Below are 288,358 nucleotides of genomic sequence, written 5' to 3' on the forward strand. Positions count from 1 at the left end.
CACACTTGAACAGGTAGGTTAATTAGTCATTAATTTATTTTCTTTCTGAAAAATGGCAGCAGTTAGGCTGCCCTCCAAATCAAAACTAGAGTCATATAAACTGCTAAATGTTCTAGCCAACAATGACCCTAATGACCATATCTTGGTAGTATTTACCTTCAAGCCTAAACAACTGTTAGCAGTGTTTGCCACTTAAACCTGTGATTTTCATCACCAGCAAGTGTCGCCAGTGGGCCTCCAGTCATCAAAGGGTAAGTGCCCTGGCAATGCTAATTATCATTGTTGAAAACATTGAGTGACTTTTATGTGCAAAGCATGAGGAGGGTTACAAACATGTTCAAAACAGTTCTTGCCCTCAAGAGGCTTCTGTGGACCAGAAGGAAATCCACTATATCCAAGCTCTTTGAAGCCCGACCCTCCTCATGGTGTTAGTGGAATCAGGTGGTGAAACTTAACATGGGTAAGCTAACCGGTCATTACTGATTACATGGGTAAGCTGATAAGTAGCTGCAATTACAAGCGCCCACCGCCACACCTGGCTAATTTTTGTATTTTAGTACAGATACGGTTTTACCATAGGGTCAGTCTGGTCTCGAACTCCTGACCCCAGGCGATGCACCCACCTCGGCTTCCCAAAGTACTGGGATTACAGGCATGAGCCACCTCGTCTGGCCCGGGAAGTTCTTTATTATAGTATCCATGTTTGCAATCTAATGAAGAAGAAACTGACTGATCATTACAATACTCATTGCTGGATGAGTATTCAGCAAATACTCATGACCATTTAAACTTACATTTAAAAAATAATTCACTTGATAGTACCAGTGAGCTAAGATGTAAGAGTGCATGAAGGGAACAGCCAGGTATCATAAGATTTTATGGTGAACCAAATACATGTAAACTTGTACAGGCCAATTAAGTGAACCTTTCAGAAGACATGCTGATGTTTGACCCAGATCAATGCCCTTCAGTGTTGGACTGAAAAACAACTGCAGCTTTGACATGGTTTGGGAAGAGGGATGGATTGAGTTCTTTCTTCAGAAATTTCATGAAGTAATCAGGCAAAGAGAATTAAGAATTGAAGCATGTAGCATTGATCCTCCACTTCTTTTAGGGCTACACTAAAGTGTGAGTATGCCTGCTTTTAAATGAGACTAAGTATGGCCTTGGTAAGACAATTACCTGTCTGTCACTGCTTGGGCTAAAGTGTTTCTATAAGGTAGGTGAACAGGATTCCAAAGAGGCTACTATAAGGAAAAATAAAATCATAATAATGAAAAGTTAGCAGACTAGAAATGAAATTTAATCGTTGAAGTTAGTTTTCTGCTAGTGAATGGGAATTCACATAAAAATGAGTTAAAAGAACTAAACAGGCAGAATTCTTCCTAGAATAAATCAAGGTCAGTGTTGAGGTCACTGGAAAGGAAGTCTGGAGTGGCCTGGACTGAAGCTACTTGTGCTTGGTGAAAAAAGACTTGTTTTCATTGCTGTAGTCACAAGCATAAATAGTGACTCCAAAAGCTTGAAAACTCAAAGTCAGCACAACGGCCTCTTAGTGGGTCACTGCATTTTTTTTTTTTTTTTTTTTAAAGGACAAAGGGGCAAGTTAGGGCCACAGCTTACTATGAAACTTTAATGCTTGTCTTTCTCTTGTGAGTTTAGGCAAGGTCTCTTATAGACATACACAAAATTTTGTCATTAGACATAGCTGTTCATTTGCAATTTCTAACAATTTTTTTTTCTCATTTTATCGCTGGCTTCATTGGAGAAAAATGCTAACTAAGTTTCACAGAGAAAATATGGTGAGCCTTTTCAGAGAAACAAAATTTTGTGAAAAAAAATTGTTAGTGCCCACTTCAGGCATCATCTGACCCTCTTCAAGGTGTTAGTGGAATCAGGTGGTGAAGGAAAGTCAACACAGGCAAGCTGGCCGGTCGTTCCGCAAATACTCGTTACTGTTAAAACTGACTTTTTTTTTTTTTTGAACTCACTTGATAGTAACTGTGATTATATAGTAACCATTGCCATGGTTAAAACTCAATTCTCCAAACACTGCCTGGGTTTTTTTGCTACTTCTATTATTAATATAAACTAGTCAGAAAATTTTAATCCCTAGTATTTTTTTGTTCTTATTGGAGATGGGGTGGGGGAATAGGAAGGAGAATTTGAGAACAATGTAAATAAATATCCATTATTCATTTGAGACATGCTTTAAAGAGTTAAGCAATTTTATTGATTTTAGAAGTGTGCATCAGGGCCGGGCACGGTGGCTCACGCCTGTAATCCCAGCACTTTGGGAGGCCGAGGTGGGTGGATCACGAGGTCAAGAGATCGAGACCATCCTGGTCAATATGGTGAAACCTCATCTCTACTAAAAATACAAAAAATTAGCTGGGCATGGTGGCGCATGCCTGTAACCCCAGCTACTCAGGAGGCTGAGGCAGGAGAATTGCCTGAACCCAGGAGGCGGAGGTCGCAGTGAGCTGAGATTGCGCCATTGCACTCCAGCCTGGGTAGCAAGAGTGAAACTTCAACTCAAAAAAATAAAAATAAAAAAAAAATAAAGAAGTGTGCATCAGAGAAAACTTGACCATCTCATAAAATATGTTTTTGGATTGGAAATAATCATTATTAAAACTTACCAATGTATATTTATTTTTAAAGAGTCTTAAGTTGCTATAGTAAATAAAGCTCTAAGCAGCTTAATTTAAAAAAATTTATACTAGTACTGTATAGTAGCATATGCTTATTTACAAGAAGAGGGCAAAAAAATTGAGACAGAACAAACCACCCTTATTAGGCTAAAAGAAAGTTAGTGTTTTGTTTTTGAACTGAACTTCCCTTGTACTTTCAAATAGCTATTTAGAAAGCATCAATTTGGGGCCAGAAGCAGAGGCTCATACCTGTAATCCAGCACTGTGGGAGGCTGAGGCAAGAGGATCGCTTGAGCCCCAGAGTTTGAGACCAGCCTGGGCAACATGGCAAAACCCATCTCTACAAAAAATACGAAAACTAGTTGGGCATGATGGCATGTGCCTGTAGTAAATATAGTACTTTTTTTTTTTTTTTTTTTTTTTTGAAAAGCTTCAATTTGGAAGTGAAGTGAGGAGAAAAACAAGAGAAAAAGATCTAGTTTAGTGAATGCTTGTTTTTCTGCATGGAATCTTTTTATATAGTCATATCCTAAACTATTTCTGCCTCTTCACTTGTCCTGTTTCTGTACTCTTTACTGACAAACTGCTCAACTTTATACTCCCTTGAATTTCTGTTTCCAGATACAAATCACTTTATCTCCCATGCTAGAGGAGACATTCTAGTATCTGCAGGAGAGGAGCAAGCGGTGTCATTGTCTACACCGAAAACAGCCCCGACTGCAACCCGGTGCAAGAGGAATGCTTTAGTGAGTCTGAATGCCTTTCTGGACCAAACATTTTTTTTTTTTAAATGTCATTATGAAAAACATTTTTAAAAATAAAATGTAAAAGACTAGTACTATGGAACCCCACATATCCGCCCACTTATTGCAACAATTGTTAACATTTTGCCATATTTACGCTGACATCTTCTCTCCTTTTTGTGTTCTAGCTTTCTCTCCGTATATGTGAATACATATGAATGTATGTATTTCTGCTGAGCCATTTAAAAGTAAACTGAAGACCTCATGCTACTTTGGCTTTAAGTAGTTAGGGCATGCATTCCTAGTAAAGCTGTTCCCCTACATTACCACAATATAATCATACCTAAAAAAATTAAACAATTTCCTAGCAGTATCAAATATACACTCAAGTAACTCAGTTCTTTTTCCAAGTGTCTTATATAGCTATTCTTTTGAATTATTATCTCAAATCTTTGTTTCTAACAGTATTACTAATTTCTTTTGTGGTGGCCTTTTTGAAGAGATCAAGCCAATTATGTTGTAGAATGTCTCAGATTCTGGATTTGTCCAGTTGATTCTTCTTGGTATAATTTAACTTGGTCTTTAACCCCTTGTATCTTCTGTACACTGGAATTTAATGTAAAATACTTGATTAGCTTCAGATTGAACAATTCCAGCAGAAATATGTGATAGTGTATAATTTATATCTCATTATATCCAAGGCACAATGATTAGTAGATTATTCATGGTTTTAAATTGGATCACAATTTACGTTGTAAGCACAAATCTCTTCTTATTAATGATACTTTTTCCCCTTTCAAATGGAATCATTTGTAGGGTAATACTTTGGTATTATGGAAATAGTCTGTTTTCCCTTAATCTCTCACTTAATGATATAAGCATTCATTGGCCATCCCTGTGTGAATCAATTATTTTAGTCATGGTTGCAACATGGTGACTTCTCTATAATTCTGCCACTACCAGAAGAATGGTCATTTTAAAAACTGGTCACTCTTCTGTAAACATCCTAATGTATTAGGTAACATCCCAACATTAATTTAGAATAAGTTATAAATGTACTGTCTTTTTTGTACTCATTCAAATGAAATTGCAGTGCAAGCACTGAATGCTTTTCTGCATTTGAATTTTGGATCAAAAACAACACATTTTTATACACTGCTCCTTTGAATTAAGAACTATGCAAGGGGCTGGGCGCGGTGGCTCAAGCCTGTAATCCCAGCACTTTGGGAGGCCGAGGCGGGTGGATCACGAGGTCGAGAGATCGAGACCATCCTGGTCAACATGGTGAAACCCCGTCTCTACTAAAAATACAAAAAATTAGCTGGGCATGGTGGCACGTGCCTGTAATCCCAGCTACTCAGGAGGCTGAGGCAGGAGAATTGCCTGAACCCAGGAGGCGGAGGTTGCAGTGAGCCGAGATCGCGCCATTGCACTCCAGCCTGGATAACAAGAGCGAAACTCCATCCCCCCCACAAAAAAACAAAAAACAATAAACAAAAAAAAAAAAAAAAAAAAAAAAAAAGAACTACGCAAGGAGGCCAGGCGCTGTGGCTCATGCCTGAAATCCCAGCACTTTGGGAAGCCGAAGTGGGTGGATCACCTGAGGTTGGGACTTAGCCTGGCCAACATGGCGAAACCCCATCTCTACTAGATGCACAAAACTTAGCTGGGCCTGAGCAACAGAGTGAGAGTCTGTCTCAAAAAAGAAAACTATGCAAGGAGTTGGGGATACAGGGTGGATAAGACAGTCTACCCTGTGCCTTTCTTAAGAGCTGAGTGTCTAGATAATAAGTATATATTTCTCAAAGGAAAGAATAATTATCTGCCTAAGGCTTTAGGCAGTTTTTATAAAAAGCTTCCTAATGTAGAATCAGAAATCATTTAGGCAGATAACAGTAAGGTAGCATATATAAATAATTTATCTTGAGTACTTTATTCATTATTCTAAGGCTTCATAATTTTAAAACTTTTCGGGAAGGCCAAAAAGATTATCTTTCCTCTCACTACTCTATAATGTTCTCCTCACATTTGAAACAAAAAGTTTTAGAGTTTGCATCTTCTTTAGTAGAACATCAATAATCAAAGCTCCAAGATATAGTGAGATATATATGGCTTACATTCTTCTTCCTTATGTGCCCTATACCAGCTAGGTGTACATGTCACCCCTAGATTATTTATATGAACATATACACTTGTACCAAAGGCAAAGTGATATGAAAGGCTAAGTCATAGAAAGTTATTTTTAAGATAACAAATCTTACATCTTCCTTGTGAATCAGCAATTCACACAATATTTGACAGAGTTTACGGCAAAGCGTAGCTTGGACCGAAACAAAACTGGTTTTGTTTTTTGCGGAACAGTTTCACTTGTTAAAAAAAACCAGAATTCTCAGTTCTGAGAGCATACTAATCAATTAACTGCACAAAAGTAGAGTTATGGTCCTCAGAATGGACGTAATTTCCTCATATTTATAGTCTTTTTCCCTACCAGAGCTAGTACCAGACTAACAAGCATTCTCACTTAACATAAATAAACCACTAAGAGTCAACTTTATTTCTCAAAAACAAAGCTGAACTTCATAGTTTCCCGTACATTATGATGACCACTTGGCTATTTATTATAAAGGTCCATTTATGCTGGGAAAGCTGTTGAACAGGAAACCTTCAAGTGGAAACATAGAACTGAATTTAATGAAGTCTTCAAAAAAATTGTTCGCATTGTCCTATTTTAATAGGTTCTGCTATACTGTAAAAATAGTAAAGGAACTGTGATCTTGGAAAAGCTTTGAAATAATGCAAAGTGTAACTGGTCTTCTAATCGAAAATAGCCTACCCAAAACTGGATAGTTTTAGCTAATGTGAAAATTTGTAGTCTTAAAGGGGAATTAGATTTTTAAAAATGCCTACATTTGGTTAGAATTGAGTGATCAAAGATTTCAGGTAGTTTCAATTCTCCCAGACAACTGAAAGGTTAAAAAAAGAAAGAAAGAGCGCCGGGCGCGGTGGCTCAAGCCTGTAATCCCAGCACTTTGGGAGGCCGAGGCGGGTGGATCACGAGGTCGAGAGATCGAGACCATCCTGGTCAACATGGTGAAACCCCGTCTCTACTAAAAATACAAAAATTAGCTGGGCATGGTGGCGCGTGCCTGTAATCCCAGCTACTCAGGAGGCTGAGGCAGGAGAATTGCTTGAACCCAGGGGGCGGAGGTTGCGGTGAGCCGAGATCGTGCCATTGCACTCCAGCCTGGGTAACAAGAGTGAAACCCCGTCTCAAAAAAAAAAAAAAAAAAAAAAAAAGAGGCACTGGCAAAGGACTTTTAGAACTATTGCAAATATAAGTATTTAAGTGGTATTTCATAAAATTAGCATAAATTATACTTGAATGTTGCACTGAACTAGCAACTCAGATAATTTATTTTTCAAAACTACAGTCATCTCCAGTGAAAACTAAAGGAGAATGGGCACGTTTTGAGGTACTTATTCTTTCAATTAACAGTTCCATGATTAGAAGAAATTTAACTGCAGTGTTTTAAGTTTACTTTATATGACACTTTTCAAGCTTCTTTCAAGATGATTTCTTTTGCAGAATACTGTAAGTTAAAGGTCAGTGGATAGAAAGGAAGGCATCTTACATACTTTGCAATGTACCTAGTATGAAGTCATTTGGCGGTAGTTGGATTTTTTTTTCCTCAACGGGAAAGACATTTAATACACATTAAACTTATCTTGAGAAGAAACTTGACACTTTTGACACATTGATTTAATTATGCAGTTGAAATGGCAGGATTTAAAGGGAAATTCAAGTATATAGTTGCAAATACTCATCTGGCACTACATTTAGAGATGGGGGTTAGCTAAGTCAGTTTAACATATTTTGAAGCCTTGAACGTTTCATCTGCAAAAAAAAAAAAAGTGTGACATAATCTCTAAGGAACCTTCTAGTTTCACACTCTATGGGATAAGCTTCAGTAACATTATCAGTGTGTTTTGAATATGGAAAAGATGCTTCTTAAAGCCTAGATTTCAGCTAAATTGCTTCTGCAAACCCAGATAGCTCCTGGACCCTAAGATTTGGAAGCTTTGGGATGAAAAGTTTAATTTCACAGACCAGTTCTTCAGTGCATTTTTTTTTTTTTTCTAGAATAACTTCTATTTTAATGAGAGACAAGCCAGCCATTTCCATCCATCCCCTGCTCCCACAACCTACATCCCCCAAACTCTCCAGTTCGTGATTGTTCAGGTTTTATCTTCCCTTTTTCCATTTATTTTATGTATATAGTACTAGCTTAAAAAATATATTAAACAGGCACATGTGTATGCTCTTGCAGGTGTAAACTGGCACAGTCTTTCTTGAAAGCAAACAGGCAATATATTACAAAGTCTTAAAAGTGTGTACTGTATATAATTTTGAGAGCCCATTTTCACTTCTAGGAATATAACCTAAGGGAATAAGTAGGTAAGAGTACAAAGACGTAAATGTATGTTATATTAAAGAATACTCAAAATAGAGCTTGTAATATAAAAATCCAAACTAAAATATCCAACTTCAGAGGTGTTGGGTGGCTCCAAGTACTCACTTGGGAAGGTACTTACTATCTATGACTTGAAATTTTCGTCTATTTCTTTTCTATAATGAACATAAATTACATTCCTAACAAAGTAAATGTATCACTGGCTAAATATATTAATTTACTTTTTCTTTTGCTCATGTACCCACTATCAGAATCACTGATATTTTAAATTTATTCTGGAAAAAAAAAATCAATCCATGAAACTATTTAGCTCCTTAGGTAGCATAACTGTTACTGAAATGTGGTTAAGACCGGACATGTTCAACTCTCAAGAGATGCACATTGAGAAAAAAAAAATAGCTTACCGGGCTAAAACAATTATAAGTGACAGAAGCACCATTTATTTTAAAGTTCAGAAAAGACAAATCGTGTGTCTTCAGAATTTCCAAATATATATTTCTTAAACTATGAAGGGCCAGAGAAACAATTTGCTGCAGCAAACACTTTTAATAAGAATACAAAATTCACACCAGAGGCACATTCTGGGGAATGTAAATGAACTATCACAAGTAGTAATTCTGCTGGAAGAATAAAATAAGGCTCTCTGAGTACAAATATACAGGAAGGAATGATTTAAAATAGGTTTATGATTTACAATCACATTACATTGTATTAAGCACTCAAAACAGGCATATTAATTAAAAAGCCAGCTAAAAGGCATTTGAACATATATAACAAATCTTACAGTCCACAAAGTTCAGGTATAACGGTAATTTTAAGTACTTCATTTTAATACAGAAGAAATGAACAGGCAAGGGATACCTCTCAAAATATTAATTTATGTCTATGACAAAAACGAAAAGAGCTTTACATTGCAAATGGATTACGTTACTGATAGAACCATGTAGTGGACAGGGCAACCACATTAACACAAAACCAATAGTGCTGCGCAACTAAAACAGTACTGGCCTTTCCAATCCTCTTTCTTTCTGGTACGACCACACTGTCCCAAATTACCTCTTCATTACCCAAATCAAAGAATCCTTCCGTTTTCCCATTCCTCAAAAGGAATGAAGAAAAACCAAAGAGCAAACTCAAAAGTTGATTTTTACCATAAACCTCAAATGTGGCTTAATGAGTACAAAGAAACCCAACATTTATACATAGTGCTCCTTTCCACGGAAGGAATAGACACATCAGACATTATCCAACAGGGGCTTCTTTATGGATTTTGTACATTGGTTGAACAAGAATTACTGTATCTGAGAAGGCACGTTATCTGTGATTTAAGGCTTAAACGGTATTGTTACATATGGAAATCAATAAAAGCTGTCTACATATTCACTTCTATCAAAATAGAACCGACCCAAAAACTAGTTTTCTAAGTACAGATTTCTATTTGAGAAACCATCAAGAATTTCCATTCCCACGTCCACCTGTCAAAAAAAAAAAAAAAAAAAAAAAAAAAATTCCCTTAAGCAGGTTTCGTTATGAGCCACAAGAAACTGCAAATCCAACTGTCCAATGACTTTGGGTGAAGAAATTCAGAAGCTTAAAAGTCTTACAGAAATGACAGTGTCATTTCTGTGTCTTTAAAAATAGTCTAAACAAAATTACAATGGTACAGATTCATTTTTAAAAAGATATTTGCCACAACTCCACAAGCTAATCAGTCATTCAGTAGAGCTGCTGCCTCTATGTGGATGCTGCAGGAACACCATATAACTTTACTCTGCAAAATAGTTTCTTTTTTCTTTAATACATGAAAATGAATCTCTTAAAGATGTTTAATATATTCATATATAAAATATCTGATGTTGATACAAATCATGTAAACCTCCCTTTGGAAAAGTTACAATTGGCCCTCATTTCCAGGACCAAAAACCTTGAATTTTTATCTTGTCAGTGCAAATCTGTATTAGATGTTTTCAAACTACAGAAATAGCCATCAACCCTCACAATACAAAAGGATTTCTCAAAAGGGAAAATTATTGTGTTCAGATTATAGAAACTACGTTTACATTAAAACCACCCACTTTCCCATCAAAATTAACAGTTCAATTGTTAAAGTATGAAAAAGGGAAAAATTAAAGCTGTTTGTGTAAGACCACTACAATGGCTGTCACCCCTCCCACTTCCCCCAACTCTGCTTAATTCTTGTTAAGTTTGTTTAGAAATATGACAATGTGACTTTCTTTTTATTTTCTGGTGTGATTTTACTGCTCTTCAAGCCAAGACGGGGCATCCACTCCAGGGGTTTTCAATTTGATATGGAACTGTTTAAGTGTCTGTTCAAGCTGCTTCTGATTCCCAGCAAAGTAAGCGGCAATGGCATTGTGGAAAAGGACCAGCTGATTGTGCAATACTTTAACCTGTGGACAGGGCAGAGTTATAAGACCAAGCATTAACACCAATAACAATAAAATAGAGGGTGATTTATTACATTCCTTAATTAAAGAGTGTATCTCTCTTGAAGAAAAGCTGGTTTAATAATGACCAAGTATTTCACACATACCAAGTGCACACTGACTTTTTAATTACCCTAAAGAGAATAGGTCAATTTTAAGATGCCAAAATATATACCCTGTTAACCATTTTCAAACATTAAGAGGATTAATTAAAAATATCATTATCATCATCAAACTAAGCATATTAAAAATCATGTGAGATATCAAAAAGGAAAAATTATACATAATTACTATACAATGTATGAATAGTAAACATTGACATCATTAAGTCTAAGCTTTACGTAAGCCAAGCTGGCTGGATACTTTTAAATAGTCACTTCCTTTGTAAAGAATCAAGCAAGTAGCAAGTGTTGTCCAGAAAATCAATTTACATTATCTCAGATGATTCTCAATTATTTTTAACTGCTTATTGCTTCTGCTGATATGAAGAGTATATTTTAACCAAGTCATACTATCTCTGTAAGTCTTTCTTAAAGAGATAATGCATCAAAAAAATTGTTTCCTAAGGTTGTTTTTCTTTTGTTTTGTTTTTGAGAAAGAGTCTTGCTGTGTCGCCCAGCCTGTTGTGCAGTAGTGGAATCTTGGCTCACTGCAACCTCTGCCTCCAGGGTTCAAGAGATTCTCATGTCTCAGCCTCCCAAGTAGCTGGGATTACAAATATGCACCAACATGCCTGGCTAATTTTCGTATTTTTAGTAGAGATGGGGTTTCATCATGTTGGCCAGGCTGGTCTTGAATGCCTGACCTCAGGTGATCTGCCTGCCTTGGCCTCCCAAAGTGCTGGGATTACAGGCATAAGCCACCATGCTTGGACATCTGAGGTCTGTCTTACAACTGCAAAATGTTCAATAAGAATTCTGATTCCCATCCAATATAATATTCATTATAATTGAACTTTAATAATTTTAATGAGGTAAAAATATCTGAAACATGCTGCTATGTGAAAAAACAGAATAGAAAATGTTTCACTGTAACTCTTTCCTTCCCCCTCTCCCCTCCTCCTTCCCTCTCTCCCTCCCTCCCCTTCTCTCTCCCTCCCCGCACTCCTCCATTTCTGAAAATATTTTCCAAAACTGAGCTGGTCACCAGGTGCGGTGGCTCAAGCCTGTAATCCCAGCACTTTGGGAGGCCGAGGCGGGTGGATCACGAGGTCAAGAGATCGAGACCATCCTGGTCAACATGGTGAAACCCCGTTTCTACTAAAAATCCAAAAAATGAGCTGGGCATGGTGGCACATGCCTGTAATCCCAGCTACTCGGGAGGCTGAGGCAGGAGAATTGCCTGAACCCAGGAGGCGGAGGTTGCGGTGAGCCGAGATCGCGCCATTGCACTCCAGCCTGGGTAACAAGAGCGAAACTCCGCCTAAAAAAAAAAACAAAAAAACAAAAACAAAAACAAAACAAAACAAAACTGAGCTGGTCTCAGTCACTTTTGCCATTGTGACTTTCAGATCTCTTCCGTAGAACAGGTTGTCAAGGACAAGTCTAAGGAGTGCTCCAAGGGCAATCTGCCTTGACAGGGGGTGGAAAAAGAAAATCACTGGATGATGTTATATATGAAAGGATTTCTTAAGGCTAAAAAAACCCCCATAAATTATGAAGACAAAGATTGATAATTAAACTACATTAAAATTTAGAATTTCTATTCATCAAAAGATAGTGAAAGATAAGCTACATACTGGGAAAAGGTGCATCACATGTAACTGGTAAAGAATATATATCTGGAATATATGAAGAACTCCCACAAACCGAAAACAGTCCAATTAAGAAAGAGCAAATAACACAGATAAACATTTCACAGAGGAAAGAATCAAGCAAGAAGCAACTGTTGCCCAGAAAATCAATTTACATAAAGCTCAGATGACTCTCAGTTATTTTCAATTGTCTATTACTTCTGCTGATATGAAGAGTATATTTTAACCAAGTTATACTATCTCCGTAAGTCTTTCTTAAAGAGATAATGCATCAAAAAAATTTATAAATTGTTTCGTGAGGTTGTTTTTCTTTTGTTTTTTGAGACAGAGTCTTGCTCTGTTGCCCAGGCTGTTGTGCAGTGGCACAATCTTGGCTCACTGCAACCTCTGCCTCCAGAGTTCAAGCGATTCTCATGTCTCAGCCTCCTGAGTAGCTGGGATTACAAATGTGCACCAACATGCCTGGCTAATTTTTAGCCAATTACATCTGAGAAGATGTCCAGCCTCATTAGGAAATAGGAAAACGCAAATTAAAACTAACATGGAACACCACTTTATACCCTCCACATAAGGAAAACGAAATAACAACTCATATATACCATGGATGGGTGTATGTACAATTGTTTTTGAAAACAAGCTGGCATTAACTAGTAAAATGAAAGATGCAAATACCCTATGCAATAGTAATTTCACTCCTAAGAATCTGCCCTAGAAAAACTTGCATGTGTGTTTCATGAAACATGAACAATCATGTTCATGGCAGCACTGTTTTTAGCATTAAAAAAGCAAGAAAACCACCACAAAATTGTATATACAAGAGAACAGAGTGGTCTCTCAATGCAATGGGGATACTATATAGGAGTAAACATAAATGAACTGCAGCTACATGCATCAACATGGATGAAACTCATGTCTCAGCCTCCAGAGTAGCTGGGATTACAAACATGCACCAACGTGCCTGGCTAATTTTTGTATTTTTAGTAGAGACGGGGTTTCACCATGTTGACCAGGCTGGTCTTCAACTCCTGACCTGAGGTGATCGGCCTGCCTCAACCTCCCAAAGTGCTGGGATTACAGGCGTAAGCCATCATGCCCAGCCATCTGAGGTCTGACTTACAACTGTAAAATGTTGAGTATCAGGTCAAGCAAAACAGTTTGCAGAACATCCGTGATAGGTGTTCAAAAACATACATAACTGAATATATTCATATGTGCAAAACCATAAAGAAAACCAACAGGAACAATAAATAAATTCAGAATAGGGTTATAGAGGGAGCAGATTAGAGAGGATAAAGCAAAGAAAAAGCACAAAGTGTGCCTCAAAATTATTAATAATGTTTTGTTTCTTAACTTGGGTGGTGGCAACATGGCTGACTTTTTTTTTTTTTTGCTATTTTTGTTACTCTACATTTTGTCTGTATGTTAAACATTCTTTTATTAAAAAGGGGAAAAGATTATGAGAGCTAACGTCTGTCTATATCAACTTTGTTGAAGACTTGAATTGTTCACAAAGTTCTAATGAACTACAAACATCCCATTTTATATTCAGAGGCAGGGAAAAAACCACCTAAAATGTTACTTGCCTCCACTCACATATTAAATATTACAGAGGGTCTGTTATGTGTCAGGCACTACTCTAGGGGTTGGGAATGCAAGCAATTTACAAAAACAGGCAAACATTTCTTCTCAAAAGAAGTTTATGTTCTATTGAGGGAAGAAAGAGAAACATTTAACATACATCGTTCGTTAGATGGTGATACATGTTACAGAGAAAACTAAGGCAGCAATGCGGAATGTGAGGTGTATGTACAGGTGACACAGTAGTAATTTAAATAGGAAGGGCTCACTGAGGTAACAGCTGGATATAGATTTAAGAAGTGAGAGAATAAACTTTAAGTTATCTGGAAGAAAAACATTCCAGACAGAGGAAATAGCAAGTTCAAATGGCCTGAGTTAGGCAGTGTGCTTGGTATATTTGAAAAGCACCAACAAGGCCTGTACGACTGTAACAGAGTGAGTAAGGGCCTGGTAATGTGGTAAGGGAGGTAATGGGTGGCTAGATGGTGCAGGCCCTTAGGTATCATTATAACGATCTAGCTCCTTCTCTGAGTGAGATGAAAAGCTACTGGTAGGTTATGTGCTGAAAATTGACAACATTTGACTTAATTTAATAAACATGCAAAGGTAGAAGTAGAGAGACCTATTAGAATATTACAGCAATAAGCTGGATGAGGTAATTGTGGCTTGGACTACAGTGGTAAAAGAGGAGAAAGTGAGAAGAGGTGGGATTTTGAATATAATGTGAAGATGAAGCCAATGGAATTTGACAACAGCTCAAGATGGGAGGTGACAGAAAGAGAGAACACTCAAAGATGTGCCAAGAGTTTTGCCCCAGGCAACTGAAAGAATGAAGTTGCATTTATCGAAATGGCAAAGACTGTGAGAGGGACAGGCATGCAAGCAGGGAAAAGATGGATATTAACAGCTTAGTTCTGGACATGTTTGAGACACCTCTTAAAATAGCAGTTTGGGCTAGAGTTCTAATTTGGGAGTCATTAATATACAGATGATATTTAAAGCCACATAACTAGGTAAGTTCATAAGGGTGTAGACACAGAAGTGATTCAAGGATTAATTCATGGAAAATGAACCTTGACCCTTATCTCAAAATATATACAAAATTTAAGTTGAAATGGATCATGGGCCTAAGTGTCAGGGCTAAAGCTACAAAAACTTATAGAAAAAAAAATAAGAGAAAATCTTAATGGTCTTTGGTTTGGCAAAGAGTTTTAAACAATATACACAAAGCATAAATTATAAATGAAAAAAATCAATAAACTGGACTTCATAAAAATATTTCTCTTTTCAAAAGACACTTATAAAACTGAAAAAGTCATATATTTGGAGAAAATATTTGCAAAACAGGTATCAAAGAACTTGATTCTAGAATAAATAAATAATTCTTGGTGGGGCACAGTGTCTCATGCCTACAATCCCAGAACTTTGGGAGGCCAAGGTGTGCAGATCATTTGAGGTCAGGAGTTTGAGACCAGCCTGGCCAACATGATGAAAGCCTGTCTCTACTAAAAATATAAAAATTAGCAGGTGTGGTAGCAGGCTACCACACCTTGTAATCCCAGCTACTCCTACTCAAGATGCTGAGGCAAGAGAATTGCTTGAACCTGGGAGGCAGAGATTGCACTGTAATCCCAGCTACTCCTCCTTGGGAGGCTGAGGCAGGAGACACTTGAACCCGGGAGGTGGAGACTGCAGTCAGCTGAGATCGTACCACTGCACTCCAGCCTGGGCGACAGAGTAAAACTCTGTCTCAAAAAAAAAAAAGAATTTTTGCAATTGAATAAGAACTACCTAACCAAAAAAGAGGAAAACACAGATGGCAAATAAGCACATAAAAAGATGCTCAACATCTTTAGTTATTAGGAAAATCCAAATTAAAACCACAATGAGATGTTACTACACATCCACTAGAATAGCTAAAATTAAAAACCTTGACCATACCTTACTGACCAGAATGCAGAGCAACTGAAACTCTCATACACAATTGTTGGGATTGCAAAATGGTATAAATATCTTAGAAAAGTTTGTCAGTTTCTTAAAAACTTACATGTACCCACTATGTAACATAATTATGCTACTCCCAGGTATTTGCCTAAGAACAATGAAAGCAGAGACTTCTACACGAAAGTTCATAATAGCTGTACCTGTAATAGCTTAAAACTGAAACAACTCAAGTGTTCATCAACCATTTCACACCCGTCAGAATGGCACTTAGTAAAAAGTCAAGAAACAAGAGATGTTGGCAAGGCTGTGGAGAAATAGAAACGCTTTTACACTGTTGGTGGCAATGTAAGTTAGTTCAACCATTGTGGAAAATAGTGTGGTGATTCCTCAAGGATCTAGAACCAGAAACACCATTTGACCCAGCAATCCCATTACTGGCTATATACCCAAAGGAATAGAAATCATTCTATTATAAAGTTACATGCACATATATGTTTACTGCAGCACTATTTGCAATAGCAAAGACATGGAATACACCCAAATGCCCATCAATGATAGACTGGATAAAGAAAATGTGGTACATATACACCATGGAATACTATACAGCCATAAAGAGAAACAAGATCATGTCCTTTAGAGGGACACAGCTATAGCTGGAAGCCATCAACCTTAGCAAACTAACACAGGAACAGAAAACCAAACACTGCATGTTCTTACTCGTTAAGTGGGAGCTGAAAATGAGAACACATGGACACAGGGAGGGGAACAACACACACTGGGGCATGTAGGGAGGGTTGCCAGATGAGGGAGAGCATCAGGATAAATAGCTAATGCATTCAGGGCTTAATATCTAGGTGATGGGTTAATAGGTGCAGCAAACCATCAAGGCACAAGTTTACCTATGTAACAAACTTGCACGTCCTGCACGTGTACCGATGAACTTAAAATAACTTAAAAAAGAATATTAACTTCCAATCTTTTAGAATTAGTGGAGAGAATAAAAGCAAAGCATGGTATTTAATGTGCTGGCCTTGGAGAGAGCTGCTGTAACAGTCTAGAAAGTTAAGAGAGTCAGAAAGAAAGAGGGAAGGGCATCCACAAATTTTTAACCCTGCAAATGTCAATATAAGTCAGTTTGTTTCCCCACCCCTGTGTAGCTGACTAAACACAGAGAGGCAGCTCCTTTTGTAGCTGAGGAGGACTCAGTTAAATAATTTGCCTAAGGTTAGACAGCTAGGTGATAGATGGATTGGGATTTGGGGAACTCAGGAATGTCTTATTCCAAGCCTGATCCATATCCTTTCACCTATTCTAATCTGCCTCTATTCATGGGCAATACATTTTCAAAAGCTTTTAAACAAAATTTGAAACAGACAAGAAAGGGCAGCAGAGCACCTAAGGAAACGTGGTGGTGTAGAAAAGATACACAGCACTTTAACCTTGTCCTCAATTTTGTTTCTAGCCCTGAAGCTGTATTAAACATCCCTGGGACAAGGATCTAACACAGGATTGCAGCAGATGAAAGAAATAAAAGTTAATTATTGCTAAAATGATGAAGATTAATAAAACAAACTTTCATATAATCTTCCCATATTTACAGAGTAGGAAAAAGTCTTTATTGAATATTTATGTCCCAAGTTAGAAATAATTTAAAATATAAAATATTAGTATAACAGAAAGAGATTTAAAATAGGAGCAAAAGAAGTAACGAATATAATGGAACGGTGGCAAATTTGACAAATTTTGAAAACCTATCAGAACAATGACAGTAATCTAGAAATACACTAAATCATTACAAACTCATTTATGAAGAACTTTCATAAAGATCTGTCAAACAATGAGCAAAACCACTAAGCAACATCTATTGAGTGACCTAAACATACCATACAATACTTTATTTGTTAAAGGGCAAAGCAAACTCCAACACTGACTACTAAGGCAGAAAGACAGGTTGGAGTTTTAAATAGAAACTAGTAGGTAACTGAAATTTAAGAGCAGGACTGATAGATGATGTCAAATAGATTATACTGAAAACTTTCATGTATCAGTAGAATATAAATAACATTTACAAAGTTACTGACTGAAAAAAACTAATGATAAACATTACCTTGTAGACATTAAAACTATTTAAAAGGCAGTTTACTTCTACCAAATAAACTTTTTCTAAATAAAATTTAATTATATAACCTTCTCATTTAGAGGCACGCATTTTTTTTTTAAAAAGCAACTTCTTAGTAAAATAAGTTGTCTTCATATATTTAGGTTGGCACAAAAGTAACTGCAGTTTTTGCCATTACTTTCAATGGTAAAACCTGCAATTACTTTTGTACCAACCTAATATTTATGATTGTTAAGTTCTTCAAAGCAGTTATCAGTTTTTCCCAATAATTCTATGAAATAGGAGTTTGGCTGGGCATGGTGGCTTATGCCTGTAATCCCAGCACTTTTGGAGTTCAAGGCAGGAGGATCACGAGGTCAGGAGTTCGAGACTAGCTTGGTCAACATATTGAAACCTCATCTCTATGAAAAATACAAAAATTAGCCAAGTGTGGTGGCATATGCCTGTAGTCCCAGCTGCTTGGGAGGCTGAGTCAGAAGAATCGCTTGAACCCAGGAGGCAGAAGTTGCAGTGGGCCAAGATCAGGCCATTGCACTCCAGCCTGGGTGACACAGTGAGAGGGCAAAAAGAAAAAAAAAAAAAGGCAACTACTGGTTGAGAAAGAGAAACACTATCAAAAATACGGGTGTGGGCATTGGGAAGGGAGTAAGGGAAGCAAAGACAAATATGAGCTACAAGTAGGGTGGAAGGATAGGTTTTTTAAAATTTTTCTGACTCATTGGGATAGGTTTCAACAAATCACCGACAAGCAGAGGGTTAAAAAAAAAAAGAGACCTTACAGAAGGAAAAAGAAAGGCAGTTTTCTGTTCTGAAGAGAAGATAATTGATGAAACACATCTATAGACTCCAGTAATAGCAGGTCACAGAACTGTGGTGATGCCTTATAATTCTTTTTCTTCTTCTTTTTTTTTTCTGAGACAGAGTTTCACTCTTGTTACCCAGGCTGGAGCGCAATGGCGCGATCTCGGCTCACTGCAACCTCCGCTTCCTGGGTTCAGGCAATTCTCCTGCCTCAGCCTCCCAAGTAGCTGGGATTACAGGCACGCGCCACCATGCCCAGCTAATTTTTTGTATTTTTAGTAGAGACGGGGTTTCACCATGTTGACCAGGATGGTCTCGATCTCTTGACCTTGTGATCCACCCGCCTCGGCCTCCCAAAGTGCTGGGATTACAGGCTTGAGCCACTGCGCCCAGCCGCCTTATAATTCTTTATCCAGGAATTGGATACATTGAAGAGAAGATAATTGATGAAACATTCAGTAACAGCAGGTTATAGAACTGTGGTTATAATGTCTTATAATTCTTTATCCAAGAATTAGATACGTTAAAATTCTGAAGGTGGAAATTTTCTCACCTTTAGCAAAAGAAGTCTATCGCCTTTTTTGTTCTATGATTTTACAGTGTTGGTTCCCGCCCATCAATCTATCCCTCACTTGTCCCTCTGCCCATTTCTCCCTCCTTTCCTTCCTTCCAAGAGTTCCAAGTTTAGACGTGATCAATACAGCTTCTGTTTTCCAAGGTAATCTTTCCATCTTCTCTCTCTGCTATCTTAACAATCTTAACCTTGGGCAGCATTACAGCACTGTATTATACTTAACTAAAAGCAGGGCTGTGGAGTCAGAGAGACCTAGATTTTAACCTTGGTCTGGTTGTGAGACTTTGAACAAACTACTTAACCTCTCTGAAGCCCAGTATTATCACCTGTGCACTGGTATATACTCATCTAGATATAGAAATTATAGTATATAAAAATCCTTATAGCAAGCATCTTCCATCTACAGATTATAGTAGTCAAAGATTAGCGTCCATCCACTAACTCAATGCTCAATGTACGGAGGCAGTGCTCTACAGATGCATTCATGGAGCTTACCTCTAGGAGGAAAAATACCAGCAGGCAATCACAACATACGTGCTTTCACTGGAGAAAGGCCTGAGCACTATGGGGAGGAGGGAGTGATGAACACACTTTCAAGTTGGCAGAGAAAACATAAAGTATCATAAATTACTATCTGCTCTCCTAGTCTAATATCAATTTGGGTACAGAAGAGTAGGTAAGGAATTGGGTATTTCATTTCATCAATCAGGGGAGAGATATAAAGTTATTTCAAAAAAAAGTTTGGAGAATGCTATTAATCTAACAGAGAAGTCTGACAATCATGGACTTGACAGCACTGAATACTCTTTACAAACACACAGAAGTCCACAGTCACAGAGTTAGGGGTAGTGAGATTCCAGGAACAGCATGGGAGGCCACAGGGCATAGAAAGAGGAGGGGATCCCACCAATGCTTTCTTTTTTAATCATCCTATAACTTCTCTCAGATCTTTATCTCATTCCTGATCTCAAGTTCAGAATCAGTCCCTGTCCCTTGAGTACTCACAAATCCCTATGAAATCCATAAAAAAGGGATAAATATGTAGGCAGGTGTGGGAGGGGATGGAGAGAATTATAAATTCCGTTTTTAGGTAACAAGAAACAGAAAGCTCAGGTATCCAGATCTGCTGGAGCTATCTGCTAAGCGACAAAATGGGACCAAGTCATCACAAGGATCAGCAGACCCTGTGTTCACTGGCCTTTGGACACTGGGCAATAGGAACTAGTCAAACCAAAGGCCCATCCAATGGAAAAGCTTTATCAAAATTGTTATGATAAAACAATTACTCTTCTTTTTAAAAAGCCTGTAAGTAGTAATAGTATGCTGTGCAGACCCTGTGCTCACTGGCCTTTGGATACTGGGCAATAGGAACTAGTCAAACCAATGGCCCATCAGAAATACTAATAAAAGGTTTTACTTTTAAGCAAACTGAGGGAACCATAACTACTTAGAACTAAAAAAGTATAGCAATGTCACAGCTATAAACACCAGCACCACCATCAACAGCACAACCAGTGCAGTTATTAGTACTCTGTTCAGGCAACACATTGATCACTTAAAAAGTCAGCATTATCACAAAACCTGGCAAACCAACTTAGATAATACCAAAGGCTGGCAAAATAAGTGAAATTTGATCTGAAGAATATACATGTACCAACCGTTAGAACATATACATCACAGCAATAATGATTAAAAAGTAAATTTTTATAAGTAAATTCTTTTCACTCAAAGTGAAAGGAACAATTCTCTCATCTCCAACATATACAGCAGAATAAGAAACTATAATCCTACTCTACAATAAGCTGATCGCTTCTGACCAAAAAGGGTTAGAAAATACGTAAGTTCCTTATGATTGCCGAAAAGAAGCAAGTCTATAAGAACAGCAATTCATGATTACAAAGCTATCCTTCCTGGAAAGCTTTTCAATATTGAATACAAAATACTCCTCCCTTACAAAAATTGTCATGTCGGAATCTTAGCACAACTGACAAAAAAAAAAAACTATATGAATTGGTGAAATCTGCCTCTACTAAAAATTCAAAAAAAAAAAAAAAAATTAGCTGGGCATGGTGGCAAGTACCTGTAATCCCAAATCCCAGCTACAAGGGAGGCTGAGACAGGAGAATCGTTTGAACCCAGGAGGTGGAGGCTGCAGTGAGCTGAGATCACATCACTACACTCCAGTGTGGGCAACAGAGTGAGACTCCCCAGACTCCCCGTCTCAAACTAAAACAAAAACAAACAAATTAAAGTGCTAAGTAGCTTACCCGGTAACTACACATAAAAGAGATGTCAAGGTACAAATTCACCTACATTTTAACAAAACAACAAAAAACCTAGACTTGAGGCATTTCAAATTGCCAAGAAAACAAACAAGGTGATAGACAGTTTCTAGGCTAAAAACCTGCTTTTCCTTCCTTTTTAATGCTATTAAAAATAACAGAATAAGAATAAACATTGCTCGACAACAACAAAAAAAGAAAAGTTCTCTCATGGATCTTTGTCTTCTTCTAAATGACAATTACTCCTTAAAATAACAGTCCAACAATATCTCTTTATCATTTTGAAGAGTTAAAAAAGATACAGAGACCACGATTTCTTTATAGGTTTTACTTTAGACATAGCGAATTACTGAGTTCAAATTCAAACTTAGCTTGATGACAATTGTGGAAAGCCAAAACAAAGAGTATCTATGCTATCTGCCACAGTGTGAATGTGTCCCCTGCCAAATTCAAATGCTGAAATCTTCACCCGCAATGTGATGGTATTAGGAGGTACTAATCATCTTTGGGAGGTGATTAGGCCATGGGGGTAGAGTCCTCATAAATTCGATGTGTCCTTATAATAAAGAAATGGGAGAGACCCCTCCCGGTTCCAGTGTGAGGACACAGCAAGGAGTCACCTATGAGTCAGAAGGCAGGCCCTCACCAGACGCTGGTACCTTCATTGTGAACTTCCCAGACTCTAGAACTGGAAGAAATAATTCTCTCCTGTTTATAAGCTACTCAGTTTATGGCTTTTTGTTATAGCAGCCCAAAAAGACAAAGACATCATCTAAGAACATAAAATCCTTGCGAATAGAAGCAATTTTCTATTTTTACTCAATAGTAAAAAAGAGAAAATGTAATAACATTATTCTTAAGGCAATGATTTCCAAACCTTTCTATCTGAAGCCCTGATTCTGTTCATCCAAACTCTAAACAAACATCATCGAATTCCTACCAATTGTTTCCACTTGAGTATTTTGTCACCGTCTCAAACTAAACACTGGATCAAACAGAAAAAATTCCCAATCCTATACTTTTACCCCCTTCGGGCCACACCAGCTTCCTATTTTAATTTTCCAACTCCTATCATGCAGCCTTTAAACCACCATACTCTTTCCTTCCTGCTGCTATTGCAAAGACCCTAGTGCAGGCTCTTAATCTTCATTTGGCTATAAAAGATTCCTCATTAGTATGTGTGCTTCTACTTTCTTTAAATTATAGTGACTGAAGAGTCTTTCTAAATGATGTTTTTTTTTCCCCTGCTACTCTAAACTTTAAAAACTCTTCAATACCTACAAGATAAAGTTAGAAGTAAGATCCAACTGACTGACATTTAAAATTTATAGAGATGACCTGGCTGTCTATGAAGGTGTCTCCTTCTTCCCTCCCTGCTCAGTGTTAAGTCCCTTCCAAGGCCACAATTCAAAGTCTGTATGTGGTCAGGGCTCAGTATAATCTGGCTTCCAATTACCTTTTGATTTTTCTCTTCCTTTAAATCATGTGAACCTTAGGTTTCACTATATTAGTCTACCTTCTTATCAAACATGTGTATTCCTCTAGCATACCTCTTTTAGTATTATTTTGTAGTGATGATAAGGTGGAATGTAAAAAATATTTTTATAATTAAAATATACAATATCTATTATCAAAGTATTGATATATTCACATCCATTAAAATATCAAACAGTGTAAGCAGTATATATATATGACTAAAACGAATGCAATCTTATGGGCTCAGTTAATGAATGCCAGAAGGCTACAATGTACTCTCTGAATGATGCCAGGCAATTTGTCTGACAACTCTGCCGAGGTTTCCTTTATTGCCACTATAACGTTTTCTGGTAATTTTCATCCATAGCAGCTTAAAAAATGTCAGTGATAGTGTTAGACTAGGTGGATCCCAAAGAAATATATTATTCTATAGGTTTTATAGCCTTAAGAGTTTCTAAGGAAATGTTAAGGAAAACAGTAAGATACTGTCAATTATAGTTTAATAAAATGCCCTTTGATGTTACGGGGGAGAATATAAACATTACTGCTTCTGGAGAGAAATGAAAAATAATTTTTAGAGGGGACCTGGAAGAGAGGGCAGCTGAAGACCTGTTGTGACCTCACAGGATGTGAAACACACAGAAAAAACTACCAATGTGCAATGGTGAGACCCATCTTCACAGGACTGCGCTACACCTATTCTGTACCAACCTCACTACTGGCTCTCCCATTTCCAGAACTGCAATCATACAAAACTGGGTATGCAAGTAATAAGAGATATGTCAAACATGAGAAAGTGTCCTTTTACTTAAACCCAAACACAGGAGTCTATTATTAAATGAATCCACTTCCTGCTGAAACCTACAGCTGGTCCAGTTCAGCCCTCATTGCTCTAGTTCTTAGATGTGTTCATATATGAAAACAAGTGGAAAATGGATCTCTTGGCTTCTTCCTTCTAGGTTATGTAAACTGCAACCCTAAGCTAGATCTTTTAGTTATTTTTCATTTACCAGTTACTGAGAAGAATGCCATAATTATTTTCCTGAAATCTGCACCTAACATTAATAGAAAAGCTTCAACATATTCAGAGCGTAATCTATCACTATTTTTTTTTTCAAGTTTTACTCAAAGCTTGTATACAAGATTACTTTATTCCTGCATCTTCTCAACTGTTTCTTCCTTGTATTTGCCCTTTTCCTTTCCTACTTGGCGAGATTTGACTTTCCATTCAAGGATCTTTTTGCGGTCTTTGTCCAGGTTTAGCCTAGTGATAACCACCTTGCTGGGGTGAATGCCTGCATGGACAGTTGTGCCATTAGCCTTTTCCCGCTGCACCCGTTCAGTGTAGGTTACGTATTTCTTCCTGTAAACCTGGACTACTTTGCCAATCTGCTGACCTTTATAGTGTCCTCGTACAACCTGAACTTCATTATCCTTTCGGATGGGCATGGATCGCACGTTGTACTTCTGTCTCAGCTGTTTGGAAACAGGGGAGGACATAATCTTCCCGCGAATGTGGGAAGGTGCACTGAAATGCCTTTTGCGATGCTTGCTTCAGTCGGAAGTCACAAAGGGACTGAACTTCATTTTGGCTGCTCCCGCTTCGGTGATGGCCGCAAAAGGGAAGAGCTGTTAACTTTTAAAAACACTTGCTACCAATGCCACTCCAAAGACCAATGGCTGTCTATCAAATACTTTCTGCCGCGTGTTATATGTGAAAGACTGGGACAGTGGCATTGTAACTTTTATCAAAGAAAGGTAAATATATTTTGTATACTTCAAAAAACTCAAACACTGATTATGAATGGAATTCCTTCTCGCAACTGTCATACAAGAAAGTTAAAAGAAACAGAAAAATGGACTACCTCTCTTAAAGGTGAATTTAAAGTCCACAGAAAGACCTCAGAAGGTAAAGAATTTACCTTATTTTCTTCTAGAAATTTTAATTTGATAGAAACATCATTGCGCATTTTATCATATTTTTCCTTATGTGCTTGGAAGAGATGCTGTGACTGCTCAATCTTCGGCAGAGTGTTTGCATCACGTGGTCCAAGATTCAGTTCTTCCAAATCAGTGCGATATGCATCATATTCAATCCTGGAAAGAAGAGAGTAAGTGAAGCATACTACAAAAGGAGTTAAATATGTTCAAAGATGGGTTGGAAATTTATAATATTCAGTTTCATACTATACAGTAATACATAAAATTCTCATATTCTACTTAATGCTTTTGAAATCATTATTTCTTTAAAAACAAGGAGCTATTCAAATAAAAATGGGGGAAAGCTGCTTGTTAATCTCATTAACTATTTCTCCCAAAGTACAATATTAACTAACAAGTAAAATTTCCAATATCTGAAAACTAGTTAAAACAAGTAAATGTCAAAAGAAGAGCAAGGGTAGAATAAATGCCACATGTGAATTGCCTAATACTGATGAGGCAAAGCAGTTAAGGACACAGCAGACTCTAGAATGGCATACTAAAAGAGGTAGAAGTATCAATGGTTCTCAAAATAAGTCTGGGATAGCAACACACAACAAAAATACAATGTGAGCAACACATGTAATTTAAAATTTTCGAGTAGCTACAATAAATTAATTTCACCTGTGTTATCAATATATTTCATTTTACCCAATATACCTCAAATATTAATCATTGTGGCATGTAATCAATACAACAAAATTATTCTTGAGGTACTTTACATTTGGAGAGTGGGTAATGAATCCTTGAAATCCACTGTGTATTTTACACTTCTATCTCATCTCAATTCAAACTAGCCACATTTCAAGTGCTTACCAGACATGTGTGGCTACTGCATTTGACAACACAGCTCTGGATGAATTTCTGTAACATCAGTATTCAGAATGTAACAACCGTGTCTATTGTGGAGCACTTACTATCCTGTGTTCTGTGAGATGCCTCACTCTAATATTCTTCCCCCATTAACTCAAATAGTTACCCCACCACTGTCATCATTCCATGATCCTATAAGCCCTCATAATAGCTCTATCACAACACCTAAATATAGTACTACCCTGCTTATTAAACAGTGATTTATCCAGCAGCCTCAACTATTTGGTACTCAGCAAAGAAGCAGCAAAGTGACCTCTAATTTAGTCAAGATCAGAATCACAAAGCTTATACCCTAAAACTAAAGCTCTTTATTTGGAGATAACAGGAGTATAACTCACATCTCCTATTCTGGGAATTAACAATACTTTAAATAACATAATCTACAATGTAGATATGACTTGAGAAAGAATACATTAGTCCTTCACACTGATCCTAATTTATTCTTTCTTAATTTTTATTTTACTTTTATTTTACTTTAGGTTCTGAGGTACATGTGCAGGTCATACAGGGTTGATGCATAGGTGCATACATAACCAGGTCCTAATTTATTCTTAACTTGTACTGAATTTAACAGTATGAGTTAAGATTTAATTTCATTGGCCTCTTCCAGGGTCAAAAGAGAACAATTAATTCACTCACTGATACACTGATTCATTCAACAGTTCTCAAGAGGGCACTTTCTACATTCCAAGCACTGTGTTGGAAAGTAAAGTTATAAAGATGAACAGATAAATTTATCCTCAAGAAGCTTGCAGTCTAGGGGAAGAAGAGAATCTTGTAAATAATTACAACAGAATAAGATAATAAAAATGACCATAAAGGAGGGTAAGGTATAATGAAAATCAAGAGGAATAATTATTAAATTAGATACCTAAAAAGGTATCTCAGACAGAATTAAAATAATTAAATTTTGAAGGATGCTAAAAGCTGGCTGGGTGAATTGGGATGGGGAAATCAGTAGAATATTCTGAATCTGAAGAGAACAGCATGGACAAAGGCATAGATTTGTAAGACACAATGACAATTTGGTAATTCAGTATGTCAGAATCTGAAGCTGGAACGGGACAATGAAAGAAATTAACATCAGACAGGTAGGCAGAATTGAAAATAAGCAGCCCTACAGGCCATGCTAAAGAATTTAAATTTAATCCAGTATGACAGGTGATGGGAAGCCACTGAAGAACGCTGAGCCAACATAAAAGTGACATGATTGTCACAGGATAGAAAGATGACTCTTCTGGTAGTGTAAGAGATGGAGGATAGAACAGAGTAAAAGATTAAAAAACCAGGAGCAAGGAAACCTATTAGAAGATGATGGACATATAAGAAATGAGTCACTGAATCAGGACAAAGGCAGTAGAGCTAAGGAGATGGACACAAAAGATTTAGGAGGCAAGATTGACTTGGCAATAATATCAAGTTAGTTAAATCCATAGGTTCAGTAGTCAAGCTGAATGACCTCCTTGCCTTTTAGCTCTAATGTCCTGAGCTAGTTATTTCATCTCTTTATGTTCCAGTTTTTCAATCTATGAATGGTAATCAAAATCTCCACAAAAACTTCATGTAGATAAAGCACGCAGGACACCTGGTAATAACAGATACCTTTAGAATGCTTATTATTGTGGCCAAATTAGAAGAGGGGTATCTAGAAGCAAACACACTAAAAACAATAAAAAATAAAGGAGAAAAACGTAGAACTAAAATAAATAGTAATACATGGTGATTTGATCTAAGGATAAATATTCTTCAATAGCCTGGAGCACATTTGTAAACAACAGTGATTAACTTAAACATAATCAAAGTTATAATACTGACCTTATATTTCTTAATTTTACAATCAGAGTTTGTAGATGATATCAAAGTAAAACTTTCCATAACAGCTTCTCTAACAGTGTTCATTACCACCAAGAAGAGAAGCTCACTAAGTTTTCAAAAAGCAACTTCACTTCAAGGTTGCCCATCTGAACTGAGTCCATATCAACAGTTAGTGACGGTTACTTTATGGCTTATGTAAAAACTTCTAGAGAACAGGTGTCCACATCTGAATAGTCTTGACCACAATTGACTCCCTTGTTGGTGCTGCTGTGAAGAAGTGTTGAATGGGCTGTTATAAGATTTTCTATACATGAAGCACCAGAGGGCTAGGAAATACTTGTACACAATGCATAATAGGGGGCATTAAAAGGCCACCCGGGCATTTGCCTAAATTACCACTTTTGTACTGATCAAATAGATGACCCTTGCCCTAAAAGTCAGCAAATTCTGGTTTTGACAGAGAAGAACATTCAGCTACTGAAAAAGTTTTAACCTTGGATTCTTTTCGACTATTATCCATCAGTAGGCAATGTTTGTTTTAACAACTAGCCAATTCCGCAGCTACTTCATATACAACAGAAAAGTCAAACACCAAGCTAAGCTTAATGAATAAGATCATATTTTGTAATTTGAATAAAAAAGGATAAGTTATGAGATGAGGTCATTATTGTTGTTGTTTTTTAAAGTATACACAGAAGGTGTGAGGGCTTCAAGAAACCAGATAGCAAGAACATGTAACTTGATTTATAATTCTGTTCAAAAGTTCCAAATGAACCTATATACTGTATTTTATAAACTAAGATCTTATATCACATTATACTTAGGGCACTAATACTCAGGTATAAGGCCTACTGATAAAACGTGAACCATAGGGAAACAACGGGTTCTCATGTTGGCTTTGAAATTGACTAGAAGTGAGCAAACCATTTAACTTCTAGAGTGTTATTTTTCTCCTCCACAAATTAATTATAAAATGTTTAAAAATAAGAGCTGAAGAGAAAGAGATTATTATTAACTAAAACATATTTCAAGATAGGCAGGCAATTCCAAAGTAGAGAAACAATCTAGATCCACAAAGTTCTTAACTAGGAGATAGTGCGGGTACTTTTGGAAGAAAACAATATTCATCTTTAAAACCCATAAATGTTAAAACAATTAGAAAGACTGGAAAATAAGAATATTTAAAATGATTAGAGATAAAAGAGAGAGTACATAATTATGTACATAATTATTTGTACATAATTATGAACAAATTATGACATGAATAAGGAACAAATTTAGAAAATAATCTAGTAAAACATATAAATCAATTTTTAAATTCATATACATAATGAACCCTTTGAAAAATACAATTTCCATGAAAAGATTTACATCAAGACTGAAAAACCAACTACTGAGAACGTTATTGAAAAGATTTCCATGGAAGGCTATCTTACTAAGAGCAATCCTCACTCTTACCCCTCCATACAACGACAGCTGTTTGACCTTCATTTTCAAGTCATTAAGAATCTCATATGTTGCCAGGCGCGGTAGCTCAAGCCTGTAATCTCAGCACTTTGGGAGGTCGAGGCAGGCTGATCACAAGGTCAAGAGATCAAGACCATCCTGGTCAACATGGTGAAACCCTGTCTCTATTAAAAATACAAAAAATTAGCTGGGCATGGTGGGGCGTGCCTGTAATCCCAGCTACTTGGGAGGCTGAGGCAGGAGAATTGCCTGAGCCCAGGAGGCGGAGGTTGCAATGAGCCGAGATCGCGCCACTGCACTCCAGCCTGGGTAACAAGAGTGAAACTCCATCTCAAAAAAAAAAAAAAGAATCTCATATGTTAATACTAAATGGAAAATGACAAAATAAACATGGGATGGGACAGAAGCATCTCTTCCTGTGAAAACATCAAAAATTAGCTTTTCCAAATGATATGGACTTTTACTTAATTGAAGCGTTAAGGAAATATGTATTTAATAAGCACTCAATTGCAAAAAGACCAGATGAGTTTGGAGTTTTTACAGGCATTTCTCATACCATTAAACTAGGATAAGAGGCCAAAGGGTAAAGTTATCCTTCTAAAAGGTAAAGTTTATCTTCAACTATGCTATAAAAAGCATAATGAAAAATAAGAATTTTGGGTGTTCAAAAGAAAAAAAATCTCAAAGGGGACTAGAATGATATTTAAATAAAAGTAGTAGGGCATATGGGGAAAAAAATTGGGCCTAGAATCAAAAGATGAAAAAGGCTATTATAGGTCTGCCACATTTTAGACCTTTCAAAGTATTTATTAATATATATTTTGTTCATCATTTAACCAGATAGTTATGAGATAGGGAAATTTTATATATACATATATATGAATATGGATGTATAAAAAAACCCATTAATATAGGATGTATAAAAACACTACATCAAAACAGCTATCAAAATAGAAGTCAAATACTTAATTTATATAAAAGGTAAAATTTGAAAGGGTTTGAAGGCTTGTTATAACCTGGATAAATGGAAGATGACTGGTATCCTAACAAAAATAACGGAGGTGAAATTAGCTTACTTATTCTATAGAAACTGAAAGTGCAAGTCTGGCTATTGTGGAAGCAGTGATAATAAGGATGAAAGGTAAATTTAGGCCATATTATAGAGGACCACGTAGTACCTACCTGGTAGAAGATAGGGCCCTGTCCTCTTCTAAAGAAGCCAGAGCTGGAAAATCTTTCATTTCCCTATTCATTAGAAGGCAGGGTTTGGGCACCTGACCAGGGCTCAGATAATCTCAAGGCAATGAAGCAAGTATTTGCGGGCCTTTAGGAAATTATTTATGGTAGCTGTGGCAGCATCAAGTACTGCCATAGCATAAGGTTCCTAATTAGATGCTTCTGAGGCTTAACTTGGCTTTGGTTCTTGGTTGTTTCTAGAATCCTGTCCTCTCCCTTTCTGCCAGTTCTGTGAAGGCATACTATAACTTTCCAGTACATTTTTTTCCTGCCTAAATTGGTGAGAGTTGGTTTCTGTTGTTTGTAGCCAAAAACTTAACAGAATTACATGCCATCTGTAAAACAGACAATATACTTACCTGGCACTTTCATACTGTTTCACAGTCATTAATGTATCTTCAATTGTTTTATTCACCAAAGTGTTCACACTAGCAATGAAAAAATTAATGGCCCCAAGAAGAGTCTCTCCATTTTTAGCCAGCAGCTTCTGGGTATCTGCATTATAGCCAAATTCTTCCTAAAACAAAGAAGTTGCCTTAATTCATCCAGTAATAAATTAGTGACTTAAAAATTTCAAGCACACCACTAATGGGAAAATATGTGATTTAGAGATCTAGCTGTAGCAGTTTTACTTTTTCTTTCAATCTTTAAAAGAATTTAAATCACAGTTAGCTATATAAATCTTTAAAAGTATAGATTTTTAAGATATAATTTTACATAGAATTTAAAATATAAATCTTTAAAAAAATTTAAGTCACAGCTAGCTATATAATTACTGAAAAAGTCTAATAAACCAAAATTGTCATCAGCTCAGATACGTAGCTAAAAGCTAAATAATTTTTATAAGTTACTTTGTAGTAGAGAGAATATTTTCATTTCTACATTTTGTTTCTATTATGCTATAAGCACAGATGTTAGAAAGAAAAATATAGCAGATTATTAATCAGAGAAAGTGTAACTACCACAGCCAAATTAGGTAACAATTGGTTCAAACTTTCAGACATAAAACAAAGTATAAATTTTTTGTGTTTTGACTGAAGCTCCTCAAAGTATAAATATTAACAATACACATTTCTTCGTAAGCTTGGTGACTAGTTGACACCAGCTCAGGTTTCTCTAGGCACACAACCGAGGAAGGATCACTCAACACCAGATTTAGCTCATTCTTTTTGAACAAACTGCATCTTGGTGCAGTAAACATTACACATGACTCCTTCAGATATGGCAAGAACTAGCTCCAGCTCCGTATGTTTAGCAGTAAAAGTTTTCCAGTCCAAGTTTTACTAATTGACAGATTAATCAGGAATGCACCTAACCAAATAAAAAATTGATCACATAAGATGTATCATTTGATTTGATAATTCTCCAGTTTGTTATAAAACATTTTTCAATTTCAGTTGAAACAAATAATGTAATATTAAATTAATTAGAATCTTAGAAGATACAAATTTAATGCTAGTGCAATAGCTGTAATTATATTTCTTAGGTGACAAAGTATTCAATAATTCAGAAAATAGCAGGAAACTAAAATTATCTTTATTATGCTAAAAGCATTTTCCATTTAAGAGATGCCCATGTAACTCCACTCTGGACTCAAATCTTCAAAATATTATAGACTTTGATTTGCAAATATTGGCAAATAAAGGACTACATAAAAAGATTATCAATGTATATAAAAACTAAAATGAAAGACAGGACAGCTTAATATTTTTGGCACCAAATTTCCACAAATCAAGTTACACACTGAAGTCTATATAATGTTAGTGGAAATAGAATAATACAGAAAAAAAGTTTTTACAACTTATTACAACAGTAACGATTGATATTCATTAAGAAGTAAAAGGCAAAATAAAAAATCAACAAACAAAGAAAAATATGAAAGATTTACATATATACACTAATTCATAAAAAGTAAAGTTAACAGAAGTCAGTTGGGCCTTCCTAAAGTGATATAAAATCTCTCTCTTTTTTTTTTTTCTTTTTTTTGAGACAGAGTCTTGCTCTGTCACCAGGCGCCAGGCTGGAGTGCATTGGCACAATCTCCGCTCACTGCAACCTCCACCTCCCAGGTTCAAGCAATTCTCCTGCCTCAGCCTCTCAAGTAGCTGGGACTATTGGCGTGCACCACCACACCCAGCTAATTTTTTGTATTTTTTAGTAGAGACGGGGTTTCACCATATTGGTCAGGATGGTCTCAATCTCTTGAGCTCACAATCTGCCTGCTTTGGCCTCCCAAAGTGCTGGGATTACAGGCGTGAGCTACCATGCCAGCCATAAAATATCTTAAAAGAAAATCTGAGAATTCCATTTTCATTAAGATCAGAAAATCACAAATATAACAAATTACTTCTTAGAATACTTCTATTATCATTTTCTCCCATCCTTAATACTTATTTAAAATAATCTTACATGAAGTTCTAGTGACTTCAAACTCAGGTCAGCAAATGCATCTCCAAGTTGCCTTTGGGTATGCACCATCTGAAAAAGCTGGGTCGACAATGTTTGAGCCAGTTTTAAAATATTTTCATATTTTTTCTTGTTATCCCTTAATATATCAATTTGAGCTTCAAGTTCAAGGTCCACAGTTCTTGAGCCACGGCCTAGCTTCTCAGAGATAATTTGTCGAGTACACTAAAAGTGGAAGATGTATTTTGTTTAGAAAGAAAAAACAAAACAAAATATAAATACTAGAGCATATGGCATATACCATTTTTTGGATTCAAACAAGCTAGCCTAACAAACTGAAAACCATCAGTTCCCTTAACTGATCAGGACTCGGAAAGCAAATTCACCAGATGTGTCTAATAATGATTACTACTCAAAGGACATTTTCAGACTTATCTAGCAATCTTATATACTGCCATAAGAACTTGCTCACATAATTATTTTCCAAGTTTAGTACATTATTTTCCAAGTTTAGTACATAAAACAGAGATTTTGGCACTAAGACTAACATAGGCTGTTAATACAGGAATAATAAGAATACTAAAATACTACTCTCTTATTGCTGTCAAATGCTCTTTTACTTCTGTCTTCCCCCTTAAATGACTTGTATATATGTGTGTACGAATGAGGAATGAAGGAAAGAAAGAAGAAAGAGGAAGGAATGAAAGGAGTGGGGGAAGAGGAAGAGATATTACTGAGTTCTTTACTTTTGCCCAGACAGCATGGTATTATATTGTGATTGTATTCTGCCCCAGAAATAATACAGAAACTATATATATATAAATATTTGTGTGTGTGTGTGTGTGTGTGTGTGTGTGTGTGTGTGTGTGTTCTTCTGAGACTGAGTCTTGCCCTGTCGCCCAGGTTAGATGAAGTGCAGTGGTCTGATCTCGGCTCACTGCAACCTCTGCCTCCCAGGTTCAGGTGATTCTCATGTCTCAGCCTACCAAGCAACTGGGATTATAGGCATGTACCACCATGCCCAGTTAATTTTTTGTATTTTTAGTAGAGATAGGGTTTTGCTATGTTGCCTAGACTGCTCTCAAACTCCTGGGCTCAACTGATCCACCTACTAGACACTACAGAACTCTCCACCCCAAATCCACAGAATATACATTCTTCTCAGCACCACATCACATCTACTCTAAAATTGACCACATTATCAGAAGTAAATCACTCCTCAGCAAATGCAAAAGAATGGAAATCATAACAGTCTCTCAGACCACAGTGCAATCAAGTTAGAACTCAGGATTAAGAAACTCATTCAGAACTGCATAACTTCTTGGAAGTTAAACAACTGGCTCTTGAATGTTGATTGGATAAACAATGAAATGAAGGCAGAAATAAAGATGTTCTTTGAAACTAATGAGAACAAAGAGACAATGTACCAGCATCTCTGGGACACATTTAAAGCAGTGTCTATAGGAAAATTTATAGCAATGAATGCCCACATAAGAAGCAAGGAAAGATCTAAAATTGACACCCTATCATCAAAACTGAAAGAGCTAGAGGAGCAAGATTAAAAACACTCAAAAGCTAGCAGAAGACAGGAAATAACTAAGATCAGAGCAGAACTGAAGGAGACAGAGACACCAAAAAAACCTTCAAAAAATTAATAAATCCAGGATCTGGTTTTTTGAAAAGATCAACAAAATAAACCGTTAGCCTGATTAATAAAAAAGAAAAGAGAGAAGAATCAAAGAGATGCAATAAAAAGCAATAAAGGGGATATCACCACAGATTCCACAGAAATACAAACCACCATCAGAGATTAGTACAAACAACTCTATGCACACAAACCAGTAAAGCTGGAAGAAATGGATAAATTCCTGGACACTTGCACCCTCCCAAGCCTAAACCAGGAAGAAGCTGAAACCCTGAATAGACCAATAACAAGGGCTGAAGTTGATGCAGCAATTAATAGCTTACCAATACAAAAAAGCCCAGGTCCAGATGAGTTCACAGCCCAATTCTACCAAACATACAAAGAGAAGCTGGTACTACTCCTTCTGAAACTATTCCAAACAATCCAAAAAGAGGGAATCCTTCCCAAATCATTTTATGAGACCAACATCATCCTGATACCAAAACCCAGCAGAGACTCAACAAGAAAAGAAAACTTAAGGCCAATATCCATGATGAACACAGATGCAAAAATCCTCAATAAAATACTGGCAAGCTGATTGCAACAGCACATTAAAAAGCTTATCCATCACGATCAAGTAGGCTTCAACCAGGGGATGCAAGGCTGGTTCAACATACGCAAGTCTGTAGATGTAATCCACCACATAAACATAACCAAAGACAAAAACCACATGATTATCTCAATAGATGCAGAAAAGGCCTTCGACAAAATTCAACAGCCCTTTAGGCTACACACTCTCAATAAACTAGATATTGACGGAACGTATCTCAAAATAATAAAAGCTATTGATGTCAGACCCACAGCCAGTATCATACTGAATGGGAAAAACTGGAAAGCATTCCTTTTGAAATCTGGCACTAGACAAGGATGCCCCTCTCTCACCACTCCTATTCAATATAGTATTGGAAGTTCTAGCCAGAGCAATCAGGCAAGAAAAAGAAATAAAGGGTATTTGATTAGAAAGGAGGAAGTCAAATTGTCTCTATTTGCAGATGACATGATTGTATACTTAGAAAACCCCATCGTCTCAGCTCCAAATCTCCTGAAACTGATAAGCAACTTGAGCAAAGTCTCAGGATACAAAATCAATGTGCAGAAATCACAAGCATTCCTATATACCAATAACCGACTTAAAGAGAGCCAAATCAAGAACAAACTGTCATTCACAATTGCTACGAAGAGAATAAAATACCTAGGAATGCAACTAACAAAGGATGTAAAGGACCTCTTCAAGGAGAACTAGGAAACACTGCTCAAGGAAATAAAAGAGGACAAACAGATGAAAAAACATTCCATGCTCATGGTTAGGAAGAATCAAATATTGTGAAAATGGCCATACTGACCAAAGTAATTTACAGATTCAACACTATCCCCATCAAGCTACCTATGACCCTCTTCACAGAACTGGAAAAAACTACCTTAAACTTCATATGGAACCAAAAGAGAGCCCGCATAGCCAAGACAATCCTAAGCAAAAAGAACAAAGCTGGAGGCATCACGCTACCTGACTTCAAACTATACTGCAAGGCTACAGTAATTAAAACACCATGGTGCTGGTACCAAAATAGAGATATAGACCAATGGAACAGAACAGAGGCCTCAGAGGTAACACCACACATCTACATCTATCTGATCTTTGACAAACCTGACAAAAACAAGCAACCGGGAAAAGGATTCCCTGTTTAATAAATGGTGTTGGGAAAAATGGCTAGCCATGTGCAGAAAGCAGAAACTGGACCCCTTCCTGACACCTTACACTAAAATTAACTCCAGATGGATTAAAGACTTAAACATAAGACCCAAGGCCATAAAAACCCTAGAAGAAAACCTAGGCAAAACCATTCAGGACATAGGCATAGGCAAGGACTTCATGACTAAAATACCAAAAGCATTGGCAACAAAAGCCAAAATAGACAAATGGGATCTAATTAAACTCCAGAGCTTCTGTACAGCAAAAGAAATAATCATTGGAGTGACCAGCAACCAAGAGCATGGAAAAACATTTTTGCAATCTGCCCATCTGACAAAGGGCTAATATCCAGAGTCTACAAAGAACTAAAACAGATTTACAAGAAAAAAACAAACAACCCCATTCAAGAGTGGGTAGAGGACATGAACAGACACTTTTCGAAAGAAGACATTTAGGAGGCCAACAAACATGAAAAAATGCTCATCATCACTGGTCATTAGAGAAATGCAAATCAAAACCACATGGAGATACCATCTCATGCCAGTTAGAATGGCAATCATTAAAAAATCTGGAGATAGCAGATGCTGGAGAGGATGTGGAGATATAGGAACACTTTCACACTGTTGGTGGGAGTTTAAATTAGTTCAACCACTGTGGAAGGCAGTGTGGCGATTCCTCAAGGACCTAGAAACAGCAATTCCATTTGATCCAGTAATCCTATTACTGGGTATATAGCCAAAGGATTATATTTCATTCTATTATAAAGACACATGCACACATAATGTTCACTGTGGCACTGTTTACAATAGCAAAGACTTGGAACCAACCCAAATGCCCATTAATGATAGACTAGACAAGGAATATGTGGCATATATACACCATGGCATACTATGCAGCCATTAAAAAAAGATGAGTTCACGTCCTTTGTAGAGACATGGATGAATCTGGAAACCATAATTCTCAGCAAACTGACACAAGAACAGAAAATCAAACACTGCATGTTCTCATTCATAGGCGGGTGTTGAACAATGAGAACACATGGACACAGAGAGGGGAGCATAACCCACTGGGGTCTGTTTGGGGGGACTAGGGGAAGGACAGCTGGGGGTAGGGAGTTGGGGAGGGATAACCTTGGGAGAAATGCCAGATACAGGTGACAGGGATGGAGGCAGCAAACCACACTGCCATGTATGTACCTATGCAACAATCCTGCATGTTTTGCACATGCACCCCAGAACCTAAAGTGCAATAAAATATATATATATACAAAAGAAACAGAGAAATTAAAGGTAGAAAGCATGAAGGATGAGGAGAACGGATCAAAGACATAGCCAGAATCAAGTTATTCAAGAGTAAAATGGGGCTGGTGGGGTGGCTCAACATCTGTAAATCCCTGCACTTTGGGAGGCTGAGATGGGAGGACTGCTTGAACCCAGGAGTTTGAGACCAGCCTGATCAACAAATGTTGACTCCATCTCTACAAAAAATAAGAAATTAGCCAGGAGTGGTGATGCCCACCTGTATTCTCAGCTGCTTAGGAGGCTGAGGTGGGAGGACCACTTGCGCCCAGGTGATTACGACTGCAGTGAGCCATGATCACACCACTACACTAGAGCCTGGGTTAACAGAGTGAGACTCTGTCTACAAACAAAAACAAACAAGTAAAATGGATAACAAGCACAGTCTTAACCAAATCAGAATCAGTATTTGAAGCATTATCCAAATGCCAAGGAATGCCCAACATTAGCTAAAATTTGAGCTGAGGCCAGTTGTAGTGGCTCATGCCTGTAATTCCAGCATTTTGGGAGGCTGAGGTGGGTGGATCACGAGGTCAGGAGTTCAAGACCAGTCTGGCCAACACAGCGAAACCCTGTCTCTACTAAAAGTATAAAAAATTAGCCAGGTGTGGTTGTGTGTGCCTGTAATCCCAATTACTTGGGAGGCTGAGGCAGGAGAATTGCATGAACCCAAGAGGCAGAGGTTGCAGTGAGCCGAAATCACACCATTGCACTCCAGCCCAGGCAACAATGCAAGACTCCATCTCAAAAAAAAAAAAAAAAAATTGAGCTGAAAAGGTCAAAAAGCAGTCACAACACAGAGAGTCATGTAGACCCCATAAGGTTATTACATTATGAACTTTTTTTTGGTTTAGAGGAATATGTCAGCCCTGGATACGCTCAACTATTAACTCTATAAAATTATGTAAGTCAGGCCTAGCTCAAAATATCCAAGTTAAGTTCTAATGAAAAAAATTGTCATTTAAAAATAAAGTTTAAAGAAAATAATGCCTCATTCACATAGTATTATACCATATGTACATTTTAAAGAGTTGTCATTTTCATTAACACAAATTTTTAATAGGCTAAATGTGGTGTATTAATATAAGAGATAAATATGGAATCTTAATAGTGATTCAACTCACGATTATTGTACAGATGAGAGATGGAAGAAAAGAGGCAAGAGATAGAAGAAAAAAACATAATAACACACAGACACACAGGAACAAATAGATAACTAACAAGGAAAACATCAACTAAACAACATGAGAGGAAGGTTCAAATGAACAAAAGTTTAAACGTGCTCAGTCTCGTATGAAAGATGAACAAGTAAAATGAAGGGGAATTCCAAGCAGTAGGCAAATATAACCTCATGACAAAGTTACAGAAGTGTGAGAAAGGACAGACTGTTTGGGAAGTTTCTGGGTAATTTGGTATGGATCACTTGATCCATACACAGAAAAGAATAGTAGTAAGAGACAAAGTTGGAAAAGTAGGTATAGGTCAGACTCATCCTATTCTAAAGACAGTGGGGATCAACAGAAGGATTTTAAGCAAGGATGAAACCACATTAGGCAGAATCAAACAAGTAATCTAAGAGAATTGGTTAAGAAGTTGTTATAGTAATGTGAGAGAGTAATAAATATGAACTATGGCTGTGAAGGCTGGGATGGAGAATAGGGGAAAAGGTGAGAGAATATTAAGAAGGTAGAATCCATAGGACTTAATGACTGACTGGATATGTGCAATCAGCAAGAAGACAGAGTAGAAATCTGTGAATATTTGAGAACAGTTTAGTTTAAGCAGGAGTCACTTTTTGAAGACTACCATTGGCATTTCTCAGATTCTACACTGACATGAGTTAAATAATTTTTGGAAAGTGTCATGTGACATGTTTCACGGACCTTTTATCATCTTAAGAAAACCTATACTTTTGTGGAAGACTTCTAGATCATATTATTTTAAGGTCTTAACTGAAAGAATAAATTCACTTCTGAGATGTAAGATAGACCTGCTCTGTATTAAAATATAGACAATTACTAATTTACTAATCACTAGACCCACAATCAGTTCACAAATATAAAGAGAATTATGGCTAATGTTCCACCCCGAGCTGCTAGGGCTTTCATCCTAACTATTCCATGAATTCTACTGTCTTGTCCCTGTTAAAATTCAAAAGGCACTAAGTGGATTTGGGGGTTGAGCTGTTTGTAATATATCAAATACAATATGGGTTAAATAATCTGCTTGTTTGTTTTATGGAGGGCGTAAGAAAAATAATCACCAATTACTCTGAAGCAATGCAACTAAGAATGTTAACAAACTTTAGAAACACAACTCATTTGCGATCTGGTGTTGCCCATATAGTTAATGCTTAGTTATTATAGTAAAATCAGAGAATTTCAAACTTTGGAGAACTAAGACACCTCTCTTGACTTCAGCTCCTACAAAGTATCAAAAGGAGGGAAAGGAGCAAATATATCTATAGTAGCTCTACAGCTAAATAAACTCTAAAGCAGTACATGTCTTCAATTATGTACATTATCTGTTAATAATCATTTCAATAACTTTTTAACTCTTTTGTACTAAATTCTTATATTACATTCAAAGATCAATAATAAAACAAATACTTCATTTTCCAACTGTATTTCCACCATGTTTAGATGGTATTTTTCTCTATATTCATTTAATTGCAACATAATGACTTGAATAAACATATAAATAAAATTTTTTAGAGTCATTTAGGGAGACATAAATAATTACAAACCTTATACGTGTTTAGACTCCATTTTCTAACAAGTTCTAACTTTTCCATTGCAGGATTTTTAACTTCATCTGCTAGAATAACTGGTCCACCTTTTGTCTGTGTTCTCTGGCCACCTGCAACAAAACAAAAGATAAAAACACGATCTGGATAAAGACAAGTAGGGAAAGAAAAACACTGACATTGTTCAAATTAAAATACTTATGCATCTAAAAACATAAAAAAGGTTCCCACTAAGTAAAAAACTAGAACTTCCTGGAATTGCTGAGGATAGTTTCCTAATTAACATTTCTAGCCGGGCGAGGTGGCTCACGCCTGTAATCCCAGCACTTTGAGAGGCTGAGGTTGGGGGGATGACCTGAGGTCAGGAGTTCGAGACCAGCCTGACCAATATGGTGAAACCCCATTTTTTTTTTGTTTAAAAGAGAACATTTCTGTCCATTAAACACAAATGCCATGTGACTTATCTGCCTTCTTTAAAGAAACAAAAAACAAACCTGCTGCAATCTGCCTTATTTTCTAGATAAGCTGCCGTTTACTTCAAGAAAAAATAAAATTTCCACAACTAATCTTATACTCTAATGATGCTAAAAAGGAAGTATTTTGGTCAATAAAAATCCAAAAGGCCACGTATTCCCCACAGTGATCTTTCACTGTAATAGGCAGACTAGAACAACAGAATGTTGCTGTAATTTTGGAGAATTTGAAAGCTAGGTTGGAACAAGACCTACACTGTACCTCTTTTTTCTCAAGAGACCACACACACACACAAAAGCCAAGAAAACCAAAAAGAGCCATATGAATAAAGAAGCAGTGTAAAGTCTTCACAATGTACTCTTCCAACAATTAAGAATTTATGATATGAGCTGGGCATGGTGGCGCGTGCCTGTAATCCCAGCTACTCAGGAGGCTGAGACAGGAGAATTGCCTGAACCCAGGAGGCAGAGGTTGCCGTGAGCCGAGATCGCGCCATTGCACTCCAGCCTGGGTAACAAGAGTGAAACTCCGTCTCAAAAAAAAAAAAAAGAATTTATGATATGAAAGCAACTCTACAACTATATAGTTCCTAATAGTAAAATTTTTCAAAGCCAAAATAGTTTTCATAGCTGAAATATTTTTCATTTCAATAGTTTCTATCCCACAACATTAGTAGCGTAAATGTTTAAGAATATTTCTAATAACTTTAAAAGAATAATGAAATAAAAGAGAAAAATTAGGATCAGCAAAAATTTCTTCTCCAACTTATTCCTATAGCCAGATCAACTTTTCCCATTGGTATATTAAATTAGAACACATTTAAGAATTTTAAAAAATCTCACAAAACAAAATGTAAATGTTAACATTTCATATAAGAAATATGGAGTCCATTTTTATAGTCCAGTAAGAGTAAAGTGCAGAGCAAATTCAGCATGAAGATACTGATTTTCCCAAATATTTTTCATTGGGTACAACTGGTAAATTAATAGCATTGTGTTGCAATCTGCAAACTATTTGTAAGTTAAAGACAAGACCTTTTTCCACTTAAACCACTCTTCTATTTTTTCTTTTGAGATGGAGTCTCACTCTGTTGACCAGGCTGGAGTGCAGTGGCATGATCTTGGCTCACTGCAACCTCCGCCTCCCACGTTCAAGCAATTCTCTTGCCTCAGCTTCCCTGCCTCAGCTGGGATTACAGGCACGCCTCACCACGCCTGGCTAATTTTTTATTTCTAGTAGAAACCGGGTTTCACCATGTTGGTCAGGTTGGTCTCCATCTCCTGACCTGGGAATCCGCCCGCCTCGGCCTCTCAAAGAGCTGAGATTACAGGCGTGAGCCACCGCGCCCGGACTTAACCCATTCTTAAAAACAACCAACCTAACTGTTGAACGTTGTTTTTCTTTTAACTGAAAATAGAAGGCAGAGCTGCAAAGATAAGAGTTTAGATCAAATGGTAAGCCTACAGTCTCCAGAGCAAAGAAAGAATGATTTAAAACAAATTTTATAATGTTTTAATTTTAAAACAGATTAAGTTTCAGGTATGAGACATAGCCTAATTATTCTGAAAAGTCAGAAAGACAGGATATAGTTAGAAAAATTATTTCCTTTATTGTTAATAAGGCAGCCACCAAAAAAGTCAGAATAACACACACCTAAGAATAAAAAGCAAGTGATTATGAAACTAAGTAAATTAGATTAGCTTCGGCGGTAGCAAGAAGGGTTTTTATCCAATCAGTGCAGTGAATACCTGCAGGAACAATTAAATCACTTCCTTGTTGAGCCAGTCGACTAGCTGCAATCCTGCTAGGAGACATAACAGATGGCAATGGTGGTGCTGGGGAACCTGAAAAGGTAGACATTTTAGCTGTGAGAATCCTTTTCCTCCTCCACATACTGTACATTTTGAATATAGGGTTACTGATATTTCCTTTAAAATATTCAAACACTAAGTGGAATTACTATATTTGCTTTCTTTCAGGGAAAGACTAATAATAAATGTATGCTACCAGGCTCATTTTTTATATAAACTTTTCATCAAACTATCAGAACTAAACAAAATACATAATTATATGATGAAATCTGGTAAGATGACATCTAAACAGGATTTTAACTGAACTCTGCTATTTCCAAAATCAGTTAACAGAATGTGAATACAGTCCCATAGTTAGATGACTTAAAGCTTCAGTAAATATTTCATAACTTGCTACTCTCATATATGAAGGAAAAGCTCTTCAAGTAGAAATTCAAAGGTATGTAAGGGATAGTAAAACATGCTTTCATATCTCTTATAAGAAATATGAATGAATTATATATAGCCTTCACAGGAATTGTAGCCATAAATTTCAAATCATAAATCAAATGTCACATAGTATATCTCATTGCTATTCATCATGTAGATGTAGGGGACCTTCATCAATTCACCTGGACGCTTGTTAGAAATGCAAAATCTCAGTCCTTGCCCCATACCTACTGAACCGAAACCTGCATTTCCATAAGAATTCCCAGTTGATTTGTATGTACTTTGAAATTTGAGAGGTGCTGATGTAGAATATTTTTGAACATTATAAGAATTACTTTTGGAGCTTTTAAAACATATCTGGGATACTCCACAAGATCTACTGATTATCAGTGAAACAGGCACGTATTATTTTGCAAAAGCCACTCAAAATGATTCTCAAACACAACCAAGTTTGAGAACCAGAGGAAAAACACAATTTTTAAATAAACACAACTAAGTTTTGAATTCTAACACTGAGTTTAAAATTCTGGCTCCAGCTACCACATGATATCAAGAGCACCCTGGCAAATTAGTAAACATCTCTGAGCCTTAATTATCTACAGAGTAGGAAATACTGACTACTGGCTGGGAGTAGTGGGTCATGCCTATAATCCCAGCACTTTGGTAGGCCAAAGCAAGTGGATCGCTTGAGCTCAGGAGTTCAAGACCAGTGTGGACAACATGGCGAAACTCGATCTTGCCAGGCATGGTGGCACACGCCTGTAGTCCCAGCTACCCAGAGGTTGAGGTGGGAGAACTCCTTGAGCCCAGGAGGTGGAGGCTGCAGTCAGCTGAGATCACACCATTGTTTTCCAACCTGGGTGACAGAGCCAGACCCTGCCTAAATCAGAAAAAAAAAAAAAAAAAAAAAAAAGAAAAGAAAAGAAAAGAAAAGAAAAGAAAGAAACACTGACTACCCAACATTGTTGCTAATGTCGAGCATTAAACAAAAAGAGGGAGTGATAGTTTTTAAAATGGAAAAAAATTTAAAGTCCTTCCATGTTTAACTGAGAATATTTTAATGTCTATAATGTACTTTTATTTCAATTACACTCTTCCTCAGTTCTCTGAAAAAAATATAATGCATCAAGTTCATAATTAAAGTGTCTAATAAGAAAGAATCATCTACTTTCTTTACTTACTATTAGTAATAATAATTAGTCCTACCCCATATGTACTAAATTCTGCATGTAGAAGCAGTCACCAGTTCCAACAGTGTAAAACAGGCATCCCCAAACTATTTACACAGGGGGCCAGTTCACTGTCCCTCAGACCGTTGGAGGGCCGCCACATACTGTGCTCCTCTCACTGACCACCAATGAAAGAGGTGCCCCTTCCCGAAGTGCGGCGGGGGGCCAGATAAATGGCCTCAGGGGGCCACAGTTTGGGGATGCCTGGTGTAAAACATACCTTAATTTGGACTAGATCTCACGTTAAAATTCAAACATGACAGACCTAAGAGGCTGTTGTTAACTTTCAAAGTGAGAGATATTTGTCTCTTTAAATCTGTTAAATTATAAAATTTAAAACCAGAAGGGATGATAGAAATCAACTAGTCTAAACTCTCACATTAAAATGTAAGATAAATGATAAAACTCGGAGGTTAAAATAGTTTCTTATTAGAGACTCAGATGTTCTGAACACCATAATATCTCCATTATTAAATTCAACACAGAAATCACTAGTCTACATGTTACTTGCTAAGTTGGAAGGCATTTTAATAGGTTATCCAGTCCAATCACCATTTTAAATAAAGACTGTATCTCTACTGTCCAAGGAATAGGGATTCTAAAATAAGAAAGTATAAAATCAAAGAAAACTACTGAACTGTCATGTCTTGACCCCAGAAACAGAGCTCTTTTGTTCTAGTTATTATGGTTTATTAATCTTGCTTAAGAAATAATACCATGGCATTACATGAGATGTGTGTAATACATATAACAAATGATATGTAACTTTCCAAAGTAAAATAGCAAATGATATAGTGTGGATGTAACTGGGACTTCTTCAGTTTTTTTATTTACGTTCAAAGGTAATTATCCATTCTCTGCATCTTTAATATTTTAACTCTTTAAACAATTGTTACTAAAATCATTCACTAATACCAAATAAAAAATAACTCTTAATAATACAGGATCTTGCTAATTGACTAAATTTGGGGAATCAGATCTATTTCATCTCAACAACAAAAATCTAAGAAGATGAATAGATATGTGATACCTCCTTTAAAACAAAACCCTGGTACCAAGTACACTTTACTCTTATGAGCTTTGATTTATTCATGATTTCCACTATTACTGATTCTGCAACATCTTTGGTGTTAGGCATATTTCAATATTTGTTGTTTTTAAGCTGAATTTAAGTGTAACTTCTAAATTTGCTCTAGAAAGATAAAAAAGGAGATGGTTAATACGCTTCTTGTTAATGGTTTAAGTAATAAAAAGTCATATTTATCATTTAGTCATCTCTCCAGAGAGCTAACACAGCCCTAATTCCTTTAACATTTTTTTCGTAAGACCTATTTGTCAAATTGTTATCGTCGTATGCTGTTCTCACGTTCATTCCAATTTATTTACGTATATCTTAAAACAAACACAACTTTCCAACAAATGCTTAACTAATTTAAGTATAGCAGCAGAATGATTATCTTCTTAATATACTGATCAGCAATACAGTTTAGATTTTTAAAATGTTTTATAAACTCAGTTCAGAGAGGCATGTATTACTGCTATTATCATGAAATACATTTTCTTATTCCAGTTGGAAGGATTAGGATGTATCTATAAGCAAGTGAAATTGATGGGCATTTTAATGCTCATGTATATCAGTTTATAATGGCCAATTGACTTCTTTTTTTTTGTTCTTTTTTTTTTTCTTTTAAAAAATAAGACGGGGTTTCACCATGTTGGTCAGGCTGGTCTTGAACTCCCAACCTCAGGTGATCCACCTGCCTTGGCCTCCAAAGTGCTTGGATTACAGGCATGAGCCACCGTGCCCGGTCAACTGATTTCAATTATTGTAAAATATCATTTCACTTAAAAGGAAAAATGTCAGCTAAATAATTTCATTTAAAGTATCTTAATAATAAAATTAGTTTTTTATTCTGTGTTAACATTTAAATTTTAGAATTGGTCATTAGTCAAAAAATGGTGCCAAATTATGCAAAGTAAGCCTTGTATTTCTAAACACTCCTAGTTTTAGGTACTCAGTGAGCCCTTCCAAATTCAGAGTTATCCCTGATATAAGAATGCCATGATGCTTCAGAATGATCACTAAGACACTGATGTGGCTGCTCCTTTTATTTTTCTAAACATAAGAATGAAAAGAGAAAAAAAATGATGTCAGTAGCAAGTCCATTCATTTCACAGCCTAAAGTAGAGGATATTATACTGGATTATCCTAAATGTCTATTTCCAGGACCCACATAGCAAAGAATATACTTCAAAATCTAAATTGTTCTTTGAATAAACTATTGGCCAATTGTACAATAAAAAATAAAGAATACAAATATCTGCAAGAGGGCTATGGTTTACAAAGGCATGGACATAACTTTCTTCATTTTGTAAAACTGTAATGCAGCATCAAAATTAATATACTTAATTGCTATAATTGTTATAATTATATAATTGTTCAATTGAACAAATTGAACATAAAACTACATAGTTTTATGTTATTAGTTTACAGCACCGCCCGGAAATCTATTTCCCACATCCAAATGTTTACATGGCTTTACTTTCGCTTGAGTAAAAAAAAAAAAGTTTAAAAAAGTTATTACAGGCCGGGCGTGGAGGCTCACACCTGTAATCCCAGCACTTTGGGAGGCCGAGGCGGGTGGATCACGAGGTCAAGAGATCGAGACCATCCTGGTCAACGTGGTGAAACCCCGTCTCCACTAAAAATGCAAAAAATTAGCTGGGCATGGTGGCGCATGCCTGTAATCCCAGCTACTCAGGAGGCTGAGACAGGAGAATTGCCTGAACCCAGGAGGCGGAGGTTGCGGTGAGCCGAGATCGCGCCATTGCACTCCAGCCTGGGTAACAAGAGCAAAACTCCGTCTCAAAAAAAAAAAAAAAGTTATTACAAGTAAAAGCATTAAGAAAGGAGGCACTATTTTCCTATTAAAAACAGACATACATGAGATGTGTGCAGAAAGAGTTAACATAGCAGATCTAACTGCCTATCCTTAGAAAGGCTGGCATGTAGGAACTTGAATTTTGGGAGGATTCCCTCCATCACCAGAATGATTATGAGTGCCTCACTGTGCTTAAGCTGTTTACCTGCAATGTGGTTTATGCTGCTTACCTGCTTTCCTTATGGAAGCCTAGAATCTTGCCATGTAACAGACAGAGAAACCTATGTAATCAGCCCCTAGTAAAAATCCCAAGCATGGAATTTCTAAATGAGCTTCCCCAGTTAGCAAAATTTCACATACATTGTCAGTCTCACTGCTGGAGGAATTAAGCAATTCCTGTGTGATTAAGCTGGAAGAAGACTCTTGGAAGCTTATGCTTAGTTTTCCTTAGACTTAGTCTATACACCTTTTGCCTTTACTGACTGTGCTTGCTACTCTCATTACAATAAATCATATGAGTGTCACTGTGCAAGTCCTGTGAGATCTCCTAGCAAATTTCTGATTTGGTTAAAGGAATGCTTAAAGAATATTAATTTGGCAGACATGTAAGAACAGCTTGGAAGAGTCAGAAATTGAGGCAAGATCAATCATAAGATATCACTATATCTCAGGTATTCAATAGCCACAGTTTAGAATAGAGAAGTGGCCAAAATAATGGAGAGAAGGACACCGCATGTTCTCACTCACAGGCGGGTGCTGAACAATGAGAACACATGGACACATGGACACTGGGAGGGGAGCATCACACACTGAGGTCTGTTGGGGCAGGACTAGGGGAGGGACAGTGGTGGTAGGGAGTTGGGGACGGATAACATGGGGAGAAATGCCAGATATAGGTGATGGGGATGGAGGGAGCAAACCACATTGCCATGTATGTACCCATGCAACAATCCTGCATGTGCTTCACATGTACCCCAGAACCTAAAATGCAATAAAATACATATTTTAAAAAATGGAGGGAAGGGATGAAATTTAGGAATAATTAAGAGTAATTAAAATACAAACTTTTAATGAGTGTGGTCCTGGAAACCTCCTACATAACATGTAAAAAGTTCATTTTTCTATTTGCTTTGAAATAAGAAATAGGTATTTATAAAAATCAACCCTGATTTACAGTTATAAATTTCATGGTTACAAGTTAAAATAAAATCTATATTTATATTTCTGATATAATTTTTGTTTTTATTTTGTGTTTTACAACCAATTCTTAAATAATCACCAGTGATATTATGTGCATTGATCTGTTTATGTAAAGAAGAATATTAAAATAATTCCTATATTACTTAAATTTAAGAGTAAAAGGATTATGTTTATAATCAATGTTTTATCACAGAATAAAAGGGCTTCATTCTTGTGCTTTATTAATAAAGGTAGCATTTGGTGAATTTCTCCCATCCTCCATCCCAGCCATCTTTACAAATACATGGGCTCTTACCTTGAAAGGCTCCTGCTTCAACAACTCCCTCTTTGGTACTGTCAAAGCCATGAGATGTAATTTGGGTTTCTGAGAGTCCAAGTCCAGATGGTAATGAATGCTTCAAATCCTTAGCAAGATTTGAATAAAAGAAAAAAAATTTGTAAAAAATCCCACATCACATAACAGTTCAGAATAACTATATCCTTTAAATTACATCTTAAACTATTTTTCTCTCTGCTATGCAGTGTTCCCTTATGCTGCCATTGCATGCTATAATGATGCATAATCAGCAGCAAATACAGCAAGATTTGTATTAAGTGGTATTGTGTATATCACATACAATACATTTTCATCATTCTGTAAGTAGCAGGCAGATAATAAAATTCAATGTAAAAATTTTAATCTTACTGATATATCAGGAAAATTATTTTAATGAACAAAATTAAGATCATTAAATTGCCATGTCTAATACGTAAAAGTTGACTGGCATCTAATATAATCACAATGAGCCTGGAGAATGATCAGTATAAACAAATCATTCACTTGCCATGTTAATTTCTCTTCCATTTCAACAGGGCTTCTCTGACTTCAATCAGGGTGTGGTAAACAAAACTGTATTTGGATTTATATTGCACAATGATAATAGTTAACCTAACTGCAAATTAGCTTATAACAGAATCTTACTGTAATAAAAATACATTCAATACTGAGTCTTAAGAGCTTAAAAAATATACAAAGTCAAAAAGCACAATTTTCTTTTCTTTCTTTCTTTCTTTTTTTTTTTTCTGAGACGCAGTTTTGCTCTTGTTACCCAGGCTGGAGTGCAATGGTGCGATCTCGGCTCACCGCAACCTCCGCCTCCTGGGTTCAAGCAATTCTCCTGCCTCAGCCTCCTGAGTAGCTGGGATTACAGGCACATGCCACCATGCCCAGCTAATTTTTGTATTTTTAGTAGAGACGGAGTTTCACCACGTTGACCAGGATGGTCTCGATCTCTTGACCTCGTGATCCACCTGCCTCGGCCTCCCAAAGTGCTGGGATTACAGGCGCGAGCCACCGTGCCCGGACAACGATTTTTTTTTTTTAAGGCACAATCCTACATAAGTATATTCTAATATTTTTTTTTCCAGAAGGTTGTAAATTAAATCTCAGGGCTTAGTAATAATTAGGCAAAAAGGCCAAATGAAACTGTAAAATCACCAAGAAGTAAAGCTGAGGCTACAGTCTGCTGGCTGCACGTGATTCAACAATATATTAATAATGCAGATTTAAATCTGGCCTATCCACATGACTAGAACTTCAGAGAAATCAAACTGAAATGAGGTAAGGCATTACATTTAAAATAAAATCACTTTTCTATTTACCTTTATTAAATTTTCATGGGAATTTCAGGGCTATGACAAGTTATAAGTAAACACAGCTAGTAAGCTAAATTTTTAGACTGATCACAGTTTAAGATAGCAGATTTTAGATCATAAACATATATAACTAGTGTTATATATTTTTTTCTAATCCATTACGCCTTTTCTTGATATAATGGTAAAGTACAGAGTCTACAGCAGGGGGTCCAGGATATTTCTCCAGAGATGGAGTTATACTTTTTTTATTTACCTAGGTCAAGACATGCACATCTTAATTAGTAGGTGAAGGCAATATGCAATCAAAGAGGAAAGTATGTAACAATTTATAATGTAGCTAAGAATTCAGAAGTGAGAATGATCAGTGTGCATCAAAGAGAAGAAAAGTCTTAATGGAAGAGATGGATTCTAAGCTGCATCAATGACCAACATGAATGATATGGAATGTTGGAAGGATGGTTCATCTTCAATCTAGTAGAAAAACTTTGTGGGGAGGGGGTGGGTAGGACTGAGCCGTCATCACCATGTTATTGGGATAGCATGGAGGCCAGCAACTAGGCTCCCATGGCCAACGTCACCAAAGGTTTATGTTGAGAGAGAGAAATAAATGAGTTAGAAACTTCTGAGTAACAAGTTTACTTGATTTGGTTAAAGGATTAATTAAAGAGTATTAATGTGGCAAACATGTAAGAACAGCTTGGAAGAATTAGAAACTGAGGCAAGATCAATCAGAAGATATTACTTAGAATATACTTAACTGTATCTCAAGTATTCAATAGCTACAGTTTAGGATAGAGAGGTGGCCAAAAGAATGGAAAGAAGGGATGAAATTTAGAAATAATTAAGAGTAATTAAAATACAAACTTTTAATAAAAATTCAAGGTATAGCCATATGTCAGTACAATAAAGTGGGATGGCTAAGATAATTTATACTACTGAAATAAGAAGCCCTTTCAGAAGTTAATTTCCATAATCGCGAACCAAAATGCAAAGGGATTATTAAATCACTAGCCAAGATGATTTGATCTCAATTATATCTACCCTGCTAATGAAGTAAAAATAGTGTAGGGGCAAGTTAAGTGACATTTATGTTGTATAATATAACTTAAACACACTATTTTGGAATGTTCGCTTAAGAAGTTTCCATGTGGATTCTAATGTTCTCCTAAATGTACTCTTTAAATGTACTTGATGTTTTTCTGGACCAATGTATAAGTAATCTTCAATTTTCTATTCTTCCTAACGTTTTTCACTATTTTCAATGTGGAACTTATTAAATTATACAACTCTGTAGTAATACAGTAAGGATGACTAGGTTCATCATCCCAATACTTCTGAGAAAAGGTATATGCTATAAATATACCTTTTATATGAAAATAGATAGCTGCCGGGCGCGGTGGCTCAAGCCTGTAATTCCAGCACTTTGGGAGGCCGAGGCGGGTGGATCACGAGGTTGAGAGATCGAGACCATCCTGGTCAACATGGTGAAACCCCATCTCTACTAAAAATACAAAAAAAATTAGCTGGGCATGGTGGCACGTGCCTGTAATCCCGGCTATTCAGGAGGCTGAGGCAGGAGAATTGCCTGAACCCAGGAGGCGGAGGTTGCGGTGAGCCGAGATCGCGCCATTGCACTCCAGCCTGGGTAACAAGAGCGAAAACTCCGCCTCAAAAAAAAAAAAAAAAAAAAAAGAAAATAGATAGCTATACAGAATTGAAACAAAACAGTTCCTAAAGATGAACAGAATCTTCTAGGTGCTAGGCCATGGAGTCATGCTTTTTTTCTACTTTGTATCATCTTTGTAGGAATCTCTGGGACTATATTATGATTAGGTATCAGGTCCAGAGCATGCTGAATCTCTATCGCTAAAATTCTTTAGTTAACCGTGAACATTTATCAGAATACATGATTTTAAATTAAATCCATAGGAATTAACATAATTTCCATTCTGAAATGTCCAGGTTTACATTGCTCAAAACTACTCTTAGATATTTTTACTACAGCATTTTAAAAACTGAAGTATAAAAAAGCCAATTTGGCTCAATTCAATTAAAAACAGTTCTTAAAATTCCCTCCAGATCCTAACATCTAAGAATGAAGAAACAAATACCCATATACCAACTTCCTACTGTTAATAACATTTGTGTCTATTAAATCTAAATCTAAAAATATACCTCGTCATAAGGATCTTTGCTTAGTTTTAGCCATTTTAGTTTTATACATTCAATCTTAAATCTCCAATTTTGCAGCGTGGTTTCCTTTTTCTAGTTAAACAAGTATCTGTCCAGTTACTAATTTGTTATTGGAAATAAATTAAATGGAGGGGATTGTGTCTGGGAATGGCTCCTTTACCCTATAGTTCTCCACCCTGGGATTTCATCACACTGTCAGTGAGATGTGTGTAAAATGATTTGTAACTAATAGTAGTTGAAAGCAAAAAACATGTATCAACTTCAGTGTGTAAAGTATTTATATTACGGTATGCTCAAGATAATCTCTATGACTTACTCTTTCGTTGCATTTCAGTATGATTTCAGGACTGAGAGACAGAGGGTGAAGTTTCAGAAAGCAAACAAAATTGTTTAGCACTTTGGTATCAGTGAAAATGTCTGAGAAATGGCTCTGGTTTCAGATGCATCTACTATTTCAAAAAATAATAATTAGCAACCATTTGATGAGGCAGTTTGATGTAACGGATGCAATGTGAGCTCTGAAGTTAGGTCAGATAAACCTGAGTTTGAATCCTGGCTCCAGTCACTTAATGGCTCTATAACCCCAGGCGAGTAGTCTGAATTGCTGAAGTTTCTTGACTGTGGCATGATAATGTTAAAGGATAATAATTCTTACCTCAAAGACAACATACAAAAAGTATACAACATCTGATACTTCAAGTATTAATGTCTTTCTCCTTCATCCCAATTTTTAAACAGAACTCTTCTGGAGACTGGAAGTTGGAATGATGAAAAATTATTTTCTTATATTTAAAACTGACCATTATATGTAAGAATGTGTTTTCAGATCATTTAAGATGAATGATTTTTATTTTTTGAGTGACAAAGTCATGAAATTATAAGCATTCCCATCCATAGTATTATGCTTACAATGCCATCTTACTTACATTAGAGCATGCTGATATGTGAAACTAACCATATAATTAACTTCTGATATCCAGTGACTTTAAACAGAGCAACTAGACGGAAGTTACAAGTCCGAGAGATCTGTTTTAAAATGTATACAATACCTTCAGTAGAAATAGAGTTTCTTAGTACGGAGAGAGAGACCAAAAAATGTGGGAAAAAGACATGCTTTAAAGGGAAGGTGATGAGTTTGTTACTAAAAGTAAGGAATATATAGAGAACAAACCAAAAAAAAGGAGGGAAAGCCTAGCTATAAGATCATTAAAAATAAGTACTTTCAGTAGTGATAGGAATGTTTTCATAAACAAAGATATGCTGCTAAAGAGAGTTTGAAAGGTAAGCTAGTCTTTGAAACAGTCATTGGAACGTTTGTGAAAATTCTCAAAAGACAAGCTTGGGTATTCTGAAGAACATCACTCTATATTCAATAAGTGAGGCATCTGAGGAATTCTAGACCCCAAGAAATATGATTGGTTACCTACTGTACATCAAATCCGAATCAAACTCTTTCTTTCAAAGCGAAAAACTGGTCAGGCATGGTGGCTCACACCTATAATCCCAGCACGTCGGGAGGCCTCCCGAGAGGAAAGGATTTGAGCTCAGGAATTTGACACCGGCTTAGGCAACATGGCAAAAGCCCAACTCTAAAAAAATACAAAAATGCAGCTGGGTCCCAGCACTTTGGGAGGCTGAGGCGGGTGGATCACGAGGTCAGGAGATCGAGACCATCCTGGTCAACATGGTGAAACCCCGTCTCTACTTAAAATACAAAAAATTAGCTGGGCATGGTGGTGTGTGCCTGTAATCTCAGCTACTCAGGAGGCTGAGGCAGGAGAATTGCCTGAACCCAGGAGGCGGAGGTTGCGGTGAGCCGAGATCGTGCCATTGCACTCCAGCCTGGGTAACAAGAGCGAAACTCCGTCTCAAAAAAATAAATAAATAAATAAAAATGCAGCTGGGCATGGTGACATGTGTCTGTAGTCCCAGCTACTTGAGAGGCTGAGGTGGAAGGATGGCTTGAGCCCAACAGAGGTTGCAGTAAGCCAATTCGTGGGACTGCCCTACAGACTGGGCAGCAGAATAAGACTGCCTCAAAACAAAAAAAATCCCACACATACAAAAGAGAGATAAACTAGTAAGTCTCTTATATAGGAAAAGAAAAATATTGGTCTTGGGTCTCAAATGGGTTCTCAAAACATTAGATTTCCAACTAAAAGTCTTTTTTACCATCTGGTTTGAATATGAGGTTTGGATCAGAGATTCACAGGGCCTGCTCCTTTAAAGACAACATATAACATAGCAATCCCCTCCAACACTGACAAAAGAACTCCCTATTCCCCTTACCTGTTCTATTTTTCTCATAGCAATGGCCACTAAGTGATATATTATGTGTATATTTATTTTTGTCTCCCCTAACTATACTATAACCTTCATGAGAACAGGGTTGTTGCCTATTTTGTTTACCGCTATATATCCAGCACCTGAAATAGTACCTGAGAAATAGCAGGTATCAAATAAATATTTGTTGAATAAATAATGAATTTGTTGGATGAACTAAAGGATTTATGATTCAATGCCACATAGATTAAGAAGCTGCAATAATAATGGGCTTATTTTGAAATACAATTTAATGCATATTTGCTTATTCTTACTACATTAGGTATTTTGGTTAGAGAAAGAGGTAAGGTACACTACACTCCTTGCCATCTCACTGGAGACAAGATACATACTAACATAAAAGTTGAATGTGATACCAAAGTAAAGACACTAAGTATCAGAGGAATTCAGAATAGACTAAGTCCATAAAAAACAAATAAAGAAGAAAGCACCGCCTAAGCTATGAAATATAAATTATTTATTTACTTATTTTATTTATTTTACTTTTTTGAGACAAGGTCTGGCTCTATCGCCCAGGCTGGAGTGTAGTGGTACAATCTGGGCTCAGTATAACCTTCGCCTCCTAGGCTCAAGCCATCCTCCCACCTCAGCATCCAGAGTAGCTGGGATTACAGACATGCACCACCATGTCCCACTAGTTTTTGTATTTTTAGTATAGACAGGGTTTTGCCATGTTACCCTGGTTGGTCTCAAAACTCATGAACTCAAGGGATCCGCCAGTCTCAGCCTCCCAAAGTGCTGGAATTATAGGCGTGACCCAACATGCCTGGCTTATTTATCTACTTATTTATTGAATCAACATCTAATGACCACCAACTTCATGACAGCCACTGCTCTAGACACTACAGTCATGGAAGTGAAGGAAAAACAGATAAGGTCCCTACTCACTTAGACTCATGTTCTAGGTGGGTGGGGAAATAGGAAGGGAGGAGATTGCTAGTAAACAAACAGGTGGTATTAAGTCCTGTAATTAAGTAATAAACAAGTAGATAAGTTTTTGTTTTTAAAGATATGATAAGAGTGATAGAGAGTGACAGGCAACTTCAGATGCAGTATTCAGGGAAGGTCTCTCTGAGGACGTAAATTGTGAACAAAGGCCTGAACAGAGTGAGGGAGTAAGCTGTGCTGTTGAGGGACTAAGCTGTGCTGTTGATGAACTGTTGTTATTTTTTTTCCTTCTTTTTTAAACTTTTCTATTAAACTGCATAGGGAGGGACTGGTGTTATTTAACTAAACTGTGCTAACTGAAATTAATATATATTGGAACTATACAAAGCAAGAACTGTATATATATTATCTCATTCAATGTTGACAAATACTTGAAGTGCTTTCACTCCCATTTTACAGAGAGAAAACTGGGACATAGAATTATTACATTTTGATATTAACTAGCAATATGGTTAGGAGTAAGCTTCCAGAAACAGTATTAACTATAATGTATAGTAAATGTAGATAGCTGTAGGCAATTTAATGGAGACTTAGAATTCATTTTGGCTAGTATTTTGGTTTTCTAAAAGATTTATTTAAAGAAATAGCTTTAAAAAAGCATTATTTCAGCTTTAAAAAAGCATTATGCTTAAACCTGCTCAGGTTTAAGCACACTAATAGAAATATGTTCTCAAGCTGTAATATCCGACTGGTACAAAACAGATGAACCGCCTTTATCCCATTCACTCATTTCCTAATACCACTTAAAACCTCCTGTCACAGGACAACACCCTTTTCAGCTACACGTTGTTTTGAAGAACACTTAAGAGTCAAAAAGAAAACATTCCTTATACTCAATTTTTATTTACTTCCTACTTTTTTTTTTTTGAGACGGAGTTTCGCTCTTGTAACCCAGGCTGGAGTGCAATGGCGTGATCTCGGCTCACCACAACCTCCGCCTCCTGGGTTCAAGCAATTCTCCTGCCTCAGCCTCCCGAGCTGGGATTACAGGCAGGCGCCACCACACCCAGCTAATTTTTGTATTTTTAGTAGAGACGGGGTTTCACCATGTTGACCAGGATGGTCTCGATCTCTCGACCTCGTGATCCACCCGCCTCGGCCTCCCAAAGTGCTGGGATTACAGGCTTGAGCCACCGCGCCTGGCTTACTTCCTATTTTTAAACCAAGACTCCAAGTCCGTTCATTTCACTGAATAAGTGACTTTTAACTTTCTCAGTTAGTTTTTAACATCTAAAATCAATGGTTTCTAGTTTTAAATATCAGTATTCTTTTTATTTACATTGCTAGAATTTTCCCTCTCTGAAAGACAAATATATCACTTACAAAATAAAATGCTGTCAAATCACTGAAATAATCTGTAAACTTTTCAAGTTTGGTCATTAGGTCAACTATTTTTGGAATGGCTTCCTTGCATGTTGCCTTGCTTAAATCTTGACAGCTTTTCAGTAGCTTACGTTTTAGTGAAGATAACAGCTTTCCTTAAGGGAAAAAAGTATCAAAATACCCCTCAAAATACAAGAAATTAAAAAGCCCTAACATTTAAACACAAACAACACACACAAATGGCACAGAGCTGTTTTTTGGAAGATTGGTTCAGGAACCCTTGGATACCAAAATACACAGACGCTCAAGTCCCTTATATAAAATGCCTATTTGCCTATATCCTATGTACATCCTCCCCGTATACTTTAAATCATCTATAGATGATTTAAAATGTCAAATACAATGTAAATGCCATGTAAATAGTTGTTATACTGTATTGTTTTCAAATCTGCATTTTTAACTGTATTGTTATTTTTTATTTTATTTCATTTTCCCCAAATATTTTCAATGCAGTTGGTTGAATCTGTGGATGTGGACCTGGGATACAGAACCAGGGAGAGAGAGCTGACTGTATAGGTCCAGAATAGTTATGTTAGATGTATCCTTGGAACTTTATCAGAAGTAATAATACGCATCTGAATCATTCTCCTGTCACAGAATATTGTGTAAATGTCTGGAAAAGAGATATAATAGTAGTAGTATCTGGGATAAGGGGAGCTAAATAATGTGTTAAATAGCACATATGATAGATAATTCTTATTACCTAATCAAGCAGTTATAGAGACACCTTTCATCTTGTCACCTATGGCCTCTTAGAAGAGACAACTTAAGAGGGGGCTTCAAGATGGCTGATTAGAAGCATTTTGCACTCCCCTCCTCCACTGAGAAGAACCAAAAGAGTAGATAATCACACTTCAAATACATCATCCAAGAGAGACCACTGGAATTCAACAGAAAAGTGACAGAAAATATCTGAAGCAAGAAAGGAGAAGCAAGCAAGGCAACCTGCTCTGCCAGGATCAGCTGGGAGGCAAGAAACTTCCCAATACGGGAAAGAGGTAAATGACACACCCTCAGAAGTCTTCATTCCCACTGTGGACTCTTGTAATCCTAGCTACAGGAGAGCCCCAGACCCTCATGGGCCCTGAAACTAACAGGGAGCTGCCAGGAGATTGGGTGACGGCACTGCCCCAGAAAAGCAGCTCATTCTGGGTCCCACATGCTCCCTGAGATCTAAGCAGCTACAGTAAGGTGCCATTTCAGAGCTCTGCTCCCAGAAGACTTCACACTGTCCTGAAGTCCACGAGAAGCATGAGCTGCTGACCTTAGGACTTAGGTGAAAGTGAAAGCAGACTACCACATCCAGGGCTGAGGCGCCACAAAGGCACCAGCTACCATAGCAAGGGTTGAGGCATAAGCATTGCAGGGCATGAGACCTGAGTGGCATAGATGTTCCCCATCCACCAGCCTAGGCTACTGCCAGTCATTAAAGGCAGCACCACCATCCAGTAGAAGGGCAGCAGCATTGCTGTTGCCACCTCCTACCCATGCATTCTGCACCCCACTCCTCACCACAACTAGCACACCTGTACACACCATGGGGGGCCTGAGGGCAAGCCTACTCAACCTGGCTTCCCCGCCTCCAACACCTGTGCCAGAACACATAGTCTGGGAGTCAGAGCACTGGCCAGCCCAGTCCACTATGACTGGCACTTGCATTCCTCCAGAGGACCTGGGTTTAGACCTACCCACCCAGCCCCTACCACCTCAGCTGGCACCTAGTTGCATGCACTCCCTGAGGGCCTGGAGACTGGTCTGCCAGCCCATTACAGCCACCACCAACACCAGTGCACACTCAGGACCCAGAAGGTGGTCCTGCTACTGCCACTGCCATTGTCCATGCTATGCTGGCTGCCCAGAGGTCCAAGAACCTGCCCACCTGCCTGGCCCACTGCTGCCACTACTGGCATCTGAGTAAGCCACCTGGAGGTCCAAAAATCCACCCACCTGGACCCATAAACACTGGTACCAGCATACACCACCCTCGGGCCAAAAAACAGCCATGCTCAGCCCACCACTGCTATAACTGGGACCCAAAGACTGGGCTATTTGACATCTGAATCAAAACTTTACCACAGTCTCTACAAATAACTGGACCCTTAAACCACTAAGGAAAATCACAGATACCACTGATACTGTATATAGCCAAAGAAATGATATAGGGTATACTACTACATGCACCAGAGTCAGAGTCAAAGTGGCCTACTCAACCAATAGCATAGATACAACTTCAGGAAAAAGTCCTCCCCTACAAAAGTAAATTCAAACTAATGGAGAAACTGTTACACCAGATATCAATGTCAAAACACAAAAAACATGAACAAGCAAGGAAATATACCTACAAAGGATCACAATGATTCTCCAGCAACAGATCCCAATGAAAGAGAAATTCAGAAAACTTTGGAAAAACAATTCAAACTACTGATTCTCAAGAAGCTCAATAAGTAAGATACGAGGGAATTCTAAAAAACAATAGAGAGAAATCAGAAAAACAATTCAGGACATGCATAAGAAATTTACCAAAGAGATAAAGACATAAAAAAAAAAATTCTGGAATTGAAGAATTCATTGCATGAAATATAAAATACATTTAAAAACTTCAACATTAGACTAGCTCATGATGAATAAAAAATCTCAGAACTTGGCCAGGCATGGTGGCTCACATCTGTAATACCACCACTTTGAGAGGCTGAGGCAGGTGAATCACTTGAGGTCAGGAGTTTGAGACCAGCCTGGCCAACATGGTGAAACCCTGTCTCTACTATTAGCTGTGTGTGGTGGCACATGCCTGTAATCCCAGCTACACAGGAGGCTGAGGAAGAAGAACTGCTTGAACCAGGGAGGTGGAGGTTGCAGTGAGCTGAGATAATGCACTCCAGCCTGAGTGATAGAGTGAGACTCCGTCTCAAAAAAAAAAAGGAATCTCAAAATTTGAAGACAAGTCTTTTGAAATAACCCTCTCAGAAAAAAAAAAGGAAGAATAAAAAAGAATGAGGAAAGTATTAAGGACATGAGACAACATAAAGTGACCAAATATTCACATTATTGGGGTCCCAGAGAGTAAAGAGAGAATGAAAGGGTTAGAAAACCTATTTCATAGCTGGGCATGGTGGCTCACACCTGTAATCCCAGCACTTTGGGAGGCTGAGGTGGGTGGATCATGAGGTCAGGAGTTTGAGTCCAGCCTGACCAACATGGTGAAATCCGCTCTACTAAAAATACAAATATTAGTTGGGCATGGTGGCACGTGCCTTTAATCTCAGCTACTCAGGAGGCTGAGGAAGGAGAATTGCTTGAATCCGGGAGGTGAAGGTTGCAGTGAGCCAAGATTACACCATTGCACTCCAGCCTGGGTGACAGAGTGAGACTCCGTCTCAGAAAAAAAGAAAGAGAAAGAAAAGAAAACCTATTTAATAAAACAATAAATGAAAACTTCCCAAGTTTAGCAAGAGATTTAGATGTTCAGATGCAGGAGGCTCTCAGATCACCAAACTGATACAATACAAAAAAGATTTTCTCTATGGCACATTATAGTCAAAATCTCTAAAGTCAACAATAGAAAATTCTAAAAGCGTCTAAAAGCAAGAAATTGAGAATTCTAAAAGCAACAATAGAGAATTCTAAAAGTATCTAAAAGCAAGTGTCTAAAAGCAATTCTAAAAGCAAGAAAAAAGTGTCTAATCACCTATAAAGGAACCCCCAGGGAGGTGGCTGGCAAGATGGCCAAATAGGAAAAGCTCCAGTCTGCAGCTCCCAGTGAGATCGAGGTGATTTCTGCATTTCCAACTGAGGTACCCTGCTTATCTCATTGGGACTGGTTAGACAGTGGGTACAGTCCATGGAGGGTAAGCAGAAGCAGGGTGGGGCACTGCCTCACCTGGGAAGTGCAAGAGGTAAGGGTACTCCATTCCCTAGCCAAGAGAAGCCTAGATACTAAGCTTTTCCCATGGTCTTCGCAACCTGTAGACCAGGAGATTCCCTCCAGTGCCTATGTCATCAGGACCCTGGGCTTCAAGCACAAAACTGGGTGGCTGTTTGGGCAAACACTGAGCTAGCTGCAAGAGTTAGTTTTCATATACCAGTAGTGCCTGAAAAGCCAGGAGACAGAACCATTCACTCCCCTGGAAAGGGGGCTGAAGCCAGGGAGCCAAGCAGTCTAACTCAGTGGATCCCATCCCCGTGGAGCCCAGCAAACTAAGATCCACTGGCTTAAAATTCTCGCTGCCAGCAAAGCAGTTGTCAAGTCAACCTAGGACACTCAAGCTTGGCGGGGGGAGGGGTGTCTGCCATTACTGAGGCTTGAGTAGACAGTTTTCCCCTTACAACATAAACAAAGCCCCTGGGAAGTTCAAACTGGGTGGAGCTCACTGTAGTTCCACAAAGCCTCTGTAGCCAGACTGCCTCTCTAGATTCCTCCTCTCTGGGCAGGGCATCTCGGAAAGAAAGGCAGCAGCCCTAGTCAGGGGCTTATAGATAAAATTCCCATCAGGGAAAGAACACCTGGGGGAAGGGCTGGTTGTGGGCACAGCTTCAGCAGATTTAAACGTTCCTGCCTTCCGGCTCTAAAGAGAGCAGCAGATATCTGAGCACAGTTTATGAGCTCTGCTAAGGGACAGACTGCCTCTTCAAGTGGTTCCTGACGCCCTGTGCCTCCTAAGAGACACTTCCCAGCAGGGTCAATAGACACCGCATATAGGAGAGCTCCAGCTGGTATATGGCAGGTGCCCCTCTGGGATGAAGCTTCCAGAAGAAACAGGCAGCAATCTTTGCTGTTCTGCAGCCCCCACTGGTGATACCCAGGCAAACAGGGTCTGGAGTGGACCTCTAGCAAACTCCAGCAGACCTACAGCAGAAGGGCCTGGCTGTTAGAAGGAAAACTAACAAACAGAAAAAAAAAGCATCAACATCAACAAAAAGGATGTCCACCCAAAAATCCTATGCTAAGGTCACCAATATCAAAGACCAAAGGTAGATAAATCCATGAAGATGGGGAAAAAACCAGTGCAAAAACGCTGAAAATTCCAAAACCCAGAACACCTCTTTTCCTCCAAAGAATCACAACTTTTTGCCAGCAAGGGAACAAAACTGGATGGAGAATGAGTTTGACAAATTGACAGAAGTAGGCTTCAGAAGGTGGGTAATAACAAACTCCTCTGAGCTAAAGGAGCATGTTCTAACTCAATGCAATGAAGCTAAGAACCTTGAAAAAAGGTTAGAGAAATTGCTAAGTAGAATAACTGGTTTAGAGAAGAACATAAATGACCTGATGGAACTAAAAAACACAGCACGAGAACTTTGCGAAGCACACACATGTATCAATAGCTGAATCAATCAAGCAGAAGAAAGGGTATCAGAGATTGAAGATCAACTTAATGAAATAAAGCGTGAAGACAACATTAAGGAAAAAAGAATGAAAAGGAACGAACAAAGCCTCCAACAAATGTGGGACTCTGTGAAAAGACCAAACCTGTGTTTGATTGGTGTGAAAAGACCAACCTGAAAGTGATGGGGAGAATGGAACCACGCTGGAAAACACTCTTCAGGACATTATCCAGGAGAACTTCCCCAACCTAGCAAGTCAGGCCAACATTCAAATTCAGGAAATACAGAGAACACCACAAAGATACTCCTTGAGAAGAATAACCCCAAGACACATAATTGTAAGATTCAGCAAGGTTGAAATGAAGGGAAAAAATGTTAAGGGCAGCCAGAGAGAAAGGTTGGGTTATCCACAAAGGGAAGCCCATCAGATTAACAGTGGATCTCTCTGCAAAAACCTTACAAGCCAGAACAGTGTAGGGGTCAATATTCAACATCCTTATAAAAAAGAATTTTCAACCCAGAATTTCATATCCAGCCAAACTAAGCTTCATAAGTGAAGGAGAAATAAAATCCTTTAAAGACAAACAAATGCTGCAAGATTTTGTCACCACCAGGCCTGCCTTACAAGAGCTCCTGAAGGAAGCATTAAATACAGAAAGAAAAAAACCAGTATTGGTAACTGCAAAAACATACCAAATTTTAAAGACCATCAACACTATGAAAAAACTGCATCACCTAACAGGCAAAATAACCAGCTAGCATCCTAATGACAGGATCAAATTTACACAAAACAATATTAGCCTTAAATGTAAATGGGCTAAATGCTACAATTAAAAGACACAGACTGGCAAACTGGACAAAGAGTCAAGACCCATCAGTGTGCTACATTCAGAGGACCCATCTCATGTGCAAAGACACGCATAGGCTCAAAATCTCAAAATCAAGGGATGGAGGAATATTTACCAGACAAATGGAAAGCAAAAAAAGCAAGCAGGGGTTGCAATCCTAGTCTTTGATAAAACAGACTTTAAACCAACAAAGATTAAAAAAAAAAAAAAAAAAAAAAAAAGACAAAGAAGGATATTACATAACGGTAAAGGAATCAATGCAACAAGAAGAGCTAACTATCCTAAATATATATGCACCCAATACAGCAGCATCCAGATTCAAACAAGTTCTTAAAGACCTACAAAGAGACTTAGACTCCCACACAATAATACTGGGAGACTTTAACACCTCACTGCCAATTATTAGATAGATCAGTAAGACAGAAAATCAACAAGGATATTCAGGACTTGAACTCAGCTCTGGACCAAGTGGAACCTAAGAGATATCTACAGAACTCTCCACCACAAATCAACTGAATATATATTCTTCTTAGCACCACATCACACTTATTTTAAAATTGACCACATAATTAACTATAAAACACTTCTCAGCAAATGCAAAAGAAAGGAAACATAACAGTCTCTCAGAGAAACTCAATCAAAATTGCACAACTACATGGAAATTGAACAACCTGCTCCTAAATGACTACTGAGAAAATAACAAAATCAAGGCAGAAATAAATAAGTTCTTTGATACCAATGAGAACAAAGACACAATATACCAGAATCTCTGGAATACAGCTAAAGCAGTGTCTAGAGGAAAATTTATAGCACTAAATGCCCACAGGGGAAAGCAGAAAAGATCTAAAATCGACACCCTAACATCACAATTTAAAAAAACTAGAGAAGCAAGAGCAAACAAATTCAAAAGCCAGCAGAAGACAAGAAATAAGTAAGATCTGAGAAAAACTGAAGGAGCTAGAGACATGAAAAAACCCTTAAAAAGAATCAGTAAATCCAGGAGCTGGTTTCTTGAAAAGATTAATAAAATAGACCACTAGCCAGACTAATAAAGAAGAGAAAAGAATCAAATAGACACAAGAAAAAATGATAAAGGGGATATCGCCATTGATCCCACAGAAATAACTACCATCAGAGAATACTGTAAACACCTCTATGCAAATAAACTAGAAAATCTAGAAGAAATGGATAAATTCCTGGATACATACATCCTCCTATGACTAAACCAGGAAGATGTCAAATCCTGAATAGACCAATAACAATTTCTGAAATGGAGGCAGTAATTAGTAGCCTGGCCAGGACCACATGGATTTACAGCTAAATTCTACCAGAAGTACAAAGAGGAGCTCCTAAAACTATTCCAAACAACAGAAAAAGAGGGACTCCTCCCTAACTCATTTTATGAGGCCAGCATCATTCTGATACCAAAACCTGGTAGAGACACACAACACAATAAGAAAATTTCAGTCCAATATCCCTCAATGTGAAAATCCTCAATAAAACACTGGCAAACAGAATCCAGCAGCACATCAAAAAGCTTATCCACCATGAACAAATTGGCTTCATCTCTGGGATGCAAGTCTGGTTCAACATATGCAAATCAATAAACGTAATCCATCACATAAACAGAAGCAACAACCAAAACCACATGATTATCTCAATAGATGCAGAAAAGGCCTTCGATAAAATTCAACACCCCTTAATGCTAAAAATGCTCAATAACCTAAGTATTGATGGAATGTATCTCAAAATAACAAAAGCTCTTCATGACCTACATACAATATCATACTGAATGGGCAAAAGCTGGAAGCATTCCCTTTGAAAGCTGGCACAATACAAGGATGCCCTCTCTCATCAGTCTTATTCAACACAGTATTGGAAGTTCTGGCCAGGGAAATCAGGCAAGAGAGAAATAAATGGTATTCAAATAGGAAGAGTGGAAGTTAAAACTGTCACTGTTTGCTGATGACATGATTGTATATTTAGAAAACCCCATCGTTTTCTAAATATACAATCTCCTTAAGCTGATAAGCAACTTCAGCAAAGTCTTAGGATACAAAATCAATGTGCAAAAATCACAAGCTTTCCTATACACCAATAATAGACAAGAGAGCCAAATCATGAATGAACTCTGATTCGCAGCTGCTACAAAGAGAATAAAATACCTAGGAATACAAGTTACAAGGGATGTAAAGGACCTCTTCAAAGAGAACTACAAACCACTCCTCAAAGAAATAAGAGAGGACACAAACAAATGGAAAAACATTCCGTGCTCATGGATAGGAAGAATCAATATCGTGAAAATGGCCATACTACCCAAAGTAATTTATACATTTAATGCTATCCCCTTCAAGTTACCACTGACTTTCTTCACAGAATTAGAAAAAACTACCTTAAATTTCACATGGAGCCAAAAAGGGTCCATATAGCCAAGATAATACTAGGCAAAAAGAACAAAGCTGGAAGCACCATGCTACCTGACTTCAAACTATACTATAAGGCTACAGTAACTGAAACAGTATGACACTGGTACTAAAACAGATATATAGACCAATGGAACAGAACAGAGACCTCAGAAATAATGTCACAAATGTGCAACCATCTGATTTTTGACAAAAAACAAGCAATGGGGAAGAGATTCCCTATTTAACAAATATTGTTGGGAAAACTAGCCAGCCATATGCAGAAAACTGAAACTAGACCCCCTTCCTTATATCTTATAAAAAAATTAACTCAAGATGGATTAAAGACTTAAACGTAAGAGCTAAAACCAAAAAAACTCTAGAAGAAAACCTAGGCAATACCATTCAGGACACAGGCACAGGCAAAGACTTCATGACTACAACACCAAAAGCAATGACAACAAAAGCCAAAATTGACAAAGGGGATCTAATTAAACTAAAGAGCTTCTGCACAGCAAAAGAAACTATCATCAGAGTGAACAGGCAACCTACAGAATGGGGGGAAATTTTTGCAATCTGACAAAGGGCTAATGTCCAGAATCTATGAGGAACTTCAACAAATTTACAAGAAAAAACCAAACAACCCCATCAAAAAGTAGGCAAAGGATATGAGCAGACACTTCTCAAAAGTCATTTGGCCAGGTGTGGTGACTCACACCTGTAATGCTAGCACTTTTGGAGGCCGAGGTGGGTGGACTGCCCGAGCTGAGGAGTTCGAGACTAGCCTGGACAACACGGCGAAAACCCATCTATACTAAAATACAAAAAATTAGCCAGTGTGGTGGTGTGCACCTGTAATCCCAGCTACTTGGGAGGCTGAGGCAGGAGAATTGTTATGACCCAGGAGGTGGAGGTTGCAGTGAGCTAAGATCGCGCCACTGCACTCCAGCTTGGGCAACAGAGTGAGCCTCTGTCTCAAAAAAAAAAAAAAAAAAAAAAAAAGGCATTTATGTGGCCAAAAAACACATGAGAAAAAGCTCATCATCACTGGTCATTAGAGAAATGCAAATCAAAACCACAATGAGATACCATCTCACACCAGTCAGAATGGTGATCATTAAAAAGTCAGGAAACAACAGATGCTGGAAAGGGTGTGGAAAATAGGAAAGTTTTTACACTGTTAGTGGAAGTGTAAATTCAACCATTGTGGAAGACAGTGTGGTGATTCCTCAGGGATCTAGAACCAGAAATAATACCATTTGACCCAGGAATCCCATTACTGGGTATATGTGCAAAGGATTATAAATCATTCTATTATAAAGACACATGCACAGGCATGTTTATTGCAGCACTATGCACAATAGCAAAGACTTGGAACAACCCAAATGTCCATCAATGATAAACTGGATAAAGAAAATATGGCACATATATACCATGGAATACTACGCAAACATAAAAAAGGATGAGTTCATGTCTTCTGCAGGGACATGGATGAAACTGGAACCCCAATAAGACTAATAGTGGATTTTTCAGGAGACAGAGGCTAGGAGAGAATGGGATGAAATATTCGAAGTGCGGAAAGAAAACAACCTGCCAGACAAGGATACTATATCCAACAAAATTACCAGAAGGAGAAATAAAGTCTTTCCTAGACAAGCAAAAGCTGAAGTAATTCATCACTAGTAGATAATTCATCACCAGTAGACAGGCACTACAATAAATGCCCAAGTGAGTGCTAAACTTGGAAGCAAAAGGACAAAACCATCATCAAAACACATATAAAACTCACGGGTAAAGCAAACACATAAATGACAAAGAGAAAAGACTCAAATGGCACCACTACAGAAAACCACTAAACGAAAATGACAACCAGGGAAAAAGAGAGGAACAAAGATTAAACAAAATAACCAAAAATCAATTAACAAGATGAGAAAAACAAAACATATCAATAATAATCTTAAATGAAAATGAAGACAACTACAGCCAAGGACATTACAGTCACTCAAATCCCTCCCTACTGTCTGCTGGAGATCCTTACTAAACAAACGAAAGTTCTTCCAGAAGAAAACCGTCCTGTCCTTTATGTAAAACAGATGTAAAATCTGAAAAGCACTAAGGCCTCCCTATGCGTAAACTGCTACTAACAGAAGAAGCCTAACCAAAAGTGATGCAAATAGGTTCAATTCCTATTCTGAAGAGAACTATCATCTTGATAGTGCTTTGGTAGCTAAATGCAACACAAAATGATATGGGCTATGTAGAGGAATTTATGACTTGTGAGATAATACTCGGGATTTTATGAGCTTGTTGACTGCTTTTTATAAAATATTCATTCTCTAAGTAATATTGTATTGCATCATAGTTCACCAAAACTTTAAATGTGCTTTCTTTACATAACCCTTTACATAACCTTTCAACGTTTGTTTTTTTTTTTTTTTTAAGAGACAAGAGTCTTGCTCTGTTGCCCAGGCTAGAGTGCAGTGGCATGATCTCAGCTCACTGCAACCTCCGCCTTCCAAGTTCAAGCAATTTTCCTGCCTCAGCCTCTTGAGTAGCTGGGACTTCAGGCGCACACTGCCACACCCAGCTAATTCATCTTGTATTTTAGTAGAGATGGGGTTTTACCGTGTTGGCCAGCCTGGTCTTGAACTCCTGAGCTCAGGCAATCCACCCACCTCAGCCTCCCAAAGTGCTAGGATTACAAGTGTGAGCCACTGAACCTGGCCAACCCTTAAATTTTTTAAATGTATCAGTTATATAAGTCTGTGCTTAGCTTAGCAACTTTTAAAATATCTGCTACTGAATTTACTCCTATATTTTCCAGAATATATTTCAGAGACAATGAGCCCATTCATAATCAACATAAAATTCCTAATTTGCATTTTCATGTTCCTGACATTCAATTCAAAGTTTAACACTTTGCAAGGCCAAGCTTAACAAGTGTACAATAAAATGGGATAAACCTGAGTTAACCTTTTATTCAAGCTCAAGTATTTAATAGTTTTAAAAAATATGTTTCAAACAATTAAGCTAAAACAAAATATGCTTTTTAGCAAAGGCTCCAAATACATTTTTGTATGTTTTAAGTACTTTTAAAAGAATACAAAGTAATATTTGTGGTAATAGCTTTCATAAAGCTGTGAAAAATAAGGTCTCCATTTTGTATATAAAAGAGGTTAGATTAAGAATGACATCAGAAACACAAGTTTAGAACTTAAAGTTAAGCATGGTAACACTTATGAACTGTAGTGCAAAACCAGCACAAAGAACACAAAATGCTCAGCAAATTTGTTTTAAATTATATACCCTTGTGAATGTCCTCACTCCTCTTCTGCCCTGATGACTGAACTTGTTTCCCATGTTTCTAGTACTGCTAGCCCTGCAATGAATTCTTCAGACTGTAGCCAGGGATAGTTTTCTAAAATGCAAACCCAACTGAGACACTCATTTTTATAGCATTTAGTGGCTCTCCATTGCCTTTTAGGTAAAGTCTAAACTCCTCAACTTGGTTTTAAGGTTTTGCAGGATCTACTACCTACTTATCTCTCTATCCTCATTTCTCAAACACCTGCCCTCACATTCTACATTCTAGCAACATGAATTTTCAGTTCTATGGTCTCACACTTCCTTCAAGATGTTACAATTGCTTCTGATGAGAATATTTTTCACCCTTCATCTGGCTAGGTCATCCTTCAGATCTCAGCTTATATGGCAATCACTCAGGTAATCTTTCTATGCTCCTACTAGTTCTCAGACCATGCATATCGTTTTTCACATGGTATTAAAATTAATTTGTCTATATTCTCTCTCCCCACTCTGAAGACCATATGCTAAGATAGGGAGCTTATCTATCTTATTCACCACTTGTAGTCCTGACATCTAGCAGAGTGTCTATTACTTCATTTACCAAGAAATTTTCTCAATTTAAACATCTCATCCTTCAAAATGGTCAAAACATTCCAAAGCATCTACATAATAAAATTTTTAAAGAAACAAACTGAAAAACTTATGTTAAATGTTTGATGAATTTTGTTAATTTAAAATCTCCTTTGTTAAACGGTTAGCTTTCTACAAAAAATATCTGCCAGAAGCCAAGCTATTATTAGAATAGCCTCCACATCCTCAGTTCTGCAACATTATTAACCCCGTTATAGGCCTCTCTGTCTCTCCACAATTTTCTTGAGTTTCATAAAACTGATTATCTTCCAACATTCTGCTTATCAACAATGCCGACCCTGTTAAATGGCAGGGTCAGCATTTTCTAAGTCTATTGGTACTTCTAAAACTGAGGATCCTGTTAAAAATGCAGATTGCTCTTAATTGCCTGCTGTGATTCTCATGGAGTTGGAATGTGAAGCACAGAAATCCGAATTTCAAAACAAGGAAGTCAGGTGATTCTGATGAAGATGATCCTTAGTCTATTTTAAGGATCTGTTGTAGAGAACTGCTTTCCATTCTTGGGCAACTCTGACCCCAACCCTACCCATTTCCTGTGTGCCACCCTACCTCACTGCCCTCCTCCCAACCTCAACATTGTCATCTACCTTCTTTCCAGTCAATTTCAAATATTTATTGAGCGTTTTGGCATATCTAGGGTTTCTGCTTTACCCCTAATTTTCACCATTCAACTGTGTGGTTCTAACCTTTTGCAAGTAGTTGGAAACTCTTCAGGAAATAATTATATATGTTCAGTTAGCAATTCCTTCCAAGCTGATATATTTGCTGTCTAGGCTGTACAGTCCACTAAAGTCATGGTATATAGTATGTTGCTATATTTTAAAATATAAATTGTAAAACACTTAAAATCTATTGCATGAGCCTGCCTACCAATGTTGATGCAGAATGACGGGAAACAGTAATAATGATACATAAAGGTATGTGATTTTATTTTTCCTCAGTATACTTGCAGAAATGCCTAAAACTGGTAATCTGGATCAGGTTTGGGAATCTGTAGTTGGACAATGAACCAAAGAAGTTATCAGGGCAGATAAAAGACATTTTAGACTTAGAATAACCCAACCTACACCTTAGTCTCAGATTTCATTAACATCTTCATCTCTAATGCCTTTCATCTTTCATACTCCATATTCCACTCAGGCAACCTAAACTCAAATTGTCACTCTTAGACCTTGTCATCACTTGGGAAGCAACACTTCTAGACTCTCACTTTAAATAAGTTTAATAACTCACTTATGATCACAATATCCTCCTATATCTTATTCTACCTAATCAAGAGAGTATATCTCCTAACGTATCTATTAATATTTTCTCCATTTTACCACACACACACACACACCAGCGACACACACACACAATTTCAATCTTCCTTTCTCCCCCTCTCTCATTCCATCATTCAACAATATTTAACAAGAACTTACAGTACCATTTGGTGGTTCATTGCCTACACTCTTGGCCTCCCCTGCTTAGTCTGGATTCTAAGTAGTTCAGAAGTTTGATAAGACTGAAATAATGTACCAACCTGCATCAAAGAATACTGAATTCGTTCACATACTATCACTGTGGAAACATTTATATGTATCTACATTCAAAATAATTTCTCCAAGAAATTAAAAAATATATTCCTAATAGCTTTTGTTTATAAATAAGGGCATACTCACAGATTATAATTAAGATAGATAAGCCTTCAACCTTTCATTATGAATTATATTCTCAACAGGACTCTCAATCCAGAATTAATTTAATGTATATTAAAATATATATACTTAAAATTTTAATTTGTATTAATAGTATTAAGAGTATAGCCTATAGCTAAAAAGTGAGTATTAAAATGAATCTAGATTTTGCACGGGTTAAACAATCCTTGAAAAAATTTGCCACACCTCTAAAAGGGAACAGCATACATATTTGGTCAAAACTGGCTCTCTGAAAAAGTCCCCAACAAATCATTGTTGCCACTGACCGAGCTATTACATTTTTTAGGTGTGAGTAACGTGGAAACATTATATTGCATTCCTACATAGAATGGAGACAAACTGTCATCCCGTGCTATGAAAACTCTAGGGTAGGATGGCTGAAGTAGAAAATATGTCAACTTCTAAGTCTATTTACTAGAATTCATTATTTTATTGAGCAACTACTATGAACTATAAACTGTGCTGTGTGTATACACTATCTCTGACCTAATAGTGATTCCAATCTCTTGGGAAAAGCAGATAAATAAGTTGTAAGGTCTATTAGGCTGACTGATGGTGCCATGGCCTGCACGTACACCTCTGGAGGGCCTTCTGAAACTAGAAAACCCAAAGTAAAAGCAAAAGAATGATCAACCCCTGTGGGGCATAACTAACTTGAGACATTTTTCTATTGTTTCTTATTCCAGCACCAACTGAGAAGGTCATTGGACTTTGGAACCGACCTTGGTTAACCTCATGACTCCAGAACCCACAACCCCCTCCCAGCTTGCAAAATACCACACTGCTTACCCCAAACCTATAAAACCAACTCCTATCCCGCTGCCCTCCAATGACTCTCTTTTCAGACTCAGCCCGCCCACACCTGGGTGAATAAACAGCCATGCTGCTCACACAAAGCCTGTTTGGGGGAGTCTCTTCATTCAGAACGCAGGTTTTAACATAAGTTACAACACGTGACTGGTGAGGGTAGGAGTTGGAAGATGGAAATATGTCTAAAATAGACTTCTGACAATTTCCTATATTTCTTTCCCAAATGTTCTCCCGACTGTAATGTATGATATTGCAAACTGCTAAGTACACGGAATGAAGAAATGACTTTGTTCAACAAAATTATTAAAAATTAAAACAATAACAACAAAGACTCCATATTCACACACTCAAATACCACATGCAGGGAAATTAAGGACATAAGATGTACCAACTATAAGATTACAATATCACTTCCCTTGTTTTCCAGAGAAGTCTAATGATCTGGTTTCTAGTCCTGGTTCTTACATGAATAAAACATTCACTTATTCACCAAACATTTATTGAAAGGCCCTCTTAGGTAGTATGTGCCAAAAACTGTTACCAAACTCTGGAAATAAGGTAATAAATGAGAGTGCTCTTGTACTCACTGCACTTATAGTCAAATCACATAAGCTTTTGGTACAGCTACTTAATTAATACTGGGTAATTCCATAACAACCGCAAGGGCCCTTTTCCTCCAGTGTAAAACAACATAGTGAGACTCAGAGATCTCTAAGGTACTTCTATTGAACTAATACTCTGTGATTTAACTTAAAACTTAACAGGTGAGGGGTTCTTAAGATTCAGGGAACCTGAGAACCCTTATACAGTGTTCAGGGGGTCATTTAGGGTGTTTTCACCTATGAATGCACTTTCTCTAGAAAAATGTACATACATAAACCTACCTAAATTTGAACGCAAAATTTGGTAGGTGTATGTATGTATATTTTTTTTTGTATATGAATTTTTGTTTTGGGTCTTCCACGGGAAATAATCCATTTTAGCTAGGTCTAATGAGGCAACGTCTCTAAATCTACCCACTATAAATTAATTCACAAGAAGTTTCAACCATGTGGAGTTAATATGATTTATTTCTGCTCTTAAACTCATGGTATTAGTTGCAAATTTCTTAATCTAATTTTTGACCAGCACTTTTAATTTTATTTTCTAAATAAAATGCATTTATTTAGAAGCAGAAATATTTTTACTGTAAAAGACTGAGATAATACTAAGATGATTATCCTCTCCACGTCTAGCTGTTGCTGCCCCATCTTAATTAAAAGAGGAGGCTGGGCATGGTGGCTCATGCCTGTAATTCCAGCACTTTGGGAGGCTGAGATGGGAGGATCACCTGAGGTCAGGAGTTTGAGACCTGCTTGGCCAACATGGCAAAACCCCATCTCTACTAAAAATACAAAAATGAGCCAGGCATGGTGGCGCACACGCCTGTAGCCCCAGCCACTCGGGAGGCTGAGGCAGGAGAATCGCTTGAACACGGGAGGCAGAGGTTGCAGTGAGCCGAGACTGTGCCACTGCACTCCAGCCTGGGTGACAGAGCAAGATTTTGTTTCAAAAAAAAAAAAGGAACAAACTTAAAAACATTAACATATGAGGCAATGACTAAACTGCTGGCAAGGGGATTTCTAGGATGATACTGTCTCTACATAAATGTGAATGTTGAATGTGAAGATAACCAGGTGCTCTCTTAGGACAGACTAAGAAAGTAAATAAAAAACTCAGACATCTGCAATGAGAAACGCAAACAAGAACACAAAAATTTGTAAGTTCATTGCCTGTGCCACAGTGACACCAGCTGGCCAGGCAGGTTATGACAATGTAATAAGCTACCACCTTGATTTTATGTAAAATAGACTTTTAAAAAGTGTATTATGCATTAAACAAAAGCCATGATAAGATTTTAAACAAGTATAAAAGATGTATATAAGTACCTGAGAAAACTTTGGTGATGATCCAGTTTTTACATACGACATCTCTTTACTAGTCTATAAAATATATTAATATATTTATTTTCTCTATAAAATTTTATCTCTTATAGAAAAATGGATTTGGAGTTAAATGCAATTTTCCTGTTTATTCCTCAGGAAAACAAATGGATAAATGGGGAAACTGAGCCAAAATTTAGGTATTTAAATTTAGGATGCTTAAAAGATCTTGAGGGTAATTTATCCAAAACAGTCAAAAGATACTTCTGAAATACTATTTTCACTCATGGGTTAAGAAAGCACATGGCTTTTAATTAAAAACTATTAAATATGTAAATGACTCAAATGCTGTGTGTGTGTGTGTGTGTGTGTGTGTGTGTACGTGCGTGCCCACGCGCACATGGTTAATTACAACTTTTATTTTAGATTCAGGGGTTACATGTGCAGGTTTGCTACCTGGATATATTGCATGAGGCTGAGATTTGGGGTACCAATGATACTGTCACCCAGGTACTTTTCACCCTTTGCCATCTTCTCTCCCTCCCTACTCTAGTCATCCCCAGTTTCTGTTCTTGCCATCTTTATGTCTATGAGTATGCAATGTTTAGCTAGCACTTATGAGTGAGAACATGTGGCATTTGGTTTTCTGTTCCTATGTTAATTCAGCAGCAACAAAAACAAAAACAAATGGATAGCCTCCAGCTGTATCCATGTTGCTGCAAAAGATGTAATTTTGGTTGGGTGTAGTGACTCATGCCTGTAATCCCAGCACTTAGGGAGGCTGAGGCGGGTGGATCACCTGAGCTTGGGAGTTCAAGACCAGCCTAAACAACATTGGGAAACCCCGTCTCTACTAAAAATACAAAACTTAGCTGGGTGTGGTGGTGCATGCCTGTAATCCCAGCTACTTGGGAGGCTGAGGTAGGAGAATCATTTGAACTAAAGAGGCGGAGGTTGCAGTCAGCCGAGATTGTGCCATTGCACTCCGGCCTGTGTAACAAGAGTAAAACTCAACTAAAAAAAGAAAGAAGTAACTCTGTTCTTTTTTTTATGACTGCCTAGTATTTAATGATGTATATCTACCACATTTTCTTTACCCAATCCACCACTGGTGGGTACCTAGATTCCTTCTATGTCTTTGTGATTGTCAAGAGCACTCTGATGAACATACAAGTGCATGTGTCTTTTTAGTAGAATGATTTATTTTCTTTTGGATATATACCCAGTAATGGGATTATTACATTAATAATCCCAAAGGGGAACACCCCACAGGACAAAATAATCTGGATAGCCTTCAGCCCTAGACCTTCCCTCTTAAGGAGCCTACCCAAATGAGAAGAAATGAGAAAACCAACCTGGTAATATGACAAAACAAGGCTCATTGTCAACACCCCCCGACCCCCCTACAAGAATCACACAAGTTCACCAGCAATAGATCCAAACCCTGACTTACCTTAAAAAAGAATTCAGGAGGTTAGTTATGAAGCTAATCAGGGAGGGACCAGAGAAAGGTGAAGCCCAATGCAAGGAAAATCCAAAAAACGATAACAAAAAGTGAAGGGAGAAATATTCAAGAAAATAGATAGTATAAAAGAAAAACAAAATTTCAGGAAACTTTGGACACACTTTTAGAAATGCAAAATGCTCTGGAGATTCTCAGCAATACAACTGAACAAGTGGAAGAAAGAAATTCAGAGCTCAAAGACAAGGTCTTCGAATTAACCCAATCCAACTAAGACAAAGAAAAAAAGAATAAGAAAATATGAACAAAGCCTCCAAGAAGTCTGAGATTATGTTAAATGACCAAACCTAAAAATAATTGGTGTTCCTGAGGAAGAAGAGAATTCTAAAAGCTTGGAAAACCTATTTGGAGGAATAACTGAGGAAAACTTCCCCAGCCTTGCTAGAGACCTAGACATACAAATACAGCAAGCACAAACAACACCTGAAAAATTCATTGCAAAAAGATCCTTGAGACACTGTCATCTGGTTATCCAAAGTTAAGATGAAGGAAAGAATCTTATGAGCTGTGAGACAGAACCACCAGGTTATCTATAAAGGAAAACCTATCAAATCAACAGTAGATTTCTCAGCAGAAACCCTACAAGGTAGAATGGATTGGGGCCCTGTCTTTGGCCTCCTCAAACAAAACAATCAGCCAAGAATTTTGTATCCAGCGAAATTAAACATCATATATAAAGGATACAGTCTTTCTGGACAAACAAATCCTGAGGGAATCCTCCATTACCAAGCCACCACTACAAGAACTGCTAAAAGGAGCTCTAAATCTTGAAACAAATCCTGGAAACACATCAAAACAAAACCTCTTTAAAGCATAAATCACACAGGACCTACAAAACAAAAATACACATTAAAAAGCAAAAACCAAAACAAAGGTACATAGGCAGCAAAGAGCGCGATGACTGCAACTGTACCTCACATTTCAATACTAACATTGAATGTAAATGGCCTAAATGCTCCACTTAAAAGATACGGAACCGACTGGGTGCCTGCAATCCCAGCACTTTGGGAGAAGGAGGCGGGTGGATCACCTGAGGTCAGAAGTTCGAGACCAACCTGGCCAACATGGTGAAAATCCTGTCTCTACTGAAAATACAAAAATTAGCTGGGTGTGGTGGCAGGCACCTGTAATTCCAGCTACTCAGGAGGCTGAGGCAGGAGAATCACTTGAACCTAGGAGACAGAGATTGCAGTGAGCCGAGCTAGTGCCATTGCACTCCAGCCTGGGCAATAAGAGCAAGACTCTGTCTCAAGAAAAAAAAAGAAAAAAGATACAGAGCCACAGAATGGATAATAACTTGCCAACCAACCATTTGCTGCCTTCAAAAGACACATAAGGACTCACATAAACTTAAAGAAAAGGGGTGGTAAAAGGCATTTCATGCAAATGGACGACAAAAGTGAGCAGGGATAGCTATTCTTATATCAGACAAAACAAATTCCAAAGCAACAGCAATTAAAAGAGATAAACAGGGACATTATATAATGGTAAATGGCCTTGTCTAGCAGGAAAATACCACAATCCTAAAGATATATGCACCTAACACTGGAGCTCTCAAATTTATAAAACAATTACTAATAGACCTAAGAAATGAGATAGACAGCAACACAATCATAGTGGAGAACTTCAATCCTCCACTGACAGCATTAGACAGGTCATCTAGACAGAAAGTCAACAACGAAACAATGGATTTAAACTATACATTGGAACAAATGGACTTAACAGATATATACAGAACATTTCATCCAAGAACCACAGAATACACATTCTATTCAACAGTGCACAGAACTTTCTCCAAGACAGATCATATGATAGGCCATAAAACAAACCTCAATAAATTTTAAAAAACTGAAATTATGTCAAGCGCTCTCTCAGACCACAGTGCAATCAAACTGGAAATCAACTCCAAAAGGAACTTTGAAACAATGCAAATACATGAGCATTAAATAACCTGCTCCTGAATGAGCACTGGGTCAAAAGCGAAAACAAGATGAAAATTAACCTGTCAAAACCTCTGGGAAACAGCAAGGTGGTGCTAAGGGTGCAAAGAGGTACTAAATGCCTACATCAAAAAGACTGAAAGAACACAAACTGACATTCGAAGGTCAGACCTCAAGGAACTAGAGAAACAAGAACAAACCAAACCCAAACCCAGCGGAATAAAGAAAATTACCAAGATCAGAACAGAACTAAATGAAATTGAAACAATACAAAAGATAAATGAAACAAAAAGGTGGTTCTTTGAAAATATAAGTAAAATTGATAAACCATTAGCAAGATTAGCCAAGAAGAGAGAAAATCCAAATAACCTCACTAAGAAACAAAACAGGAGATATTACAACTGACACCACTGAAATACAAAAGACCATTCAAAGCTACTATAAACACCTTCACACAAACTAGAAAACCTAGAAGAGACAGATAAATTTCTAGAAAAATACAACCCTCGGAGCTTAAATCAAGAAGAATGATATCCTGAAAAGACCAATAACAAACAGTGAGATTAAAATGGTAATTTTAAAGTTACTAACAAAAAAGTCCAGGACCAGAGAGATTCACAGCAGAATTATACCAGAAATTCAACAAAGAATTGGTACCAATCCTTTTGACACTATTCCACAAGATAGAGAAAGAAGGAACCCTCCTAATTCATTTTACGAAGCCAGCATCACCCTAATACTAAAACCAGGAAAGGACATAACCAAAACAGAAAACTATAGACCCATTATCCTTGATGAACACTTACGCTAAAATTCTTAACAAAATATTAGCTAATCAAATCCAACAAGATGTCAAAAAGATAATCCACCATGATCAAGCGGGTTTCATACCAGGGATGCAGGGATGGTTTAATATATGCATGTCAATAAATGTGATACATCACATAAATAGAATTTAAAACAAAAGTCACATGATCTTTTCCATAGATGCAGAAAAAGCATTTGATAAAATCCAGTATCACTTTACAACTAAAACTCTCAGCAAAATCAGCATACAAGGGGCATACTTAAACGTAATAAAGACCATCTATGACAAGCCCACAGCCAACATAATACTGAATGGGCAAAAGTTGAAAGCATTCTCTCTGAGAACTGGAACAAGACAAGAATGCCCACTCTCACTACTCCTCTTTAACAGAGTACTGGAAGTCCTAGCCAGAGCGATCAGACAAGATAAAGAAATAAGGGCATCCAAATCAGTAAAGAGAAGATAAGACTGTCACTGTTTGCTGACGATATGATCATTTACTTCAAAAACTCTAAGGACTGCTCCAGAAAGTTTCTAGAACTGATAAAAGAATTCAGCAAAGTTTCCAGATACAAGATGAATCTATGCAAATCAGTAGCTCTTCTACACCCCAAGAGTGACCAAGTGGAGAATCAAATCAAGAATTCAACTCCTTTTACAACAGCTGCAAAAAACAAAAAACAAACAAACGGAAAGACAAAAACAAACAAACAAACAAACAAAACCCAAAAAACAAGAAAACAACTTAGCAATATACCTAACCAAGGAGTCAAAAGACCTCTGCAAGGAAAACTACAAAACTCTGCTGAAAGAAATCACAGACGACACAAACAAGTGGAAACACAACCCACGCTCATGGATGGGTAGAATTGATATTGTGAAAATGACCATATTGCTAAAAGTAATCTACAAATTCAATGCAGTCCTCATGAAAATACCACCATAATTCTTCACAGAGTTAGAAAAAAACAAATCTACAATTCATACGGAACCATAAAGAGCCCACATGGCCAAAGTAAGACTAAGCAAAAAGAACACACCTGGAGGCATCAAACTACCTGATTTCAAACTATACTATCAGGCCAGAGCCACCAAAACAGCATGGTACTGGTATAATGATGGGCACACAGATCAATGGAACAGAATAAAGAACCCAGAAATAAACCCAAATACTTACAGCCAACTGATCTTCGACAAAGCAAATAACATAAAGTGGAGAAAGGACACCCTTTTCAACAAATGGTGCTGACATAATTGGCTAGCCACATGTAGGAGAATGAAAATGGATCCTCATCTCTCATTTTATACAAAAATCAACTCAAGATAGATTGAGGACTTAAACCCAAACCCTGAAACTACAAATATTCTAGAAGATAGCATTGGAAAAACCCTTCTAGACATTGGCTTAGGCAAGGATTTCATGACCAAGAATCCAAAAGCAAATGCATTAAAAACAAAGATAAATAGCTGGGACCTAATTAAACTAAAGAGTGTCTGCATAGTAATAGGAACACCCCACAGGATAAACAGTTCATGGAATGGAAGAAAATCTTCACAATCTACACTTCCAACAAAGGACTAATATCCAGAATCTACAATGAACTCAAACAAATCAGTAAGAAAAAAAAAACTCATCAAAAAGTAGGTTAAGGATATGAACAGACAATTCTCAAAAGAAGATATACAAATGGCCAACAAGCATATGAAAAAATGCTCAACATCACTAAAGATCAGGGAAATGAAATCAAAACCCCAATGACTATAACTGAAAAATCAAAAAACGGTAAGATGTTGGCGTGGATGTGGTGAACTTCTACACTGCTGGTGGGAATGTAAACTAGTACAGCCATTATGAAAAACAGTGCGGTGATTCCTTAAAGAACTAAAAGTAGAAGTACCACTAGATCCAGCAATTCCACTACTGGGTATCTACCCAGAAGAAAAGAAGTCATTATGGGAAAAAGATACTTGCACAAGCATGTTTATAGCGGCACAATTCACACAGCAAAATCATGGAACCAACCCAAATGCCCAACAATCAACGAGTGGATAAAGAAACTAATACACACACACACACACACACACACACACACACACACACACACGATGGAATGCTACACAGTCGTAAAAAGGAATGAACTAACAGCATTTGCAGTGACCTGGATGTGACTGGATACTATTATTCTAAGTGAAGTAACTCAGGAACAGAAAACCAAACATCATATGTTCTCACTGATATGTGGGAGCTAAGCTATGAGGATGCAAAGACATAAGAATGATACAATGGACTTTAGGGACTTGGGTGGAAGAGTGAGAGGGGACAAGGGATAAAAGACTACAAATACGGAGCAGTGTATACTGCTTGGGTGATGGGTACACTAAAATCTAACAAATTGCCACTAAAGAACTTACTCATGTAATCAAATACCGCCTGTACCCCAACAACATAGAAAAATAAAAAATAAAATAACACATTTTATTCTAAAGTTAAAATTTGAAAGGAAGGGGAAAAATTTGTTTCAGTGCTACTCAAAAACAAATAAAGGTTAAGACTCATGAATGAGTTTAATGTACAAGGCAACCTCAAAGAACAAAGCTGGTGAAATAAACTACCAGATATCATGGTTGGAGCTGACATTTGCTCCAGTTTTAATTACTGTGGTAAGTAAATAAGATAATGTTATTGCTTCAAGGTCAGACCAAAAAAAAAAAAAGAAGAAGAAGAAAAAAAAGAGATACCAGAAATAGACCCACACAAATGCAATAATCTGAAAACAAAAGCCTCCAGTAGAGGAAGGATAGTCTTTTTTTCTCCCAGCTTTAGTGAAGTATAATTGACAAAATTGTATTTAACTGTAACATGTACAATGTGGTTTCAATTTACATATATGCTATGAAAGGATTGCCACAATCAATCAGGCTAATTAGCAGATCAATTATTTCACAGTTACCATTTTTATTTGCATGTGTGGGTGAGAATACTTAAGATCTACTCTCTTAGCACATTTCGAGTATATAATAAATTACATAGTTACTAAACTATAGTTAGCATGCTGTACATTATACCTCCAGAACTTACCCATCTACTGCAAGTTTGTATCCTTGGATCACAATCTTCCTACCCCACCTCCTCAGCATATGGTTTGGATGTTTGTCTCCTCCAAATCTCATGCTGAAATGTGATTCCCAATGCTGGAGATGGAGCTAGGAGGGAGGTGATTGCATCATGGGGGCAGATCCCTCATGAATGGTTTAGGACTATCCCCTTGGTGATGAGCTCCCACCCAGTTCACAAGAGATCTGGTTGTTTAAAAGACTCCAAGTCCTTCCTCTTCTCTCTTGCTCCTGCTCTCACCATATGATGTGTCTGCTCCCCCTTTACCTTCCATCATGATTGGAAGCTTCCTGAGGGCTTTACCAGTTGGTGCCATGCTTCCTTTACTGCCTGCAGAACTGTGAGCCAAACAAAACTCTTTTCTTTATATATTACCCAGTTTCCTGTATTTTATTTATAGCAACATAAGAATAAACTAACGTAAGAAAATTGGTACCAATGAGTGAGCAGTGCTATAAACATTCCTGAATACATGGAATGGAAGCAGCTCTAGAACTGGGTAACGAGCAGAGGTTGGAAAGCTGAGGGCTCAGAAGACAGGAATGTGAAGGAAAGTCTAGAACCTCTTACAGACTAAATAGTTGTGACAAAAAATGCTGATAGAAATATGGGCAGTGAAGTCCAGGCTGTCAAAGTTTCAGATGGAAATGAGGAAGTGATTGGGAACTGAAGTAAAGGTCACCCATGTTACGCCCTAGCACAGAACTTGGTGGCATTGCATTCATATCGTATCCTAGGGACCTGTGGAAGTTTGAACCTAAGAGTGACAAATTAGTGTATCTGGCAGAAGAAATTTCTAAGCAGCAAAGCATTCAAGATATAACCTGGCTGCTTCTAACAGCCTACAATCAGGTATGAAAGAAAAAAAAATGACTTAAAGTTGGAACTTATATCTAAAAGGAAAGCAGAGCATAAAAGTTTGGAAAATTTGCAGGCTGGCCCTGTGGTAAAGAAATAATACAAGCAGACTATGGAGCAGCCACCTGCTAGAGAGATTAGCGTGACTAAAGGGGAGCCATGTGATAACATGCAAGACAATGGGAAAAAGGCCTTAAAGGGCATTTCCGAAGTCTTTGGGATAGCCCCTCCTATCGTAGGCCTAGAGAGTGCTAATTTTAAAAGGATAATGTTTTTATTAAGAATAGAATTAAGCAGTCTTATAAAGTTAGATACCAAAATCATCATACATACTCTTGTGCTGATCAATTACTGAAAATAACACCAAAGCCTAATAGTTTACTGGCCTGGAGCTTAATCTTGACAAACTACTAAGATGGTCTTCCTCATTATCTCTATATAATAACATTAGATTCCTGACTGAAGCCAGTCTAAGAAAACAATCCTACATTAAATTTTGTCTATTACTTTCATCTCAACATTTAAAGGCTTATCATGATTCTTTGCATTAAGAGAAACAAAAGTGTTCTTACCCTATTAAAGCCATGTTCACGAGAGTCATCAACTTCTCCATTACTAGTCACTGGAATTTCTGCTGCTGAATTTTTGGGAGATTCTTGAGCCATAGTAGACTCCTAAAACAAAAGAAGAAAAAGACAGCCATAACTAATACCAAATCATAAAGACTAAATTCATGTTTATAGTACTTACAAGCCACTGTTTTAACATTTTTTATCATTGCAACCTACCAAATACTTGTATAATAAACAGAATATATACATAATTTTAAAGTTCCATCTGGCTGATTTATCTTCACTTAACCTTAACTTCTTGATTAAAAATGAGTTACATATTTGTTGTAGGTACCAGAGGCACTCTCATAGCCTCTTAAATAGTGTTATGATAGACCAGCACTTACAATTGGGGGAAAAAAAATACAGAAAGCCAAGCTTGATTATTAATTCAACTACAGCAGCTCTATTTTTCCAACTAGAGTACTATGAAGACAAATGAGAGCACAGGGCAGAGTAGAATTAGGTTGGTAACAGATCACTAGCTTAAAAATCCACAAACTTTAGTTGACAAGTGTTATCAAAATAATTCTGCATTTATTAATAGACTTCAAGACTAGCTGGAATGCTACAGTAATCAAGACAATATGGTATCAGTGAAAAAACAGACAAATAGGTCAGTAGAATAGGGAGCCCAGAAATAGACTCACGTTAATGTAGTCAACTGATCTCTGACAAAGTGGAAAGGTAATACAATGGTAAAAATATGGTATTTTCCACAGTGGTGCTGGAATAATGGTGCCGGACATCTACATACAAAAAAAGGACCAGACAGAGACCTTACACTTTTCATAAAAATTAACTCAAAATGGATCATAGACCTAAGTGCAAAATGCAAAACCATAAAGCTCATAAAGATAGCACAGGAGAAAACCTAGATGACCATGGATACGGTGATGACTTTTTAGATACACCACCAATGCCATAATCCATGAAAGAAAAAATTGATAAGCTGTACTTCATTAAAATTTAAGATTTCTGCTCCAAAAAAAACAGCATGAAGAGAATGAGAAGAAAAGTCACAGACTGGGGAATATATTTGCAAAGAACACATCTGATAAAGGACTGTTTATCTAAAATATACAAAGAATTCTTAATACTCAACATTAAGAAAACAGCTCAATTAAAATGGGCAAAAGATCAGAACAGATGTTTTGTCAAACAGATGTTTCATCAAAGACAATGTAAAGATGGCTAGTAAGCATATGAAAAGATGTTCAATGTCATCTGTCATTGGGGAATTGCAAATTAAAACAATAATGAGATACCATTACATACCTATTAGAATGGCCAAATTCTAAAACACTGACACCACCAAATGCCCACAACGATGTGGAACAACAGGAACTCTCACTCATTGCTAGAGGGAATGCAAAATGGTACAGCCACTATGGAAGACAGTTTGGCAGTTTCTTGTAAAATCAAACATACTTTTACGTATGATTCAGCAATTGTGCTCTCTGGTATTTGCCCAAATGAACTGAAAACTTACCCGCAGAAAAATTTACACACAGATGTTTAGAGCAGCCTTATTTATTTATAACAATTTAAAATTGCCAAAACTTGGAAGCAATCAAGACACCCTTCAGTAGGTGAACAGATAAAATGTGGTACATAGATACATGGAAGATTATTTAGCACTAAAAATAAGTAAGCTATTAAGTCACAAAAAGACATGGAAGAAATTTAAATGCAGATTGCTAAATGAAAGAACCCAGGCCAAGTGCAGTGGTTCACGCTTGTAATTCCAGCACTTCGTGAGGCTGAGGCAGATCACTTGAGCCCAGGAGTTTGAGACCAGCCTGGGAAACATGGTGAAACCCTGTCTCTACAAACAATGCAAAAATTAGCTGGGTGTGCTGGTGCATCACTGTAGTCCCAGCTGAAGTGGGAGGATCATTTGATCCCAGGAAATAGAGGCTGCTATGAGCCAAGATCACACCACTGCACTCCAGCCAGGGCAACAGAGTGAGACACTGTCTCAAACAAACAAGAAACCCAAATTGATAAATCTTCCATTTATCTATGTACCATATTTTATCTGTTCACCTACTGAAGGGTGTCTACTGTATGATTCCAACTATATGATGTTCTGGAAAGGGTAAAACTACAGAGGCAGTAAAAAGATGAGAGGTTGCTAGAGGTTAGTGGGGAAGGAAGAAGAGGCTGAACACAGAGGGTTTGTAGGGCAGAGGAACTATTCCGTATACTACAGTGGTGGATACTTGTCATTACATATTTGTAAAAATCCATAGAATGTACAACACCAAGAGTTAACCCTAAGGGAAAGTACAAACTTGGGGTGATGATGTGTCAATGCAGGGTCATCAACTGTAACAAATGTATCACTCTACCCAGGAATGTCGAAGGTTGTGCATGTGTGGGAATGGTGGTACACAGGAACTTTCTGTGCTTTCCCCTATATTCTGCTGTGAAAACTGCTCTTGAAAATAAAGTTTAATTAAAAATAGTAATAATGCTGTCTAAATCCTAAATTATGACCTTAAGAAAGAATTGTTCCCAGATTTTTAAAAATTATTGTAAAAAACACGTAACAAAAATTACCATCTTTACTTATGCGTATAGGTCAGTACTGTTAAGTATATTCACAGTTATGCAATCAATCTTCAGAACTTTTTCATCTTGTAAAATTGAAACGTTATATCCATTAAATTGCCCTTCATTTTTCCACCTCTCCCCAGCCTCTGCCAACCACTACTCTACTTCTGTTTCTATGAATTTGACTACTCCAGATAAGTGGAATTGTACAGTATTTGTGTATTTGTGATTGGCTTATTTCACCTAATATAATGTCTTTAAGGTTCATCCATGTGGTAACGTTTGTCAAAATTTTCTTCCATTTTAAGGCTAAGTAATATTTTGTTGTATGTGTATACCATATATGTGTATCCACTCATCCTCTGATAGATACTTGGGTTGCTTGAAGCATTTAGTTGTTGTGAACAATGCTGCCACAAACACGGGTGTGCACAATCCTGCAAGATCCTGCTTTCAATTCTTTTGGATATATACCCAGAAGCAGTATTACTAGATCATACTGTAATTCTATTTTTAATTTTTAAAATAAAATGTTTTATTTCAATAGCTTTAGGGGTACAAGTGGTTTTGTTTACATGGAGGAGGTAACAGTAATGAAGTCTAAAGTTTTAGTGCACGCATCACCCAAGTAGTGTACACTGTACCCAACAAGTAGTTTTTTATCACTTACTCCCCACCACCCTCCCCTCTTGAGTCTCCAATGTCCATTATACCACTCTGTGTGCCTTTGCATACACAAAGCTAAGTCTCCACTTATAAGTGAGAACATGTGGTATCTGGTTTTCAATTCCTGAGTTACTTCACTTAGAATAATGGCCTACAGTTCTATCCAAGTCACTGCAAAATGCTATTTCATTCTTTTTTTATTAAATAGTATTCCATGATACAAACCCTATTTTCTTTATCCACTCATTGGCTGATGAGCAATGAGGCTGATTCCATATCTTTGCAACTGTAAACTGTACTACAATAAACATGTGTGCAGTTTTGATATAGTGACTTCTTTGCCTTTGGGTAGATGGCTAGTAGTGGGAATCCTGGGTTAAATGGTAAATCTACTTTTACTTCTTTGAGATCTCTATTGTTTTATCACCAGCAATGTATAAGCATTCCTTTTTCACCACATCCATGTCAACATCTACTGTTTTTTGACATTTTAATAATGGCCATTCTGGCTGGGGTGAGGTGGTATCTCACTGTGGTTTTAATTTGCATTTCCCTCAGGATTACTGATGTTGAGCATTTTTTCATGTTTCTTGGCCATTTGCATATATTTTTTTGAGAAATGTCTATTCAGGTCATTTGCCCACTTTTTTTTTTTTTTTTGAGACGGAGTTTTGCTCGTTACCCAGGCTGGAGTGCAATGGCACGATCTCGGCTCACCGCAACCTCCGCCTCCTGGGTTCATGCAATTCTCCTGCCTCAGCCTCCTGAGTAGCTGGGATTACAGGTATGCGCCACCATGTCCAGCTATTTTTTTGTATTTTTAGTAGAGACGGGGTTTCACAATGTTGACCAGGTTGGTCTTGATCTCTTGACCTCGTGATCCACCAGCCTCAGCCTCCCAAAGTGCTGGGATTACAGGCTTGAGCCACCGCACCCGGCCCATTTGCCCACTTTTAAATGGAATTACTTGTTTTTTTTTCCTTGCTGATTTCAGTTCCTTGTAGATTCTGGATATTGGCTCTTCATCCGATGTGTAATTTACAAATTTTTCTCCCATTCTGTAGGTTGTCTGTTTATTCTGATGATTTTTTGCTGTGCAGAAACTTTATTTAGTTAGGTCTCATTTATTTATCTTTGTTTTTGTTGCATTTGCTTTTGCGGTCTTAGTCATAAATGATTTGCCTAGGCCAATGTCTAGAAGAATTTTTGCTAAGTTTTCTTCTAGAATGTTTACGGTTTCAGGTCTTAGATTTAAGTCTTTAATCATCTTGAGTTAATTTTTGTATGTGGTGATAGGCAAGGGTCCAGTTTCATTCTTCTACATGTGGTTATCTGATTTTCTCAGCATCCTTTATCGAATAAGTGTGCCCTTTCCCCACTCTGTTTTTGCATGTGTTGTAAAAGATCCATTGGTTGTATTTGGCTTTATTTCTGGGTTCTCTATTCTGTTCTATTATTCTACGTATCTACTTTTTTTTTTTTTTTTAACCAGTACCACACTGTTTTGGTTTACTATAGTCTTATAGTATAGTTTGAAGTTGGGTAATGTGATGCCTCTAGATTTATTCCTTTTGCTTAGAGTTACTTTGGCTATTTGGGCTCTTTTAGCTCCATATGAATTTTAGGATTGTTTTTTCTAATTCTGTGAAAAATGATGCTGATATTTTGACAGGAATTTCATTGAATCTTTGGGCAGTATAGTCACTTTCAGAATATGAATTCTTATGGAATGTATTTCCATTTGTTTGTGTCATCTATTTCTTTTAGCAGTGTTTTGTAGTTTTGTAGTTCTCTTTGTGAAGATTTTTTGCCTCCTTGGTTAAGTGTGTGTGTGTTGTGTGTGGTGTGTGTATACACACACGGCCTAATTGTAAAAGGGAGTTATTGAGTTGATTCTCAGCTTGGTTGTTGTTGGTATACAGCAGTGCTACTACTGTGTGTACATTGATTTTATAACCTGAGACTTTCTTCAATTCATTTATCTGAAGAGTCTTTTCATGGCATCCTTAAGGTTTTCTAGGTATACAACCATTGGCAAACAGAGATAAATGGATTTCCTCTTTTCCAATTTGCATGCCCTTTGTTTCTTTCTTTTGCCTGATTGCTCTAAGACTTCCAGTACTACAATACGCTGAAGAGAAGCAGTGAAGGTGGGCACCCTTCCCTTGTTCCAGTTCCTAGGGGGAATACTTTCAGCTTTTCCTTGTTCAGCGTGATGCTGGCTATTGAGTGTTTCATATATGGCTTGATTTTGAGGTGTGTTCCTTCTATGCCTAGTTTGTTGAGGGTTTTTATCATAAAGGGATGCTGAATTTTATTGAATGCTTTTTCTGCATTTATTGCGATGATAGTTTTTGTTTTAAATTCTGTTCATGTGATGAATCATATTTATTGATTTGCATATGCTGAACCATTTCTGAATCCCTGGAATGAAACCCACTTGATCATGGGGAATTACCTTTTTACTTTTTTTTTTCCCCCTGATAGAGTCTTGCTCTGCCTCCCAGGCTGGAGTGCAGTTGTGTGATCTCAGCTTACTGCAACATCTGTCTCCTGGGTTCAAGCAATTCGCAATTCTCCTGCCTCAGCCTCCCAAGTAGCTGGGATTACATGCCCGCACCAACACTTCCAGCTAATTTTTGTATTTTTAGTAGATAGGGGATTTCGCCATGTTGGCCAGGCTGGTCTGGAACTTCTGGCCTCAAATTATCCACTCACCTTGGCTTCCTAAAGTGCTGCGATTCAGATGGGAGACACTACGCTTGGCCTCATAGGGAATTATTTTTTTTGATGTGCTGTCAGATTCAGTTTGTTGTTGAGGATTTTTCTGTTGAGGATTTTTACATCTATGTTCATCAGGTATACTGGTCTGTACTTTTCTTTTTTGTTATGTCCTTCCTTGGTTTTGGCATCAGGATGATACTGGCTCCACAGAATAAGTTAGGGAGCAATCCCGCCTTCTCAATCTTTTTTTTTTTTTTTTTTTGAGACAGAGTCTCACTCTGTCACCCAGGCTGGAGTGCAGTGGCATGATAATGGCTCACTGCAACCTTTGCCTCTCAGGTTCAAGAGAGTCTCCTGCTTTACCCTTCCAAGTGGCTGGGACTACACGTACACGCCACCACACCTGGTTAATTTTTGTATTTTTAGTAGAGACAGGGTTTTACCATGTTGGCCAGGCTGGTCTTGAACTCCTGACCTCAAGTGATCCCTGCCTTGGCCTCCCAAAGTGCTGGGATTACAGGCATGAGCCATCGTGCCCAGCAAGAACTGGTATCAATTCTTTGAATATCTGGTAGAATTCAGCTTTGATTCCGTCTGGCCGGGGACTTTTTTTTAATTGGCAGTTTTATTTTATTAATTACTGAATCAATCTCACTGCTTGTTACTGGTGTGTTCAGGATTTCTATTTCTTCTTGATTCAAGCTTCGGGGAGTTGTACGTTTCCAATAATTTATCTATTTCCTTTAGATTTTCTAGTTTGTATGCAAAACAGGTGTTCACCATAGTAGTCTCAAATAATCTTTTGAATTTGTGTGGTATCAGTTGTAATGTCTCCATCTTAATTTCTAATTGAGATTAGTTGAATCATCTCTGGTCTTTTCTTGGTTCATCTATCTAGTGGTCTATCTATTTTGCTTATCTTTTTAAAGAACCAGATTTTTGTTTAATATTTTACATATTTTTTGTTTCAATTTCATTTATTTATGCTCTGATCTTTGTTATTTTCCTTCTGCTAGCTTTGGGTTTGGTTTGTTCTTGTTTCTCTAGTTCCTTGAGGTGTCATATTAGGTAGTCAATTTATAATATTTCATACTTTTTGATGTAGGTGTTTAGTGCTATACATTTCCTCTTAGCATAGTTTTTGCTGTATCCCAGAAGTTTTGAAAACTTATTTCACTGTTACCATTCACTGCAAAATTTTCAATTTTCATCTTTATTTCATTGTTAGCCCAGACATCATTCAAGAGCAGATTGTTAATGTCCATATCCATATATATAGTTTTGAGGGTTCCTTTTAGAATTGAATTCTAGTTTTATTCTGCTGTGATCCGAGAAGATACCTGATATAATTTCAATTTTCAAAAAATTATTGAGACTTGTTTTGTGGCCTATCATGTGTTCTACTTTGGAGAATGTTCTGTGTGCTGATGAGAACTGTGTTTATTCTGCAGTTCCTTGGTAGAATGTTCTATAAATATCCATTAGGTCTATTTATTCTATAGTGTAGTTTAACCTCAGTGTTTCCGTGTTGACTTTCTGTCTCAATGATTTGTCTACTGTTGTTAGTAGAGTGTTGAAGTCCCTCATTATCACTGTGCTGCTGTCTGTCTCTTTTCTTAGGTCTAGCACTAATTGCTTTACAAACCTGGAAGCTTGAAAATTAGGTGCATATATACTTAGGACTGTTAAATTTTCTTGTTGAATAGATCTTTTTACTATTATATAATGACCTTCTTTGTCTTTTTTTTTTAAACTGTTGTTGCTTTTATAGTCTGTTTTATCTGATGTAAGAATAGCTACTTCTGCTTGCTTTTGATTTCCACTTCTATGAAATATGTTTCCACTCCTTTGAGTCTACAAGAATCCTTATGTGTTAAAGACAGCAGATATTTGGTTTGTAACTTTTACCCATTTTGCCAATCTGTATCTTTTAAATAGATCATGTTGTTACCTAGTGACTTTGTTTTCTTCTCTGTATTGTTTTATGAAATCCTTGTGAATTTTATGCCTTCAGAAATTTCTATTTTGATGTGTATCAATCTTTTGTTTCAAGATTTAGAATTCGTTTTAGCATTTCTTGTAGGGCTAGTCTAGTATTGACAAATTCCCCTGGCATTTGCTTGTCTGAAAAACACTTTATTTCTCCTTCATTTATGAAACTTAGCTTTGCTGGATGTTATTCTGTTTAAGGAGACTAAAGATAGGACCCCAATCCCTTCTGGCTTGTAAGGTTTCTGCCAAGAAGTCTGCTGTTACCTGATACTTTTGTCTAACTGCTCTAGGAATTCTTTCCTTCGTGCTGACTTTAGATAGCCTGATGACTACATGCCCTGGTGATGCCCCTTTTGCAATGAGTCTCTCAGAAGTTCTTTAAGCTTCTTGTATTTGGATGTTTAAATCTCTAACAAGGCCAGGAAGTTTTCCTCATTTATTCCCCCAAATAAGTTTTCCAAATTTTTTTGCTTTTTCTTCTCTCAGAACACCTATAATTGTTAAGTTTGGCCATTTTATATAATCCTCTATTTCTGGATGACTTTGTTCATTTAATTCTTTTGTCTTAATTTTTGTCTGATTGGATTAATTCAAAAGCCTTGTCCTTAAGCTCTGAAATTATTTTTCCTACTTGGTCTAGTCTATTGTTAAAGCTTGCCACCGCATGTTGTAGTTCCCCAAATGCGTCTTTCACATCCAGAAATTCTGGTTGGTTTTTCTTTAAAATATCAATTTAGAAAATTTTCAGTCATATCCTGAATTGTTTTTTCAATTTGTTGGTTTTCACCTTTCTGTTTTTTTGTATCTCCTTGAATAACTTCATAATCAACCTTTTGCATTCTTTATCTGGTATTTCAAAGAGCTCCTCTTAATTTGGATCCACTGCTGGAGAAGTGGTATGATATCTTGGGAGTGACTCTCCATTTTTTCATATTGCCAGAATTAGTTTTCTCATTCCTTCTCATGTGAGCAGACTATTTATTCTAACTATTTTTGCATTTATTTTTATTGTTCTAGGTTATTTTAAAAATGTTCTTTTCTCCCCCTTGAGGATGTGACTTAAATGTTTATAGTTTATCGTCACTTAGCTTCAGCTCTGGGAGCTTTCAGTGGTGAAGATTCTGTATGAGTTCCTTGGTTACGCAGAATCTTTGTGAGATGGCTTTGCCAGATGCTGGTTGCAGGAGAAATGTGCTGGGTGTGTGACATGGTTTGGATTTGTGTCCCTGCCCAAATCTCATGTTGAACTGTAATCCCCAATGTTAGAAAAGGAATCTGGTGGAAGATGACTGGATCATGGGGACAGATTTCTCCCTTGCTGTTCTTGTGACAGCACTTCCCCCTTTGCTCTATTCTTTCTGCTCCAGCCATATAGGACATACCTGCTTCCCCTTCACCTTCCACCATGATTGTAAGTTTCCTCAGGCTTCCCCAGCCATGCTTTCTGTACAGCCTGTGGAACTGTGAGCCAATTAAGCCTCTTTTCTTTATAAATTACCCAGCCTCCGATAGTTTTTTTTTATAGTATCCATGATTGTAAGTTTCTTCAGGCCTCCCCAGACATGCTTTCTGCACAGCCTGTGGAACTGTGAGCCAATTAAGCCTCTTTTCTTTATAAATCACACAGTCTCCGATAGTTTTTTTTTTAATATAGTTATGCAAAAACAAACTAATACAGTGTGTGAGGAGGTTCACTGTCTCCTGTGGGGCTGGAATGGCAGAAGTCGCATGAAGCTTATCTTGTTCCCCAGTGGTATACACTTAAAAAATTTTTTTCCCCAGTATTTTATTCACTGGGCTGAACAGTTCAGGCTTCATGCCACTAGGAGGTGCCCACAGGTAAAAACTGACCACAGCACAGGCTGATGGGTAAATACAATACTCCAGTGTTGAACAGAGGTCCCATCCTTGACAGAGGTGGCTGGGGAAGATCTCAGTGAAATGCAATGATGTCTTTTTGGGGAGGAGGGGGCTAACACAGCTCTTCTTTCAAGCCAGTAGGAAAGCAATCCACCTCCCAATCACACTCTTGACACAGTGTTCCAGCTATTCAGATCAGAAGCAGGCACTTCTTTTCATCTGCAGGAATGCTGATGTTCCATATACAAAGGGGATGTGACTCTTTCTCTCATGCAAGCCTGAACCTGGAAGGCACTCCCCCTGTGCAGATGTAGTCACCCTGAAATGTTCTAGAAATGTTGTCTAAAGAGGCACCTGCAATGAGCTCCCTGGGAGAACCTGCAGTTGTGTTTGCAGTGGTGGGCAAGAGGGAAAAATAATCTTCTCCCAGACCCTTCAGGAGCACCGGGGCTGCCTGACTGTTGAATTAGAGCTACACTTTCGCTACCAAGCCCAGCACTGCACCTGTGCCTCTGCTGAAAGAAACGTCCCATAGGTGGAAAATTCATAGACTCCAGGCCTATATAGTCTCATTTCCTTTGTCCCATGAGGTACTCCCTTAATGTGGTTTACTCACTCCCTCCCTTACCCTAGGAGTAGCAGTCCCTGAGGGCCATACTGTGAATCTTGCTGCTCCTCTGGGTCTAGCTGCCCAGAGAAGCTGCCAAACTCCAGGCTGGTGCTGGCGAATGTCTGCAATGGATTCAGTGATGTAACCTGTCCTCTAGTCTCCCAGCAGCAGGTACCAGTAGCAGCTTCGATGGAGGTGGGAAGGAAGTGAGGTAGACTGAGATTTCCTTGGTTATAAAGAGCCTTAGTGTATTGCCTTTCTCAAATGAGAGCAGTAGTAATGTACTGGGTACATGAACAAACTCAAGACCTTCTGGTTAGCCAGGGTGATGCAGGCAGTGGTAATAGTTGAGGTTGTGCAATAGCTTTCCCTTTTCTGAATGCTGTGTTATTGTACCTGCAGATGTTGTAATAAGCTGTGCCAGTTGTCCACCAGCCAGGAGATAGCGCTTGCAACTGCACCAGCTACAGTGGCAGTGGTGGAATTTGTGTTTGCCTTACGTCACCCAGGGGAGATACCCTGCTGCCTCAGACAATGGGCAGGGCCATGGTGTTCCCGAAGGGGTAATTCCCTGGTGGCTGGGGCAATGTTCCAGGGAGAAGCACACCTGCTTTTGCTGTACAAAAGAATCTGCATGGGAAGGAGGGGTTGCAGGCAGCAATAAGTCCCACTCAGCTCCCATGCACTTGGCAAGGCAGGTCTCACAACCCATAGTGTTCTACTAGCAGGAGCCAGCTAGGTCCCAGGCAGCCTACATTTGGAAGGCAAAACTGCCCCCAGGGCACCAACCTATTCACAGAGACAGAAATCACAGCTTTCAGGAAACACCCTTCCTGGTCTATGGAAGCAGGGGTGCCCAGCTTCTGTGCCTGTGGCTACGGCACACTTACTGCTCATAACTCAATGCTGGCCAGAGGTGTTCATCCTCACTCAAGTTTATGTCACAAATCTCAGTTGGGAGCTTTGCTCAACCTGTGACCTCAGCCTGAGTTAGCTGATGTGAACTCCCCTGTGAGGTAAGACAGGGAATGGCTTACCTCCATCCCTCCTAGAGTCTGGGAGTGCATTCAAAGCCCATCCTGATGCTGCTCTTTCTCATATATTCCCCACTGAAATCAGCTCCAGGGCTCGATAGGGTTAAGGCCTCCCGCCATGGTCTGGATTCCTGGGTTCCCTAGTGGGAGAGAGTCACTGCGGCTCTCTCTCCCCTTCCCAAGCTCTGCGGACACTGTTTTCTGTCGGATTCATGGTGTAGGCTACTGACTGCTACTTCTTTCAAAGGGTCTATAGTTTCTGTTTTTCCGTTAAGTTCCTATGCTGCCTCTTGGAAAAAAGTTCACAGTGTGAATCTCTACACACTATTTCATCTTTCCAAGTGGGAGAAACATGCTAACAATGCCTCCAGTCTGCCGTGTTGGGAAAAAAAGAACTATTTTTAATTTTTGGGGAAACCACCATACTGTTTTCCATAGCAGCTGCATCATTTCATATTCCCACTATCAGTGTACAAGGGTTCCAATCTCTGCATCTCACCAATACTTGTTATTTACTGATTTTTAAATAGCTTCCATCCTAATAAGTGTGCAGTGATATCTCATTGTAGTTTTGATTTGCATTATTACCCTAATGATTAATGACATTGATTGTCTTTTCATATGCTTGTTGGCTACATGTGTATCATCTTTGTAGAACTATTTATTCAAGTTCTTTGCCCATTTTAAAATTGGATTGTTTGGGGGATTTTTGTTGCTGTTGAGTTATACAAGTCTTTTATATATTCTGGATATTAACTTATCAAATACGTAACTCGCAAATATTTTCTCCTATTCTATAAGTGGCCTTTTCACTCTGTTGTGTCCTTTGATGCACAGAAGCTTTTCATTTTGTAGTCCAATTTGTCTATTTTTACTTCTGTTGCTTGTGCTTTGGTTTCACAACCAGGAAATCCTTGCCAAATCAGATGTCAGAAAACTTTTCCTCTGTTTTTTCCTAAGACTTTTGTAGTTTTAGGTCTACATTTAGGTCTTTGATTCATTCTGAGTTAATTTTTGTAAACGGTGTAAGGTAAGAGTCCAACATCATTCCAGTTTTTCCAGCATGATTTGTTGAAGAGACAATCCTTTCTCCATTGAATGGTCTTGGCATCTTTGATATTTATATTTTCCTTCCTGCCATTGCATTTTCACACTACATCTAGATTGCCTGTGGCTACTGAAGTTTCTGTTCCTTGCAAATAAGAGATGTACACACATTAGTATTTATACTTTAATTCGGAAGACTAAGACCCAGCTATCTAAATAATCACTACCTTTTCCAATTATGCTATCATGTTCTTACTTCATTCCTTCTAAAAACAGCTGGTGATTCGACAGGAATTTACTATATGCCTACTATTTTGTGGGCAATGTGTCTGGGATAAAACAGAAATATAAACCAGTTTTTAGCCTTCCAGAAACAAAGTGTTTTGGCAGACAAAAAAGTTATAAAATACAAAAATTAGCTGGATGTGGTAGTGGCACACCTGTAGTCCCAGCTACTCAGGAGGCCGAGGCAGGAGAATCGCTTGAACCCAGAAGTGGAGGTTGCAGTGAGCCGAGATAACGCCACTGCACTCCAGTCTGGCAACAGAGCCAGATTCCATCTCAAAATATATATATATAATCAGTGTTGTGAGGAAAAAGAGGGAAACAATGTGGTGAGCATTAAGATGAAAAACTTAACAGAGGTGACATTTAAGCTAAATTGTGTACAGTAACAGTTTAAAGATATAGTAAACAAGAGATCCTCAATAGCAGGAATAAGAAGCAGAGTGGAAAAGAGTCATATTCTAGAAACTGCAAGTAAAGCAACTTGGCTAGAATGGTGATTGCTCACTCAAACATTCATCAGTTCAACTAATTTATTGCAACTACTCAATTCTGCTGTTGTAGTCCCAAAGAAGCAGCCACTGACAGTATGCAAATGAACGAGCATGGATTTGACCTGACTCCTGTCCTAGCAAGTCTGTAGAGATTTAAAAAAAAAATGAAATCTAAAGACTGCACTCTGGGATATCTCAAAATCTGAGATACAGGGAAATGAAGAGGAACTAGTAGAATAAAACTCATGAAGAATGGCACATAAGGTAGAAGGAGAACCATAACAGGGGAGCTTCTGAGGACAGGTAAAAGGAAGACAGGTTCTTGCTTCTGAGACTGATGACAAAGACCCTACTGAACGTCCCCATACCTGTACAGAACGCAACTACAAAACTTCAACACAATTTAAAAAGAAATCTCCTAAAAGTACTAGAAAGTAAACAGAAACTCTTGGTGGGGAAGGCATGTTCATGTGCAGGACAGAAACAGGGAGCTATGCAAGTAACTTTCCGTCTCCTAGGCAAAAGCTTAGAGCTAAGTGCTATCCATGCTGTGCATCCAGCCTTGGCCAGGGCACCTGGAGGGAAAATTTGTAGTCTTTTTTGGCTGGGAAAAAGTTGAGAAAAAATGATAGGAATAGGAAATCTTGAAAAGGAAATATCTAGAAAGGAGATCCCAGAATGTGCCTACCCACATCTCTGACTAACCTTTAATGCACTTGAGCTAAAGGAGCTCACCTACAGACAAAATATCTCAATTGAGAGCAGAGCTGCCGTCAAGAAACAGTTTGAAATGCAAGTCCAGACAAGAAAATTACCTGCTAAAACAAAGGCAACAATACTCATTGGAGAAAATCAACAGAATGTGGACAGCATCTAGACAGAATCTCCACATCCCAATGTGTACAATGTTCAAAATACAATCCAAAAGTACTAAGACATGCAATGAAGCAAGAAAACAAAACATTCCCAAAGGGGGAAAAAAATCAATCTAAAAGACTCTGAGATGAACCAGATGTTGGAACTAGCAGACAAGGATTTTAAAGAAGCTACTATAACTAGTCTCAAGTAAAATATTTTCAATGAATAAAAATCTTGACAAAAAAATTTAAAGTCTCAGTACAGGAATATAACCATTAAAAATGAGCCAAATGAAAATTATAGAACTAAAAGGTATAATATTTTAAAAATCACTGGTTAGAATTCCAGATGGAGATGACAGAGGAAAGAGGAAATGAACCTAAACTAAATCAAAATAAATTATCCAAACTGAAGAACAGAGAGAAAAGAAGTCTGAGGGAAAAAAAGAGCTTTGGCAGCCTGTGAGATATTATATGATCCAACATATGTGTAGATGAAATACCAGAAAGAAAGGAGAAATGGAACAGAGATCTAATGGCCAAAAAGTTCCAAATTTGATGAAAGACAAAAATGTCCAGACACAAAATGCTCAATGAACACAATGCGGAAAAAACACAAAGAATTCCATGCCAAGGCACATCAAAATCAAACTATTTAAAGCCAAAGATAAAGAGCTAACCTCAAAATCAAACTATTTAAAGCAAAAATAAAGGTGTTCAGGCTAACCTTGAAAACAGCAAGAGAAAAACAAGTATGACCACCAGGGAACAATAATCCAATTAATGGCTGACTTCTCATTGCATTTACAAAAGCCAGAAGAAACAGAAACCTTTTTACCTTACTTTTACTTAACTCTTTTACCTCTACTTTTACCTTACTTTATCTTAGTTTACTTTTTTTTTTTTGAGACAGGGTCTCAGTCTGTTGGCCTTGGCTAGAACTGCAATAGGGTAATTGCGACTTGCTGCAGTCTTGACCTCTCAGGCTCAGGCAATCCTCTCACCTTCAGCATGCCACCATGCCTGGCTATTTTCGTTTTTAAACTTTTTGTAGGGAAAAGGGTGTCATTATGTTGCCCAGGCTGGTCTCAAACTCCTGGACACAAATGATTCCCCCACCTCAGCCTTCCAAAGTGTTGAGATTATGTCATGAACCACTGTACTGAGCTGAAACATTTTTAAAGTAATGAAAGAAGGAAATTGACTAGGAGTGGGGGCTCATCTCTATAATCCCAGCACTTTTGGAGGCTGAGATGGGTGGATCGCTTGAGCTCAGGAGTTCAAGACCAGCCTGGGCAATATGACAAAACCCCATCTCTACAAAAAATACAAAAAACATAAGCTAGGCACGGTGATACACGCCTGTGGTCTCAGCTATTTGGGATGCTAAGGTGGGAGGATCACTTGAGCCTAGGGATGTCGAGGCTGCAGTGAGCTATGATCGTGTTACCGCAGTCTAGCCTGGGTGATGGAGTAAAACCAAGAAAAAAAAAAAGGAAAGACAGAAAGGGGGGAGGGAGGGAGGGAGAGAGGGAGGGAAGGAAGGAAGGAAGAAAGGAAGGAAGAAAGGAAGGAAGGAAGGGGGAAAGAAAAGAAAGAGGACAGTCCACCCAGAATTCTATATCAAATAAAGGAGAAATAGGTATTTTTGGACAACACCAAAATAATTTATCACTTGACTTGCATTACAAGAAATACTAAAGGAAGTTCTTCAGGCTGAAGAGAAATGAAATCAGAGAGAAACATGGATTTTCAGAAAGGGAGGAGGAGGAAGCGAAATGGTAGATAACTCGGTAAATATAAGGAAAAAACCCTATTTTTTCCCTTTTGCCTTTTCCTCTCAATTTCTATATAATCCAATTAACTGCTAGAAGCAAATTTTATATGATTATCTTCTGGGGCTTAATATGTATCAAGATGTAATATATATAACAATTATTATCAAAGAACGGGGGAAAAGTCAAGGAAATCTGGACCTAAAAGGTTGTAAGATTTCTATATTTCAAGTGAAGCAGTGTATTATCACTTGTAAGTGGACTCCGAAATTTTAGAATATATACTGTAATCCTATGGCAACCACTAAAAGTATAATGCAAAGAAGTATAGCTAAAAAGTAATCAGAAAAGTAAAAATGGAATTTAAATTAAAAATATTCAAGTAATCAACATAAAAATATTCAAATTACCAAATAATAAATGAAAAGGCAGAAAAGGAGGAGAGGAAAAATGCAGAGGAGAAAAGTATAAAAACAAACAAAAAACTGAAAGGGATAAGAAAGTAAGGAGAGTCTCATCAATTTCCAGTCATCCCTTGGTATTCATGGAGGACTGGTTCCAGGACCCCCTAGTCCCCACCCCCACTCCCACAGATACCAAATTCTACAGATGCTCAGGGCCCTTATATAAAATGATACAGTATTTGGATATAACCTATGTGTATCTCCTGTACACTTGAAATCATCACTAGATTGTAATAATACAATGTAAATGCTACATAAATGTTACACTGTATTATTTTTATATTATTTTTTATTGTTTTTCATCCTCAAATATTTTCAATCCAAGGTTGGCTGACTCCATGGATTAGAAACTCATGGATAGGAAGGGCTGACTATATTTTAAACAGCCTAGCGGGAGGCTAGACTGAAGAAAAGCAGCACAGACTGATGACAGAAAAGCTATCTGAAAGACTATTTTATAATCTAGGCAATAAATCAGAACAACTGGAATTGAAATTGTGGGAATGAAAACAGGTAGATTCAAGAGATATTAAGGAGGCAGAAATAAGAGACGAAGTCACTAGATTGCGAGAGATTAAAAAGGAGGAAGAATCTAGAATGACCTACCTCTTCTCGCCATTCCCCAATTTATGGCTTGGGCAACTGGAAAGATAAACATGTCACTTACCAAAGTAAGGAAAGCAAGAGGTTTATTGGGCTTGGAAAGATCAGAGACTGAGTCTAGTTGTAGACATTCTGAATTTGAGAATGTTTGTGGAGTATCCAAGTTACCAGTTCACTGGGAATTTCAAAATGCAAGTCTAGAGCTCCAGGCTGAAGACATAAACCTGGAAATTATAACTATAAGGATGTGGATGCATTAACTGTTAAGAATGGCAAAAGAACTCAAGAGATGAATCCCATGGAACATTAAAAGGTAGAGAAGGCCAGGCGTGGCAGCTGACGCCTACAATCCCAGCACTTTGGGTGGCCAAGTAGGAGAATGGCTTGAGCCCAGGAGTTTGAGACCAGCCTGGGTAACACAGGGAGATCCTGTCTGGTTTTTTTTCTTTTTTTCTTTTTTTTAATTTTAAAAAAATTAGCCTGGCTTGGTGGCATGTCCCACCTACTCCAGAGGCTGAGGTGGAAGGATTGCTTAAGCCAGGGAGGTCAAGGTTGCTGTGAGCCACGATCATGCCACTGCACTCCAACCTGGCTGACAAAGCATGATCTCACCTCAAAACAACAGCAACAACAACAAAAGGCAGACGATACTGCAAAAGAGATTCTGGGGTAAGGGGAGTAAATGGTTCATGATGCAGATACAGCAGAGAAAATTACAGCAATGGAACTATGTATTGTTCTGTGATTATGACTTTAAATAAAACACAGATGTTCTAAAAATGAGAAATACAATGATAAACTGATACCACCTTATGCCATAATGTAGGTAATAAGAATACTCATTTGGCAAAGATACGCAAACATTGCAACTATTATCCATTCATTTTCTCCCCTACAAAGAATGACCCCATTTTGGGGGACATCAGTTACTAACCATTAATTACAGTACTGAAAATTAACAGCCAACACACAAATCGGCAGAATAAGGGCCCAAACCAAAAGCTCCATGTTACATCCCTGGACAAAAAACATCCATGATACCTCACTCATGCTTTACATTGAAACTGAATTTAAATTCAAATTAGACAACCAAAATAATTACACAAAAGGCTTTCAGAAATAATTATGTCCTTTAGGAATAAAAACAGAATCTCTTTTGTTCTCATGTTCATGCTGTTTAAGGTCCTTCACAACAAGGTCCAGTTAGCTTTTTGGGCTTTACTTCTTTTAACTTTACTCTTCTAGATATTCTCTACTACTGAATCTACTACTTACCATTTTTGGAACACAAAATGTACTTTGATATCTGTGAACATTAGAAATTCTTAAAAATGCTTTAAATATTCTTCCAACTTCGGTATCCAGTAAGATCCTGCCCATAACTTAAGGCTCAGCTCAAATGATCTCTCTTCTATAAAATGTATTCCAAAGCCTCAGAGAGACCACACAGTATAAGGAGAAGAAGGGCTTTGAAATATGAGAGACTTGGGTTACAATTCAGGCTGTACAATATAACAGCTGCTTTATAATCTTTGTTACTTAATCTTATTTTTCTCATCTGTACAATTAAGAAACACATCTCAGATAATACTTGAGTAAATTAAATAAAGATTTATTTAAAGCACTTACAAAGGGTAGCCAGCACACAGTAGGAATTCATTGAATAAAGAATGATGTCTCCAGTGGTATGCTGGTAAATGTTTAACAACCAGTTTAAAAAAAAAAAAAAAAAAAGCCTCAACCTTAGCATGTAGCATTTGTCCATTTTCATGGTGCCAATACGCCCACTGTGGCCAATTTCAAGCATCCAACATGACCTCACTGAATCCAGAGGCAGGAGAAGATATGCAATAGCACACTATCATACAGTAGAAAGAGATATGCAGCAGTACACCATCATAAAGTAGAAAGAGATATGCTGTAGCACATCTTGTATAGTAGAAAGAGATGCAGCAGCACACCATCATAGAGATATGCAGTAGCACATCGTCATATAGTAGAAAGAGATATGCAACAGCACAGCGTCATAGAGGAGAAAGAGATATGCAGTGGCACAAGATATGCAGTAGCACACTGTCATACAGTATTTCTACCATGGATACACCACAGACACAATCTTAAGAGCACAGATGACAGTAAAAGATAGTAATGTATTTGGGAACTAGTAAGTTTTCAGGATGTATTACTTTTATTTTTAATATATGTATTTAATCATAAGTTTATAGAAATTTTAAAATAATGGCTGTGCTTAACAGTTGGCTTACAAATTCTTGAAAACTTACCAATCAGCTTTTGCCGGCAGTACAAGCCAGCTTTAGCCACCACTGAATTACTTCCAAGTTAGAAAATAAGTATTAGGCACCCACTCTATACAGCTGAATCTTTGGAAACAATCTTTAAAAATCCAATATATATGAATGCTACATTCCAATTATGATGTTACTTGTTTGGAGATGATCTAAAAGCACCTTCATGAACCAAACCTACATACCAAAAGGAGGCTAGATTCACTATTACATTCATAAACAAAAAGCTGAACACATTCTTTTTTTATTTTATAAAGCAACAATCAAATCATGTGCCTTTTTTGGTGTTGTTCCTTGTTAAGTTCAAGTACATTGTAAATCCACAATCATGTTAAAGGAGAAAATCAAGGCTGAGCAAATACTCTTACGTGATAAGTACTGCTTTTGCTAACAGAAAAAGCACATTTATAATAGGAGATTTTGTTGAGGCATATGTAGAATGTACTTTAAAAGCAGAATTAGCCTTGTAACATGAAGAGTAATGCAAAATTAAAAATATGAACACAGAACTTACCTGGATAGTATACTGTACAACCAAAAAAGCTAATGGTGGGAACTAGCTTCTTGAATCCTTTCAATGGGTCAAATTTGGTGATAAATTAACATGACAAATGTCTAATAAAGATTTTGTAGTTGGTGCTTCATTCCTAAGGGGTACAGCAAGGCCTCTTAAGAAGCAATAGAATATTTCATTTGTATATGCCAATGATTAACAACCCTCTCCATCTTAGAACTACCAGGGGAGCTTTTTGCCTCTCCACAGAGATTATGATTTTAATGATCTTTTGAAATTAATCAAGAGCTGTTGCATGCATCAGTAGTTCATTCCTTTTGCATTGCTGAGGAATATTTCATTGTAGTGTATATACCACAGTTTGTTTATTCATTAACCCAATGATGGACTTTTTCTAGTTTTGGGGTCTTATTGTAAGTAAAGCTGCTATGAATACACATCTAAAAGCCAGGACCTATATGAATGGCCAATATGCTTTTAAATTAGTTTTAAAATCTCATCAGGTGATTGTAATGTGCAGCCGGGTGAGAACCAGTGCTATCAGCATGCCCTAGACAAGAGAGAAAGGTTAATACAGCAAAATTAGCTGTACAAATATCTGTTGTATTTATATAAAAACCCATGAACATCCACTACTGCTTAAGGACCTGTGTTTACATACTGTACCTTGAGCTACAACCTTTTCCTTTTTTTTTGTTTTTGGAGACAGGGTCTCCCTCTGTCACCCAGGCTGGAGTGCAGTGATGCAATCTCTGCCTCCCAAGTTCAAGCAATTCTCCTGCCTCAGCCTCCTGAGTATCTGGATTTACAGGCACGCGCTACCACAGCCCACCTAATTTTTGTATTTTTAGCAGACACAGAATTTCCCCATATTGGTCAGGCTGGTCTTAACTCTCGACCTCAGGTGATCCGCCTCCCTCACCCAAAGTGCTGGGATTACAAGCATCAGCTACTGTGCCTGGCTGCACTTTTTAAAACACACAGGAAACCTTAGTATTGGGAAGGAGCTACAAAGTCATTCAGCTCAACTCGTCATGCAGATTAAAACCACAAGTAAGATACCAATATACGCCCATTAGAATGGCCAAAACTTTATAGTAGTTTTGTAGACTGACAAAACCAAGTAGTAGCCAGTATGTATAGAGCAACTAGACTCATACATTGCTGGTACAAGTAAAAGTAGGTAAAAATCACTTTGGAAAACTATTTGGCAGTACTATTAAACATATACCTATCCTATAATCCAGAAATTCCACTCCTAGGAAATATACCCAAGAAATATAAATACACATGTCCATTAAAAGGCAAGTACAAGAATATTCATAGTGGCTTTACCTATAATGGCCAAAACCTGGAAACAATCCAAATGTCTACCAAACTGGTAGAGTCATACAATGAACTATCACACAGCAATAAAACACAACAAACTACTGCTACAAAAAAAAAAAAAAAAAAAAAAAAAGGGAAAAATTTCACAGACACAATGCTCACCAAATGAAACCAGAACCAAAGATACATACTATACGATCCAATTCAAAAAGAAAACCAGTAAGTGTTGATGATACCGGCAGAAGAGTGGTTATCTTGGGGAAGAATAGTACTGAGTCATGACCTTGGGGTAAGCAAAATTTCTTAGACACAAATAGCAAAAACAAGAAAAGGAAAACAAGGATAATCTGGACCTCATTAAAATTAAAAACCTCTTTTCAAAAGAAACCATCAAAAAAATGAAAAGGTGAAGCAGAGACTAGGAGAAAATCAGTTAAAATATCTCTATGTGACAAATGACTGATAGTGAAGATACATAAATAACTCTTGCAATCCAATAGTAAGAAAACACAAATGAAAACGGCCAAAACTTAGCAGAACACTTCACAAAAGAAAGCATATTATTATGTATTATTATTATGTATTATTTATTCACTTCAATGTCATAAATGTAACCCATTTCAACTGACTAGGGGAGAATAACCAGCCTGCTGCATTCCTCTGGTGGACCAAATAGCACTCAAGCAAACTTTCTCAGCACTACAACCGCGATAACATGGCGCATAAAACTGCTTACAGTCTGACCTCTACCTACATCTCTAGCTGCTTCTCATACCATACTTTCCTCCTCCTTTCTTCATACTGGCTGATTTGGATAGTGGACAAATATCCACTAACTTCATCTTTACTCTGAGAGTACACAGTAACTCTCCTCCCGACAATTCAATTCCTAGTTTACAGCCCTTTCTGTAGCAGCCCACCACCTAGGGCTAAAATTTACAAGTTAATGTACTTTTTTTCTCATGTTACTTATGTTTTTCAGATCCTGAAAATATACTTGGACACTAACATAAATGGCTTTACATTTGACAATTCAGCATTTATAGGCTAATACCATATGGAAAATAAGAGTCAGCGAAAGACTAAAACACTATCTTAATAATGTAAAAGAAAGGCATACTAAAAATAAGTTTCTTGCTATTCATTATATTATTCATAGTAAAACGTAATTTCTAAAATGCTTAGAAACAATGCAGACACTTTCTAGAAAGGATCTAAAAGAACTTGCCTTAGCCTTAGATTTGTGAAACTACATAGGCATCATATCTTCTAAAACACATTTAACATGGCTCTTTAATCCAGTTTACCACTGAGCAAACAAAAACATAGTGGTACAATAATTAAAGTTTTTCTAGCTATTTCTTAAATCTACTATTTCTTAAAAGTTATTCAAAAATGCAATAAAAAGTACTGTGAAATATTTCCAATGCTCAGGTCATTAACTACATATGTTAAGTACGTATTTTGTTGTGTTATTAAGTAGTTATATTTTCTTCCTATTTAAAGGATCAAATTCTTAAGTTCAGTCAATTCTACACAAAGCAGTGAAGAAAGTAAAGAAAGTGAAAGAAGAAAAGAAAGACCTAAAGCTAATTCAACTCTGTTTTAGTTAAGGCTTCAGACAATGAAGGTTACAGTGCTTAGTGGACTAATTATGCATCTCAAGAGAGACCATATTTTGTTCCAATACCAAAAAGCACAAATGCCTTCTGTGTCAGATGAAATTATTCAGATTTTTGCCTACGAAAAAAGAAAGTAATTCTATTAAACTGACAATTCAAATAGTTTTTGGAATTTCCTTCTGTATTAGTAAAAATATGACCTTTGAAAAATGGTTGTTTTTATTACAAAGTGGTAATTCAACATGGCTCAAAAGCATTAGGTGAATAAGCCTACTTCGTGAAATTGCAGAACTAACCAACATATTAGAGACATGGACTTCAGGTCCAGCTCTCTTTTTGTCCTTTTTATCTCACTTTACTTATGTAACTGGGTTTCCTCATTTGTAAAATGAGGTTTTTAACCTCACCTACATATAATACAGCTGTTGTGAAAATCAAATGTAAAATTATAGTACACTGATTTCAGTTCAAGACCAACAGAACAAATGCTGAAATAGTTCCGACGACATTAGTATTTGCCAGCACAGCTATTCTTTGTAATTTTGTCACTACAGGTACCTTAAATATACTTTTCTCAAACAGACCACAATCAAGACAGATTTGAAATATGATTATAAATGTTACTGTCTGTAGCCTTCTTTCTTTATTCTATCTATCTTGGCAATCTCATGGCCTCAGTAGGAAGGTGATTCTCAAAACTGTTATTATAAGAGAATAAAGCAAATATGGTGAAATCTAGATAATAACTGAACACAGATGTGTATAAAGAAATTCATTTACTCTAGGGAAAGCCATCCTACCTGCTGGCTACCTCTTGAACCACATTCCTTTCCATCTTTCCTGACACGCAGTTCTACCCACAGAGCCTGCTCGACTATTTTTCAAACACACTATCTTATTAGTATTTCTGTTCTTGCTCTTTGCTCTGTCTGGAAAGCTCTAACTCCTGGATTTTCACATGATTCTTTCCCTCATCTCATTTACATTTCTGCTGAAACATCAACTCCTCAGAATGGCTATCCTTGACGAATCTACGTCCATTAGCACTCTGCATCGCTCTAGCCCAGGCGTCCCCAAACTTTTTACACAGTGGGCCAGTTCGCTGTCCCTCAGACCGTTGGAGGGCCGCCACATACTGTGCTCCTCTCACTGACCACCAATGAAAGAGGTACCCCTTCCTGAAGGGCGGCGGGGGGCCGGATAAATGGCCTCAGGGGGCCGCATGTGGCCCGCGGGCCGGGCCGTAGTTTGGGGACATCTGCTCTAGCCCCTTACCATGCTTTACAGCAGTAAACACTAGTTTACATTACATTATAAAATAACTTACATATAATCTTTAACATGGCTTATCTCCCTCCCCAATATGTCTATAATATAAAAGCTGACTCCTAAGCTTGACACTCAGAATCCTTCCTGTGATCTGACCTGTTAACTTTCTACCAATCATGCTTCTTTAGATACCCTATGAAATCCAACTGACTCTTCTCCATACATATTTCTCAATATTCTTTGTCTCTGCCACTTTGCTCAAGTTCAAATTCTACCCACGCTATAAGACTCAGACTAAATGGCACCTTCACTGATATTCCTGGCTGCTACTCCTCTGAACTGCCAAAATGCTTGATTTGTACTACTCTAAAAAATTATTATGCATTTTATTTCATTTATTTTTAAATTTCCTCTATTTAACAATATGACCTTGATGCAGGATCTGTATTCAATTAACTTTTTAGATGTCTGAGCTACACAAAAGAAAAGTGCAAATCTCTGTATATTTTCCTTGAATAATAGAAACAGGCATATGTTCTACTGTTAGCATATTGAAGGACGGACAGAAAAGAATTGAGACTATAATCTCAGGATAAACTAGTAAATACCTAATGCAACTTCTTTGCTTTTTTTCACTGTCACTGTTATAAAAATATACCTAATTTGCTTGTTCCCCCAATTTCTTGCTTCTGCTTTTAAATATTTTTTTCTGTACAGTTTCCTCAATTTACTCATCTTTTCTTTCATTTAGGCTCAAATCATAGCTCTGCTCCTTAAGAGCTATGCTGACCTTTCCAAGTCTTAATTGCCTAATCTATAAAATCGGAGAAAAGGTCAACAGGGTTATAGTAGCATTAAATGAGATGATATATGTAAAACCTAGTACAATGCCTGTCACTTAATAGGCCTTCAATGAATGTTGCCTATTAGGCTACTGCTCTTCTTGTAAACAAATCTAACCCATAAGTTTTTTAAATGCAGGTTTAAATTAGTAGAATACTAATGAGTAGGGAATTTTAAAGTAATAAAATATTCCTAAACTGTACTTTTGTTAACTGTAAACTCATATAATGCTTTTAAATTGGAGGATAAATTCAGCTTATACTCACGTACCTGTTCTTTCTTTTTTTTTTTAAATTTAATAAAAATGTTCCTTGTAGATGCTGCACATTTGGGTATGGTTAAAAATACAAGGAATGCATAACATGGATTTTAATGTTAATTTCCAGACAAATTTGAACAATCAATTGCTTGGCAGTAGTTTCCTTCAGATCACTGTCATCCAGGCTTAACTCCCTACTGAGCAGGAAATTTCTATTTTAGCATCTATCAGAGTGATACTACAAAGACAAAACTCACAACGGTAAACCACAAACAGAATACTTTCATTTATTTTTATGAATCCCATCACTGGCTAAGCTGTCAATCTTTCCTACAGCACACAATCAAACCCATGAACTAAGATATATTCAGTATACATAATTCTCTAGCTTCTCAGGACTACCTGTAAGTACAACACTGCTTTGTCAAATGTTAAACACTCAAGCTATCTTAAATCACAAAGAATCCTGAATCCTCCACAAGGATTACATATTGTGCCAACCAGAATTCACCTTTGATTTTTGGAACACAAATAATCCAGTTCTAAATCCTACATTAAAACTTATCACATTGAATCACAGTATCTTGGCTTAGTTGAAGTAACACTATGCCCAGCACCATGTCACATAAACAGGTGGCAAACTGGTATAGAAACACTGCAACTAAAGTCAGAAAATCCCATGTTGTGCTCCAGCCTTACCAATTCCTCTAAATCAGCAGTCACCATATCTCTGAAGGTTAAATTTGTTCAACTGAAAAATGGGGAAAATAACAGTTGTTTTACTTACCTAAATGAATTATACTGAATTATTCTAAACATCTAGAGACAATATGAAAGTGCTACTCTGTAAATCTTTAAGCACTATAAATAAAGGATGCATTACTAGTGTTAGGCATTTGAAAAACATCTACTGGCTTCAATTCAATATACAAATTAACTGCTTAGGTCTGGCACCATGGCTCATGCCTGTAATTCCAGCACCTTGGGAGGCTGAGGCAGGCAAATCATGAGGTCAGGAGTTCAAGACCAGCCTGACCATACGGTGAAACCCCGTCTATTAAAAATACAAAAATTAGTTGGGTATGGTGGCACGCGCCCGTAATCCCAGCTACTTGGGAGGCTGAGGCAGAAGAATCGCTTGAACCCAGGAGGCAGATGTTGCAGTGAGCCAAGATCATGCCACTGCATTTCAGCCTGGGCGACAGAGTGAGACTCCGTCTCAAAAAACAAACAAATCAACAAACAAACAAACAAAAAGCTGCTTACTCTCTTTCTCCTTACTCTAATTAACAGTGGTTCTTAGCTAGCATTATATAACAGAATCACCTGTAAATACCAGAAAAAAATACACATGGTCTAGTGTCTATCGCTGCAGATTTAGATTCAGCAAGAGTGAAGAAAACTTCAGAACCCAGCAGCTGTTTAAAAGCTCTATACCTGAATTCTGATGTATACCAAACTAGACATAACTTATGGGAGTACATTAGCTCAAATGTGAGCTACTACTTTCACTTCAACAGGAACTGCCAGCCATCATCATAGTTCATATTTAAATAAAAAACTGGCCAGGCATGGTGTTTCACCAAAAACTAACAGGATTTCACCAAGTTAGTCAGGCTGGTCTCAAACTCCTGACCTCAGGTGATCCACCCACCACTTTAGGAGGCCGAGGTGAGTGGATCACCTGAGGTCAGGAGTTTGAGACCATCCTGACTAACTTGGTGAAACCCTGACTCTAGTAAATACAAAAAATTAGCCGGGAGGGGTGGCGCATCCCTGTAATTCCAGCTACTTGGGAGGCTGAGGCAGGAGAATCCCTTGAACCCGTGAGGTGAATACTGCAGTGAGCCGAGATCGGGCCATTGCACTCCAGCCTGAGCAACAAGAACAAAACTCCATCTCAAAAGAAAAAAAAAACCCTACAGTTTGACTCACAGCTTTTATGTTCATTTTTATGTGACAAATAAGCTACACTCCAGAATTTCAGATATCCAAAAGCAAATGGCAACTTACTTGCCATTACAAAGCTATTTTTCCTTTCACCCTTTTTCTGAGACTACCTGTATAAAAAAGTTCATTTTAAATGGCTTATGTTTAAACCAGCCAAGTCAATGTGAATCATCTAAAATTTTAATTGAGATGGCCTGACTTTTAAAAGCAACATAAATATCACTGACCACCCAATCACCTCAGAATAAAACTTAACTACTTTTATAGCTGGTTTAGATACACCAAGAGTTGTAGTATCATTGCTCCAGTCAGATATACCAGATATATAAAAGCAAAATGTGTTATGCACACATTAAATAATTTTGTTAAAAGTGCTGTATCATCTCACTGATAGAATATTACAAATATTCCACAATATAACTAATTTATTTCTATTCAGAATTTGCTTTTCAAAACTATCTACAATCATATGTATATCTATTCATTACATCAGGCAAACCATTCTAAAGACAAATAAAAATTCAGAAAAATTATTTGGCAAAATATAAAAATGCACACTGCAATAAGTAAAAATAATTTCATAAGATCATTTAGATATGAAACACAATGTAAAAGATAGAGTACCAACTTGATTTGACAGATGAAAAATTTGATTTGACAGTGATCCAAAGATGTCTGATGTCAAAATGTTAGTTTCTCTGATCTACATAAAACAAAGTTCCAGACCAAAACTCAGATCTCCCCCACCTTCATGGTTAGTGCTCTTTAGGACTGATGTGACTGTTCACTGTGTAAGTAAAACATGATACTCAAATTTCATTCAAGAAAGTTTAATGTGCTATTTCTGCTTCTATTTTTTATTTATTTATTTTTTTGGCCCATACTGGCTAATCTCCTTCAATTTTTATTCCGTAAAATTTACATAATACCAACTACATATGAAGAACTCCGCTAGACACTAAGGGTAATGAAAAGTAAACTCTAGTTCTGGTTCTAAAAGCACTCTGAATCTAATCACAGAGACAAATACACAAACAAGTAAGTACCAGACACCATTTTACCTACGATAATGCAAAGAAAAAAATTTTTACTCTTGAAATACACTGGAGGGAAGGATTTTGCTGATTGCTAATAGAATGTAATACATTAAGAAAATAATATAACATGACCAAATGGGATTTATCCTAGAGGTACAGAATTGGTTTAATTAGGAAATCTATTAGTACATACCATATTCATAAATCTAAAGTGGAGAGAAATACAATTTTCTCCATACACACTGAGATGTAGTGTATTTGACAAAATTCAACACCCATTCAAAATCCAACACTCAAGGAAACAATCAGAAAGTAATTTCTCAACATATAAAATATACACATTTTAGTCCAACAACTATTATCTTATTTAATAAAGAAATAACAGAGGCATTTCCACTAAGATCAGGAAAAAGGCAAAGATGCCCACCATTTCTACTACTATCCTTTTTTTTAAATTTTTTTCCTCATTAAACATTTTTAATGGGTCTCAAAATTCTATGACAAATTTTTGGTCAAGTTGTTTCCATTAAAAAGTACTGATTTTAAAAACTAATAACTTAAAACTGCCACAAGCAAAAAAGAAAACCAAAGTGGTCCACAAAACATTCTCCTTTCCTTCTGAAGGTTTTACGATGCATTGTTATCATTAACCAGTCTTTTACTACTAAACTTAAATGGCCAATTGAAACAAACAGTTCTGAGACTGTTCTTCCTCCACCACTGATTAAGACTGAGGTGGCAGGTATCAGGGATAATACTCATTTAGCCTTCTGAGCTTTCTGGGCAGACTTGGTGACTTTGCCAGCTCCAGCCTTCTTGTCCACTGCTTTGATGACACCCATGGCAATTATCTGTCTCATATCACAAACAGCAAAGCGACCGAGAGGTGGATAGTCTGAGAAGCTCTCAACACACATGGGCTTGCCAGGAACCTTATCAACGATGGCAGCATCACCAGACTTCAAGAATTTAGGGCCATCTTCCAGCTTTTTACCAGAACAGCGATCAATCTTTTCCTTCAGCTCAGCAAACTTGCAGGCAATGTGAGCCGTGTGACAATCCAGTACAGGGGCATAGCCAGCATTGATTTGGCCTGAATGGTTCAGGATAATCACCTGAGCAGTAAAGCCAGCTGCTTCCATTGGTGGATTGTTCTTGCCGTCACCAGCAACGTTGCCACGATGAACATCCTTGACAGACACATTCTTGACATTGAAGCCCACATTGTCCCGAGGAAGGGCTTCACTCAAAGCTTCATGGTGCATTTCAACAGATTTCACTTCAGTTGTAACGTTAACTGGAGCAAAGGTGACCGCCATACCAGGTTTGAGAACACCAGTCTCCACTCGGCCAACAGGAACAGTACCAATACCACCAATTTTATAGACATCCTAGAGAGGCAGGCGCAAGGGCTTATCAGTTGGACGAGTTGGTGGTAGGATGCAGTCCAGAGCCTCAAGCGGCGTAGTCCCACTGGCATTGCCATCCTTACGGGTGACTTTCCAACCCTTGAACCAAGGCATATTAGCACTTGGCTCCAGCATTTTGTCACCATTCCAACCAGAAATTGGCACAAATGCTACTGTGTTGGGGTTGTAGCCAATTTTCTTAATGTAAGTGCTGACTTCCTTAACGATTTCCTCATATCTCTTCCGGCTGTAGGGTGGCTCAGTGGAATCTATTTTGTTAAAACCAACAATTAGTTGTTTCACACCTAGTGTGTAAGCCAGGAGGGCATGCTCTTGGGTCTGCCTGTTCTTGGAGATACCAGCTTCAAATTCACCAACACCAGCAGCGACAATCAGGACAGCACATGCCACCTGAGATGTCCCTGTAATCATGTTTTTGATGAAGTCTCTGTGTCTGGGGGCATCAATGATAGTCACGTAGTACTTGCTGGTCTCGAATTTCCACAAGGAGATATCAGTGGTGATACCACATTCACGCTCGGCTTTCAGTTTATCCAAAACCCAGGCATACTTGAAGGAGCCCTTTCCCATCTCAGCAGCCTCCTTTTCAAATTTTTCAATGGTTCTTTTGTCGATGCCACCGCATTTGTAGCTTAGATGGCCAGTAGTGGTGGACTTGCCTGAATCTACATATCCAATGACGACAATGTTGATATGAGTCTTTTCCTCTCCCATTTTGGCTTTTAGGGGTAGTTTTCACGACACCTATGTTTGGCGGCAAACCCGTTGAGAAAAAGCTATTTTTTGTTTATTTGTTTGTTTGAGACAGTGTCTCACTCTGTCGCCCAGGCTGGAGTGCAGTGGTGCGATCTTGACTCACTGCAACCTCCGCCTCCTGATTTCAAGCGATTCTCCTGCCTCAGCCCCACTGAGTAGCTGAAACTATACGTGCCTGCCACCATGCCTGGCTAATTTTTTGTATTTTTAATAGTGATGGGGTTTCACCATGTTGGCCAAGCTGGTCTCGATCTCCTGACTTCAGGTGATCCACCCGCCTCAGCCTCCCAAAGTGCTGGGATTACAGGCGTGAGCCACCATGCCCAGCCATTTCTACTACTATTCAACGTCATACTAGAGGTATTAGGCAAATCAACTAGTTAAGAGAAATAAATTAGAGGAGTAACAGGTAAGGACAAAGTAAAACTATCTCTATTTGCAGATGATATAATGGTACGCCTAAAAACCCTTGAAGAATCAATGATAAAATTAACTCAAAAACAGAATTCAGTGAAGTAGCAAGAAATAAAATTAACATACAGAAAATAGGTTTCCTATACAACAACAATAATCAGGGCAAATAATGTCAGAGAAAATCCCATTTATAATAGCAACAGAAAGATTAAATACTTAGGAATAAACTAAACAGTGTACAAAAACTATACAAGGAAAACTTAACACCACTGAAAGACACTGAAGAAGACTTGAGGAAATGAAAGGTATCTCCTTAGATAGAATGACATCATTCTTAGATAGGATGACAATATTATAAAGATGCCATTTCTCCCTTACTTTATAAATTCAATGCAATACAATGAAAATACTAACAAGCTATTCTGTAAAGTTTGGCAAGTTGATACAGAAAATCAAACATGCAAAAATTGGTAGGAAAACACTGAAAAAGAAAAACCACAAGGAGATGACCTTTATCAAACACTAAAACACCAAAAAACACCTGTAATTAAAGCAGTGTGGTACTAGCACATAAATAGATCAGTGGAATTTTATAAGTCTAGAATTAGATCCAATGATACCCAGAAATTCAGTAAATAACAAAGGTGGCATCTCAAATCACTAAAGTACAGATGGACTTTTCAATAAATGGTGCCAGGAAAACTAGGTATCCATTTGGAAAATATAAAATTCAATCTCTACCTCACACCATACTCCAGAATAAACTCCAAATGGATTAGGAATCTAGACATAAAAAATGAAACTAGAAAAAAAATACTAGAAAAAAAATTGATGAATGCTGCTTAAAGTTGGTATAGTGAAATGAGAATCCAGAAACAATAAAAGAAAATATTGACTACACAAAAATTTTTAATTGGACAACCCACAGTACATGCAAAGCAAAAGACAAACAAAAAACTAAGATGAAATATTTACAATATATACCATAAAAGGCGAATAAAGAACTCTTAAAGGGAGAAAGGACCAAAAATCAAATAAAGGAAAAAAGACACAGTCAATTTACACAGAAGAAAATGATATTAAAAGGACCCTCAAATACATAACAATTGCCCAAATTCACTCACAATTAGAGAAATGCCAGCTGAAACAACACTGAGATACCATTTCTCATCTGTTAGACTCACAAAAATTTTAAAATATGACAAAACATTCCATTAGTGAGGATGTAAGAGAAACAGGCACTTACATACATTGCTGATGGAAATACAAATTAGTACAATCATTCTGGAGGGAGTTTTGGTAATGCCTAACAAAAACACATCTACACTTACCTTTGGCTCCAGCAATTTTACTTCAAGGAATCCACCCTGGGCATATACTTCCAAATATACAAAGATAACATACACATTGCAGCATTCTTTGTAACTGTAAAATATTGGAAACCTGGATGTGCCATACTTTATTCACTCACCTTCCTACGGTAGGAAATTGGTACATAGGACAGTGACAGAATAAACTATGGTACATCCAAGTTACGCAACTGTAGGGGGAAATAAAGAATGAGGAAAATCTCTATAATATGAAGTGATTTATAGGACACAGTGTTAACTGAAAAATGCAAAGTCTGAAAAAAGCAAAACAATACCTATAGTATGCTATGTTCACGTAAGAATGAAGGGGGATATAAGAAAATACATGTTTCTACTGGAAAAACAAAGTAAAAGAAACACAGGAAGGATGAACCAAAAACTAAAGAGATAGCTTCCCTACCATGGGCAGGTGAGAAAGGGATAGGAAGAAGTGGGAAAGGGCATGGAAACAGGGTAGCAAGGCTAAGGATGGAGTGACACTTCTCTAGATATACAGTATATTTTGTAATAATTCTGACTCTTAGAACCATGGTAATTTCCACATACTGACATGGTGTCAGAAAATAAAGAAAACTTCAAAGGCAGATGGAGGTTTGTTGAAAGAACACAAGAGTCAACCTGAAGGAGCCCATAATGGGCAATGCTGGAACAAATTCAGCAACAAAATAAATAATAGTACTAGATAAAAAACAAAGAGTAAAATATTAATGAATCTATACTCATATAAACAATCTGATAAGTAAATGGAGGAAAAGAGACAACTCTTCTTCACAACAGAATACAGTAAGTAAATTAACATAGGAAGCAAAGTGGTAACAACCAACATCAGGCAAATATCACAAATACTGCAGAACATCTACTTGATGGATGCTAAAATCAGAGAGCAACAGTTTGAGAAGAAACTGGATTTACACAGTCTCAAGTAGCTCCAACAAGATACTTATCAACTAAAAAGGGAAAGATAATAACTTCACAGTATAAAAACAGTACACTCAACCAAGTGATCAAGTAATCATAAGCAGTAAGACATACATCATAAACCCCTCAATACAATGCACTAAGAAAGACACAACATCATTTTTGTGGTATTCTTGCTGAAAATGCATAGGCTCAGTCCAGTCATGAGAAAACATCAGACAAATCCAAACTGAGAGCTATTCTAAAATTAACTGATTGGTACTCTTCAAAAGTGTCATAGTCATAAAAGACAAGGAAAGTGTCAGAAACTTAAAAACTATAAGAGACTATGGAGAAATCGCTAAATTCAATGTGGGTTCCTATATAGGATCCTGGGACTGAAAAAGGACAGTAATTAAAAATTTGGTTTCATTCTAATAAGAGCTATAGTTTAATAATAATATACCAATGTTAATTTCTTACTCATGATAATGATATTATGGTTATGTAAGATGTTAGCATTAGGGAAAATGGGGTGATGAATGTAAGGAAACTGTACTATTTTTGCAGCTGTTCTGCAAGTCTAAAATTAGATTAAAATAAGATTTTTTTTAAAAAAAATTAAGAAATTCTGAACAAAGCTAGAGGAATTATCCTTTAAATAAAAGGAGGAAATCTCTTCCAGTGAGGCCAAAATAAAGGACTCACTGAAGAGATAGTGAAGAGTGAAATGGAAAACAGAAGAAGGTTAAAGCAGTTCATTTTTGTTCTTTTAGTATCTTGTGAAACAGAAGTTACCATTTGACGCCCTGTATAAAACAGTAGCACCAATGAGGAAAATACAGTAGTTCCCCCACTTATCCATGTTTTAGCTTTTCACAGTTTGATATCCACTGTTAACCACGGTCTGAAAATAAACCTCTCTTCTTTATAAATTACTCAGTCTCAGGTATTCCTTTTTAGCAATCCAAACAGACGAGGAAAATACATTGTTATAATTGTTCTATTTTATTATTACTGTTGTTAGTATCTTATTGTACCTAATTTACAAATTAAACTTTATCATAGGTATGTATATATAGGAAAAACCTTAGTATATAAATTGTTTGGGACTATCCACAGTTTCAGGTATGTGAGTCTTCAACTATCTCCCCCAACACTATGGGAAGACTACTGTATATCATCATCATTCAATTCTAGAAGAGACCAAATAACCCAAGGCAGATAGAGAAATATCAAATAAAATTTCTGAGAATTACAGAGACAGATACTAAATCTTATTTATATTTTTTAAATGTTCTGATCCACTTCATATTTATTTCTTAAAGGTCTTCCTGTTTATAACTTTGATGACAAAAATACATGGGAGTCACAAGATTTAAGAAGTTAATGACCTATAATTTGTGCTGTTTAGGTTATACATTTTCTAATTTTTACATGAATTCAGTTATCTTTGAAAGCTGCCTTTAAAACAGAATGATAAATTACTACTACGAAACCACTAGTAATGTTCACCCCTCACAGGCCAGTTATACTGGAGGCCAGAATGTCTTAAGTCATCTCTGGGGGTTCAATCTATAAATCAGCCAGAGGTATTTGCTAACTAATGAGTGTAAGAACCAAAGACCTACAAAGTGAATTACTAATTAGAATTTGTAAAAATGAATAAATAATATCACCTGAAGTTTAAAATCCAAATATTTGTGGCTGCTTTTATTTTGCTATAAAAGTCACACTTTTATATATATATATACTGAATAGACCAAAACTATACAGAGGGAAACCTTATAAGATCTTTTCCCAGATTTTAGTGAGGGAGAATTTTATACTCTACCACTCTTAAATGCATTTAGGGTCTTCTTAAGACCCAGGAAAGAGAGGGCAGGAGGTATTAGATTTGCCATAATCCCTAAAACTCCTTCAGTCTCCACGACAACACTGAATTTAAAGATTCAGAAGTCTAATACTAAAGGACCTATGGCAGGAGTGGTGTTGAACAAAAATCATGATGTGGATTTTTCAAATTCAGGTACACATATAACAGGTGGTCTTAAGGTGTATGCCCAAGACACTGAAAGGCAGATATAAACACGGCAGACAAGATAAACATGGCACATTGTACTGGAATGTAAATTTACATTCTTTTTCACTAAAATAAATATAATGAAATCTAAAGCAAAATTCATTTGAATAAAACAACACACATAAGTCTTCAAAGAAATTTACTGATTTTTTATGATAAAATATGAGTCTTTGAAGAAATGTCTTAAGAGTATTACTCCTCTAAATGTACTTTAGTAAAAAAAAAGTTTGAAAAGTACTATAAATAATGATAAATAACATCAAGAACTTCTAACTGGTGAGTCAAAGACAATAAAAAGAGGTAAACAGGCCGGGCGCGGTGGCTCAAGCCTGTAATCCCAGCACTTTGGGAGGCCGAGGCGGGTGGATCACAAGGTCGAGAGATTGAGACCAACCTGGTCAACATGGTGAAACCCCGTCTCTACTAAAAATACAAAAAATTAGCTGGGCATGGTGGTGCGTGCCTATAATCCCAGCTACTCAGGAGGCTGAGGCAGGAGAATTGCCTGAACCCAGGAGGCGGAGGTTGCAGTGAGCCGAGATCGCGCCATTGCACTCCAGCCTGGGTAACAAGAGCGAAACTCCGTCTCAAAAAAAAAAAAAAAAAAAAAAAAAAGAGGTAAACAGAAACACTGAAAGTAAAAAGTAGCAAAACTTGGGCTTGTTTGATGTGATTTTGCTTAGTTTCTTTAGACTGTTATATCATTGATACTCCAAAGATTAGTTATCATTCTAAAGATTTTTTTAAAAGTGGCTCTATTTCTTTCACTTTTGATGAAATCTATTGGAATACGCCCATTTTTCTCATTCATGGATAAACAGGAAGAGAATGGTACAATCAGTTTTTTTCTTTACCATAAGAATATGTTTAACTTGCAAGTTATTTTTAATTCTTCAGTCACAATTTCCACACATTTTTATATTATCACAACTTTTAAAAATTCTTTTTAAACATCAGATACAGAATTTGTTCAAGGTTAAAAGAAATATTCTTTCTGAATAATATCACATTATATTTAACTTAAAGATTGTTAACCTTTTGAAAAGCAAGAATTGAAGCAGCTGGTGGTCACATTTATTTGTAGGTCTCAAAATAGCCCTGAGGTCTGAAAAGGAAAATATCTTTTATAAGCTATAACAAAATTCTCACCTCAAAATAAAATACTATGAAATTTGCACAGTTATATCCGTATTCACATCTTTATAATATCCAGAAACCTACTGGATTTTTAGAAATTACAATGAAAATAGCTTTATATTCAGAAAACAGAGCTTACACCAAGAATGACATTGCCTGAAAACTGAAAAAGACTTGTTTGATTTCATAATTGAATATTAATTTTCAAGTTGAACTGACTTGTTAACAATAAAAAAATTGAGTTACATGACTCCATTTTAAAACTGTATGTTCAGAGTTGAAAATATCCAAAATATAGAAGCTTTTGTTTTAGTCAAAATTTAAAATGATTTTGTTTTCTATGATGGCAGTTCTAACAAGAAAAAAAGAATCATTTTCCTTACTGTCCAATGCAAAAGAACTGAAAATAGCTTACTACACAATATGTTCAAAGTATATTACATTTATTTTCATAAACAGAATAACTAAAAGCAAGATAATACAGAATCATTTACATTATTCTTCTGTCTTTAGATTAAAACTATCTGGTATCTGTAAAAGCTATTTTGCTAAATACCTACAAGCTCTTTTAGATATTGATAAATTAAGTTCAGGTTGCTTATTAAGATAAACACACCAGGCCAGGCATGGTGGCTCAAGCTTGTAATCCCAGCACTTTGGGAGGCTGAGGTCTGTGGATCACTTGATCCCAGGAGTTCTTGATCAGCCTGGGCAACCTGGCAAAATGGGTCTCTACAAAAAAATACAAAAATTAGCCAGGCATGGTGGCACACACCTGTGGCCTCAGTGACTCAGGAAGCTGAGGTGGGAGGATCACTTAAGCCTCGGAGGCAGAGGTTGCAGTGAGCCAAGATCTCACCACTACACTCCAGCCTGGGCAACAGATTGAGACTCTGTCTCAAAAAAAAAAAAAAAAAAAAGATAAACACTTTAGTCTAGATAATTCAAAAGTAGAAAGCCCTGACAAAATGTAGTTAATTCTGAGTTATATGTATTATGAGAAACAATTAAAAAATTAAGCTAACATACTCAACTATGCCTATCTCTACCACCATAATCAACTCTTAGGTAACAAAATTGACTGTTTGGAGAAGTCTTTAATTTCCACACTCAAACTGTGATACAGAGAAACTAATGAGAAGTAAAAAAAGACTCTCAAAACTAAATCACTCTCTGAAAAGAAAACTAGCTGTAAATTAACTCTAAATTTTTCAGTATACTGTGGCCTCATTCTTCACAAATGGCTGAGTTCCAGAACATTAGCAGTGAAGCCAACCAAGAACCAAGAGAGGTGGTCACCCATTGGTTTGTTGTTGTAACTGATTTCATTCAAAGATCAAACAGGTTACCTGTTATTTGATATTTTCTGAACTGTTTTTCTCCCTTAGCAATGGATAATTGGAGGATTACTTTAATTTTGTTACTAAATTCCCAAAACCATGTAAAATAAACCCTTTCAATATTCACAATAATTTTTTTTAGTGAAAAAAGCTCACTGTAAATAATCTAAAAATATAGCTTAACATAAATGTAGTTATGTATAGAAATATTTGTAGATATGTATATGTACATGAGTTAGTGTACACACATATTTTTCCTTACTCTGTCCACTGGGAGGGCCTAGAAGCAATGACATTCCAATAGCAATGAGCACACACAGTACCCAGACAGTGGTTTCTAATACTATTCTCCAGTAAAAGAATCAGTGCTCCTTGGAAAAAAGGCTGATTCTAGGCTTGTGTAGATAACATACAAGGTGAGCCTAGAGCATCTTGTAATACCAGAAAGTTTTTTCAATGTACTCAAAAACAAACAAACAAAAGAACAAAAATCTCACAATGACAAGAGTAAGTCAAAGGAATACAGGAACCGACTAAAAGAGTTCCCAATAGCCAAAGCTTAAACAATTTGAGCAACAAAATAATGAAGTACTACTGGATTTACCCCTAAGTATAAAATAAATATACATGAGTCGATACTGGTATAAATAAATGACTGAATAAATGGGGAGAAGAGACAAAAAAAACCCTTAGAGAAGATTTTTCAAAAATTTATGTAGACACTCCACCCTTAAAGAGGTAAAGCATAATTCCTCACTCTCCAATTGTGTGCTTCACAGAGAGACTTTCTTCTAAAAAGAACAATATACAAAAGGAGAGGAGAAAGAGTAACTTTACAGTGGACAAAGTTGGCGAACACTACCTCAACCCAGGTAGTCGATGTCAATATCAATGGTACTAAGTTATATTAACAATTTGTATTCTTGGCCCAGTACAGTGGCTCACACCTATAGCCAACAATTTGGGAAGCTGAGGCAGGTAGATCACCTGAGGTCGGGAGTTCAAACCCCATCTCTACTAAAAATACAAAAATTAGCCGGGCATGGTGGCGTGCACCTGTAGTCCCAGCTACTTGGGAGGCTAAGACAAGAGAATCGCTTGAACCCAGGAAGTGGAGGTTGTGATGAGCCAAGATCGTGTTACTGCATTCCAGCCTGGGCAACAGAGACTTATCTCAAAAAATAAAAAACTCTGTATTCTTGATATGATGTGATGGGAATAGCACTTCTATGATCTTCCTCCCTCTCACCGAGTCTAATCATGAGGAAAACATCAAACAAGCACCAACTGGGGGACAGTCTACAAAATACCTGACCAGGCAGTAATGTTCAAAACTATTAACTTGTCATCAAAAACAAAAAAATCTGATCAACTGTCAAAACTGAGAGGATACATGACCAGTAACAGTAATACGCTATCCTGGACGGGATCCTCGAACAGAAAAATTCAGGGGAAAAGTGAGGCAATCTGAATAAAATATGAACTTTAATAATTATGTGTCAATACTGGTTCACTGTGACAAATGTACTATGCTAATGTAATATGTATTTGTTTTTTTGAGATGGAGTCTCACTCTGACATACAGGATGGAGTACCACGGCATGATCTCAGTTCACTGCAACCTCCACCTCCTGGGCTCAAGTGATCCTCCCACCTCAGTCTCCCAAGGAGCTGAGACCACAGAAGAACACCATCATGCCCGGCTAATTTTTCGTATTTTGGGTAAAGATGGGGTTTCACCATGTTGCCCAGACTGGTCTTGAACTCCTGAGCTCAAGCAATCCACCTGCCTTGGCTTCCCAAAGTGCTGGGATTACCGGCGTGAGCCACTGCACATAGCATAATATATTATAATGGGGAAAGTGTGTATGGGAAGCTCTATCTTCACAATTCTGAAAAAACTAAAACCATCCAAAAATAAAAGGGTCTGTTACAAAATAATCTAAGAATACTGTGCTATATTTGATGTAACTATTAATAACACATCTTTTTTTGTTGTTGTTTTTTTGAGACAAAGTCTCGCTCTGTTGCCCAGGCTGGAGTGCAGAGGCACCATCTCTGCTCACTGCAACCTTTGCCTCCCAGGTTCAAGCAATCTTCCACCTTAGCCTTCCAAGTAGCTGGGATTACATATGTACATCACTACGCCCAGCTAATTTGCATATTTGTATTTTTTAGTAGAGGCAGGGTTTCACCATGTTGGCCAAGCTGGTCTTGAACTCCCAACGTCAAGTGATCCACCCACCTTTGCCACCCAAAGTGCTGGGATTACAGGCGTGAGCCACCGTGCCCAGCCTACTAATTTATTTTCTTACATTTGAAAAAAAACAGTCTAACTGAAATTTTAATTACAGGTTGATTATCCCTTTTCCAAAATGCTTGAGACTAGAAGTGTTTTGGATTTCAGATTTTTTTGGCATTTGGAATATGCATATAAATAATGAGGCATCTCCAGGAAGGGACTAAACACAAAATTCATTTACATTTCATATACACCTTATACACATAGCCTGAAGGTAATTTTTTTTTTTTTTTTGAGACGGAGTTTCGCTCTTGTTACCCAGGCTGGAGTGCAATGGTGCGATCTCAGCTCACCGCAACCTCCACCTCCTGGATTCAGGCAATTCTCCTGCTTCAGCCTCCTGAGTAGCTGGGACTACAGGCATGCACCACCATGCCCAGCTAATTTTCTGTATTTTTAGTAGAGACGGGGTTTCACCTTGTTGACCAGGATGGTCTCGATCTCTTGACCTCGTGATCCACCCACCTCGGCCTCCCAAAGTTCTGGGATTACAAGCTTGAGCCACCGCGCCCGGCAGGCCTGAAGGTAATTTTACGATACTTTTCATAATTTTTTGCATGAAACAAAGTTTGTGTACCTGCACCATCCAAAAGCAAACGTGTCACTATCTCAGCCACTCATGTGAACAATCTGTGGTGGCTTGACATCCTCATCATTCCTGTCTCTGAATTTATATGCTACCAATGAGCAATCATCTCTTACACATACACATGGCATTGTATTACCCTTTGTGGGCATGCTTGCGTAGGCACACCTGGGTGCATGAGGAAAAGCTATATGGCAGCTGAAGGGAGTTAAGCAAGTCTTTTTTTTTTTTTTTTTTTTTTTTAAGACGGGGTTTCACCATGTTGGTCAGGCTGGTCTTGAACTCCCGACCTCAGGTGATCCACCCGCTTTGGCCTCTAAAGTGCTTGGATTACAGGTATGAGCCACCATGCCCAGCCTGTCTTTTTTCTCTTGGGTAAACTGTTGTACACCTGCACTCTGAGTTCAATTCATCACATAAAGTCAGGTGTGGAATTATGTATTTGTAGCATCATGTTCGGTTCAAAAAAGTTTTGAATTTTGCAGCATTTGGATTTCAAGTTTTTGGATTAGGTATGTTCAATCTGTACTATAACACTATTTTGATAAAAATTCATATTCAAATTCTTGAGTTATAAAACTCAATTAACTGAAATCCTTAATATCATCAATTGGGAAATTTAATGAGTCAAATTTAGGTGTCAGGCACTGAACTAGGTCCTAGGAATTCAACAATGAGCCAAAAAAGAAAACAAGATATGGACCCTACCTTCCTGAAGTTTATAGGTCACTGAACAGAAAGACAATCTTATAGTCACACGATTAACTGTAAATTGCAACTGTGGAAAATGTATGATGCTATTCCCTTAATGTGGGAGGATAGCATATTCTCTAAGAATGCAAAACTTCAGCTGAGGTATGAAGGATGACTAGGAACTAACAAGTGAAATAAAATGAAAGTAAAGAAATAATGGTCCAGAGAAAGGCATGTACAAAAGCGTTGCAAAAATGGCAGGGAGCAAGACGCATACAAAGAACTAACCAAGGCCAGCATAGTTGAACTGGAGAGTTATGCAGAACATGGTACAAGAAGAGTTTGGAGAGCTAAACCTTGTTAAGCAGTTTTGTTTTGATTCTAGAAGCAATGGAAAGTCATAAAAGGACTGCGGGAGGAAGAAAGAGAGTGACAATCCAATGTGTGTTCCAAAACATATCACTGTGCCTTCAGGAAGGGTAATGAATTAGAGAGGGGCCAAAACAGAAGTGGATAGGTAAGAATGGAGGCTACTGTAAAATTTCAGGCAAGACGATGGTAAGAAACTGAAGTGGCAGTAGTGGAAACAGGAAGAAATAGAAAAATTCAAGTGACATAAAGAAAGTAAAATTTTAAAAACTTGCTGATAAATTGGATCTATCAGAAAGCGGGAATTAAGGATCACTTCTAGTTTTCTGGATTTTACGATGAAAAGATAATGGTGTCACTCACTGAAAAAAGGAACAAAGAACAAATATTCTGCAGTTTTGTAGGGAGGGAAGGGGAATCCGTTTCATTTTAGACATACTGGATTTGAGACACCTTTAAGATATTCAAGAGAGGATGTCAACAAGACCGTAAGACATACAGATCTAGAGCTCAAAGGAGACAGAAAACACTCATGCCCTTAATGAAGCTGACACCTTTATCCTAGAAAAGCAGCTAACTATAATCCCCAAATATCCAAGAAAAACATCAGACTTAGACCATCTGGATTTACTTAAAACAAAAAGCTTAGAGAGAACACGGCAATAATATTTCACCAGCTGAAACAAAAACTGCGAGGCCCCATGGGTAACAGATTTTTAAACTCTTAGCTCAACAACATAAGAATTATGCATCGTATCACATCAGGTCACATTTTAAAGTTTTAGCAGGGCTGGCCAATGTTGAAAATGTTCTAAATTTGCACTGTTCAATAAAGTAGCTACTAGCCGCATATGACACTGACATTGAAATGTGTGGCTGGTACAATTGAGGAAGAGAATCTTTTGTTGCATTTAATTTTAACTAACTTAAATAGCCACATGTGGCTAGTGCCCCTGGTATTAGACAGTGCAGGTTTACAGCTTCCTTATAGATTTCATCTGAATTCCCAATAACCTACTTTTCAAATTAACTGGGAGAGAGGTGTGGTGGGTGGAGAGATTACGGGAGTAGAAAACACATCCTTTCCATTTTCTGATTACTTGAATCTTTATTTCAAGAATTTATAATACTTAGGCTGTGTGCAGTGGCTCATGCCTATTATCCCAGCACTTTGGGAGGCCAAGGCGGGAGGATCGCTTGAGCCCAGGAGTTCAAGACCAGCCTGGGCAATATAAAGCACTGAAACAAAACAAATAAGTTCTGGCCATTTTAGAGATTACAGACCACGGGTTTAAACCCAGGGCCTCTTTCCAATGGATCAGGGGTTTAAATTCCTGATCCATCCCTTTTCAGGTGTGTGACCCAGGACAAAGCACTTTACCTAAATTATCAATTTTTTTTATTTCTACCATGGTGATGTTATCTGCTCTACCTATTTGGTATGGCTGTAGTAAAAATAAAATGAGGATATATGTGAAAGTACTGTGCAAATTATTACATGCTAAACAAACATCAGGTATTAAACAGAGTAACATACTCCTTTTCTCTAAGGAAGGCAAAGCTTTCCAACCAGTGTGCCAAAAATGGATTACATATGTGCTGAAATTGCGACCAATTCCCTCACTCCACAGCTTTCAGGTAACCAGGGAGGGCCTGGCTCTAGTCTGCCATACAATTATAATCATTTTTCATTTGTGCTATGATGACTATCTCAGGTTAGCAGAAACTGAAGTTGGCGAACCAACTCCCCCATCTGGATGATTTAGGGCTTACCACTAACTCTGCTGCTTTTATGATCCTGTTCCAAAGGCAATGTGTCACTATTCCCCAGGGACGAATGAGGCTGGAGCTTGAACATCAAGGAGCTGCTAGCCCAATGCTATCACAGATACACAAAAATAAAATATAAATTCTTATCTTAGGTGAGAACATGGCAAAGACACTGCCATATTTTCACAAAAGATTTGAGCAATTGCCTGTTTTGCAACTACCTTCAGAGCCGCAAATCTCTGTCTTTCAGGAGAGGATCTGATTTTTTCCAAACACCCAAAGTTATTTAGATTCTGATGACTGAGGTGAAGTGATGAAGCCCGGCAAAAACTTTTCATTTTTGTATGTCTCAATCTGAACTGGCAGTCATTCTAGAAGTAGATTTCAAAGCAGACTGCCTACTCTGAAGAACAGCATTCACTTAAATAAGTATGCTTGTTAAGGGAAAAAAATGTACTTAATAAAGAGACTTCATATTTTTCAGGTACCAACTAAAGGTTTAAGCAACATCTGTCTATGCCTTTCCTAAGACAAAGCTTTAGAAGGAATGGAGGAAAATGGAATGAGAGATAGAGGAAGAGAAGAATAGGAATAAAGAAAAGAGAAAAAGAAAATATATACTTTTGTCTCATAAAGAATATCTGATAATCTGCAAAAGCCATTCGGTGGCTTCCATGACTGCCAAAAGCTAGCAAGAGATCAAGGAAAACAAAATTATTTTCAGACCAACAGTCATTTTCATACATCCAGAACTAGTGCTACATATCTGACTTTTAGACTGCCATGGTCCTAAGTCAACAACTTCCATATTAAGTGGAACAACTCACTTTCCATTCTGTACAAATATTTTGGTTTTTCAACCATAGCCATATTAAAGTTTCCGGTTTAATTTCCTTCTTCTATTCTGTATTTCTCCTCCATCCCAATTTTATTATTCTAAATTTTATTTATATTTCCAGACTCTTATAATGCCCAGTTTATTACTTACAATCTTCATTTTCACATTTTCCACTCCGCATATACACACACACACACCATCTGCTTATTATTTGAATCTTTATTTCAAGAATTTATAATACTTTCAAGAATGTATTATATTTCAAGAATGTTCTAATACACACACACACACACACACACACACACACACACTCTTATATCCATCCCCATAGGAAACCTCTACCAACGGCCTCCTCCAAATTCAATTCTTTTTATCAAACTTCTCAGTATGATATTCAACCAGAAATTCATCCACTGAAGATTAAGAAAGGAAGCAATCTTTTCTATTAACCTGATAGAAAATCAGGTGAGATATCCCCTACTTATTCCAAAAAGGACACAATAGACACCTGGTAGAAGCTGTCTATAGTACTAGTCTGGAGTCAGACTACTACTAGGGATTTGAACTAGGTTCAAATCCGGGCTCCATCGGTGCAATTCTGAGCAATCTACTTTAGCTTCAGTTAATTATTCAGTTTTATTTCCTTCATCTACAGAAATGAGGATATTAGCCACTTTATAAGGTTATCACATGAGATAATAATGTAAAGTACTTAGCTTAATACACATGGTAAGCAAACAAATTTAATTGTTACAGTGTTAGATATAACCTATCTTCTGAATTCATTATTACCTTAAAAGGAAACTAATTTCACGTAAGCTAGTCTCTCTCTCTCTCTCTCTCTTTTTTTTTTTTTTTTTTTTTTTAAGATGGACTCGCCTTCTGTTGCCCAGGCTGGAGTGAAGTGGTGAGATCTTAGCTCACTGCAGCCTCTGCCTCCTGGGTTCAAGCAATTCTCTTGCCTTAGCCTCCCAAGAAGCTGGGACTATATCAAAATCTAAGGTACATGCCTCAAGCAAAAAAAAAAAAAAAAATGAAAGCAAAGTACAACTACAACTTAAATTTTTTACTCTGAACTGTGCCTAGTAGGTTGGTGATATTTAATATGTATTAAAGATAAGCACATCAGTTTGTAAATCCACCGGATCTCCAGAACATTAATCATAAACAACTATCCCTAAAAAGAAACCTCAAAACCACAAATCAGGAACTAAAGTAGGCAGCCTCATTTCCTTCTCTAAGTTTATGAAGGAATTTAGAAACACTAATGTTTCGAAGTAGAGATTTCAATATCAAGCTAGAAGAATCCCTGCATTCTACTTTCCTTGGTCCCAAAGCAAACAATTTTCATTTTGGGAAAAACATACACACACACCTGTTTTCACTAACTTCAACAAGACACACACACACACACGTTCTCACTAACTTCAACAAGACACACACATCTGTTTTCACTAACTTCAACAAGACACACACACACCTGTTTTCATTAACGTCAACAAGACACACACTCACCTTTCACTAACTTCAAAAAGACACTGCACTAACTTCAACAACACACTGTGTAAGCAGTGGTTTTAATCTATCAAGAGGCTGTACATCTCCTTTGAGAATTTGATAAAAAGAATGGACATTTTCCCCAGGTGGAAAAAAATTCACTCAAACAAGACTTTGCAGAAAATTTCATGGGTGGGAATGAGGAAGACCCCTGAAGTTGCTGACCCTTAGGCCACGGACCGCAAGTCATTATCCAGGATTAAGGCAAATCATAATCCAAGGAAAACCAATTTATCAATTTGAATAGCAACTAAAGTAACTGGGGCAGGAATTTAATCCAGAAAAATACATTTTCTTTTATGTTTTCTCAGATAAACTGTGTTAGACTTGGTGGTTGGGAGAAGACGTGGGTCACGCTAAGCAAGGTAAACAAACAAAAAAACACCACAGTAAAAACATAAGAAAATAGAATTGAAACAGTAGTAAAATATAGTCGACTCTAGCCGCCCTGAGAGAACAGCAATGAAATGGCTAATCTGGCCGCCCGCAGTGGCCCACGCCTGTAATCCCGCACTTCGGGAAGCCCAGGCGGGCAGATCATTTGAGGCACTGAGTTCGAGACCAGCCTGGTCAACATGGTGAAACATCGTCTCTACTAAAAATACAAAAATTAGCCAGGCGGTAGTGGCGCGCGCCTGTAATCCCGGCTAATCGGGAGGCAGAGGCAGGAGAATCGCTTGAGCCTGGGAGGTGGAGGTTGCGGTATGGCGAGATCGTGCCAATGCACTCCAGCCTGGGTGACAGAGTGAGACCTTGTCTCAAAAAAGATGAAAGAAAGAAAACAAATAAAAAAGAAAGAAGGGAAAGAAAAAGAGAAGAGAGACAGAAAGGGAAAGGACGAGGGAGGGAGGGAGGAAGGGAGAGAGAATTCCTGCAGCCTTAACAGATGGCTGACTTAAGGTAAGTATTTGTGGTGCACATTGCTATGCTAATTAAGTTAAATGGCAAACGTGAACACACCCTTGCAGGTGAAAGCATGAAAGCAAAAGTTAGTGAAAAATTCTGCATCTCTTCCGGCTTTTTCTTACCAATAAAAATCGAGTTAGACGAATTATATACTTTAGGAGAAAACAGGGTAGGGGCGGGGCACAGAAATCCTAAGAGCGGCTAAAGGACCTGCAGGAAGTGTAAAGCATAAACTTTCTGAAATCAAAGGGCTCAAGAGGAAGATAAGAACAAAACAAAGGAAGTAATAATAAAATGAAGTAAAAGGGAAAAACGTCTAGCGTCTAAAAACTGTTTTTTTTAAAAAATTCTTTCCTTTTCCTAGACACGTAAACAGTAGCAACTTGGCAAACAGGAACGGAGCGGAAGACAACCGCACAACTCCCTTTCCAAATCTCCAGCATTCCTTGGACGTCCTCAGATGCAGTCAGGCTTGGGACATCTCACAGGCAAGACTCCTTCCTGCACCACTGCCAGGTGAACCTCTCAGAGGGACTATCACGATCTCCCTTCCTCCCACTGAGGAAGAGAGGAAGTGGGGAATGCAAGGAGAGGAGGAGAGAAATGAAGGTTGGATACCAAGCGTGAAGGGGGCCCACTCCGACACTTTGTCAAGAACGGTCTCAATTCTGGATCCTGCAACCCTTTTTCCCACCTAGTGTATGCAAAGCCAAGAGAGTGCCGCCCTGCAAGGGCCGGTCCTACACCTTCACTCGACTGTTTCGGGAGCACACTCAGAGGGACAGGGACTGAAGGAACAGAAACCAAAGGCAGAATACTTGGGCAGATATGGCACAGACGAAGGAGAGGCGTGCCCTGTGAAAGTCGAGAACTGCGAACCCGGAGGCAACGTGTTCGCCCCGCCAACCACCTCAAGCCATCTTTCCCCCGCCTTCTCCCCGGCGCGCCAGCTCCGCCCTCACCTGTCTTAGGGTAACTCGGGAGCGTGTAAGTCGAGGCTTAGCCCTTCCGCCGCTCTCTGGAATCGCCTCAACCCTGGCGAGAAGTGAGCGGAAACGAGACCCAGACCTTTTCCTTCTTCCCCTTCCCCCACGCACCTCGGCTCCTCGGGGGCGGGGAGCAACTGCAGCTGTCACAAATTCACGCTGACCAACAGCCCAGGACAGCCGGACCTGCGACCTCTCAACCCGGCCTCCAGAACCAGCACCAAGAGCAGCGAAGCCGGAAGTGAGGAGACCGGAAGTAGCGTTGTCCCTGGCCCTGGATGGCCTCTCTCTCCCTCAATCTGGCCTTGCCCAGCCACGTCTCGGTGGTGCCAGCGCACCGCCCCCGAAGCTCCCTCCGCCCCTCTCCTGGAGGCGGGCCACGCCCTCCCGTTGCTGCCCTAGCAACCACATCCGGGACTCTGGCGGTGCGGTTGCCCGGGTGGTTTTCTGGCAGCGATCTGGTAGTAAAAGGGTGTGCGCGGTCCAGAGGCACTGGCCAGAGCTGGGAGCTTGCGGAAGGGCGCGCCGGTCTGGTCTTGAGAGGTCGGAAGTCTCCGGAAGCCCTCCGCATCCCTCCTTTTCGTTCACACACTCCAGCCTCACACGTTAGGCGTCTTCCCATCAGAACGTGAGCCGGTGCCGGGAGGGTGGAGGTGGATGTAGCTCACCGCCACGCTACCGCGGAAGAGCCAAAGCTGCTTTCTCAGCCACCGGAGAGCACGAAGAAGGTTATTCCAGTCCCGCGGGGAGGGTGGGGTGGTGGAAAGGATGAGAGGATAAGGGAGCAGACGGAATGCGGGCTCCCCCTCCCGCTGCCCCCGCGCCTGGGCAGCCCCCTCCCTTCTACGTTCCCTGAGCTCTTACTTGCTCTGGATTTGAGATCGCTTTGTGCTTTGTTCGCTGTCTCACAGTAGATTCCCCGACACTTTTCTTTCCTGCTCTTCTTTCTTCTCCCAGATGACCGAGCTCTGCTTTCTTTGCTTGCCCGATTACTTCTTAAATAGATCATTGCTTAAATAGACACGGAAACTGCTGAACAATTCCCTCTCTCAGAGCCTTTTGTAGTTTCCTAAAAGGGGCCCCAACATGCACTACTCTCCCCATCCCCAGCGCTGAGTGGTGGGAAAGCGTGGCTCCTCCGTGGCGCTAGGCAGACCTGAGGTTCATTTACATACAGTACAGTACAGTTGGTCCATCCACAGTATATCCCTTCAAACTGCTGGACTGCTTTTCCTTTGACAGCTGCTCAGTTTTACTCCCATTTCGCTTGTAGAAATGTGAAGGGTAACTGTGCACATGGTGAGATTTACCCTTCTGTAGACCGTACTTCTCTGCTGCCTTAACTTGTCTCAGTAGCTGACAAGGTATTTTTAATGACTAATGTCTAAAGGCAGAACTCTACCTCTACAGATTTCCAGGGAGTTTCAGTGTAGTGAAATATCCCTGGCAGGTGTTTTCCCCAGATCGGTGAATAGTAAATACCTATGGCACCATAAATGTTTCCAACATAAATAACAATATTGATTGAGCTCTCCAGAATACCACCTCTTACAAAAACAGTACTGAAATTCCAAAACATAAATCTCTCATCTTAAGTGGTTGTCTTTAACAAAAGGAGCAAATATATATGCCAACCCACTCAAACTGTAACTTCAGTTCTTTATAGCTTACTGTGAATTTTTCTGTACAAAGCCATCTTGGTTTGGAGACCATTAGTCTTGTCAATTATAAGAAAAGAATCCCAATCTAAATTAATTACTGCTGTAATTGTGTAGGAACAGAGCGGCTACAGAACTTGCAGCTAAGTACAGGTGTTATTCCTCGGGTTTCAAAAGGGTGACTTGGAAGAAGTGCATGGTACGGCACAGCAGTGCTTAAATGATGTGGACAATGAGTACTGAACTGTTTGAGCTGGCTGTTGTCTTAAGGATTCCTGCTAGCTGTCTTTTGAGTTTGGGGATGCTTAGCTTCACTAAAGTTAGTCTAATTGTTAGACTGTTAGAGGTGTTTCTTATTTTGGAAAGGTGAAGCCTTGCTGTAGTTTGTCTTTAGCTGGATAGTTTCCTTGACAGCTGAAGGTTTTGTTGGAGATTCCGATGGACTTGGAACTAATGCTAACTTCTGCTTGGTGAAGATACTAACCAAGTTAGAAACTCTTCAGTGAGATTCAGGTACTGTGTATGATTAATCCTCATCCACAGTATTATGCTGCGCAAGGCTGTATATGCATGGGATTAATCTTTCCATGATTTCCGCTGCCCCAAAGGAAATTAGAGTGTAGTCTGGCTCCAAGAAAACACTGGAAGCTACTTCAGCTGGTGATGGAAAATAGTGGAATTCTAAACATCCTTTGGGACAAAGGAAGCAGCAACCAATGTTCTTTGGATTGGGGAATATTTTTGGTACTAATTGAAAAACATTATTTTAAGCCTAGCCCTGGTTAGATAGAGACTTGTTTTCTCTTCCCTCTATCCTTCTTTTCCTTTCCCCCTCACTTTTTCTTTCCTCCTTTACTCTTTTTCTTTCCTCCCTTCTCCTTCCTCCCTTCCTTCTTCCTTCCCTCTATCTGTCCCTCCCTCCCTTCCCCCTTTCCTTCCTTTTTTCCCCTCCTTTCCTCCCTCCCTTCCTCCTTTCCTCCATTCCTCCCTCTCTCCCTTCTTTCCTTCCTTCCCTCCTTTGCCCTAAAACTTGAGGGACCCTGCCTGCTCACTTTGTTTAGAATAGAAGATGACTACTTTTCTCTAAATTGTCATTTATTTTTGGAGAGAGACAAAAAAAGGGAATAGCTGCCTTCCATATATACTTATGATTATCTACTCCCTTACTTGCACTGCTATTGGCTGTTTATTTGGCTTTTGAAAAATTAGGTGCTGTTTATTCATTGGGCTTGTGAGGAGCTCTAGTAGCCCTGAATGGCATTTGTGGCATACTCAATGAAATCTAATTCTTTATCCTGGCATTAAAGGCTTACCAAGATCTGGCCTCAATCTTGCAAATGAGTACTCTCTTTTGTATACCTGAAGGAAGAGTGCTAATTTAGCCAACTAATAGAGATAGGTATAGATACTAATATAGACATAGATATGAAACTTTAGTTGCAAAGGACTGTTTAGTCCTTTCTCTATTCTCTTATGAATAGAGAATAAAGCATAGAAGAGGGAAATTACAGGGCCGTTTGAAGCATACTGAACAGTCCTTTGCAACTTTAGACTTACTTGATTCTCTTATAGCACCAGGAAATTGACTAACTATGGTTGAGTTATGGAAATATGCTGTCTGCTGCACACCAGGCAAGTTCCAGAATATTAGCAACTCCCGCTACTTAGGATAACAGTACAAGCAGGATTAAGTGGATACAGTTTCTATCTATTTGTAGAAGACAATGAGTTAGTACTTTCTTAAGTTTGGAAAGTAGTTAATTCTCTGCAGAGGGGCATAAATTACTGGTAAAAGGAGAGTGACTCATTACCCCTAGACATTCTGATTGGAAAGAATGCCAACTTTCTGTTTTCTGGTACTGATTTTTTTTTAATAACTTGGTATAAAAGCAGAACATTAAGTTGACTGTTGTGGAAGAAAAAAAGTAGAGCATTAGAGCTGTAAAAGTGTTTTTAACTATAAAGAGGAAAAAAAATTAACCTATTAATAATTCATTTACCTAGAGGGAACACTCAACATTTTGGTCAATGCATTTTTCTTTATATCTATGTAGATATATATTTATTCATTAATTGAACAAATTGTTATTGACAACCTATGGTTTGCTGGAAGTGAGCTGTGTAGGAATACCCGTGAGCTTCTGCTCTGATGTAATTTTTATTATATGTTGTATTTGTTGACATATAATTTTATATTTTACTTTTTTCACTTAATAGATCATTGAACTTTTTCATATCATTAAATATTCTCTTTGTGTGGCATAATTGTATTTCAGTATGTAGATATTTCATAACTTATTGAAATGCATCCTTTTTGTTGTATATTTTCAATTTTGTCTGTAATTATATAGCAATGTAGGGAATAGTCCTGTGTAGTAGGCAGAATTCTAAGATGAACTCCAATCACCCTTACCTTGTATAATTCCCTCTCCTGTGAACATGATGGGATATTAATGCTATGATTATATTACTTTCAAGAGGATTTCGCAGATGTAATTAAGGTTGCTAATCAATTGACTCTGAATTAATCAAAAGGGCAATATTTTAGGTAGACCTCACCTAATCAAGTGAGCCCTTCATGAACAGAGAGTTTTCTCCTGCTTTTGGCAATAGAGGAAGTCAGGGAGATTCAAAGTGTGAAAGAGAGTCTACAGAAGGAATGCTCTACATTGCTGAAATGAAGAGGGCCACAGACAAGGACCTGAGCAAAGCATCTAGAAGCTGAGAGTAGTCCCTGCCACCAGCCAATAAAAAAAACTGGAGACTGTAGTCCTACAACAGCAAGGAACTGAATTCTGCAAACAATCTGAGTGAGCTTGGAAGGAAATTCTTCCCCAGAGCCTCCAGATAAGAGCCCAGTTTCTGACTGACATCTTGTATGAACTTAAGATCTACAGAACTGTGAGATAATAAATGGGTGTTGTTTTAAGGCACTGAGTATATGGTAATTGGTTGCACAGCAATAGAAAGCTAATACATTTATAAGAAATTATTTTTACATCTATAATTATTCTTTTGGGATAAAATCCTTGATATAGGCTGGGCGAGGTGGCTCATGCCTATAATCCGAACACTTTGGGAGGCCGAGGCAGGCGGATCATGAGGTCAGGAGATTGAGACCATCCTAGCTAACACAGTAAAACCCCATCTCTGCTAAAAATGCAATAAATTAGCCAGGTGTGGTGGCGCACACCCGTAGTTCCAGCTACTTGGGAGACTGAGACGGGAGAATTGCTTGAACCCAGGAGGCAGAGGTTGCAGTTAGCTGAGATCACACCACTGCACTCAAGCCTAGGCAACAGAGTGAGACTCCATCTCAAAAAAAAAAAAAAAAAAAAAAAAAAATCCTTGATATAGACCTTCTAGATACAAAGTTACACACAGTGTTAAGGTTGTATATCGTATTGCAAATTTGCCCTCCATAAGCTGTTGTAACAATTGATGTGCCTAACGACCTGTTACCTCACCCTAGCAAACACTAGATACTGCCATTCTGATAGGCAAAAACAACAAGGTATCTCTTTTTTTAAAAGAAGATTTATGTTTTTCTTATTAATAGTAGGATTGACCATTGTTTTCTTTATTTGAAATTAATTTGGTAAGTCTTTTTTTGGCCAATTGCATATTCTTATTAGCTTAACTGTTGACATAGAGAAAATACTCCTTAGCGTGTTAATACAGCATTTCTCTGCTGTAATATTTTCAAAAGGGAGAATGATTAATGAGCTTGAGAGGATGACTATTCTGAGAAATATTAGCTGCTGCCATTCCTCCTTGCAAAAGAATATCCCAGATGTTGTACTGTTGGAGTTTGGAGAATGTCACCCTCATTGATCAGGTAGTATTGATGCCTTATTCTTTTCTAGGGAAAAAGTCTAATTTGTCTGTTTGGCATTAGAAATGTGATTTTTTTTAGGACTAAATATATATTGTATCTTATCATGGAAAATGGTAGCTTTGACTAATGTTAATTCAGGGGAAAAGCTTAATCTTCCTAAACAAAGTTACCACATTTTCAATTTTCTCAAGATAATGAGTAATGTCTGATAATATATGTTATATTGCTTTAACAAGGATGGGAAAAGAAGAAATTCAAGTTACTTTTTCTATAATCCTTGTTATTTGACATGATGGATTTTATTTCTGATAAATGAGATAAGGCAGGAGGGAGAGAGGAAGCAAGGGAAAGGGAGAGGGAGGGATTGGGGAGGGAGGAAATGAAGGGTGGGAGGGAGGGAAGGAAGAAAGGAAGGAGGGAGGGAGGGAGGGAAGGGGGAGGGAGTTGGGAGATTCTCTTAGGAAATTTGGTTGGTTTTGCCTTTTTTTGAAAAATTGGTTTTCGCTACATCAATTTCTGAAAGTTGGTATCTTCCTAATAAGAGCAAGTATTTTATTTTCATTTTGAAAGAATTATGTATTTACAGGAAAATTTAAGAGGAGATGCCATATACAAGCAAGATTTTTAATGTTAGTTGTATGATCAACCCTTATTACTTAGGTTAGCCCTCTCTAACAGATAGAGTTACTGTTTGTGTTCACAGAATTCATAATGGCCTATTCTTCCATGGAGGCCTAATGTTGCTTTCTATTTTTAAGGCATTGGAAATGCTGGCTTAGATTGGTGCTGGGAGCATAGAATCTGTAACTGTGGGCACAGGAGACCCCACCAGTGTGATTCAAAGATACTGTAATACAGTGAAAAGAATGCTGAGTTGACATTTAAAAGCCTGGATTCTGGACTGCTCTTAACCACATTGTAACTGTGGGACCAATGAAATCCAGTTTTACCTTCCTCCGTAGTTATTTGGAATACAGGTAGTAAAACCATTTAAAAATTAAAACCCTGGGCTATCATTATTTTTAAGACTTTTTTCAAAGTGACACGTTTTTTAAAAAAGAATTCCTTTGCTGGTTGTAATTACTAAGATAAAAATTCCTTCTTTGAGTTGGGCAACAAGGGCAGAATAATTGTGGCAAAAAAGTTTTGTCAAAAGATTTTGTGCAAAAAGGCGCGAATCACCTGGGAAACCTGGAAGCGAGAAGAACGAAGTGCCCACACTCGCACAGAAGTAACACTGCTCATCAGTGGAGCCCCTACACTCTCACAGAAGTAACACCGCTCATCCATGGAGTGCCCACACTCGCGCAGAAGTAACACGGCTCATCCGTGGAGCGCCCACACTCACACAGAAGTAACACCGCTCATCCGTGGAGCGCCCACACTCACACAGAAGTAACACCACTCATCCGTGGAGTGCCCACACTAGCACAGAAGTAACACCACTCATCCGTGGAGTGCCCACACTGGCACAGAAGTAACACCACTCATCCACACTCGCACAGAAGTAACACCGCTCATCCGTGGAGCACCCACACTAGCACAGAAGTAACACCGCTCATCCGTGGAGTGCCCACACTCACACAGAAGTAACACCGCTCATCCGTGGAGTGCCCGCACTGGCACAGAAGTAACACCGCTCATCCGTGGAGCTCCCACACTCGCACAGAAGTAACACCGCTCATCCGTGGAGCGCCCACACTCGCACAGAAGTAACACCGCTCATCCGTGGAGCGCCCACACTCGCACAGAAGTAACACCGCTCATCCGTGGAGCGCCCACACTCGCACAGAAGTAACACCACTCATCCGTGGAGCGCCCACACTCGCACAGAAGTAACACCGCTCATCCGTGGAGTGCCCACATTTGCACAAAAGTAACACTGCTCATCAATGGAGTGCCCACATTCACGCAGAAGTAACATTGCTCATCAAATTAGCTTGTTATTATCTTGACCATAGTAGGCCCAAAGCCCCATAGATTCAGATAAGGGAGATGCTGACTTGGGAAAGTAGAGATGAGCCCATCTGGGGCCTGTTACTGTTCTCCCGGCTTAGGAAAAGCCCTACGTTGAGTATACATGTAAGGTGAGATCCTTGCTTCTGTTTGCAAGTCGGATTTTATAAAGTTTCCCAAATTGTAGATTCACACAGCCAAAAGATATGAGACAGGTAATGATGATAAGATCACCACCATGTATTTGTTGAGCACTTTCTTAAAGTACTAAATACTGTACTAAGTGCTTTTACACTCTCTCATTGAATCTCTGAATGCACAATAATGAGGTAGGTGCTGTAGTTATTCCCATTTTACAGGAAGCTGAAGCTTCAAATGGTTATGTAAATGACCTGGGGTCACTGAGTACTAAATGGCAGAGTGAATTCTCAATTCAGAAGTGGCCTGCACCTTTTTTTTTCTTTTTTTACAGATAGAAAGTAGATGACTGACACGTTAAGACTCCTGGTCACTATCCTTCCTATTCTTAGTCTACATCTCTTTCTGCATTATACTCTCCTAATTGTTTGTTTCTATGCCTTTTGTCCAGTATTTCTGGCCTCTATACATTCAGCTAATATGTCAAGCTAATATAAAAGATACTGCATTCTTAGCCTACTAACAGGATAAGAGTAAAAAAAAAAAAAAAAAAAAAAAAAAAAAAAAAAAAAAAAAAAAAAAAAAAAAAATTTAAATTATAAATATAAAAAAGTATTGGGTTTTTAAGCTTTTAGGTAGAATGGGATTTAGATTTTTTTTTAAAATAGAATTATCACTTGATTTGATTTTTTAGTGAAGCATTTTCTGTCAGACTCTTATAAAAGAGACACTGTCTCCCATGTACTATTAAAAGTTGAACCTTGTGACTTCTGTCTGACTATGTTTTCTTTTAGAGAAGTTAGAGGGTTCAGTCTGTGACCTCATGTAAAAAACAGCCACCAAGCATCTATCCAGCATCATTTTTAGTTCTTTAATTTTGGTAAGCCCACATTTTCAGAATAGATTAAATTAATCTGATTTATTTCAGAACTATATATTATAAAGCATTCAAAGGCAAGTGAGAATTCAAATCTGTAGAGCAGAACTAGAGAGCTTTTACAGAGAGACCTTTCGGGAGGTAAGCATTTCTTTTGGAAATTTTGTTTATTGTAATTCCATGTTTCTATTATTTTCATTATTAAGAGCATAATAATTTGTATAAGTATTCTTTTTAATATTCAATTGACATACTGCTAAAATTGCTGCTTTTTTTTTTTTTTTTTTTACATTTTCAAAAAACAGAAGAAGATATACTGGCAAGTTCTAGAAGGATTCTACCATTTTCTTCTTTACCATGAGCAAAGTTGAAAATTAATGGGTAACATTTTTGCATGAAAACTGTTGAACATTTTTTCTTCTTATCTCTGAGTCCTTCTGTGGAGAATTAATAGGAGGTTGAATTTGTGCATGGATAAAATGGATCATCTTAAAAGATTTAAGTGTCAAAAATACATCATCAGGACTGGACACGTTTGATATAATGAGATTTCTATTTTAGTTTGACTTCTAGAACTACGAATAAACTATAAATTGAGCTATGCAAGGTTCTAGGAAGGACGTTTCTCTTCTAAAATATTGTAGTTGCATGTAACATTTTTCTTCTTCAGGTCTTTGAAAAAGCGTATTTCATCATCAAGTTCCTACAAAATAAGACTGTTAGACCCTTGCCAATTTTTAATATATGAAGTAGGATAGAAAGCAGCAATCTATATCATACTGGAAAACAAATTTTAATCAAAGAAACAGTCACCAGGAAGTAAGAAGAGTAATCTCTACATAAGTACTGGCTGAGATGGCAGAAGCTCCTGTGGATGCCTCAACTTTGCCTGTAACAGTGAAGAAAAAGAAAAGCCTATCCATTGAGGAAAAGATCGACATCATAAATGCAGTGGAAAGTGGCAAGAAAAAAGCAGAGATTGCTGCTGAATATGGAATAAAGAAAAATTCATTGTCTTCTATTATGAAGAATAAAGACAAAGTTCTAGAAGCCTTTGAATCTCTAAGATTTGATCCAAAAAGAAAAAGACTGAGAACTGCTTTTTACACAGATCTGGAAGAGGCATTAATGAGGTGGTATCGAATTGCTCAGTGTCTAAATGTACCAGTTAATGGTCCAATGTTGCGTCTAAAAGCTAATGATTTTGCCCAGAAGCTGGGCCATAATGATTTTAAGTGCAGTAATGGTTGGCTGGATCGTTTTAAATCCAGGTATGGTTTAGTATTCAGAGCTCAACCTGCAGAAGCTACAGGTGTATCAGTAGACCCTTCAACTGTCTGGTACCAAAATGTACTTCCTTATTATTTAAATGATTATCATCCTAAAAATGTTTTTAATATAAAAGAGACTGGGCTGCTTTATCGAATGTTACCTACGAATACATTTGCATTTAAAGGCGAAACATGCTCAGTTGGAAAGTTATGCAAAGACAGAATAACTCTGGTGGTTGGCACAAACATGGATGGCTCAGAGAAACTTCCTTTGCTTGTCATTGGAAAAAACAGAAGTCCACATTGTTTCAAAGGTTTAAAATCATTGCCCGTGTGTTATGAAGCTAACAGAATGGCATGGATGACCTCAGATGTATTTGAACAATGGATGCGAAAGCTTGATGAGAAATTTCAAGCCCAGCAACGAAGAGTGGTGATTTTTGTTGAGTCTTTTCCAGCACATCCAGAGGTAAATAACCTAAAGTCCATTGAGTTAGCTTTCTTTCCATCATGTTTATCTTCCAAATGTGTAGCTATGAAACAAGGCATTATTAAAAGCCTTAAAATCAAATATCGACAGTGTCTTATCAAGAAATTTTTAAGTTCTGTTGAAGGTAGCAAAGAATTTACATTTTCACTACTGGATGCAGTTGATACATTGCATCTTTGCTGGAGAGCTGTAACCCCAGAGACTATTGTTAAAAGCTATGAAGAGGCAGGATTCAAATCTCAAAAGGGAGAAAGTGACATAACAAATGCAGAAAAGGATACCAGTCTGGATTTGGTTGCCCATGCTCTGGGGGCAGGAGTAGAATTTCCTGAAGGTTTATGTATAGAAGAGTATGCTGCCCTGGATGATGATTTGGAGACATGTGAAACAGCACCAGATGGTGATTCTGTATGCACCAAAGAAAGTAAATCAGATGAAACTGGATTTTACACTTCTGATGAAGAAGATGATGATGGATCTCCAGGAACTGAACTGCCTTTACCATCAAAATCTGAGGCAGTCACTGCTTTAGATACTCTGAAAAAATTTCTTAGAAGTCAAGATATTAATGACGGACTTCAAAATTCTTTAGCAGACCTTGAAAATTTCATTAACTCTTTATCACTTAAGTAACTATGTATTACATCTGAAGAGTTATAGCTTTTCCTGATACATTTTATTATATAAGGTATGTAAAGGAGTTATACCACTTAAACATAAAAAAGTGAAAAACTAGTAATCCTTGGTTTAATCGCGAAAACCTTTGGTTTGAATAGCAAAACTCCCTAGTAAATGAGAATTGAGTAAAAATTACAAATTTCTATTTAACAAAGTTTTAGGGAGTAAAAAATATATTTCAGAGGGCTGTCCTAGACACATATGGTCAATGTGTCAAACATGAAAGGAACTTTTCTGCTATATTTTTATGTTGAATTGATGATTTCTATTTTTTTGAGTTCAGATTATATTCTAGAATATTTTAATTTATCTACCTAATCTAAGAAACAAAATATCTATCAATAGTTTAGATATTTATTTTTATAAAGATATATATATATATATGTATTCTAACTAGACTTTTAAATATCAAATATAAAGTAATTTTGAATTATTTTTCACGTAATTAGCTGGCCTTTCTAATAAGAAATTATGGAAAACTACTGGAAATAAACTCTGACCTAGCTATATACCAAAATGATTAAAAATATGTGTTTTACTACTTTCAAGTTATTTGTATATAAGGTCAAATAAATACCTGGGACCCTACCAGGTTTGTCACCTATAACCAGAAGATATGGATTCTTCCTAAATATTTATATGAATATTTGTGTTTAATAGAAAAATATATTACTGAAACATTTATTAAACTCTCATGATATAGTTTAATAGTTGTACCTAGATGTTTTTCTAATTTTAACAGCTAAAGCTTTTAATCTATAATATTTAATTATTTTTTTGACTTTACTGAATTTTATTTTCAGGTACAACTAAATGTCCTTTTAGCATATTTTCATATATGTAATCCTTTTTCCCCCCAAATTTGATGGGTAATATTTTGAATTAAAATTCTGTTTGAGAAAGTTTTATCTATAGAATGTTTTAAAATATTATATGAAACTAATTTCCATCTATAAAGTAATCGAGATAGTAGAAAAATATAACAATACTTTGTGAGATTTTTCTATTGTTAAATTTAAATAGTATGCTTATTTAACTTATTACATTTAATTTAGTGTCCCCTTTGAAAAATATTTTATAAAAATGTAAAATATACAGATTATTTTTACTATGAATTATTAGTCTGCCAACAGATGACACATCTGGAAATATTTATAGAAAGCATTTTTATTTTTCAACTGTTGATTTATTCTCCTTTTTGAGAATTGGTAATAGTAAGCCTTAAAATGTATTAAAGTTTCTTTTAGAGTAAAATAGGATTATTTAAAGTTAAAGCATTTTGTTAAATATTTGATTTAAAATTGTGATTTGGTACAATCATGGGTCTAAAGGAGCCCTTAAGAGTTCCACTTTTTACTATAGTACTTGGCATATATTGGCCCCTCAAAATTTTTTTCCTTTTTTTCTCTACTTGATACCATGTTATGATCTATTTTATTTAATCATTCCAGATATTTAATGATGTAAGAACTGTCTCCATTTTTATAGATGAGGCAATTAAAACCTGGAAAGGTGAAATAATTTGGTTAAAAAATCTCAGAGCCAAAACTAAAGCAGCAGTTTCCTGTCACCTATTCCTGTATTCTTCTATGCACCACAGTGCTTCTTCTCTATACTCTATGAAGGAAAACTGTATTATTTTCTTCTCTTGAGTTTGGGGGACTGAGGGCAAAATACGTTAGAAAATATGTTGGATCCATGCTGGTAGCACTATTCATAAGATCTCTTCTGAGAACACTATTACTAGTGAAATACTGAAATGCCATCAGATTTGATAATTCTGTACCAGCGAATCACAGAGGTTCCAGTGTAGTTCTTCTGAAAATATTTAAAATATACTGAAAGCACTCTCTGTTTTTCTCCTATATGACGCGATCCATGCCTGACATAAATATTTCTGAGGCATAATAGATCTAAAGATAATATAATAAGACAAGGCGGGGCATGGTGGCTCACATCTGTAATTCCAGCACTTTGGGAGGCCAAAGCAGGAGAATCACTTAAGCCCAAGAGTTCAAGACCAGCCTGGGCAACACAGGGAGTCCCATGTCTACAGAAAATAAGAAAATTATCCAGATGCAGTGGCTCATGCCTGTGGTCCCAGCTACTTGGGAGACTGAGGTGGGAGGATTGCTTCAGCTCAGGAAGTTGAGGCTGCAGTGAGCAGTGATTGTGCTACTGCATTCCAGCCTGGGCAACTGAGTGAGACTCTATTTCAAAAAAAGTAAAAATAAAAAAATAGCCAGACATGGTGGCTCACGCCTGTAATCCCAGCACTTTGGGAGGCCAAGACAGGCGGATCACGAGGTCAGGCGCTCAAGGCCAGTCTGGCCAATATGGTGAAACCTCATCCCTACGAAAAATACAAAAGTTAGCCAGGCATGGTAGTGCTCACCTGTAGTCCCAGCTAGTTGGGAGGCTGAGGCAGAAGAATCGCTTGAACCTGGGAGGTGGAGGTTGCAGTGGGTCGAGATCACGCCACTGCACTCCAGCCTGAGTGACAGAGTGAGACTCTATCTCAAATAAAATAAAATAAGACAAAGCTATTATAAAAGAAGAATGAAAAATACCTACAGATTTAAATTCAAAAGTTGTTACTGTGCACTCTTTTGTAGTTTAGAAGACATGTAAGCAATTTTTTGAATAAAAATTTTAGGAATTAACTTTTCCTCAGATATTGACAATCACTGCTACATATCTTGCTCCTGATTTATCTTCTCTGTACACAGTCAATACAAAGTAAGAACTAAATATTGCTTGTCTTTTCAACACTACTTGATTTAGTTTGCCTGTTTTTCAATTAAATGTGGCATTATTTTCATTGTTCTTGCCTTGCAAATTCCTACTGTTTCAGCAATGTTTTTGCTTCCTTTTGCTTCATCAAGAGCAAGTCTTATGTTGAATTTGGGACATTGTTTCACTACCAATGGCCACCGAACTACTAGTGAAAGGTTTGGTTCAGGATAAAGTAGGACAATAAGTAAATTAAGGCCTGTGAGTTTCATGTTGCCTGCCTAGCTTCTCATTTGGACCTGAGATCAAATCTCAAACCTCCCTTTCACTGTATATAAAACAGATTAATCAGAATGGGGAAAAGAAAGGGAGTGTTGAAGGAGAGCTTTCCAAGCAAATCCTCGGCTGTTAAGAGACACGCTTTTTCCATTGCTGGTCCAGAAGGGGATCCAGTTTGGTAGGCACTATTAGAGAGGTTTGCACCTTAGGAGAGGCAGCACCACACATCTGGCTGTGGGTTCAGAGTCCAGTGGTAGTCTAGATCTTTAGAGCACCAGCAGCTACCTGAGTTAAATAAGTACAATATGGCTTAAGTGGGTCAGGAAGCTAAGAGAAAATGCTACCACCACAGCACAGAAAGACCTAGGGTGGAGACCATAGTGTGGATACAGTAAGTTCTCAGAAAAAGTTTCATTCAGTGGAATAAATTAAATCAAGCTCTGGTTCTGTGCTACCTTGTGATAGACATCCATTTCTCTGAATCTGAGTTTACTCCATTCATAAAATGAAACTGAAAAAATTTTTCATATAAAAATATAAATGCATTTAGTAAAGTCCCACAGCTATAAGGAATGACTGCATTGTACTTCCATGTTACTACTTCCAAATATGCCCAAATGTTAACATGCGGTCACTAAACATCAATAACAGTTTTCTCATTGGCATTCTTCTATGCAATAAAATAGGGAAGCCAGCATTTCTAGAAATATGAAGCTCAGAAACTATTTTCGGGCCAAGGCAGGAGGATTGCTTGATGCCAGGAGTCCAAGAACAGCTTGGCCAACATAGCAAGACTCCATCTCTACACAAAATTTAAAAATAAAAATTAGCTGGACATGGTGGCAAGAGCTAGTAGTTCAGCTCCTCAGGAGGCTAAGGCAGGAGAATTGCTTGAGACCAGGACTTCAATGCTACAGTGAGCCAAATCATGCCACTGTATTCCAGCCTGGGTGATAGACACCTTGTCTCAAAAAAAAAAAAAAAAAAAAAAAAAAAAAAAAAAAAAGATTTTCATCTTGAATGAGGAAAAATGGTGACTTAGAATCCTTCATTTTTTCTGAATCAATCCTTATGCAAAGCAATACAATAAAATGCACTTTACAAACAAAGTGGCCCCTTCTATTGCCATGTTTCAATTGTCCTATTTCTGTGGGCCATAATTAACCTGTGAAGTGAAGCCTGGAGTAACCCAGAATCTGGGGGCACACTAAGTAACAAATACATTACTGTATTTATCTGCTTGGACTGCCATATTGTAATGTCATAGACAGGGTGGCTTAAACCACAGAAATTTATTTCTCACAGCTCTGGAGGCTGGAAGTCCATGATCTGGGCATTGGCATGGTTGGTTTCTGATGAAGGCTCTCCTCTTGGGTTGCAGACCGCCACCTTGTTACCATGTGCTCACATGACCTCTTCTTTGTGGGAGCATGTAGAGAGAGTAAGCTCTCTGGTGTCTCCCATAAAGGCACTAAATCCCATCATGAAGATCCCAACTAACTCTAATTACCTCTCCCTCATCCCTCATCCCTCATCTCCAAATATCACTTTGAGGATGAGGGCTTGAACATATGAATTTTGGTGAGGGGACGCAAAAATTCAGTCCATCTCAACTACCTAGTATAAATAAAGGTATTCACATGTTAATTTAGTTTCCCATTCACTAAAAGCTAAAAGGGCATGCATGTTTCAGAACTTGTTAATCAGCTGTAGCTATTAAAAAGGACTTTAAAATTTTTGTGACATACATAAAGTTTATGAAGAAATGAAGACATTTTATGTTCTTGAATAAATGAGAAGACTCAATATGGAATATACTAGTTTTCCTCAAGTTAATTCCAATCCAAATCCCAAGGCAGTTTTGTTGAACACTTTGCAAAAGCATTCTGATTTTCATTTGGGAGAATAAATGTCTATCAATATTTACGAAAATTTTGAAAAATCAAAATAATGGAGCATATGGCCTACCAGAAGTCAAAACGATATGGTGTGAGAGAAATAATTTTAGCAGATCAGGCCAGGCATAGTGGCTCATGCCTGTAATCCCAGCACTTTGGAGGCTGAGGCAGGTGGATCACTTGAGGTCAGGAGTTCGAGACCAGCCTGTCCAATGTGGGGATCTACTACAAATACAAAAATTACAAAATACAAAATTTAAAAATATAGAAATTAGTTAGATGTGGTAGTGTGTGCCTGTAATCCCAGCTCCTTGGTGTCTGAGGCACAAGAATCACTTGGATCCGGGAGGTAGAGGTTGCAGTGAGCTGAGATCCTGTCACTGCCCTCGAGCCTGGGTGACAGAGTGAAACTGGGTCTCAAAAAAAAGAAGAAACAATAGATAAATCAAAGGACTAATGTATAATATCTAGAAGAAGACCAGGAATTTAGTATATGATAAAAATGGAGTTTTTAATCAGTGGTGAAAAGATGAATTATTCAATAACTGGTATTTAACTGGTACTGGGGCAACTGGCTAACTAAAAGGATTAAACTTTGAAAAGGAAGGAAAGAAAGTAACAAACAGGCTGGCAAAGTAACGAATAGCCTTGCAAATACTAAGAAAAAATACAGGTAAATGCAAATATCATAATAAGGACTTGTAATAGGAAATGTAAATATTGTAATAGGGGAAATCTTTATAAAATTGTGACAATCAAGAAAAAGTATAAAAATACTAATTGTTCATAAAAGTAGGAAAATATTTTCAACATCACTGGAAATCAAAGAAATGTAAGCAAAAAATGGGATATCGCTCTCTGTTTTTTGGCCTGTCACATCAGACAAAAGTATGAGGAAATAGATTCACTGTTGTTAGAAAGATAAACTGGTTATAAATTGGTGCACTCTTCTGTTATCATAATTATATGATAGCTGATGTATTAAATGCTTACTATTACTAATTAATTATTGCTGGCATGTATTAAATGCTTACTAATTGCCAGACATTTTAGTGTTTTGCATATGTTACCTCATTTAATCCTCAGAATAATTCAAAATCTTATCCCCATTTTAATGATGAGAAAATGTAAGTATAGCTACAGCTAATAAACAACAGAACAGGGATTCAAACCCAGAAAATTTGACTTAATATGTATACACAATATACATTTATCCCGACACAACAAAATATTAAGGATATTTGTTGCAATGTATGCAGTTCCAAAGTCCCATATTCAAAACCTTGGGACATATGCGTCTCAGAATTCAGAACTTCTCATATTTGAAAAAGATAATATATGCATATGCTCTTTATTATATAACACCCCCAGTGGGTACTAGGAAAACACCCTATAATGAAATAATTCTGCAGTGAAACATATTCATGTGAAGTCAGATATGTGAAGAGTATAATAGCTACGTAGGTTTTATTGCTAAATAAGTTTGTGTCCGCTCAGCTTTTGCCACAAAATGGATTACAAAAAAGTTTTCAGAGTTTTTGTATTGCAGGACCCCAGAAAAAAAGATTGCAGTACTATAATAGCATAAAACAAAAACAAAAGATTGAAACCATTTAAATATTTCTAGTCGAGAATTGATTCAATATAGATGTTTATATATTCAATAAAATGTTTAGGCTCAAACTTTTTTTTTTAATTTGTTTTATTATAGTTCGTTGTATATGACATGATGTTGGCCTGAACTGAAGAGAATAGTTTCTAAATTCGACTTGCAAATTCTTCTTGTTGAACATTTTACCATCACCACAGGGCTAGAAAATTCCTTTCCAAGTAAAATAGAAACTATAGCATAGTGTTGAATTGGTGAAAAACTAGACTTGCTGCTTTAATTTAATAAATTACATGTTCATCTTTGTACATTAACCTAATTTAAGGCCAAAGGAGTCTACTTCCTTGATCAGAAAACTCTTAGCCGTTGCGTCAAGGAGAAAAATCAAAAGATTAAGAGCCCCACTTCACTCTACTTTTAATTATTTTTTTCTTAGTTGTCAAATCTCAACAAGATTGTGAATATTTTTAAAGGTGAGACTATTGTATAATTCCTTTATATCTTCCCAAGAGGTACTTATTAAATACATAGCAGGCTATTAATATGATTAAATATTTGCTCAATGGAAAAAGTAAATTAAAAGATACAGATAGTCTTGTTTCCTGTATTAGGAATAAAGACTTGGCTTTTGTTTTGTTTTCCCCTGACTTCTTCTAATTGTTAATGTAAGGTCACTGCCTGGATTATTGACTGGTGTTACACCTTATATTCTATATTACAAAATAGACTTAGCATAGAGATAGGAGCCATTTTCGTGTCACTGCCTGCTCAAATGAGGAACCATTACCTGAAAAAAGCTCCAGAACTGCATCTCTCAACTCTTGGAGTGCTTTGCAAAAAGATAGTCACCCCACACCATAGAGTGACTAGTTTACTGTTTTGTTATGCCTTTTGTGTGCATAACAAGTCCTGCACCTGCACCCAGAGGTTATGCTAGGGAACAGTTTATTACAATGTCTGAATAATATAAACATATTATGTGTGTGTGTGTGTGTGTGTGTATGTGTGTGTATGTATGTGTGTGTGTGTGTATATATATATATATATATATATATATATATATATATATATATGTATTTTTTTTTTTTGAGAAGTAGTCTCGCTCTGTTGTCCAGGCTGGAGTGCAGTGGTGGTGATGTGATCTTGGTTCACTGCAACCTCTACCTCGTGGATTCAAGCAGTTCTGCTACCTCAGCCTCCCAAGTAGCTGGGACTACAGATGTGTGCCACCACATCTGCCTAATTTTTGTATTTTGGTAGAGACGAGGTTTCACCACATTGGCCAGGCTGGTCTCAAACTCTTGACCTCAGGTGTTCTGCCCACTTCAGCCTCCCAAAGTGCTGATATTACAGGCATGAGCCATTGCCCCCAGCCCAAGACACTTAGTTATATTTAAGAGAAAAAATTGTTTGTTATTTCTGCTACCAAACAGAAATGGGGGCTTGAGAGCAAGTAAAGTTTAACTTGTTTAGAAAAGAATATTTCTTCATTCCTGAATTGTAGTATGTGCAGTTTAAATCTACTACGAGGCTAATAACCTTTTACAACATCTACTTGTAGTTAGGCTACAGTACCAGTGAAATTTCAACTTCCAGCCTTTTCTTCTAAATTTGATCATTGTCCTCCAGATTTAATTATTCTGTTAGAGAAATTATACTAAATCCTTTGAAGGTCCAGATTGGTCTTCCTTAATTAATTTAGTTACTGAGGGGGTTTTTACAAATAGAATTGATGCAATCCTAGTAACTCTAAAGATTGTAGTAGGGGGAAAAATGACTTTATTCAGCAAAGGCCTGTATGCTCCTGATGTTAGGCACTGAGGATTAATGATGAGAGTGAATAAAAAAATTCCTGCCTTCATGGAACTGGCAGTATTGTGGGGGAAGAAGACACTACCCAATAATGACACCAACAAATGTAACATTGCAGTTGCAATAAATGCTCTCAAGGAGTGGCACCTACTTTTATAAAACTCTATACAGTACTATGGGAATTTGACCTAGACTCAAGGTCAGGGAAAGATTCACTGAAGTATTAGGAGCCAAGACCTGAGATTTGAAATAAATAGGATTAAAGTAGGCATGAGAGACTAGAGAAAGGAGAAGACCATTCTGGACAAAGGCTCTGAGAGAAAGAGGCTGTTCAGGAACTGCAGCCTCCAGAGTAAGGAAAAGTGTGGTGAGGTTAAGGGCAAGCCTTGCAGGGCCTGGGAAGTAGCAGCTATCTTATTTACAGGGAAAAAAAATGTAGGAGGTGAGAAGTCTTCCCATCTTGTCTTTGAAAGTCTGGATCATAAGCAGAATAGTGGGATTTGGAACATAGCCAAGTGTTAGAGAGACAGTAGAGTTTGAGGAAAAAGGAGTTTCCACTCAACATTAGAAAATATTCCCTCCAGGTACGGAAAGAAAGTAGCTGGAGGACTGAGAGCAGAAAGATCAATGGAGCCTCCCAATAATGAGGAAGATTCAGAGTCAAGGTCACTGAGAAGGACATTATTTGAAGGTCAAGGAGCTGTGGGAGCTGAGTTGGCTCTGCAGATGACCCAACCCCACTGGAATGAAAATGTCCATTGCCTGGACCTGTGGGCTAGCAGAAATGCCTCTTCCTCCTCTCAGCAGCTCTAGAGAGGACTTCCTTTGACAGCAGCCAGTACTTTTCCTGGTGACCACCTTGCAGAAATGATTCCAGTCTTAGCCTTAGACCTTGGCATATTTTGTCTCTATGTGGGCAGCCTCTCCTTGAACTCCCCAGAGAAGGGCAGTAGGGCCTGGAGACCTCATGAGATGGTGAGGGTAAGGAAGGGAAATCTTCCCAGACCTAATCTTGAAATAAAACCTGAACCGAGCCCATTTGAGATCCCTGTAACTGCCCTGCACCAAACATCCGTAAGTTATAAGCAGGTTAAAATGAGCATATATGGAGGCCGGGCGCGGTGGCTCAAGCCTGTAATCCCAGCACTTTGGGAGGCCAAGGCAGGTGGATCACGAGGTCAAGAGATCGAGACCATCCTGGTCAACATGGTGAAACCCCATCTCTACTAAAAATAAATAAATAAATAAATAAATAGCTGGGCATGGTGGCGCGTGCCTGTAATCCCAGCTACTCAGGAGGCTGAGGCAGGAGAATTGCCTGAACCCAGGAGGCGGAGGTTGCGGTGAGCCGAGATCGCGCCATTGCACTCCAGCCTGGGTAACAAGAGCGAAACTCTGTCTCAAAAAAAAAAAAAAAAAAAAAAGAGCATATATGGAACAAATACATAGGTCATGCCATAAAAGACACCTGTACAGAAACAATAAAAGGGATTTTAATAGTATTGTTAATATTTCTGATTCCCTTTCTGCCACTTCTTCATAAAAATGTGTAAATCAGTATGTAATAAGAAAGCACGGGCTGAATAATAACCAGAGTTCTCCTAATTCTGTTTTGAGGTATAGTTTTTCATGGGGCAGCTTGAATTATGTTAGGTCAGTGATCTCAAATGGCCTCATTGGTAATTAATATTCTACTTGGAGAGTAATTGGAGAAGAAGTAAATAATCCATCTGAATACTATGTATTTTAAGGTTGAAGCCTCAAAAAGAAGATTTGAAAACACTTGAAGAAAAAGATGACAAAAGGCAAAACACATTTCTATGTAGAGAATAAGTGATGAATAAACAATATCCCATTCTTTTTTATTCTCAGTATAGTAACAAGATGTGTCCTATAGCACAGGATGGGGCTCAGGTGTCAAGAACGAAGAATAAAATGAAAGTTTAATTTTAGGGTATGTGAAACACAAAAGATAAGTTTCTCAGATTTTTAATTTTGGATATTTTCTTTGGTATTTTAATTATATTCTGAAGCTATCCTTAGCATAAAAGGTTTAAAATATATTTTTAGAACTGTTCACCATCCTTTCCAAATTCTATTATCACTGGAGTGACCCATGTTCTCAGCTGGAGTGTCACTCACTGCATTATGATGAGCACATTAAACAGGGACAAGCATCTTTAAAATGACTTTCACTGAAAGCTGGTGCTGCTTCTCACCCTGCTCCATTCCCACTTTGTTTAATAAATAAGAAGCCAGACTTTTTAAAAACTGACTTTATTCCACATAATTCCCCTGGTTACAAGATAGTTTTGATATTTATTTTCTGCAGGAGTTTTTACCACAAGTACAGGCAACCTTTCTTCTTTTAATAATGTGTATAATAGACACACTATGCTGAGCAGTTTGAAAACTTCTTGGAGTCTGGAAAAGGCATAGTTCCTAATTAACTGCCCTGAGAATGATTTCACTGTGTGGGAATCAGTTAAGTGCTTCTAGTGGGTTTTGTGGGACCACAGGGAGATGATACTACGTTTTTTAATCAGGCAAACTATACAGCTAACACTTTTTAATGACTTAGCAGCCCCACTCCTATGAGGGCTCCAGATGTTCAAAGCTCTCAAGAGCATCTCTAAAACTCTTGTCAAGCTCCCTAAGTCCAGGGGATCATTGTATAAGTTAAGCCTTTGAATGCTACCTGTGTTTTGTTTTTCTTTTTAAGTTTGAGACTGATAAAGGTAGAGAGTTTTTGTTTATTTCCAAGTAAGTAAAAAATGCATTGAAACTTGAGACATACTTGGAATAAAGGTAATTTTGAAGTATCTTCATCTCTCCTATTAAACTCAGAGTAAGGCTGGGCGCAGTGGCTCACACCTGTAATCCCAGCACTTTGGAAGGCCAGAGTAGGCAGATCACCTGAGGCCAGGAACTTGAGACCAGCCTGGCCAACATAGTGTGAGACCGTCTCTACTAAATATACAGAAATTAGCGGGCATGGTGGCACGCATCTGTAGTCTCAGCTACAAGGTGAGGAAGTATCACTTGAACCTGGGAGGCGGAGGTTGCGGTGAGCTGAGGTCATGCCACTGCACTCCACCCTGGGTGACAGAGCAAGACTTTGTCTCAAAATAAGTAAATAAATAAACTCAGAGTAGTGAGTAGGAAGAATGCTATGTTTTAAAAATCTCTTTTGATTACAAGCCCCCTTTGGGAATACAAAGAAAGCTTTGGATTTTCTCCAGAAAAGGGACATGTACAGTCATCTCCTGGTATCCACGGGGAATTGGCCAGGAACAGCTTGGTTACCAAAATCTATGAGTGCTCAAACCTTTTATATAAATTGGTGTAGTAGTTCCATATAACCTACACACATCCTTTTATGTACTTTAAATCATCTCAAGTTACTATAATACCTAGTACAATATAAATGCTATATGAATAGTTGTTATACTGTATTGTCAAGAGAATAATGACAAGGAAAAAATGTCTGTACATGTTCAGTAGAAATGCAACCATCCTTTTTTTTTTTTTTTTTGGCCTGGAGTATTTTTGATCTGAGGTTGGTTAAATCCAGAGATGTGAGATGTGGAACCCATGAATATGAAGGGCCAACTGTATATAAAATTTATTTAACATTTCAGAAGATTCACTATTAAGAAATCTTGCTTCATCTTCCCACCACTTATAAAGTCTTCATTATTAAAAGCTGAACAAAATCTCTAAAAAAGAAAGAAACCAGTTGCTGAGGAGGAGATTGAGCTAACACATCAGCTTTTTTTGTTGTTGTTGTTGTTTTGTTTTTGAGACAGAGTCTTGCTCTGTTGTCCAGGCTGGAATGCAGTGGCGCAATCTCGGCTCACTGCAACCTCCGCCTCCCGGGTTCAAGTAATTGTCTTGCCTTGGCCCCCTGAGTATCCAGGATTACAGGCATGTGCTACTATTCCCAGCTAATTTTTGTATTTTTAGTAGAGACAAAGTTCACCATATTAGCCAGGCTGGTCTCAAACTCCCGACCTCGTGATCCGCCTGCCTCGGCCTTACAAAATGCTGGGATTACAGGCATGAGCCATCACACCTGGCCATCTGGCCTCTTTTTTAAACACTTCAGTGTTATCAAGAAATACTTAAATAAATTTTAATAGAATTATTTTTCTACACTTGTATTTGAATTAAGCAATTTAGCTTTTTTTGTATATTATTTTTAACCTTCTCCTTTGAATGTTATTTTTAATAGCTTGCTTGTATATTTTTGCAAGGAATTAACTATCCTTGCCAAATCCAATTAATAAATAGAACTATCCATGGCCTTGTTGTGCTCTCTAGAAGCTGAACATAGAGTCTGGAAATAGTACCAGGCAGAATCTCCATAATGACTTGCTCTTTGCAACACTCTCTGACATTACCATCTAGTGAAATATCAGAAATACAACATTTAAAAACTGAGCATTACAGGTCTCAAGCTGACTTCCCAGGAATGACGTGTTTTCTGTTTTCAGAGCAAAGAAAATTATTCAATCATGCAATTATTATTAGTGAAGCTATTTCAGAATTGGGATGAAGACTGTCACATAAACATAAAAATATTGTTTTGAGGACCTTCTCTGCCAATGCATTTTATTAGGTAGTGAACAGGGATACACAGGAGCTGAAGATCTAGCCTCTACCTTAGATTTTACCCTTTGATTTGGGGAGACAGAATAAATACGCTGAATGATAAAGCTAAGTTTCAAATCGATGAGACAAAAGAATTTCAAAAGTGCAGAGAAGAGCTTGGTATGAGCTGCTGTAATCAGGAAGACTTCATGCAGAGTTCTCAGGCCTGGACAGGTGAAGTGCAGGGAAATAAATCCAGGTAAGGAAAACTGGGCAAAGGACCTGAGGCAGAAATGAACAAGGCACTTGGGAAGAATTTGTAAAGGTCTTTTATTCGATCTTTTGTGTCATATATAATGAAGAGAATATACATTTATAATATTTCTAAATATCGATTGTAGAAGATGAGTCTGTTAAGTCATGCAGCGTTTGCATATGTTGTAGATAAATCTGCGAAACTCCACCCTTGATTGCATGAAGTTCCAATGAGAAAATACCATTTAATTCCAAGTATGCATGCAATCTTCACAAAGAAACTTTTTTAAATGATTAAAACAATTCCCACAATATATATGAAAGGAAAAGTTTGGCCTGAGCTCATGCTCCTTTAAGATACTGGGGTTGGGATTGGATAAAAGGCTCAAGTAGGAAATAGTCTTAAAGAACACTGAGGTCAAGAAAAGTATTTTGGGAGCTAGAAGTTTATATTAAGCATTTTAAGGAGTGGCTGGAAAGTAATGTGGCTCATGTTACTTCTTGTTCCTTGCCCTGGCAGCAGCAAGCTAAAAGGAACAAGCCTCCGTCTGCATGATAGAGTTTGAACAAAGATGAAATCACCTCTCCACTAAATTTACTATTTGGTTTACTTTTCAGTAATTCAGTTTCAAAGTAACTTTAACCAATTTAAATATAAGTATAAAAGTGGCTGGACACGGTGGCTCATGCCTGTAATCCCAGCACTTTGGGATTACAGCTATAATCCCAGCACCGAGGCAGGGAGATCACAAGGTCAAGAGATAGAGACCATCCTGGCCATGGTGAAACCCTGTCTCCACTAAAATACAAAAACTTAGCTGGGCATGGTGGCATGCTCCTGTAGTCCCAGCTACTCAGAAGGCTGAGGCAGGGGGATTGCTTGAACCTGGGAGATGGAGGTTTCAGTGAGCAGAGATCGCACCACTGCACTCCAACCTGGGTGACAGAGCAAGACTTAGTCTCAAAAAAAAAAAGTATAAAAGTTACTCTAAGTAGTATACATAAAACCAATTCCCACTTCATACCCCCAAATCCAAACCATTAAAATTTAACGCTCCACTTAAACCAGATTTGTATTATTAATAAGGTCTTGTGTAGGTGAAAAATCACCAACTTAATGATACATTCTGGGGAGCTAGACCTAGCTCAGTTCTTGAATGGAATTGGCTAGTTTTCGCATTGTCTCACAAACTTCTGTATCTACCCTCTTTTTCTTTTTTCCTTTTATTTTTTGAAACAGGGTCTGACTGTGCAACCTCCGCCTCCTGGGCTCAAGCCATCCTCCCAACTCAGCTTCCCAAGTAGCTGGGTGCTGAGGTGCAGTATGGGCTCATGCCACTATGCCAGATAATTTTTGTATCTTTTGTAGAGACGGGGATCTGGTCATGTCACTCAGGCTGGTCTCGAACTCCTGGGCTCAAGCAATCCACCTGTTTTATCCACTCAAAGTGCTAGGATTACAGATGTGAATCACTGCACCTGGCCTATGTCTGCCCTTAATAGTAAACAGTAGTGCCAACTACCTATATGCTTGCAATGTGCCCAGCACTGTACTAGGCATTTTATGTTCATTAGTTCATGTAGCATCCTAATAACAGTAACCCTATAGGGCAGATGTTTTCTTGATTTTACAGATGGGAAAACTTAAATAGCAAACCGGAAGTCAAGCACTTTAGAGGATGACTCTAACGCCATCCCTAGCTACCTATGTTTCTCCTCCTATAATGTCCTTCCCACTCCCCTCTACCCATATTTTGTGAAGGCCCAGCTTTAATCCTAGAAAGTTCTCTAGTAAGTGCCCCTACTGCCTACACTGATCTCTCTCATCTCAGAATTCTTAAAGCATTTACTTATTGTATCCAGAAGAATATCATTATCAAAACATGAAGTAGTAGAGATTTTACAACCTAATCAGAGTTAAAAACGTATTGAGTGCTTAGTCTATATGAGGAATTGTTTTAAGAATTACATATGGATTAATTAATTTCATTCTTATAACAAAGCTATGAGGTCAGTAGTGAGTACTGTTATTATTTCATGTTATAAAAATGCAAATTGAAGCAGAGATAGGTTAACTTTCTTAAGGGCAAGGATTAGGACACTTTCTCAGGTTGGTGAAGACCCTGGGAATTGAGGATTAAAGAAGTTACTCTGCGTAAAACATGTAGAACAGTATCTGGGACATAGAATGTTAGCTATTACTATTTCACTCTACTCCGTCTCTAAAAACATCTCTGACTCCACCCAGTTGATTCATCTGCCCAGGAAGAAAATGAAGCATCTTCAATGATCCAGATGCTGAATTTGATGTTTTCATGACCGTCATTTCATGTATTAATTCAACAAATTTTTTTTTTTGAGACGGAGTCTTGCTCTGTCACGAGGCTGAAGTGCAGTGGCCCAATCTCAGCTCACTGCAATGTCCCCCTCCTGGGTTTGAGCGATTCCCCTGCCTCAGCCTCCCGAGTAGCTGGGACTACAGGCCCCCACACCCAGCTAATTTTTTTGTATTTTAGTAGAGACAGGGTTTCACCATCCAGGTTGGCCAGGATGGTCTCAATCACCTGACCTCGTGATCCACCCACCTCGGCCCCCACTAAGTGCTGAGATTATAGGCATGAGCCACCGTGCCTGGCCTAATTCAACAAATATTACTGAGCACCTACCGCTGCCTGATACTACTCTAGGCATTGGGGATACAGCTGTAAAACAAAAAGCATGTGGTTCTTCACAATAATCCCATAAAGGAGGTTCATGAGTTCCATTATTACAAATGACAAAACAGGTTCACACAGCTCACCAGTTGAAGTGTTGGGGTTTAAACATCAATCAATCTTAAAAGTTTCAGATCTTTCTCTCAGAAGATACAATGCTACTTCTGCTTGATCCACCTGATAGAACCTATTCTCTGCAGTGGGACATAATGCATTTGGAAATTAGGAAGCTGTTGTTTTCTCATATGTAGGTTAGAATTCTCAATAACATCACCATCATCCCCAGATAGCATGTGTAGAGTACATGCATGCATTATCATTGTTGAGGCTGCTTACACCACCCCTCCCAGTGCCTTCCAGCAAATGAACTACTCAGGGAAAAGATGAGCTGCTCTAGCTGACAGTGGGATTGAGGTGGGAGTGAATGGGCCTTGATCCCTGGTTGCTCTGCCTTCTACTAGAGTCTCTAAGATGCCCAGCTTCCACTGCAGGGACCTGCATCTGGACAAGGGGTACGTGGTGGCACCCAGAAGGTTGGAGGCACCAGGAACAGCAGAACCCCCAAAAGGGTGTCACAGCCCTGGCTTAGGGAGCCCCTAGGTCTGGGCTTCACAAAGGACCACAGCTCTTCTCTCCTTCTCATCACCCAAAATACGGTGAGCAGGGGATGCATGTTTCAGCCCTGTTGGTGTTACATCTCTTTTAGACTCACCGTTCAGCAGGACCTGAGTTTTTGCCCCACATCCAGGAAGAACGAGGTAGGCAGACACCTGGAGGGTGAGTAAGGTGGAGAGGAGCTACATTGAATGGTAGAACAGTTCTCAGGAGACCCGAAGTGGGTAGCTCCTTGTCACAGGCAGGTTGTCCCAATGAATGTCCATCTCTCAGTGGAGAGGAGACCTGGAGTGGGTAGCGCCTATCCACAGGCAGGTCATCCCAACATGTGTGCAGCCCTCAGTGGAGAGAAGACCCAGAGTGGGTGACTCCTATCTACAGGCAGGTTGTCCCAGTATCTCTGCTGCTTTCAGCAAAGAGGAGACCTGGAGTGGGTGGCTCTTGTCCGCAGGCAGGTCATCCCACCCTCTCTGTAGCCCTCAGCGGAGAGGAGATGCAGCGTGATTGGCCCCAGAGTGAGTAGCTCCTATCTGCAGGCAGGTTGTCTCCTTGTCTCTGTAGCCCTCAGCAGAGAGGATGGCTCCTATCTGCAGGCACGTTGTCCCCTTGTCTGCCAGAGTCTGGCTGAGTGTGTGTGAGGGGGTGTTAATGGGCTTCAGAGAGGAGGAAGTGTGTGCTGTTTGGTCCATGGCAGACCTGGAAAAAGCACGGTAAGTTCTCACTCGGGTTGGAAGAACTAGCAGCCCAGCCCCCAAGCTTCAGGCTGTTTCTGGCTTAAGTGGGACTTCACCTAGGACCCACTCCTTTCTGTCCAGGAGCCTGTCTGCCTCCTGCCGCCATCAACCTGCTGTCCACAAGTCCGCAGTGCCCAGGCTGTTCTTGCCGAGGTGCACCTGCATGCCCGTGCCGAGGTGCCCTCCCCACCCCTTGGTGCCCAAAGTCCGGAGGGGACTGAGGTGGCGGGGCTGGCGAGCCCGCACTGCCCCGAGCGCGTGCGCACCCCGCTGGTTGCAACAGTGCCTGGGTTCAGCCTCAACTTTGCTCCGAAATCGGAGCGGGCACTGGGAGCACGGAGAGGCCAGGCGGTGGGAGCAGGGGTTCGCTTCCCGGGTCTCCGAGTGAAGGGAGTCAGGGTCTGCAGCTGCGGCTGGGCAGCTGCAGCGAGCCTGGGAGGCTGGGGCTCCAACTCCTCCAACTAGGAAGAGGATGGGCTCCTACCTGTTCCTGGCTCCTGCTGGCTCCGTGGAATTCGTAGATCAGGCTGTGCCTCCCCAACCGCTGCCATCATGTTATTCAGGTGATCTTGAAACTAGCATCCAAGGTCACACTACAAGTGCTCAGAAAATATCTGTTGATTTCTGATTCCTAGATGGTTTTTGCCCAGGAGCCCATTAAGGACCTTCATGTCTGTAATGTCAAACATTATAGATGCAGTGTGTGTCTATAATGTTTAAGTTCAGTTTGGGGATTCAAGAGGGGGATAAAAGGGAGACAAATGCTCCCTTTTAAGAACTCAGCCTCTCCAGTGTAAATTGTAAAGGAAGCCAAGCAATGTTGTATTATTGAACTTGTTTGGGGTACACAAATATCCTAGTCAGTTTCAGAAGGGTCAGTGAGTATTCTGTTCACTAAAAAATTTCATACATTGCAAGGAGATGAAATGCATTGAGACTAAAATGAAATGTCATCCACAGTGAAATGAAATGTCTGGGAAAGGGAAAAGGAGCCAGACAAGGATGATAGAGTTGACAGTCATAGGCAGACAGCCGTTTAGCATAAGTTAATTTACCAGCCAGCTCAGTCCAAAAGGAGGCTTATATCTGGCTTATGCTATGATATATTAGACTGACATGATGGTAGGAGGAGAGGAGATACAAAGGGCCATTTCCAAGGACATAATACATTTTGTGTATGAAGTGCAAAAGCATATGAAGGACCAAGAAGAACCTGATAAGTATTTTTCATCTTTTTCTGACTCATGCCACCCTTGTGTCTATACCAGCTCCTTTTCTGGAAGGCAAGATCCAGCAAGTTTTGATGTACCAAATTAAACTATGTATCATGCAGGTGGATAAGAGATTCCATTTGGCATCAGCCAGAGATATGCATATATCTGCACTCACATATGTAAGTATATGGCTAACTTCTTCCTGAGAGTCCCTAGAAAGCAAGTCAGCCATGTTATGTACATATCTCTTAAAATATGACTTTTATTGGATATTGGTAAATAAGGCCTCTGGTTGTAATTCAAACAACATTTAAAATGCAAAAATGAATAAGACCTTGGTTTCTAGAAGCTTGAAATATTCAGAGAGACTAAAAGACTTGATTCAGCTTTTCTAATCATGAGCAGCTGACAAAACAGTTCCTACAGAGGTGCCAGAAACTTTTGCCTTTTCTCCATAAGTATACAGAAAGGGAGGCCCAGAAGCAATTGCACAAAAGAATCACCAGGGAGGTAATGAAGACAAAACACAATTAGATTGTAAGCCATTCTTGGAGTACCTTGGACAGAGTAGTTACTTGATTGCTTTTTTTTTTTTTTTTTTTTTTTTTTTTCCGAGACAGGGTCTTGCTGCCTGATCCAGGCTAGAATGCAGTAACACAATCACAGCTCACTGCAGCCTTGACCTCCCAGGCTCAAACCATCCCCCGCCTCAGCCTCCTGAGTAGCTGGAACCACAGATTCACACCACCGAGGGAGGCTAATTTTTGTATTTTGTGTAGAGACAGGATTTCACCGTGTTGCCCAGGCTGGTCTCAAACTCTGGACTCAAGTGATCTGCCCACCTTAGCCTTCCAAAGTGCTGGGATTACAGGCATGGGCCACCACACCCATATTCAATTGCTATCAATGAGAAGGTTGAGAGTTTCCATACGAAAGAAGACCAAGGTCTTATGACACTTAAGGAGACTGTAATTATCCAGTGACGCTGCTCTACTACCATTTTTGTCATATGGTAATCAATCAGAGTAAAGGCCCATAAGAGAGAAAAACCAATGCTCTAGGCAGAGTGACTATGTCCAGCTTGGGTTCAGCTTTCCCTCTGCAGCCATTTTTACCCCAGACGCAGTCTTTCTACTTGCCTGATCTCAAAATGCCTGGTGGAAAGACAGGTGGATAGGAGAGGCAAGTGCTACGGTGGGAATATCTTGCCTGTTGACAGCTGTATCCAGGAAAAAGAGAAGGAGGTATAACTTGATTTGAACATACTGTGCTCTTGAAATTTTGGATTTAAATATAAAATGGAATCATATTATATGTGCACTTCAGAAATTTATTGTGAAAAGGAAATCTGGGGTGTACCTTTTCAAGTGCAAATCCTGTTACTTTAAATCAAAATAATATAATTATATTTTAACTAGTATGTATGTCCTATAAGCTTGACTTTTAAATGGCAGATTTTCTTATGAAGGAATACATTTATGGTCTGAAATTTATTCCTGTAATTATTCTGTACTCCAAAGCAATAAAAAAAAATCACTGAAATATAAAATATATTCAGTGAAAATGTTTTAAAACCATGGAACCAACAAAAGTTGCCCTCTACATTTTGTAAGTTAAGAATCTATATTTGCTATTATTTCATAAAAGAACTCATACTTTACATGTAAAAATTAAAAAGGACATAGTGTAACTGACAACAGCGAGACACAGATGAAATATATTTTTATAAATATATACATAATTTTTGAGCTTAGAAGAGTTACTATGTAAAATCCTATTGCATTGCACATAATTGTTAGTTTTATATGCATCAGAATGCAGTTATATATTCAGTGGGACACCACAAAGTAGAACATCAATGTTCAATGTGTTCTCATATCTTTATCATTCACTACGAAACTTAGTTTCTCATAGGTTTATTAGCAAAGGTGGAAGTCACACTCTTAATGATATTTCCCTTAACTTGGAATGTTCTATGCAAACAAAAGCAGGTTTCCTCACCCCGCTGATGCTGTCCTTATTCCTTACTGGGCCAAGAAGAACTTGGGGAGCAGGTGGTAGAGCCCAAGTGCCTAGAGCAACCTCTTACTCAGTGGCTCCTTTTAGCTGAGGCTGGGCAGCTGAGGTCCTGGGGCTTCAACTGAGCGCCTACAGGGAGTAGGGAAAAGATGCCTTGGCCTGTGAAAGCTTTCCTCTGGCCAGTGCTGTTCCATTGTTTAGCATTTGGGAACCACTGTCCTATAGCTTGTAGATAAAGGTCAAGTTTGCTTCTGATTGTCATCAATCATTAGATAGTTGGCTATAGTAAGAATAATAAGGTAATCACAAAGTATAAATCTATTTCCTATTTTATAAATGTGTAATCTCCCTTTTTGGTTTATTTTCTGCGTGTGTCACACATTATAGTGGGTTGAATAATGCCCCCCACCCAAATTTATGGCCTCCTGAAACCCCTGAATGTGACCTTATGTGGAAATAGGCATGTAATTTTCTTTGCATATGTAATTAATTGTAATTGGTTGAGGAGCTCAAGATGAAATCATCATAGATTTAGAATGGGCCCTGCATCTAATGATTAGTGTCCTTACAAAACAGAGAACACAAAAACACACAAGGAAGGCCAGGTGAAGGCCAAGGCAGAGAATGGAGTTACGCTGCCCCAAACCAAGGAATGCCAGGCGCCACCAGAAGCTGGAAGAGACAAGAAAGTGTTCTACCCCAGAACCTTCAGAAGGAGCATGGCCTTGCCAACACCTTGATTTTGAACTTTTGGCCTCCAGAACTCTGTAAGTTTTTGTTGTTTTAAGTTGCCAAGTTATGACTAGGAAATTAAGAACTACCTTTTGCTTTTTATGACTCAATTCTTTTTCTGCTATATCCTTTGCAAGAATGAGGTCATAAAACTAAACAAGAGATTCTTTGTGGAATCTCTCTGTTGACTAAATAACACTTCTCACTTCACAAACTCCTTTGTGTTGGTCATCTTTCATCGTCTTGACTCCACCTGCTTTTGTTTCTGTTTGTCCCCTTCCTGTGCCCTTAGAAGCACTAGCAGGAGACTTTTGCAGACAGAGGGGTGCCTTGTCTGCTGTTGTCTTTCCATATCACACTAGTAGTTTCAGAACTAAATTCAGTGGACTTAGATTTGGAAGAATCCGTCATGCTCAGGTCTTTTCCCAGATGGTCATGTTTCTACCTTTCATCTTCTTACATCAGTGCTCAGGCATGTGTTATTTATAACTACTGGCCCATTTCAGAGACTCTCTTTTTTATCAAGACAATGTCCTCTTATTTGGCAGCTCCTCCCTGGCCCCTGCATATCTGCTCTGGTGCCTTAGTAATCACCCTGCTAAATTCAAGGCTGAAAACAGACTCCCATGGCCTTTTTCTAAACAGCTCACGTCACAACCTAATCCGTCCAGAAAGTTTTTCTAAATAGCTCACGTCATAACCTAATCCGTCCAGAACCATTTATTGTGCACCTGGTAAGCGTCCGATACTGTATCAGGGGTTCTCATGTGTGTGTATCATCAGGTATACACCACATAGAAGAGAGAGAAACTCCTTAGTCTTCATTTCCAGCCCTCTGGTTCTCCCCAAATGCTGGTCTTCTTTCTCCTAAGTCCCCCCAGGGTACCACTGCACCATAGACGGGGTTGTTGCTTTGCTCTAACACCTAGAGTTTCACCTGCTATGTGGAAACAAAGGGAAAGATACTTCCTCTGCTGTTACTGAGCCCTATTTTTGCCTTTTAGGTAATCAGGCTGAGGGGAAGGGTGAAATCTACTATGCAGCAGACACCTTTTAAAGGCTCCTGTCCAGGGCTACCCTCTGTCCCTGGGCGCCTGACCTACTGCAGAACCTCTCCTCCTCTCTGTCCCCCATGCCAGTTTCCAAAAGGAGCCTGCCAGGGCTGAGCACAATCATCCCCCAGCAGGGACCCCACGAGTTGCTGGGCTGTGGGAAGATCTGAAGGGCTCACACGAGAGAGGACCACGGAGGGCTTGGGGCAGGAACTAATGCCAACCTGCACAGAAATATTGAACATTTTAAGAAATAGAATGGCCACACAAATGGATGCTAACTGGTATCAGTCCTGCCTCACTGTGTGATCAACACGGAATGACTTAACCTCACTAGAGCTCGATTGCCACGTGTGTTCAAGGGATCATATTTGTCCTACCTATCTTACAGCCATTATACTAGATCATTATCTGTGATGAATAATTACTGCTTAATAATTTAGATGCAGAATTTACATGGGTTTTACTTAAACTTTACCTTTACATTTACCAAAACTCTCTGTATGACCTGGGGCCAATTATTTAACCTGTGTTTGTTTCCAAATCTGTGAAATGAGAGGTAACAATAATACCCCAGCTCAGAGAGTTGTAAAGATTCCACAAGTTAATACCGGTGGGCTGGTGGGAACAGCAGCTGGCTTAATAATAATTAGGTGGCTCTGAGTTGGCAGCTCCTAAGTCCTGTAAGTTGAAGGAGGGCATCTGGGCTCCAGTTATGAAAATGAAAGCCCTGTGGGTGACTGGAAAGGGAGGCTGTACTTTTGTTTGCTGAATATTTATATTTCCAGATGCTGATAGCTACCAAAGACAAAAGGAAAGGCAAAAACCTTTCCGCACTTACATTCAACACTTACATGTCTTCTAAAAATTTCCCTTTGACTTTCTCAGTCATTGTATACCTTGCTCCCTCTTTTTAACAATCTTAATTTTTCCCCACTATTTCCTTATATGACCTCAGGAAAATCACTTCATTTCTCCGAGCTTCACTTTCTCTTCTGTAAAACAGGGACAAATATGTGAGAATCAAGCAAGATAAGTAATATGGAAGTCCTTTGAAAATTAGAGGCATTGCATCAGTATTAATGAAGACGCTTTTATGATTTATTAATTATATAAGCACAAACTTCTTTAGGATTGGAAATGCTTCCCTAAGGATCATTACAATCACAAGTTAATAGCAAAACCTGTGGAGATATTCAAAAGGTTGGAGAACTATGTATCTTGAAGGTGGATAGAGCAGAAACCTGGAGAGACGTAATGGCGTTCAGATATAGACAAGTTTGGAGAGGATTATGTCCAACTGTTTTCTCTCTTCACTGAAGACAGGATAAAAGAAAATGGACAGCAACAGGAGGGATTTAACTAGATATGATGAATTTCTCTGCTGTTGAGAATTTTTAAAAATTGAAATACATTGTTTAGTCTGCATGAGGTTTCTACTCTGAAAGTCTTTAGATTTGATGTGTGGTAAGCACATGAGAATTAGCATACGGGGTCAGATCAGGAGATTTGCCTGAAAACATCACAGATGTTCCCAAACTGCCATGTCCACATCCATACTTTTCTAGAACAAATTTATATTTTTAGCCTTTGCCAGTTTAATGACTTATGTGCATTCTGTCTATAAATTAGCATTCCTATTTATTAGTTAAGGGCTATTGCATTGAGGCTAGAAGCACACACTTAGAAGTCAAAAAGCCTGAGTCCAGTCCTGATTTTGCCCCTTGAAGCTGTCTCAGATGAGCTATGTTATATTTTTAATTTTTTTCAGCTTCTGTGGCCCCGGCTGAAGCGCAGTGGTATGATCTCAGCTCACTGCAGCCTCAACCTCCTGGGCTCAAGTGATCCTCCCAGCTCAGCCTCTCAAGTAGCTGGTAGTACAGGTGTTCACCACCGCATATGGCTTATTTTGTTTATTTTTTGTAGAGATGAGGTCTCACTATGTTTCCCAGGCTGGTGTCAAATGCCTTGACTCAAGCAACCTCTCCCCTCAGGCTCCCAAAGTGCTGGGATCACAGGCGTGAGCCGTAGCAGCTGGTACCTCGGCTGATTAATTGAGTCTTATACCTTGTTTCCTTATCTGTAAAATGGAGAACATAATGGCTCTTACCTTAAGGGTGGTGTAAGTTTGCCTGACATAAAGCAAATGCTCAAAAATGGTCGCCAGGATTACGCTAATGCAGCCTCTTCACAGTTTCAAAGCAGTGCCTCTTAGAGGTAGTATGTAAAGATTTGTTCTATTACTTGACTGTTTTGTATGTCTGTTTTCTAGTCTGCAGTTTCTTCTCCTCCTTCCTCCTCCTTGTCCGCTCCTTTCTCCTTTTCTTCAATCCATTCTCACAGGAAAGTACATCTTCCTCCTTGTTTATGCTGCTTGCCACTCTCTGAACTCTCTTCAGGTCCATTACATCTTTCTTGAAGGGAAGTGACCTGGAATTGTTCAAGTGTGATCCTCCCTAAAGGCAGAGAGATGGATTGAATAATTTATGAAGGTACCTTCTGGCAATATCAATCTATGCAATGACTTTCAGGTTAAGGGAATTTTCGTTTCCAAACTACATCAGTTAGCAGATACCTCTTTATAACACTAGGGGTCACTGTTAAAGCAATATTTCAAAAGCATTCGCCTTTAACCAGCAGTAAAATTGAGACAATCCTTTAGAACACTGCGAGGGAAAAGATATTATACAGGCAGTTTGAGGGCAACAGCTGGGATTTTATCAGCTTCCTAAATTGAAATTAACTTACTTTCTTTTTCTTTTCTATTTTTTTTTTGAGAGGGAGTCTTGCTCTGTAGCCCAGGTTGAAATGCAGTGTCGTGATTTCGGTTCACTGCAACCTGAATTCTGCCTCCTGAATTCAAGTGATTCTCCTGCCTCACCCCCTCAACCCCCATCAGTAGCTGAGATTACAGGTGCCCAGGCTAATTTTTGTATTTTAGTAGAGTTGGGGTTTGACCATGTTGGTCAGGCTGGTCTTGAACTCCTGATCTCAAATGATTTGCCCGCCTTGGCCTCTCAAAGTGCTGGGATTACAGGTGTGAGCCACCACGCCCACCCTTGAAATTCATTTCTAATCTATTCTTGTTTCTCACCCCTAGAAACAATTCCATTTTCCCTGAGGTGGTAAGACCTCTACCTGGGAAGACCTGAGGGTGAAAAATCTGCTCTGGCTTGGACTGCTGACTTTAAATCCACTTCTCCAGCTCCGACACCTACGCTGAGCCAACTTCCATAGTTCGCAGCACCTTCAACTCATTTCCACGTGGCAGTGCCCCCTGCTGGCACTTTCAACTCCGGAAAACCAGAATCCACTTCCCTGTCCTTGATTCCCCTCCACTTTCACACCCAAATAGACTCCCCTTCTCAACTTTCTCGTTGGTGATTAAGAATCAACCTGCAATTTAAAGGCCCTCATTCTCCAAGTTCTTGCTTTTTAAATATATCTGCTTCTGTAAAATTAGAATAACAATACTGTGCACTTTATAGAGTTGTGGGAATCAAGTAAGGCCACCATTAAGCAGCCACCGAGAAAAGGAATGGCTCAGTGTAAGATGCCCCTTCAGCCAGACTCCACGCCTCTCCCAGCAACCATCAAGGGGGATTGCCAACCCCTTCAGCTCCTGTCAAGACACCCCACCCTACCCCTGATCCCTCACTATGTACCTTGTGACCATCAGGACTAATCTCATCATGTCCCTTATCCCCACCAATGTCCGTCCCATGAGAAACCCAAGACTCCCAGGTCACCTCTCATCCCTGGGCATCTAATCCCCATCTGACCCTGCTCATCCCCTTTTCTGGCCTCACCCGCCATCCTCCTCATCGCCCCAAACCCTTTCACCTGCCCTCTGGAACTCGGGGCAATCGTCAGCAGAATCCTCCTTTCCTTCAAGCTCTCCTCTGAGTATGTCCTTCCCCTCCCCCTGGAGGAGTAACTGAAACTTGGCTCTGTCCCCTGGTGACACTGTTTCCCTGCAGCCCTCTGCAGTGGTAGCTGGCTTCCCTTCCATAGGACCTAGAGGTGGGGTAGGGTTCCTCTTGCTTCTCATTGCTGCTTTTAGACCACACCCCCTACCTCCTCCATAATTATCTTATCATCAAACCATATCATGTAGTCTCCATTTTTCATCACTTTTATATAATTTTAATAATGGACCCACCTTCACTCACCTCAATATTACCTCTGTCTTGGGTCTTAGCAATTTCAAGTTACACACAGATGATCTCTGGCCTCTCCTCTAGAGATCTTGTCCTTCATCCAACCTCATGGTCATACCCTAGGGCCAGCACTGTCCAAAAGAACTTTCTGCAATGATGGAAATATTTCATAGCCACGCTGTCCAATAAAATAGCCTCCGTCATATATCACATAGGGCTACTGAGTGCTTGAAATGTGACTTGTACAAGTGAGGAACTGAATTTCAAATTTTATTTAATATTGAAGTAATGTAAATGTGAAGCATCTCTCTGTGCTTGTATTCGTTGCTTACTCCTGTTCCTGTAGATGAACTTAGCTCCTAGTTAAGGTCAGCTCACCAGTAGTGCTATAGAAGCCACTCCCTCCTAAAGAAATTCTCCCTGTTTTCTTCATCAGTTTCCCCCTCTCTACAGGTTATTTCCAACAACCTCCAAGCATGCTGCTATTTCTCCCACCTTAAAAAATCTTTCTTGGCCCCAGCTTCCCAGCTGGCTACTGCTGTAATCTCCCAATTCCTTCTAGAGCAAAACTCCTTAAAAGAGTTGTAGAGGTCAGGCATAGTGCTGACACCTGTAATCCCAGCACTTTGGGTGGCCCAGATGGGAGGATCACCTGAGCTCAGAAGTTCAGGAACAGTCTGGGCAACACATTGAGACCCCCATTTCTACAAAAATAAAAATTAGCTGGGCATGGTGGCACATGCCTGTAATCCGAGCTACTCAGGAGGCTGAGGCAGGAGGATCATTTAAACCCAGGAGTTTGGGCTGCCATAAGCTATGATTTCACCACTGCACTCAGCCTGGGCAACAGAGTGAGACTCTACCTCTAAAAAATAAACACACACAAAGAAGTGTCTTTGCTCACTGTACATTCTCACATTGCTACAGAGAAATACCTGAGACTGCTTAGTTTATAAAGAAAAGAGGTTTGGCCAGTCACGGTGGCTCATGCCTGTAATCCCAGCACTTTGGGAAGCCAAGACAGGTGAATCACTTGAGGTCAGGAGTTCAAGACCAGCCTGGTCAACATGGCAAAACCCTGTCTCTGCTAAAAATACAAACATTAGCTGGGTATGGTGGCACATGCCCACAATCCTGGCTATGCAGGAGGCTGAGGCAGGAGAATCACTTGATACAGGTAGTTTGAGGACAACAGCTAGGATTTTATCAGGTTCCTAAATTTAAATTCAATTATTTTTTTATTATTTTTTGAGAGGGATTCTTGCTCTGTCACCCAGACTGGAATGCAGTGGTGTGATTTTGGCTCACTGCAACCTCTGCTTCCTGGTTTAAGTGATTCACCTGCCTCAGACTCCCAAGTAGCTGGGATTATAGGTGTGGCTACCACACTCAGCTATTTTTTGTATTTTAGTAGAGATGGGGTTCACCATATTAGTCAGGCTGGTATCAAACGCTTGACCTCAAATGATCCACCCGTCTTGGCCTCCAAAAGTGCTAGGATTACAGGCGTGAGCCACCGCTGGAGGCAGAGGTTGCAGTGAGGCCGAGATCGTACCAATACACTCCAGCCTGGGTTCAGAGGTGACAGAGCAAGACTCCGTCTCAAAAAAAAAAAAAAAAAAAAAAAAAAAAAAAAAAAAAAAGAAAGGAAGGAAGAAAAGAGGTTTAATTTGCTCACAGCTCTTCAGGCTGTGCAGGAAGCATGATCCTGGCATCTGCTCAGCTTCTGGGGGGGGCCTCAGGAAACTTACAATTAAGGTAGTGGGTAAGGCATCTCACATGATGGGAGCAGGAGCAAGAGAGAACAAGGGGGGATATGCTGCACACTTTCAGACAACCAGAGAACTCACTATCACAAGAAAAGCAATGAGGGGATGGTGCCAAACCATTCGTGAGAAATCCACCCCAGGATCCAACCACCTCCCACCAGGCCCTACCTCTAATACTGGGGACTACAATTCAACGTGAGATTTGGTGGGACGCAGATCCAAGCCATGTGATTCAGACATCAATGTCTCTTCTTGCATTATTTCTTGAATCTCTACTCGGAAAACTGCTATGAACAGGGTACCAGTGACCTCCATATTGCTAAATCCTGTTATTTTTTCCCCAATCCTCACCGGAGCTCACCTGTTGCAGCATTTTACACAATTGCTTGATCATGCTCTCCCCCTTAAAACACTTTTTTCACTTGATGTCCAGAATAGCACACTTGCCTAGTTTTCCTCCAACTTTTCTGGAGGGCTCCATTTTCTCTCTCTCTCTTTTTGTTTGTTTGTTTGTTTTGTTTTGAGACAGGGTCTTGCTCTGACATCCAGGCTATAGTGCAATGGTGCAATCTCAGCTCACTGCAGCCTCCATCTCCCAGGTTCAATCAATCCTCTCACATCTGCCTCCCAAGTAGCTGGGATATACATGTACCACCACACCTGGCTAAACTTTTTTGGTAATTTTTTGTAGAGACAGGGTTTTGCCATGTTGCCTAGTCTTGTCTCAAACTCCTAGACTCAAGCAATTAAATCACCTCAGCTTCTCAAAGTGCTGGGATTACAGATATGAGCCACCGTGCCCAGCCCATTTTGATCTCCTGTAATAGTTTCTTCGTCCTCAACTCCTTAACTTCTGAACATTGGAATGTCCAGGGACCTAGTCCTCAGATTTCTTCTTTTCTTCTATTTGCTCTCTCCCTATTAGATACCATCTGTCTTAAAACTGTAAACCACCTATAAGAGGATCATTTTTACATTATCTCTAACACAGACCACTCCCGTGAAGGCCAGGCCAATGTATCCAACTGGTATCTGGACATCTAAAATCTGACAAGTCCTAAACTGAACTCCTGACATCTCCCTCCCCACACATAACTTACCCCTTCCATGGTCTTCCCCACCTCAGTTAAAGGCAACTCCATTTTTCCAGCCGCTCAGTCTAAACCCTTAGACTTATCCCTGTTTCCTCTCTCTTTGATCCATCAGAGATCCCTCAAATGTTATTGACTATATATTCAAGTTATAATCAGAAACGAATTGTCTATTTGTCACCTGCTCCATTGCGATCACCTTGTTCTGAGCTACCGTTATTTTTCTCCAGGAATACAGCACTAGTGGTTTCTCTGATTCTGTTCTTGTCCCTCGCAATCTATTCTCAAAAATCTGTCAGATGATCTTGTAAATAAGAACGTTCTGTCATGTTGCTCTTCTGCTCAGGATGCTCCAGCAGCTCCCAGCTCACTTGGAGTAAAAGCCAAAGCCTCAGTAGTGTAATATTGGGGTACAGGGGTTCAGGGCGCCCTCAGCTCCCCTGAGAGGACGTTTCTCCAGGTTCTTGGTCTCCTGCCCTCTCAAGAATGAGAGAGGGGACCACGGTGCCATGCTCAGTAAATGCCAGACTCAAAAATGTTTGTAGAAAGTGATTTATTTAAAAAGAGAGAAACAGGGGAAGGAGAGAGAGAGAAAGAGTTAACTCTCACACTGAGTGAGAGAATCCAGAAAGATGGAATCCAGGAGAGGAAAGCAGCTTCCACACTGGGTGGAAGGGAATAGAGAGAGATGGCGTTTAGGAGGGGAAGAGAGGCTTCCACGAGAGCGTGTGGAAGGGGACTCCAGAGGGAAAATCCAGGAGAGAGAAAAACAGCTTCCACGAAGGGAGTGTTTGTGGAAGGGGACCCAAACATGAAGTCCGAAGGGGTGTGGAAGAAGGGGACTTTTAACCTGGGAGGAACCCCCACCTTCTCTAAGACCCTGGTCAATGAAAGGAGTTCCTTGGAACGTCCGCTGGAGTGATTGACTCTTAGTTCCTTCCCAAGTCTGCGAAATTCAAACATAAACCGTTAAATCTCCTGGATGGAGACAGATGGGAGGGGGGCATGGCGCTGGGAAGTTCTTGCCCTTAAAACTACGCCCCCTGTGGCCGGAAAGAGAACACATTCCCTCATTAGAGCCTCCAAGGTCCAACAAGATTGGGACTCCACTATGTCTTTACCTAATCTCCAACTTCTCCTCGCCTCATTCACTGAAGTCTAGCCAGACTGGCCTTCCCGCTGTTACTGGAACTTAGCAGCTGTGTTCATGCCTCTGGGCCTCTCCACATGCTTTTCCCTCTGCATGGACTGCTCTTTGCCCGGATATTTTTGTGGTTAGTTTCCTCATTTCCTTCAGGTCTATTCAACTGTCACTTTTTATTGAGGTCTTGCCTGGTTCTGCTATCTAAAAATTTTCCCCTTCTCCCCAACACTTTATTTCCTCTTTCCCGTGGTTTTTCTTCCTTCCTCAGCATTCAGCATTATCTAACATGCTGCTAAATATTATTTATTTGTTTATTGTCTGTTTTCCTCGGTAGAATGTAAGCTCCATCATAGTAAGGATTTTTGTTAGTTTTCTTTACTGCTGTATCCCATTGCCTGCATCAGTGTTTGATTTATTCACCTATTTGTTTTTGTTTGTTTTGTCTTTTCGAGACAAATTCCGGTCTGTCACCCAGGCTGGAGTGCAGTGGCGTGATCTCGGCTCACTGCAGCCTCAACCTCCTGAGCTCAAGTGCTCCTCCCATCTCACTCTGTCTTCTGAGTAGCTGGGACCACAGGTGCATGCCACCACACCTAGCTAATTTTTTATTTTGTGTAGAGATGGGGTTTCACTATGGTGCCCAGGCTGATCTCAAACTCCTGGGTTCAATTGATCCTCCCACCTAGGCCTCCTAAAGTGCTGGGATTACAGGCATGAGCCACCATACCTGACCCACATATTGGTTGAATGAATTAGTAAGGGAAAATAATTCATTTAACGCCCTTAGAACAGTGTCTAGCAAGAATAGTAATGGTTTTATTACTCTTTCCTGATTTTTAAAAATTGTTGTAATTATCATCATCTTCCTCATTGCTACTGGGTTCTCCCCTCTTCCTGTCTCTGCAGTAGTTTCCACACTTCAGGCTCTCCTGATCTCTTGCTAGACTGTCTCAGTAGTCTCAGAAGTTGTCTTCCAGCTGCCAATGTTGCCTCTTTTAGACACACCCACTGCTTCCTGACTTACACTTCTTGAAAACAAATTTGATCCTTTTACAGCCCTGTCAAAAGCCTTTCGGTGACGCCCCACTGCTTTTAGGTGCAAGCCCCAGCACTCACATGACAGGCAGACAAAGCCTTCCGCAACCCGGCCCCTGCTCCTCTCTCTAGTCTCTTCATTCCTTGCTTACCCTTCAGACACCCCGACCCGCCATGCCCTTTCACAACACTGTGTCTTTCTCTGCCAAGAATGCCCTGCCCTCCTTGTCTGCCTCATCAGCTCCTAGTCATCTCTTAAAATCCTCTTTCAGCAAGCACGTCCTCCCCTGTAGAACTCATTCCTGCCTCCATCGTGCCGCCCCTTATGCCTGTGGCTGTTAGGTGCAACATCACACATATTGTATGTGTTGTATATTTCTGTCCACTTCCCAAGTCTGATTTTTTTTTCCTTTTCCTGTCTGCCTCTCGTACTTGGTGTGAAGTCTTTTTTTCTTTTTTTTTGAGACGGAGTTTCGCTCTTGTTACCCAGGCTGGAGTACAATAGCGTGGTCTCGGCTCACCGCAACCTCCGCCTCCTGGGTTCAAGCGAATCTCCTGCCTCAGCCTCCTGAGTAGCTGGGATTACAGGCGCACGCCACCATGCCCAGCTAATGTTTTGTGTTTTTAGTACAGACAGGGTTTCACCATGTTGGTCAGGCTGGTCTCGAACTCCCAACCTCATGATCCGCCTACTTTGGCCTCCCAAAGTGCTGGGATTACAGGCGTGAGCCACCGTGCCCGGCTGAAGTCTTTTTTCAAGACCTAGTCTTTCTTTATTCAAGACCTAGTATTTCTTTTTTCTTTTACCTTTTTTTGAGACAGAGTCTCGCTCTGTCACCCAGGCTGGAGTGCAGTGGCACAGTCTTGGCTCACTGCAACCCCTGCCTCCCAGATACAAGCAATTCTCCTGCCTCAGCCTCCTAGGTAGTAGCTGGGACTACAGGTGCCCACCATCATGCCTGGCTAATTTCTGGATTTTTACTAGAGATGGGGTTTCACCATGTTGGCAAGTCTGGTCTTGAACTCCCGACGTCAGGTGAAACACTTGCCTCAGCCCCCCAAAGTGCTGGGATTACAGGCTTGAGCCACCACGCCCCTCTCCTAGTATTTCTTGAGCTGAGATTGACTATATAATCTGGCCCAACTGTGTTTCTCCAATCATATTTGCTCACAGTTTTCTAGGATTTATGCTCCTTAGACTGAAGTGCAAATAGACCATCCCTCAGTGAGGGAAGGCACCACATTGGTTAGGACTTGCTTCTGAATACCTAGCATCTGGCTCACAGTAGGAGCTTAGTCCATGTTCGTTGAATGGATGCTGGAAAGTTTGCATATGCTCCTGCAGAGTACAAGGCGAATTTGGGTGGAGACATGTGAAGTCACATGATTTTTCCTGCCCCATCTGTTTTACTTGAAGACTTGGGGGGAAAATATTAAAGAATTTAGTATGTGACCCCAATTACATCGTATATCAAAATAGACATCTGTTATGAAGAAGAATATTGAATTCACAAGAGCGTTTAAGACTAAATAGGGCATTTCAAAGAAATTTTGAGTTTGTGGCAGGTCCCTCTGGGCGGCTCCTTCTGGTCTCTCAGGGGCATGAGCTCCTTCTCCTCAGGTCCCTCTGGGTGGCTCCTTCTGTCCCTCAGGGGCACAAGTTCCTTCTCCTCAGTCCCCTCCGGGCGGCTCCTTCTGGTCCCTCAGAGACATGAGTTCCTTCTCCTCCACCTGCAGTTACGTTGCCTCCATGGGAAGACTTAGAAGTGCTACCATCCGCTCCAGCCACTTTTCCTCTTCGGGGCTCACTTCAGCACTGTCAGGGCTCCATCTGCACTCCCAGGCCCCCGGCCTCCTCATGGTTTCTTCCTCCCATCCCTCACCACCAAACCCTAGAATCTACTCTTACTCCCCCAAACATGACACCTACCTTAGTAGCTGTTTGCTAATCTAGAGCTACCTAATATCTTAATTCTCTCCTACTTCAGAGACTTCCCCACTGTGCGGTCTCAGGTGAGACTCTGCTTGTTACCACAGGATCTGGCTGCACTTTCTTCCACCCAGCTGCCCTTGGTTCCTGCCTGGTTTCTTGATCGAAGTTATCCGGCTTTCTGTCGATTCTGTGAGCTCCCTTGTAGCCTTCCAATAATTTTCTCCCTAAACTAATTAAATTGTGTGCATTCAAATAAGAACTTACACACACACACACACACACACACACACACACACACACACACCCTCTCTCCTGTCTTTTTTAGCTGACATTTGATGAGCATTCACTGTAAGGCAAACACCACCAAGCTAAGGCTTTACATGAATTACCTTGTTTAATTCTCAAGCAATTCAATGTAAAATGTACTATTATCTGCATTTTGCAGATGAAGAAACAAATGCAAAAGGGTTCATTGCTTTGCCCAAAGTTGCATGCTTGCTAAGTGCTGGAAATAGGATTTAATCCTAGGGAAGACAGGCACAGTGGCTCACACCTGTAATCTCAGCCCTTTGGGAGGTGGCGGCAGGAGGATCACTTGCACCCAGGATTTTGAGATTAGCTAGGGAAACATAGGGAGACCCTATCTCTATAAGACAAATTAAAGAACTAGCCAGACATAGTGGCACATGCCTGTAGTCCACGCTACTCAGGAGACTGAAGCAGGAGAATCAGTCGAGCCCAGGAAGTTTAGGCTGCAGAGAGCCAAGATCGCACCACTGCACCCGAGCTTGGGTGACAGAGTAAGACGCTGTTTGGGAAAAAAAAAGGATTTAAACCTAGGGACTCTGATTCAAGAGGAGAAGATCTTTCTACTTTTTCCCTACTGCAAAACAATGTCAAAGTCCTTGTTCTTAACCTGCTAGAATATTTTGATAAATGTTGAAAAAAGTCAGATTTGATTAGTTATAATTAACAATTGAAATCATTATCCACAGAGTCCCTGGCCAGACTCCCATGGTAAACATTTTTAAGAAAAGGGCAGCAGAGAACTTATAAAACTATTGTTATTTTCTTGGGATTTAAAGAACATTTTCAGCCTGAGCAACATGACGAAATCCCATCTCTACAAAATGTATAAAAATTAGCCAGGCATGGTGGCATGCGCCTGTAGTCCCAGCTACTTAGGAGGCTGAGGTGGGAGGATCACTTGATCCTGGGAGGTCGAGGCTGCAGTGAGCGATCATGCTACAGCAGTCCAGCCTGGGTGGCAAAGCAAGCCCCTGCCAAAAAAAAAAAAAAAAAGCCGGGCGCGGTGGCTCAAGCCTGTAATCCCAGCACTTTGGGAGGCCGAGGCGGGTGGATCACGAGGTCAAGAGATCGAGACCATCCTGGTCAACATGGTGAAACCCCGTCTCTACTAAAAATACAAAAAATTAGCTGGGCATGGTGGCACGTGCCTGTAATCCCAGCTACTCAGGAGGCTGAGGCAGGAGAATTGCCTGAACCCAGGAGGCGGAGGTTGTGGTGAGCCGAGATCGCGCCATTGCACTCCAGCCTGGGTAACAAGAGCGAAAACTCCGTCTCAAAAAAAAAAAAAAAAAAAAAGAACATTTTCAATATTTCAGAATTCTGTTTACAGTAGTTATAAAAAAACAAAAGATACGAATTTATCACTGAAGGTTTAAATATTCCTACATATAGGAATGCATTCATCCATTATAAAAATTTATTTTTCTCTTGCTTCCTTTTCCATTTCAGAGAATGATAGAATTTCAGAACTGACAATGCCTTTGTGTTTTGAGGGTTTTTTGGTTTAGTATGAGACAGGGTCTCATTCTGTTGCCCAGGCTGGAGTGCAGTGGTGTGATCACAGCTCACTGCAGCCTCAACCTCCTGGACTCAAGCGATTCTCCCACCTCAGCCTCCTCAGTAGCTGGGACCACAGGTGCATATCACTATGCTAGCTAATTTTTAAATTTTTCTGTAGAGACAGGGTCTCATCATGTTGCTCAGGCTGGTCACAAACTCCTGAGCTCAAGCAGTCCTCCTGCCTCAGCCTCCCAAAGTGTTGGGATTACAAGAGTGAGCCACCATGCTCAATGGATTTTGAGATTTTTAAGGGATTTCTTTTTGTGTCGTAGACCCTTTTGGCATTCTGGTGAAGCCTACTGACCCCTTCCAGAATAATTTTTCAATGCATAAAATAAATGCATAAAATCCTAAAAATACAAATGATGCTGAAATAGTCAATATATATTTTTGATTATTATTTTTAATTATGGCAAAATATACAGTATAAAATTGATTTACTTAATCATTTTAAGTACATTCCCATTGTTGGGCAAAAATCACCACCATCTATCTCCAGATCTTTTCCTGTATTGCAAAACTGAAACCTGTACCCATTAAACAATAACTCCCCATTCTTCTCTCCCTGCTAGCCCTTGGCAACCTCCTTTCTACTTTCTGTCTCTACGAGTCTGACTATTTTAATTACATCATATAAGTGAAATTGTAAAGTCCTTGTCCTTTTGCGAACAACTTGTTTCACTTAGCGTAATGTCCTCAAGGCTCATCCATGTTGCAACATGTCAGAATTTCCTTCCTTTTTAAGACTGAGTAATATTCCAGTGTATGTATCTACAATATATTGTTTACCCATTCATCTGTCAATGGACAGCTGGGTTGCTTCCATTTTTTGGCTGTGGTTGTTTCCATTGTTTGGCTAAAGTTGCTATTAGCAGACAAATATCTCCTGAAATACCTGTTTACAACGCTTTTGAGTATATGCCCAGGAATGGAATTGGCGGGTCATACATTAATTCTAACTTTAATTGTTTGAAGAACTATCATCTGTTTCCCATAGTGGCTGCACCATTTTGCATTCCTACCAACAGTGTACAAGATTTCCAATTTTTCCACATCCTATCAATACATGTTATTTTTCGTTTTTTGGTAGTAGCTATCCTAATAGATATGAGATGGAGTTTTCAATATATTTTTAAAAACCAATTTGTTATATAGTAATTTATAAGGTTTTATTAACATACTAGTTGAAAAACTGTAGCAGCTGGTCTAGTAGCTACTATAATACCACTGTAATAAGCCTTAACAATATTCGAGATTATCTGCAACAACTGCCATATAACATAAATGTATCTGTGATTTCTCTTGGTGATGAAACGCAACTAATACATTGCTAATTCTGCGCTGATTTATTACCTACAACATAACTGAAGGAAATGACTATTTGCAATTAGAAATTAATAAAAATAAAAAACAATTTTTCCCAGCACTTTGGAAGCTGAGGCAGGAGGATTGCTTGAGGTCAGGAGTTCGAGACCAGCTAGGGCAACATGGCAAGACCTCATCTCTACAAAAATTTTTTTTTTAATTAGCTGGGCATGATGGCATATACCTGTAGTCCTAGGTACTTGGGAGGCTGAGGTGGGAGGATTGCTTGAGCCTGGGAGGTAGAGGCCACAGTGAGCTGTGACTGCGTCATTGCTCTCCAGCCTGGGTGACAGAGGAAGACCCCGTCTCAAGAAGAAAAAACAAAACAAAACAATTTTTTCTCCATACAAGTTTATGGACCCCACATACTATTCTTGAACACCTTGGGGATTGTGAATCCCAGGTTAAGACATACTGATCTAGTTTCTGCCTTGTTGTATAGGTGAAGGAAGCAAAGGCTCCATGGGTTAAGTGATCTGCCAAGAGCCACACAGTTGGTGGCAGAGCCAGGACTAGAACTCAACCACCCAATTCCTAATCCTGACTGCTCCTTGTCCTAAACATCCTATGCAAAATGATTCATAGCCGAGCCATCTCTATATGCACCAAAGCCCTTAGCTCATTTTCCTGAACATTGCAATTCTCCGTAAACGTAGAGTTTGAATGGTGTAGATTACAGACAAAAGAGACCAAAGCCGTCCACATGATCAGCCTCCTTTGCTGAGAATCTTCACGTGGGGGCATATCTTTCTATCCAGCAGCAAGACGGAAATTATTTTGCTTGTATGAATGAAGAAAAACGGATTAAAAACTAAAGATGTTTTGGTTCCAACATGCATAATGAATGTTTTTTGAAGTAAATTCATGAAAGCCTGGTGTTTTATTTCTTTCTTTTTCTCTGTAGTCTAATCTTGGGAAAAGTCTGATGTTTTAAAACGTTGTCTGACATTAATATGTAGACGCAAGTCTTAGAAAATAGTTTCAGGCCAGGTGTGGCGGCTCATGTCTGTAATCTCAGCACTTTGGGAGGCTGAGGCGGACAGATTACCTGATGTCAGGAGTTCAAGACCAGCCTGGCCAACATGGTGAAACCCTACTTCTGCTAAAAATACAAAAATTAGCTAGGTGTGATGGTGCACACCTGTAATCCCAGCTACTTGGGAGGCTGAGGCAAGAGAATCATTTAAACCTGGGAGGCAGAGGTTGCAATGAGCTGAGATGGCACCACTGCACTCCAGCCTGGGGGACAGAGTAAGACTCCGTCTCAAAAACAAACAAAGAACATAGTTTCAGATTTCAAACTATTTTTTAAAATATTCTTTGTCATTTAAATCATGTGTTTCAGAAGATATCTCAACATTTTGCATATGTCTCTACAGCTGTTCTTACCCATTCTTCAGTTTCTAAGACATTAAGAAAGGACTTGCGACAGCCTGGAAGCCAAAGAAACAGAAGTAAAGGCACAAAGAAAAATAAGACAATGGACTCACCCTTTCTGTACGTTTCCTTATGTCATCTTTAGACCTCTGTTTCCCAACTGAAGTGATTTTATCTTGCTAGTAGTTTTAAGTTTGTCTTAAAACCTATGACGACCTGATAAAACTTAAAAGATGACAATGCTTCTAAAGTAGATATCTACTGATTGGTATACGTATTTAGATAAGTTAGAGCTGTCAGTCATCTGATACAAGTTCTGCTGCAGTTCAATATTTGAGATCAGTTTTTCTAGTCCATATTGGGCTGACTGACATAACCAACTTTCTGTGTCTTGGATTGTGAGAGAAGCCACAGAAACTTCTAAGCTATCTGTTTATGTCTGCCAAAGGAGTGCTGACCTATTCATTTGCCAAATGGCTAACTGATGTTTGTTCTTGGAAGGGAATCGCTCCCATATTTGATGTCTGTGGGCTTGTTGTGCCTAGTCTGAGGCAAAGGGCCAAGTCTTTTAAGATTGCTTACCTGTGTCATATCCAAGGGACTGGAGTTCTTTTGTCTAAATAAGTGGACTTTTCCCTAGAAAGATTTTAAACTCATTGGCAGAAAGAGTAATTTGGCATCATTTTTATTTTGCTTTCTTGGCTTTGGGGAGTAATATAAAATCCCTCCTAGGACCCCTCCCCTGCCCTCGCTTTTTTCTTCTGAGACACAGTCTTGCTCTTTCACCCAGGCTGGAGTGCAGTGGTTTGATCACGGCTCACTGCAACTTCCACCTTCCAGGTTCAAGTGATTCTTGTGCCTCAGCCTCCTGAGTAGCTGTAGCTGGGATTACAGGCAAGCACCACCACACCAGCTAATTTTTTGTATTTTTAGTAGAGACAGGGTTTTGCTATGTTGGCCAGGATGGTCTTGAACTCCTGGCTTCAAGTGATCCAACCACCGCGACCTCCCGAAGTGCAAGGATTACAGGCATGACCCACCATGCTGGACCTAAAAAACCCTTTAGATTTTAAGCTTCCAGCTTCTTAGATGCTTCCAGTGTTTGCTCTCTGGCAGGCAAGTCCTATCTGGTTCATGAATCCTATTGATATGACAGAACGAGTCATATTTTTACTTTTTAATATTTGTCAATCTTGAGGTATTTTAAGATGAACAAATGCACGTGTTTTCACAGGGCGGGGAAGGGACCCCACAAGCTTGCCAATACCACATGTGGTGATGTGCTTAAGAAACCTGCTGTTCTTGAAACATGTTTGACAAGAGTGCTGAGCCCTGTGGCATATATTCAACTCTGATTTTTAAGGTCCAGAATTATCATTTTACTTGATCTACAGCCCAGCTGTTTTCTTTTTCTTTTGTTCTTGGCACCTGAGTAAGCCTGTCTGCTAAAAATTATGAAAAAAAAAAAAAATATATATATATAGCCCTGGATTTCACTGTGTTCTGGCAGATCATCAGCATTCTAAACAGGTCAATGTATGTCTCCCTTTAAATCACGCCTGCTACTGTGTATTTCCAGATTGAAAAATAATAATCATAAAAGCAGTAGGTGGGTTATACCCCAACATTAATAGGTTAATCCTAACAGGCTGTGAAGCCCACTCTGGAACCTGGGGAGGGGTCTTAACCTGCAAGGGCATTTTAACGCTTGCACCTTTGAATTCCTGTTTCTGATAAAAGAGGGCTGCTGACCAAAGATCGAACTCCCAGCAGCAAGCCCTCCAACCTCCATACATGACGATTTAGAAGCAGAAAGGGAAGATGGGACCTAAACTCTGTGTATGCAAAATGATTTAAAAGACAAGTTCCCTTCTTTATCCTCCTTTTCTGACCACCCCTGTCATCTCTTCCACAGATGTTTGCCTTTCCAGCAAAAGCACTGTCCTCTCCCTTTGTTTTACTTGAAATGTCCCACACTCCTGGGAAGCTGCAGCAGGAGATCAGACCAGCCAGTGTGACTGACATTATTGGCCCCTTTCCTTTCCCTGGGTCAGCAGTGTGCAGGAGAGCAAGGGCAATGGGGCCTTGGAGATGGTCTTGGGTTAAGCCATCGTTCATATATTGCCAGTCAGTCATTCAGCACGTATTTATTGAGCACCTACTACCGTAGCACTGTTCTAGATGCTGGAGTACAGTGATACAGAGTGAATAAGAAAACAAGATTCCTTCTGTAATGGAGCTCACATTCTAGCGGAGAGAAAAACAAATCACAGAACAAGGTAAGTTCATATAGTGATAAACACTGCGATGAAGTAACATGGAATCTGTAAAGGACACCTGTCTGGTTTTGGAACCTGAAATATAGGTTTAGGCTGTGCCACCCTGGCTGCCTGGCTCTAGCTCAGGGCTTTGCTCCTGTGGTTCCTTCTTCCTCAGATTTCCCATGTGACTCATTCTTAACAGGGCTTCCCTGAATCCCCTATTTCAGAATGTAACCCCTGACCCACTACCTTGTTTGGTATCTCTTCTTAGCATTTGTCACCTTCTAACACACTGCTATGGTTTAAATATTTACATCCCCTTTGAAATTTATATACTGAAACCTAACTCGGAAGGCAATGGGATTAAGAGGTGGGCACTTGGTGGGGTGATTAGATCACAATAGTGGAGACTTCATGGAGTGGATTTGTGCCCTGATAAAAGAGGCCTGAGGAAACTTTTTTGAGATGTAGTCTCGCTCTGTTGTCCAGGATAGAGTGCAGTGGCGCCATCTCAGCTCACTGCAACCTCCACCTCCTGGGCTCAAGCAATTCTTCTGCCTTTGCCTCCTGAGTAGCTAGGATTACAGGCCTGTGCCACCACATCTGGCTGATTTTTTTTTTTAATTTTTTATTTTTAGTAGAGACAGGGTTTCAGCATGTTAGCCAGGATGGACTTGATCTTCTGACCTTGTGATCTGCCCGCCTCTGCCTCCCAAAGTGCTGGGATTACAGGCATGAGCCACCGCACCCAGCCACCTTTTTTTTTTTTTTTTTTTTAGGTGGAATCTCACTCTGTCTTCCAGGCTGGAGTGCAGTGGTGCCATCTTGACCCACTGCAATCTCCGTCTCCTGGGTTCAAGTCAATCTTCTGCCTCAGCCTCCCCAGTAGCTGAGACTACAGGCATGTGCCACCATGCCCAGTTAGCTTTTGTATTTTTAACAGAAACAGGGTTTTGCCATGTTAGCCAGGCTGATCTCAAACTCCTGACTTCAAGTAATCTGCCCACCTCAGCCTCCCAAAGTGCTGGGATTATAGGCATGAGCCACTGCACCTGGACAGCATGAGGAAACCTGATTGCCCTTCCTCCAAGTGAGGATGCAGGCAGAAGCCAGGAGCCTGCAACCCGGAGAGAGCCCTCCCCGGAACCTGACCATGCTGGTGCCCTGAGGTCAGAATTCTCAGCCTGCAGAAACGTGACAAATAATTTTCTATTGTTTATAAGCCACCCAGCCTATGATATTTTGCTATAGCAGCCCAAAAGGATGAAGATACATACTATATAATTTATTTTCATCAATTTATTTAATATATTCGATTTATGGGAATGGAAGTTTCATGATGATGTGAATTTATGTCTGTTTTGTTCATTGCTATATCCCTAGCATTTAGAACTCAATGCTTGATAAGAAATTGTTTAATGAATTAATAAAATTTCTGAGAAGTCGTGATTTTAAAAAAATGCATGATTATGTAAGCATTTTAAACAAACAAGAAGAATTTTAAAGTAAATTACCTTGTATTGAATATTCAGAGTGGGATGACCATTATCAGAAGTGTTATAGAGGAATTCCTGCAGTGGGCAGTTTAAAATTTGAATATTAAAATCACATGTTAATGTATCTGTTTCTCATACTGGCATATTCATAAATGTACAGACCACCAAGGGTGGGAAGAGCTGTGTGTATAGCCTAGATCCTAAACCCCTTTGGGGTTTCCCTTCTTGCTCTTTTATTTTCTTGTAGTAATTGCTGTGATTCGAGGTTCCTAAAACCATGCTTCTTCCAGCAAGGGGTCCCACTGTTAAAAATGAACAAATTTTTAGAAAAGAACAATTTGAAATGTGAACATTCACTGGGTATTTGCTCTGAAAGATCCGGTTCTTCAAGCTGTAGTCATTGTATTACGGTATTTGAAAAAATCGTTGTCTTTTAGAGGTACATACAGAGATATTTAGGGATGAAATGATACGATGTTTGGAGAGTAGAACTGCTGATGGCATAAGGTTATTGGAACTGGGTAACTGCTACATAAAAGCTCATCATACTGTCTACTTTCATATTTGTTAAAAATTCTTCATAATTTTTTTGAACTACTGGTTAAAGTACTATTGGATTATAGCCTAAATTGCAAAATAAGTTATCTATGAGTCAACAGTGATATAAATGTGGGAGAAGCAACAAATCTCCCATTCAGAGCTCCAAATAACTGATGTAGATACCCTGTCCTTAAAGAGGTAGAATATGTCTTCACTTCCTAGTGTGGGCTGCACTCAGTGACCTCCTTCCAAAGAGCATAACAGAAAGGGGGAGAAAAAAGAAGAGTGACTTTACAGTGGAGAAACCTGACAAATACTACGTCAAGCCAGTGATCAAGGTCAACATCAACAGTGGTTAAGTTATATTGACAGTATGTGCCCTTGATATGATACGATGAAAATGACACTTTATCTCTTTGATCTTCCTCCTAAAAACATATTAACCCAGTCTAATCTTGAAAAAGATGTCAGACACACTCAAATTGGAGAATGTTCTACAAAACACCTGACCAATACTCCTGGAAATTATCAAGACCATCACAAATGAGTAAAGTCTGAGAAACTGTCATAGCCAAAGGATCCTAAGGAGAAGTTAACAAACAAAGGAGATGTGTCCTGGATGGAATCCTGGAACAGAAAAAGGACGTTAGGTAATATGTGGAATCCAGTTAATAATGATGTATTAATATTTGTTATTTATTTTTATTTATTGGAGACAGAGTCTTGCTCTGTCGCCCAGGCTGGAGTGCAGTGGCACAATCTCTGCTCGCTGCAACCTCCGCCTCCCAGGTTCAAGCAATTCTCCTGCCTCAGACTCTCAAGTAGCTGGGATTACAGGCATGTGCCACCACGCCTAGCTAATTTTTGTTAGAGATATGGTATCATCATATCCACCAGGCTGGTCTCAAAACTCCTGACCCCAGGTGATCTGCCCACCTTGGCCTCCCAAAGTGCTGGGATTACAGGTGTGAGCCACCACACCAGCCAATATTTGTTAATTGTATAAAGTGCACCACACTAATGAAATATTAAAAATAGGAGAAACTAGGTATATGGAAATTCTCTGTATTATCTTCACAATAATTCTCTCAGCCTAAAAGTGTCCTAAAATAGAAAGTATATATATTTTAAAAACCTATTGGTTATTGGGTAAGTATGATGTATTGAAATTCTTAGAATGTGTCATTTCTACTTTTAATATTTTTCCCCTCGGCAATCCCTCACTCCTTATCTAAAACTGTTTTAAGTATGTTTGTGTGAGAAAGATTAAAAAGAGGGTGTATTCGTCCGTTCTCAGGCTGCTACAAAGAACTACCTGAGACTGGGTAATTTAAGAAGAAAAGAGGTTTAATTGACTCACACTTCTGCAGGCTTAACAACAAGCATAACTGGGAGGCCTCAGAAAACTTAAAATCATGGGAAGGGGAAGCAAGCACCTTCCTCACTTGGCAGCAGCAGAGAAAGAAAATGAAGGGGGAAGTGCCACACACTTTGAAACCATCAGATCTCTTGAGAACTCACCCACTATCACAAGAACTGCAAGGGGGAAATCCGTCCCTGTGATCCAGTCATCTCCCACCAGGCCCCTCCTCCAATTCGACATGAGATTTGGACAGGGAAACAAATGCAAACCATATTGAGGGAGAAATGGAAGGTGACTGGAAGTTGACATTTTGTAGTCGTTCCTGTCTTTCTAAGTTTGAGTCCTCTTTGCTTCAGAAGGAACAGGTAGGCGGCTGCTAATCTAAGATTCACTGCTGGTTCTTGCCTCAGGGTTGCAGCCTCTTTGGCAGGCCTTCATCTTCCTGCTGCTGGGAGTTGTGGGGGATTATAAGGAGAAAACTGTGCTATTAACACAATAAAGTTGCTTTGTAGTAATTCGAGCAGATTGAGCCTAGTCCCTTTCCCCGTCTCTTGCAGCAACTCCTTTCACTTACAGCTTTGTCATGGTAAACAACAAACACCTCTTGGGGAACTCTCTTGAAAAACCTTGGTAGCAATTTTACTAGGGGAATAAAAAAGATGGTGAAGTTAAGGGATAAAGATAAGTTATGCAAAGGCTGGAGTGCAGTGGTGCAATCTAGGCTCACTGCAATCTCCTCCTCCCGGGTTCTGGTGATTCTCTGCTTCACCCTACCAAGTTGCTGGGACTACAGGTGCGCGTCACCACACCCAGCTAATTTTTCTAGTTTATAGTAGAGGTGGGGTTTCACCATATTGGCCAGGCTGGTCTCGAACTCCCGACTTCGTGATCTGCCCACCTTGGCCTCCCAAAGTGCCGGGATTACAGGTAGGAGCCACCGAACCCGGCCGAAAGCATTATTTTTTAAAAACTTTTTCTCAAAATGAGTAGAGAGACATATTAAAATCATAATGAATTCGTAGGCTCTTCAGTTACAAGTGGCTCTATTTGCCTGAATGCCAGCTTCTTGCTCAGGCGTTTATGCTGTACCTCCTTCATCTCCACCTTGTGAAGCCTCCAACCTGTGTTTCACTAAGCTAGCGGTGAATGATGCTCATGCACTTAGATGATCTTTTTTTGCATTTCTTGGCTGCAGAGAGAAGGCAGCTCAATATTCTGAGTCTTCCTGTCACTTAGTAAGGACCTGCATGGGGCTTGGAAAACAACTCTACTGCATTAGGATCATGGCCTGAGAGAGAGGGGGGTCCCCTGGGTGGGGTTGTTCCTGCGTGGACAAGGTTGAACGCACTTATGTAAAGATGATTTTTTATTTTTCAAGAAAGAAAATGTGTGAGTCCTTGAACCAATTTTTCAATGTCTTTAGAAGCTCTAGGTGTTTGTTTTTTCTAAACATATTCTTTGGCGAAGCCTGGAGAGAAAAGGAAAGTGTTCGAAGTGCACACAGATTGTAAACCCACAGCTCCCATCAACAGCAGCAAAGAAATCATCTTGACTCAAGCAGGCCACCTCTGAGATAGGAAACGAAGCCTCAGGGGGACACAGGGAATGAAAGGCCCCGAGTCAGAATGATAGGCTGCTCCCACGAGACGCACAAAATGGCACTGACTCCTGTCTTCCCCCAAGGGGGACATTTCCTAAATGGCAGCAAAGTAGATATTGCGCTGGGCAATCAATCAAGTCATTGGATAAGTTCTGACTTTCTGCAGTTTTCTTCGTTTGATCAGAAAGTCATTAAATAATGTTGTCTCAAAAGAACGCTAAGACAAGTGAATTTCTCTTGAAGTAGGGAACGGCTTTCGAAGCATGGCATTAAAAACAGAACATAAGGGAAATGATCAATGAATTTATCCGAGTGAAAACTAAAACTGTATATTTTTTTCAAAAAAACATTATAAACAATACTAAAAGGCAAATGACAACCTCTTTTATTCTAATTTTTCATTGACACAAAATAATTTTACATATTTATGGGATATAGTACGTTTTGATGCATGTATACAATGTGTAATGATCCAAGTAGGGTAATTTGCATACCCATCACTTCAGACGTTTATCATTTCTCATTTTAATTCTCAAAATTAAAATTTTGGTGAGCACATCCAAAATTTTCTTTTCTAGCTATTTTGAAATATATAATACATTATTGTTAATCATAGTAACCCTACTGTGCAATGGAATACCAGAATTTATTTCTTCTATCTGTACTTTGAACCCATTGACTAACTTGTCTTCATTCTCTCTCCCCTCTTCCCTTCCCAGCCTCTGATAATCACTATTCTCCTCTCTACTGCTATGAGATCAACTTTTTTAGGTTTAACATAGGAGTGAAATCGTGCAGTGTTTGCCCTTCTGTACCTGGTTTATTTCCCTTAACATAATATCCTCCAGGCTTCTCCGTGTTGCTGCAAATGACAGGATTTTATTTTTTTTAAAAGTCAGAATAGTATTCCCTTGCATAAATATACCACATGTTTTTTATCCGTTCATCCACTGATGGACACTTAGGTTGATTCCATGTCTTGGCTATTGTGAACAGCGCTATGGTAAACATGGGAGTACAGATATCTCTTTGACATACTGGTTTTATTTTCTTGGGATGTATACCCAGTAGTGGGATTGCTAGACCATATGGTAGTTCTATTTTTAATTTTTTGAGGAATCTCTCTACTGTTTTCTATAGTGGTTGTACTCATTTGCCTTCCCACCAACAGTGTGTAAGAGTTTCTTTCTCCACATCCTCACCAGCATTTATTTTTTGTCTTTTTAATAATAGCCATTCTAACTGGGGGGAAGTGATCTTTTTTTTGTGGTTTCAATTTGCATTTCCCTAATGATTAGTGATGTTGAAGCATTTTTTCATATACTTCAGGTATTTTTATGTCTTCTTTTGAGAAACATCTATTCAGATCTTTTGCCCATTTTAAAAACTGGATTTTTTGCTATTGAGTTGTTTGAATTCCTTATATATTCTGAAGATTAACTCCTTGTCATATAGACAGTTTGCAAATATTTTCTCCCGTTCTGTAGGTTATCTCTTAATTCTGTCGATTGTTTTCTTTGCTGTGCAGAAGCTTTTTAGTTTGATGTAATTCTATTTGTCTATCAAATGACAACCTTGCATAATGTTTCCCACATACATAGCAGACAAAAGATTAAAAATCTTAATACCAGGAACTCTTATAAATAAAAGAGAATAATAGAAAAATATGTAAGTATGGGCTGGGTGCAGTGGCTCATGCCTGTAATCCGAGCACTTTGGGAGGCCATGGCTGGTGGATCACTTGAGGTCAGGTGTTCAAGACCAGCCTGGTCAACATGATGAAACCCTGTCTCTATTGAAAATAAAAAAAATTAGCTGAGTGTGGTGGCACATGCCTGTAATCCCAGCTACTTGGAAAACTGAGGCAAGAGAATCACTTGAACCTGGCAGGCAGAGGTTGCAGTGAGCCAAGATTGCACCACTGCACTCTATCTTGGGGGACAGAGTGAAATTTTGTCGCAAAAATAAAATAAAAAAGAAAGAAAAATATAAATGCAAACGAATTATTTTTAAAACAAAAATACTCACTTTGGGAGGTCATGGCAGGTGGATCACTTGAGATCAGGAGTTCGAGATCAGCCTGGGCAACATGGTAAAATCCTATCTCTACCAAAAATACACACACACACACACACACACACACACACATACACACGTACACACTAGCCAGGTGTGGTGGCAGGCACTTGTGGTCCCAGGTACTTGGGAAGCTGAGGTGGGATGATCACTTGAGCCCAGGAGGCAGAGGTTGCAGTGAGCTGAGGTTGTGCCACTGTACTCCAGCCTAGGCAACAGAGTGAGACCCTGTCTCTAAATAAATAGATAAAACAAAAATGCAAATAGCTGATGATTTTATTTAAAGAATATATAAAACTAGTAAGCGAGAAAATGCATATTAAAACAATCATAAGGAAACATTTTCACCACATAAATTACAAAGAAAAATATAACCAACATTACTAAAAGTTCATTAAAAAGTAGTACTGCTATATATGCAAATATAATTTGTTATATTTCGAAGTTTGGCGATATGTATCAAAAGCCTTAAAGTAGTTTTCCATTTGGCCTAGGATGTATCGTAAGGAAATAATTTAACATGTATACAAAAGTGTGTATTTAAGAATGTTCAGGCCAGGCACAGTGGCTCATGCCTGTAATCCCACCATTTTGGGAGGCCAAGGCGAGTGGATCTCTTGAATCAAGGAGTTTGAGACCAGCCTGGGCAACATGGCAAAACCCTGTCTCTACAAAAAAAATTAAAATTAGCTGGGCATGGTGGCGGATACCTGTAGTTCCAGTTACCTGGGAGGCTAAGATAGGAGAATAACTGGAGCCCTGGAAGTCGAGGCTGCAATGAGCCGTGATCCCACCACGACACTCCAGCCTGGATGACAGATCAAACCCTGTCAAAAAAAAAAAAAGGATGTTCATGTCAGCATTGTTTATGATAGCAAAAAAGAGCCCCTGAGTCAGAATGACACCCGACAATCCGGAATAGGTGAGGTAAATTGCATTGCAATGTGGGTTAGTGGTTCAAAGCCTGGACCCTGGGACTCTCTGGGTTTAAATTCTGACTCTCTGCCTAAGAGCTGTGTGGCATCTCTGTGCTTCAATTTCCTCTTTTGTAAAATGAGGATAATTTTATAGCATCTGCCTCAATAAGTTGTAAGAATGAGTTACTCCATGGAAAGTGACTGCTACCTTCTAAGTGTTAGCTACTATTATTTTTTCTGTGCATACAACATGGCCATTAAATATGCTGTAAAAGAACATCTGAAAACATGGGGAAATGGACACAATATATTAAGTGAAATAAAAAGCGGATCACCAAAGAGAATTTAAAATACTGATAATTTTGTAAGGATAATAAGGATTTGGGATGCTTTTATTTCTTCTCAGCTCTTTTCAGTATTTTACAAATTTTCACCGTAACTATTTTTGCTTTTTTCTTAATTTTTAAATGTCTCATTTTTTTTCTATATTTTTTGTCTATTATTGTTTCTGTTTCAGATCATCTACAGGAATATTTTTGCTTTTAATCAGAAATTTAAAAAATAAGAATCCAGTTTTAAATGAGTGTGACTTTGCTATGGGTCTGTTTCACGTTCAGTGTCAGACAGTGTAGAATGACGTGGAACATTCTTCCTGTTTTTCGTTGATACCCCTGCCTCTTCCTTTCCCTGGCCCAAGGCTGGGCTCCCCTCTGGTCCTGGAGGAGCAGACGAAGCTGGTGGGAATCTGGGTGTGATAATCCCAGGCAAGGAAGTGGAGCCAGGGGCAGGCATCTCCAGGGTGATAGTGTGATGAGTGGGGGCCCCTGCTGGGTCGCTAACTGCTAAGCAGTGGGAGGTTGCAAAGCCTCTGGTAACTAAATGAGCTCCTGCTGGGGCAGGCTCTGGTGTTAAATTTCTTATAAAATGCTCATTTGCCGGTTGCTGTGATGAATAGCACGAAGTATTATTCAAGTAGCATCCCGCCCCACCTCTAGATTTGACAAGGTCTTTAAGTGACTTGATACCCTGCACTTGCCTTATTGCCCAGAATTGCTAAACGGTAGCTTTACTCATGCCTCCTTGCGGGAGAACTGGAGAGGACAGAGAAGACTGAGATCCTGACTGGTTGATGGAAGCCCCAGCATGAATGTGTGTGAATAAAACAGGTTTTTCCCTTTCTCTTCAGCTGAAAGCAAGAGATAATTTAGGTGTGTCTAGGCGTCTGAGTCACTGATGGGCTAGTTTCAGTCTTTCCTGCTGCTTTCCCAGTGTTTTTGTCTCTTATTTCTGGAGGCTGGCATATTGTGAGTGAACCAGAAATTGTGTTGACTGTATGAACAGATAGGCAATTAAGAGGATGAGTAAATGAATAGATAGGTGGATGGATGGTTGGCTGGGGAATGAGAATCTCAAGGTTGACTTGCCTCTTGAATTCCCTAATCTTTCCTCTCCTACTTTTCTCTTTTTTTGAGATAGAATCTCAATCTGTCACCCAGGCTGGAGGGCAGTGGTGCGACCTCAGCTCACTGCAACCTCCACCTTCCAGGTTCAAGCCGTTCTCCTACTTCAGCCTCCTGAGTAGCGGCGACTACAGGCGCCCACCGCCACTCCCGGCTAATTGTATTTTTAGTAGAGACAGGGTTTCACTATGTTGGCCAGGCTAGTCTCAAACTCCTGATCTCAGGTAATCTGCCCACCTCGGCCTTCCAAAGTGCTGGGGTGACAGGTGGGAGCCACTGTGCCTGCCGGAGTGCAGTGGCAGCATCACAGCTGACTACAGCCTCGACCTCCTGGGTCAAGCCATTCTCCTACTTCAGCCTCTTGAGTAGCTGGGACCACAGGTGTGCACCACCATGTGTGGCTAATTTATTACAGTTTTTTGTAGAGACAGGCTCTCACCACGTTGCCCACTCTAGTCTCAAATTCCTGGGCTCAAGCAATCCTCATGCCTCGGCCTCCCAAAGCATTGGGATTATAGGCATTAGCCACTATGCCCGGGCCCTTTCTGCTCCTTTAAACTTCCCAGAAGGAAGGGCTGCTCTTTATCACAGTCTCTCCTGCTCTCAACACTGAAGCCAAGGCAATGCATACCAAACAAACACAGAGAGAGCCTAAAGCTAGCTGTTTGGGGCCAATAAAGTAGATGTTTGGTAGCTGTGGGTTTAAAAAGTAATTTCCATATAAAGTCTCTTGAAATTAGGACACGGGAAAAGTTTCAAACCAAATGCCAAATCTACAGAAGCAAAGCTGGGGTTCAGTAGAAATCTGAGTTGACAAATGGTTAGCACTTGGAGGAGCTGTCATCGGATGTCAGGGCATTCTGGTGTTCAGGACTAGGAAAACCAGTTTCCTGAAATCTCGAGCTGGTCAACAGTTTTTACAAGCCAGAACGCCGGCATTCGCCACGAGGAAACTGGGCTTTAGACCACTAAGTCACTCCCAGGGAAATGGAGCACAAAGCAGAAACCACTGATTAGGGCCTGGCAGCTCCAGGAGGACTAGGGCCCAACCAGGGCACTGAAGGCTGTAGTCCCCACCCCTCGAGGGCTGCAACCACAAGAGAGGGCTAAGTGGCGCTGTACGAAGAGCAGGTGGGGAGCCAAGCAGAGTTGACACACCCTCCACGAATCTATTCCTTTCATTTCTCAATCCGTGAACATTTCTACCGCAATATTTCCTTCTTCCTCTGAATACTAACATGCCCCAGGCTCCCTTATTCCCCCACCCCTCCCCAAAATTCCTAAATTTCTCTCACCTTGAACTGCCAGCATTCATTTTTCCTTTTACTACCAAAATTCTCAAAACAAACAAACAAACAAAAAAAAAACTACACTCCTTTTTTCTCCACTTCCTCATAACTCTCTCATTCTGTGACTTTTTCTGATGCTTCTTAACTGAAATTGCTGCCAAAGATCACCATGACTTCACCAAGTTCCCAAATCCATCATCTCCAGTTCAGTCTTTTTTTTTTTTTTAATAAATTTTTTTTCCTTTTTTAAGATGGGATTTCACCATGATGGCCAGGCTGGTCTTGAACTCCTGACCTCAGGTGATCCACCCACCTCAGCCTCCCAAGGTGCTAGGATTACAGGCATCAGCCACCACGCCTGGCTCATCTCCAGTTCAGTCTTATCCCTCTTGACATTTTGTTAGTGTTTGATACTGTTGATCACTGCTATCACTTGGAATCATTTCCTCTTTGGCCTGAGGGACGTCTCAGAATCTTGATTTCCTGTCCCTGGGGCCTTTCTCTATTTCCTTCTCTGACTAATTTCTCTCTCCTGCTTGCAGACCTCACTGAGAGGGACAGTATACTCCAGTGGGTACAAGTCTGCACCTGGCAGTGCTCTAGCCAGTGCCTGGCAAGTTGTGAGCAATGGAAAGCTGTAAGCTTACAGGAAAAGAATCTGCCCCTCTGGGCCCTCCCTCCTCAGTGATCTCCTCTACCCAAGGATTTCCCCACCTCACTCTGCAACCCCTTCCACTGCAGTGCTGGAATCTGTTAATGGAATGCAGAGGGGGTACATTTCCTCCATGGATCTGACAACTCTACAGGGAGGAACCCCATCTTTCTCCATTTTGTAGCCCCTGTGTGTAGCACAGTGTAGAGGACCAGAGAGTCTCATGTTTTTGTTTGCTTTTTGTAGAAACAAATGATTGATTGTGGGTAACCTCAATGTCTGTCTCCAGGAGGCCTTTGCTTTTTTTTTTTTTTTTTTTTTTTTTTCTTTTTTCTTTTGGAGACAGAGCTTTGCTCTTGTTGCCCAGGCTGGAGTGCGGTGGCATGATCTCAGTTTCACTGCAACCTCTGCCCTCCAGGCTGAAGTGATTCTTCTGCCTCAGACTCCTGAGTAGCTGGAATTACAGGTGCCTGCCACCACCCCTGGCCAATTTTTGTATTTTCAGTAGAGATGGGGTTTCGTCATGTTGGCCAGGCTAGTCTCGAACTCCTCACCTTAGGTGATCCACCCACCTTGGCCTCCCAAAGTGCTGGGATTATAGGCGTGAGCCACCATGCCCGGCTGAGGCCTTTCTTTTAAAGCTGCATATTAATGTCTCTGCCAGCGTGCTGGACATTTTCGTGTAAGTGTCTCAGTTTAACTAAAACCAAACTCGTGGTTCAGAACTGCCATTCTCTCAGGAAGACTCAACATTGCAGCATGACCATTGTCCTCTCTCCAGCACCCCTGACATACAGATACCCCGCCTGGGATGTCTTCTTCCCCTGCTCCTTCATCTAACCTACATTTTCTATCCCTGGAGCTCCAACCTGGCTGAGGTTTGCATACCTCCATTGATACAGTGGCCTCCTACCTGTTCTCTTTACCTCCTGACTCACTCCACTGTTCCAACAAAGCACACTGCCGCCAAATCAGCCATAAAGCACCATCTTGGTTCTGATGTCTGCATCCCTAATTAGCTCCCAAATATCATTCAGCTAGTAATGAGTGACAGCTGGCCTCTGGCCCCTGCTTCCCATCCTCCTGTTCCATTCCTTCTGACATGAAGACAGACTCCCTTTCTCCAAAGACACAGTGGACAGTCCCACCCTGTGGCTTTGCTCCAGTCATTCCTTCTGTTTGGAGTATCTCCCTTGCTTTCGCCCCGGCCAGCTCCCAGCTGTCATTCAGGTAAGCACCACCTGCCTTCTTGTGTACCATAGCTAGCCGCCACTCTTCTCTGATTGCCTAAGACGTTGAGTTTGTGCCTCTGAGCATAAGTGAGTGCTATATCAGTTTGTGTCTTGCTCTCCCTTGAGGAAAGGGACTGTATTCACAGTGCCTTGCACGTATTAGGACATAAACATTCATTTGCTTGATTGAATGGATCACTTTATCAAAACTGCAACCAGAGATCTGTGCTTTCCACAGTACCAGCTCGTTTCCACCTAGATGGCCTGTGATAGTTGGCCCCCACAGAAAAAAAAAGGTTCTATTAGAGTTAGGCTCTGAGAGAATAGCATACAGCTTAAAGAATGAGCCAAGTAGATGCAGTCATTCAAACATGGGAGTTATTGAGGGTCAGTGAAAGGAAGGGTAGAAATATTTGATGGAAACTGTGGACCAGGTGAGGCCTATTTGGAACGTTTTCCTGGGGCTCTAGGTTTTCAGCTTAGAGCACATCTCAGATTGACCATTCCATCCTTGGGCCACTGCACAGGATCAGCCTTGGTAACATAATTGGGAGTTCCTCCTCCCTTTATTATAGATACTCTTATTCCCTTCCCTTTTATCCTGTCTCCCAGACTATCCCATAACCCATTTTTTTCTTTTTACTTGCACCCCTGTAGTTCACCTGTTTTCACAATATCCCATTTTTGCAGTCTAAGTTCCAAAACTTCATACTTCCCAGGAACCAAGATATAGCATAAGGCAGCAAACAAGATATTTTGCCGAAAGAAGGTGCTATTCTTTAAAAAAAAATTTTTTTTATTGTGTTTTTGAGACAGTGTCTCACTCTGTCACCCAGGCAGGAGTGCAGTGGTGCGATCTCGGCGCACAGCAACTTCCATCTTCCGGGTTCAAGTGATTCTCGTGCCTCAGCCTCCTGAGTAGCTATGATTACAGGTGTGTGCCACCATGCCCGGCTAATTTTTGTATCGTAGAAACGAGGGTTTCCTATGTTGGCCAGGCGGTCTTGAACTCCTGACCTCAGGTGATCTACCTGCCTCGGCCTCCCAAAGTGCTGGGATTACAGGCATGAGCCACTGCACCTGGCCGAGGTGCTTTTATTGATAGGCTAAAATCTGACACCACCCAGCTCTGACACCAGTCCTAGTTTTGAGGGAGCACTTGGGATATTCAGTAGGAGGCCCTGGTTAATTCAGAATAGCTGCAGGAGCTCTCCAGGAGAGAAGATGACTTGCGTTAGCCTGTACTTTAGTAGAGTTTTATAGACCGTGATTAAACACTTGTTAAAAAGCAATTATTAAACAACCAAACACCTGGGAATGGCCCCTTGAAGTGTGCAGCCTGAAGACAGCAGCATCAAATCATCTGAGAGCTTGCTGGAAGTGCACAGTCTCAAGTCCCATGCCCAGCCTATTGCATCAGAATCTGCATTTTACATGACCCTCTAATGATACGTGTACATATCAAAGGTTAAGGAGCCCTGCTGTAAATATTCTGTATTAATCTCTTTAAAAACATATTATAAGAGCCAGTGTTGTAAAAGTTGTCAGCAACCTACCACTCTACAGGGACTTGCTTTGTCCTCAAAGGGCAAACAGTGGGAAATGCTCGTGAAATGAAAGGTGTCACTACTGACCTGTCCCATTCCTCCCAGTTGCTATCTGAGCCTTTCTCTTCCTGGCTCAAGTCAAGGGGCAGCTTGATCTGATCTGAGAGGCTGCTGGAATAGAGCGGGTGGGGAGGAGTGGGGAGAAGTGGAGGGGTTATATGGAGATGCGACCACCTCTCCCCACAAGTCTTCCCATACTCTGTGGAGGGATTCTCCTGCTCCCACTGCAGCGAGTCAGAAGCAGCCAAAGCAAGAAGCCTTGGCAGCAACGAGTGCTGAGTATTTTCGGAAGCACCCCCAGCCCAGCTGCTTGAAGACAAAGGCTTCCCCAAACCTGAAAACAATGTAAACATCCACCAACAGATGAATAGATAAAGAATTTATGGTATAGCTGTATAATGGAACACTACTCAGCAAGAAAACGGAATAAATTGTTGATAAGTGCAGCAATATAGATAAATCTTAAGAAAAATTTTCTGAGTGAAAGCAGACAGACCAAAGAGAGAGAAAGAGAGAGAGAGAGAGTGTGCACATACTGTATGACTGCATTTATGTAAACCTCTAGAAAATGCAGACTAATCCCTAGGGACAGGAAACAGACTGGTGCTTCCTGAGAATGGGGGGCAGGTAAGGGCAGGAGGGAGGGATGATCAAGAAGACACAGGGAGACTTTTGGGGGTGGTGGATGTGTTCTCTATCTTGATTTGGTGGTGATGGTTACATGGGCATACATGAATGTCAAAATTTATCAAATTGTACAGTTAAATTATCAGCTTATTTTACATCAATTATACCTTAGTAATGCCATTTAAGAGAGAGAGAGAGAGAGAGAGAGAGAGAGAGAGAGAGAGAGAGAAAAGACTGCTGGTCCGAGTAGCCAAGATCTAGGAACAAATGATGATAGAAGAATGATGGAGAGAAGCCTGGAAGTCTGGAGCTGGAGCAAGGTGGCAGCAGGAAGTCAGGTGAGCATCCTGGCCCCTGTTGGCCTCTGTGCTGTGGGGAGCTGGCCTGCCTCAGGAGGGCTCCACCTTGGGCATGGCAGGCTGGAAAGGAACTCATCTGGCAGATCCATCCAGGCCCCACTTCATCTCTGGTCCAAAGGATTCTTTCCAGAACTAGTGGCAGGCTGGTTCCCAGAAACATATGCTTTCAGTGAAGGAGAGAAACCACCTTCCCAAACTGACTCTGAAATGGACCTTGCCCATCATGGAAACAAGGGACATTTGGGGCCTATCCATTCATAGCCATGCCTGGCTCTCTGTTTCCTAAGTCAAAGTCAGATGGCTGTTTGGTTGAAGAGTGCAGCATTGCTCCTGAGGACTGTGGCCCCATGGCGTGCAGTGCTTTTTTGGAAGGAGGAGAGAATGGAGTTAGCTGGATCTGGGGACCTACTTAAGCTTTTCAGGTGCTGACCACCTGGTAGGCAGGGCTGCCTCCAATCGCTTTCACCCTGAAGTTTGTCCTAGGTGAGAAACAGCTTATGGTGGCCATGCTCAGCTTCAGTGACTTCTACTTCCTGTGTGACCACATGACACCATGTATAAGGATATGGCGCCATGTGTAAAGGGCAGCCCTGATAGAGCCCCTTCTCCTTCTATTTAACCAGCATCCCAAGCTGGCTTTCTTTACTAGTTTCACTTCTACTAACTAAGCAGCTATAGCAGTTTCCTCCAAGGCTGTGGAAAACCTGCATTTATCTTCAGGAAGCCTGTGGGAAACCTGCATTTACCTTCCGTGACTCTGAGATGGAAGAGAGAAGCATGGACAAGCCCCACTGAAGAAGACTGAACCGAGAAATGACATCACAGGAATTTACTTGGTCGGCTGAAGACAAACGCCTATGCTGGCTTCATATTTTGAGGATTGAAGTGCAATTTCCATATGGTAAAATTCGTCTTCAGTGAACAGATCAGTGAGTTTTGATGTATCGCAGAGTAACCATCACTGAAGTTAAGATATAGATACACTCCATTGCTCCCAGGATTTTCTCAGACTCTTCCAGTCAACCCCTCTCCCCTAACCCCAGTCCCTGGCAACTACTGGTTTGTTTTCTGTCCCTAAACATTTGCTTTTGCACAAATAAGACTCTAGAAAATGCAGACTAATCCATAAACCTGTAAGCAAACGGTATGCTGGGTTTCGAGTCTGGCTTCTTTCATTTAGCATAATGTTTCTGAGGTTTATCCATGTTACAGCATGTATCACTAATTCATTCCTTTGTATCGCTAAGTAATACTTCATTGTAGAGATGTACCATAGTTTGCTCATCCATTTCAGTTGAAGGATATTTGGATTTCCAGACCTGGACAATTTTGAATAAAGCCACTTCAACGTTCATATAAAGATTGTTATGTGATCAAAGGATTTGACTTCAGCTAAGCATGAGATTGTTGGGCCACATGGTAAGTGCATGTTTAACTGTAAAAAGAAACTGCCAAACTGTTTTCCAAAGTGGTTGTACCATTTTACATTCCTGTTAGCAGTAAAAGAGAGTTCCAATTGCTTCACAACATCCTGACCAGCACCTAGCATTATTGTTAGTTTTCGTTTATTATTCATTTATTCAAAAAAAATTTTTTTTTTGAGACAGAGTCTTGTTTTGTCACCCAGGCTGGAGTGCAGTGGCAGAATCATGGCACACTGTAGTCTTGACCTCCTGGGCTCAAGCAATCCTCCTGCCTCAGCCTCCTGAGTAGCTGGAACTAAGGCCTGTGCCACTCCATGTCTGGCTAATTTTAAAAGTTTTTGTAGAGGGTTGGTATCACTATGTTACCCAGGCTGGTTTTGAACTTCTGAGCTCAAGGGACCCCACTGGCATGAGCCACTGTGCCCAGCCAATTTTTTTGTTTAAAAAAAAGCCATTTGAATGGTTGTGATGGCTCATGCCTATAATCCCAGAACTTTGGGAAGCCAAGGAGGATGGATTGCTTGAGTCCAGGAGTTCGAGACCAGCTTGGGCAATGTGTTGAAATCCCATCTCTAAAAAAAATACAGAAAATTGGGTGTGGTGGTTGGTGCACACCTCTGGTCCCAGCTATTTGGGAGGCTGAGGTGGGAGAATCGCCTGAGCCTGAGCACTGGGGGCAGAGGTTTTGGCGAGCTGAGGTCACATGACTGCGCTCTAGCCTGGGTGATGGAGTGAGACCCTGTCTCAAAAAAAAAAAAAAAAAAAAAAAAAAAAAAAAGCCATTCTAGTAGCTATGTGGTGATATCTTATTGTTTTTGTTTGTTTGAGACAGAGTCTTAAGCGCTGTCGCCCAGGCTGGAGTGCAGTGGTATGATCTCAGCTCACAGCAACCTTCGCCTTCCGGGGTTAAGTGATCCTCTTTCCTCAGCCTCCCAAGTAGCTGGGACTAAAGACACACACCACCACGCCTGGCTAATTTTTTTTTTGTACTTTTTGGTAAAGATGAGAGTTCCCCATGTTGGCCAGGCTGGTCTCGAACTCCTGACCTCAAGTGATCCGCTGCCTGCCTCGGCCTCCCAAAGTGCTGGGATTACAGGCATTAGCCATGGCATCTGGCCTTGTTGTGGTTTTAATTTGCATTTTGCTAATGGCAAATGAGGTTGAGCATCTTTTCATTTGCTAGTTTTCCATCCATTAAGCATTGATGCATTAGGCCAGGGGCTTGATTGGGATTTCAGAGGGAATGGCAAGGCAGGGCAGGGTGAACAGTGCAGTACTGGCTGGTTTGAATATAATTTTGATGGGCTCCAAGCTGTAGTGGTGGTCCTAGGTTTCTGAAACCAGGCCTGGGGATGATCAAATAGTGGAATATTGCCTCCTGAGGGCCAGGTAGAGGAGATGTGGCTCTGGATTGATTAGTCTGCTTATCAAAGGCATGCTCCCCGCTGGGTCCTTTGCTACCTCTAAGAATTGGCTAGCTCCTGGAGGGGCAGTCTCTCCCCAGCCAGAATGGTTAAGATGTCAAAGCATCATAATATACAGAAAATCTTAAAAATATTTACAATACACCATGGAAAACCTGCTACAATGTTGAATTTGCAGTAGGAAGGAAAGCTGGGGTGGAGAGTGGAAGATCACCAAAAGATCACCTCAGAGAGGACGTGAATCTAGGTTAGAGTTGGTTCAACTTTAGGGCCAAGATATTATTCAGGATAAGTATCTTCAGCAGGTACCCAGTGGTAATGTAGCAATATGGGGCCTAGCTCTCAGCCATCAGATGCCCAGCTACCGATAGATGTTGGGCTCCCTAACCTGCGGGGCAGGGGCTGTGAAGTCATTTTTAATCCACATGCCCCATTCTCACAAGACAGTCTGACAGCGATGGATACAGCTCAGAAGTGCTGAGAATGCCAGAGGCTGACTCTCCCAGATAAAGAAAAGGAAACAGTTTGATTATTTTTGCTCTCCCTGATAGCTCTCTAGAAAACAAACATTGCTTTAAGCAACCAGCCTCCAGGCCAGACCCAGAGGGCCTAGAGAAGTAGTGACTTTTTTTGTTTGTTTGTTTTTCTCAAGAGGATTGCTTAGTGGATGGGACCTGGCCAGAAATTGCTTTTCCTCTCATGGTCCTATTCTGAAGATTTATAGGTTTTTTCGTTTTGTTTTTAATTTGCAGGCTTAGGGATGTTCTAGTGGCAAATATTTCTGTTTGCTCAGTGAATGATTCCCCATCCCCATCCCTTACATCAACTCACCTGAAAGAACTCACTTCCCTTTCTAGCTCTAATAGCATTAGAGGTCACAGGCAGTTTTATTCTTGGGGATAAAGGAATAGCCACTCACTCCCTTTAACTGAGTGCTTGGTTTGGCCCAGGGCATGGAGTGTAACTGAACGAATTCACCCCAGCCCAGAACATTCATTCCAGTTCTGCTGGAGACAGATGTCCACTGGAAAAGGCCTGGACCTGAGACTCATTGCAGAAGACCCTGGCTTCACACTGCAGAATCCTCCTGCCCCAAACCTGCACTGCTAGAGCCTTCACTGACCGAGGGTCTCCAGCAGACTTACATGGATAGAGAATTCACCTCTCTATCGAGGGCTTCAGACTCTATCTAGCTATTAATTTTTTAATGTTTTTAAGGCAGTACTGCAACATATTGATTTCTATAAGTATTTATTATGGAATATATGCTGTTGTTATAAATCATTTAGATTTACGAGTTGATGTATTCTATTCTTACGCATGCCCTGCAGAGCCTAAGAATCCTGAAGAAATAATTATTACATATGCTCTGTTCTTAGATGTCCTTGAATAGTGTTCTTGCCACACATAGAACACAGGAGCCCTAGGGGAGTTTTGGTAGCCAGCTTGTTTTCTCCTTGAATTGGACGTAGTTGGGAGGCTGTTTTTTTACTCTCCTGCTCCCAAAAACCTCTTCTTTTCTTGCATAGAGAAGAATACATAACTAAATATTTAATTAGGAGAATAAACACCAGGAGCTTGTAAAGAACTCCGTGTGAAGAGAGAAGGATAAGAAGTGAAGGAAGCTTTCTTACACATATCCATAAAGAAAAATCCTAACATTTTGTCCGGGCATAGTGGCTCACACCTGTAATCCCAGCACTGTGGAATGCTAAGGCGGGTGGCTGGCCTGAGCTCAGGAGTTTGAGACTAGCCTGGGCAACATGGCGAAGCCCCATCTCTAATAAAGAGAGAGAGAAAAGGAAGAAATAAAAGAAAACAAAAGAAAAATCATAAATTTAGAAAAGCAAAATCAAGAAAATTTAAAAGTCACCCATAATTTCACTACTCTGAGTTCATCATTGCTCACATTTTGGTGTATACTCTTCTAGACTGTGTGGGCTGCAATGTGTGAATGTGCATTTTTGTATGTATGTGTGTGTTTTATTAACAAAAAGTAGTATAGTATGCATGATTGTAAACTGCTTCTTAAAATTCAAATATATTGCCTGACAAAGACAAGCAAAAATAAAATAAAATTCAAATGTATCACAACCATTTTTTATGTCCGTGGACAACAGTATATGGATGTGCCACAATTTACCCATTTGCGTCAAACTAAATAGACAACTAACAAGTCCTGAATGATTCTGCCACCAAAGTTCAGAAAAGAACCGTATGAATTAGAAAGAAATTAAGTGCAATGCCATAGGCTGGGAACAGGGGGCTAACTAACCCCAAAGAATGGGGGAAGGAAATATGTTGAGGGTCTAAAAATTAGGGTGGATATAATGCAAGTCAGGGAATGGATCTAAAATAGCTGATTCTGTGATGTCAAAGAAATATATAGTTTGGAAGCTGAATATTCTAGTTTTTTTCCTAGGCAAGTTGTGTAACCTTTTGAGCCTTAGTTTCTTCATCTGTAAAATGGGAATAATTGTTTCTCTATCAGAATGACTGTAAACATAAAATAAGGAATTATACAAGGCTCTGGAAACTGCCTGTCATAGAAGAGGGGCTCAATATTTCTTAGTTTCCCTGCTCCACTTCTGCTCCTTCATGTTGTATTGCTCTGGGAAAGTGTTTGGAAGCAAGGCTTGGACTCCGCACTGTGACTGGACTTGTGTGCTAATGTGCTCTGATAACACAGGGGCCAGTTGCTTGGAAGGTGGTCAGAAGTTAGTGAGTTTCATGCTGATGATTTTTCAAGTTAAATACAACGTCTCTGGGTCTGAGGTCTTAATGAAGTTTTCTCCTTTCACAGATCTAGTTGGCCGGCAGGTATGCTGCAACACAGTCGTTCTCAGAGTGCGGTTCCCAGACGGCAGCAGCATTACCTGGAACTTGCTGGAAATGCAAATTCTCAGGCCCCACCCAAGACCTACAGAATCAAAACTCTGGGGCTGGATCCAGCAATCCCTGTTTCAACAAGCTCTGTAAGTGATTCTGATTTCAGAGACTGACTAGTGCAGCAAGAGTCCTGGAAACCCAGAATCAAGAGGTCTGGAATATACTCTAGCTCACCATTCACTGTGGGGCCTTGGGCAGGTCCTCTAAACCTTCCTCTAAACCTCCATTTTCTCGCCTGGACAATGAATGAGAAGATAGTATCTTCCTCACGACCTTAAATGATTGTTTCACAGACCAAATGAGTTTAGAAAGGAGAGACATTCAATTAATGTATTATAGAAATGGAAGGTACACTTATTCTCAGTTCTTAGGCAGGGCGATGTAGAAAGCATCCCTATTGGATGAAGAACAGTTCTATTTTGATCATTAAAAGAAGAGTCTGTGACCTCCTTGGAAAATCTCATTGGATGCTTTAACAGCCACCATGGCATTTTCTCCTGTGTAAACCTAAATCCCTGTACAAGGACAGTCAGTATCTCAAAAACGTAAGGGTAGTATCAGTCACTGGGAAGAGAAAAATTCTGGCAAAGTAAAAAGCCCTTAGACAAGCAGAGCAATGCTTATTATTTGTTCTCCTTTTTCAGTCCTTACTGAAAATGGAGAACAGCAAGTCACCCCTGCATAGGTGCACACCCCTCATCTGTATGCATGGCATTACATTGTCTCAGCCTTCCTTTCTTTCCGGGCTGCACAGCTGTACTTTCACCTCTGCTGAAAGGCCCCATTGTGCTTCCCTTTATTAGTCATTTTGGTTTCTCTTCTCTGAACCCTTTCCAACTTCTTTAGCTGGAGCCTCCTGTGACGTTCAGTCCTCTTCAGTTCTGGAGCCCAGCATATACTTACTAGGCTGTGCAAAAGTAATTGCAGTTTTTACCATTAAAAGGAATCAAACCCTTGTCACCATCAGAGAGGGTGACCTCATGGTTCTAGCACACTCCACGGACAAAGCACTGCCCCAGTGCCTCAGATCAAGGCTGTGGCTCGGTGCTACCCTCACTTCCCTTGCCATTCATGTGTTATTTGCATTTCCCTTGGTATGCCATCTTTTGTTTACGCCTAATGATCTTTCCTATTCTCCCAACTTCTTAGATTTCCTAAATAGAAAGTACATTTAACGTATGTATATTTGCACAGATATTTAGAATAAATGTGCATATAAAGATTGGAGGGAGAAACACCAGAATCTTAAAAGGAATTTTCTCCGGAAAGTGAGGTTACGAGTCATTTCATTTGTTTTCTTCTTGCTTCTCTGAATAAGTTTTCTGATGGTTGACATATCTATTGTTTAATTTTTTTTAAAAAAAAGTAAAAATAAAATTAGAAAATTAACTCTCTACATGCTTACAAAACAAAGAAAATATAAAATGCTTGTGTTAAGTAAGGTCTCACAGACCCATACAAGAGTGTCTACTCCTGCAAGACACAAAGCCATGCGTGGTCATAGGGTTGTCAGGACTGTCTCAGTTTTAGCCCTTGGAACCAGGCAAACCAGGACAGGTGGTCACTTTCCCTCCCAGCCCCCTTCATCCCCTTTTTGTCTGTTGAACCGCCACGACTGTCCACTCTGTTGTATCTTGCTCTGTCATTTCTGGGGAAGTTCAGCTCAATTGAGTCTTGAGGTAGGAAGACACGTCAGAAGCACTGTTTGTGTCTGCTGGTTCACGTGAGGCTTAGTGGTAGTCAGAGGTAAATACGAAGAGACAATTGAACCAAGCTGCCTTCCAGGGAGAAGGGGAGAGCAAAGCCTTTGGGCCACCGTGAAAAGATGAAGGTGCAGTGGAAGAATGCATGTTGCTACTGGGGCTATTAATAGTGTTTTGTGGACATGCTCTTGAGAGTGTGAATAGAGAGAGTAAGCGAAGTCCAGGCTTTCTTCCCACTGACATTATTTGGGAACTTTTGTTAACTGTATTTCTCCCTTCTATTTTAAATGTTATATTTTCTTATCCAGAGATCTGAATTGACGAATGTTTCACTCTAAATCAGTGGTTCTCAATGATGGCTGCTCAGGAAAATCACCTGAGAAGTTTCTAAAATGCTCAGGCCCCATCATAGACCAGTTAAATATATATTATTTTCATTTTTCATATGTGTGTGTATATATATATATACATATACACATACGTATCTAATAATTACATATAACATGTAATTATGTAGAAATAAATTTATGTACAATATTATAATTATATAGTATGTGGAGATGCTCCTTGACTTATGATGGGGATATGTCCCAATAAGCCCATCATAAGTTGAAAATATAAGCATAAAATGCATTTAATATCCCAATAAATCCAGTGTAAAGTAAAAAGAAAATCATATGTTGAACCATTATAAGTTGGAGGCCATCTGTATAATATTTTATACATGTGTAAAACTAAGGTTGCTCCCTACGAGGTAGACTGGCCCAGGCTGGAGGTGAGAACATTATGTTCCCATCAGTGTTTATTTATTTATTTATTTTTAAGAGACAGAGTCTCACTGTTGCCTTGCCCAGGCTGGAGTGGCACGATCATGGCTCACTGCTGTCTCAACCTCCTGTGCTGAAGGGATCCCTCTACCTCAGTCTCCCAAAGTGTTTGGATTATAATCATGAACCACCATGCCCAGCCCCATCAGTGTTTAGAAGGCACAAGAGATGTCAGTCAAGAATTTCAACATTGGCCTATGCTTTTCCATTCTGAGATCCCACAATCTGGGAACTGTATGGAGTAATTCGAGGGTCCGACGCTGGTGTGTAGGGCTGGTGTAGGCAGACCTGCTGGAGACAGGCTGCTGGGGACATGGGCAGCAGGTGTGAGGTCAAGGAAGCTATCAAGAGCAAGAGGCCTCTCTAACCCTCAGCTCTCAACCCAGAAGCTCTAAGCCAATGGTTCAAAACCATGACTGTATAATATGAGCACCTAAGAGATTTCCTAAAAATACAGAGGCCAGGTCTCCACCCTCAGAGTTCTGATTTACTTGATTTGAGGTAGAGGCTGATTTAGCCACATGATTTAAATGTTCTCCAGGTGATTCTAAAGTGTAGCCAGAATAAGAGCTGCTCATTTTAACTTTGGTAGGGCAATCAACCAGGTTTCAGTCAGGATGAGGGGCAGGGGATTGGGGAGGGATAAAGTGGCTCAGAGAACTGTATTCACCCAGCATAAAGATGTTAACCGTGGAATCAGTCTAGGTGCTGATTTTTATTTGACCTTCTTGCCTGTTTTTCTTGTTTTTGTTTTTGTTTTTGTTTTTTTGACACAGAGTCTTGCTCTGTTGCCCAGGCTGGAGTGCAGTGGCATGATCTTGGCTCCCAGGTTCAAGCAATTCTCCTTCCTTGGCCTGCCGGGTATCTGGGACTACAGGCATGTACCACTACCCTGGCTAATTTTTGTATTTTTAATAGAGACGGGGTTTCACCATGTTGGCCGGGCTGGCCTTGAACTCCTGACCTCAGGTGATCTCCCCACCTCAGCCTCTCAAAGTGCTGGGATTACAGGTGTGAGCCACCATGCTGGCCTCATTTTATAATTTTTAATGTTTTTAAGTGTCTATTTTTCTTTTGGATTTGCAGGTGTTAGCTACATCAGCTCCTGGGGACTCTGTTGGTTCTGGAGGACTTGTTAAAACAGATTGCTGGGCCCCACCCACAAGGTTTCTGACTCAGTAGCCCTGGGGTGGGGCCCAATATTTGCATTTCTAGCAAGTTCCCAGTTTATGCTGGTTCTTCTGGCCAAAGAACCATCCTTTGAGAACTGCTGGGCTTAATTTTTTTTTATCATTTCATCTTTTCGGCATCTTAGTTTTCTGGAGTTAATGTTTCAGTTAGATCTCAGTTTTCCTCAGCTTTTGTTTTTCTCTTCTCATTAAACTATGCTATATTTAATTTTTATTGTAATCTATATTTTAATCTAGATTTTTATACTAATTTCACTCTGATTGTTTTACTCCATGTTTGTTTTACCAGTCATTTCCCCCACTTTTTAAAGTAGTTTTGAGAATTCATACATTGTTATTAACTATCCTCACCCTGATGTAAAATAAGTTCAAGATAGCTCTTTTGAATTTATTGTCTAACTGAAATTTTGTATCCTTTGACCAACATCTCCCCAACCCCCATCAGTAGTTTTAAAATTTGCCCTTTTAAACCATATGACAGACACCGTTAGTTACCCACTCAAGAATCCTTTTGTACCCTCCCCTTTCTGTTAACCAAACCCCTATTTTGTTGAAGTATTGGGTAATCATCTGTTTCATGAGCCCTTCTCCAGTCTCAGGGGCAAGTCTTGATTAGGCTAAACCAATTAGGTAATTCCATTTCCTTGCCTGTGATTGGGCAATGGGGATGGAGGCGAAGGGAAGCCAGCTAGTGGTCTCTGAGAGAGTTTTTCTTGTAACTCAGAAAGATTACCTTTTTCAAACTTCAGACACTGTTGTGTAAGGGTTTGATCCCTGGGAGAGAAATAGACACCTGGCATCTATGAGGAAACAAGCCTTAAGACCAAAAGTCAATAAAATTTTGAAGATGGCAGAGTAGAAAGAAGGAACCCAGGTCCTTGATGATGTTGTTTAGGTGTTCATTGGACCAGTAAGCCCTGGAACTGCCTTATCTCTAGACTTTATTTTTAGAGACGGAGTCTCCTTATGTTGCCCAGGCTGGACTTGAACTGCTGGGCTCAAGTGATCCTCCTGCCTCAGACTCCCCAGTAGCTGGGACTACAGGTGTGCCACCATCCCTGACTGGGACTTTTTGTTACGGGAGATTCTCTTTGTTATTTAAGCATTTTAAATGAGGTATTCTGTTGCTTGAAGCCAAAGGCATCCTCAGTGAATTGTGTCATTTTAAACTTCTTAAAATAACTATATTTTTATTTGTCCATAGATATTTACAGTTATATCTCATGGTAAGTTCCTTGAGGTTGGGAATCATGACGTTTTACCTCAAGTTTCCCAATATCTTAAATATAATACAATGTTGTTTGAGATAACGGGTGAATTATTTTATTTGCATAAACATTATGATTTACCACATGTCCATTTCCTGCTAATGACTGGGAACACTAAAATAAAATTGAGCACATAGCACTTTTTTTTTTTCTTGCAATATAGTCTCAGTTTGCTGCCCAGGCTGGAGTGCCATGATGCAATGCCATCTTGGCTCACTGCAACCTCTGCCTCGTAGGCTCAAGAGATCTTCCCACCTCGGTGTCTGAAGCAGCTGGGAATCACAGGTATGTGCCACCAAACCTGGCTAATTTTTGCATTTTTTTGTAGAGCAGGGTTTCACCACATTGCCCAGGCTGGTCTTGAATTCCTGGGCTCAAGTGATCTTTCGACCTTCCCAAAATGCTGGGATTACAAGTGTGAGCCACCATGTCTGGTCCATGTAGCACTTTTGATTGGACAAAACAAAAACGAAGTGTCTGACCGCCTTAACGGGAAAGGAGAGGGGGCTTTATTGTAAGGCCGTCTGTGGATGGACCTAGCGCACTCTCAGCCTTACCGCTGATTCTCCCTGTGTCGCCCTCTCATCTGACCCAGGTGTTCTCTCTCGCTGACCTCTCCTTCTAGCTCCATGTTTGTGAGTGCTGCTCCTTTCACTGCCAATTGGCCAAAGGGCCACAAATCCTTTAGTCCAGATTTTAGAAGGACAAGTTATATTTGCTCATTATCACTTCTCTAGGACAGAAGACCTTAGGCCCGCTACCTTGTGAATCACTGGACGGTTTTGGATCAAGTGCCACCTTTTGTCCAAGCAGTGTTTACTTTAGAAAAATAAAATGTCCTGATACATCTTCTCTGAAACTGTAAGAGGAAGTTAAGAATGAAAGGCACCATGACTAGCATGTTTAGAAGGGCCATTTAGAAAATAACTCTGGAAAGAAATGCTTTGCGGTAGACAGTGGGTGACTCTTATTTTCTGCCCTTATTAGCGTTTTCCAGATTTTTATAGTGAGCATGTAGTACCTGAAAAATATTAAAGTGTTTATTAAAATATGAGTTGTAAGTAATTTAAAGGTACAGACAGTCATTATTGGGTTTAAGCACAGCATGATACCGTGAGTAATTAAGTGCTTTCCTTTCTTACGCTTTTTAGGGTGATGATCTCCATTTCAGAGAGAGCAAATGTAAATGACACTAGATCCCCTGTGTATACACTGTAGGCTATTTCGGTTCATTTAAACAAAGCATTGTAGTTATAAACCTATTTGGGTTAGCATCAGGTGATGGCTGCTCGTAAGACTGTTTGTGCTGTGACTTCACTCACTATGTACATAAATAGGCACCCAAAAGGACAGCCTATTTGTGCAGGATGCTATTTGCATCTGCTTCCAACTTCTCAGTAACTTCTGTCATCCGAATTGTAGCAAAGTACTCAGCCCTCGGTGAAAACCCACCAACATCAAATGCAATGCTTTTAAAAGCAATCAGTTTTATAATATGGGCAAGAGGAATAAATGTGATTTAAAAGAAACTGTCCTTCATGGAGTGGAGACTTTCTACAATAATGGTCATGTCACTACTGCCCTTCAAAATGTCCGGGGCTTGCGGTTGCTGACTCTGATCTGAGACAGATGCTCCTTTACCTGTTACAATGAACCCCAAGGTTAAGGAAACAAAGTTACCTACAGGTTGTGGGTTCAGGACCTGGCTGGCGTGTAGAAATTTCTAAATTTCTACTGCTACCAAAAACAAACAAACAAACAAGCAAACAAACAAATCCACCCTCTTATTAGACCCACTAACAATACCTCTTCTAACTCTGATTTACAACCCACACCACCTGACTCTGATTGGACAGAGGATCGGCTTTACATTCTTTTCTGATAAGCAATTGCAGATTTTAATTAAGCCAGTTCCAGGCAGCTTATAAAAGCTGCATACAAACTGTCTTTGTGTCTTACAGTTCACTTTTTGATGTAAACAGCCAAATTCCACCTCATTTCAATGCTAAAACCCCACCCCGAAGTGAACACAGGATGTATATACATGTTTACCCATTGCGCATGCACTTGGCTCCCCTTACAAATACGTACAACTTTTGCCCCAAACCTGCTGAGTTATGTGTGATACAGGCTGTGCAAGGCATAAAACCCAACCTGTCCTTCCCCTCGACAAAGAGACAGCGCCGTCAATCCACACTTTATCTTCTCAGCTTGCAAACCGGTTATCTCCAATAAAGCTCTCCTTTCTACTGTTTGGCCAATCCGGTGGTTTTTTGGACGGCATGACCTAGTCGGGTTCCATTTCTCACTTGATCTCCAGGAGCGTGTGTCTGCTTTCTGAACTTACTCTCCACCACATCTCTTTCAACACCTCCACTTTCTAACTGTATGTCATTGTTCTTCCTTGAGCAAGCCAAGCGCTTTCAGGTCTCTGTATATCAAAAACTCCTGTGGGCGCACGATAAAAACGTGACCAAGAGCCACCACCAAAGAGAACCCATTGTAGCTGTTTCACTGGCACTTGAGTAATTTTCCATCAGTGCCTTCCAGTAATGTCACCCCTGGCATTGTGACTTCTCTACTTTTGCTTCAATGGCAGCCCCTCTCCCTGTCACCTTCTGGGGCACGGCAAATATTCACCCAAACATCTAGTTCAAAGACGACCTTCGTATGCCACATGTGACAGGAGAGTCAGCAGAATGTGGAGACGGGGCCGAAGACCTGGGCTGCAGGCCGTGTGCCCTTGGGTCAGTCCCTAACCTTCTACTTCCTCAGCGGCCACGGGGAAGTAGAAATGCCTGCCCTGCCTACCTGCTAGGTTTGTGATGAGCAAATGAATGTGGAAACGCCTAGCATACTGTAAAGCACATATAATGTGAGGCATTAACAGCTCAGCAATCTCGTTATTCATTTTCATCTAGTACAGGGTTTCTCGCCCTCCACACTTCTGACATTTCGGGTGAAATGATTCTTTGGGGTGGGGGCTGGCCTATGTGTTACAGGATGTCTACCCACTAGATGCCAGCAGCACCACCAAGTTGTGACAACTGAAAATGTCTCCGGACATGAACAAATGCCCCAGTCTGGAAACACTGGGGTTTGGAATGAGCTTTTAGGGTTTTACTCTGGTCACCCTTCCATCTGTTCCCTCCAAGTGTGCCTCTAACCTCACCCACAGTCTTTTCTGGTTATCAAATAAGGCTTTAAAAAAATTCCATGTTGGGATGCCTTCCCCTATAACACACTGACATTTTATAAAGATACGTTTCCAGTTATCTATGTACAGACCCAGTATCGTCTCTGGATTCTGTCCACAGAATCTTCTGAAACAAAACTTCATGGCCAGGTGCAGCGGCTCAAGCCTGTAATCTGAGCACTTTGGGAGGCCGCTGGGAGGCCGAAGCGGGTGGATCACCTGAGGTCAGGAGTTCGAAACTAGCCTGGCCAACATGATGAAACTGTCTCTACTACTATTAATAATAATAAAAAATTAGCCGGGCATGGTGGCAAGCACCTATAATCCCAGCTACTTTGGCATCTAAGACAGGAGAATTGCTTAAACCCAGGAAGCAGTGGTTGCAGTGAGCCGAGACTGTGCCATTGGACTGCAGCGTGGGCGACACAGCGAGACTTCGTCTCAAAAGCAAAAACAAACAAAAAACAAAGACTCTACCTCCTGACATTGGACTTAAAAGTACTTTCTATTTTCTTTATCATCCCTTTGATTTTTGTTTGCTAGACAATCCTACTTTCGACACTTAATTTCTGACTTTGATACATAGTTTTGTCTTAAAAATCCAAGTTTTTAAAATGAGTCCTCTGTCTTCTCTTCCACTGGTATCACCAACCTACCTATGGACTTAAAAGTCATTCCATAATTATACGCCTTGTTGTTTTCTCCTCACACATCTTATTTGTTTTTTCATATTAAGAAGATATTAAATATTTAACATTAAGAAGATATTAAAAGGTGTTAATAGTTTTCGGATGGCACAGACGTGTATGAAGGGAAACTTGCCTCCTTCACTTTCCCTCCTCCTCCTCCCTGCCCTGTCTCACCTCAACTTTCAATCTCCTTCTCCAGAGCTGCACTCTTAATTCCTGGAGGATCCTATCCTTCCAGTTTTCTATGTATATGAAAGCATATTTTTTCTCCTTGCTTTTTCAGCATGCTAATGTTTTTCTGTGCAAACAATGCTGTTTCTCTTATTTTGTCCCCAGCCAGAAAAATCCTCAATCCCTAGAGATGATCAAAGAAGGAGGTTTTATTAGTGCTCTGCAAGTATCTAAAATGAGCTTCTTCTCCTGCCAAAGCCCCACAGGAGCATGGCATGCATTGTAATTGATGACAGCCTGAACAACCTCCAGACATCACCAACCAAACACCTTTAGGTATTCACACACAAAAGCCAGGCGTTCAGACTTCCATCCTATTGTGTCTGATTTTTTTTTTTTTTTTTAAGAGGCAGTATGTTTTGCAAAGGACTCTGAGGAGAAAGGACAGACAGGTTTATGCAATGGAGGAAAACAACTCAACACCAGAGGAGGAGAATTTAGGCAGGGTGTGTGTACTGGGCTCATTCCAGTGAATAGCCTCCCTTGCAAAGGTTCAGGAGTTAAGCTCCTGGCAGGAAGATAGTAAGAATTATTTTATTTGTTCCTGATTCAGTAACTTGTGACCATCTACAAATGTAGGTGCCCATGTGCAAGAGAAGATATGATTTTTATCTCATCTGAATAAAGACCATTTTAAGATTCTTTAATTCTTGCATTCATTCAGCGTGTATTACTTGGCTCTAAGACTGGGGTGGCAGAGCTTTGAGTAGAACGAAGTCAAAAAATTAACTCAGGTATGGATTCTGCTTTCCAGAAGCATTTCCAGAAGGCGTTTATCAATTAGTGCAGAAAGAGATCATCTAAATTATATAATCTGAATATAATGTGATAAAGATCACGAGTACAGCTTAAATGCTGCAAGTGCTATTCATATCCTTTCGCTCCAATAAACCCTTCTGTGAACATGGGTTCTAACGCAACTGTCCAGTGACTCAGGAATCCAGGAGTGCCATGGGTAATAACATAGCATGACTCAGCTTAATATAATTGCTGGCTCTAGACTGAGTAGCAGTTCCTGCAGGAGAAGGGAAAAAGATGACTGTAGGAAGTTAAGTGTGAACAGTCCTATCTTTACAAGGGCTTTACAGTATAACCTGACAGCCAGTTTCTCAGAGTTTTCTCTGCTTACGAAAAGCAGTTCTTATTTCCTTCTCTGACTTTCTTTAGTCAGGTTTGCACTCCTGAATGAAGAATCCTAAGAGATATATCCATCTGCTTTTGCTGCACTAATGCTGTGTAACAATCTTACATCCCTCTGTAGCTCATAATCATAACCATTTATTTTCATGCTCATGGGTCTGCAGCTGAGGTTTGGCTGATTTAGGCTATACTAGCCTGGAGTCTGGGTTTCTGATCTTTGTTCTGTTTCACATTATGGGACTCATCTTTGAAGATCATAGAAATGCAAGATCACAGAAAGACAAGAAGGCAAGTCAAAGTCTGTGATGGCTCTTAGAGACCTTTGCCCACACGCAGCACACTGTCTGTCCCATCCATATATCTTTGATCAGAGCAAGTCATACGTGGCCTGGCCCAGCATCAAAAAGGCAGGGACGTAAACTTTGCCAGCTCTAGTGGAAGGAACTACCAAGTTGCAAGGGCGTAGATGAACAACTGTAATTCAGAGAGGGCATGAAGAACTGGGAGCAATGATCCATTGTACTACGAGGGATTGCCATTTTTCAAGAAGAGAGAATGTAATAATGAGATACATAAGCAAGTGACTTCTTGCTGCATGGCAAAGTTGTTGTGGACCTTTGGGTGCTAAAGCATGGTCACCAGCTACAGTGCTTGTTGACGTTACATAGTTGAGGCTGAGATGATCACCACTGCAGACATGAAAACTTTTGTTCTGGCTGGGCACGGTGGCTCACGCCTGTAATCCAGCATTTTGGGAGGCTGAGGCAGGTGGATCATGAGGTCAGGAGTTCGAGACCAGCCTGGCCAACATGGCAAAACCCTGTTGCTACTTAAAAAATATATAAATTAGCCAAGTGTGATGGCGGAGGCCTGTAATCCCAGCTACTCAGAAGGCTGAGGCAGGAGAATCACTTGAACCCGGCAAGTGGAGGTTGCAGTGAGCCAAGATCGTGGCATTGCACTCCAGCCTGGGCAACAAGAGCCAGACTCTGTCTCAAAAGAAAAAAAAAAAGACTTGTTTCTAGCCTCAGAGAAGCTTTGCACTGGCTGCTTCTCAGACAGCGAAGAAACCACGTCACACTTCTTTTCAGTATGTTTGCCTGTTTATTTCCTTCCTCCTGCCCTGATTTCACAACTGTCATGCTTCTCCAGCCCACCCTGTTTATGGCTGTTCTATTTCACTCCAGTGATACCCAGCTGTTTGGCAGTTCTGGAAGGCACCACCCTCTATTCTTATCCTGCCAGAGCCGTGATGCTGCTGTAAATACCGGCCTTCATTTCCGGATCTCAGTGATGATGGAAAGCTCGAAGACCTGGCTGGATTGTTTGTAGCAGGTCCATGTCTTTAGAAGATAAGGACTACTGTTGCCTCTGAAAATCTTTATATGTGCCTCTGCAGCAGGAATCTGATAGACTTAGACTCATGGAACATGAGTGCCGGGTCTTAAAGATCATCTACTCAGCCTCACTGTTTTACAGATAAGGCAAATGAGGCCAAGAGAATCTAATCAGTGAAAGAACTGAGACTGGGACCGTGGAGTTCTGGTGCTCAATTCAGTGGGCCCACCGTGTCTCACCACATCCATCCTTCCCTGGAGAGAGTGCGCTGCATTTTTACTGAAATAATCATGAATATAAGTGGCAGGATAGTAGATTTAATTCTGTAAACATAATACGTGTTTTGGAGCTCTCGACGCTCTGTGTATACACCTACCTAAATCCACCCAAATTAGGAAATTAGACCATTTGGTCTACAAAAATGAGGCCATTCTAAAATATAAACATCAAAAGTTAATTCTTAGCTCTTGATCCTCTAAGTGCCAAAGAACCAATGTTGTATTTTAGAGACAACTTTCTCTACCAACTCTTTGGCATTGTGGGGGCAATTCTAGAGAAAAACGGGAGTGGGAGTGGGGGATGGAGCATGGGAGGGACCCAGAAATAATGGAATTTAATCCCTAATAATTGGGAAATCACTAAATTGTATTAGCAAGTGGCCGTATTTGGTTTGCTGCTAGCAGAAGAATTGGAATTCAAAATTGATGCTATAATAGAAAATAGAGCAAGCTACCATTTTCCCACGTCTGAATTTGTCACCTGTGAATTCTATATCTCCAGCCAGTTAGCAGGATTGTAGTACCAACTGCTAGTATAGAAAACAGTGGAATAATACTGCTAGTTACTATGTATAGAGAAAGATCTGGAAGAATTTAAAAACAGAGTAATTTTGGTTCTGCTTTTTATGCATTTTTAGTTTTCCTACAACAAACATGTATTGTCTTTGTAATATGAAAAATAAGTTATTTTAATTGAAAAATAATCACCTGTTACCTTCTCTCACCTGATACAATATCCTCTCAAGTTTTGCTTGTTTCTGGCACTACCCACACATATAGCCTGGCACTGGAGTTTCTCCTAGCATCTTTCCTAATTCTTTTATTTATTTGTTTTTATTTTTATATTTATTTTTATTTTATTCTCCAGCCTGGGCAGAAAGGGTCTCCCTCTGCTGCCCAGGCTGGAGTACAATGGCACAATCATAGCTCACAGCAGCCTTGAACACCCAGGCTCCAGTGATCCTCCTGCCTCAGCCTCCTGAGTAGCTGGGACTACAGGTAGGTGCCCCTGTGCCTGACTAATTTTTTTATGTTTTATAGAGATGAGATCTCACTCTATTGCCCAGGCTTTCTTTTGTAATTTGCCATATACTCCCAATCTTTATTCTTTTGTTTTTTCTAGTTCCATTGGTGTTGAAGATTTAGTTGGCAAGGACACTATCAACTGTGAATCTGTAAAGTCAAATTCAATAGAATATCAAAAGAACAAACACTGAGGCCACTAATCTGCATGTATCATTCTGGAGTGGACTTTGGTATAAATACTATCTACTTATTAATGAGGTATGTCCTAGTTGCAAAATATTTGGAGAGACTTGAAGGGAAAAGGCCTTAAGATATGATTTAGTCAAAAATGAAACACCAGTAGAAGAACATCTAGTTCCTTGTCACAGATGCAGGACACCACAGATGAGAAAGACCAGGGTAATCAAAGCGGGGAGACGGAGACACAGCCAGGTCTTCTGGATGTATTCTGAGGGGTGTTACGTGGGTGGCAGTAGAGGATGAGCACTTTGTTCAGCCTGGGTTAGGGAGAGGAGGAAGGCTTCCAAGACAGCTCCCTGGTGGAGATGTCTCCTGAACTAGGTCTAGACAGATGAGTGAGAGTTAGCCAGGAAAAGAAATATTCCTGGAAATAGTAAAGACACCTCAGCTAATACAAGTTACACAACCAAGCTTAAATTTTTAGTTCCAGGCTTCCTGGCAGTCAAGGCAAAACAGGAAAATACAATATGCTTTTTATTTCTTACCTTTCGAGAAAAGGAACCTTTCTAGGAGCTAGCAATAATTTCCAGGAACTAACTAACAAATGATTCTCAGGTTTTATCTGCCATGCATAAGTCCCCTCGAACATTACGAATGCAGAGTTCTGGACCTCAGCTGTAACGATTCTGACTCAATAGTTCTGACACAGGTGCCAGGACTCTGCATTTAACAAGCTCCCCCAAATAATTCTGACATAGGTGACCCCCTCCAGTGCACTTTAAAAAATACTGCTGCAAAGGGAGTCCCACCCTCCAACTTACTCATTTCTCTGTTCTCTATCCTAAAAGCTGAGGATAGGCTGGAGAACAAGACAGAGAGTGCCCTTGCTCTCAGAGAGAAGCTGAAGGAGGACCGCGGATGCTCACCCGTGAACCGATGCTCTGCCTGTTCTCAGATGCATCACAGCAGCCTTTAGACCAGAGCGCTGCACTCTGTTCCACGTGTCAACTGCCTCTTCAGCTCCTAATCACAATCCTTTACAGTTTCCTGTTGTGGTGATCAGGCCATCTGCCTAGGCCCTGGAAGACCCTGTCATGGAAGCCCCTAGGATTATCCAAACCTTGCAACAGCTTCTCTGAAGAGTATTAGTATTGGCGGCCAGGATGCAGAGACAGAGACCCCCAAGGGTGGGAATGGGCTGATGGAGATGAACCTGGCTGTGCAGGCTCCAGCTGCTCCTGCTTCACATGCAGTGAAATTACTGTCAGCCCCTCTCCTGACGGTGGCTTCCCTGTGTACCCTAAGTTTCAGCCTAACCCTTCTGCCCCAGCCTCTGCCCTGCCTGGCCACCTCTCTGGGCATTCCTTCAGAACCTGGGACTTCAATCTGCTTCCTCCCATCTTCTTAACTGTCTTCAGCATGACACACAGGCCACATCTGATGTTACCGTCATCTTGTCTGAGGGCCAGCCCATAGCAGCCAAACACCCAGGAGCCATTCACTGCCACCAGCTGGCATTTAGACAGGGAAAGAAGCCCCAGAACATTTGTGTGTGAGTGTCGATGTGAGAATGTGTGTGTGTGAGCATGTGTCCACATTTATGAGCATGTGAGTGTGCCTGTGGGTGTGTGTTGGGAGGCTGGATGTACAAATGGACAATGGCCAAATCATGCAAAAACAGAACCCAGCAACCCACCCAGGAAACCAATTCATTATCTTCAAGAGCAAGTCCAGGAAGCTAGCCTGCTAGAAATCACACTTGCAGGAGGTCAGAGAACTATGACAGCTTCCCTAATTTCTATCTCCTCTTCTGATCTAGAAGCAGCCAAATGTGCACCCCTCACTGATTACTAGAACTGGTTGCTGCTTCCCCATGCCAGCAGCCTCCCTTCAAGGCATATCTGAGCCTTCCCTTTTTTTTTTTTTTTTTGAGATGGAATCTCGCTGTGTCTCCCAGGCTGGAGTGCAATGGCGGGATCTCGGCTCACTGCAACCTCCGCCTCCCAGGTTCAAGCGATTCTCCCGCCTCAGCCTCCCAAGTAGCTGGGATTACAGGTACCCCCCTCATCATGCCTGGCTAATGTTTGTATTTTTGTAAAGATGAGGTTTCAGTATATTAGCCAGGCTGGTCTTGAACTTTTGGCCTCAGGTGATCCACCTGCCTCGGCCTCCCAAAGTGCTAGGATTATAGGCATGAGTCACCATGCCCAGGCTTCCTTTTATCCACTATAAAGTTATTTGGGGGAGCTCATTAAAATGAAGAGTCCTAGACCTTATGCCAGAACTATTGAGTCAGAATCACTAGAGCTGAGGTCCAGGACTCTGCATTTGTAATATTTGAGGGGATTTTTATGCATGATAGATAAAACTTGAGAAATTTTTGTTTTCTCACGCCTCGGCCTGCCTTTGGGTCTCTGCCAAAATGCAGTGATGGTGACTGACCTCCTTGCTATGGCAAGCTCTGAATTAAATAGCCATTGCTTGGTTTTATTTGCTTGCTCTCGTTTGGTTAGTCTTCATTTATTTCCACCATGTACATGAATGTGTGTGAGAGGCAACTGTGTGTATATCTGAGTGCATGTGCATATCTGTGTGTACTGGGAATGGCAGGATTGGAGTGTAAAGAGGAATGTGGGGAAGGCCACCTGCGCTCACTGGAAGATTCTGTCACTTGCCTGGATTTGTTCTGTTGGAATCCTCTTCTGTTATGGCCCATGGAGTTGGTAGGTGGGGGAGGGGTGTTGGATGATAGTCACTTCTGGCAGTGCAGTTGATTGTAAAAGTCAGACTCCTTTGTGGAAAGTAACAAAGAGTCCCTAGACGTGGTAACCAGTGTCCTTTCCTGCCCTCCTGAATGTGATGAAGCACCATATTTCTTTCCTGCTTTCAGACAGCCAATGGCAGGCTCCAAAGTGGCATTACCTCTACCTGTGTGCCACTCACTCCCAGGTTCCCCTATGCCCCACAGCTGGTGCTGAGGCCCTGACTTCCTGCCACCAGTTCATCAGGATTTAATCTGAGGCCAGGTGGCTACTTGCCCAAATTAATGGTTGCAAACATTAAAACAGAGGTAAATAGCCCTTTACGTAACACACGGCCTCCCTGGGATTTTAACTGCAGCAAAGAGATCATTGAGGTGCTACCATGTTCTGATCAATGATAGTAATTTTCTTCCCCTAAGATCAGCTTAATCATGCTAAGAGTCTTAGAGAGTGCAAGGGTCAAAAGAAAATTACATGGTTGGGCAGGATTTCTCTGCAGCCCTGGTTTATTTTATACCCCCTTCTGATTTAGTGTCACACTGCTCAGATGCAATGCATAGCACACTTGTTGAAACTGTAATGAACTGTTTGGCCATACCATGGGGCTCAGCAGAGGGCCACAGAATAAGACAGTCTGTGGTCCAATCCATAGTTACTTGACTGAAAAAGCTTCTACAGGGAGCTGAAGTTGGAGATTAAAGAAACGAAGGCTGACAATCTTTCCCTTGCCAAACATTGGCCTCCAGCCTGGGATTCAACAATGTTTTAATAACATTTAATAATGTTTAATAGGGCATACATGGTAAAATGAAGAGAACTTCCAAGCCCTGGGCCTGCTCTCTTGCACGTGTGTGTCACAGCTGGGAAAACGCTTGCTTGTACAGGAATAATTGCCACCCCAACTCAGCACCAGCGGGTCTTGGAGCCTGTGGTCTATTCACATGCTCAGCAAGTGTTTAATTAACAGTTCTTTCTCTGTTGTTTTCAAATCAATCATCCAGTTTTGAGCATGTCTATTTTCTCCTGCTGTTTGTTCTGTCCTGTCACCTGTGGTGCAAAAAGCATATTTTATCAAGAGTTGACTTAATCGCCAGTTTAAAACATTAAAATGCATACTGTAACTCGATCAACAAGCTGATCATTACATGAATCATCAACCTGTTTCTTGTGGATAAGAACTGAGATAAACAGTGATTAATGACATTGAAAAGCAGCAATGCATTAAAGAAAAAAATTAACAGCCATGTCAGGGGCTAAGGAATTCCAGTCACCTCACGTGTTTGCACCAACCAGATCACTGAAGACAGGCAACGGGAAGTGGTGACTCAGATGGTAATCTGCAGGGAAAGGTTTAGAGACGAGATGTGTCTGCTGCCTCAACACTACCCCTCTCTCCATCTGTCTGTCTCTCTTGGCACCACAATTATGAAACTGCATCCTGTATGCTTAGGCCCTAGACCTAAAGCAAGGGAGAGGCCTCCAACAGAATGCCGAACACATGCTGATCTCCCCTGGATACTAAATACTGCCTTCCTGTGTGGTTTCGATTGGGTAGGATTTCCACCCTTATTCTATTTCAATTCAGTCCTATTTTGTTTGTTGTCTGAGAAACGGATTGCCAAGTAAGAAGAAAGGAAGGTGAGATGCAGATTCACCCCTCCCTCTACCCTCAGAGCATATTCTCCTTTGGAAATGGACCTTGGAAAGATCATTTCTCTCTGGGGAAGCCCAACATAATGTTCAGGTGTGGGTTTGGCATCCACCTTTTTCTGGCGTGGGCCTTGGTGGGAGGAAGGCTTTCAAGGTTGGAGGAAGGAGGCTGGAGAGAAGTCTAGTGGTTTTCTGATGATGCAGTTGTCCTTGCTGTCTAGGCCTGCGCTGTCCAACGCAGTAGCCACTAGCCACGTGGATGGAGTTCAGTAAGATTTAAAATTCCGTAGGCACTAGCCTCATTTCCAATGGTGGCTGATGGCTACTGTACTGGACAGCACAGACTTGGAATATTTCCACCATGGCAGAAAGTTCTACTGGACAGCATGTCCCTAGGCTCTAGGCAGCCCTGGAGCCTCACCTGGAGGATGAGCAAAATCACAGAGTGAGAATGCACGTGGTCCAGGACCTCTCCCAGTCCCAGATCTCGAATGACATCCGAGCAAAGGACACTGTTGCCCCGGGACGGTTTCAAAAGCTGGAGGCCGGGACTCCAAAGAGCTGGAGAGGCGTGCTAACTGAATCCGTGCTTGAACAGCAACTTCTCTTTTGCAATCCTTGCTGGTCTGACAGGCTCCTGCAGAATTACATCACTTCCTAAAAAACAGGCAAACACCTCTCCTTCAAGTTAGCACCGACCCAAACAAGCAGGAAACAGGAAATGTTCACGTTTCAGGGAGGCTGCAGCCCGGCGCAGCATCCTGAGCTCGCCGCCGAGGCGAATGGACATGCAGGCTCCCCGCGCAGCCCTGGTCTTCGCCCTGGTGATCGCGCTCGTTCCCGTCGGCCGGGGTAAGCCGCCTCCCCTTCCCACTGCCGGGAAGGAGGATCGAGAAGGCTGGTAGGGTGCTCGAGGCTACAGAACTCTGCCGGGGAGGGTGACACCCAGAAAGTCTAATCCTTTCTGTGAAAGAAGTGGAGAAAATTAGAACTCTCTTTTTTGCGGGGCGGGATGGAGGGGGGACTTCGCTGCAGCTGTCGAATCTGGCTCCAGCTCTCTCGCTTCATTTAACCCTCCTGCAGTCTTTGTCTTCTAAGATGTGTGGGTCCCTGTAATTTACCAGCTTTAACGGGCATATTAAGAAAGCCATAAACATTTTTGGCACTTCATGTTAAAAAGGAAAAAAAAAAAAAAAAGCTTCAATCGGATGAAATAGAGACATGATTAATTTGCTTTTTAATAGTGTAGGCTGAGAAATCTGTTGGTTCTAAAATCTCCTGGAAAAACTGGAGTATGAAAATTCACTACTAGAAAGCATACTAAAGAAAAGATATACACTTAAAAACAAAAAGGAATCAGGAAAGTGTTTACCAGGTACTCCCTCTAACACATCAAGTAAGGTCTTTCATTTACTTTTATTGAATCTTGTTACTTTTTCAGATTTTTTTTTTGCATTGATTGTTCCTAATGAAGATTTGTTTGAAAAATTAATATGATTGAAGCCAATCAAAGGTATTGGAGAAAACAAAATACTGAATCTCATTATTATGAGCTAAAAGGAACAACTGATTTACACCGTTGCTAGTTGCTACAACAAGCAGGAGCACCCTCCGCTGCCTCTCTTGCTGACTTGCCTTTGGGTAAATACACTTGCTGCCCATTGTTTCTGTCAGACTGCTTCTAGTGTAGGGCAGTATTTCACGCAAAAGGAAAGTTCTCGAGCTACAGTTCTTTAGATAGAATGGGGGACATCCGCCACAATCTAACAGATGTGACAGCTCCCTGGAGGTCAGCAGCCAGCACCCGGCCACCCCACCCCATCAATTTCTCCTTCCCTGGGTGTTCTCCATGTGGTCTCCCCAGGCATCTGAGGTAGAAAACAGAAAGTGGAAGGCAAACCATTCGAACTGAAATGATGTCTGGTTGAAATGGAGTTTAGTGTTCAGAGTGAGTTTGGAAGCGATGTGTTGTTTTATGCCCAATGTTTTGGAGCTGGAAGGGAACTTGAAGATGATGCAGCTCAAACCATACTGGGCATACAGGTGAAGAAACGGGGGTGGAAGGAGGGAGATGTCTGGGTCTCACCACTAGTCAGCTCTTCTGGCTTCTTCTCCTGGCTTCTTTGCCCTCCCTAACCCCACCCAGGGAACCAGTCACTGTCATTACCAAAAGCTCTGGAACCGTTCCTAGTAGGACATCAGGGAAGCAAAGCCTAGCCATCCTCCCTCCACCTCTTCTAACACGCAACACTGCCACAGGTGCCTCAAACACTCCCTTAATAAGAATTTATCTTGCCTGAACTCTTTTTTCTTTTTCTTTTTTCTTTCCATATTCTACCATGATGTCAAGTTTAAGCCTGAACTTTTTTTTAAGCTTCTAAAAAATGATTGAATCCTGATGTCTGCAGTTCAGGAGATGCAAAAGGAGAATCCAAAGAGACTCGGTTCAAGGTCCCTTTCTGACACCTGAATCTGATCATGCCCGTCTTCCCCTTACAGACCCCTCATTTATGCACCTTCGCTTGCTCCTCATTTTCGCTCCTTAGACCCTCACTGTAACCTCCTTCCCATTGGCATTTTCTTCCAGGTGTCTTTCCACTCTATGGCTCTTGCCTATAATGAATACATTCTTTTTCCTACCTAGTGAATTCTTATATCACCTTAAAAGGCTCAAACTAAATGTGATCTCCTTGATGTCACCTTTCTCTGCCCCTTCCCTGGACCTCTGCTTGTACCTGCTGCTGTGCCCCCGTAGACCTAAACTTCTGCTAATCACTTTGAACCATAATTGTGTCCATGCCTCCCAACTGGCTGTGAATAACTCTGGGGAAAATCCTGTGTAGTTCATCTTTGACTTTCCAAAATCCTGTCAGGGCTCAGCATAAATTAGAAAAGAATTGTTGATAAATATGAAAATCATCCCTAGAATGAATATGAGGCTGATTACAAAAAACTGATAGCTCATCAAAACAGGTAGTGTTGGAATGTAACGAGAAGTTAAAGACGAAAAGTTGCATTTCGGTAGAGTGTGGGGATTATCTAAATAACCCAATGTGCTAATTGGGCCCTGCCGGGATTCCCAATGTTTGAAAAATGTCCACTTGCAAAAAGCTGTTTAATAAAAGCTGTTCCTTTGAGATGATTAGTCATGGCAAAGGTGACTTTAAATTAAAGATTCTTTGAATTAATTAACGTACATCACTTTTAGCTAATATTGCCTAAGGCTTCAGGATATGAGTTACTTTCGAGGTGTCACAGGTGTATACCTGCGGACGTTTGTTAGAAGAATCTGACCTGCTGAATGGCCTGATGCCTTGTTTGCAAGCGTACTCTGAGATGCATCCCAAATTCAGCTTTTATTAACAAGCAGGTAACGTGAAATAATATCTGCAGTTGGATGAGACCAGCACCATTACCTCTGAGTCAGTGACATCTTCTCCTTATCTTATTTTTTTATTTTTTGTTTTTTGAGATGGAGTTTTGCTCTTGTTGCCCAGGCTGGAATGCAATGATACAATCTTGGCTCACTACAACCTCCACCTCCTGGGTTCAAGTGATTCTCCTGACAGTCTCCTGAGTAGCTAGGATTATAGGCGAATGCCACCACACCCAGTTAATTTTTTTTTTTTTTTTTTTTTTTTCTGTAGTTTTAGTAGAGACAGGGTTTCACCATGTTGATCAGGCTGGTCTCAAACTCCTGACCTCAGTTGATCCACCCACCTCGGTCTCCCAAAGTACTGGGATGGCAGGCATGAACCACCATGCCCGGCCCCTTTTCTCTTCTCTTTATATAAAGAGTTAGCCTGACATAGAATTGAGTTCTATGCCAAGAGAAATAATTCACTTGGAAGTCACCAGGAGAGAAATAAGAAAGCAGCTTTTCTGGGACTGTAACCAAATGGGTGGGCATAAAGGAAAGCTTGGGCCTAGGTGTCTTGGGCAGTGTAGGATCCTAAGGACTTTCAAACTCAAGGAGACATTCTGCTCATGGAGTGAAGGGGGCGGGGGTGTCCCTACCTCTGTTCTTTACCCTATGCCTGTCAATGTCAACTTAGCACTATCACAAAACCAAGAGCAACTTTCTACATACCAAAAGCATGGGATTTATTAGCTGCTACAAGCAGAATGGTTGCAGAGGGAGAGCTAAAGGGCATGAGGCAGAAACAACGATGCCATGACGGTTTTGGTGCAAACAGAGAAGAATGGGAGATTTCCTGGGCTGGTTTAGAAGAGTAAGAACCATATAAGTATTGGATAAATCTTGAGAAGGAGAGAAAGAATAGAAGAAAATACTAGCTTTGTAAGTAAGGCTACGCATTCTGACACTCTACTATCTCATATCTAATTTCATGAACATGGCTGACATCTGCTATTTCCTGGGACAGTGCCAATTTCAAGTATTAATAACAATGGTAGCTAACATATACAGCACTCATTATAGGTCAGGCACTGTTCTAAAGACTACATACACTAACTCATTTAATTCTCTGAACAACCTTATAAGGTGGGCACTATTATCCCTGTTTTACATTTGAGAAAACTGAGGCACAGAGAGGCTAAGTGATTTGCCCAAGGTCACACAGCTAAGCAGTGAATCTAAGTAAGATTCTGCCTCAGGAGTCCATACTCTAACCATACTCCATACTGCTTCTGGGTTTTCAGCCTCTGCCAGGCAACATGTCTAGCTTTGGTTTAGAAAACCATGGTTGCTGAAACTTTCCAGCTGTAGGTGCAGCACAGAACTCTTGGCTGGGCTTTATGGTTGCTGCATGTTGATTTTAGAGCTGCATTTGTTTGCACTGGGTCAGACTGGCTGACAGGAAGAGGAGTGATGAGAGCTGGGTTAAACCTGGACAGCAGAGGAGAAAGGGAGGGGCTGAAAGAGGTGCAGAGGGCGCACAAGAGAATCTGGGGATTAGTGTATTTAAGACTAGAAGCAGGAAAAGCAGAATGTCAAAGCCACTGGGTAACAGGCTTCTGGGTGTGGGAACCAGAGAGAGGAAGAGCAGCCTTCTGTCAGGAAGTCAGTGTGGGAGAGCCCTGCTGGCCCCGACGACCAAATACTCTCAGGGACTTCCCCAAAAACCAGACCAAGAGGACGAGCTCTCAAGTCCGTCTGGGTCTCAAATTTGGAATCCCAGGAAACCATAAGAGGGACGATATTGGCTGGGATGGGCTCAATTCTGTAATGAGACAATGTGACCTGCAGCGTTCCTATCTGTATTAGTTTGTACTACTCTCAAAAGTCGGCAAAGACACGGAGAGACAAACTCTGCCCCACTAGTCCGAGGATAGATTAGTGCAATCACCTTGTCTATCTTGATGGTCAATCCATCCATTGGGCTTTTAATTTTAGTCATCATTATTTGGCATTTCTAGAAAATCTTTCTTTTATACACATTGTGCCTTGGGGTGTTTTCCCTTGTGTTATCCCTTCTTTTATGCCATTATTTTAAACATCTTATTATCTATTTGGTAACTTTTAGCTAAAGTTTGTACAGACATAATCTTGCTGCTTGTCATATCTGTTGCTGCCCATTCTTTTTTTTTTTTTTTTTGAGACAGAGTTATCCAGGCTAGAGTGCAGTGGCGCGATCTTGGCTTACTGCAACCTCTGCCTCTCAGGTTCAAGCCAGTTCTTCTGCCTCAGCCTCCAGAGTAGCTGGGATTCCAGGTGCATGCCATCACACCTGGCTGAGTTTTGTGTTTTTAGTAGAGACGGGGTTTCACCATGTTGGCCAGTCTGGTCTCAAACTCCTGACCGTGGGTGATCCACCCACCTTGGCCTCCCAAAGTGCTGGGATTACAGGCATGAACCACTGCAACCGGCTTTGCCTCCCATTCTTGATAGAAATTTTGGGGGCCCAGAACCTGGCACACCAAGGATGGCTCACCCTACTTAATAGAACCTCAAATTATCTGATCCCATCACCAAGCTACTATAAAGTGCTTTAAGCTCCAATTCTTTTTTAATATAACCCCAGCCTTGTCATTACAAACTAGGAATTGGAAGAAACTGAGACAGGGGTGTGCTTAAGGGAGCCCACAATTGGATTGGGCCTAAACCCCAGCCTTGAATGGGAAGTGGCAGGCATCAGAGGTCAGCTTCCAAGAGCTGCAGGGGGAAGCGACAAAGCCTCCATGAAGGGGTAAGCTGGCAACCAGAGCCAGCAGTGGAGCCAAGTAAGATACCCGAAGTAGGTCACCAAGGAGACCGAACTGATTGCTCCCGAGAAAGAAGAAAGGAATAGATCAATCCAAATTGAAACTCACAGGAGGGCCCAGGTAGCACAGGTGTCAGGATGACGGCAAGATCAGTGTGGGGTAGCTGACCTGACTCTGAACTTCGCCAAAGTCATTTCAGTGACTTTTTTTTCTTTATACCGTAGTCTGAAGTTTTAGCTTTAACTCTTGACCCAGTGAATGGACAGGAGCTCCCTGAAAACATTATATAGCCTGCTAACTCCCTGGGCCCACACCTTTGTTGAGGAAATCTTCATCGGTAGATATAACTCCGAATTTCAACTTCCTTTATAAGCTTTCAAAAATATATATATTTCTTGAACCCTAGGCATTTTCTCACTTTCTTGAGATTTCTTTATGCATTTAAAAGATTGCTTTTTATATTTTGTTCAGCATTTCTAGGTGTTGCACATTGGGAGAACTTTTAGGTTGCTACGTTTATCAGTTTATGTGTAAAATAAACTTTTTCTACACAACCATTCTGGAGAATAATTTGGAAATATTACATAAACAGAAGATGTTCATACTCCACAATCCCAAGAATTTATTCCTGTAACAGGCACAAATGTGCAGTCAAGAGATACGGCTGAGGTTGTTAATGATAGCACTGTTTGTAAAAATGAAAAACAAAACGACATGAAAGCAACCTAAATATCTATCAACAAAAGAAGGAAAAATAAAATTTAGTATAGTCACAGAATGAGTACTACAGAATAAGTAAATTTAATGATTTGGAGCCAAATGTATCAAGGTGAATCAGTCTCAAAAGCCATGTTGACAAAAAAGTCACTTAAAGATTACTATGCAGCTGCGCATGCTGGCTCATGACTGTAAACCCAGCATTTTGGAAGGCAGAGGCAGCAGATCACTTCAAGTCAAGAGTTTAAGACTAGCTTGATCAACGTGGTGAAACCCCATCTCTACTAAAAATACAAAAATTAGCTGGGCGTGGTGGCATGCACCTGTAATCCCAGCTACTCAGGAGGCTGAGGCAGGAGAATCACTTTAACCCCGGAGGCAATAGTTGCAGTGAGCCGAGACTGTGCCACTGCAGTCCAGCCTGGGTGACAGAGTGAGACTCTGTCTCAAAATAAATAAATAAGTAAAGTTATTATGCAGAAGTGGGATTGGAAAAAAAGGAAATAAAGATTATTATGCATAGAATAATTATATTTATTAAAATTTTTTAAATATCCAAAATTATGCTATATATTGCTTAGGAATACAGACATGTTTGAAAAGTGGGAATGATACACAGTAACGTTAGGAGAATATTTACCTTTGATGAGTGAGGAAGAGAAATGAGATCAGGGAGGGGCATAATGAGGGCTTCAATTATATCTAAAATATCGTTTCTGTCAGCAAAAAGATGGCAGTCCAGGGCTCAGCAAACCAAGACCCATGGGCCAAATACAGCCAGCTTCCTTTTTCCCAAGCCCTTGAGCTACGATGGATTTTTACATTTGTAAATGGTTATATCTTTAATGTTTATATAAATAAGTGCTGGTATTTGCCTCTTAGCCCAGAAAATCTAAAATGTTTACTCGCTAGCCTTTTAAGAGAAAGTTTGCCAACTTCTGCTCTTGTCAATATGATAAAATTTAAGATAATTAGGGGATGAGTGCCTTGTTATTTGTTAAAGCATTCTCTATTATTTTCAGTAGGTATACTTTGTTTTTTATTTTTTATTTTTTTGAGATGAAGTCTCGCTCTTGTTACCCAGGCTGGATGCAATGGCACCATCTCAGCTCACTGCAACCTCCGTCTCCCGGGTTCAAACAATTCTCCTGCCTCAGCCTCCTGAGTAGCTGGGATTACAGGCACCTACCACCATGCCCAGCTAATTTTTGTATTTTTAGTAGAGACAAGATTTCACCATGTTGGCCAGGCTGGTCTTGAAATCCTGACCTCAAGTGATCCTCACGCCTCGGCCTCCCAAAGTGCTGGGATTATAGACATGAGCCACTACATCTGGCCCCAGGTATACTTTCATAATGAAAAGTAATGAGAGAGGCTGTGAGTTCTTCTTCTTCTCCTTCATCTTTGTTTTCCATGTCTCCCAGTCTCTTTGAAGGTGGTCAATACACCTTCATTTTCTCACATTCCATTCATTTCTCATTCCTCTGCCATGTGGCTACTGTGTCGGGTACAGAATTCAAATTGCTCTGTCTCCATCACCAGTGCCTCCTAACAGCTAAACCCAAGGGACCCATATCTGCACTTAGTTTATGTTTTTCTCCATAGCATTTGTCCTAATTGATCAGTGATTGCAGCTCTCCTATCCTTGATCTTCATGATGCTCTTTTCTTCTGGGTGTCCTACTGTGACTCTGATTGCTTCCTTCCAGTGTTTTGTTATGAATCTTTCTCTACCACCTGCTCATTGCATGTTACTGTTCTTTTCTTTTCTCACTCCTTACAGCAGTCCTGGGTCAGCAATTCTCCCACCTCAGACTCTTGAGTACCTGGGACTACAGGCGCGTGCCACTATGCCTGGCTCATTTTTGGCTGTGTGTGTGTGTGTGTGTGTGTGTGTGTGTAACATAAAATTCACGGGAAAATCTACCTTAGTTGTTGAGGAGAACACAGAAATATTTCCTGAGTAATTAAAGAAGGTGGTTAAAAGAAGAGTTACCTAACACAACAGTATTTTGGTCATTGTTCCGGTTTCTTTTCCTTAAAACTAATAAATCTAGTTTGTTCTGAATTACTTCTATGTTTTCTATGAGTTAGATCCATCATCGTTATTTTCTACTTTCCACCATGTTGTGATTTTCAGAAACGGGATTCCAATGGTTGCCAAGGTTTGCTGGTGTGTTGTTGTTATTCCCTGACAACACGCGACTCATTCACTTAAAAACTGCTATATCCTTTTCTAACACTTATGCTTATTTTCTTATTTATGATTAAGATTGCCAAATTTAGCAAATAAAAACATAGGACAACCAGTTAAATGTGAATTTCAGATAAGCAATACTTTTCTTTAGTATAAGGATGTCCTTTACAATTTACTGTATTTAGTACAAATATTAAATGGGACATACTAATACAAAAAATGTTTCATTGTTTATCTGATACTCAGATTTAACTAGACATCCTGTATTTTATCTAGTAGTTTTATTTAAGATTGAGATTGTCTTTTATCAAGCAACGACCATCTCTGTGTTGGTCCTGCTTCATCACCGAGGTCATAGACATGTTGGTTATGTACGCTACATATTAGAATAATAGTTAGGCTGAGACCTAGATCAGCCATTCAAATAACAAGAAATCACTTCTGAAAAAAAAATTCTGATGATTATTTAGAATAAAACCAGGAATTCAAGAGCAGGTCAACTTTAAAAAAAAATCTGTTAATGTAATTACATTAAAAACTAAATTAGGAAAAAATCATAAGATTGTATTAATACATGCACAAGAGAAGTTGACAAAGAGAGTGAGATTAGTATGACATCAATAGCTCCAGCCATGATACTAAAATTCAGAGTGCTTGAGCCTAGGAGTCTGTTCCGGCTGGAAGGGCAGGATTGATTCTCTTTAGCAGTAAAATAGGACCAGAAGCCCAGTGGATTTAGGGACCTGTTCAAGGCTTAGCTGATCCAAGGAAATCCGACCCACCATTCTGCTCCCCTCACACAGCACTTCAAAACCTGAGCAATCTGTGTCCTTCTGCAGCCCCTTGTAGGAAAGCATCAAATGCTGTTTCTCCCGTGCTCCTGCCTAGGCTGGCGATGGAGACTCTGGTGCAAGCCTCCCTGTGGATGTCCTCTCCCTGTTGTTCCTCCTTCCTTCTTGGTGGTGACCAAGCCCCTGAGGTGGTAGCCCACAGCGTTCCCCGCCTTCCTGTTCTTTAACTTACCACGAACACATACCTACTATTTATGGTTGCATTTGTCTCTTTCAGTCGCTCTCTCTGGCAATGCTGAGCTTGGGCTGAGCTAAGCAAGGAATGGGATGCCCCTGCACCCCATGAAAGAGCCCCCTCACTTATGGAATGGGGTGGTGGTGTCTTCCCACCCTGCCTCAGAGGCCAGGTAGAGGGCAAATGTGTTGAGGCAAGGGCATGGCTGGGAGTATTTGTTTCCAAGTTACTCTTTCAAATTGTAATTTTGAAATTGGTTCTTGTAAAGAAGAAACAAAATAGAAATATAATAAAAATAGAAAAGTATTCAGTTTGGCAATAACTATCATTTAATAAGACTTTTTTTTTCTTTTTCATTTCAAAGCACTTTCATGTCTCTTATCCTATCGATGGTACGAAGAACTTTTTTAAGGTTTTAAAGTGTATTTGTATTCTTTCTCATAAAAATACACATTCTTTAAAACTGCCAGGTCCAGCGTATAAAAAGTAGTCAGGTGGCCAAAAATGCAGCTTCCTCAAGTGAGTACTCCAAACCAGAAACAGCCTCAGGGCCTGAGCAAATCTGATTAAATGTGAGCTTTCTTTAAAAAGACATCAGAATGAAAAGTTTAAAATGAAAAGGACATCTGAACATTGTGGGTTCTCCCCATGTAAAACATGTTTTAATCTGACAGTAAATTACACCTGCAGGTGTGCGTCTCAAGTCAAGGAGGTAAAAATATAACAAACCCTCACAAGTAGTTTCCCAGAGCAGACCACTGCCTGAACGTGTGTTACCATACAACCTCCTCGAAACCAGAAAAAAGAATCCCTTCTTTACGTTCTTCTGATGTAAGGCATCATTACCTCCAGTTACCTGGTAGCTGAAGAGAAAAAGCTTACAAAACACAGGCATTGCTTGATGATCTCACATACTTTTCTATACTTACATGCTGCCATTAACCCTCAATCTTTCATCTTGTATCTGTTCAACCACCTATCTATACTGCCAGTATCTTCTTGAAGTAAATTAGTCAGAAAAAAACATTTTAGGCGAAGGTTTTCATTTAATAAAATTCGCAAATATGTAGAACAACTGAGCTTATAAGAAAACAGCAATCCCCCCTCTTCCCAAGTCCTGCTCCCAGAGAGAATCAAGTCACCTGTCCTTTACATGGGGGCAAATGTGGGGACCACCCTCATTGCTCCTGCCAAGAAAATTATAAACATGAAATCTCATCATTTAGGAGGCATAAGTTGCTATTAAGCAATTCCTTCATTCTCTAGTATGTTTGAAAAATTTAGATAGCTTTTTGAGAGAAAGCCACATTAGATTTCTCTTTCTTCGTGACTAGAGATACACTATGCATGTATGACTGAAAAGAATTTGTTAAGGGAGGAGGGGATCGGGTTCTGGGGAAAGAGGTGAGAGCATCACTGGCAATTTCACCACAGACCCACCAGGCCTACCGGACATTCCCTCCAGTCATTCCTTCCACACACAGCAGATGGGGCTGCAGGTGGTTGGGATATGTACAAAACAGTGGAGTAGACAGGTGGTGGACAAGCACACAAATGAATTAATTTCAGATAATAAATAATAAGTTAGTACCATTTGGAAACCAAGTGAACCAGAGAAAAGTGCAGAGCACTTCAGAGCAGTACTTGCAGTCCACGAGCTTCAGTGTCCTCTTAGCATCATCTGTGGTCCATGAGCAATGGTGTCCCAGTGCCACCGTCTACAGTCCACGAGCAACGGTGTCCAATTGCCACCATCTGCAGTCCACGAGCAACGGTGTCCCAGCGCCACCATCTGCAGTCCACGAGCAACGGTACCCCAGCGCCACCATCTACAGTCCATGCATAATGGTGTCCCAGTGCCACCGTCTGCAGTCCATGAGAAATGGTGTCCCAGCACCACTGTCTGCAGTTCATGTGTCATGTTGTCCCAGCGCCACTGTCTGCAGTCCATGAGAAATGGTGTTCCAGCGCCACCATCTGCAGTTCATGAGTAATGGTGTCTCTGCACCATCATTATAGTCTGTGAGCATTGGTGTTGCAGCTCCACTGAGCATGGACCATGAGCAACAGTGTCCAAGTGGTATCATCTATCCACTTGAAGTTAGCATCTCTATGCAAACATAATCAGCCTCCCACAGCCAGGCTGTGTCCTGATGAGTCTGGTATGGTTATTCTCATTTTAGTCCCATTCTGTCCCTGGCTATATCACAATCAGATTCCACAGATGCTGAACAATTGATTTTTAAAAAGCGATCAAGAGTTAAACTAATGGTGCATACTCCATTAGTTTGCTCCCAAAGCCTTCTGTGTAAGCTTCTCTAATTACATTTAAAACTAATGAGGACTGTCTTCATGAACAATGGCAAATTAAAACAAAGTCCACTCAGTTATGATTTAACTCAGTAATTTTCAACCTAATATACATACATACCAGAGTTATTTGGGAAGCTTTTAAGAAATACTGTTACCCAGGCCACACCCCCAGATAGTCTCAAATAACTTATTTGGTTAGGGCTTAAAAACTTCCCAGGTGTTGCTGATGCATGGTAAACGTGGAGAGCGACAGGTGTGACTGATAATTAGACACAGCTAAATGAGATAGTCTGAGCAACTTCAGCCAGTATGAACTGCAGACCAGCAGCATCGGCACAACCTGATTCCTTGTTAAAAATGCAAATTCTAGTAGGACTTGGTGGTTCATGCCTGTAATCCCGGCACTTTGGGAGGCTGAGGAGGGAGAATCACTTGAACCCAGTAGTTTGAGACCAGCCTGGGTAACAAAGTGAGACTCCTTGTCTCTGTAAAAAATACAAAAATTAGCCAGACATGTTGATTCACGTCTGTAGTCCCACCTCCTTGGTGGGCTGAGGTGGGAGGATTGCTTGAGCCCAGCAGTGCCAGGCTGCAGTGAGCCATGTTCATACCACTGCACTTCAGGCTGAGCAAGCGAGTGAGACCCTGCCTCACAGAAAAAAAAAAAAAAAAAGCAAATTCTTGGACCACCCCCCCAACCAGATCTATTACATCACAAACTATAAGACTATGCTCAACAATCTGTGCTTTAAGAAGCCCTGTAGGTGTTTTCAATCCACGCGAAGGTTTGAGGACCACTGGCTTAAAGCACCAAGCTGTTGTATCAGTAATAAGCTTTTCTGGAGAGGCAGGTTAAACCCTGGTATGCATCTCTCTTATTCAGACTTATTCCAGAAGGCATGATGATCACAGTCCTCTCTCAGTATATCCTAGCTAGACTCTCCCTGGTTTTTAAGACTGGTGATGATTTTTAAGCTACTGTGTTCTGGCGATAGAGTTGGCAGCTTTTAGGCAAGCCCTTGGCATCCAACTCCTTCTGATTCTTCTCAGATTCACCAAGAAGGAGCATAGAGAAAAAGACAGGGAATGATCCGGTGTGGCTCAGGGGAGGCTAGAAGTGGGCAGGATCTAGAGAAGTGAGTTTCAACTTCGTCTGCATCCTGTAGCCACATGGAAAACTGTAAAAAGTATTAAGGCCTGGGTTCTACCCCTAAAGAGCTTGATTGATTATTGATATTTAGAACAGGGTCTTGCTCTGTTACCCAGGCTAGAGTGCAGTGATGTGATCATAGCTCACTCAGCCTTGAACTGGATTCAAGCAATCCTCCTGCTTCAGCCTCCGCAGAAGCTGTATCCTCAGGTATTTTGATGTAATGGGTTTGGGGATGGTGTGGGCAACAGGCTTTTGAAAGGTGCCTCAGTGATTCTATGTGCAGATTAAGCTGAGAACCACTGGGACACTTCTTGGTGTGTTTTTCTCTCCTCCTTCTAACACTAAATCAGGCTCTTTGCTGTATACTGAGGTGCAGGAGAGAATGAAAAGGAGTCATACTTTTGGGTTTGATTTCTTGATCATTCTGAAATTCATACATGTCAGTTACTCCACAAGCAGGGAAGAGTTTGAAGGCTTGATATCTGACATGTTTTCTTTCATTTCACCATCTGAACTATAAAATTGTTTAAATAATGTGTGCATGGAGTTCACATAATTGACATATGAAAGACTGTGGGGCATCTGATTGTGGTCCAACACACTTCATAACATCCCGAGATTAGTAGCACTCTCTTGTCATTGTTTTATTTCACGTTGTATTATAGTGTGACAGTCTTTCCGTCAATTTATAATACTTTCTTCTTCTAACTTTAAAAGTTATAGCTTGGTTGCATTTTTTTTTAACCTATCTTTGGGTTTATTAAGATTTTTTAAAAGAAATTTTACTTTAAGTTCCAGGATATATGTGCAGAGTGTGCAGGTTTGTTACACAGGCATACGTGTGCCATGGTGGTTTGCTGCACCTACCAACCTGTCATATAGGTTTTAAGCCCCACATGCAGTAGGTATTTGTCCTAATGCTCTCCCTCCCCTTGCACCCCACCCCCCGACAGGCCCCAGTGTGTATTGTTCCTCTCTTTGTGTGCATGTGTTCTCATTGTCCAACTCCCACTTATGAGTGAGAACATGCAGTGTTTGGTTTTTTGTTCCTGTGTTAGTTTGCTAAGTTGATGGCTCCCAGCTTCATCTATGTCCTTGCACAGGGCATGATCTCATTCTTTTTTATGACTGCATAGTATTCCATGGTGTATATGTACCACATTTTTAAAATCCATTCTGTCATTGGTGGGCATTTGGGTTGGTTCCATGTCTTTGCTATTGTAAATAGTGGTGCAATAAACATGTGTTGGTTGCACATTTGTTTCACTTTCAGAAAAAGAGAAGTTAGCCAGTTTGCTTCCCTGAGAAGCTGAGCCGTTTCCATTTAGTGATGGTCCCTGGGCAGGGATAAAGGGGACACTGTGCTGTACCACTATTACGGCTGCCAGGCCTCACCTCAAACATTTTGTCCCATTTACAAGGATTTCTCCATGCATCCTCACCAGATGTGTGAAAGATGTGTCTGCATGAATATTGTCAATAAGTATTTGTAAGTGACTCTGTACACTGTGCAGTTTATTATCTAGTGATCTTAAGATTTTGGGATTAACAATAAACTGAAGTATTGCAGCTTAGTTTCATCATTCACATGACTGACCACTTCCATTATCTCTTTTTTGTTTTCTTTTGTTTTTCTGAGATGGAGTTTTGCTCTTGTTGCCCAGGCTGGAATGCAATGGCATGATCTCAGCTCACCACAACCTCCACCTCCCAGGTTCAAGCAATTCTCCTGCCTCCCGAGTAGCTGAGATTAAGGCTTGTGCCACCACACCCGGCTAATTTTGTATTTTTTAGTAAAGACGGGGTTTCTCCATGTTGATCAGGCTGGTCTCGAACTCCTGACCTCTGATGATGCGTCCACCTCGACCTCCCAAAGTGCTGGGATTACAGGCATGAGCCACCCGGCCCATTATCTCTTTAAAATGCTACATTATCTTAGCAGAGAGAAAGAGAAATGATGAAGGGAGACTTTCTGGGAGAGTTTATATTGGAGGTCACTTGAGATGAATGTGACTTGGCCACCTAACAGGGAGGGCTTCTGCCAGATCTGCAGCTTCTGAGGCCACCGGCCTCAGCCCTTGCACCCAGGGATCTGGCAGGTGAGCCACGCAAGACGGACCTTCACACACCTTTCCACTTTTAACTTGTCTTCCTTATTTCCTCTCCTCTTCTATTCTTTTGCTGGTTAATGCCTCTCTCTTCGCCCTCTCACCCTACATCCTATCTCTGTCTTCTGCAGCTTTGCTAGTTTTATCTCTAGCCCCACCTTTTACCCTGAAATATGCCGGAATTTAGAGAAGGAAGTGAAGAAGCAGTAACATGAGGAAGTTATACCAGGCAGATTAACCTTCTGTGGAACAGTAGAGAAAAGTACAGAGATGGGGGAAAATAACAAAGACACAAATGCCTGGCCTGTGTGTGGTACTTTATGTCTCCTAAAGCATTTTCGCAGTTATTATTTCATTTAATTTCTTTTTTTTTTTTTTTTTTTTTTTTTTTTTTTTTTTTTTTGAGACTAAGTCTTGCTCTGTCGCCCAGGCTGGATTGCAGTGATATGATCTTGGCTCACTGCAACCTCCACCTCCTGGATTCAAGTGATTCTCCTGCCTCAGCTTCCCAAGTAGCTGGGACTACAGGCGTGCACCACCACGCCCGGCTAATTTTTGTACTTTTAGTAGAGATGGGGTTTCACCATGTTAGCTAGGATGATCTTGATCTCCTGACCTCACAATCCATCTGCCTTGGCCTCCGAAAGTGCTGGGATTACAGGTGTGAGCCACCACACCCAGCCTTATTTAATCTACTTTCATGCAAACACTATGGGCTAGACAGAGCAGAAGGCCTACATTTCTGGCTTTTAGGAAATGCAGGATTAGAGGGGGAAGGAGTTCTTCCCAGGCAATGTGGCTGCAGAGAGCAGCAGCCAGTCTCAAGCCCAGCTCTTCTGAATTCAAATCCGGTCTTCCTTCCACGATGCCATGGTTATGTCCTTGGAGTCCTGGAATGCCGCACGGGAAGTACCCCTGTATGTTCTGCAGGGTTCATGTCCAGACATTTCCTGAAAGAGAGTTCTGCCTTCCTCCACAGTGGCTGGACTCCCAAGGCTGTAAAAGGTCACTTTTATCCAAGAAGCCCAGGATGCCTCCCACAGGAAATCTCCATGGACGATTATGGGTCTTAGTAAGTGTTTCTTTAAAAAGGCTGTAGCCCCACAAGGGGTGTGTGAGGCTCTACAGTGGGTTAAGGGGGCCCCACGTCCACTGGATTAAGAGTGGCTGTTAGCCCATAGGCCATGGGAGGGACACCTGTCATGCTTTGGGGGAGAATCCCTTGAGCTGCCCTCAGGATTTATACTTTTGTAACCCTTGGCGCCTCCTCTGGTTTCCACCTTTTTTTGTACAGTTCTGATTTTCTTAACTCTCACCCTTGTCACCTTGGCAACCCACTCCTGGCTGCTGACCTGATTCCATGGCCCATCCTGATTTGCCAGCTCCCCTTTTGATGACATCTGATTCCTCCTTGCACAAACTCTTTGAGCCAATCCCCAGTGTTTTCGCTTTTCCTCCCTTTGACATCCCAGACTCCCCGCACACCCACCTCTTCCCTCAGTTTCTACCAGTTCTCATTATGTGAAAACTGGAGGGTTGTCTTGGGGAATTTTTTTTTTTTTTGAGATGGAGTCTCGCTCTGTTGTCCAGGCTGGAGTACAGTGGCACAATCTCGGCTCACTGCAACCTCTGCCTCCTGGATTCAAGCGATTCTCCTGCCTCAGCCTCCTGAGTAGCTGAGACTACAGGTGCACACCACCACGCCTAGCTAATTTTTGTATTTTTAGTAAAGACAAGGTTTCACCGTGTTGATCAGGCTGGTCTTGAACTCCTGATCTCATGATCTGCCCACCTCGGCCTCCCAAAGTGCTGGGATTACAGGCGTGAGCCACTGCGCCCAGCTGGAGAATTTTTAAGATCAGATCACCTAAGATGCTGTCCCCTCTTACCCTGCACCTAACACCTCTCATGCTCTCCCCATCTTTAGATACACTGTAGAATGTGCTTGCCTGTGTGCAAACTGAAGGGTGAACAGAATCTAAATCTCTATCAATGGGAATAGATTATAAGGCATTCAAATAATGGGGGAAAAGGCTCTCTAGAGTGGAATAATTTTCAAGATAAAATCTTAAGTGAAAAAAGCAAGGGGCAGAAAGCATATAAATTGTGCTACCATTTGTGTTAAAAAAAGGAAACAGGAAACAATACTTACACTTGTATATGCATAGAGTTTCTCTCAAAGAAACAGAAACCGTGGTTCCTTCTAGGCGAGGAAACCGAGTAACTGGGGGAAGGGAAAGGGTGGTGGTGAAACTTCCTTTCTGAGCCTACCGTCCTGTGTAGATCACGTGTTCAAACCCTTTACTTAAAAACAAGGCAGACACTTTGGAATCAGCAGAGACGTGGAAATAGATGGGACCTTGGGGGGATCACTCCTTAGTTGTACCGATCGGAGCATCAGGTCATGAAGGGAAAAGAAGTAATTTGTGCAAATTCCATGAGTACAAAGTGGCAGAACTATGACCAGACCCTCATCTGTTATTTGTCACCTATGCTTGAGGAAATGCACCTTCAAAACCCTCCATATCAGTAGAAATAAACAATACAAATGACAGGATTGCACCCCAGGGCAAGACATTCTAGATTCAGTTTCTTCATCTGCAAAATGTGGACAATAAAGTTGTGAAGATGGAATTAGATAGCACGTTTATCCTAGTACTTAGCGCATACTGAGCGTTCAATAAATGCCAGTTACTCTTATTTAGTATTTTGAAGCTTTCATGGAGTTGAGGAGAGAGGGAGAGAGAGAAGCAATCCCTTGATTCTCATTTATTTAAATAGCCATTGGAAGTTGAGAGAGCAAATGATGCTTAATGCAGAAAACATATGTAAGGGCATGTGTGAGGGGGATACTGCGGAGAGAACTTACAGCCTCTTTACCTCCACCGTTCCACCAAGGGCCACCCATGAACAGCGTTGTCTCATGCCGAAAAGTAAATGTACACAGCCCAGGACCATCTCGTATGCTTCTTTCTGTTTCTCTTTTATTCCTGATTGTCGAGATGCTCCCATTATTCTTGTTAGCTTGTTTTTTTTGTTTTTGTTTTTGTTTTCTATTTTCTCTTCACCCAGGGCCACAGATCAAATGGTGACTAAGTGTGCAAAGTGTTCTGGGGACTTCATTGACCTTTCTCAGAGAGGTGCTGAAAAGACCCTGTGCTTCTGGGCAGCTTCGCAGGCAGGGCATCTGAGCCGAGGAGCCTTAGCAAGAGCCCCAGTAAAGCCAAGGTTTCTGGACACCCTTCCTCTCTCCCGCCTTGTGCCAGAAAGCCACATCCTAGTATAGGTGACACGGAGGAACGGGAGCAGGAGATGCCCTCTCAATCACCACTTTATGGCCAAACGCTATGATTTGCAGGCATTACATTCCTCCCCGAGGGAGGAAAAACATAGTGTGGGGTTATAAGCTCTGGTTCTGCCATCGGCCCCCCTGGTTTCAAGTCTTCAGCCCTCCACGTGAGCTCTGTGATCTTGGGCAAGTGGTATAACCTCTTTACCCTAGTGTCTATCTGAAAAAATGGTGAGGACAAAATGAGATAATGGGCAAAAGACAGAGCACAGAGACTGGTTCTTGGTAAATTCTCAAAAAAAAGATGCTGAAATAGTAGGGCAGCTGCAGTATTCATAGAAGTAACCAAATAAGTTAAGTGAGGGAGAGCGGGAGGGCGTGTCTGGATACCAAGGAAGGTTCACTGACGTTTAGGGGCAAGGATTACTACCACCAGCTGCACCAGCCACCAACCATATGTGCCGTTGGTGGCACCCCATACCCAACCTCATCATACCCATGCATACCAGTCTTCACCGGCCTAGGTTACCAATGAAAGATGCTATCTGATCTGGCTGCAGTCATTCTGAAAGCAGGATCATTTTCATGAGGAGGTTTTCTGGAAGAAAAATGTCCTTTAGTAGTCCAGTGTGATACGTGATATATCAAAGGCTTAACATATATGTAAATACATTACTGACTTACCCAATTTTAAAGACTTATACAGTAGTCCCCCTTAGCCACAGTTTTGTTTTTTGTGGCTTTAGTTACTCATGGTCAACTGTGGCCAAAAATAGTACAGTACAATAAGATATTCTGAGAAAGAGAGATCACATGCATATACTTTTATCATAACATATTGTTGTAATTGTTCTATTTTATTACTAGTTATTGTTGTTCATTGCTTACTGTGCCCATTTATAAATTAAACTTTATCATAGGAATGTATAGAAAAAACACAGTATATATGGGGTTCAGTACTGCCAATAATTTCAGGCATCTTCTGGGGGCCTTGAAATATGTTCCCCTTGGATAACAAGGTAGTACTATAAATTCAGGACAAAGCCACTTAACTCAGAAGGCAGAGATCAATAAGTGATGGATTTTTACTGATGCAGAATATTTTACATACTTACAGGGTACATGTGATTTTTTTTGTTACATGGATCGAATCTATAATGATCAAATCAGTGTATTTGGGGTGTCCCTCACTTTGAGTATTTATCATTTCTGTGTATTGAGAACATTTCAGGTCCTGTCTTCTAGCTACTTTGAAATAGAAAAAATATTATTGTTAACTATAGTCATCCTACTCTACTGTTGAACATTAGAACTTACATTGTCTATCTAACTATATGTTTCTACACATTAACCAACCTCTCTTCTTCCCCCACTGTCACCCACACACCCTTCTGAGCCTCTGGTATTTATCATTCTACTCTCTACCTTCAAAAGATCAACTTTTTTAGTCACCACACATGAGCAAGAACATAAGATATTTGTGTTTCTTTGCCTGTCTTATTCTACTTAACACAAGGACCTTCAGCTCCATCTATGTTGTGGCACAAAACATGATTTCATTCTTTTTTTTTTATGTCTGACTAGTATTCCAATGTGTATATACCACATTTTCTTTACCCACTCATCCATTGATAGATACTTCAGTTGATTTCATATCTTGGCTACTGTGAATAGTGCTTCAATTAACATGCAAGTGCAGGTATTCCTTTGATATATTGATTTATTTTCCTTTGGATAAATACCCAGTAGTGAGATTGCTGGATTGTATCTAGTTCTATTGTTAGTTTTTTGAGAAATTGCCATACTGTTTTTCATAGTGGCCATACTAATTTACATTCCCACCAACAGTGTATGAGTTCCCTTATCTGCATTCTTGCATTCTTACCAGCATCTATTACCTTTTCAACAATAACCTTTTTTTTTCTTCTTTTTTTTTCTTTTTTTTTAAAGATAGAATCTTGCTCTGTTATCCAGGCTGGAGTGCAGTGGTGTGATCTTGGTTCACCGCAACCTCCACCTCCTGAGTTGAAGTGATCCTCCTGCCTCAGCCTCCCAAGTATCTGGGACTACAGATGTGTGCCACCATGCCCGGCTAATTTTTGTATTTTTAGTAGAGCTCAAAATTTTGTATTTTTAGCTGGCCAGGCTGGTCTCCACTCCTGACCTCATGTGATCCTCCTGCCTTGACCTCCAAAAGTGCTGAGATTATGGGTGTGAGCACTGTGCCCAATAATAATCATTCAAACTGGAGTAAGATAATATCTCATTGTAGTGTTGATTGGTTTTGTTTGTTTGGTTTTCGTTTCTACTTCATTTAGTTCTGCTCTGATCTTTATTATTTCTTTCCTTCTACTAATTTTGGGTTTGGTTTGCTCTTACTTTTTTAGTTCCTTGAGATGCATCACTAGATTGTCTATTTAAAATCTTTCTGCTTCTTTGATGTAGGTATTTATTACTATAAAATTCCCTCATAGCACTGCTTTTGCTGTATCCCATAGGTTTTTGTATGATGTATTTCCATTTTAATTTGTTTCAATCCTTTTAAAAAATTTCCTCTTTAATTTCTTTCTTGACTCAGTGGTCATTCAGGAGCATGTTGTTTAATTTCCATGTATTTGTAGTGTCCAAAGTTCCTCTTGTTAGTGACATGTAGTTTTATCTCATTGTGATCTGAGAAGATATTTGATATGCTTTTAATTTTTTTAAATGTGTTGAGCTTGTTTTGTGCTCTAACATTGTTTATCCTAAAGAATGTTCCATGTGTTGATAAGAAGAATGTATATTCTGGCACTGTTTGATGAAATGGTCTATAAATGTTCTTTTAGGTCCATTTGGTTTAAGGTGCCATTTAAATCCAATGTTTCTTTGTTATTTTTTTTTTAATCTAAATGATCTTACTAATGATGAGAGTAGGTGTTCAATTTCTCAACTGTTATTGTATTCAATTTCTCAACTACTACTGTATTAAATAAATACTATTTATTTATTATTTATTTATAAATAATAAATACATTTATAAACAATAATTTATAAATAATAAATAAATTTATCATTAAATTAATTGTTATTAAATAAATTTTATTTAATTAATTGTATTTATATTTAATTATAATTATTTATTTATTAATAAATAAAAATAGTATTTATAAATAAACTTATTATTTATAAATAATATATCTAAAATTATACAGATTTAATAATATTTGCTTTATGTATCTGGGTACTCCCAATGTTGGGTGCGTATGTGTTTAGAATTGCTATATTCTCTTGCTGAATGTATCTCTTTATTATTATATAATGACCTTTTTTGTCTCTTTCTTCTGCTTTTGACTTGAAGTCTGTTCATTTGATATAAGATAGCTAGTCATGCTTGCTTTTGGTTTCTGTTTGTATGGAATATCTCTTCCCATTTCTTTACTTTCAGTCTATGTATATCTTTAGAGGGGAGATGAGTTTTTTATAGGCAGCATATAGTTGTGTTGTGTCTGTGTGTTTTTTAAATCCATTCAGCCAGTTTGTATTTTTTAAGTGGACAGTTTAATCCATTGACAGTTAAGGTTATTATTTATATATGAGGGCTTCTTCCTCTCATTTTATTAATTGATTTCTGGTTGTTTTGTCTGTCCATTGTTCCTTTCTCTCTTATTTGCCGTTATTATTGTTTTGTGGTTTTCTGTAGTGGTAACTTTTAAATTTTTTCTGTGTATTTGTGTTTGCTCTACCAGTGGGTTTTGTATTTTCATGTGTTTCATGATGATAGGTATTGTTCTTAGGCTTCTCAGTGGACTCCCTTGAACATTTCTTTTTAAGGCCAGTCTAGTAGTAATGAATTCCCTCAGCTTTTGCATGTCTGGGAAAGACTTTGTTTTTCTTTTGTTTTTGAAGGATAACTTTGCTGGGTATATAGTCCTTGGTTGATAGGGTTTTTGTTGTTTTGTTTTCTTTTCTTTCAGCCCTTTGAATATACCATCCCATTCTCTCCTGGCCTGTAAGACTTCTGCTGAGAAAGTAACTGTTAGTCTGATGGGGATTCCTTTATAGGTAACTAGATGCTTCTCTCTTGCTGATTTTAGATTCTTTTTTGTCTTTGATGTTTGACAGTTTGACTATAATGTGCTGTGGAGAAGTCCTTTGTTGAATTGTATCTATTTGGATAATTCTGTGCTTCTTGTATCTTGTATCTGAATGTCTAAATCTCTTGCTAGACTTGGGAAGTTTTCATCTATTCTATCATTAAATAGGTTTTCTTTTTCTTTTTCTTTTCTTTTCTTTTTTTTTAAGGCAGTATCTGGCTCTGTTGCTGAGACTGAAGTGCAGTGGCATGACCTCAGCTCACTGCAACCTCTGCCTCCAGGGCTTAGACAATCCTCCTGCCTCAGCCTCCTGAGTAGCTGGGATTACAGGAGCATGCCACCATGCCCAACAAATTTTTGTATTTTTAGTAGAGATGGGGTTTTGCCATGTTGCCCAGGCTGGTCTTGAACTAATGAGCTCAAGCAATCTGCCTGCTTCGGCCTCCCAAAGTGCTGGGATTACAGGCATGAGCCACTGCACCTGGACTTGTTTCATTAAATAGGTTTTCTGACACTGATTTTCTCTTTGCCTTCTGCTTTATGGTATTCCATATGTCACATAGGCTTTGCTTATTTCTTTATTTTTATCTGACTAGGTTATTTCCAAAGACCTGTCTTCAAATTCTGTGATTTTTTTTTTCCTTCTGCTTGATCTAGTCTATTGTTGAAACTTTCAAATGTATTTGATTTGATTTGATTAACTCTTCAGGTCCAGATTTTGTTTGGTTCTTTTGTATTATCTCTATCTCTTTGGTGAATTTCTCTCATTCATGTCCTGAATTGTTTTCTAATTTCGGGTATTGTATTTCTGTATCCTCTTGTAACTCATTAAACTTCTTTAGAATAAACAATTTGAATTCTTTTTCTGGAATTTCATACATATCTTTTTTTTTTTTTTTTTTTTTTTTGAGACAGAGTTTCTCTCTTGTTACCCAGGCTGGAGTGCAATGGCATGATCTTGGCTCACCGCAACCTCCACCTCCTGGGTTCAGGCAATTCTCCTGCCTCAGCCTCCAGAGTAGCTGGGATTACATGCATGTGCCACCATGCCCAGCTAATTTTTTGTATTTTTAGTAGAGACGGGGTTTTACCATGTTGACCAGGATGGTCTCGATCTCTTGACGTCGTGATCCACCCACCTTGGCCTCCCAAAGTGCTGGGATTACAGGCTTGAGCCACCGCACCTGGCCTCATGAATATCTTTTTGATTGAAATCTGCTGCTGGAGAATTATTATGTTCCTTTGCAGGCATCATATTTTTCTGCTTTTCCATGTTTCTTGTGTCCTTATGTTGATACCTGTATATCAGGTATAACAGTTGCTTCTTTCAATTTTTTGGTTTTACTTTCTTAGGGGAGAAATTTGTCCTCCCCTGTGAAAGCAAGGTGTATCTATGATGTTGGTTATGTAGGGTGCTTTGGCTTTGATTCTGGGTTTGTACATTAATGTAGTCTCCATATGATTTCTTCTGCTGGAACCAGTGTCAGTAGTATCTGTGGCTTCCCCAGCAGCTTCGGATGTGGTTGTTAATGGAGGCCGTGGTGAAGTTTTCCTGGGCACTGGGATACCAGGTGGGCCAGTCTTCAGGCCCCAGTGGTGACAGAGGTGGGCTGGGCATATCTGTCCTTGGTCCCAAGACAGCATACACTGGCGCTGGTGTTAATGTGTCCAGGCAGGCTGGTTCTTGGGCCTCCAGGTGTCTTGCTTAGGTGCTAGGAATGTTAGTGGCTAACCAGGTAGGTAGGCAGATTCTTAGGCCCCTAAGTAGCAGATACAGCATGGGTATTGGCACTGTCAGTGGCAGGACCACACTCTGGGTCCCAAGCAGCTTGCGCTGGTGTTGGTACTGGTTGCAATGGACTGTGCAGGCCAGTCCCTAGGCCTGTAGGTGGTACATGAGGGTGGGTGCCATCTATGATAGTAGCAGCAGAGTGGGTAGGCCCAACCTCAGGCCCCTGGGAGGAATACTGTGGTGCCAGTGGTGAGGGACTCTGCTGAGCAATCACCAGGCCCCAAACGACATGCTCAAGTACTGGACTGGGAGAGAGGTGGCCTGTGCAGACATGTTCTTCGACTCTCTAGTGGTGCATGCAGTATTTGGTTGTGATAGGCAGGGGTGAAGCAATTCCCAGGCTACTGATAGAAAGCTCAGGTGGAGGCAGCACTGCTGCCTGCTACTGCAGAGGATGGGATTGCTTTTGGTGGGAGCAACCAAAAGCAGCCAGCTGGGGCAGGGAAATATTTTGCTCATGCTTTGGCCTTAGCAGCAGCAGTTTATAATAGCAATAGCTGCGGACAGTGGAGTTTGTCCTTAAACATGTGTTTAAGGACACATAAACATGTGTGAGCACCTGTCTGCCGGCTGGGGGTGGGGCAGGGGGGCTGCCAGTGGCTCCAGTCTTGGCCCTGGCAGCAGCAGCCAGCAGCAGTGCTGGCTACACACAGGGCGTGTCAAAGAGGCTCCAGAGACTTGGAGACGCAGGGGCTGCTGGGCTCTAGGCCAAGATACAGTCTAGTAGGGGCTGAGCCCTCAAAGTAGCACTGTGCTGTAGCGGTAGGGCTCAGGGGTGTGTGGGACTCAGCACAAGGTCCCTCTCTGGAGCAGTGCCATTGCACAGTATACAGGCAGCCCTCGATGTTAGTCTCAGGGCCTGTGAGGGTTGGGAGCTCTCCCATGAATAGGCTGCAGGAGTCTGCAGTGGAAATATGGACCACTTACCCTTTCCCCACATTGGGGAGCCTCTCCAGGCTCCCAGTCAGTCTCAGCCAAAAAGAGTGCCTCATTTCCCTCTCCTTCCTTGCTTTAAGTGTTTTCTGTTACTACTCTGTTGAATTCTAGTGTTCTCTCTTAAATGATCAATTCCAAATGTAGCTTGTCTACTCACTATTTTTGTTCCTTTTTTTGTGGAAGAGATGAGTGCCAGATGCATCTACTCAGCCATCTTGAAGCCCCTCCTCTCTTCAAAAACTGGTAGTTTTTTTCAATCCTGCCATTGGCATATATGTGTAAGAAACACCAGTGACTTTACTCTGCAGTTTGTAATTGATTCTGATGGCTTGGGGTTGTATTGACTAAAAGGATTATCAAATGAATTCCCTGCTATGGGAGACTGAAGCATTTATTCACGTAATCAACACAATTAGATTCTTACTGTCTTAGCTCAGATGCCATAGCAAAATAATACAAACTGTGAGGCTTAAACACCAAACATTTATTTCTCACAGTTCTGGAGGCTGGGAAGTTCAAGACCAAGGTGCTGAAAGACTCAGTATTTGGTGAGAACTCTCTTTCTGGCCTGCACTCACTATCTTCTTTCTGTATCCACACGTGGCAAGGAGACAGAAATCAAGTTTCTTTTTCTTCTCATAGGAGCAATAATCCCATCATAGGGGCCCCACTCTCTTGATCTCATCTAAATCTAAGCACATCTCAAAGCCCTCGCCTCTTAGCCCTAATCCATCATATTGAGGATTAGGGCTTCAGTATATGAATTTGAGGGGACTCAAACATTCGATTCATAGCAGTGACCAAACATTTTTATTGTTTCAACCCAAATCAGAGGACTCTGTTATCATGGGATTATGGCAATATTGTCATGGGATGATAAAGACAGATGAACTATTGAATTGGCTCTGTGATGGCCAGTTCAATCATTCTATGCAGTGATTGCCTAACCTATACTGCAGAGTGTGGTTTAAAGCAGCTGACTTCTCTATTTGCATAGCTCCTTTCACCTTAGAAGAACTTTCTTGTAAATTATCTCATTTGATAAGTTTTCTGTAGCATAAACTTACAAAGTATTTTCCTCACTTGGCCCTTCTGAATGGTAGGCAACATTATACAATATTAGGACAAAGACCTTCAGCTCACCTTACCGTGACTACTGCTTAGACAGGTAAGTAAAGGTTTTTCAGTCATCAAGTCAGTAGTACTTTCCCATCCTGATGGTTTTTCTTTTCCTTTATTTTTATTTATTTATTTTTTTTGTCACAGTTTTGCTCTCATTGCCCAGGCTGATGTGCAATGGTACAATCTTGGCTCGCTGCAACCTGTGCTTCCTGGGTTCAAGCGATTCTCTTGCCTCAGCCTCCCAAGTAGCTAGAATTACAGGCATGCACCACCATGCCTGGCTAATTTTTGTATGTTTAGTAAAGACAGGGTTTCACCATGTTGATAAGGCTGACCTTAAACTCCTCAAACTACCTCAAACTCCTGACCTCTGGTGATCTGCCCTCCTCAGCCTCCTAAAGTATTGGGATTACAGGCATGAGCCACTACACCCAGCCAGGATGGTTTTTCAGTATACTCTGAGGTTCAAATAGAATAGAGTCGTTTACAGTTTGACCTTAGAGAAAGCTCTACAGATGTATGTAATAAGTTTAAATATTGATGTCATTTCCTTAGTCCCTAAGGGAACTGCCCCTTGAGAATTTTACTTTACTGATAAGACATGCATCATATTTTTATTTAGAGTCCAGGAGGATTTCTGTCAGATAATTTCAAAAGCAGATTCAGCTCTATGCAGAATTGGAGGCCTTATACTGTAATCTGAGCAATCAATTCATTTTCAAAGATTTATTTTCCATTAATAAGTAAACTTTTATTTAAATTATAGGACATAGACAGGGTGCAGTGGCTCACACCTGTAATCCCAGGACTTTGGAAGGCTGAGACAGGTGAATCACTGGAGGCCAGGAGTTTGAGACCAGCCTGGCCAACATGGTGAAACCCTACCTCTACTAAAATACAAAGATTAGCTTTATATGGTGGCACACACCTGTAATCCCAGCTACTCTGAAGGCTGAGGCATGAGAATTGCTTGAACCTGGGAGGTGGGGGTTGCAGTGAGCTGAGATGGTGCCACTGCACTCCAGCCTGGGCAATGGGGCAAGACTCCATCTCAAAAAAAAAAAAAAAAAAAAAAAAAAAAAAATTAGGACACAGACTGCATTTCTTTACATCTAAAAGTTCTGTATGGCATGTACTTAATTTTTAGTAAATGTGAATTCAAATGTATTCAGACATTTTATTAAAATATTATTATATCCTGTAGGAGATGTCCTGGAATATCACATGACTTAGCTTGGAAAATCACCCTTAATGTGAGGAAGCTTCCTAATGCCCTTTGCTTAGGTGTGTCTAAAATGTCTGATCAATGCAAAACTGCCTACTTTTGTGCGAGGTTTTTCTCTGAGCTCTGATTTCATGTTCAATATACTCCCAGCTTGAGCTTCATTTATGTTAAATCAATGCTCTGTCACACTTAGCTTGGAGGCCAAGTATAGTGGATCAAGTTTATTACAGATGTATCTAGGAATAATTTAAAAATTATTGACACTATAACATACTAACTTTGTCTCCATGGTAATCTCAATTTTGTATCTGTTCCCATAGGTGATCATGAGGAATTAGAACTCTCAGGAGATACAGCTGAGGCATCAGAAATATCAAATGAAGAGACTGTTCTACATGCTGCAGTGACCACCACAGAAACATTAACAGCAAATATAAATTCTACCGACATTTCCCCAGACGAAAATCAGTTAGAGTTTACACTAATGGTGTTGATCCCATTGATTTTATTGGTCTTCTTACTTTTATCCGTGGTATTCTTTGCAACATGCTATAAAAGAAAAAGAACTAAACAAGGTAAGTATTTGGTGTATTTGCATTTTCAAAAAATTGTTTCACATGTTAGGAATCAATAAAACAAAATATTCTTTGCTTTTATACAGAACCTTCTAGCCAAGGATCTCAGAGTGCTTTACAGACATGTGAGTATTATCCTAAAACCTGCTTACAGTTGGGGGTGGGATTGGAGAAGGAGCTGAGATGTTTTAAAGTTAAGCAACAAGAACTATATACAACAGTAAGTGATAAGCAATGTATTTTAATGAAACTTTCCAGAAGTGAATACATGCATATTCCTTTCCTTAAAAAAAAAAGTTTTCAGCCTAAATTGAATTTTAAAATACAGGCACACCTTGTTTTGTTGTATGTTGCTTTATTGCACTTTACAGGTATTGCTTTTTTTCTCTTTAAAAAATTGAAGTTTTGTGATCGCACTTGCATTAAACCAGTCTAACAGTACCATTTTTTTTCAACAGCAGGTGTTTACTTTGTGTCTCTGCATTACATTTTGATAATTTCCACAATATTTCCAATGTTTTCAATATTACTGTGCCTCTTATGGTGATCTGTGATCAGTGATCTTTGATGTTACTGTTGTAATTGTTTTGGGGTGACTGAAACCACGCTCATGGAAGACAGTGAACTTAATTGATAAACATTGTGTGTGTTCTGACTGCTTCGCCAACAGGCCATTCCCCCATCTCTCTCCCTGTCTTCAGGACTCTCTATTTCCTGATACAGAACAATATTGAAATTATGCCATTTCATAACCCTACAATGGCATCTAAGTGCTCAAATGAAAGGAAGAGTCACATATCTCTTACTTTAAGTGACAAGCTAGAAATGATCAAGCTTTGTGAGGAAGACAAGTGGAAAGCTGAGATAGGCTGAAAACTAGTCCTCTTGTGCCAAACATTTAACCAAGCTGTAAATACAAAGAAAAAGTTCTTGCAGGAAACTAAAAGCAAAGCTGTATTATTGTTGATATACAGAAAGTTTTAGTGGTCTGGGTAGAAAATCAAATAAGTCACAGCATTCCTTTAAGCCTAAGCCTAATCCAGAGCAAGGCCCTAATTCTCTAATTCTACGAAGGCTGAGAGAGGTGAGGAAGCTGCAAAGGAAAAATTGGAAGCTAGCAGTGGGTGGTTCATGAGGTTTAAGGGACAAAGCCATTTCTATAACATAAAAGTACAAGATGAAGCAGCAAGCACTGATGTAGAGCTGCAGAAAGTTGTCCAGAGGACCTAGTTCAAATCATTGATGAAGGTGGCTGCACTCAACCATAGATTTTTGATGTAGATGAAACAGCCCTCTATTAAAAGAAGATGCCATCTGGCTGGGCATGGTGACTCACGCCTGTAATTCCAGCACTGTGGGAGGCTGAGGTGGATCATTTGAGGTCAGGAGTTTGAGATCAGTCTGGCCAACATGGTGAAACCCTGTCTGTACTTAAAAAAAAAAAAAAAAAAAAAAAAAAAAAAGTGTCATCTAAGACTTTAAAAGCTCGAGAGGAGAAGTCATTGCCTGGCTTCAAAGTTTCAAAAGATATGTTGACTCCCTTGTTAGAAGCTAATGCAGTTGATGACTTTAAGTTAAAACCAATTCTTATTTATCATTCTGAAAATCTGACACCCCTTAAGAATTATGCTAAATCTACTCTGCCTGTGCTCTGTAAGTGAAGCAACCAAGCCTGGATGTCAGCACATTTGTTTATAGCATAGTTTACTGAATATTTTAAGCCCACTATTAAGACCTACTGCTCAAAATACAAGATTCCACTAAAAGTATTACTGCTCATTGACAATGCACCTGGTCATCAAGAGCCCTGATGGAGATGTACAAGATGACTAATGTTGCTTTCATGCCTGCTAATACAGCATCCATTCTGCAGCCCATGGATTAAGAAGTCATTTTGAATGTCAAGTCTTATTGTTTAAGACATACATGTTGTAAGGCTGTAGCTGCCATAGATGGTGAGTCCTCTGATAAATCTAGGAAGAAATCTTCTGGGAAGAATTCACCACTCTAGATGCCATTAGGAACATTTCCACTTCATAGGAGGAAGTCAAAATATCAGCATCAACAGGATTTTGGAAGAAGTTGGTTCCAACCCCCATGGATGACTTTGAGGGGTTCAAGTCTTGAGTGGAGAGGTCGCCACAGATGTGATAGAAATAGCAAGAGAACTAGAATAAGAAGTGAAGCCTGAAGATGTCATGGAATTGCTGCAATCTAATAATAAAACATCAAGTTGCCAAGAAACTGCTTCTTCTGAATGAACAAAGAAAATGTTTTTTGAGATGTCTTCTACTCCTGGTGAAGATGCCATGAACACTGTTGAAATGAAAACAGAGGATTTAGAATATTCCATAAACTTAGTTGGTAGACCAGCGGCAGGATTTGTGAGAATCGTCTCCAATTGTAAAGAATTTTATTTTGGGTAAAATGCTCTCAAACAGCATCATATGCTACAGAGAAATCTTTGTGAAAGAGAGTCAATCAATGTGACAAATTTCATTGTGATCTTACTATAAGACATTGCCACACAGCCTTCCCAACCATCAGTAACCACCACCCTGATTAGTCAGCAGCCATCAACATCAAGTCAGGACCTGCCACCAGAAAAATAATTATAACTCGCTGAAGGCTCAGATAATCATTAGCATTTTTAGCAATAAAATATTTTAAATTAAGGTATGTACATTGTCTCTGCAGACACAATGTTGTTGCACACTTAGTAGACTACATTATAGGAAAAACACAACTTTTTATGTATTTGGGAACCAAAAAAATTAATGTGACTTGCTTTATTGCAATACTCACTTTGTTGCAGTGATCAGGACCTGAACCTGCATATTCCTGGGAGATGCTTTTCTATTGCTGCCATCTTTGTTCCCAATCCAGATGAGAGTCCCGTATAATTTTGGCCAATACCCATCACTGCAGAAAGGGAAAGGCTGATCAAGGAGTGGGTCAGATTAGGGTTAGGGATGGGAAAGCTAGAGGGCTTGGGGAGATCACCACTGGAAGAGCATTCTTCCATCTATACTTCTGTCACAGATTTTATTTTCTCCCCCACCCCATATCCTGATTTGATCTTGAAAAGTCCTGGAGAATGCATTGTCCTTGTTCCCATTGAAGCTATGCTAACTTTTATAATCAAATTCTCCAACCATCTAAAGATTGCTAACATCAATCTGAAAACCAATTAGATAGAAAAGTCCCTCCGTCAGAGACCCACTTTGAGAGTATTCAGTTCTGATTCAAGAAGCATCAGGTGCAAGGATTCAGGGTCGTTCTAGATCCAAAGCAGACTTGGATTTTTTTGACTTGTGCTAGTAAAACTCACTCTGATTATATTTTTAAGTTGAAGTCTTTCTAGTCTTTCCAAAAAGTTACTCAAAGGATAGGAACTTCTCTAAGATGATACGTAGTCATACATATATACAAAACTCACTTTATGTCCCTCACGTTCACTACAGAGCACCTCTGACTTTGGGGCCATGACCTTGTCCCACATGCCTCTCTCACTGTCCCTATGCTAGAGGAACCTTTCACAGCCAGCGGATGAGGCCAATGCGAGCTGGGGAAGAAGCCCTGAAGAATATTTCCTTTCATGGCAGAGGCTGGTATAATAGATTTCAAGGAAGTAGGAAATACACATGTTTCTCCACTGCTTGAAATTTCAGGATTTCCTAATAACATGGTCATATGGAGACTCCTTTCTAAGCTTAAAAAAAAAAAAAAAGAGCATTTTAATTTTTTTTAAATTCAGGGAAAGTCATCATTTCCTTCCCCAAACATGGCCCCACTGCTGATTTTGCCTAATGGAGTCAAGGGGTGAGGGATGGAGGTATCCCCTCACATCATGAGTCTCTTAGGCTCCAAGTTCGGTTTCATTGAATTTCTCTGTGAAAGTCTCATGGTTCAAAAGCCATTTACAAGTGAGAGCCAGCCTCAACCTCGGACATGGCCCATGTATCCTGCACCGTCACCACACTTGAAGTATTTGCTGTTCCCAGAACGTGGCTTGACTTTCAGGATACCTCCATGCCTGGTGGATACTATTTCTTCTGTCTGGAATTTCCTTCTTGTCTGCTTGGCAAACTGCCACCCCATTTTCCAGGGCCCAGGTCTGTTTTTGTTTTATTTAAGAGACAGGGCCTTACTCTGTCACCCAGGCTAGAATGCGGTGGCACAATCATAGCTCACTGCTATCTCAATCTCATGGGCTCAAGCAATCCTCCCACCTCAGCCTCCAGAGTAGCTGGTACTACAGGCCCGTGCCACCAAGCCTGGGTAGATTTTTTTTTTTTTTTTTTTTTTTTGAGACGGAGTTTCGCTCTTGTTACCCAGGCTGGAGTGCAATGGCGCGATCTCGGCTCACCACAACCTCCGCCTCCTGGGCTCAGGCAATTCTCCTGCCTCAGCCTCCTAAGTAGCTGGGATTACAGGCATGTGTCACCACGCCCAGCTAGTTTTTTTGTATTTTTAGTAGAGACAGGGTTTCACCATGTTGACCAGGATGGTCTCGATCTTTCGACCTCGTGATCCACCCGCCTCGGCCTCCCAAAGTGCTGGGATTACAGGCTTGAGCCACCGCGCCCGGCCTGGTAGATTTTTTATATTTTAAAAAAATGTTTTGTAGAGACAGAGTCTTGCTATATTTCTCAGGCAAGTCTCAAACTCCTGGCTTCAAGTGATCCTCCCACCTCAGCCTCCCAAAGCACTGGGATTACGGATGTGAGCCACTGCACTCCCCTGCTAGGGCCCAGTTATTAAGCAGACTTGAATACGTAATCCCTCCCTAGGTAAAATAAATTACAATCTCTTCTGTGCTCTCAGAAAACTTTGTTCACACTGTTGTTCACAGCATTTACGTTTGTCGTAAGTTGGTGACTTGTCTGCCTCCCTCCTTCCTTCCCTCCCTCCTCCCTTCCCTTCCCTCCCCTCCCCTCCCCTCCCCTCCCCTCCCCTCCCTTCACCTCCCCTCCCCTTTCTTTCCTTTCCTTTCTTTTCTTTTCTCTTCTTTCTTCTTTTCCTTACTTTCTTTCTGGTTTATGTTGTTGTTAAGGCCCAAGAGAACCAAGAGCTTGTCTTATTTGTCTTGTGTGACAATGTGGCATTCAGGTTGAGAGTCCAGACTCACCACACACACTGCTTGGTTGGTTTGTACTCTGACACTGTGACTCTCTGATTCAGTTTCCTCATTTGTAAAATTGGCAGATTCAACACCTACCTCATAGAGGTGTGAGAATTAAATGGTTTATATGGGCAAGTCTCTTAGAAAAAAAATCAGTACCTGGTATAAGTGCTAAGTGCTGGCTTATTATCTCCCTTTACCTAACTCAATGCCTAGCCCAACACACACTAGCTGCTTGCACATGTTTGTTGAGTAAATGAGTTCACTGAAGAATGTCAGGATGTTTTTTAAAGAGCATCTACTCTCAGGGGTAAAGTCAAATCTGTACAATATCCTTACTATGAATTGGCACATCGTTTTTACCTTAAATATGCCTCACTTTAGAAAACACAACAGAGAAAAAGAATTTCAAAACAATTGGCTTGTCACAAAAGTTTTTGATAGAGTGTTTTATTTGAATTTTTTTCTCTTACCAGCCAATGCTTTAATATAGACATGATCACTAGCTGCTTAAAGATGGATATCTTTTAAGAAAAACTGAATGCTAAAAGTTAATAAAAGCAGAATATTTACATTAACAAAATTTGATTTTTTTTTTTTTTTAAGGTAAAATACAATTATCATGGAAGGTCAGACCAGTATTTTGCTTGGAAAGCTCCCAAAGAAATACTTTATGGGAGGGCATGGATGCCTGTGCACGTGATGTCCTCTGGGAAAGTCAGAAGCAGACATAGTGGTTCTTTCTCCACATTGATAGAGCCTGGTCTGTTATGCTACGGCAGGAAATAAGTCTTTAAATGTGACAGCTGGACAGGATTTGGCCAAAACTTTTAGAACATTTCATCCAATTGGAAATTACTTTTTCCTTTGGGCTTGTCCATTTCACGTCCAGGGAAAGGGAAACATTATGCAGTAATGTGATGTTGTGCCATCATTCTTCCTAGTCTTCCAGGCATTAAATTTGCAGTGTCTTGATGTGCGAGGTCTCTCTGAAAGAGCTGCAGGGAAAACAGCTGGCCATAAACCACCACTTTAAACAGGCTTAGCTACATGATGCCTGGCTTGCTCAGTAAATCTTCCGGAAAGGGACTCTTTCTGTTGCTCAATGCTCAGCATGGAAACAAGATAAGGGAGCCAGAGGCTCCTGTAGCTCCTGCCCTCCCCTAGCCTCCACCAGACAATCTCACTGTTGAATGCACAGGGGAGAGGCTCTGAGAGGAGGGTACTGTCAGGCTAAGTGAGGGTGATGTAGGAACTGGAGGAGGACAAAGTGGGTCGGAGGAGATGAAATGGAAGGATTGTTGGATGGAAAATGGAAGAGGGCGTTTGAGATGGGGCTGTGTAAGAGCTGCATTTGCCTCCTGGTTGCAAAGGGAGTAGGTGGCTATTCATAAACAGATACAGGCCAGGTGGAGTGGAGCAGGCAGGGGCTGATTGCCGAGGACAAGTAATTGGTCTCCCTCCTGGTTTAATGCTCTGCTCTTTGTGTGCTCTCCCAGATGTTTTTCTGTTGCCATGGTGGCCGGAGCAGGGGTAATAGCCACAGAGCAGCAAAGACGAGGCCACTGAAGGCTTTTTGCTCTGTTTTAATACTGATTACAGGAGCTTCACATTTGGTGCATCTGGACCACTTCTGTAATGGCATTTAAAACTTTTCCATCTTCTGCATGCAGGCTAGCTTTTGCTCACCCTGAAGCCTGCGGGGAACCCGGATTATAAAGATAAATCCATGCCCACAACGGTGGGGCCATGCAGCCACTTGCTCTCTGGGAAATTGGGTGGGGGGTTATTCAGCAGGGAAAAAAGGAGAGGGAAGAGGAGGGAGTGACAAAACGGGAGGATCTTTCTGGATCACCTGTAGGGATGTTCAATTGTGTAGAAGGTTTATTTGTAGTAAAATTCCTGAAGTCAGGCATCTGCAGGAAGCTTTACATCCTACTGGAGGGTAGGAGGACGTAGCCTGCAGCTCCTGGAAGGCAAGCAGTGATGGCACGAAACTTACATCTGTGCCCAGCTTTCCTGGATTAGCAATGCCATTCAAGCTTGCCAAACCACAGGAAATTACACCAACTCACTGCTGCCAGGAACTCAGTTCCAGGTGTCTGCTGGTTGTGTCCCTCACTGAGGACCTGTGTTTCTCCAGGACAGACAAAAAGAGGCCTCTGATTGCCAAGGATCAGAAACCTCTGACTATTTGGTGGACTCCTACAACGTGGTTTGCTTTTCAATAGTTTTCACATCATAAAAGGTGCAGCAGGCCTATACTATCCACTCAACATCATTGCCTCATTTCTCTGTATGTGTGGGTTCTCCTGCCAAATGAAACAGGGCTTCAGCTGGGACATCAGGCTCTAGTTCTCACCACTTGTTCATTCAGAGCCTGATGTGCATTAGAGCCATTTTGTAAACAGTTACCTGACTCTCACCTCAACCAACAGCAATTAAGAGCAAGCTTGTTGGAAGTTTCACTATGCTAAGTCCAAAAGACTGGACATGTATTGAACCCTAGTGCTGAACAACTGAGGTTAACACCTAATCGTTTATTCCACTGATATTGACTAGGCATTTACCAGGTACTGTGCTAGCTGGCTCGGAGCTGGTGGGGATACCACGATGAATAAGACAGACACAATCCCTGCCCCTTTGGACTTATGGTCTAGTGAGAGAGACAGACAGGAAAAAAAAAAAAATCAAACAGATGAATTGACCAATGAGAAATTGTGGCCAGTACTATGAAGGATGCAAGCAAGGTGCTGAGCTAGGGAGCAACAGGAAAGATGCGCCCTGCTTTCTATAGAGGAGGTGGGGAAGGCCTCCCTGAGGAAAGAGTATTTAAGCTGGGACCCTGAGGATGTGAGGGATCCAGCCATGCAAACAGCAGGGGTAAAAGGAAAATTCCAAGGGGAGCCCTTGATGGAAGAGCCCAGATCCTCCAGCATGACTAAAGCACAGTGCCGCAGTGATCAGCATGGGGTGTCACAGGAGATGAAGCAGCAACCTTTAGATCTGGGGCGTTTTACTGAAGGGGGCAGAGAAGCAAGCTCTCGTTTCACCCTCCCTTGCCTTCCCTTACCACTGTTTTCCTCTTCCCATGGATGTAAAAAATACAGATGAACATCTGATCTGAAGTGAGCGTTCTCGGCAGACCATCCACATCTTAAAGAAAGCAGATTTCCCACGGATTAGGGCCTCTTTTGAATGTGGCAATCTGCACTTGTTTGACTCTAAGTTAATGATCGCTCCTTTAAAAATGTTACTTAGTGTCATTTCGCTCTTTGTAAAGGAGCCATCAGCTGTGGTTGAAATTAAAAGTTGTTACAGAAGAACAAAACTAACATGACCTTTATGTTCATTTCTTTTTAGATGAACTGGGAAGTGAAAACCTGAAAGTGTAAGTTTTCCCTGCTGCTTCTGATCCAACTGGGGTGTGAACAGCAACAGGGCGAGGAGGAGATTGGTGGGCAGCTGGCTTTTCAGTTGTTTTTGTTCTGACACTTTGTGGGCTCTCCTGCTTCCCAGGCCGGGCAGGAGATCACTGGCAGGGAAGGGGCGAATGTGCTGGCATCCCCAAACCCAATCCAGCGTGTGAGTGTGATTTGGGCAAGGACAGCATGACATCTGCTTTATTTCGATGTCCTACATTCAGAAAAAAGAATCCTGACTACTACCAATTTCAAGTGCATAGTAAATAGTCTATCCCTGGCTGTATTTCAAGGACGTCGGTTCATTTATTCTGATTAGAAATTTTATCACCAGGAAAGATACTTAAGCCGGTATTGAGCAGGAGAGCCTGGTAGAAGCATTAGTTTGCACAGCAAGAACCCCCGGGGATGGGAGAGAGAGGTGGAAGAAGGGAAGAATGGGAGGAGCAGGAGGAAGGGAGAGGAGGGAGGGAAGGAGGGGTGGGAGAAAAAAACAAGCCTCCACCCAGAAGCGTGTTCTGGGGTGATGCCATACCCTCCCCATCTTCCAAGCAGCCTCCTGGTTTAGAAACTGCTGCTTCCTCTGCACAGTGTACTGCCTACGCAGCTTTCAGAGCTGGGGTCCCTCCTTTCCCAACCCCATCTCCACTAACCAGGGGCTCTGTTCCCTGACTATGCACTTTGAACTTCTGCAATGAGCTCCATTTCTCCAAGAGAGAAAAGCCTGGGAATTGAAGGGACAGGTGATAACTGCAGCCTATTGACAGTGAGTGGCCTCTTGACCTGAGGCGCTGATCAAAAAACCCCAAGGAAGAGGAAGTGAAATTAAGCAAGGTTAAAATGCTAAATGTGACACCTCCCCGGAAGGGCCTCACCCTGGGAGGCTTGCAGATTTGACTTTGCACCTTGAGGGGAGCGGTCAGTCTCCTGGGTTCCCTTTTTAGTCCACTTGCTGGGCCTGTGGGCACCCACTTTTGGACCAATGATGGATGGATGTTTGTTTTCGTGGTAGTCTTTCTTCCTATTAAAGTTTGATTGCCTGGAAAAGGGCAAGCCCCCAGGCTTTGTTAGAGAATAGGGCACTAAATCAACTTCATTGTCCTCAGGTTCAATATTCTAGTCTCTTTCCAAATGAAATTAGGCACATTTCACATTTCTTTCCAACAAGCCTTTGCTCTCTATTTCTAGGCCTATTTTTGAGGAAGATACACCCTCTGTTATGGAAATTGAAATGGAAGAGCTTGATAAATGGATGAACAGCATGAATAGAAATGGTATGTGGTAACCTAAAGTTGTTTCTTCTTTCCTCTCTAGTAACAGAAAGCTGCAATAGCTTTATAAATATCTCAATAGAGCCGGGCGCGGTGGCTCAAGCCTGTAATCCCAGCACTTTGGGAGGCGGAGGCAGGTGGATCACGAGGTTGAGAGATCGAGACCATCCTGGTCAACATGGTGAAACCCCGTCTCTACTAAAAATACAAAAAATTAGCTGGGCATGGTGGCGCATGCCTGTAATCCCAGCTACTTAGGAGGCTGAGGCAGGAGAATTGCCTGACCCCAGGAGGCGGAGGTTGCGGTGAGCCGAGATCGCGCCATTGCACTCCAGCCTGGGTAACAAGAGCGAAACTCCGTCTCAAAAAAAAAAAAAAAAAAAAAAAATCTCAATAAGGCCTGGAGTGAGACAGAGCCCAATCCCACACTGGATCTGGCGCATGCAGATAGTAAACTGGGTCTGACAATACTTAATATTCAGCTCAATTGTTGCCACTTGTTTTCATTTCTGTACAAGTTGTTGAAATGGTCTTTTTGAAGCAGAAAATGGTCTTTTATTCAAGAAAGGAAATCTCTGAAACCAAATTATCTGGAAAAAGTTGGCATCTGGTATTACCTTATACATTACAGAATTTAGAGATCTATAATTTTGAACTGACTCTGGATGTAAAACTTTATCAAACATAGTATCCATAGATTTGTGCCGTCTGACGTAATAGATACTCACCAAATGTGGCTACTTAAATTTAAATTAATTTAAACTAGATAAAATTTAAAATTAGGCTTAAGTAGCCACATGCTGAGGCTTTAGTAGCCAATGGCTACTAAATGAACAGTGTGAATCTAGAACGTTTCTGTCACTTTAGAATGCTCTATTGGACCTCGTCATATAGATGGTGATATACGTACCACATATAAAAATTTCCAATTGATATCTGGCAGTAATGGAAGTGTATGTTCCTTATTTTTTAGTAAATCAATAATGGGACTTTTAAATGATGGCAGCTGTTTTTTCTTTTTTTAAATTTCTTTTACAAATTAATAAATTATTTTTACTACTTATATTAAATTAATATACCCCAGCATTATCATATAATTTGCTTTTTTTTTTTTTTTTTTTTTTTTACCCTTTATCTTTAAAAAATACCCTAGGGTCTGTCAAATTCAACACTGTATAGTAGAATTCTAAATTCAGAGACTGGTTATAAGAATTACTACTACCAGAGGCCTATCACGATATGATTTCAAAAAAGAACCACTCAGATAACTTGTACAATTTCTAACAGTTTTTCATATTGAGGAAAGAATGACTCTGTAAAGCCATTCTGTTCGAAGATGGGGCAGGTCATTGAGGTCAGGAATCTCATTTTGTTGTTTTCAGTTGCTAAAGTAATATGCATACATAGTAGAACTTGACAAATGCAAAAGAAAAAAAAGTAGAAGAAAAAAATTCACCACATAAAGGCAATCTCTTCTTACTATGATGATGTATTAGGTTTTGTGCTAGAGATTTTGTGTAACATAAAATCATGGTTCTGACATACTCACTAAAACCAGAAAACTGGGAAAGGCATTTCTATTTGACAACTAGAGCTGAGTGATTTTGACACATAGGTGATAGACTCAAATCACGTTTTTGCCCTTAAAAATAATGAGTGGTGTAATAGAAAAGAACTTACGACCATAAGATGATTGGTTGTTTTCCCATGTTACCCAATTCTTTTCTACTATGCAATCTGATGGGAATCATTCTGCAGACACATGAGAACCTCAGGCGAAGTCATCTTATTCCAGTGTCTATCCTGAGGCATGCAGATTCTAGCTTTTGGAGCACCAGGGTGCCACAAGGACAGAATAACCAAGCAGTGATGAACTGTGTCCTTTCCGGGGGCAGAGGCACATCGAGGTTTTGTATCTGTGTTATTAGTGCTTTCTCCATTTCAAGGGCTTTGCCATCATTAATCTTTTCGCCACTATCACTCCTTGGTGAGGCCATTTTTGCACATGTAACCACACAGGTCACAGAACTACGGTATTTAGCTGTATCAGGTTTGTGGATAGAAAATAGAATTTCAGTAATTAACAGTGAGTTTGCTTTTATTTTGTCCTAGCTGACTATGAATGTTTACCTACCTTGAAGGAAGAAAAGGAATCAAATCACAACCCAAGGTACTTCTCATTTCTACCACAGATTGCATGTATCTGGCAGGAAGGGGATTGGGAGCCACGGTGGAGCACTTTTTCCTTGTCTTCTTCATTCCTGTAAATTGTATGCGACAATTTACACGGGTGTATATGTACATAGTGTGGAGAAGAGGTAGTGTGAGTTACAGAAAATAGAAGGCTATGAAGTAAATATCCTAGGGCTCTTTATCTTTAGAAATAAATTAGTTTTGACATTTTCTTGCCCTTCTAAAGAGACACTGTTGCCTTGGCCTCTGTTTTAGTCGTAAAACTTTCCAATTATGACAAACCATAGGTTTGTTTACCTTGGATAAATAGATGTTTAGTAAGGAAAACAGATGGAGGTGACCGTTTTAAAGTGGGTCACTAACTATAAACTAGAGGGAGAAAATAAATGGGAATTTTAAAAAATGTTCCATTTTTACCGCTAGGTGGCTCTGCTTGATAGAAAATTTTAGTGCACTGGGGTTTGGGTATAGTTTACTACTCCACGATCTCATTTAAATTGTATTTTCTTTTGTGAGGATAGAAATGACCACGTTTGGGGTGTTTTGATTAGAGAATTGTTTTGTCACGACATGGGACATGTTGTCGGGAAAAAGAATTAATGATTCAGCAGATTGGGACTTGCTCTGCAGAGCTCAGCTGTGATCTTGGAGGTAGCAAGCTGTTGGCAGCAATCACTCATGGATACCCAGAGAGAAGAGAACTCGAGCCTATGCCTGAGATATTCCACTTCTGTTGGAATAAATGGGATAAACCTGCAGGCAGGATAAATACTCTCCCCGCATTGTTCACCAGAGGTCTGGTGCCAGTCATCTTAAATGCTTCCAGACTGCAATCATCCATCATTGGACAATCCCCGAAGCCTGAGCATTGCAAGAGAATACTGATTATTAGGCAGGGGTTGGGGCAGTCAGATGTTTATCTTTGGACCCTTTTTCTACATCTCTTCCCTAAACCTTACCTAACAATTCACCATCCTAAATGTCTCCTCACATCACAACACCACGGCCTTACTCAGACAAACCTCAGCTCTGATGCCAAAGTCTATACCTACTGTAGATTTAGGTCAATATCACTGCCCTAGGTATTTCCATGTTAATATTCTTTGCCAGTTCAGAAAGGATTCGATCCTATTTAAAAGAGAGTCCAGGCCATGCTTGGTGGTGCTTGCCTGTAGTCCAACTACTTGAGAGGCTTAGGTGAGAGGATTGCTTGAACCCAGGAGTTCAGGCTTGCAGTGAGCTACAGTTGTGCCACTGCATTCCAGCCTGGGCAATGAGTGAGAGCAAGACTCTGTCTCTAAAAAGGAGAGAGAGAGGGAGAGGGAGAGGGAGAGGGAGAGAGAGAGAGAGAGAGAGAGAGAGAGAGAGAGAGAGAGAGAGAGAGATTCTAGATATTAACAAGCAGGTGGAAGAAAACAAAATGCCAGGGGAATATAACAAAGGAATATTTTCCCCATGTTTTGACCTTACCTTGAAATGTGTAACTATATATGTCTGGTATAGGGCTGAGATCACCACTAAAACTCCATAAATATCTTAAATATCTTATTCTATCACTGATGAGCACCCTCAGCATGCCAAAAACCACTATCAGTGGTTTTTTACATACCTACCTTTTGCTCTTTGAAATTGTTGGCAACATGGAAGAAGCTTAACATTACAGAACTGTATGGCAGTGAAAGCTTCTTAAAAATTAGATTTTTGGGCCGGGCTTGGTGGCTCATGCCTATAATCTCAGCACTTTGGGAGGTCAAGGCGGGTGGATCACAAGGTCAGGAGTTCAAGACTAGCTTGGCCAAGATGGTGAAACCCTGTCTCTACTAAAAATACAAAAATTACTCAGGCCTGGTGGTGGGTGCCTGTAATCCCAGCTACTCGGGAGGCTGAGGCAGATAATTGCTTGAACCTGGGAGGCAGAGACTGCAGTGAGCTGAGATTGCACCACTGAACTCCAGCCAGCCTGGAAGACAGATTCAGACTCTGGCTCAAGAAAAAAACAAAAAACAAAACAAAAAAACCCCCAGATTTTTGGCCAGGCACGGTGGCTCACACCTGTAACTCCAGCACTTTGGGAAGCTGAGGCGAGTGGATCACCTGAGGTCAGGAGTTTGAGACCAGCCTGGCCAGCATGGTGAAACTAAAAATACAAAGTTTACTCTACTAAAAATACAAAAATTAGCCAGACATGGTGTCAGGTGCCTCTAATCCCAGCTACTTGGAAGGCTGAGGCAGGAGAATTGTTTGAACCTGGGAGGTAGGCGGTGGGGGTTGCAGTGAGCCGAGATTGCACCATTGCACTCCAGCCGGGGCAACAAAAGCGAAACTCCATCTTTAAAAAAAAATCAGATTTTTGAAATAATGAAAAAATTTGCTAGAGCTTTTACATAACTGCTTTATATTAAATTATTGTTTTAAAAGGAAATGTCTACATTCCTCTGTGGGTCCAGAGCTGTCTGGCACTCACAGGATGACTGCCAGGCCTTCACTTTATGCCCTCTCAGTGATGCCAGCACCAGCATTTGAGAACCAAGAATGGCAAATCCCAGATCCTTGTGCCACTGGGCATGTTCTGATTACTTCAAAGGTTATTATGATATTGCAAAGTGAATTTTTTATTCACTAAAAAAATCTAAGAAAAGTGCAATGCATTTAGACCAAAGCTCAGCATAAAGTAAGTTCTCAACAAGCGCTGGTTATGACTATTATCATTATTAGGAAGTTAAAACTGATGTACTGAAACTCTCTGCCTTTTGGGCTAAGAAGCCTGTATCCTAAGACCCAGCCACATCCGTTTTAGTGGATGAAGCATTATTTTTCTTCTAGTGTTCCCTAGTGGTTTCTTTCTGGACCTACCAATCCTGGGAAACCAGGAATTGGTTTGATCTACTATGAGACTCAGTTCTCCTTCATTGCTGGCATAGACCAATTAATGTTGGTGATTTCAGAATAGTCCACTTATCACTCTGGAGTTTTTTGGTGTTTTGTTTTGAGACAGAGTCTCGTTCTGTTGTCTAGGCTGGAGTGCAGTGGTATGATCACGGCTCACTGCAGCCTCAACCTCCTGGGCCTAAGCGATTCTCCCAACTTAGCCTCCCAAGTAGTTGGGACCACAGGTTTGTCCACCATGCCTGGCTAATTTTCTTTTACTTAATTGTGGACACAGAGTCTCCTTATGTTGCCCAGGCTGCTTTCAAAGTTTTGGGCTCAAGCAATCCTCCTGCCTTGGCCTCCCAAAGTGTTGGGATTGCAGGAGTGAGCCACTGCACCTGGCCCAGTCAGGAGTTTTTAAAAGGATATTAGCACCTTAAAGTTTGGATGAGCTTTCTTTTCTGTCATGATCTTGTATACATTTCTTTTTCCTATCTTGATGTTTTAATCACATTGATAATCCATAAAATGTTTATTTTGAGTATCTACCCTGGGACAAAAATAAGATTTCTTTTTTCACTATAAGCTTGTGAATTGTTAGAGATACAGGTGGAAAGTGCCTTCGTGGATCATTGGACTTAGAAGACTTATTTTCAGACCTAATTTGAATGCTCGTTTGTTCTTTAGACTAAAACAAGTCACTTTAGCTCTTTGAGTTTTAATTTATTTGTCTTGAAAAATGGAAATAAGAACATCTGTCCTTCTAGTTTCACAGGATGATATAAGAGAATGAAACCACTAGCTAGGTTTTATTTTTGTTTTTATTTTTATTTTTGAGATGGAGTTTCACTCTCGTTACCCATGCTGGAGTGCAATGGTGAGATCTTAGCTCATGCAACCTCTTCCTCCTGGGTTCAAGTAGTTCTCCTGCCTTAGCCTCCCAAATAGTTGGCATTACTGGCGGAGGTTGCAGTGAGCCGAGATTGTGCCATTGCACTCCAGCCTGGGTAACAAGAGCGAAACTCCGTCTCACACACACACACACACAAAAAAAAAAAAAAAAAATTAGATTTTTGGGCCAGGCTTGGTGTCTCATGCCATAATCTCAGCACTTTGGGAGGTCAAGGTGGGTGGATCACAGGGTCAGGAGTTCAAGACCAGCTTGGCCAGGATGGTGAAACCCTGTCTCTACTAAAAACACAAAAATTACCTAGGCCTGGTGGTGGGTGCCTGTAATCCCAGCTACTCGGGAGGCTGAGGCAGATAATTGCTTGAACCTGGGAGGCGGAGGTTGCAGTGAGCTGAGATTGCACCACTGAACTCCAGCCTGGAAGACAGAGTGAGACTCTGGCTCAAAAAAAAAAAAACAAAAAACAAAAAAAAAAAAAACTGATTTTTGGCCAGGCACAGTGGCTCACACCTGTAACTCCAGCACTTTGGGAAGCTGAGGCGAGTGGATCACCTGAGGTCAGGAGTTTGAGACCAGCCTGGCCAGCATGGTGAAACTAAAAATACAAAGTTTACTCTACTAAAAATACAAAAATTAGCCAGACAAAATTAACCAAGCCTGGCTAATTTTGTATTTTTAGTAGAAAGAGGGTTTCACCACATTGGTCAGGTTGGTCTCGAACTCCTGACCTTAGGTGATCAACCCACCTCAGTTTCCCAAGTTTTGAGATTCCAGGCGTGAGACACTGTGCCCAGCGGTAGGTAAGTTTTAAAGCACCAGGCAAGTGAAACTAATTATTTTTATGCAGTAGCAACAGTTCTTCCCCCTCCCACACTGGCATCTTAAAAGATGATTTTTAGGGCAGTTTTAGGTTCACAGCAAAATTGAGCAGAAACTAGAGTTCCAATATACCCTCTGCCCTCACACATGCACAACCTCCCCCATAATCAATGTCCCTCATTAGACTGATACATTTGTTATGATCAATAAACCTACATAGACACACCATTATCACCCAGAGTTTTCCATTGGCTTTTACCTTGTGCCTGATTCTTCCTCTGTCATTGAAATAGTACACATGTGAATTTAATGCTTCACAAAGTATGTGACAGCCATTAAAAATTGAATTTAGTGGAAAACACACTTCTCCATTCTCCTGATAAATGAAGACTTCTGGAATTCATTTACAGGGTTTTACTTTCCTTGATGCTAGAAAGACATCCCTGACATAGACCCTCTGTTACATATTAAGTCCATAGAACCTAAGTCCACCATGCTTCTGGGAAAAGGAAGTCAATCTGATAATCATCTTACACTTAATATATTCCACATTGTGAGCAAAGACTTCAGCTCTTCAACCTTCTCTTGTGAGGGTTCATCATCTCAGGTCTTTCAGAACTTTATCCATGTCTCATTGGCCTCCTCCTTGTTCGTTATCTTCCACCATCCTCATTGAATGAATATTCTTCCTGAGCTAAGGAAACCAAAAGATAGCACATGATTTTAATAAGGACCAGAGAGACGTATGAAATACTATGGGAAGTTGACACTATGGTTTCATGTTAAAAAAAAAAAAAAAAATAGGAAAAGCAGCAAAGGAATCGTGGAAGGGAGTCTTTCATAGTCTTATTTTCTATCTTAGCATCTTTTCTGTGATTCATCCCTGCCATGTGACTGGCACTGCACAGGGGAATAGTGTCAGTGGGAGGGGGGTGCTAGGTGGGATCTGCCCTCAAGTTTAAGAGAATTTCATCCCTGACCTCGTTAAGCATTGCCAACACATGGTGAGGACAGAAAACAGATCCTTTTGGTTGGTTTTATTATTGTTTGAACTTCTGTATAGAAAACATACTCTATTATTGTCTAACCCCACCCTCACAACACCCTCCCAAATGCCACTAGATAGTGGTGCAAACAAGAAAGGGTCCCTTTTATCAGGAATCTTCCAATCAAGCCAGCCTCTTCCTTCTTCCGGAGGGATTTGTAGTTAAGCAGTTTCCTGAAAGCTTGGTGTTTCTGTCTCTGCAACCTTAGGTGAATAACCACAGACAAGGAATCGCAAATGTTAGCCAAATCCGTGCCTTCTTTCCTCTTAATCTCTTGACCACAGGAATGTCTTTACATTGAGCAACAACATAGGGAAAGAATTAGGTTTGATTCTACTAAAGTGGATTTATAATTTTGAAAACACAGTCATAGGGCCTGGCGCGATGGCTCACGCCTATAATCCCAGCACTTTGGGAGGCCGAGGCGGGCAGATCATGAGATCAGGAGGTCAAGACCATCCTGGCTAACATGGTGAAACCCTATCTCTACTAAAAATACAAAACATTAGCCAGGCGTGGTGGTGCGTGCCTGTAATCCCAGCTACTTGGGAGGCTGAAGCAGGAGAATCACTTGAACCCAGGAGGTGGAGGTTACAGTGAGGTGAGATGGCAGCACTGCACTCCAGCCTGGGTGACGAAGTGAGACTCCACCTCAAAAAAATTAAATAAGTAATGATTACAGCAATAGCAAGACATTTATATCACATTTTTTTTTATGCTAGATGCCTACATAATTATCTAAGAAATGAACTAGGAGAGAGTGACAGTATACCTATTCTTAAATTACAATAATCCTGCAGTTTATTTTATGATTTATGTTTCTGAGCTCAATGTCATTATACAAATGAGCCACTGCACTATTTTTCCGGAAAAATTTAGGTTAGTGTAATAGAGAACTTTATGTGGGTTTTTTCCTGTTTCATCCCTTCTCTTTGTCATTTTTTGAGAAAGTATAATTTTTGATGCAGTTTTAAAAAGACATTTATTGAGCACTTATTATGTGCCCAACACGGTCTACATCATGTCAAAACAATCAGTTAAAAATAAAATAATTTGAGTAAACTTAGAACTCAGAGACGTTAAGTGACTTGTTCAAGTTCACATGGCAGGTTTGTATCTGATAAAGTTCAATCTAGAGAACAGTTTTCTTTTACAAGTGCTTTTTTATTTTCTTTTATTATTTTGTTAAAATAAGAGATATTTCATAAATTAAAAGACAAATTATGGACTAGAAAAAGAAGAACACTCCGCTGCAAGAAAGCCAGCCACCAGGAGGCTAATCTAGGAGATACCGGGTAAATGATGTGTCTGTCACGCAGCACGGTCACTGGCAATGCTTAACCATCAATTGGAAGAAAACAGCAGTTTTGTGTAAACTTCTTTTTGGCCTCTCTGCTCAAGTAAATCTTTGTGACCACTTTTTTTCTTTGTTTTGAGGCTTATTTCCTCTTTTCTTCTTTAGTCCCTCAAAGTCATTTAAAAGTACATAGATCTGGCTGGGCATGGTGGCTCATGCCTGTAATCCCAGCACTTTGAGAGGCCAAGGAGGGTGCATCATATGAAGTCAGGAGTTCGAGCCCAGTCTGGCTAATATGGTGAAACCCCCTCTCTACTAAAAATACAAAAATTAGCTGGGCATGGTAGCAGGTACCTGTAATCCCAGCTACTTGGGAGGCTGAAGCAGGAGAACTGCTTGAACCTGGGAGGCGGAGGTTGCAGTGAGCTGAGATGGCGCCATTGCACTCCAGCCTGGGTAACAAGAGCAAGACTTTGTCTCAAAAAAAAAAGTATATAGATCCTCCTTGACTTAAAATGGAGTGACTTACAGTGGGTCCTGATAGACATACTGTAAGTAAAAAAAAAAAAAGAAAAAAAAATCATGTCAAAAATGCACAATATTTTCAAATTACAATGAGTTTATCTAGAGATAGCCTCATCATAAGACAAGGAGTGAAGTGAATGCCATCACTTTTGCTTCATTGTAAAGTCAAAAATTTGTAAGTCAACCATTGTACGTCAGGAATCATCCGTAATTCAAGTGTTAAATGTCAGTTTCCCTAAAATCTGAGCTTGGTATTTTAAGGGATACAAAGTAACAGTTTATAATCCTGCAGGATGAAAACCTCAAATAATATTCTTAAAACACAGATGCATGTGCCCGTGTGTGTGTGCATGTATGTGTTGGACGAGGGAAGATGTACTAACTTTTAAAAACCACAGCATTGCTTGAATAGTGGCCCAGATTATGTCTACAACGTGGGCATGATCTATGCGCATGTCTAGGCTTGCCTCTGATGTTAGCCAGATACATTAGCTCAATCATTCCACCTGAGACCAGGCCTCTTGCAGGAAGGAGAAAGGACATTCTCTTGATGAAGAAAACGGGAGCCTGATCGAATTGCTATGTGACTCTGTGCTAAACTGATCTCTGCACTTCCCCAAAAAATGAGTTAGAGAGCATCATAACACAAGAAAGGTTTAAGGTAGGTTTATTGCCATCTTTGGAGACAGAGTACATGAGCTGTGGTCATAACAAGGGATTGTTACAAGATAGACTGGTCAGGAGAACAAAGATGACTTATCTAAGCCTGACTGCAACAAAGGGGCAGTTATGAAACAAGGTATTACAGTTGCATCTGTCTTTATTTAACTGGTAGCATGCCCATTGCATGCCTTCTTAAAGAAAATGATACAATGATGCTTTTTAATCAATTACATTTGGTTTCATTTGTCAGTCTGTTACTACACAGGCTTTTGGGAAAGGTGTTCCACATTCTTTTTTTTTTTTTTTTTTTGAGATCAGGCCTCACTCTTTTGCCCAGGCTAGAGTGCAGTGGTGTGATCTCAGCTCACTACAGCCTCCACTTTTCCAGTCTTAGGGAACCCTACCACCTCAGCCCCCACAAATATAAGGTATAAGGTTGGTACAAAAGTAATCACTGTTCTTGCCATTATTTTAATGGCAAAAATCATGATTACTTTTGCACCAACCTAATAGCTGAGACTACTGACACAAGCCACCAAGCCCAGCTAATTGTAAAATTTTTTGTAGAGACAATGTCTCACTATCTTCCCCAGGCTGGTCTCGAACTCATAAGCTCAAGTGGTCCTTGAGGCTCCAATGCCCCTGCCTCCCAAGTTACTAGGATTGCAGGCATGAGCCACCACACTTGCCCCACATTCTTAAAATATCTAACGTTCCTAGAAAAATTGCTCACTAACGTTAGCATCGTATATAAGTTACTAAAACTGCTTTCAGACTAAAGGATTGAAAAGGGACGACTCATTTGATTTGTTGCAATTCTGTGACAGTTTGCTAGGATCTTTTTAACATGGAACTCTAGGATTTTTCAGAGTTAAAAATGTCTGGGTTTATTTGATGATTTCACAGAGATAATAAATAGCCAAAAAGACAACAGGAAACATATCTAACTAAATAAAGGAATGAGTGTTTGGAAGAGAATGCCTCCAGGCTCAGGGGTGGGCCAGGTCCCAGCTTGCTGATTTACCAACACGCCTTAAGTCCATTCCACCACAAGTACGAGTTGCTACACTCTATGAGTGGCCTGATGGCCCAGAGGTGAGGCAACTTGTATCCTGTTTGACAGTGCTTGTCAATATCTCATGGTCCACAGAGCTGTGGCAGTGGGCACCATACCTTGAGCTGCTTTTCCTCTTTGTTGCTTTAAGTTAAATAATTTCTTGTTTTTGGACAGTGTCCCATGCTGAGCCTTCAAAATGCTTCTCCTTAGAAATGCAAAGCTTGTTTTGGAAGATGGTTGCTGAAAGTCTTTGGGTATCTGAAACAATATTCATGCTAGTGTTTTACCAGCAAACACTGGCTACTTACTGTAAAACCTGCAAAATAAGGATTACTAACATTCATTCATGTGTCTGTGTGTCAGGCCTGGAGTATGGTATTTTACCTGCATTTTCTCATTTATTATTTACAAAACAATAAAGCTCATGGTATCATTATGTATGTTTTGCAGATGAGATGAGATCAGATCACTCTGGCTAAGAAAGGTTAATTTGCCCAATGTCATAGGGCAGGAAAGTGAACCCTGATTCAGACTTGGGCCAATGACCCAAGACTCTTATCTGCTATGCTAAAAAAGCCATTCGTTAGCACTCATCAACATTGGTAATATCATAAAGGCAGCACAAACGTAAACTACCCAGGGATAAACTTAACTGAAAAAATGCAGGCGATAATATAAAATGTTCAGATTTTTATTGTGGCACATAAAAGACTTGAACGAATGGAGAGGTATACTGTGTTCCTGATGAAAGACTCAACAATGTAAAAATGATCATCTTAAATTCAATCCAGTCATCTTAAAAATCCCTATGCACATTTCATCTGGAAGAATAACTGTGTGCAAATAGCCAAGGCAATTCTAAAAGAAGGAAAAAGTGCAATTGTAAGATCGAATAAGGATGGGGAGTTCACAGGGAGCATGTCATGCTTGATCAACAATTAAAACAGTGTATACCCAGAACCAAATTAGAATTAACATTTCATAGCAAGTGGATTATTTATTTAATAAATAGTCTTGGGACAGCTGACTAACATATGACAGGGGGATTTAGAGATCAACCTCACGCTTTATACTAAAATAGACACCAGTTGAGTTCGAGTATTAAAAAGAAAGAAAAAAGCCAGAAAAAATACGGGAAAATATTATATACCTCTAAGGAGGGAACTAGTTTGAAAGCATGACACACAAGTCAGAAACCATGTTTGAAAAAGCTAGATTTAATTACATTAAAAACTCAACATTTCTGTACTTCAGAAAACATGATAGTCTGGGCATGGTGGCTCACACCTGTAATCCCAGCACTTTGGGAGGCTGAGGTAGGTGGACTGCTTGAGCCCAGAAGTTCAAGAGCAGCCTGGCCAACATGGCATGACCCTGTCTCCACAAAAGTTAGCCAGGTGTGGTGGCACACAACTGTGGTTCCAGCTACTGGGGAAGTGGGGGAAGGGGGTCGAGGTGGTAAGATTGCTTGAACCCAGGAGGTTGAGGCTGCAGTGAGCTGAGATCTGGGCACTATACTCCAGCCTGGGCAACATTGTGAAATTCTGTTTAAAAAGAAGAAGAATAATTGTCCCATTTTGAATATAAGTGAGACAATTAATAAGTAATTCAACAAAGGAAGAAATTAAAATTACCAACTAAGCTTTGTAAAAGGTTTAGTCTTTGTAGCAATAAAAAGAAAGTCACAGTGAATATGATATTATTTTCACCTATTAGAAATACAAAGAAATGAAAATATTCAATGTTGGAGAGGATGTGAGGAAAAGGTTATTTCCCTAGAGTAGTGTTGGAAGAATAGAAATTGTAAAAATTTCTAGGAAAGAGAGATAATTTGACAATGGGCTATTAAAGCTTTAGAATTGTATAACTTTGACCTAATAATTCCTTGTCTAGAGATATATGCAAAGGTAACAATTAGAAGTTTCCAAAGATGTAGTAATGTTTGTAATAAATAAAAATTTAAAATTCGAAGTAGCCTAAATGTTTAACACTAAGGGATTGGCTAAAAAAAATTCTTTGATTTAGTGAGACAATGGAATGATATATAACCACTAAAAATATATTGTATACTTATTAGCAGAGAAAGATGTTTACATGTGAATGAGAGTGAGAAAGCAGGTTACAGAACAATATATAAAATACGATCCAATTTTTGTACAAAAAGGATATATATCATTATCACAGAAAAATCTCTGAGAGAATAAATACAAAAATGTTAAGGTAGTGAGATTATTGGTATTTTTGTTTTGCTTATTTGCATTTTATATTTTTTAACCAATGAATATGGACTAATTTTTAAATAATTAACTGTAAAAATCACTTCTATTATAACAGCTGGACAAAGATTAATGTTGTGGACAAAAAAAGGACTTTGCCTATGTTGCTCAGCTGTATGTTACACTCGGCTGCAAGTGGCTGCAATTTCAAGATAAAGTCACAAAAAGTAAACATGCGATTCAGAGACTTATGTTCGGTAGAGATAGACTCCTGCATATTTGAAATATTATCTTACTACCACCCAGTTTCCACTTACTACCACCCATTCCAAGAAATGAAAACTCATTGGCCAATTGAAAGGTTATTCAGGGTGACATAAGTGAAAGGGGTTGTCACATCTACTCTTCACATGAAACATTTCTTAATTTTTAACCACGCTTTCATTTGAAATACATTTTGACATTTTGATATAATCTTTTTTATTTTGTTTTATTTTATTTCATTTTTTTGAGACAGGTGTCTCTCTTACCCAGGCTGGAGTGCAATGGTGCAATCATAGCTCACTACGGCTTTCAATGCTAGGGCTCCAGCAATCCTCCCACCTCAGCCTCCTGAGTAACTCGGACTACAGGTGTGCACCACCACATTTGGCTAATTTTAAATTTTTGTAGACATGGGGTCTCACTGTATTGCCCAGGCTGGTCTCAAACTCTTGGACTCAAGCAATCTTCCTGCCTCAGCCTCCCAAAGTGCTGAAATGACAGGTGTGAGCCACCACGCCCACCCTCGTTTTTACTTTTTTTCACTTCGATGCCTCAGATAAAATTCTCTCCTCCTCCTCCTTTCCCATTGTTCTTCTGTCCTTATCATCACTTTTGTCCCTGTCTTTAAAGCAAACAAACACCACACATGAACATATACATGTCTCCTGCCCTTTCGTGGATAGATCCATCCATTATCTATCTACTACTTATCTACCTATTTATCTGTCTATCTCTTTATCCATGTGTGTCTGAATTGCCCTGAAGTCCTTTTAGAAACACATGGAGCTTCACTGAGCAGGCGAGCACTGAAGTAGGAGTCAGAAGAATATCACCTGTTGCAGACTCTACACACCTAGGCGCTCGGTAGATACCAGATCTGTTGTTCATTATCATTCACGCACTTCCTTGGAAGCAGAGGTCACTTCAAATAGAGACCTGCTAGGATGTGAGTGAAGGGAGTACAGATCTACAAAGAGAAGGTCGAGGAAGGGCGGTGCTGCCTGTCTTCCAGGAGACTTGGTGGAACTATGGGCCCACCAGGAAAAAGCTGTGGGGCCAGATACTTGGCAAAGACAGCCAAGTTAGAAGCAAAAGCACAAATTAGCCAACAGCCTGGTCATGTTCAAATACGATGTTCCTCATTTATGTCTGCTCACACCCCAAGATGCCCGATGTTTGAATTCTAAATGACACTGAGAAGGCCCCTCCAGATCCTTTGTAGGTATGAACAAAACGGGCTGTTGAAGACATGCCAGGACCACAAACTCTTGAGAGAAAACAGCACGTGGAAAATTTGTTTTAGAAAAAGGCAATTTGGCATGTATTCATAGAGAACGGGATTAGATTTATTAAACAGGGAACCCCCAACTCCATCTGGTTCTCTCTGCATCAGCACTGGGGAGGGCTATGAAGAGCGAGAGCTAGGGATTATTTTCTGGCTTTCATGGATTTCTTCCTCAGAGATCAAATATAAAATTAAAACTGACCTTCATTTCAGAAATTGTAAGCTAGACACCACTGGCTTCCTGACATCTTGCGATCTCTTCGTTCACCTCCACAATGGAGAGACCAGCTCTCTTTACCTTCTTAAAAATATATTACTGTTTGTGTATGTATGTGTGTGTGTGTTTATGTTTTGTTTTGTTTTTTTTTTACAGTGACAATGAATCCTAAACCTGAATGGCTCTCATGTTTCCCAAGAGAAGCAGCCCCTGAATGAGTCTGCTGAGCCTGCCAGAGGATGAAGAGGATACGAATTTAATTAATTTCAAATCAACATAGATACAAGAACCTTTTGCTGTTTCTTCCAACGCCCACTCTTCCTAATGATGGCATCACTTGCACTTGGAAGAATGTGCAATTGAGAACTACTAGGAGAAGGCCTGGCTGCCATCCATCGCTGCCTCCGAGGGTGGAGAAGGAGGCGGGTGATGTGCTCACTTCTGATCAATGGGTGTTGCCTCCTCTCAGCCTATTGATTCTAGCTCACTGTTCTCACTCTGGTCATGCTAAGTCTTATTCTAACTCACTGCTCTCACTCTGGTCATGCTAAGTCTTCTTCTAGGTCACTGCTCGCACTCTGGTCATGCCAAGTCTTTGTCACCTTTCTGCTGCATTCCTTAGGGCCTAAAGCAGGAACTTGTTTTATCGATGGTTTCCTTTTGGGTCACTAACCAGCTTTGGATAATTTCCTCTGATTAGTCAAGTCCTCAGACAGGTAAACTACATTCAGCAGGAACTTTTCTTAAGGAGTGTTATGTCATGGAAAAGTCACCAAACACAGCAAGTGTTTTAATGGATACACCATTAAATGGCAGTCAGTAAGCTCTGCCTTCGAAGAAGACACAGTGAGAGGGTCCACAGTCCTGATGAGATGGCGTTTGGTAACTTGTAGATGCTGACATGGCCAGGTCCGGTCACCTTTGGGAACGTCTCAGAGAAACTGGGAATCTTCAGCGAAAGAACTAATGTTCTCCTCAGCTGAAATTCCCTTGCTTGTCAGCATTTCTGCAAAGCTCACACTTGTTTCACCGTACCTCCCTTGTATGTGCAGGTGGGGGTCATCTGTCAGCCTCTATGTTTCAGAGATCCTTAAGGTGGTTTGAAACAAACAGAAGAGGAGCAGGAAATATCTGTGCCTGTGGTGGATATCACTCATCATGCTTAGCATTCTCTCCTGCCAAGCTGGGACAAGCCTCATGTCCTAAGACAGCACTCCAGGACGTCTCTATCAGTCCATCAGAGATGACGTTCTCTGTGATATTTTTAACATCCTTGTGCTAAAAGCAATGGCACAAAATGGAAAAGGGTCCATTGACCACACCTACTCGAATGAAATTGATCTGCATTTATTCCTTAATTGTCTAAATCTGACTTTAAAGCAATCTAGCAAATTGAGAGTCTTCAGCTGTCCTTGGATGCCTGATATTTTATTCCAAGAAAGAGACAAAGAAGGAAAAATTTATTTATTTTACTACCTACATATGAACTGAGGGGAGTTGGGGTTACCCAAACATTTGCTGCTCAATCTTGTGTCTTGTGCTTGAAAGTCTGCCCTAATGCATAACAAAAACTACTCCTTTTCTATCTTTTAGGATCCCTTTAACAAGTATTTGCCTTCTGAACTACATGGATAATTTCAAAGGCAGAGTTCCAGACCAGAGAGGTCTTTCCATACAATGAAAGCTATAACTAGCTGGTTGTGTTTAACCACTGCTATCACGCTATCCTGGGACTACATAGAGCTTTGACAAAAGACAGACTTCACGGTCCATAACTTCAACAGATTTGTCTGTCATAGTCTCACCAGCACATCTGAATGAGGCTTTGTGTTTTCCTTGCTCTCTTGCATGTTCATTTTCAACTCACGGCCCACAGTGAGTCTCAGATATTTATGCCAAAACTGCATACAATTTTTTTTCTGAATCGTAACTTGTCTATTTTTCTGCCTGTATGTGCTGCTTTCGGTTGGTTCTCATCAACATTTTGACTCCCAGGAGAGCCACCATTTCCTTCTTTTTCTCTTTAGGTATCTAAGATCTTTGAACACTTGGCCCTTTACATTTGATCCAACTTTATCAAATAATGAACTTTTAGAAGTTCAGAGAAGTATCTGGGGTCCTGGAATCTCAGGTTGATGAAGCCATATTTTATAATATGATAAATATATTCTCATTCAGTATTTTAAATAATTTCAAATTCTAGAAGAAGAAACTTTCAGCAACACGTCATTGAGTTTTTATCTGATAAAGCTATAATTACGCAGTGTACAAAGCGCTTTTTAAAAACATAGTTTATTCTGTCAAGGTATATGAAGTTAGTATATGGCCAGAACAGTCAAGCCTCAATTCTTGTACCTTGTGCCTTTTTATTACTGTTCAATCAATAGACACCATATGTTTACGACAATTTCAAGAATTGTTTTTAAACCCAAACTTAATTTTATGTTTCAGACTATTGTTAGTATAAAAACAAAAGCTCACTAATTTGCCCTAATTGGATAGCCAATCAGAACAAAATCTGACTTTAGAATATGTAAAATATATGTAAGTTTGATTGCATTTTTGTACATTTTAGGCAAAATAGGTTAACAACATTGCCTGGTCAAACTTCTCAGGAAACTCGTTTTAATAAATATGTAAAAATACCCATTTGCAACTCATGACCCGATGGTGTGACTCCTCCCTCTGGGAAGGACTTTGTTACCTAAAGGGAGACCACAGCCTGGATCCACCTTGACGTAGGTGGCACCTGGTTAACCACGTCAGACAAGTGTGATGAAGATGAGTCAAATTGGTCTTGGGAAAATAATTTCACCGTTTTTTTTTTTTCCTCCCAGTTATGCTATCTAATACAAGAGAACCAAAAGCTGTAAAATTATTTTTTTTTTTAGAGACAGGGTCTCACTGTGTTGCCCAGGCTGATTTCAAACTCCTGGGCTCAAGCAGTCCTCCTGTGTCAGCCTCCCAAAGTGCTGGGATTACAGGCATGAGCCACTGAGCCCAGCCAGCTGTAAAATTATTATATTCATTATTACTATGTGCTATTTCTCACCCTGACTTCTGTTTTTTTTTTTTTTTTTTTGAGACAGAGTCTCAAAGCTGGAGTGACGTGTCATGATCTCAGCTCTCTGCAAACTGCGCCTCCGAGGTTCAAGCAATTCTCCTACCTCAGCCTCACAAGTAGCTGGGATTACAGGCCTGCACTACTATGCCTAGCTAATTTTTGTATTTTTAGTAGAGGCTGAGTTTCATTATGTTGGTCAGGCTGGTCTCAAACTCCTGACCTCAAGTGATCTGCTGGCCTTGGCCTCCCAAAGCTCTGGGATTATAGGCTTGAACCACTGCACCCAGCTGCACCCTGACTTTCATTGTAATCTCTGGGTGTTTTCTGTAACATACCTGGGCAATCAGGTTTATGGCAGAATTGGCCCTCGCGGTGCAGGCCTTCCAAGTCCAAGTCTCATTTTTAGTAAGTCTTCCTTTGTTCCAAGCCCTGGATCCACCAATTCCAACAACCTGAATCCATGAATCCATCTTGTTATTGACAGCGAGGCAGATGCTTCTGCTGATCACCACAGCTTTAGCAATGGAAATGAATGTGTTAAAAAAAAAAAAAAAAAAGAAAAACTTGTCTGTTCTTCTATTTTGGTTGCTTAAACTATTAATTCACACCATCTCTGAAAAAAGGCCTTATGTTGACTAAATAAAATGTAGGCTTTAGTTTCAGCTTCTGTCAGAATTAGTACCAGTTCTGAATCTGGTGGAGTGATAAGACACGGTTTCACACTGGGAGGACGCTGCTGAAATTCTCTCTGTGGGAGAACATGGAAATTTTATAGTGAATTAAATTAGTACATGTGACTTTTTCACATTCAGAGATATTCAGGATGAATTCTGGGGTTTCCATTTAATAGCTGTAACAGGCAGTCTAGAACAACTTCACATACAGAAGCATTTCTGCTATGTGACAATGACCAGAACAGTTCCTGTATATTAGTGGAGAGAGGAATCTGTCAAATTGCAGAAGCCAGACAGCCAATTGCCTGAATTATTATTATTATTATTATTTTTTAGCAACTCTTTGACCTTACCTTGATACTGTCTTGTCTGGCAGCAAAGTTTTATTTTCCTTTTAGTCCTCTTAGGGATTGTTGTTGTTGTTGTTTTTAAATTTAAATTTTAATTTTTTTGAGACAGGATCTCACTCTGATGCCCATGCTGGAGTGCAGTGATGTGATTATGGCTCATTGCAGCCTCAACTTTCCAGGCTCAGGTGATTCTCCCACCTCAGCCTCCCAAGGAGCTGGGACTACTGGCACGCACCATCATGACTGGCTAACTTTCTGTATCTTTTGTACAGATGGGGTTTCACCATGTTGCCTAGGCTGGTCTTGAACTTCCAGGCTCAAGCAATCCTCCCACCTTGGCCTCCAAAAGTGCTGGGATTACAGGCATGAGCCACTACACCAAACAATCCCACAGTCTAGGGATTATTTGTACCTAGACTTGGTATTTTGTTTGTTTTGTTTATGCCCTACCACCTTTTCTAAATAGCATATAATGTTCCTGGGATAGCAGTACATACAATTGTGTAAAATAGGGCTTTGTGTGAACTCTGTACATGTGCTAAGCTCTTTCTGAATGATATTTTAAGAGGTTCCTAAACCAAAGAACTTAAGATGACATTTAAGAGGTTCCTAAACCAAAATACTTAAGATGACGTTAATTTCATGAAGACTGTACAAGATTAGAAGTACAACGCAGACCTGTTTAAGACAAACAAAGGTGAATAGGCTTTGGGCTTTTTTTACAATGAGATTTCAGGTACAGAAGGCTCGGGTAATGGTACTCCTCAGTTCACCTCACATTATCAGTAGTCTTTAGTATTTTGTAAATAAGTAACTGGACTTTTATGAAAAGCATATTCTTAACCATTTCTCTCTCTCCTTTTTTTTTAAGATGGGGTCTTACTCTGTTGCCCTGGCTGGAGTGCAGTGGTACAATCTTGGCTTACTGCAACCTCCACCTCCCAGGCTCAGGCAATCCTCCAGGCTTGGCTTCCTGAGTAGCTGGGATTATAGGCGTGCACCACCACATGCACAGCTAATTTTTGTATTTTTAGTAGAGAAAGGGTTTTGCCATGTTGGCCAAGCTAGTCTCAAACTCATGGGCTCAAGTGATCTGCCCACCTCAACCTCCCAACATGTTGGGATTACAGGCATGAGCCACCATGCCCAGCGAGTTTTTATTTCTTTGGTCTGCATGAAAGGACTAAAGGAATGATATGTAGCTACTACATTGCAGCAAACAACATTTTTCCAGTGTAAAAACCAGTGGAAAGTAAGCATTTTATTACTCTGACTTAGATGAAACTGCTGAAATTATAAACAGTGCCAGGAACATGTGAAAACTCTACATGTTTAATAAATGCCCACTTTCAGAAAGAGCAGGGATTATAGGTATTCAGCAAGTTAAAAAGTAAACTGGTAGATCAGTAATAATTTAACACGTGTATCTTATATTTAAAGTTAACTGAAAATTATGTTTAAAAAAAAAACAACCACTGTGTTTGACTCTTTTGTTTTACAAGCGATGCAAAGTATCTAGGACTTCAGTTAGGTCATCAGATGCCATATTTTCCACTTAGCTTTTGTCCCAGCAGCATGTAAATTCTACCTTGTAAGCTTCCTATAAGAAATGGTCCCAGCCAGACATGGTGGCTCACGCCTGTAATCCCAACACGTTGGGAGGCCAGGAGTTTGAGACCAGCCTGGCCAACATGGTGAAACCCATCTCTAAAAAATGTGAAAATTAGCCAGGTGTGGTTAAACCTATAATCCCAGCTACACGGGGCTGAGGCGCAAGAATCACTTGAACCCAGGAGGCGGCGGTTGCGGTGAGCTGAGATTGCCGTGAACCGAGATTGCACCACTGCACAATCAGCGGCAGAGCAAGAATCTGTCTCAAAAAAATAAAGAAAGAAAGAAAAGAAAAGAAATGATCCCATTGCTACCGATTAGAACTAATTTGTAAATCTATCAGAATGTTAAGATTGATGGAAGGTTTTAGGTGTTTTTCTCCTACTTTGAATACTGAGAATAACATGTATAATATTTTTCCAATATGATTCATAATTTTGTAAATGTCAGTATACATGTATGTATATGTATAAATTATTCTCGACTCCATGTTTTTTAAATAAGTACATGTTTGTGTGCTAAATTGCTCATTTAGCAGTGATAGATCGAAAAACATAAATTGAATTAAAAATTAAGCTCTATAAGGTATGAGGAATAAATATCTTCTACATGAATTTCTGTGTAAGGAATATCAATATTTATAATAAAAGTGTATTTGAGGGTAAGGTATTTGTTTACTAAAATGCTTTATTCACTACGAGTACAGAGGTGAATTATGCCTCTTTCTAAGGAAAAGTTCAATTTCTGTGTCTATGAAAAAGAATTTTTACCTTTATAATTGCACTCTTTTGATCCATACAATTATTTAAATAAATGAGACAATATCAATTCAAAAAGTTCTTAAAGAATGGGACCTGCTTTGTATATCTAAAATATATTATTACATTCTGCATATCTAAAATATACTATTATATGATTTTGTCTTTATTCTTCCTTACAAAACATTTTTAAATGAAGGAATGAGATGTTTATGAGAAAATAACTTTCAAAAATATTTTTAGTGGGCTGGGCGTGGTGGCTGACATCTATAATCCCAGTACTTTGGGAGGCCGACGTGGGTGGATCACCTGAGGTCAGGATTTTGAGACCAGTCAGATCAATATGGTGAAATCCTGTCTCTACTTAAAATATGAAACTTAGCTGGGCATGGTGATAGGCGCTTGTAATCCCAGTTACTCAGGAGGCTGAGGCAGGAGAATCACTTGAACCTGGGAGGTGGAGGCTGCAGTGGTGCCAAAATTGCACCACTACACTCCAGGCTGGGTGACAGAGTGAAACTCTATCTCAAAAAAAAAAAAAAAAAAAAAAAAAAAAAAAAAAAAATCTGGTAAAAATGGAAAAATCCACAAGGAGAAAATCTCTTTTTTCCTGGTTATGAACTTTTCTTCATGCTTTTAATTGTAGCAAGGCTGAATGGCAGATTCATAAGATTTAGATAACATGAAGACTTCCTTGAATAAGGATTTATTCTTTCAGCTCACAATGACCAGTCAGTACTGTCGACAAACAACAGGCAGGAAGATTTCTCCTAAAAGTCTCAACTAAAGTTAAACCTGGTCAATGAGGACATCAATCTACCCCTAGAAACTGATGCAGAGTATATTTCTTCCCTGTTTTCACTAGAACTTAGCCAGGCTGGAGATAGCATGGACCAAAAGAGCACACAGTCCCACAGAGTGAGGGAAAGGATGCTAGGAGAGATTGATAATCTCGACTAGCATTTCGCATGGGGATCAGTTAGGAATTAAGTTTCTAATTCAAGGTAAGCTGGTATGGCTGCTCCCTGGTCATCTAGGACACAAGTTCCTTCTAACTCTTCCCCACCTTCGTTAGTACAGAGCCTCTTTCCTGTGTTGCTACATAATCCAAAACGGTGGTTGTAACTCCAGCAGGATATTCACAAGAAGGAAAGAGAAGGAACCAGCACAAGGGTGAGCCTCCTAAGTAGGTCAGCCGCTTTTAAAGAGCATCCTGCTAGCAGTGAAGCAACTCTGCTTACATCTCATTGGCCAGTCTCTCTGCAAGGCAGCAGGAAATAGTCGTCTCTATGGTTGGTTCATTATCACCTCCAATAATAAGGGATTCTGTCTCACAACGTGGTGGAAGAATATTGGGTATCTGAAGAGTAGCCACCCTGGCCAGAGGGTGCTAAACACCAAACAGATATCATCTCATTTTAATCCTAATCATATACTTACAAGGTAGGTTTACAGAACTTATACATTGTTCCACATCTCCCCAACTCCAAAGCACAAGTTTTAATCACTGTACTACACTGCCTCCCCAATAATTAGCCATAGGAAAGTGTTTTAAAAGGCATCAGTTGGCGGGGCACGGTGGCTCAAGCCTGTAATCCCAGCACTTTGGGAGGCTGAGGCGGGTGGATCACGAGGTCGAGAGATCGAGACCATCCTGGTCAACCTGGTGAAACCCCGTCTCTACTCAAAATACAAAAAATTAGCTGGGCATGGTGGTGCGTGCCTGTAATCCCAGCTACTCAGGAGGCTGAGGCAGGAGAATTGCCTGAACCCAGGAGGCGGAGGTTACGGTGAGCCGAGATCGCGCCATTGCACTCCAGCCTGGGTAACAAGAGCGAAACTCCGTCTCAAAAAAAAAAAAAAAAAAAAAAAAAAAAAAAAAAGGCACCAGTTGGCAGAGCGTGGTGGCTCATGCCTGTAATCCCAGCACTTTGGGAGGCCAAGGCAGGCGGATCACCTGAGGTCAGGAGTTCAAGACCAGCCTGGCCAACATGCTGAAAGCCTGTCTCTATTGAAAATACAAAAATTAGCTGGGCATAGTTGCACGCACCTGTAATCCCAGCTACTCAGGATGCTGAGGCAGGAGAGTCACTTGAACCTGGGAGGCTGAGGTTGCACTGAGCCGAGATTGCTCCATTGCACTCCAGCCTGGGCAACGAGTGAAACTTAGTCTCAAAAAAAAAAAAAAAAAAAAAAGCGTCAGTCATTGTCAAGGATGCCTGAAGTTGAGCATAGCGTGAGATAAGAAGTAACAGAGGCTGCAGGCTGAGATAAGAAAGAACAGAGTAGGTGAAGGCAGGACCCTAGGCCCAGAAACAGTGTGTATCATGCTGAGGAAAAAGCCAGGGCTTAGAATAGGGGTAATAAGTAAAAAGCCTAGTTTTGAAATCTAAGTTCTGATAAAGGTTTGGTCACCAGGTGAAAAATAAAATTCCCACTTACAAGAGCTGACATAAACAGAATATGATCCCCTTTCAGGTTGCAGTGGAGAGGCATGCCCAGGGACTCTCAAGTTAGTGACAGGTGTGTTTAGTGCTAGAATTTGAAAGACATTAAACCAGCCAGGAATGTTGCCTCTTTACAGCCACGGTCATGCTGGCTTTCAGGATACACAGGCCAGCTTGCACATAGGACTGTGGAGAACAGCAAAATCAGCACTGCTTGGGATTCAGCCTGAGCTGAAGGGCCCACCTCTGGAGGCATCCAGTGTTCATACTTCCCAAGAGAGAAAACCTGATTGGATGGGTGTTTCAGCCAGTTATTGCTGCCTAAACACCTCGAAACTTAGCAGCACTTAAAACAACAACACTCACTTATTTTGCACACGAATCTGCAATTTGCATGAGGCCGGGTGCAAATGGTTCAGCTCTCTCCCACGTGGCATCTGGGCAGTTCAACTGGAGCAGGGGATTCCACTTGCAGATGACTCACTTCCATGGCTGGCAAGTTTGTACTGACTGTTGGACAGGAGCCCAGCCAAGCCTGTGATCCCGGGGCCTTGGTTCTTACCATGTGGGCCTCTCCATGGACTCCTTGGGCCTCTTCACAGCATGGCAGTTGAGTGAGTGCCAAGAGCAAGTGCCCCACGAGAGCAAAGTAGAGGTGCGTGGGAGTTTTATGATCTAGACTCCGAAATCACACAGCATCACTTCTGCCGTACTTAATTGTTTGAGACAGTTACAAAGTCTACCTAGGTTTGAGGTGGAAAGGGCATAAATCCCACCTGTCCTTGGAGGAGTGTGAAAGTCACATCATGAGAAGAGCAAGTGGGATAAGGTACTTGTTGCAGGCAGCGCTGGAAAATGTGATCTGCCCAAATTGGTGTATGTTCACACAATATGGAGGAAATATATTGGGTGATTTCATGTCAAGGACCATAGAGGATATCTGACCTCCCCTGAGTCCAGTGCCTATATGCTCTTTAGCTTGGACACAAACCCCTGGTCCAGTAGTCTGTAGTAGAAACTACAGGAGAATCGGGGAAATTTCTGGGCCTCGGTATTCACCTTATGGCTTGATTCAGCAGTCAGGGCAGGACAGGAGGCTGTTAAGGCAGTTGTCAAGACTCCGAGAAGCTAAATGGGAACAAGGCAGAATTGCAAACATTTCTTCTCCCAGTAATGCATAATGTCTAATCACTTAGATTCTTTTCATGTTTCTGCCGTAAGGATCTTTTAACATGAAAGAATATTTTGAGTAAAGAGCAAAACTAGCCTCCATTTTAAATTTTGTTCCTTGTATATACTTCTGTAGTTGCTAAAATTTCTATAATTAACATACACATATTTCACAGAGTAAAAAAATGCGTATTGCGAATAAAATCAAGTTACAATTTTTTTAAATCATTTTGAATTCTACCAGCCTAGCAAAGCAATTTTCATCTTTAGGAGTGCGTTGGAGTCTCCGCCTATCTCTTTCCAAGAGAGAAAGTGAGAAGGGTCTGGGAGTGGACGGCAGCGTGGAGCTGCACAGGATGACTTCCTCCGGCAGTGCGGGGGGAGCGTGCAATGGTTTCCTGAAAAGAGAAGGAGCATTTATCAGCAGCAGTGGAAGGATCAGTAGAGAGGAAGCTAGTCAGAAATCCTGGACACAGAAAATACTAGAAGGCTTTCCTCAAGATGCCACTGGGATTCACTCATTCAGCAAACATTTTCCTGAGTACCTACTATGCGCCAGGAGTGAAAGACACAAAGAAGAGGTGAGATATTGTAGAAAATTCCATGGCCCCTGGAGAGGGACTGCCTGGGTTTAAAGCTGCTTCTGTGTCTCTGGACAGGTTATCTAATCTCCTGGTGCCCCAGGTCCCTCACAAGACTTTTGAAAAAATGATATGTATTAGTAGATACTAATGCTCTGAACATGAGTGAATAGACTGTGGTTAGGATTCTGTTGTGCTGATTGTTACTATTACAGTCTCTGCACTTAAGTAGTTCATAGTTCAGTAGCTGAAATGGTATGAACTGAAGTCTGTGGAACAAGAGGGAGGATGTAACAGGTTCATTTTGTTAAGATGGACAGTTACTGGGCGGCTGCCTTCTGGACGGTTGGTAGATCATGCTGCCCCGAATCTGAGCCCAGCTGTCATTTCGTAGGTCACTGCGCCACAGCAGGCGTTCTCACACAGTGAGAGTCATTCTAAGCAGGAATGATGAGATGATGGTGAAGACTGTTATTGAGTACTCACTCCATGACTGGCAGTTTTCTAAGTGCTTCATGTGAATTAACTTGCTTAACTCCTCAGGTTACAGGTAAACTATTACCCCCGTTTTACAGATGGGGAAACGGGCACAGAGAAATGAAGCGACTTGTCTATGGTAATAGAGGTAGCACGTGGTCGAGCTGAGGGTTGAACGCAGGTAGTCTGTGTCCCCACATCAGCCCACATGTTACCAGCATCACGTTGCAGATGTACCATAGCCATCAACTGCAAAAGAGTTGTGCCAAGTGTGACCCTGGATGCTGTTCACCCACTTACTTGAGTGTCATTCGTTTGTTACCTCAAGTGACATTTCCAGAGCCCCTTGTCTAACTAGGGCACAGTGGGCACTCTTGGGTACAAAAAGGAAGCCGGGATCCTCCTATCAACAAGTTGTTTCAGGAGATAAGGCTTGTGCCCAAACACAGAGTAACAGGTTCCCCACGAGGTGCACATACAGTACTCAGACACGGGGAGGAGGGATGTGTGACTCTGGGTTGGAGAGAGCAGTTGAGTTTGAGCTGGGTCTTGAAGGACAGAAGGCCCTTTGAGAAAACGACATTCCAGCCCTGGGGAGAGCATGAGGAAGGTGTGAGCTGGAAAGCGCAGGACTGCGGCTCAGCGGCAGCACTCAGGGTGCACACGGGCAGCGGCAGGGATGAAGGCTGCACTGCTGCCTAAGGGCCTCCTTGCCCTTGAACTCTGCTTGGCAATTGGATTGCATTTAGTAGGAACTGAGGAGCTTGTGGTGACTTTTAAGAATGGGAGCTTTTCCCCTTGCGGAGACTGGAGAAATGGCCAGCACCCAGAAATGGCCCCTCAAAGGGGAAGGAGAAAAATGAAGAACGGGTCATCAGTTTCAGACCTCAGGTGGTTGAAGGAATGTATTTGGTGCCTGCCACATCTTTGGCGCTTTCAGTGACACCTTTCTCCATGTCACTGATATTTCCGGAAAGGGAGCCACCTGCCACGTGGCTGTAGGGATGAAGGTGAAGGCTGACAGGATGAATCCTCACCACACACCGCCATGTCGGCTGCCCAGGAAATAGCCCAGTGGTGCAAGGAGCTGGGCATCACTGCCCTACACATCTGCAAACTCCAGGCCACAGCAGGAAATAGGACCAAGAACCCTGGACCTGGGCCCAGTCGGCCCTCAAAGCCCTCGCCTGCTTGGCGGTGAAGATCGGGGCAGACGGAGGCTGTCACTCCCGTTCCCCTCTGACAGCAGTAGAGGAAGGAGGATTGCCATGGTCATTGCCTGTGAACAGGAGTCCTCAAAATAGTTTCTGTTAATGAATTGCCTTCGCATATAAACAACAACAACAAAACAAACAAGATGGGGAACCAAATGATCAACACTGGGATTTGAAGAATGATCCCCAGCCCGTGGAGGGGCAGTTGAGGAAGAGAAGGCAGGTGAGGGGAAATGAGTGCAGCAGCAGAGGGAAGCAAGAAGAGAGGAGGAAAGAAAGAGGAAGGGCACCGCAGCGTGATCAGGTCACTGCCAACCCTCCCTTTGCTGCTTAACACCTTTCAAATGGCTTCCCATTGGTTTGAAAGGAAGCTCAAAGTCCTTAGCACAGCGTGCACCCTGCCTTTGCCTCTTTGGCTTCTAGAGCTTCAGCCAACAGCCTTCTTTTCACTCATGGAGTACACTCCGCCTCTTCCTTCTCACCTGCTGTTTCCTCTGCCAGGAATGAGACTGCCTTCCCTACTCTTTACCACGTTAGGCTCCATTCATCCGTCAGGTTTTAGCTCAGTGTATATTCTCAGCACATTTTCTTTGTAGCACTTGACTCAGTGGCAATTTTACATTTGTTTGTATAGTTATTTAAATAATGCCTGTCTTGATTGTAAGCTTCCTGACAAGGGGTAAATGTCTGTTTGGCTTCTTCTTGTACTTTAGTACCAATTATCTCTTGAGATAATATGCTCTTAAAATGTTAGATCAGGCCAGGTATAGTGGCTCATGCCTGTAATCCCAGCACTTTGGGAGGCTGAGGCAGGCGGATCATGAGGTTAGGAGATCGAGACCATCCTGGCTAACGTGGTGAAACCCCATCTCTGCTAAAAACAAATACAAAAACTTAGCCAGGCGTGGTGGCATGTGCCTGTAGTCCCAGCTACTCGGGAAGCCGAGGCAGAAGAATCGCCTGAACCCAGGAGGCGGAGGTTGCAGTGAGCCTAGATCAGACCACTGCACTCTAGCCTGGGCAACAGAACAAGACTCCATATCAAAAAACAAAAAATGTTATATCAATGAACAGAAAATCTGCAAGATTTGGTAACTGACTGAATAAAATGGCGAAAGGTAACAACAGGCTCTTTAATCACTAGTGACAGGTAAAGTGGTGTTGCCATTTACAGCAACAGCGCACAGTAGAAACGTTTTTCCAGGGATAATGATGAATCCAGCATTGTACATATGGACTTGGAAGTGCCAGCAGGTTATCAATTTGTCCAGCAGGCCACAGCAAATTTACCACCACAGTTTAAGGGAAATATTACAGCTAGAGAAAGAAAGAATGAAGAGTTTTTTGTTTTTGTTTTTGTTTTTGTTTTTTGGAGACAGAGTTTCGCTCTTGTTACCCAGGCTGGAGTGCAATGGCACGATCTCGGCTCACCGCAACCTCCGCCTCCTGGGTTCAGGCAATTCTCCTGCCTCAGCCTCCTGAGTAGCTGGGATTACAGGCACGCGCCACCATGCCCAGCTAATTTTTTGTATTTTGAGTAGCGACAGGGTTTCACCATGTTGACCAGGATGGTCTCGATCTCTTGACCTCATGATCCACCTGCCTCGGCCTCCCAAAGTGCTGGGATTACAGGCTTGAGCCGCCGCGCCCGGCCAGAATGAAGAGTTTTAAGATATATCCACAAGAATTAGTTTACTTTCATGTAGGAAAAAAAAAAAGTCCAAAAGAATGAAGGCTTAATACGTAAGGGCTTATTTTTCTCCCACATAAAAGCAGTTTGGGGCTGGGCTCAGTGGCTCATGCCTGTAATCCCAACACTTCGGGAGGCTGAGGCATGATGATCACTTGAGCCCAGGAGTTCAAGATCAACCTGGATGACATAGTAAAAATCCCCACCCCCACTGCTCCTCTCCACACATTTTTTTTTTTTAATTAGCTGGACATGGTCACATGTGCCTGTAGTCCCAGCTACTCGGGAGGCTGAGGTAGGAGGATTGCTTGAGCTAAAGAGGCAAGACTACAGTGAGCCCTGATTATGCCACTACACTCCAGCCTGGGCAACAGAGCAAGATCCTATCTCAAAAACAAAACAAAACAAGCAGTTCAGAGATAGAAAGTCCAGGGCGGGTAGCCTGGCTCTGTGGCCAGCTGAGAATCATGCTCCATCTCTCTGCTGCTGCTGTTGTTAGCCTGTGGGTTCCATCTTCAAATTCTCCTTGGGTCCAACATGGCTGCTGCAGTTCTAGTAGTCAAAACTGCCTTTCTGGCGGCAGGAAGGAAGAAGCGGGAAGGTGAAATGAACTCTCCGAAAACCCTGATCCACTTACATCTCCCTGGCTAAAATTTAGAAAAGGGTACATTTACTTCCAGGAAAGCTGGAAAATGTGGCCTTTTAGAGGGCACATTGCTACCTTAAAGTCAGGGAGTCTCCTACTAAAGAATAATGAGCCGGGTGCCATGGCTCATGCCTGTAATTCCAGTATTTTGGGAGGCTGAGACGGGCAGATCACTTGAGGCCAGGAGTTTGAAACCAGCCTGGCTAATACGGTGAAACCCCGTCTCTACTAAAAAATGCAAAAATTAGCCGGGCATGGTGGTGAGGGCCCGCAATCCCAGCTACTCGGGAGGCTGA

The 288,358-nt window shown here is 40.0% G+C and overlaps 3 protein-coding genes and 1 pseudogene across 9 annotated transcripts; 2 read left to right on the plus strand and 2 right to left on the minus strand.

The window, feature by feature from the left end:
- Window positions 1-8,286: 8,286 nt before the first annotated feature.
- Window positions 8,287-130,167, minus strand: ARFIP1 (ARF interacting protein 1). Of its 5 annotated transcripts, none has more exons than XM_010338595.3 (9): window positions 129,887-130,167; window positions 82,339-82,440; window positions 48,359-48,467; window positions 42,261-42,356; window positions 40,039-40,151; window positions 32,624-32,845; window positions 30,574-30,731; window positions 24,766-24,940; window positions 8,287-10,280 (listed from the first exon to the last, which is right to left on the minus strand). In XM_010338595.3, exons 2-9 carry the CDS (start codon window positions 82,429-82,431, stop codon window positions 10,125-10,127), a joined length of 1,122 nt encoding a protein of 373 aa, XP_010336897.1. In that variant the 5' UTR covers window positions 82,432-82,440; window positions 129,887-130,167; the 3' UTR covers window positions 8,287-10,124. The 5 variants fall into 5 exon arrangements, with proteins under 5 accessions (XP_010336897.1, XP_010336898.1, XP_074252919.1 ...); XM_010338596.3 differs by having other exon boundaries at window positions 130,022-130,166; XM_074396818.1 differs by lacking the exon at window positions 32,624-32,845 and having other exon boundaries at window positions 130,022-130,167.
- On the minus strand, window positions 109,993-117,850 carry LOC141584055 (elongation factor 1-alpha 1 pseudogene; annotated as a pseudogene).
- A 167-nt stretch (window positions 130,168-130,334) lies between the features above and the next one.
- Window positions 130,335-141,122, plus strand: TIGD4 (tigger transposable element derived 4). 2 transcript variants are annotated; one of them, XR_012516976.1, is made up of 3 exons: window positions 130,335-130,638; window positions 135,278-135,406; window positions 136,165-138,598. XR_012516976.1 is itself a non-coding variant. In XM_074396819.1 (2 exons), the coding sequence occupies exon 2, from the start codon at window positions 139,233-139,235 to the stop codon at window positions 140,769-140,771; it is 1,539 nt and encodes a 512-aa protein (XP_074252920.1). In that variant the 5' UTR covers window positions 130,335-130,638; window positions 139,048-139,232; the 3' UTR covers window positions 140,772-141,122. The 2 variants fall into 2 exon arrangements, 1 of the variants encoding a protein (XP_074252920.1); XM_074396819.1 differs by lacking the exons at window positions 135,278-135,406; window positions 136,165-138,598 and adding an exon at window positions 139,048-141,122.
- A 78,931-nt stretch (window positions 141,123-220,053) lies between these two features.
- TMEM154 (transmembrane protein 154) lies at window positions 220,054-279,931 on the plus strand. Of its 2 annotated transcripts, XM_074396820.1 has the most exons (8): window positions 220,264-220,364; window positions 236,170-236,262; window positions 247,948-248,202; window positions 248,289-248,327; window positions 256,691-256,718; window positions 257,938-258,023; window positions 260,133-260,190; window positions 273,537-279,931. In XM_074396820.1, exons 2-8 carry the CDS (start codon window positions 236,253-236,255, stop codon window positions 273,550-273,552), a joined length of 492 nt encoding a protein of 163 aa, XP_074252921.1. In that variant the 5' UTR covers window positions 220,264-220,364; window positions 236,170-236,252; the 3' UTR covers window positions 273,553-279,931. The 2 variants fall into 2 exon arrangements, with proteins under 2 accessions (XP_003928021.1, XP_074252921.1); XM_003927972.4 differs by lacking the exon at window positions 236,170-236,262 and having other exon boundaries at window positions 220,054-220,364.
- Window positions 279,932-288,358: the final 8,427 nt, after the last annotated feature.

The sequence above is a fragment of the Saimiri boliviensis genome, chromosome 3 (genome assembly GCF_048565385.1).
Source record: "Saimiri boliviensis isolate mSaiBol1 chromosome 3, mSaiBol1.pri, whole genome shotgun sequence".
Lineage (NCBI taxonomy): Eukaryota > Metazoa > Chordata > Mammalia > Primates > Cebidae > Saimiri > Saimiri boliviensis.

Excerpts from the sequence above, each read along its gene's own strand:
- ARFIP1 (XM_010338595.3), bottom strand. The coding sequence starts at position 82,431 with ATGGCTCAAGAATCTCCCAAAAATTCAGCAGCAGAAATTCCAGTGACT. Across the intron at positions 48,468-82,338 it reads GTGAACATGGCTTTAATAGG|GATTTGAAGCATTCATTACC; the intron begins GTAAGAACACTT and ends AATCTTGCTAAG. Across the intron at positions 10,281-24,765 it reads AATTTCTAGAAGAAAATAAG|GTTAAAGTATTGCACAATCA; the intron begins GTAAATTCTTTA and ends CCCTGTCCACAG.
- TIGD4 (XM_074396819.1), top strand. The coding sequence starts at position 139,233 with ATGGCAGAAGCTCCTGTGGATGCCTCAACTTTGCCTGTAACAGTGAAG.
- TMEM154 (XM_003927972.4), top strand. The coding sequence starts at position 220,295 with ATGGACATGCAGGCTCCCCGCGCAGCCCTGGTCTTCGCCCTGGTGATC. Across the intron at positions 220,365-247,947 it reads GCTCGTTCCCGTCGGCCGGG|GTGATCATGAGGAATTAGAA; the intron begins GTAAGCCGCCTC and ends CTGTTCCCATAG. Across the intron at positions 258,024-260,132 it reads GAACAGCATGAATAGAAATG|CTGACTATGAATGTTTACCT; the intron begins GTATGTGGTAAC and ends ATTTTGTCCTAG.